Raw genomic sequence first — 288,358 nt, forward strand, 5'->3', positions numbered from 1 at the left:
AGAAAACCCGTGTGCAGCAGCAAAGACCCAATGCAGCCAAAAATTAAATAAGTGAATAAATAAATAAATTAAAATATATATATCCATCGATCAATATCCAACCTACAATGCACGGCATGTTGCCCAAGGCTTGTGAAGATTTCAAGCTACTCAAATAACATAACAACTTAAAGTTGCAACAGGAAAACCATCAGGGTGTTTATATTCAGTAATTTTATTATTAAGATATTTTATACTAAAAAAACACCCATTAGTCCATCTAATTTTTGGAATTTTAGTTCCAAAAATAAAACTTAGACAACTTGAAGGAATCATTATTTGTTACTCCAGTTAGTTCAATATTTACAATATAGTCAATGAATCAATTTTCCTCAATGGAAATCTTAAGACTTTTCTAAAAATTTCCAATTATTTTTGGAGAGAATAAGATGTAACACAGAAACAGATGGAGAATCAAAAACAAATACTTGTTTTATCATAGTAACTTGGAATTGGGTTTAAGTACTGAGTGAGTCACAGTTTCTGTTCTTGCAGACCAATTTAACTTCACTAAAATTACGCAGGCTTAATGAAAGAGTCCTCACAATACGTAAAAAAAAGTGTGATGATATGTGTATGCATTTGCTTTGGGAGTTTTGGAATCCTGGGGGCCTCTAATAATGAATGGATGCTAAAATGAGGCTTTAAAAAGTAATAACAAACCCATTTTCTCCTATCAAGTAACCTAGGGCATTTCCTTATTAAATCAGAGCATTGCAAAATTTCAGAAAAGGGGTGGGATAAAAATATATTTCTATAATGAAGACAAAACCAAGTTTCCTAGAAAAAGTAAAGTATCCACCTCCATCCTTAAGAGCATAGGAAGGGGAAATGTTAAAATTTGGAAGTAGGGAGGGGGGTCCAAACTCCTGCTCAGGAGGCTAAGACAGGGCAGGGCCCGGAGATAGAAGAAGGGGTGTTCCAGAGAATTCATGCAAAGTCAAGGCCGAGTCCAGGGCGGGGAGGAAGCAGGCCACCACTGAGAGCTCATAGAGACAGGCCTTCCAGAAGCCTTCTAGATCTTCATTTAGGAGAGCAGGATGCCTTTGGAAGAGGAGAGACTGGCAGAGCTGTGATTTTTTGACTTTGCCCCAGTGGCATGAAATGATTTTGATCAGTTTCCATTTCTAGACCAACCTGCTAATAATCCTCATGTGATTGCATAGGCCCTTTATCCCCCGAACATTCTGTCTGAGCGTTGATGTGTGAAATCCCTTCAATGGGTCAGATAGCCACGGCTCCACAATGAGAGATAAAAGGCTTACAGGGGAAATTCACTGAGTTCTTGCCCATGTGTGAACAGTTGATCACTGAGGAGAATCAGTGACTGATGACAGAGGTTTTCATAGTTTTGGGAAGTGCAGGCAGCAGGGAAGTAGAGGAGTGGGGAGAGAGAAGAGCTCAAGTTTTTCTTGTTCATCTGGGCCTCTTTCTCTTCAATATTTGGTGACAAATAGAAGCTTCTGTGAAGGTATATTTATGTGGCAGACTTGCTGGGAGCATCTAAGCCCCATGGTGCTACCAAGGTTGTGAAGCAGAATTTATGAAGCTGATTTTTATTATCTTATTCAGTTCCTGGTGCCGCCGACAGCATGAATGAAGAAGCTCGTTTTCTCGGAGGACAGTGAACTGATGTTTCATGGACGTATGCAAACCAGCCCCTCTGAGTTCTTGTGATTTGTTCAGAAGAGTGGTCATCCCGCAATTGTTACAAGTCAGCAGCACTTAATCATTAAGTGCTATCTTATTTTACTTTATATTCTTCTACAAAGCATTTCAGGCTACTTGCAGGAAGTACACTTCATCAACATAAACCATCCCATTTTGCTGAAAGAGTTTTGAGTATTGTTGCTCATCATTGCGAGGGGACAAAAGTCAGGCTTGACCAACTGGAGCAAGTTGGCCTTCTACACCGTCAACCTGCCAAGTGAAGCTGACCCAGGCTGTGTCTTCAGGCAGTAACCACCAGCATTTGTGATTAAAATCATACCAGTGCAGGAATTCACTCTGTTTACGCTGCCTCACTGAGTCATTTTTTTTTTTTTTTTTTTTTTGCGGTACGCGGGCCTCTCACTGTTGTGGCTTCTCCCGTTGCGGAGCACAGGCTCCGGACGCGCAGGCTCAGCGGCCATGGCTCACGGGCCCAGCCGCTCCGTGGCATGTGGGATCTTCCCGGACCGGGGCACGAACCTGTGTCCCCTGCTTCCGCAGGCGGACTCTCAACCACTGCGCCACCTGGGAAGCCCCTGAGTCATTTTTTAAATGGGCATTTGGTAACCCAAATAAATCTTTCTATAAATGAAAGAAACAGTTTTGAGGGATGTGGCGGTCTTCCAAATTCTTCATCAGAAAGCCTTCTTCTTTCTCAAAGTTGCCCAAAGTCTTTTTCTTCTTTTTTTATTTTTTAAATGACATGAGAAGTACATTCCCGTTGTAAAAGACAATACAGAAGCACACAGATATTAAGGTCCACCTTCCCCGAAGGGTTTTTAATGTCTCCTTTTCTAGAATAGAGGTCATTTCTTTGCAGCTCTGGGAAGTGGTGAGGAGAGCAGGGCCGGCTCTGGGCCCCTCATCACATCTCTTTCTGTATCCTTCCCTGTATTAGTCAGGAGAGGCTCTGCTGTGTTACCTGAATAAACAAACCCTCAAACCTTACCCAGATCACTCTTGCAGAGTCTACTGGAGGTTCAGCAGCTCCCTTCCAAGTGATGACTTGGGAATCCAGGTTGCTTTCACCTTACAGCTACTCTATCTGGAACACAAGACTTCCAGTGACACTGAAGCAGGGGATGAGTGAGAATTCACATGTGTCCTCAACTGCCGTAGGCTGGAAATGACACATATCACTTCCATTTCTAATTCATTGGCTGGAGCCTGAGCATGGCCCCAAATTAACTTCAAGGGAGGCTGGGAAGTGTTCCTGTGTGCCCAGGAATGAGAGGAAAAATAATTAAGATGAGCACTGCTAAATTTCTACCATATTCCCTCTCTCCCTAATGTTCTTTCCACCCCAGCAACCATGCACCCAGCAGTGATGACCCAACTTGTCTGTAGGTTATCTCTATACCCATTCCTGAGCAGTAAACTCTCTGAGGCAGGTTGGAGGCTAAGAAAGAAGAAGGTTTGGATATGGGTGTGATATATGGAAGGGAACTAAATCCCTTGATGGATAAGGTTCCCATGCTTGAGAAGGGACTAGCCAGCAGAAACCAACTTTCCTTTCCCCAAACCTATTTACTATCTGGCCCTACCATGGTATGATAGATGGGGTAGTAGAGTTCTCCGTCCGGTCTTGCCACTGTATAATGAGGGGGGTTGTGCAGTTTTCTCCTGTGAGAGTCAGTTTCTAGAGAGGAGAATCTGATTTCTACGTAGCCCTTGAGAACAGACTAGATAATAATGTAGGAAAAGTTTTGAAATACTCAAGATTTACCCTTAGAGGTCTATGAACTTTCTGTTTACTAGCTTTTAAAGTATCCTATGGGACTTCCCTGGTGGTGCAGTGGTTAAGAATTCTCCTGCCAATTCAGGGGACATGGGTTCGAGCCCTGGTCCGGGAAGATCCCACATGCCACGGGGCAACTAACCCCATGTGCCACAACTACTAAGCCTGCGCTCTAGAGCCTGCAAGCCACAACTACTGAAGCCCGCACGTCTAGAGCCCGTGCTCTGTAACAAGAGAAGCCACCGCAGTGAGAAGCCCGCGCACCGCAACGAAGAGTAGCCCCAGCTCGCCGCAACTAGAGAAAGCCAGCATGCAGCAACAAAGACCCAACACAGCCAAAAATAAGTAAATAAATAAATTTATTTAAAAAAAAAAAAAAGAGAGAGAAGTAAGACAGACACAAGTAGCTAAATGGAAGTAAAACAGACCATGTTAAGGTCTCCTTTCCCCAAACTGGAGGCTTTGAGAGGGTCAGTGACTTCTCTTGGGTATCCAGTAAGAGGTGAGGCTAGGTCTCCGGGTTCTCAAGTTACTCTTCCGACAGCAAGACCACACTTCCTTCCGCTCCTATTGATATGCAGAGAAGACTGTAAAATGTAAGCAGCCAGGGTGGTGACAGGGCAGGAAGGAAAACACCACAGTGTTACTTCACAAGACTACAAAATCAAATCTGAATTTAGATGACCCTTTTAAGAAATCGCTTTGTAAATTCAATAGGCTCTCAATGTAATTTAAATGAAGGAAACAACTTATTAAAAACCTACCATATGCTAGGCACTGATAAGTACCAGGGATACAAAGAATGCACAAAATGAAGTTCCTTCCATCATGTGTTAAAAATCATCACTGAACAATGAACAGCAGTGTGGTATGCAATGTAGCCCAGCCCAGATCCCCTTCGCAGGCTGGGGCAGCCATCCTCCAGCTGCTGCGAGGGCCTTGGCTAACAGCTCATACCCATGACTTTCTCCAGAGTCTTGACCTTGGTTAAGTGGGGCCACTTCACTGGAGACTACTGAGAGTCTCCTCTGTCCAAGGGTAACTGAGGACTGACTCATTTCCACTCCTTCGTATTCCTTCCCAGACTCTACCTAGAAAGATATCCTTGCTCAGCTCTTTCCCATACTGCTTCTTCCCTTCCTCCAGCTTTTCCTAAAGAACATTAGCTCAATAAAGTACACATACTAGAACCCTTTTCTCAGGCTCTTCATCTACAAAACCCACCTTGAATAGGCGTTTCTTTAGGTTACAGAGTAATCTCCTAGATGCATTGTCTAGGGTAGGATTAGTAATATTATGTAGTCTGTACACATTTTAAAAGATCCCAACATTTTCTGCTACCTATAGGACATTTAACACGTTACTTTACATCCCCTCCAATTTTTTTTTTTTTTTTTTTTTGCGGTACCTGGGTCTCTCATTGTTGTGGCCTCTCCCGTTGCGGTGCACAGGTTCTGGACGCGCAGGCTCAGCGGCCATGGCTCACGGGCCTAGCCGCTCCACGGCATGTGGGATCCTCCCGGACCGGGGCATGAACCCGTGTCCTCTGCATCGGCAGGCGGACTCTCAACCACTGCGCCACCAGGGAAGCCCCCATCCCCTCCATTTTTGTTCTAAAGACTAAAAATCTCATTTTTCAATATGAATTTCAGTGAATATTTTTTTGGCACTTAAGAGATATTCTTTGGGAAGAAATACAGACGGCACATGAAAATATGCTCAACATTGCTAATTACTAGAGAAATGCAAATCAAAACTACAATGAGGTATCATCTCACAACGGTCAGAATGGCCAGTTAAAAAGTCTACAAATAACAAATGCTGGAGAGGGTGTGGAGAAAATGGAACCCTCCTACACTGTTGGTGGGAATGTAAATTGGTGCAGCCACTGTGGAAAACAGTATGGAGTTTCCTCAGAAAACTAAAAATAGAATTACCATATGATCCAGCAATCCCACTCCTGGGCATATCCAGACAAAACTATAATTCAAAAAGAGGGGCTTCCCTGGTGGCGCAGTGGTTGGGAGTCCGCCTGCCGATGCAGGGGACGTGGGTTCGTGCCCCGGTCCAGGAGGATCCCATATGCCGCGGAGTGGCTGGGCCCGTGAGCCATGGCCGCTGAGCCTGCGCGTCCGGAGCCTGCGTTGCTCCGCAGCGGGAGAGGCCACAGCGGTGAGAGGCCTGTGTACCCCAAAAAAAAAAAAAAAAAAAAAAAAAAAATTCAAAAAAAAAAAAAAGATACATGCACCCCTAAGTTCATAGCAGCACTATTCACAATAGCTAAGACATGGAAACAACCCAAATGTCCATCAACAGATGAATGGATAAAGAAGATGTGGTACGTATATACAATGGAATACGACAAAGCCATAAAAAAACAGAAATATTGCCATTTGCAGCAACATTGATGCAACTAGAGATTATCATACTAAGTGAACTAAGTCATAAAGAGAAAGACAAATACTGTATGATATCACTTTTAGGTGGAATCTAAAATATGGCACAAATGAACCTATCTATGAAACAGAAACAGAATCACAGACATAGAGAACAGACTGGTGGTTGCCGAGGGGTAGGGGGTTGGGGGAGGGATGGAGAGGGAGGCTGGGGTTAGCAGATGTAAGCTTTTATATATAGAATGGATGAACAACAAGATCGTACTGCATAGCACGGAGAGCTATATTCAATATCCTATGATAAACCATAATGCAAAAGAATATTTTTTAAAAAAGAATGTATTTATGTATAACTGAATCACTTTGCTGTACAGCAGAAATTAATACAACATTGCAAATCAACTCTACTTCAATTAAAAAAATATATTGACCAAAAAAAAGTATTCTTTGGAGAATGGACTAACATAATAGGACAGTAAATATGTATGTATCTATATGAATGATATGTGTTTTAGCACTTTCCCATAACTGTGTGGTCATTAAAAGCCATTTCTATTATAAAAAAAAAAAAGGTTTTCCATGCTCACTATACAATAATAGAATAAAAACTACCTAGGTGGAAACTGGTGGTCTTACTGTTGAGGCAGTCATTGTCAGCAAACCTCCAACCAGGTGTTGCATAGGACATGCAGCTATTGTGTTCCTTATCCATGCATTTCAACAAATGAACTGCAACTGCAATGCCAACCTTATTAAAATTTAATGTATTTTTATTATAATACCAGTTTTTATGGTGGGTGTAACTCCTGCTGTCCATTCTCCTAACCCTCACAGTTTGGTGCCTCTAATCACATTCTCCTTTTCGAACCTCCTAAGTAGTTAAGGCATAAATATCCCACCACCAACACCTTAAATATTAATAAGTGAGGTTAAATTATTAGAAACAAGATTAAAGTATTGGAGCCATCTCCAAAATGTGCCTCTCCTCCCACTCTGCCTACCAACCATCAAGAGATGATTGATTAGTTAAAGAGAAAGACAAGGCAATGTTAAAGAAAAAATTATTCATGACTCTTGTTAGAGACAGTCAGGCAGGCAGACTTCATTCAAGGGAGACTACCTCCATGGGGTGTTGTGGTAGCCAACAGAGATCTGACCCAACTGCAACCCCAAAAAGGACAAGAGGGGATTTAGAGCCAAGCAGGAGGATAGGGGTTAGTGGATGGAAAATTACTAAGAGAAATCATCAGGGGTGAGAAGGATTCATGCTAGAACACTCGACAGAATTCTTGCTAAAGGCAGGTCAGAGTGATAAGATATTGAGGGTGGGGGATTTTCACTAAACTGATTTAGCAGGATTCTTGCTCAGCTGGATTCTCCAAGGACAGAGAGTGAAGCTGTAGGCCTGGCCCGGTCCAGCAAAGGACTTTTAGGAGGTCAAGGAGAGACCTCTCCTAGGTCAAGGAGAGAGCCATAACCAAGAGTCAATGGAGGTTATAAAGTTAGTGCAATAATAACTAACCATTAGTATGGACAGTTGCTGTTCTAAGAGCTCCACAATATTAATTTGTTTAATCTTCACAATAATATACGTGCAGATACTATTATTACCCCCATTTTACAAATGAGGGAACTGAGACACAGAAAGCTTAAGCAAATTTCCCAAAGTCTCCCAACAATGGCTGAAGGATTTAAATGTAGGAAGTCTGGTTACTGAATCCATTGTCCCAATAAGACATACTGCCTTTTTGTGTGAGAGAGAAGAATTAAAGCTTGAGATCTGGGGGTAGGTTTTATAGCTGACAGAGTGAGCTGGAAGTTCTGACAGAATAATTTGTAATCTCATCTTGCTGGTTACTATACCATAGTTACAGAAAGAATTTTAGATTAAGTAGGTCAGTTTCTAAGATGATCTGCAGCCCCTTAAATGAAGAGAGCTGAAAGTATGGGTAATATTTATTTTTTTAATCGAAAATATTTTCATAGTTGGGTAATACTTATTCAAATGCAGGTGTACACCAATGTTTCCTTTTAAAAAAACAGTTCTTACTGTACATTTGTATACTTGCATTTTAAGAGGACAGGAACTGCAAATTTTAGAAAACTCTCTTCCTTGAAAACTCTCTTAGAGCTCATTAAAAACTGAATTTTTTCATTCTTTAGGGCATTAGTAGATGTTGCAACAGTGCAGTCTCATTAGGATTTTGTATTTAGTGCTTCTGGTTTATAATGTCGTTTATTATACAAAGAACACAGTATTATGGCTATAATCTGAAAACACAGAGACAGCAGTTACAAAGTAGGTCTGGAAAACAAGATTACCAGTTTGGAATGGAAACAAGGAAACATCAAGCCCCAGATTGTAGGAGAAATGAGTTGTAAATAATACATACAATGATGGATCTTCTTTCTTAGTGTACCTTTTTTTTCCCCCCCCCAAATTGGTCCGAGATCATGCTATCATCAGAACCACTCCTCTAAAGTAAGAAATTATCTCTAATAAACATTTATTTGGAATGGTTAACAGTATTAGACCATTAAAACTCTAACACAGGTTACTTTCCCAGCTGCTATCATGGAGCAAAAGACTACAATATAGAACATATAGATTTTGCTTGAGTGAAAGGAAAGAAAAAGAACAGGTCTGGAATGTGGGGTATTGCGTGGGAGATAGTCCGCCCGTGTTGAATAATGAAGTGGCTCTGAGATATAAAGCACATGGTAGGAGGAAATCGGCAAAGGGAAGGATTTCTCAAAATACATTTTGGCTTTGTTGGAGATCAGCAGGCATTTTTTTTTTGATGGTAGTGGATCTGGAATGTCCTTTTCCAAGGTCATGAGATGGAGCCATATCCATTTGGAATCATTTAAGAGTTGTTTTGCTTAATGTGGTACAGATAAATGGTTCATCTTTTGTAGTGGTCATCCTTTGGAATCAGTCAACTAGTAATAAGAACCCACCCTGCACCCAACTGTCCCAATCTGGTGATCCATGGTGATAAGACCAGACCAGCCATGCCCCAACCCCCATGCTACTCCACCATCATTTCCATTTCGTATAAGGTGGTTCCTTCATTCTGCCTCTCAGCTGCAGTTCATTGTACGAATGATGACTATTTGACCTAAGGTGGACCAGTCAGAGCACTTTCCCTACGAATATGGAATTGAGGTGGATGTGGAGTAGAGGGAAGAAAAAAGAGAGGGGAGGAGGAGATTGACTCAATTTCCCTGTGAGGTAGAGTGGTGACCTGCAAACTCAGGAGTTGTGGGTAGCCTTTCTGCCAGACACACAGGGGAACAGAGAAAGCTAGGGTGCGGGAACAGAAGAATGCAATGGTTACACAGAGAAACAGAGAGACACAGAGGAAATCCAGGTGTGGCTCTTTCTGAGGCTGAGCTTCCTTTTATGCTTCTGTAAGTTACCTCTGTAGTGATATAATAAATGCTCCTTGTTTGCTTAATTTAATTCACCTGGATTTGTTTTTAATAACTAAAGAAATCTCAAACGGATACACCTTCTTCTCTTATCACCCTAATGCTATGCAGTTCAAGTGTTTTTCTCTTTTTGAACCAGGAGGAAAAAGCAACAAATTCCTCAACACAGGTCCTTCTGGCTTGTGGCCTCTGTATGTATTTTATGGCTTGTGGAACATGAAAATCACATCAACTTTGTTAGCTTCTGTCACACCTGATGTGTGGGAGCATTGTTGGTGCTTAGGCTTAAGTTGAGAAATACGGTTTAAAATTGAGATAATGATGTGAAAGCATCTAGCATGATGTCTTCCCAGTAGATAGGAGGTAATTAGGTTCCATTGGATACAAGGAACAGAGACTCACCCATTATTTTTTTAAACAGTGAGGTCTTGGAAGGATATTCACAGACAAAAGGAATCTCTGCTAAGAGCTAAGGCCTGGCTTGGCAACTCTAAGAACTGGATTTTCTAGTTAGCTGCTCAGTAGCAGAAATTTGTTGACCTTACACAGTGATGGTGACTTTGTCTCTGCATTTACTGCTTCTGCTTCTACTGACCTACTTGCTCACCTTCTCTTCAGCCCCCTTTCTCTCCCTCATTGTTTCTCCTCATGCATTATGTCTCCTTTCTTGTAGCTTCAGCTTATTTTATAACTTTTGAATGCCCATGACCTTTTATAGCCCTGACTACCATTTCTTATCTGGGTGGTTTTTTTCCCTCCCACCTACACCTGGCTGATTCTTTTTCTTTTCCCTTTTACATTTTAGAAAGGGAGTCTGATTTGTCTAGTTAATCTCTGTTTCAGAGGAGCGCTTGTGTTACTGTCCTCGTAATATCGTGGTTTCTATGAGCCTCTATATTGGGTGCCCTCAGTTCAAAGTCAGAGCTGGATGGTAATAGGGATGACAGGTGTTACAAAAGAGCTGAGTGAGACCATGAGACCATGGCGATCATGACGGCCCAGAGCTGCCTGCTCAGGAGGGACTGTGGACAGGATTCACTTATTTAAGGTAGCTCTCAGTAAGTCTTCCTTCCTTTTTTTTTCCTCTTTCTTTCCCTTCTTTTCTTTCTAGCGTAGTGACCTGGGGAAACACCTTTCAGGACATGTTCCATCTTTCACATTGGTATAGTCCTTATGTATATGGAAACTCCCCGGAAGACGACTTGTGCCTAGAGATTATTTCAGTTGTCTTGTATAGCACTTCTCAAAGCGTGGTCAGCGGACTACGGGGAGATCCTCTCTGGAGTCTTTGAGGTCAAAATTACTTTAATTATAATGCTAAGATGGTACAATCTTATAATCTTGTCTCTCTGTGTTGACATTTGCACTGATGGTGTAAAGCAATGGTGGTTAAAATTGCTGGCATCTCAGCGTGGCTCAAGGCAGTGGCACTGAACTGTATTAGGAATCATTGTTTTTCTCACTGTCATGCACTCACAGTAAAAACCAAACCACATACACACATGCACACACACACACAAAGCCAGTTTCTCTTAAGAATGTCCTTGAAGGAGCAAGGATTTATTTTATTAAATCCTGACACATGGTTATACAGTTATTCTATGTTTAAAAAACTGGAAAATGTACATAAAGCATTTCTGCTGCACACAGAAAAGCACAATAATTGTCTTTAGTAAGTACATGTGTGTTTGAGACAGAAGCTGAACTACCTGCTTTTCTCGTGGGACATCATTTTCACTTGGAAAAAATGACGGATAGAAAAACTATGGTTATTCAGACGCAGGCATTTGGCAGATACTTCATTAAAAATGCATGCAGTGGGCTTCCCTGGTGGCGCAGTGGTTGAGAGTCCGCCTGCCGATGCAGGGGACACGGGTTCGTACCCTGGTCCGGGAAGATCCCACATGCCGCGGAGCGGCTGGGCCCGTGAGCCATGGCCGCTGAGCCTGCGCGTCCCAAGCCTGTGCTCCGCAACGAGAGAGGTCACAACAGTGAGAGGCCCGCATACAGCAAAAAAAAAAAAAAAAAAAAAAAGCATGAAGTGAACCTGTCACTTCAAGGAAAACAACTGATAGTGTTTATTGCTAATGAGAAAAATGGAGCAAAAATTAGAATTTGGGGAAGTTTGTATTCACTACTGTGAGCTTGATAGTTTCCCAATACTTAAAATCTTTACTAATGAGATTGGTGGTGATATTAGTGAATATAATTTTTCATATTATATAATGAAATATATTAACATTTTGGAGATCTGCGTAACTCAGTGAAGCAATCCTTTCCAAATGACTGATGCTTTTTTTAAAAAAATTATTTATTTATTTTTGGCTGCGTTGGGTCTTCATTGCTTGTGGGCTTTCTCTAGTTGTGGTGAGCGGGGGCCACTCTTCATTGCGGTGCATGGGCTTCTCATTGTAGTGGCTTCTCTTGCTCTGGAGTATGGGCTCTAGAAAGCAGGCTCAGTAGTTGTGGCGCCCGAGCTTAGTTGCTCCATGGCATGTGGGATCTTCCCGGACCAGGGCTTGAACCTGTGTCCCTTGCATTGGCAGGCAGATTCTTAACCACTGTGCCACCAGGGAAGCCCGATCGATGCTTTATGTTACAAAATCATGCTGGGTAAAAGATCCACTCAAAATGCAAGATAGACCAATGGATTTTATTGTGATAGAGTTTAAAATCTCATTATATGGTTTCAGATTCCACATTGTAACTAACCTTTAGGATACTGCCCTTGTTGAGTTTTAGTATAGCATTAACAAGAAATATCCACAATTATCTAAAAAGTTTATTAAAACCCTTTTCTAATAACATATCTGTTTGGGCCAGATTCTCTTCATATACTTAAAACAACATATGACAACAGAATGAATGTAGAAGGAGATATGAGAAGTCTTCTAGTAACCCAGACATTAAGAAAATTGCCAAAATGTAGAACAATGCCTCCTTTTTTGCGCTAATTGGTTTTTGTTTTGTACAAATGTTTTATAAAAATAACATTTATGCTAACAAGTAGTAGCATTGTTATTTTTGATAGAATTTATAAATAAAAATTTAAAGAATTTTTCAGTTCTAATTTCTAATGCTGTAAGTATTTATTGATATAATCCACATAAAGTTTTTTGAGGTCCTCAATAATGTTTAAGAGTGTAAAGCAGTGGTGGGCAGGCTGGCTGGCACTGGCTCATGACAGTCAAGGTGAGCATCTCTTTCCAACTCTGTGTTCAATGACATCATACTTATGGCTTGAAATCGGACATGGAGAGAGTATTTGCAAAACAAAAATCAGCAAATGTACAGAGATTTTTAAAAAAATGTTTATTAAACATTTACCAGTATATTACTCTGTAAAGGACTCCTGAGACCAAAAAATGGGCGAGCCACTGGTCTAGTGGCTACCTCTGTCTCTCTCCTCTGTCATCTTCCCATGGGGAATCCTATGAATTATTTTTTCATTTGTTCAACAATATTCACGGAATGTCTCTATTTTCTAGGCACTACACTGGGAAAGGGAGAGGCCAAGATGAGTAGTTTAGATAGACATAGAAAGTTCTCCATTTAGCAGGGATATTAGAGAGCAATCACAAAATTCTGTGATGATTGTGCTAGGGAGTTGTTGATGATAGCAAAATAGGAGAAAAATTTCCAACCTAGAGTGGCGGATGGGAGCAAGTGAAGGAATCCTAGGAAGGTGTCTGTATCAGTCAGCGTTCTGTCAGGAGACAGAAACTGCACCAACTTTTTTTTTTTTTTTTTTGCGGTACGTGGGCCTCTCACCGCTGTGGCCTCTCCCGTTGCAGAGCACAGGCTCCGGACGCGCAGGCTCAGTGGCCATGGCTCACGGGCCCAGCCGCTCCGCAGCATGTGGGATCTTCCCGGACTGGGGCACGAACCTGTGTCCCCTGCATCGGCAGGCGGACTCTCAACCACTGCGCCACCAGGGAAGCCCTACACCAACATTTAACACAAGGCATTGTTAACCAGGTACAAGGTCGTTAACTAGGTAATGGAAAAGACAAAAGGGAAATGCTAAATTATTAGGGAGGCAGCAATTGTGGGAAACAGCTACCACTCCGAGGCTGGTGAAATAAAGAGGTTGGAATTATTAAAACTTGGAAACTTGTGTGGGGCTCCATTGAGCTGAAATTGAGATGTCAGAGCTTGAGGTACTGCTTAGCTGGTGCTGATGTCTCTGAGTTTGGAAGAGGAGCCCTTTGGACTGGGAGCCAGATCTCTGAGAGGGAGGTGTCTGCTAACTGGTGCCATTGTCTCTAAAGTGGGACAGAATGAGGATGGTTTTACAAGTATAGGAAAAACGGGCAAACTGAGTTAAGCTGCTGCTATGGAGGGAAAAAATTGTCTCCTTAGGTAAAGAAATGATGCTAGAGCAAAGCTCACAGGCACAGAAAACAGATAGAAAAAAACACGCAGCAAGTCCATTCATTATCCTCCAGCCTTGTAGTATCCTTCTAGAGCACCCTCTATAGCCTAACAGGAAGCCAGCTGCAAAGCATAAATGTGATTTGGGGATTTCCTGTACTAGCATCATTAAGCAGAGTGTAGAAGTGTACGTTTGCAGCTGTGAGATGATAGCTTAGTAACTGACACAGTGTACCCCTTGGCTACTCAGCATCCATACTTACCCTACTACACATATCCATCTTCTGACCACCAACAAAAAGAACTCTATATTTCCACACAACAGGATTCAACTGTCCCTTATATAAATGAAGACATTTTTACCTTCTCCCTAGTAATCATTGAATCCATTTCTGGAAGTCAGTCACACCACCCACCTCTGGACCATGTCAATTACTCAGCAAACTCAGTCATTGTCTTGCCTGAATATTCTTCTACTAAAGACTAAATTGTAATGCTAACCTCCAGCAAACCTTGTGTAAAATAATAAGAGGGAGAAGGAGAGAGAATGAAATCGTTTTCTCTCTCTATCTGTATACATACACAAACACACATTCATAATAATCGAGGAAGAAAATATACAAAGCTTCTACAGCCTTTATTTCTATAACTGGTCATAAGACCATAATTGATATTTATAACTTCTCTCTTCCCTTCTATTTTTCATTTGTCCTCAGGTAGGACCTCAGCTGTGCTGCACTTCTTTGGCTGTGAAATGAGCTCTTTTACCAGGAGCGATGCTGTGTGGAATGCCAATGATGGTCAATAAAACATTCTGAAAGTCCACAAATGCTGGTACTTGCAAAAGCATTTACAAGCAGGGAAGACAAATCCATATCCAAATCCATGTCCATTTCAGTGGGGACACATCTCTGTCTCCTTCATGATGTGGGGATCCACTGTCATCAGCCTGCACCTGGTAGCTGGCTTGTCCCCTGGGGAATGGAGCTCTATTGAGGACTCAGTTTTGGTCTCAGCTGTTGGCCAAGTAGGTATGCATCAGTAACAGTAGATAGCTCAGTCCATGTTTTTGTGGTTGTGGTTTTGTTTGTTTGTTTTTTTGGCCCAGCTGTGTAGCTTGCAGGATCTTAGTTCCCTGACCAGGGCTTGAACCTGGGCCCCAGCAGTGAAAGCACTGAATCCTAACCACTGGAGTTCCAGGAAATTCCTGGTCAGTTCATGTGGTTAAGCCCATGAATAACCTCCATTCTTGGGCCGTGACCACTTTATACATAGGCCCATTGAGCGAGCCTTCCAGTGGCTGGTGAATTAAGCTGATTGACATATACAGGATATGTCACTTTCTCCTACCTGCCTGATTATTATTATCCTCTGCAATGGGTGCTCTTTGAGGGTATTCACAAGTATCTTCACCCTCTGTGCCCACTATGAGAGATCCATCCACACAGCTTTTCCCCAGACCCCTTCTCACCAATATTTCAATCCTGTTTTTATTTTTGTTTGTTTTTTTTTTTTTACCAAGTCCCTGAACATCCAGCAAAACTGTTGGTAACCACCCACGCATCAAGGTAAATCCATATTTCCGGCCATCTCTTAGTTCAGAAAAAGTGGGCAACCATATGTATTGCTTGAAGTTCTGACATAGGGGTATATTTTCCTTTACCATTGTCCAGAGACACTCCTGAGAACTGTGATGCTGGAAGTGACCACTCCAGTTTGTCCCAGAATATTGTCTTGCTCTCTGTCAATCAGGACTGAGCTTCTCCTTCCTCATTCAGCTGGTAATAAGAAACTCCCCTATGAGGCTATAGAAGAAGGAGCAGAGCCAGGGGTTGATACTGCAGGAGTGGAAGCCACCTGCTTAGGCAACTTAGTTGTGCCTTCTAGACCTGCTTGAGCTCAACCTTATACATACCATTTCCACTTGAGGATAGATGGTTTCTGTGCGCATTCAACCTGATGGCTAGGAAGGTCACCCAATTCATAGTAGGAAACACAGTTTACATGTAACGCATTCAGTATCAGTATCCAGCTAGAAGCTGTTTCTGAAAAGGAGAATTGTTATCTGCAGAAGAGACGTAGATTTGTTTCGAAGCCTGAGTTCTATGCTTGATTCTCTTATTGTTGCTTGTCAGAGGCTTCCTGCAGCCCCACAGATCCTCCAAGTATCATATCACTGGGTCTGTTGGGTCACAAAGAGCAGCTTGCACTTCACCCTACACTTGCTCTGGTCTCTTTCAAAACAGGCAGCTTTACAGATTACTTGTAAATGGGATCTAAGGAGCACACCCGCATGTGGTAAATATTACCTCTAAAATCCAAAAAGGCCCACCCAGTGCATCTTCTTTAGTGGTAGACCGTGCAAGGCACAGCAATTTACCTTTCACTTTGGAGGAGATATCCTGAGATGTTTCATCCCGTTTGACTCCCAGGAATCTCACGTAGGTAGCGAGTCCCTGAATTTTCATAGGGTTTTATCTATTCTCTGATTGGCATACTAAGTCATGAGAAAATACTTGCTACTTCCTGTTCAGGTCATGATCAGGTCCAATCAATATAATGTCATCCAAGCAGTGGACCAGTGTGATTTGATGTGGACTAACAAGGTGATCATAATCTCTGCAGACTATATTACGGCAGAGAGCAGGAGAGGTGACATAGTACTGAGGTTACATCAGGTAAAAGCAAATGGCTCTGGTGGCCCCTGCAAATTGGTACAGGAAAAGAAGCACTTTCAAATCAATAGCTACATACCAAGTGCCAGAGACTCTTGATTTCTGCCAGAAAAGAGACTACATCAAAATAGCAGCTGCAGTTGGAGGCACCCGATGAAGTTTACCGTACTGCACAGTCATTCTTGGGGGTCCATCCAACTGCCCTATAGGCCAAACAGGCAACTTAAATGGGGATGCAGTAGGTATCACTACCTCTGTCTTTTGTCAGATCTTTGCTGGTAGTGTTCATCTCTGAGGTCCCATCAGCTATGAGGTATTGCTTTTGGTTTACAATCCTGGTAATGACAGGAATTTCCAGGGCCTTTCACTTGACCTATTTTTTACCATCATGGTCCTCAGTGGGCAGAGATTCAATGGGACTACTGCAGAGAACATAACAGAATTATCCCACCTGGGTCAGGAAAGAGCTGGGTTATGTATCCTCCACTCAGTCATTGGTTGAGGACTGTTCTCACATACAGGCAGAGTTGACTCTGGAGGCCAGATAAAATGAACAGGGCACCAGGCAGCGTCTGCTACAAAGTTTTTTCTTTGTTGTTATTAAATTTTTAATTGAAATATAATTGATTTACAATGTTGCGTTAGTTTCAGGTATACAGCAAAGTGATTCATTTATACATATACATATGCATATATTCTTTTTCAGATTCTTTTCCCTTAGACGTTATCACAAAATATTGAGCATAGTTCCCTGTGCTATACTGTAGGTCCTTGTTGGTAATCTATTTTATATACAGTAGTGTTGCTACAAAGTTATTTGAATGGGATTTTCTGAGTTGTTTTGAACATGTTGAGAAGTTAAGGATATCCAGTCGACTATTGAATTAGTGAGTCTGAAATGCAGAAAAGAAGATCTAGCTCCTCCTCTATACCCCCATGGCCCTGTGCTCACCTCTATCATACTGTTTACTATGTTTCATTTGAATGACCTATTTATGTACTTGCTTGACTTTTGACCAAACTGAAAAGAGCTGTGTCTTTTCTTTTTTTTTTTTTTCCATTGCTCATTGTGGTACCTGGCACACAGTAATTGTCCTAAGTGAATGTTTTTCTCCTCATCAATGTTTTTGTGCTGTTTTAGAAAACGCTTCCAGAACCGGCACAGTGAGAGCTGACATATAATCAAGAGAGTATCACTTGCATTTTGGATACTGGCACCATGCCTAGCATATCTCAATCAAGCTCTCTGTGGGCAGTGGGGAAAACCTTCTCCCAAGGGAAAATTGGAGTAGTCAGAGTCTATAATTAATTTATAGTGTTCATGCTAATATTATATTTCCTCTATTAGGATATGATGTTATGTAAATGCACTTAATTGATTGTCTTGCATCCCAAAAGAATGCTGTCCCTTATTGAAACCATACACATTCCTAAAACTTGGCTGATAAATTCATACAGAATTTAGATTGTTTCCTGAGAACAATAACAAAAAAGGAATTATCAGTGTTATATTAATCACACTGTTTTTTTCAAATAGAAAATTATCACCAAAAACCCATGTATGAAAGGAAATATATTTGGTCTGAAATACAACGCGTGTGTAGAGTTTAGAGTCATTGAAACCCAATGATCAAGTTCCCTCAGTTGCATTAACAAATAAACAGGTGTGCGATTCCTAGTACTTGTGCAACTGGTTGGAATAAGATCAGAAGTTGCCATGATTCAGTGACTCCTGGGAACACACAATGCTATTACATACTTACGGAGAAATAAGATGATAACTTGGTTTACATTATCCTTGTTCTATATGTCACATGCTACAGTACACCAAAATTTTATATTTTTCAGTTGTGTGTCACTTTAGGTTTTTTTTTTTTTTTTTTTTTTTTGGAGCCAGAATTGTCTCATATAGCTGTCTGGTTTCCCTGGCATGTTACTGATCTGTATTTGGGTCATAAATATCTTGGAAATGTCTGACCTCTAGGTCAGTGGGGGAAAGGGAATTAAGCTTGTGAGAAACAGCACGTGACTCTTTTCCATGGTGACCCGCTTCGGTCACCTCTCAGAAAAACATGAAAAAAGACAGCTGGGTGGCGACAGTCAAAGCCACCATGCGGTTGTAGAAATGGATTATAAGGAAGGACAGAGTACAGATTTGCAAGGACAGGGCCATATAAAAACAAAAGCAAAGAGAAAGAAATAATTGAAGTCTCCTTGTATGAAATAAGCAATATTCTTATCCAAACATTTCATGGGTGTAATATTCATGACATTATAGTGATGCTGATTTCTTGGGCGTTGCAACAATGTCCTTGGCATGTGAAATTTGTTTACATAGTTTGTGTCCAGGTTGGTTCACCCAGTTACCTAGTAAGGCCAAGGGTTAGTTTTCATATTGGCCAGTTAGCTCTATAGACAGAAAAGATCTGTTCCTTTGCTGTAGCTAGTGCTATCCAATCCGGATCTCTCACAAGCACAGGCCATCGATTATGTGGCTAGTTCAGTATAATCTATTATAATTATTGGAAGAAAAACTCAAAGCAATTTTTCTCCTGATATAGGTAACAAGATAAGTAACAAGAAATAATAATTAGCCTTACTGAACCTTTAGCACATAAACTATGTTTAAACTCTCTATTTGTATTGTCTCATGTAATCCTCACCGAACTGCCATTTTCAGTTAAAGAAATAGGCTTTAAAAAGTTAAGCTTTGCCATACAAGTCATTCAGATATTAAACAATAAAGCTGGAATTTGAACCCCCCCCCAAAAAAGTAATACTTTACCTTTGTTCAGCAGTTTTTGGTTTACTAACGGCAATTTACATACACGCGTGCACTTAACCTTTCCAGTCTTGTGAGATGGGCGTTATTATCCTATCTTTACAAACGTGGGAATGGAGACTTTGAGAGGTCACTCAACTAGTAGGTGTCAGGGACAGTATTCAAAGCTGAGTCTGCTACTTCCAGGTTTCAGGATCTTTCAAACTTCAGACAGCTGAGGTCAGGCATAGGTGTATTTATGTTGAAGTTAAAGTCTGTACAGTACAAAATGCAATGTAGATTTCATAATTATCCAGATTATTCAGGCCCTATAGGGTCCAGCCACTTCATTTTTTGCTTAATGAAGTTAAAAGCATGAAGTGTTGCCAGTGAAAATAAGCATATGTAATATTATAAGTATTCGATCCACTAGAGTACCTCAGGTGTGATACTAGAAAGCTTATATTCTCTACAACTTATTTCATTATCTGTCCTAACTGGTGGAACACAACTTCTCTGCAATTGACTTATCTGAAAAGAATTGTTCTTCTAATAACTCTCAATATTATTAGATAACAAATGCATCTGTGTTACCCTTTTTAATGTATTGAGTTGGCCAAAATGTTCGTTCGGGTTATGGAAAAATCTGAACGAACTTTTTGACCAACCCAATATCATTTAGCAGCCATTTACACTTTAGATAAAAATTATGTATTTGACTAGTAAGAAATGACTTCTTTTATTCCTTTTTTAGAACTATAATTTATATTTTTATATTCTGATACGTTGATATATATGATATATATGAAATATATGATATATATGAAAATACATTGAAATTACACAAATACACTATTTTTAGCTTAAATCTCAAAGTTTGTCTTGAAATTGATTGCCTTGACAAAGGAATAGAATGTTTATATTTTAAAACAAAAGTGCTTTGGGCATTCCCTGGTGGTCCACTGATTAGGACTCCACGCTTCCACTGTAGGGGGCCCGGGTTCAACCCCTGGTTGGGGAACTAAGATCCCACAAGCTGCATGGTGCAGCCAAAAAAATAAAAATAAAACAAAACTGGTTTAAATTGCTGGGGATGGTAGGAGGATGAAAATCTGTTATAGTTAGGGAAGAAATAAATTTAGAGTTTAAAGTAACTCACCAAAGCCCTATTTCTGCTTGGATAGGTATATATTTAAGCTCACTTCAAACTATGTATTTTTAAAAAATTTTTATTGGCCTATAGTTGATTTACAATGTTGTGTTAGTTTCAGGTGTACAGCAAAGTGATTCAGTTATACATATGCATGTATCCACACTTTTTTTTTTTAGATTCTTTTCCCATATAGGCCATTACAGACTATTGAGTAGAGTTCCCTGCGCTATACAGCAGGTTCGTATTAGTTGCCTATTTTACATATAGTAGTGTGTAAATGTCAATCCCAATCAAAACTATGTATTTTTAATTGGATTTCTACACAAATTGACAATTGAGAACCTCTAATCAGTGGTTCCAAATGGTGAGCCTCTGAATTAGATTACTGTGTTCAAATGACAGTGTTTTAAAACCCATTTTATTCACAGATACAAATATTGAAGGCAGTACACACACATATATACATGCACAAACACATGCCTACACACAATGCACATAAGTGTGAGTGTGTGTGTGTATGTGTAAGGTAGAAAGATTTCAGAATTCTCTCTTTTTAGAAGAGATACTATTTCCTTCCTTGTTTTGTGTTACTAAACAAGCATTATGTATTTTTGTGTCTCTCTGTGTTCGTGTCTGAATATATGTTTATATATGTGTATATTAATCTAAAAATAAAAGCAAAGCTTTCTCCTATATATGAAAATAATAATTGTATGTTTAAGTATAGTCATCTTTAACTTTACAGAATATATTCTCCAAAATCAAGAAACCAGAGCATTTTTACTGAGCATCTGCTCTGTGCTTAGTTTTATGTAAAGAGGAGGATACAGAGGTATAAGTCACTCTGGTCCTTGTTTTTAAGTTTTACGAAAATAGGTAACACATTTTGTTGAGAATGTGTTACAGCAGAAACTCACAGAGAACTGCTAGAAACTGACTGATGCTATTCAGCTCAGTCCAGAAATTTCATTTCTAGCTATCGTTTATGGAAAAACCCTTGGATGTGTGCCCAAGGAGATGGAAGGGAAACATGAATTGCAGCAGTTTTTGTAAAAGTGTTAAACGGGGAGGATTTCCAAAGTCCATCCACAGTAGGAACAGATAAATAGAATGTGATATTTTCATACAGTGGAATATTATGTAGCAATAAAAATTTCTATGGCTATAGGCAAACATGGGTCAAGGTCAAAAACATAACATGAAGTGGGAGAGGGTGGAAAAAGCTGACAGCACCTGGTATTCGCAGGCAGGCTCCCACTCAGGTCCTCTCCCAAGCAAACAAACAACAACATCAAAAACCTTAATGTGGGCTTCCCTGGTGGCACAGTGGTTGAGTGTCCGCCTGCCAATGCAGGGGTCACGGGTCCGTGCCCCGGTCCAGGAAGATTCCACATGTCGCAGAGCCTCTAGGCCCGTGAGCCATGGCCGCTGGACCTGCACGTCCGGAGCCTGTGCTCCACAACGGGAGAGGCCACAACAGTGAGAGGCCTGCGTACAGCAAAAACAACAACAAAAACCCCTTAATGTTAAGGAAAAAAAAGTCACAGAAGAATATATTCAGTGTGATTCCACTTATACAAAGTTCAAACACTAAACAATGTATTATTGGGGGATACATGTAAAGTAATCTATTTTAAAAAGGAAGGGGATGATTAACTGAAAATGTTACTAGCGCTGCTTTTAGGGGGAGAGAGTGGGGATGTGGTCTAAGTAAGACATCCAGAGGGTTCAAGGTACAGATTATATTCTATTTATTAGCTTGGATGGTGGATACACAATCACTTGTTTCATCAATGGTCTTTAAATTACACGTATGCTATATATACTCTCTTGTATGTATATTTCGCAATACAATAAAATTTAAAAAAGATATATATATATATCAGAAAAGAGACCAGAAGATTTTACATCATCACAATAATGTTAGTTGTATTAGATTGTTTGGCTATAGGTAATTTTTTTTCTTTTTCCACATTTTCTGTAACATATTTTAGTTATTTTATAATTAAAATATATTAAATATATATACTACAATATATTAAATAATCCACTTATAGGCAAGTGGCAATATTCTGACTTAGTCTAAATAAGTCACAAAATATAACTTGCAGTGGTTTTAGTTAGGATAATGAATTTCCCAAGTATCTGAGAAATACCAGTGTTAAAAGAACATTCTGAAGGTGAAAATTCTACCAACATGTAGTCTTGAGGAGCTCAGATGCTGCTAATCTGTTCTGAGAGCAGAAGCTGCTTCCTTTTAAAAATGAATATAACGTTCCGAGTTGAAGGGAGAAGACATAGTCACACAGTAGAAGCAATTTTTCTAGAAGCAGCCAAGAATCTCCTCCTTTGAACAGATTTACCCAATCTCCCTCCCCCTCCTGAGATAACTATTCTCTCTCTATCTTGCTGCTATGCTTTGTACACACTCCTGTGGTTGCCCAGATCACACTGTAATATTGTTATTTGCCGCCTGGGCTGTCCCCACCTAGGCTCTAAGCTCCCTGTGGGCAGGACCTAACCATAGTCACTTTGTATCTCCAATTTTCACTACTGTACCTCAACAGAGTAGCTGCCTAGATACTGTTTATTAAACTAAACAAAAGAGGTGGTAAAAAATTTGAAACATGGCGTGGCCTGCATTTATAAAACACATGGCTACAGAAACCTGAATATTCTAGGAGGCTAATCTTTATGCAGAATGAGTCGATACTTTTCTACAATACTTACATAGAAGCTCTAGCGATAATATTATTATATCCATCATAAAAACTTACAAACATTGCACAACACTATAAACACAATAAATCGGTAACTTCTGGGTACACATCAGTATCTTCCGCATACTGTGTTTGTGCCACCCCTCCGCATCTCCACCCTCCTTCTGTCCAGCACAGGCTGGAAAGCTCAAATCTGCTATTTTTAGCAGTGATCAGAGGGCCCTGACCTCCACCTAAAATGATGGTATGCAGGTGAGAATATAAGAGCAGAACCAGCCATGATAGGGCAAAGTATTTGTTGGTTATAATCTTCGGTTGTAAAGACAAAAAAATGTTTCCATGTCAAAAGATGGAAAACAGCTCAAACACCCCTAGGAGAACCAGTAAGAACACAGCAGCGTTTCCCTCTGGCACCTAAACATTTGTAAACTACTAAAATGACATACTCACATGATGTTCAGAAGTCTTAGACATCTTCCTGCCATGTCTAAAGGCAGGCAGAAAAGAAAGAACCTCTGTTTTCTTTCCTACTGACTTTCCTGGGATTTGAGTGGTAGAACTATGCTGAAACAATTGGCCTGCTTTGTTAGAAACATGTTAATTCAAAACTCCAGGGCAAGGGCAGTTAATCCTGGTAGGTCTGGTGTCTATCTGGACAGTTTCTTTTCAGATTTGTTTGGTAGAGAGAAATCAGATTTCTCAAAAGTGTATTCACTTGTTATTGAAAAAACAAACAAACAAAGAAAAGAAACACCTACAAAAGCATGCAGGTGGATAGTTTATTGATTAAATTTCCTAATAAAACAAATCCAAATTGCCTTGGTTTAGGCTAACCTAAACTACCCATGCAACCATTTTGTATGAATTTAATAGAAAGTATAGGCAAATGGATCAAGCTTATGTCCAATTTGCTCCTTCTTCCTGGATACCAGGATCTACGTAAAATAGTGGTTGAGACTGCGGGTCCTAGTATCAGATTGTCTGCTATCGAATACTGACTCCACCACTGTCTGGCTGTGGGATCAAATTACTTAAACGCTCTGGGTCTCTTTCTGCATCTGTGTGTGTTATGGGCATTACAATTATGTCAGTATGTATAAACCACTTGGTAGAGTGCAAGGCGGTTAATTAGTGATGACCAAGTGTGGATTTATTGTGAAGCTAATGACATTTAGCTTCAGGCTCCTCGCTTGCCTGGGTTCCTTCAGAGGAACTCAGGAGGTCTCAGGATGGGCCCTAGCAGAATGTTCACATATGTGATTTTTTTTTAGTTTTCCAAAAGTAAGACATTTTAACTGCAGTCAGTTAAGGCTGCTGTCTTTCTCCACGTCAAATCGCACTGTACCATTTTCCCTTGTGTTTGGAGGTGCTTAGGGTCCACCTGTATTTTGGGCATCTGGCTAAGGGGAAGCTGAGTTGTGGGACACACCATTTTAACTGAAATTTGGAAACGCATTTTGGAATGTTTCAATAAAACAATTGAGAAATTACAAACCTCTAATTTGGATGTAAAAGAAAAGTGCCTTCTTTGTCCTCTATAAGTGTTTTTATTTAAGAACTAATAAAAAAAATTCTGATTAAAAATTAATGAGATATGAAATAAAAGTGATAAAAATGCATGATAAAATCAATGGAACGTGCTTGGATACCAAGACACTAATTTGAACAGATTTTTTTTCCAGATCATTCCAAAAGTGGTAGTCCCCTAAAAGGAAGACAGAATATTCTAGTAGAAGTAATAGATAGGCTCTTGGATTGTTTGATACTCTCATCAATGAAGAGGAAGGAATCATAATATCATTTTGAAATATATTGAAATTTCTTGCTGATTTGATACAACATACTGATGTTGACAAAGATAACATGAAACTCAAAATATGTTTCTGCAATAAGGAAACAGACAACAAGCTAATTAATGAGTATGACCAGTCTTCCCTGACACCCTGAACTTTTACAGCTCATACATGAAAAAATTTTGATAAAGTTTTTCTCAAATCAGACATCAATTCTAAAATATCACATGATATCAATAATGAATTGTAAGACTGAAAGAAATATTTAAGAATATGAACAATTAAAAAAAATTGATCCACCATGCTAGGGGAAAGACTAAAATATTTTTCTCCATAGGAAATTATATCACAATATTCTTATCTTATGAAGATGTGATCAGAGAATTTGCAGTCAAAAATATTGACAGAAAGTTTTATAGCCACATGTCAGGAAATTTATTAATAAAAATTATCATGGCATTTCCTCAATTTTTTTTATGGCATTTCCTCAATTTTTAAAAATAGATTTATTTGGCTGCGTTGGATCTTTGTTGCTGTGCAAGGGCTTTCTCTAGTTGTGGCGAGCGGGGGCTACTCTTCATTGAGGTGCGCGGGCTTCTCATTGCGGTGGCTTCCCTTGTCGCAGAGCATGGGCTCTAGGCACGCAGACTTCAGTAGTTGTGGTGCGTGGGCTCAGTAGTTGTGGCTCACAGGCTTAGTTGCTCTGTGGCATGTGGTATCTCCCCAGACTAGGGCTCGAACCTGTGTCCCCTTCATTGGCAGGCGGATTCTTAACCACTGCGCCACCAGGGAAGTCCGTTTCCTCAATTTCTCTTTTTTTTTTTTTGCGGTACGCGGACCTCTCACTGTTGTGGCCTCTCCCGTTGCGGAGCACAGGCTCCGGACGCGCAGGCTCAGCGGCCATGGCTCACGGGCCCAGCCACTCCACGGCATGTGGGATCTTCCCGGACCGGGGCACGAACCTGAGTTCCCTGCATCGGCAGGTGGACTCTCAACCACCGCGCCACCAGGGAAGCCCCATTTCCTCAATTTTTGATGTTTGTGTGGAAGATTTTACTTTCCAGAGATGATCCCAACAATACCTCCCATCTCACATGCTCTTCTTACCCTGTGATCAACATGCCTCTCATCAAGAGGTGGAGTCTCTGTTCCCTTGCCCTTGAACCTGGAACGTGAGCAGACTCTTGACTGTGGCTGAAGGAATGCTGATTAAGGCAGAATAATGGCACCCAAAGATGTCCATGTCTTAATCCCCAGAACATGTGAACATGGCATGTTATATGGTGAGGGGGGGATTAAGATTGCAGATGGAATTAAGATTGCTAATCAATGGACTTTGAGATGGAGAGATTATTCTAGATCATCCAGGTAATTACCCAGTGTAATTACAAGGATCTTTATAAATGGAAAAGGAAGACAGAAAAGGAAGACAGAAGAAAAGGAAGAAGACAGAATTGAGAAAGATTTGAAGAGGCTATGATGCTGGCTTTGAAGATGAAGGAAGGGGCCATGAGCCAAGGAATGCAGTGGTGTCTAGAAGCTGGAAAAGGCAAGAAATATATTTTCCATAGAGCCTCCAGATAGAATGCAGTCCTGTCGACACCTTGATTTTAGCTCAGTGAAACCCATTTCAAACTTGAGACCTCCAGAACTGCAAGATAGTAAATGTGTTGTTTTAAGTTGCTACATCTGTGGTAATCTGTCATAGTAGCAATATGAAACTACTATAGAAGCATGTGACTGCCAAGCCTGGTTCATAAATGAGGTACAATGTTCACCCGGTTTTCTTTGAGTGTTGTCACCATGGCATGAAGAAGTAGAAAGACCACGTGGAGAGGCCACCTATGTAGGGGACCAGACAGCAGCCTCATCTGAGGTCCCAGCCCACAGTCAACGTCAACTGCAGACACGTAAGGAATGAGCCACAAGGTGGCTCCAGCTCCAGCCACCATCTGAATGCAACTTCGTGAAAAACCCCGAGTAAGAACTGCTAGCTGAGCTCAGCCAAACCCAGAACTGTGGAAGATGATAATACATTTATTGTTGCTGGTTAAGCCACTAAGTTTTGGGTGATTCATTATCCAACAATAGATCACTGGAACGTGAGTATATGTCAACTTTTAAAATTTTATAATTTTTCTGGATTTGTCCCATTTAAAATAAATATTCACTTTCATATCTAATTTGTATTTCTAAATTCTACTTTTTCCTAGAGAGAACCCCTCCAAACTGTAAAGTTTCAAATCCCCCTCCCCCGTCCCCACAAGGGGAAAAAAAAAAACCAACTAGTTCCTGCATGTAGTCATAATTTCTTGTTCAGAATGTGGTTGAAAAACATAATAATATGTGTAATTAAACAGACCTGAGAATCTTGAAATAAAGAAATCTTTATATTTTAGAAGTTAAACCCTCATTTTGAAGACACTTAAAAACAAAAGCAAAATTTAAGCTTATATTACTTGTTCATATCACTTTAAATGCCAATTGCCTTTTCATTTGAGATGAACATGTAATACTTTCACAGAAAATAAAAACTTCCTTTAGGAATAAGAAAATATATTCAATAGATGTCTTCTAAGTGATTCTTTGCTGACAGTGTAAATTTCCCATAGCACTATGATGTCAAGACAAGACTGGAAGTATTTGACTTAGGTTATGGTTCTTGGGATAAATCATAAAAGAGGAACGTGTTATGTAAATAATAATGTACAGTGTCCCAGAATGCAGCCTGGGCTACTTCAGATATATTTGCCTTGGAACAGACCCACCATTTTGAGATAATCAGCTCTGATTTCAAGAATCACCATATTCTCAGTTGCACCCCCCTTTGCCGGTCTTTCCACACCTTGTCAGGGCTACTCCATTTATTCCAGTTGACTTTCAGCATAGCAGAAAGAGGTCTGGATACTAAAGTCAAGAGTCAGCCACAGAGGCAAGTGAGCTTTGAGTTCTCGGGTTTCAAAGATAGTTTGCACAAGACTCACTCACTTGCAGGCTAGCAGGGCTGGGAGGGCTAATCTGGCTGGCTGGAAAAAGCCTTGCTGTGGTCATTCAGAGGGCCTCTACAGTGAAGATAACTCCCTCAATTCCAAAACTGAGTACATCAGCATGTGGGAATGAATATCCCTAACCCATGCATAAATAAGCTCCCTGAAAGGTGCAACATGCTTCTACCTTTAACAATAACAGCAACAAAATATCGATACCAAAATAGATTAGAATGTTGGATTTGCTATTTCAGATTTGAAGTCTTGTCCACAAGAAAGTCAGAAAGCAGAATATATGAGACGTTCCCTGATTTATTCTCTGATTGCTTGAAGAAAGGAATTCATTGTCTGCCTATAAATTCTCATTCTTTCAAGTTCACATTCAAAAATGAACCCTTGGGGGCTTCCCTGGTGGCGCAGGGGTTGAGAGTCCGCCTGCCGATGCAGGAGACACGGGTTCGTGTCCCGGTCCGCGAGGATCCCACATGCCGCGGAGCGGCTGGGCCAGTGAGCCATGGCCGCTGAGCCTGCGCGTCCGGAGCCTGTGCTCCGCAGCGGGAGAGGCCACAGCAGTGAGAGGCCCGCGTACCGCAAAAAAAAAAAAAAAAAAAAAAAAGAACCCTTGGTTAAAAAATCTGAATTACTTCAACCCCTGATTAGGTTATGCTTTCCCTGTTTCTCTCCCTCTGACAAGAATTCCTGTCTCCTTTCCAGGTTCTGCTAGTAAGGTTACTCTAAGCACAAGAAGTTTGGGGCTGCAAACCACCCGTAAGAACAGAAAACAGCCTAGGCAGAGAGCTAGAAATAGTGAGCAGAGGGGAAGAGGAAGTGTGGCCTTTGTCAGCTTTACCCATCCTGATCTTGAGCTTCTTTCCCTTGTGGGGTTGCTTTCCTTTGATGAGGTTAGGGATGATCCCTTCTTTGTTTTTTTGGGTTTTTTTTTCTGTACGCGGGTCTCTCACTGCTGTGGCCTCTCCCGCTGCGGAGCACAGGCTCCGGACGCGCAGGCTCAGCGGCCATGGCTCACGGGCCCAGCCGCTCCGCGGCATGTGGGATCTTCCCGGACCAGGGCACGAACCCGCGTCCCCTGCATCGGCAGGCGGACTCTCAACCACTGCGCCACCAGGGAAGCCCGGGATGATCACTTCTTGAAGTCACAGCATTGTGAAAGTCCCATCAGCCCAGGAGTACATAGCAAAAGTGCTTTTACACCTGTTTGTATTTAATCTTTACGTCAGGTAGAAACAACTACTCCCCGGGGTCTCCTCTCCCCCCGGCCATTTGTTTATTTGTATGTTTGCTTTTTCAGATTAGGAAGCTGAGGCTCCAGGGACTTCCCTGGTGGTCCAGTGGTTAAGTCTCTGCCCTTCCAAAGCAGGGGACATGGGTTCCATCCCTGGTCTGGGAACTAAGATCCCACATGCCGTGTGGCCTGGCCAAAAGAATTAAAAAAAAAAAAAAGCTAAGGCTCTGGATAAATCAAATTATTCAAGGTATTTGAGGAATTATCTCCAGTGAGTAGTAAAGCTGGGACTCAAAGTCAGGTATTTTGATCACTGCTGGAGCTTTTGCCCTACACCTCAGATACACCAAGGCATATTCTGGGACTGTGTTTTATTTATCCATTTTTGTGTCTGTGCCTAGTACCATGCCTGGCATCTAGTGTGTGTTCATTAAACGTCTGTTGAATAAAAAGCCAGGGTTTATTATCTAAACCTATCATTTGTGAGGAGGAAGATGATACCCGGAAAGTTCTGTGGGAATTTTGATGCCTTACAAAGTTCAGGGAAGTTGAGTTTAAGGCATTTGGGGCAGCAGCCACTTGGGAATGTGCTATTTTCTTTTCAAGGTAGAAGCTTAAGTGTGGGTAGGTTTGAAGGACACACCTCAGGAGCTGAGGATTCGCTGAATGAAGGCATTGTTTCTGTGTGGCTGTGCTGCTGTTTATTTCCTGCTCTGTGCCCACCTTGTGGTTTCACAGATTCAGATGTCACTGAGGACAGCTGGTTCCCTGTCAGGCCTCCATGGGGTTATGGGGGGCAGACTATCACCCAACCCCACTGCACCTCCATCAGTGTGCTGCAGAAAACCAAATATAATGAGATAAGTCCCCTCCAAGCCCTTCTTGAGGACTGCCAGATTTCTGATTCCCTATTTTGTATGCACACATGATGAAGGAAAATTGCCCTCAAGAGAGCTTAGCAAAGACTGAAAGACAGCTGACAGGTAAAGGCCGATTAGCCTCGGGGAGAATGTCTTTTTGATACCTAAGACCTACAACTGCAGCAAAGTGAGCCAACGTGATAAGAACAAATAGAGCCTTGGAGGAAGGCTGTCATGAAAAAATTAAAAAAAAATTTTTAAATTAAAAAAATTAACACACATCCAAAACCAAAAAAGAATCAGCAGAGTCAAAGGAGAAGACTTGCATCATTTTCTCCCCCAGAAGATAATCATTGTTAAAAGGAGGTGTTTTGTTTTTTTTAAAAAAAGGATGATTTAATTACTGGACCAGTTATTTTTTAATGATTGCTTTCCTTTATCTTAAAAAGATATGTGGACTAAAATGAACAAGGGGCTCCATATCAGAGAACTTGATAAGTCTTTTCTATACTGAACAGGATCTGCAGAGGAGGAAATTCAACAGCATTTACAAAGCTTTCTTGAGAGAGAACTGCTAATCATTCAAGAGGCTGCCTGTTAGAAGATACATCAAATAACAATGATAAAATAAATAGTATACATTTTGTAGACCTTTATAACAGTTAGTGATGTAGGTAAAGGCCAGTTTCTCCATTTCTTCCTTTTTGCCTTATATCTTCTCTATTATTTAAAAAATCTTCTACCACATAATTTTACATTTCCTTCTTCACATCACTTATTCTATATTTTATGTTCCTCTTCTACCTTTGCCCTTTTACTTGAAAAAAGTCCCCATTTGTTAATGTAATTTTATTAAATTTTCAAAACCCTGAACAAGGCCACACCTCTCTGAAATAGGAGGATTAGCTCTTTGAGCTGCCCTCCCCCCCAGTTGCTCTGTATGTCTAGTCCCAGCTAATATGCAAAGGGATCTATTTCTAAAATTCCTTAGCTGCTCTGGAAAAAAGAAAAAGCTGTTGTGAAAGCTATGTTATGTGCATATTTTACAAGTAACCAAACAATTTTACAAGTAACCAAACATGTACAGAAAACATACAGAAGGGCGGAAAAGAGAAATCAGTTCCTTAGGGCTAATTATTTAGAGTAGAACTCGAGAAAGTGCTATTTACCGATTTGCATATTTAGCAGATGGCCAGCGAGGAACTGAAGCAAGAGAAAGTAAAGAAAATAACTATAAACGTTGGAGGAGAGCCTCTTACATCCCCCAAAAGATATTCCATGTGAAATTTTCTCTGGCCTAAGGCACTCTTTGCTTTGCTTTTTGCCCCGCCTCAGGAGAGGTGTCGCCTCTTAATAACAACTCTGTAATGGACAATAAATGATAATTTATGGGTGACCAAGGGCCAAGAAGCCTCTCTGAGTCTTCATTAAAACAACAGTACAAGTACAACCTCGGGAGGTAGGCAATTATTAGATGTTTGCTTGCCATTGTCAATGTGCACAGGTAATTTTTTGTTTTTAAAAGTCCCTTAATTGAACATTTATTTTTATTATGGAAAATTTTCAAGGTACACAAAAGTAGAAATAATAGTATAACAAACCCTCCCGCGTCCATCACCCAGTTTCAACAACTCTTTTTGCCAATCTTGTTTCACAGTTCCTCTGCATTTTTTTTTCCTTTTGGTCGGTAACCTTTAAAGCAAATACAAAGATGATAGCATTTTACTCGTAAATATTTCAGTAAGCACCCCGAAAGTTTTACAATAACTTGACTGGTTATCGCAAAATTGACCTGCAGAACAAAATAAAGAAGGAACGTAGAAAACCCTCCCGTGGTGGAAGAAGTTGTCACAAAGGTTATCTAGCTATTCTAGCTCTTCGGAGGTTAGAACTATGCGTGGTATTCCCTTGGGACCGGGCCGGGGTCGGGGGTGGGGGTCGGGGGGGCAGTGTTGGTGATAGCGGTGGGAAGGTACAGATCCCTGGGCAGGTTAGTGAATTTCTCCGAAGAGGTCCACCCAGGCATGCGCAATTCAGACACCAGAGTTGCTAAGGCCCTGAGGCAGATAGAAGCGCAGGATACAGTGAAAAACCAATCAGAGGGCTCAAAGGATAATCAGTTAGCCAATCCGGATTCGAGACTGAATCAGAGCTTCAGCATGCTGCTCGCCCCCCACCGATATCCAATCGGGGAGCCCGCTACTTTGGGCGGACTTTTCAAAACAGCGAAAACAAAACAAATCGGGGACCTTTAAAAGGTGCAAAGCGACCAGAAACTATCTCCTTCCGCCCCTCACGCCTATCACTCCCTTTCCTTCCTCCGTAGGATCAATCGAGGAATAAGGCCGTGCCCAAATTCCATCCTCCTCCTTGGGAGGGAGGAGTGGCTCAGTAAAGCAAAGGCGAGTTGACGAGGCCACAAAGCTGGCTGGAGACGTACACTTAGGGGAGGGACTCTTTTTCAAAGTCTGTTGAGCAGGCGGCGGATCCCTCCGCGAGGAGTCACGTGCCCCGCCCCCTTGGGGGCGTCGGAAACTCAAAACAAAAACAAGGGGTTTTGTTGGGGCCTCCGCGGTGGTGGCAGCGTCAGCGGCGGTGGAACCCATAGTGGGGCAGGGCTTGAGGGACCGGCGCAGCGCCCCAGCCGGAGGGTGGGCGCGCGGGGAGTGGGATGAAGCCGGGGCTGTGAGGCCGAGGCGGCGGTGGCAGGGGGGAAGGGTCGGATGCCGGTCGGGGGCACCACTGAGGCGGCGGGTGCCTGACCTCGGAGGCAGGTCCGGACGTCCCCGCCGCGCCCAGTCCCATCCGACCGTGACGCCGCGGGCCGGTGGAGGCGCGGCTCCAGCACGGTGAGTGGGCCCACCCGGGATCGCGGAGCTTCTTTGTTCATGGTCGGGACTGCGAAGAGCGATGTCAGAGTGCCCACCCCTCAGCTTGGGGAGCGATTCCGGTCCTGCCCTCAGCCCTGGGGCAGTGGGCGCCCAGAGGCGGAGAGATGCTGATGGGATGGATGGATGGAGGGTCGAGGAGGCTGAAGACAGTTCTTTGGTGTCCCCCCCCCCCTCCCTCATTTTGTCACGGTGGCTCGCTGGGGTGGTTCTTCTTGGATTGACAGCTCCGGGTCTCCGCAGAGTTGCGGAATCAGGGCATCAGTGGATGGAAGGGTATTGTCTAGGCACGGGGCGGGCTGCCGACCGGGTGGGCCGCGCCACCCCAGCGCTCTCTGGGACCTAGGTCTCTGCCCCTCGGGTTTTGTTCAGAGGAGGCGCTGCCGAAGCGGATGGAGAAGGCTTTGGGGCTGGACTCCAGCGAGAGGGGCTTCTGGAAATGGGCTCCGCGGGAGGGGCGGGGCTCGGGAGTCTCCTCCCTCCGGTTCTTTGTTCAGTCGCGAGACTTTCCCTCCCCCCACGTTGTGCAAAGCCCCTACCTCCCGGACCCGCTGCCCTCGGAGTCCCCAGTGCGTTCCACTGGGCAGAAACCCCTCCGCCCGCGACTTCAGGTGGAGAGGACCGTCCGGACACCGCCGCCAGAGGACAGTTTCCTGTTTGTGAAACGGCTGGTAGACCGGGGCTGGCCGGTCTGACCCAGCGCTAGCCGGCGGACGTGACCACGGCCCCTCCCCCTGCCACACCTCCCTGGCGGTGGGGGAGGATTGCTCCGGGGTTCGGCTGGACGTGACTGGTGCCCTCACCCGCTTTTCTCTGGGGTGTGCTGGGGCGCCCCTCGCTGGAGGTATTGGCCCCAGCTCTTTTGTGTCCCCCCCCCCCCACCCCGCCCAACTCCAGGATACATTCTAACTGTGTGTGGTGTCTTTGCTACAGATGAAGGATTTGGGGGCAGAGTACTTGGCCGGTCGTGAAGGGGTCCAGCTCTTCGGATTGTTGAACCTCTACCTAGAACAGGAACAGAGATTCCAACCTCGAGAAAAAGGGCTGAGCTTGATCGAGGCTACCCCGGAGGTAAGTCCCAGGAAAGATAACTTGCTCTAGTCGCTGACAGGGCTTGGGCAGATAACTTTAATTTTTTTTTTTTTCTAGTTGAATCTAGACTAAAGGCTGCAAAGTTTCTTAAGACCACAAGTGGTCGTCCTAGAGTACTAAGATAAATCTTAATACAGGGTCATGCTTTTGTTTCTTAGCAAGAATGAGAGTGATACTAAATCTAGGGAAGTGTGGCTTCAAATGTGGCACCCCCCCAGCCTGCAGCTTCAGAGTGGGAGACTCCCTGGGAATTGAGCAGGTCATTTGTGGAAATACCCTCTGCCTGTGCAATACTTCTGTATAGTAGGCTCTTAAGTGATTTTTTTTTTTTTTAAAGAAAACAAGCAAGGAACCTTCTACATGTCCATTACAAGGGAATTGAATTATGTTTGCTCTTATCCTCTGGAAGTGTGGCAACAGTTTGCTTTATATTGAATTGCTGAATGTCTTTTATGATGTATATTTTTAAAAAGCAGTGTTGTATACACACTTTGTATCTGAAAAATTGTAGTGCTTTGTATTCTTGAAGATGCAGGGGAAAAATTTACCTTATTTGAATCTGTGTGTATTGTCCATTGTAGTTCTAAGACAGTCATAAACTTTGGCTCTTGGTTTTTGTTGCAGAATGATAACACTTTGTGTCCAAGATTGAGAAATGCCAAAGTAGAAGATTTAAGGAGTTTAACCAACTTTTTTGGATCTTGCACTGAAACTTTTGTCCTGGCTGTCAATATTTTGGACAGATTCTTGGCTCTTATGAAGGTATTTCATCGTTTTTATAAATAAAACTTCATTTTTTTATACCCAGTGCCTAGCACGATGCCTAGAATACAAGGTTTCAGTAAATATTTGGCAAATGAATGTAATTATGTCACTGTACATAAACATTTTTAATATTTGGAATTGTGATCTTTAGTCCGGATTAAGAGGCTACAAAAGTAAGCGTATTATTGTATCTTAAGTTAGGTTTTCCTGTACCTCTTACATACCTTCTCTTTAAAGATGTGAAAAAATGAAGACTACTGTTTTTTTAGGTGTTTCTATATACATAGCTCTCAAAATAAGGTTTTCATATTTTCATCTTCTGTTTTGTTTCTGTTGAGCCTAGGTGTTTTTAAACACTTGAAACATGGCAAATGGAAGTATAGCAGTATGTTAAAGGGGACCTATTGCCTTCACTATGAGAAATCTTTTCCAAGCAGGGAGCCACAGCCTTATTAACAATTACCAGCAAGTCATATGATAGCACTTTTATGTGGAATCCAAAATACGACACAAATGAACCTATCAGTGAAACAGAAACAGAATCAGGGACATAGAGAGTAGACTGGTGGTTGCCAGGGGGAGGGGAGTGGGAGAGGGTAGGAGTGGGAGTTTGGGATTGGCAGATGCAAACTAGTATATAGAGAATGGATAAACAACAAGGTCCTACTGTATGGCACAGGGAACTATATTCAATATCCTGTGGTAAACCATAATGGAAAAGAATATGAAAAAGAATGTGTATATATAGGTATAACTGAATCACTTTGCTGTACAGCAGTAATTAACATTGTAATTCAGCTATACTTCAATAAAAAATAAATTAAAAAAAAAAACAATTACCAGTAACTGTTAAATGTGGTGATACTTCTGCCAGTAGGATTGCTGTCAGCTGCTGGGTCAGTTTTCAGGGCACTGAAAAGGGAAGCCATCTGTCCATGGCAGCTTGTACATATGCTCTACTCTGCACATCTGATGCAATATCTCTCTTGGGGAAATTTGCAGTGAAGCATGGGATGATTCTTAAATAGATAAGAAGACACAAAGATGAATGTATTATTTTTATATCCAAAGAAGTATATTTTCTTGGTGTTGGAAGGCTTAATTTATTGTGGGGGAGGTTGTACTATTATGAATTTCATAAGTTTGAAATATAATGTATAACTGTGAGAAACCTAGCTTTTGAACTTGCATTAAAAATTTTTACCTGCATTTAAATTAAGTAATTTAAATGCTGAAAATGTCTTTTTTGTTTTTTAAAGGGAGGTTAAGAGAGCTTAAAATGTAAAAACGATTAAGTATAACTGTGTGTAAGGGTAAGTGCGGGGAAGCAGCTTGATTGTGTTCTGTCTTAAGAATAGGGGCTCATTACAATATTCTTTTTTTTAAGTGTGTGCTTTGCTAATTTAAAGTGACAATTGTTGGAAGAAATGTTTTGTTCTTTGTTTTTCAGGTGAAACCTAAACATTTGTCCTGCATTGGAGTCTGTTGTTTTTTGCTGGCTGCTAGAATAGTTGAAGAAGAATGCAATATTCCATCTACTCTTGATGTAATCCGGATTAGCCAATGTAAATGTACTGCTTCTGACATAAAACGGATGGAAAAAATCATTTCAGAAAAATTGCACTATGAATTGGAAGCTACTACTGCCTTAAACTTTTTGCACTTATACCATACTATAGTACTTTGTCATACTTCAGAAAGGTAGGCGGGATTAAAAATTAAGATTTTCTACTTGAGCATTGCTATAAGTAACAGTAAAGAATTAGAACTCTAGTGAAATTTGTTTTTACCTGCTCCAAACTTTCAGCTTGGACTTTTAATAAGTCCTTAGAATTGTTTAAATCTTTAGAAGTTTAATAAATAAATATTTTGTTCTTTCTTTTCATTGTATAGGAAAGAAATACTGAGCCTTGATAAACTGGAAGCTCAGCTGAAAGCTTGCTGCTGCCGACTTATCTTTTCAAAAGCAAAAGTAAGTCAATTTCTTTCTTATATATATTTCACAGTTTCTGTTTTTCCCCCCGCAGTTTCCATTTTGAATTAAAAAAATTATTTTTCTTTTTTTTCTTGTAGCCATCTGTATTAGCTTTGTGCCTTCTCAATTTGGAAGTAGGAACTTTGAAGTCCATTGAATTATTGGAAATTCTCCTGCTTGTTAAAAAACATTCCAAGGTAAATATCTTCAGAACTTATTCTTTAAAGCAAGTTTTTTCCTAGTGTCTTATTTTATCTTTTCTGTAGTGACTTAATCATTAAGTAACACCTTATGGGGCTCTTAACTGTTACTCATTTATTCTTGTATCTTAAGTGTTGATGTTCTACAAATGCAGCTTCAACCCAGACAGTATTAAGCTGGAAGGGAACCCGGTCACTTAGGCTAGCTTCTTTCTGCGTTTAGACATCCCTTCTGTAGTCTTCTTGCCAGTTGGTAATACAGCGGTCTACATTGCCCCATGCACGTTGTTCTAAAATGCGTATTAAGGGCTTCCCTGGTGGCGCAGTGGTTAGGAATCCACCTGCCAATGCAGGGGACACGGGTTCGAGCCCTAGTCCAGGAGCATCCCACATGCCGCAGAGCAACTAAGCTCATGCTCCACACTGCTGAGCCTGCGCTCTAGAGCCCACGAGCCGCAACTGCTGAGCCCGTGCTCCGCAACAAGAGAAGCCACCACAATGAGAAGCCCGTGCTCTGCAACGAAGAGTAGCCCCCACTCGCCACAGCTAAAGAAAGCCTGTGTGTAGCAATGAAGACCCAACACAGCCAAAAATAAAAAATAAATTTATTAAAAAATAAAACGCATATTAAGAAGTAGAGTTAGTAAATGCACGAATGGCATCCCATTACATCTGTAGGACTGAGTCATCGTCCCTTTAGTAGCATTACCAAGATAACATCAGCTATGTTTTTTTTTTTTTTTTTGCGGTAAACGGGCCTCTCACTGTTGTGGCCTCTCCTGTTGCAAAGCACAGGCTCCGGATGCACAGGCTCAGTGGCCATGGCTCACGGGCCTAGCCGCTCCACGGCATGTGGGATCTTCCCGGACCGGGGCATGAACCCGTGTCCCCAGTATCAGCAGGCGGACTGTCAACCACTGCACCACCAGGGAAGCCCTGGCTATGTTTTTCTTTTAAACTCCTTTGTCAGGCTAGCCTGATAAGTTTTTTCAATCATAAAGAGGTGTAAACCAAACATAAGCACAGTCCTTTTTCTTACACTGATAGTCTAGTTGGAGAAGTATGGAACTGAACACGAAGCAGGGTGTTCTGTCATGTACTGTTCTGTGTCGCAGTCCTGTAGGGTCTGTGTCTGAACATAGGCAATAGTTCGGGATTTGGTTAGCACAGAAGTAGGGTAGACCGTGAGAGGCACAATGACTTGGAACCTGGTTGTACCAAAACAGTCTTAGACAGTGGAAGTTTGGGCAGCAAAGGCTTACGGCTAGGAAGCTGGTGGACTAGAAGGGTTTGGGAATCATTTTAGGGTCGGTTTTTAGATAGAATATCTAGGTGATAGTCACAAGCAGGAAGTAGTACACCCAACTCAGTGGTTTTTAGAGGCCAAGCATGGAAATGAGGCAAAGAGTCACGAATGACCAAGATTTGGACCTAATGGTGGAGAGAATATTGGTACCATTGAGGGAAATTGGAGAGAAGTTAACTGTGATCAAAGAAGTATGATTTTAGGTACTTGTATACCTTTCAGATAGGTAGATGTCTAGCAGGTACTTGGCAGTCTGGACTAAAAACTCCGGATAAATTATAGTTGGAGATTGAGATTAGCAATTTCCCATGAGGAAATAATAGTTGAAACCGTAAGAAATTTTGGGGAGTCCTTTGCTTAGTGGTTGATTAAAACTCTGGGTTTTCAGTGTTGGCAGTTTCCCCACGTAGGGGATGTAGGAGGTGATGTCAGGAGAATAAGAGAGTGGTAGAAGCCAGGCTACCAGGGGGATTAAGATGTGACTGGATTAGGTGGAAATGGAGGCCAAGATGATATAAAATCATCATCTGTTTTGTGGTCAAGTACATGCAACGTGAAGCATTTTGTTTTAATACGTAACTTCCAGCTTTTGTTTTAATCACGAATTTACTAGTTTGAATCTAAACCTTTTATAATAATGTCATTTGGAAACATCTTCGGTGAAAATTGATTCCATGAAATAAATTAGGGCACTCCCCAGTGGTGGAGGAACTGTGCCCTTCTGGGGGAATTCCTCTTCTCTCACACTGCCAACTTCTCCATTTGCATATATCTGGTGTCTTAATGTAAATGCGTATTTTAGCAATCCAAGTCATGCTATGTTACAGAAACATAAGTTATGTTAAATTCCTTTGCATTGCGACTGTCAAAGTATATACTTGATAACTGATTTATTAACAGACCTAGTGTTTTTAGGTGAGTGTGCTTTCTTAAGACAGGCGGAGTATTCTCTGTATTGAATCCTATGTAAACGATTTATACCTGTGGTGCTCCTCCCCTAAAGCGGTGGTTACCAAACTTTGACTGCACATTAGAATCACCTGGGGAGCTTTAAAAACCCTCGATGCCCAGATGACACCTTATATCAATTAAATAAGAGTATCTGAGGGTGGGAGCCAGGTGTTTTTTAAGGATTGCAGGTGATTCCAAGGTGCGGCAAGGTTTGGGAACCGCTGTCATAACCTCTTCATTTAAATATTTTTTTCAGGTTAATGACTCCGAGTTTGTTTACTGGAGGGAGTTAGTTTCTAAATGCCTAGCTGAATATTCTTCTCCTGAATGTTGCAAACCAGACCTTAAGAAGTTGGTTTGGATTGTTTCAAGGCGCACAGCCCAGAACCTCCACAATAGCTACTACAGTGTTCCTGAGTTGCCCACAATACCGGAGGTGGGGTGTTTTGATGAAAGTGAAAGGTAAGCAGGTTCCTTGACTAATGACACTTCCCCAGACTAAATGTTACTGATTTTTGTGTATTAGAGCCCCTACCTCTGATAGCATCATTTCTTTGGATAAGAAAATTAACCAGAAGTAGTTTTATTAAAATAGGCAATAGTTTGGAAGTGTGCCCCCCGTCCCCACTTTTTTTCTTTATTAAAAGACAACAACAGGGGCTTCCCTGGTGGTGCAGTGGTTAAGAATCCGCCTGCCAATGCAGGGGACGCGGGTTCGAGCCCTGGTCCGGGAAGATCCCACATGCCGCAGAGCAACTAAGCCCGTGCGCCACAACTACTGAGCCTGCACTCTAGAGCCCGTGAGCCACAACTACCGAAGCCTGTGCTCCTAGAGCCCGTGCTCTGCAACAAGAGAAGCCACCGCCATGAGAAGCCTGCACACCTAAACGAAGAGTAGCCCCCGCTTGCCGCAACTAGAGAAAGCGCGTGTGCAGCAACGAAGATCCAACACAGCCAAAAATAAATAAATAAAATAAAAATTAAAAAAAAAAACAAAACAACAACAACAAAAACCAGCATCCTATACGTCATTGCCTCCCCGGGACTTATAACTGGAAGTTTGTACCTTTTGACCACCTTCACCTACCACCCCCTCCCCCCAACTCCGCAACCACCCATCTGTTCTCTGCATCTGTGAGTTCTGTTTTGTGTTTTCAGATTCCACATATAAGTGAGATCATACAGTATTTGTTGTTCTCTGACTTATTTCACTGCTCCTGTTTAAAAAAACTGGTTGTTTCCCATCTTTTTTGCTTTTTGAAATAGTTTAGTTAAAAAAAACAGCATTCCGGGTTTTTTAACATTAGTATGAATTTTTATAATGGTCCTATGGAAAGAGGCTGCGGTTAAATGACTTGAAAGTAAAGGGAACTACCACCACTGATGCGGCAGAGTTCTGTAGAGATTTTTAGTTTTGTCAAATGCCGTTGTCTTATTCAGAGTTTATTTTTGTTAGTAAAGTGCATTATTTAATTTTATTGAATTTCACCGTTTTATGCTGTAGGGAGAAGAGACCAGAAGTTCCATTTTTCTAGCTCGTTGGTTTCTTAGTTTGATATTTGAGAAGTTCAGTGATGCAATTATTGATGCAAGAAAGACATCAAAACCATGTGATAGGAGATCTTTGTCATTAGTTTGCATTTACTGCATTTAAAGTACTTAGAATTCTATAGTTACTGCTGACAGAGTTATTACTTGGTACAAGAATAATAGTTTGGCAAGTGGTAATTTGTTTAAACCTCTTAAGCAAATCTGTATTCTCTAAGGAGCTTACAGTACACTTCACTTTAGGAAGTCCTTCTAAGTTAAATTTTGTCTCTGTAGAGCTTAAATTTTGAATGTAAAAATCCTGAGACTAGAGCTACTTGTTCAGCAGTTTAATTTTGCCTGTACGACATTTAGACGTGTTTTAAATGATGGGATCCTCTTCTCTCTGTTTTTCCTTTTAGTGAGGACTCTTGTGAAGATATGAGTTGTGGAGAAGAGAGCCTCAGCAGCTCCCCTCACAGTGGTCAGGAGTGCACTTTCTTCTTCAGCTTCAAAGTGGCACAGACGCTGTGCTTTCCGTCTTAGAAATCTCATTGTTCTGGGTCCAAAATGAAAGTGTGTGTACAGGTTTCAAAGCAATAAATGGGGGAGTAGGTAGTTTCCTGGTGCAGCCCCCATCTAGGCAGGAATTGCATAGACTCTGGAATACCTACCTTCTATTTATTATTCAGATCAGATCTGGCCTATTTTCATATTTAATCCTAAGCCATCAAATGGGTTAGTGCCTCTTAAACAATTAACCGTACTTCAGACCTTGGCACTTTATTTTTCTCCTTGATCTTTAGCTACGTGGGGGAGGAGGGAAGGTGCTGATACCTTCAATTGGTTACTTTTCAAGAAGATTTTTAAAGTTGAGTAGTGTAGCGTCAGCTGTTTTATAAAGCCTTCAGGTGTCTCTATGGAAACCGACCGGGAGTGTGCAAGTGCTTCCTTAGCAGGGGCGGTGGGCCATCCTGGAATGGTTTATCTTAGGTCTCTCTCCCCCCCATTCTCAGAGCAGAGAATATACTCTTCAATGTCAAAAACCTTTTTTTGTTTGTTTGTTTTAAATGATCAGTGTTCTATCTGATGCAGACTCTAGAAACTTAGGAATTATAATGTTGACATTTCTGTGAATTTCAGTATGTAATATCTTCATTTCTTTGAGGTTTCTGCCAAAACAGAAATAAGCAACAGACTAGGGTTGTTGGATAGTTGCATTCCTAATGAGTAAGTGTTGTCAGACTACAGTATTATTTTAATGTTTTTAAAACAATCCATAATCTAGTTTTGCACGTACCTGTATGAGAGCAGTGCAGCAAGTTGAACAGAACTAGGTAACTATGGAATTGATAAATGTTGACCTAATAGCACATTTTGTCTCATTTTCTTCTATTAAAAAAGTCTGCATGATTACATTGTATTTCCTTTGTAATTCACGTTTCAAAAATAATGGTATTGTACATGGGTGCCACGACTGAATATGAAGTGTAAAAAAAGAAAACAAAACCTAAGTGTTTGTAGTATTATAGTTTTAAGCGTATCTGTGTGGTGGTACAGCCATAAGAATAGGGATTTATAAACTCTGTACATGGGAGATTTTGTACAGAGAATTTTTTTAAACTTTATAAACTGTATATGAAAATGTAAATCTTTAAAAATGTACATAAAAATCCTGTATTTTTTTACCGTGTGTGTGATAGTCTAGTCGTTGCATGTAAATATAATTTATTGTGTATTCTGTATTATAAATCATATAACGATGACTTACTTTTTTATTGGTAAGTCAGCATCCATCGGATGTTTTTTGAAGTGAATCTTTTTGAAGTAATAATAGATTACAACTCAAAATAAAAATATTAATGAATTGTACTCCTGTTTACAGTCACATTTTAATTTTTACCTTTTTGGTGAAAAAGAAAAGGTGCTTGCTGTATTTCAGAGGGGAGGCTTGAAGTGAGGCTGGAGTGCCTCCAGGATAAGCCCTGTCTCTGGTTACCAGAAGTTCTCCAGGTAGTATTTCCTCACTGCAGTTTGGCCCTGAGCCTTGGAGATACTGAAAGTGAATCTGTCACTGGGGAGTTGACCTCTCTCTGGGGTGTACTCATATTAAAAGAGTGACATATTAACCTGAATGCCTATTAGTTTATAGCGAGAGCCAAAAGGTATCAAGTAGACCAGAATACTCACGTTGGCAGGTTAGTACAGTTTCTGTCTCTACAGACAAGCCAAATTCTCTTTAGAAGGTTGCTTGGTGAATAAGCACTAGGGGAGTAAGCTTTGACTGGACATTGCCAGCCTCTAGCTCTTTGGATCTTTTTCCCCAAGCTTTAGGCTTGATCTGCAAGTGGTGGCCTCCACCACCCTTTTTTTTTTTTTTTGCATGGGTTTCCCTATCTACTTTGGTTTTGTAGACCTTTGTTTGTTCTAGTTGGTTAGAAAATGAGATATACAGAATATGGTTTTCATGTAATACCTCTTCTCCCCTGGCAATAGGGACATGTTTTCCTACCCTCCTAGTGGAGAATCTCTGCTTGAATGACCCTCCCTCTCTTATTAAGCAATTTGGCAAATAGTAGACAATATATTCTGCTTTCAGATTTTGATTTGTTGAGCTGCAAAAGTCATTTGTGGCTTTGCAAGTCTTGAGCCCTCTTCAGTTCTTCTAGGGTTTTATTGCTTTTCTTACTACATGGTCTTTCTGTGTGAATCTGTCCACATGTGACTTCATATGTTCTCCTTTCTGGTTTTCATTGTATTTAGACCCTTTTCCCGAACTCCCAGCCTATTTGTTCAAAACTGGTCATCCCACTTGGAAGTTTCTGATTACGCCCAAACCTGCTCTTCCTGTGTGTCTGTTTTGAGAGTAGGTATTCCATCTACTCAAGCTGGAAACTTAGGTGATTTCCTCATTTCTTCTTGCCTGCTACCTCCGGCCTGGAGGTCACCATTTATCATTTATACTGTGTATCTACTCTGTCTCCACTTTTCTGACACTGGCTTGGCTCCGACCTGTTCTCTATTAGCAGGGTTACTATTGTACAATATTCTAATCATCTCTCAGTCTCCAGGCTTACTTCTGATCCCCTTGCTGCCTGGGTGTCCTTTTGAAATATGCAAAATTTTTAAAAATATGCAAATTTGATTGTCTCTCCTGAAAAATTATTCAGTAGGTACTTCTCAGGATAAAGTCTATATTGTGACATACAAGTCTCTTCCTGATCAGAACATGGCACCTTTCTCTGGTCTTTCTTTTCCTTGCCATTTCCTAGAGCTATAAAATGTGTATTAAAAAAAGGTAACTGGCAGCTATGTGGGAGATGGAGCAGGTAGAGATGAATAACGTAATGGGGAGACCAATCAGGAGTCCTGCAAAAATCCAAGAAGCGGTGAAGGACTGAGCTAAGGCAATGGCAGTGGAGATGAGGAAGACAGGTAGGACTAGAGAGGCACTGTCCTTTGTCTTTAGGCATTAGAAGTAGACTCACAGACAAGTCCAGGAGCCTGGTTATGCCCTTCCCGGGCCATTCAACCAGTTGGCTTTCCCATAATTGTGATGAATAAAATTGAGAATCAAGCCCCCTGCCCCATTCACAGCAGAGGTGAGGAGAAGGCTGACGTTTTGGTCTCATACTTGCTCCTTGTTTTGGCGGCAGATTTGGCTTTTCAGGTTTCAATCCTGTCATTTCCTAGGATGTAGTGTGCCCACTTTGCTGCTTCTGCCAGAGTGCATGCTGAAATACAACTCTCCCTGACCCCTTGGTCCCCAATCATTTGACTCTCAGAAAGCGAGATTGGACAAATAATGTGTTTCATTCACCTGTTATGCTTGGAGTTAATACTCAGGTTAAGTGTACAGGCATTGGCTCCAGAATACAATTTTAACCATTTTCTTGGTCTAGGATCTGCCTTTTTCCTTCACTTTCTTTCACTGCACACTGGGTTCTAATATGATGTTCCCCACTGCCTCCCACCTTCCGTGGCAGTGCATGCCAAGTGCCAGCTTATTTAAGCAACCGACTTACCAGATTCCTACATGGCCAAACACCATGTACTTTGCATTTGTCACTTGACTTGAGTTTTTCTAACTCTTTATACCAGAAATGGTCAACAACTTTGCTTTGTGGTTAGCAAATCGGATTGTGTGGTAGATAGTTTCCCAGTAGCCAATGAGTCCTCTCATCCCTGTGCACTGTCAAGAGGTGGATTCCATTCCCCTTGAATTTCAGCTGGCCTTGTGCCTAGCTTTGCCTATTAATGTGCAGTGGGAGAAGTTCAGTGCATGTCTAAGCCTAGGCTTCAAGAACTTCCCTTTCATCCCTCTTGGAAGCCAGCCACCATGGTGCAAAGAAGCAGGTTGGGTTACTGCTAGTAGAGAGCCCATGCAGAGAGGCTTTTGGAGTTGGGAGGCCATCTTGGATGTTCCAGCCTCAGCTAAACTCCCAGCTGAACACAGCTTGCATGAACATCTTCAGCTAAGCCACACGGAGTGGGGGAACCACCCAACTGATCCTAATTAACCCACGGACTCTTGAAAAATAATAAATCATTATTTTAGGCCCCTAGGTTTTGGGGCTGTTTGTTACACAGCAGTAGATAGATAGCTGCGACAGGTTGCTTGTTATTTATAGTCAAATGGCGGTTATTTCTGAGTGGTGAGATGACAGATGACTTTTCTTTCTAATTATGCTTATGTGCAATATCCATTTTTTTCCTTCAAATGGATTTGAGTTATTAGTGTATTGACAGAATAAGGAATGAACTCTAATAAACACATACTGATTATATCCTTTCCTTGATTAAAATCCTTATTGGTCTCACATCACTCCTGAGCATCAAGTTCAGACTCTTTAGCACAGTTTCCAAGACCCTGCTTGACAGCCCTTCTCAGCTTCATCTCTCACGGCATCCACATCTACACGCTTTCCAGCCTGGTTGCAGTTCAGCTCCTTCCACTCATCATGGTTTCACTCCCTCCTGTGACTCCGTGCACACTCTTTTGTCTGCCTGGAACACCTTTCCTGTCATCCTTATCTGGAAAACTCCTACTTACCACCTTAGGAGTCTCTTCATTCTCTCATTCACCACCAGCTATTTGAATGCCTCTTATGTGTCAGGTAGCACACTAAGGGCTGGATATACAAAACCAAACAACGCACAATGTCCTTACCCTCATGAAACTTACATTCTAGCCCAGAACCAAATAATTTACAGCAAATAATATGATTTTTAAAGGTTGTGATGATGTGTTTTCTTCCAAGAAATCTTTCTGGAACTTACCTACTTACTTATTTCCCTCTCCTTGTCAGTGCTACCTGTTTCCATAAAACTCTATATTTTTCTTATCCTACCAGTTAATACCTTGCTTGTCTGCTTACCTTACTTGTCTGACCTGGGAAGGCAGGGAATGTTTGTCTTTCTTGCTATTGTTGAATCTCCACCACCCAGCATAGTATCTGGGCCAAACTCCTCCTACTCTGGCTGTTACTGGCAAAAAAAAAATAACCTCACTGTTCACTTAATATGTTCCAGGCACCTTACATGAATTCTTCAGTCCTTCCCATGATGCTACTAGACAAGTACTGCTTTAGTCCCATTTTTCATAGGAAGAAACTGAGGATTAGAGAAGTACTTTGACACAGATCTGGGAAGTGGCAGGGCTATAACTCAAACCAAGTCTGTCTGCCAAACCCTGTGCTCCTAACCAGAGTGCTAAACTACTACCCCAACCTTGGTGGTACTCATTAAACAGTTGTTGAATGATGAAATAATAAAAAATAAACGTTCCTATAGAGAAAATCCTACGCATAATCCCAGTAAAGTAAACCACAGTATTCTCCCGTCGTTCCGTTTTTAAGTGCTCTCTCCCATGTAAAGGAAAAGTGGCTAAGATGTACAGTTAAAATGTCTTTAATCACCCAGGAGCCACTTAGGGTAATGTAAAATTCAAGGCAGTATAGTGGCAGAGAAAATGAGGCCTCATCAAAACCTGGAAACTTCTTTGCACTCAGGTTTGTGGGCCCTTCCCAGCCTTCGTACATCAAGTTCCTTTTACACTTAGGTTATACTTTATACTTTATTATTAACTTGGGTTCCAAGGCCCACAGTCATTCGGTGTTAATGGGGCCGGGGCTTTGTCGCAATAGGAGACTGTCTTGTTAAAGGTTTGCTTGCCCTTTGCCTGTTTTACCTTTATCCAACATAGCAGTCATCCCCCACTTACTCATTTACTGTTCTGGGATATTTTTCCAATAATTATTTCATGTGTCTGTGATTTATCCTCTTGCCTAAGCGCTAAGTTCTCGTGAACCTTTATATCCTTCAAGGTGCCTAGCGTAATGCTGGACAAGAACGCGTGTTACCACTTTTCTACATGTATCACACCTGACAGTGTCTTTTCCATTCCCGATTGCAGCGATTCATAGCTCGTAAAGGTGAACCTTCATGCATGCAAGGTTGAAGTCACCCTCTCCGAAGTTAGGATTTCAAGTCATTATTAGGGCATGCGGGGGGCCGTGGCCCACTGCTACAGTTACATGCACCACAATCAGGAGTAAGCTGTAGGGCTTCCCTGGTGGCGCAGTGGTTGAGAGTCCGCCTGCTAATGCAGGGGACACGAGTTCGTGCCCCGGTCCGGGAAGATCCCACATGCCGCGGAGTGGCTGGGCCCATGAGCTGTGGCCTCTGAGCCTGCGCGTCCGGAGCCTGTGCTCCGCAACGGGAGAGGCCACAACAGTGAGAGGCCCGCGTACCGCAAAAAAATAAATAAATAAAATAAAAATTAAAAAAACAGTAAGCTGTAGTGAACAGGAACACAGGCTCCCACTGGACTATCAGAGTCTGATCCTGGTTTCGCCACTCACTGTCTGACCTGGCTGGCCATTAACTAAAGTGTTTATGCCTCAGTTTCTTCGTCTGTATAAAGGGGTCGATAATGGATGGACCTGTGACAGACACAGAAATGTGCTGCCGAGATGCCCCAGCTGCTGGGAGTGCTTTTGGCACACAGCCTTCCGTTGATGGCCCCTTTGGGACTGTGACCCGGAGAGCAGCCTCACCCAAGGTCATGCCCTGCCCAGGAGGGCCAGCATCTAATGACTAACTGAGGGGGGAAGACGCATAAAGTCTTGGTCACTTTGGTTCAGCACAGGACAACTCAGATGGATCACTTTTGTCCCAGAGCTCTCCATGGGGTTGGCTGAGGCTGCTGTTGGGTCTGTGTTGTAGCTCAATTTCCTCCACCCAACCTTCCTTTTTCCTTCCCCTCCCTGCCATGGGTGCGGATCACAGCGGTGTTTCCTACTAAACATCCTGCACCCTAAGCTTTGTCTCAGTGTCTGCTTCCCGGACACCACCATTTGCAAAACTGTCTCTTGGGGTTACCGTGTGGATTGAATGACATGACGATACATGATAAAAAATTTGAACAACACCTGATATGCACTTATGTAAATATTGGCTATAATAATTATGACCCCACTTTTGTCCCTACTCTCCCACTTCCCTTAGACTCAATTATTTATTCAACTATTATTGAGCTAATATGATGTACTAAGTTTTGTTCTAGGCAATGAGGATGCCAAATAGAATCAAACACAAGTCATACCATTGAGAAGCTCATCCTCTAAAGGGAGAGGCAGACATATCAGTTACCACGCAATGTGAGAACCATAGTAATTGAAGTATGTACAAGGCATGGTGCTAGCATTCTGGTGTTGCCTCTGCATGAGTTCTTTAATCTTCTGGATGGAACTAAAAGACCATTTGGTGTGATTTCAGTCATTCCAGGGAGGCCCTGATGGTCCATCTTTTTTCCAGTGCCCCTCACATCCCTGTTTCCCTCTAGCTCATTCTGTCATCCCCACTTTTGGAAAGTCTTTCCTTTAGCTAAAGATTTTGAATCTGGTTAAAATGCAAATATCTCCAATAGGGTTTTCACCTTCACGACATTCAGAAACTATGGTTTGAGCACCTATTTGCTGTGAGTGTAGTTTTGGACAAGTCACTTGTGATTATTTGGGGACCCCAGGAAGTAGATACTGAGATGAATTCCAAAGTGTGTGCAATAGTTGTGTTGGGGGATGTGAATGACTAACGGGGAGGAAGGACGAAGGGTTGGGCAGGGAGAGCCTGGAATTGTGATCAAATCTGACAAGACTCAGCCAACCTGGGCCTTAGGAACACAAGTTGCCCATTAGAAGAGCCCCATGTTGGGTAGCAATGGCCAGGGCTAGCAACCTGAGTGCTTAGTGGCTGACTGAGGATTATTCAAGGAGAGTATAGCTTCAGCTCAAATGCCGAGGGGCTTCCTGAAGGGGCTGCAGCTGGAGGCTGTCCTTGCAGGGGAATGGCAGCTTCTTTCTGGAAGGGAGATCCATGGGGTGCATCTCCAAGGGGCCATAACTTCTTTGAGAACTACTTTTTTAATCCAAAAAGAGGAGACACCTAGAACTGCAAAAACTCTTGGCAAGAACACTCCATTCAAACCCCTGCACTAAGAGACGTGGCCGAACTTTAACTGGCTTCTTGCAGCCCAAGGCCATGTTCCTGGGACAACCCTGCTGCCTTTTGAGTTCCTCTCTGGAAAAGCTCAGGGCTGTCTAAACAATCTACAGTTTGTTCTAGCCAACACCTGACCTCCCTTTCCTAAGTCATTTACTCTAAAGTGTTGACAATTGTGAATCCTTTATCTGTCCCTTTGAGATGTGTATCTCCTACACCTCAGGAGGGTCTTTCTAAAGGATCTGAAAGCCATTCCTTTGACATGTAATCATCAGGAAGGACTGGGCCTCTGTCTTCCAGTGTCTGTGGGAGGGTAGAATCCTAACTTCCGTTAGTTGCCAGATAGCAGACACAGCTGCCCTAATCACATTTACACTCACCAACACTTCATAATTTTTCATTGAGCCTCCACTCGCTTCCCGTCCCTTCATCCTCGTTCTCCCTTTAAAATCTCCTGTTGCCTCTGTCCCAGATGGATGGCACTCAGCTCCTTCTCCTCCTGGAGTCTGTGTTCACCGCTTTCACTAACGTCCAGCTTTGCTTATCGTTGACAATGCTAAGATCTGCCTTTCCTACCTCCCAGGGTTTTGAGAACTGAAGAAGTTAATGGAGAAAAAAAGTATTCTGTAAACTGCGAAGCTCTTTACAAATGTGAGTTGTTGTCGGTAGGAAGGCATTGCCTATATTTTCCTGAGAGGTTTTGAAAAATACATCAAAATATTTTTTCTGTTCTTACATCTCCTCTCTAAAAATGTAAACACTATAGAGGAAGTGGATAATGCCTACAATGCTACCCCTCAGAGATACTGCTGTCAACAAAATGATGTTTATCATTTCATTCTTCTGATGCAAGTATAAACACATAAACTTTTTTTTTTGCATGGGTGGCATCCTACTCTATATGCTCTCCTACAACACACTTTTCTCATTTAACAATCTGTCGAGGCACATGTCAGCATCAATTAATATGAATCTACTTTCTTCTTTTTAATGGCTGCAGAGTGTTTCATTTCATGCTCATGGGATAATTTGCTTAAGGTCCCCTTCTAATGGATATTTACATTGTTTCCAATTGTTCAGTATTTTTAATCAGAGCAGCAATAAATATTCTTGAACATACATTTCTGCTTACCCATGCAGTAATTTCTTTAGGATACCTTTCTAGAAGTGAAATTCCTGGGTCTAGTCTAAGGGAATACGTATTTAAAATTTATATTTTGTTGACCTGCTCCCCTGAAAAGTTATATGGGTTTACACTCCCATCACTAATGCACATCAGTGACACTTTTTTTACTTCTGCGCCAGAGGATTTTGATGGGGGATGGGGGTGGGAACAGCTTAGAAAAAGTGCATGGGATCATTAGACTCCGAAAGGACACAGAGAAAGTTGTCACTAAAAGGGATGGCGGGGGGGGGGGGGGGAGCATAGATGCTAAAATCTGGGCTCAGAAAGTAACCTGCTTCCTGCTTTCCGTTGGGTGCCCCGTCCCAGCTTGTCCACCGCTGGGCATCACGCATGCTAAGCCACCAGAACACTGAATGTCTTTTCATAGGATGTGCAGGCAGGCAACTGCAGCTGCTCCCCCTGGGCCTGGGCAGGCAAAAGCCTCCCTGTGCAGTGCAGGAGAAAGCCCTGCCTGCAGCTGTAGCTGCCTGGCCTCAGCCCTGTCCCATCTTGTACATTAAAGAGGAGCAAAGTTGACATGTCCCACGAAGGGAAGGCGATCAAAGGCTAGACGAGCTGCCAAGTCTCAGAAGTGGTGTTGTGCCTGAACTTGAGGCTCGGCCCCAGGAGCAGACATTTATCTCGGTTGCTTCAGGGAAGCCTTTCATGTTATTTTTGGGTGGAGCATCTGGGCAGGGAAGGAGGTGACGGATGACAGGGAGGCCCATTTTACCTGCCTCCATGCCTGTGTTGTACCAGTTGCCAGGGTTCTTCCCTTTCACCCCCTTTTTTTCTTCTTATTAATTTTTCTTAAACTGAAAAGATCTGGGCACGTAACTTTTATGGGAAAAAACCCCTTAAAATATAACTCTAAAGGTCATCTATTATGTGTCCATTCTCATGCCACAAATGTCTTCATGATATACATTACCTGCCAGCTGTTGCCACAGGGGTCTGTGTTTTCCACATAGCTTCTGAGAGCTAGTCGTTTTTCCCTTTGGGTCTTACACTAAGCAGCTTTAGGGCACACTGGTGCAGCTGCCTAACAGCTGTCGCCTGGACTTAGGGCAGGACCCCTGTTTGAGGCTCAGTGACGTAGTTCTTTTATGCAGTTTCTAGGACTCTGAGCTCCAAGCAAGCAGCAAAATGGTCCTATGAGAAGCACTTCTCCTTTGTCTGGGGAGCGGAGAGGACTAAGTGTTTCCTTATCCAGGGCTGGCCCCAGCAGCTTCTCAGGACTGCTTTCTCTTCCTTTCTCGATGCTATTAGAAGAACGTGAAAAAAGACAGAGGGAAGCAGACCTAATTATCCATTTCCTCAGATCATCAGCACCCATTACTCCTTCCTGGTCTGTTTAAATCAACAAGATTGCCCACTCTTGAAGGGCAACTGACCAACCATAGTCAAATCCATGCACTTATGCTCAACAGATATTTGTGATTTTATCAACTCGCAAAAGCTAAAGAGGGTCCCGGAATGCTAAAGAGGGAAGCTGGCTGGACTGTAGGGCCGAGCTCATGGTGACAACACTTTCATGGGGTCACCAGAGTTCAAGATCAGGACTTCAGCTCTGCAGGCCCAGAGCTGGAGTCTAACACATGGAGTAGAATAGCCTTTCGTGAAAGCAAGTGAGGGTATCAACTAATTAATTTGTATTTGAGGATTCCCCTTGGATCCAGGATGTTAATGCCTGCCATCAAAACATGCCCTTCCTGCTAGCAGAATACATAGGAAACTAACTAATCAGAAAGTCCATGCCTGGAGAGCATGATGTGAGAACAAACACTGGGTTTGGCTCTGAGCATCATCCCATCCAGGGCTGATGAAACACGGTGCGTCAGCCTGCCCCCAAGCAGCCCTCTCCAGTTAACCTGATGGGCGTAGCTGTTTTTGTTGTGTGTTTGTTTTTCACTCTCTTCAGGCATTTACTTCCACTGCTATCACAGAGAGCTAATAGCATCTATGACATTTTTTTTTTTTTTTTTTTTTTTTGCGGTACGCGGGCCTCTCACTGTTGTGGCCTCTCCCGTTGCGGAGCACAGGCTCCGGACGCATAGGCTCAGCGGCCATGGCTCACGGGCCCAGCCGCTCCGCGGCATGTGGGATCCTCCCGGACCGGGGCACGAACCCGCGTCCCCTGCATCGGCAGGTGGACTCTCAACCACTGCGCCACCAGGGAAGCCCTAGCATCTATGACATTTTGATGTGGTTGTAGTATGGAAGACTATAATTCCCCTGTAGAGACTTTATGTCTTTTCTTGAAGTCTTGAGGGCCCCTATGCAATCATTTCAAAACCTATACTGCCATCCCAGAAGTGTTTTCGTACTCAGTCTTGAGAATTTGTAGTATTATTTTTCCAGTCTGCCTTATAGTATATTCACAGAATTGTAATTTGAAAGATAGTTCAGAATTTCCATATACATCCAACTTTTTTTTTTTTTAAGTACTAAATGTGGAAGATACAAAGATAGAAACGCATATTGGCTTTCTTCCTTTACTGATAGCAAAGGCAGAAAAAACAAAGCGTTCAGGAAGAGGGAAAAACACAGGACTAACAAGAATGTAAAAAATCTTGTGGGGAGAGAAGCAAGAGGGAAGGAAAGGAAACTGCACATGACAACAGATGAAAGAACGGGGATTAAAATATGGAAGGAGAGGAATTTACTGGGGAAGCCAGCGAGCCCAGGCAGATCCAGTGTGGGCCGGCTGTTAGAAAGAGCCTGGATTGGGAGTAAGGAATCGTGGGTTTTAGCCCCAGATTGTTGATAGCTGTCTGACCTAAGCTAGTTACTCTGCTGCTCGGGAACTGACTTTCCTCCTTATAAAATTAGGGGATGGGACTCGGTGACTTCCTGAGGTCCAGTGTGGCTTTGTCATCCTCCTTCTAAAATTGTGAAGAAAACGCCAAAGCAACTCAAGACTTTTGTCTTCTGGGAAAGTTTCTTGAATCCTAGATGAGAGGATTGTCATTACGACTAGTTGTCATCTTTTTGAAAGATTACCTCCAGTCTGTGATCTGGTCATGGGTTTTAAGCTCCGGATTACACCCAGTCCAGTTTATCTTGATGTCTGTTAATTTTCACTTAGAAGGATAGAACTGATAAATGATTGTATAGACAACTCTGGTGGGAAATGGAATGATAAGCATTCATAAATGGGGCAAGCCCGTTCAGCGCAGATACCATCTGAAACCAAGGCCAGGATAAAGACCTTAACGTAGACATCCTTGGGGATGTGCTGCAGGTGGGCCTGATCCAGAAGTAGGTACCGTTTGGGCAGCTCCATAATTTTCAAGCCCTGGTGAGAGAGGACCGTCTCAGGCAGGCAGCTCTGAGCAGAGCGGATGTGAGTGTGATGCCAGACATTTGCGAGCAACATAGACCTGCAGAAAATAAACCACATCCATGTTTACTATCCAGTGTGTGTGGAGAGGACAGGCCAGTCTGCAGATCTCTGAAGCTGTGTCTCATGGAGGCTGGATAGCTTATAATATTTATGTTGTAGAAAAGCTCTGATGTGCGATTCACTCTTCCCTTGGCTGAAACTTCACATCTTCTGATTCTTTTTCTAGCTTTGTTGAACTTAGAAACAGCTTCCATGAGCTTCTTGGGAGAGTTCCTGTGTCTTCTTCATTGTTGTATGGCCAGCACCTACAAGAGTGCCCGTCACATAGTAGCTGCTTAAGAAATGAAAGTTGAGGGAATCCCCTGGTGGTCCAGTGGTTAGAACTTGGCACTTTCACTGCTGGGGCCTCGGGTTTGATTCCTGGTTCAGGAGCTAAGATCCCATGCATGGGATGACCAAAAAAAAAATGGAATGAACAAAAAAACAGATGAAGCTACTTCCTCAGAGGAAATTATGCTCTAGAACAGATGCTATTTTAAAGGCCTACAGCAGGACTACATATGAAATAAAAGGGAGTGGCAGTGACACTCCTTCAGAACTCTGAGAATTGAAATTGTGGAGGCCGCGCATAATGGAAGAGAGCAGATATTGGGAGAATTCTCCTTAAAGCAGAACAAAACAAGCAAACACATGATCAAAAAAGAAAACAGAATGTCTTCTGGGCCCCAAGGTAGAGAAAACAGGGCTTGGCTACAGCATTCCATGTTGGAATCAACACGGCTAAGAAAGCATAAGCCCAACACAGCTAAGAAAGAACAGGGATGATTTGAGTGGAAACAGAAAAACGAGTCAGAGAATCAGAGACCAACTTTGCCATTATTCACCTGTGTAGGCTGGGGGCATGGATGTCCTTTCTGAAATAAGAGAGCACCCACATGAGGAATATCTTCACAGCGAAAACGTATTAGTCAGAGTAGACTTGTTCTGATCCTGTATTCTCTTAGCACAAATGTTTGATTTCCATGGAGATTTCCTTTTCGGGAACAAATATGCTGACGCTGCCCTCTGCTGTCAGTTCTGCTCCTCTAGGAAGCAGGTGCTGAGATGGAGTTAGAGGTATACGAGGTTTATTGGGCAGTAATGGCCATGGAAGGCGGGGTGGGGTGTGGGAGAAGCAGGATTGGACAGGAAGAGCTTCAGACTGTGGCGTGCATCTGAACAAGTCTCTACCAACTCGACAGGGGGTTCTGGAACAAAGATCAGAGGAGTCCTGTATTGGGCAGACCTGGCCAGACCCTAGTAATCCCAGCTTGTACAGTATTGGCTGGGGGCTACCCGGGGAGAACATGGCACCTCAGCTCAAACATGTCACAGATCCAGAAGGCACTGCAGCTAGAAGCTGGCAGTCAGCTGCCCTCCTTGAAGCGGGAGAGCGAACTTTCTTGAAGGGAGATCGGTATAGCACACAACCACAGCTGCTGCATTCTCCAAAGCCATTTCCACATCTCTTATTCCATGCCAACGCCCACCACAGAACAGTGGCTAGAACACGGATGGAGCTGGAGATTATCATACTAAGTGAAGTAAGTCAGACAAAGACAAATATCATATGATACCGCTTATATGCGGAATCTAAGAAAAATGATGTCAATGAACTTATTTACAAAACAGAAACAGATTCACAGACTTAGAGAATGAACTTAGGGTTACCGGGGGGAAGGGTAGGGGGAGGGATAGGTTGGGAGTTTGGGATTGACATGTACACACTGCTATATTTAAAACAGATAACCAACAACGACCTACTGGAGAGCACAGGGAACTCTGCTCAATACTCTGTAATAACCTAAATAGGAAACAAGTTTGAAAAAGAATAGATACATGTATATGTATAACTGAATCACTTTGCTGTACCTTGAAACTAGCACGACATTGTTAATCCCTATATTCCAATATGTATTGATAAGAAAAATTAAAAAAAAAACAAAACAGTGGCTAGAGGGTTAGATGCTTGCTTTCCCAGCCATCTTGACAATCGGGGTGACCATGCAACCACGCTCTGGCCAGTGGAGCTTCTGGGAAGCTAACTGGGCAAAAAGACAAAGCCTTATGAAAAGCACGCCCCCTTCTCCCCTAACCAGCTATCTGTCTTCTGATTTTTGCATGCAACATTGATATCTGGGGGCGCAGCAACCTTGCAACCACGAGGCCATAAACAAATGTGCCAAAGTGTACAGTTCTTTGATGATATTAATGAGACTGCTCTTCTTGTCGAATAAACAATTAATAATGTACTTATGGTTCAATCCACTTTTTTCCCCCTGTTACTTGCAGCTAACTGTTACACTCATTGCCTGGTACCCATAACTTACAGAATGTATATATAAGTTCCCATTTAAATTAGTAAGTTGGCATTCTGCTTTACCTATCAGTTTCTTATTCCCTTGCTTAGGGTGAGGCAGACCTTATGAAATCGATATTCAATGAGTGCACTGAGAAAATGGTTTTGAGGCCTGAAAAGCTAAAGACTACTCATGGGGAAAGGGTGACAGTGTGTATTCACTCAGTGTCCTTCCTGAGATTGTGCTTTCCAGTCTTAGCAAGTGGTTTTGCATTTATTCAAGCCCCAGGGTAAACTGACATTCTGTGTCCCAGTCAGCTACAAGTTTTAAAACATTAAAAGCCTGAAACCTATTTGATTGGCTCTTCTGCAGTGAAGACATAAAAAAGAGCCTGTACTTTTTTTTTTTTTTTTTTGCATTACGTGGGCCTCCCACTGCCGTGGCCCCTCCTGCCGCGGAGCACAGGCCCCGGACGCTTAGGCTCAGCTGCCATGGCTCACGGGCCCAGCCGCTCCGCGGCATGTGGGATCTTCCCGGACCGGGGCACGAACCCGCGTCCCCTGCATCGGCAGGCGGACTCTCAATCACTGCCCCACCAGGGAAGGCCCAGAGCCTGTACTTTTAAGGTGAATCTTCAGGTCTGATTAATTATAGTGTGTGGGACAATAATGGAATACTATGGAATACACACTATGGAATACATCACGGGCGCTGTACAGGAAGATGAGTAGTGGATGTAATTTTTTTTTATGGAAGACAAACATTGTGTCAGCCTTCTTTTATCAAGGTATCAACACCCATCAGTGTGTCAACACCCGTGAGTAAATTCATTTAGCTGTCACATTGGAAGACAGAGACATGGGAAAAGGATACAGAGTAGTTAAGTTTTAAACATGGTTGAAGGAAATATGGGGTGGGAATAGAGTGTGGAGACCACCACGTTGCTGGGCTGTGGCAGGAGTCATTCAGGGTATCTGTGCCTTCGCACGAGGACCCTAGATGCCTGAGACATCTGAGGGGCCCTATTTAGAAGCAAAAATATACTGTTTTGATTTTCTCATCTGTATCAGTCAGTGTTCTCAGGGGAGCAGATGACACACTCAAATTAGGATAATTCAAAGAGGGTTTAATAAAAGGACTGTTTCAAAGGTAAAAGGTAGCGAGTGTATAGGGAAAGCATAAGGGACAGTGCAGTGAGCCAGAGCCAGAAACAGCAAAGCTGTAACCAGATTAGGCCCAAAGAGATGAAAGGAGGATATGGTTTCTGGAACCCAAAGGAAAGAGTTGTGTAGAAAAGATGACTTGAGAGAGAATCTGTGGCTCTGTTTGCTGTGGGAGCCAGGGGGATAAAATATCCCAACCTCATCCGCCTCCCTCCTTCTGATCTCTGCGAGGGCGCCCCATCACCCCAGCCAGAAGCCAGAGAGTGTGTAGGAGAGCCTCATTTATACAGTCCGTCAGTTCCATTTCCTGGCTAGAAATCACAAAGGCCAGGAGCTGAGAGTGGGTCTGAAGGGCAAAGAGAAGATACCCTGTCCTTGCAGAGGTGGCACTGAACAACTCTAGGACCAAGACAAGGAAGAGAGAGATAAAGAAACCAGGCCTGGATCACCTGCAGATGGTGTAACTTGTTCCTCAAAATTTGAGCACGTCCGAAAACACATCAATAAAAACTTCAGTCTTTCAAGTAAGACTTGGATTCAGCAGGCTCTGTGGGGAGATGCTGAGGAGGATTTTTGGAAATGTACTTTTGGCTGGTACTAAAGGAATAAGAATTCTCCTTTCAACTAGTTAACTCGTTATTTCATTGAAGCGTAACATAATGGAGAAATATATAGAAATGAATATCAGTGTTAAAGAAAATGGGACTGAATAGGAAGAAGGGGTAGGGGGTGGACACTTATGGAGGGAAGCAAGGCTTTCCAGAAATCCTCAGCTGATGACTCATTGCCCCAGTCTTCGCCATATGGAGGTGGGCACCGCTAGCTGTGAGGGAGTCTGGGGAAACAAGTGTTTCTACCTGGGTGCATGGAGGCTCTGATCCAAGGCAGGTTTCCAGTGGAAGACAGAAAAAGGGGAGTAGATATTGGGCAGACAACTAGCAGTGTCTACCGTCTGGCAAAAAACTAAGGAATTTACCCCCCAATTCACAGCTAATAAGCGATGGAGCTGGGATTCAGAGTCTGTTCTTTTTGACTCCAAAGCAAATGCCATAGAGCTGTAATGGAAGGTTGGTGCTGGCTTCTTACCTTAACATAGCATTAAACAACTGGTTTATTAGAAGCTGGTTTATTAGATACTTATTAGGTACTTTTTAGATACTGGTATTTATTAAAGGACTGGCATTTATTCTGTAGGTAAGGATGGCTTTGAACCTATGGAGAAGGAAAAACAGGGTATTTTTAGGAGACGAATTAATCTGATCTGGAGTCAGAAACACTGGATATTGGTTCTAGTTTTGCCACTGACTTATGACTCAGAAAATCACCTAATTTTCTGTGCAACCGTTTTTTTTTTTACTGTCTATACAATGGAAATAACAATACCTTCTCAAAACTCACAGATGATGTGAAATGTAATGACAGTGTTAACAAATGCTTTACTATCTGTGAATAAAGTGTTGTAAGGAAAAGCCTAAGACATGTGGAACCAGCATTTTTGACCATGGTGCTCAACAAGAACATTCCAGATAGAGGCGGAACATCACTCCTACAGGACGAAGTAACAGTGGGATTAAATACTACCCAAAGCTAAGAACTCAGAGAAATGACTGTTGGGAACGTGAATCACAGACACTGATAATGCCTTCTCTTTTCTGTTCTCAAAGAACCTGTCTGCCTTTTCTGACTCCTGGACGTGAAGGGCGCCTGCAGAGAGGATCAAGTGCTGAGATGAGCTGTCGCTGAGATCCTTGCAGGAGACCTTTCCTAACATATGGGTCCTGAGGAAGCTCTGTGGGATTCCAAAGCTGCCTTTGTTAGTCTTGTTTCAGAGAGAAAATGTGAAAAGCAACTGCAGCGGGTATCGTGGTATGCAAGACAGGAGGAACTAGGGCTAAAAATCAAGGGAGACTTGTGATAACAGATCCATAGTATTTTGGAGCCGGTAGCAACCCAGCTTCAAAAACCACCTCGATTTGCAAGTTGTCATATAAAAAGGTATATGTACTTCCTTTTTAAATGCTTGAAATGAGTAAATGTACTCAGGGTAGCTGTTGAGAGGATCTAGAAACACAGATTGCCTGAGTCTAAATTCTGAGTTCGAACTACGCACGTCATCTTTCTGATCTATTTCCTCACCTGTAAAATGGGATAGTAATAGAAGCTTCCTTGGGTTACTTTGATTCGACAAGTTAACCCTTGGCACACAGCACGTACTCCATAAATTCTAGCCCTTATATTAGTATGTGTCTGTAAACTATAAGAATTACGTAGCCATAACTTCTATGCTCAGGGCAGTGTAAGTCTTCTCCAATGCCCACCTCTCCCCGTCCATGTCAGAGACCTAATGGAAGGATGTGCATTGGCAGAGGAAGACACTTAGAAGTTGGACTCAGACAGCTCAGGTCGTGAGTCCTGCTCTGCCTCCTCTGACGCTGGGCCCTTCATTCAGCCACTTTATTTCTCTGAACCCCAGTTCCTTCTCTGTTTGACTAAGAAATTTGTTGTCTTGGACCCTTGTCTTCGGCAGCCCGATACCAATCTTGATGTAAATAAACTCAATCCCTTCATGAACTTTCACAAGAAATCCATTCACACTGAGCATATTGTGATTTTTTTTTCATTTTTACTGTGGGTCATAATGGTCATAGGAAGATATCACACAGAGTGCCCACAATTTCACTTGGAAAACTCTTCTCCCAACTCTTTCTTCTTGGTCCTCAGCCACTGTCTTCCTCTTCTTCTTAAACTTGCCCCCAAATGCATTCAACCCCATTCTCCTTCACATTTCCTCCTTTATTTTCCAGAGACAGGTGCATCTTCTGTAAGAAACCTGGGTGCCAGCCTATTGCTATCTTCTTGATCACAACTGACTTCAAGTATTTCTCCTTAGAACCAATTCTCTTATCAGCTGTAAAGAAGATACATTTTTCTGTGATCATTGCTCTTGAACTTCTTAACTTTTAGAATGCAGTCAATGATGCTTTCCTTGGAGAGAAGCTGTGTTGGATATTTTCCATTTGTACATCCAGATCTCTTCCCCCACTCCCATCCCCTGCTCTTTGCCCTGAGAGGTTGACCCATGTTGATTGCATCGTTGGCTCTCTTGCCCTCTGGCTTCTGGTTGGTTTGGTCAGTGAGAGGCAGCAGTAGGAGACTGAAGGATGGGAGGAGAATGCGTTCACGTATTTATTCCCTCAGCTTCCATCATGCCAGGTCACTATATGTTGGATGCATCCTCTACTGAAGGTCATATCTCCCATCAGCTGGTCCTCCCCTGCAGTGACTCCCTCTGGGTTCAGGGAACTACTCTCTTTCTCCTTATACCTTTGGGCCTAAAGGTGATCCCAGTTCCTGCTGTAGCTGGACCCGGGGATGCTTCACTTTTTCTTATGGGTTTCTTTTACCTTGTCTACATCTTTATAAATAGTCCCTTTATTAAACTCTCCTCAATTACACCATTTGAGTTGTACCATTTGTTTCTAGATACAACAGGCTAGTCATTTGTTCATCCCTTCATCCCCTCAAAAGTCATGATTGAGTAACATTTCTGGCCAAGAACTATTCCAGGGACTGGGACACGAAGGAGGATAAGACATTCTATTTTCTACGAGCTCAATTCTGGTGAAGGAAACAGACAAGTGAGCAGATGTTGACAATAGAGTTGTGATAACAGGTGTATTAGCATTTCTGTTTTAAGAGGACATGAGGAGGTTCCTGAATCACTTTGGGCAGTCTAGCAGAGAAATGCTTTCTGAAGAAGATAAAACTTGTGTTTATCTTTGAAGGAAGAGTGGGAACTAGCCAGGTGGATGGGAAGGGTGATGAAGAGAGCAGGATGTACTAGAGGAAGCAGCATTGGAAAATGCTAGAAGGAGGACCAACTGAAGGGGGCCAGTGTTCAGAAGGCACTTGAATGAGTGATGTAAGACTGGATCAGTCAATAAAATGACCTGTCTTTTTTTTTTTGGCTGTGGCATAAATTCTGTGTTTATCCCAAAGATTATGGGGATCCAAAGAAGGATTTTGTGTTTTAGAAAGATCTCTATGGATGCAATGTGGAGAATGGTGTACGGTGGGACCCTGGAGGCAGTGAAGACAGGTGGGAGGGTAAACAAAGGAATAAATGAGAAATAAGGGCTTAAGTTAGGGCAGTAGCAGAGTGGATGCTGAGGTGGAAGGACTCAAGAGAAAGTCTACGTGGGTAGGCTTTTTACTACATAACTTGCAGCTGCTTTCTAATTTCAAAAGGATATAGAAATATAGGCATGGGAAGGTATTGGAAAGTTCTCGATCTGTTTATATTCTAAATTAGGCTTGTACATTTTGAAGTGCAATGTCATATTGTTGTTGTAAAATCTCAAATAAATATTATGACATATCTGTATATGTAACACCATCAGCCCTATCTAACACAGGCATACCTTCGAGATGATGTGGGTTTGGTTCCACACCACCGAAATAAAGTGAATATTGCAATAAAGCAAGTCACACTAAAATTGTTTTTGGCTTCCCAGTGTATATAAAGGTTATGTTTACACTATACTGTAGTCTACTGTATGCAATAGCATTGTCTAAAAGTACAATGTACATACCTTAATTTAAAAATACTTTAGAGACGTGGATGGACCTAGAAACTGTCATTCAGAGTGAAGTAAGTCAGAAAGAGAAAAAAAATCATGTATTAATACATATATGTGGAATCTAGAAAAATGGTACAGATGAACCTGTTTGCAAGGCAGAAATAGAGACACAGACGTAGAGAACAAATGTATGGACACCAAGGGGGTAAAGGGGGAGTGGGATGAATTGGGAGATTGGGATTGACATATATACACTAATATGTATAAAATAGATAACTAATGAGAACCTGCTGTATAGCATGGGGAACTCTACTCAGTGCTCTGTGGTGACCTAAATGGGAAGGAAATCCAAAAAAGAGGGGATACATGTATATGTATAGCTGATTCACTTTGCTGTACAGCAGAAACTAACACAACATTGTAAAGAAACTATACCCCAGTTAAAAAAAAATTTTAAAAATAAAAAAACTTTATTGCTAAAAATTGCAAACCATCATCTGAGCCTTCAGGGAGTCATAATTTTTTTGCAACAGTAACATCAACGATCACCGAGCACAGATCACCATAACAACTTTCCTAATAATGAAAAAGGTTGAAATACTGTGAGAGTTACCAAAATGTGACACAGACACAGAGTGAGTAAATGCTGTTGGAAAAATGGCACCGATAGACTTGCTCAATCAACGCAGGGTTGCCACAAACCTTCAGTTTGGAAAAAATACGAAATGCAGTAAAATGAGGTATGCCTGTAATGAGTTAGAGAGCAACCAGTTCAGGCTTCCGCAGGGCAGGCTACCAATATAGAGTGCTTCGTGCTGTGCTGGATGGTAGCCACTTTCTACCACCTGTTCCCCTGGCTGCCTTTGTTCTTCAAAGAACAGGCTCAGGATCCAGGCAGGCATCAGAATGCAATGAGATGACAGTTGGTTCTGGTGAATAACCTATTGGAATTAGTCCAGTTCAGAATATGAGTTAAGAAAACTGAAATTGGAATTGTTCTTTGCACAAACACTGTTTCCCCTTCTGGTGGGAGGCGAGGGGGTGGGCGAGGGGAGAATGAGACAGGAAAGGAAAAGGGTGGGTAGGATGAGGATTCTGAAGCAGTTTGCTTGGTTCAAAAGTAATGGAATTGAAATAAAGCTGTTGAAATAAAAATTGGAGTGCTTTCCCCGGATCTCTTCACTCTGTGCTTCCATTCCTAAGGAGAGCTCCTGTGGCAGGAAGAGTATTTGGTCTGTCTTCTTTTATGGGTCGGGGATCTCTCACTGGAAAAAAGAAAAATAGGGTCACAAGTTGTTAGTGGCTCTACCACACCCTACAGCCCTTCAAACTCACTTTCCTGACAACCTCAACCGGTGCGCTGAATGCTTAAAGGCAGGGCCTTGGAATGTGAACAACCCGGGTTTAAATCCTGGCTCTGTCTCTTGCTAGCTGTGTAACTTTGGGAAAGTTGCTTGACTCCTCTGAACCTGAGTTTTCTCATTTATAACTTGGAAAATCAATATTTATTTCGTGGGAGTCAAGGAGGGCTGAGTGGGCCGAATTATGTAGATTACCTGGCTCAAAGTATGGACTCAAAAGGTGGTAACTTTTTTTTTTTTTTTTTTTGCGGTATGCGGGCCTCTCACTGCTGTGGCCTCTCCCGTTGCGGAGCACAGGCTCCGGACGCGCAGGCTCAGCGGCCATAGCTCACGGGCCCAGCCGCTCCGCGGCATGTGGGATCCTCCGGGACCGGGGCACGAACCCGTGTCCCCAGCATCGGCAGGCGGACTCTCAACCACTGCGCCACCAGGGAAGCCCAAAAGGTGGTAACTTTTAATATTTGAATCGCAAATCAGAGATGGAGTGGTCAAATTAGGAGCCTAAATTGGAGCTCCTTTTTTGTGGTTGCCATCCACTTAGGCTGGGGAGCAGTGGGAACCTTAAGGAATGTTGCCTCAAGCTTGGGTTGGCTTTCATCTCCAAGGCTGATGATTAGCTATGGAATGTTGGCTGGCTCCTCTGCAGTGAGGATTGTCATGTGTCTCGGTTTGAACTGGACTATCTGGTATTTGAGCTTTCTGTCCAGGAAATCAACTGAGAAAACATGGGATAAGCACGTAGGGAGGTGGCTTCTCCAATTTAGTAAGCTTTACTTTTTTTTTTTTTTTTTTTGCGGTTCGCGGGTCTCTCACTGCTGTGGCCTCTCCCGTTGCGGAGTACAGGCTCCGGACGCGCAGGCTCAGCGGCCATGGCTCACGGGCCCAGCCGCTCCGCGGCACGTGGGATCTTCCCGGACCACGGACCCGTGTCCCCTGCATCGGCAGGCGGACTCTCAACCACTGCGCCACCAGGGAAGCCCTAGTAAGCTTTACTTTTGCATTGTTATTACGTGACTTCTAGGAGAATGTTCTCACTGACTTTTGGGCCTGCAGAAGCAAGGGCTAGTATTCCACTTGGCACTTCGACACAAATTTGGTATCATTCCCAGTTCATCCTGCATTATTTATACATTTGCAATGTAGGGCTGACCATTTCCCATTTATAAAGGTACCTTCCTTTTTAGACCTCCCCAAAGGGGGCATGCCATAAGTAAGTAAAAATTTACTTATTAAAAAATTGTGTTTTCTTGAAGTATAGTTGATTTACATTTACTATATTAGTTTCAGGTGTACTCTTCTTCCTTCCTTGCAGAAGAGGCATTGCAGTGTGCCAGCTTAAAGCAAATATCCTAGAGCCAGGCTGCTTGGGTTTGAATCGACATCCACCACTTGTAGGCTGTGTCACCTCGGGCCGATGAGTCATCCGCCTGTGGCTCAGATTTCTCACGTGGACCATAAAGACTCATAATAGGTTTGTTGTGAGGATTAAATGAACCGGTAAGTGTTGCACGTAGAGTAGGTCTGGGTCATAGTAAGTGCTGTATGTGTTTGGGTCATGATCTATTCTAGATGCTTTTCATTCATATTATTTATATATATATTTTTTTGCGGTACGCGGGCCTCTCACTGTTGTAGCCTCTCCCGTTGCGGAGCACAGGCTCCGGACGCGCAGGCTCAGCGGCCATGGCTCACGGGCCCAGCCGCTCCGCGGCATGTGGGATCCTCCCGGACCAGGGCACGAACCCGTGTCCCCTGCATCGACAGGCGGACTCTCAACCACTGCGCCACCAGGGAAGCCCAGTAAGCGCTATTTTTATCACCGTTTCACAGATGAGGAAGAAATGGAAGCTTACACAGGTTAGCTAGTGTGAGGTCACAGAGCAAGTAAGCAATTGAATTGAGCATGAAACCCAGGTTTGTCTGCTACCTCCCAAGTCCATGTCCTTAACCACGACTTACCCTGTCCCTCACAGTAGATATTGTGTTCTGTTGTTGTTTTTAGGTGTTGTTATTTATTTATTTTATTTATTTATTTTTGGCTGTGTTGGGTCTTCGTTGCCGCACGTGGGCTTTCTCTAGTTGTGGCTAGCGGGGGCTACTCTTCGTTGTGGTGCGCAGGCTTCTCATTGCGGTGGCTTTCTCTTGTTGCGGAGCCCAGGCTCTAGGTGCGTGGGCTTCAGCAGTTGTGGCTCACGGGCTCTAGAGCGCAGGCTCAGTAGCTGTGGCGTACGGGCTTAGTTGCTCCACAGCATGTGGGATCTACCCAGACCAGGGCTCAAACCTGTGTCCTCTTCATTGGCAGGCGGGTTCCTAACCACTGTGCCACCAGGGGAGCCCAGGTGTTGTTTTTTAAAAACACATTCTTCTCAAGTGTATTTGGCAACTTTGTTCATGCTATCTGGCTACCTTGGAAGAGGATCTCCTTTCTCCTGACTACAGATATGTGAAAACTCAAGATGAAAGTGAATGTCTGGAAATAGCTAATTCACAGAAAGCACTGGTAGCAATCACAGGAATAAGTAGGCAATTTGTAACTAGTTGTCTCTTGACCTATTGCCTTAGACATGGTTACACCCCAGCTTGATTCCAGCTGACCTCTCACCTCCAGTCTTATCCCCCTTGCATCCATCCTCTGTGCAGCTATGTGATTCATCTAGGTAAATATGCTGCTCCTCAAACTTTTGCTCTATATGAACCCTAAAAATGGAGAAGTGTCTCAGGGAAGTTTGGGGGAGGCATAGTTTAGAGCCGTCTGCTTTAAGCTTAAGATTTCTTTGAAGGCTCACATTTTATCTTAAAAATTCATGCAATTTTACAATGTATTCTCTCTTCTTATTGTTATTTTTCTTTTAAATAAATGCTTTATTTAGGAATAATTGTAGATTTACAGGAAAGTTACAGGGAGAGTAAAGAGTTCCCAAAACCCCTCACCCAGTTTCCCCTAATGTTAACATCTTATATAACCATTGCTACCCTGGGTCATGTGGTTAAGGTAGTGTTTGTCAGGTTTCTTCCCTGTAAAATTGAGTCACTAAGTCCAGCCCACCCTCAGGGGGAGGGGGGGTTAAACTCCAGCTCCCGGATGAGGGAGTATGAGCATATGTTATTTAAAATTCTTCTGTTAGGAAGATTTGTCTCTTCTCCCTTATTTGTTAATTAACTCATTTACCTATGTTGGTCTGGATTGCTATTGTCTTAACGTAAAATAGTGCTTTTTACCCCCAAATCTACAAGTGGAATTGATTTTCCAGAAACATATGTATCCTAAGGATTCTCATACGTCCTAGCATGCAGTTTGAGAAGCACAGACAAAACCCCAGCCCCACTAGGTCACTTCCTTGCTTCCTTTGAATCATAGGCCTTAATAATACTTGCAAATGGAAGAATAGATGAATGACACACACAGACGAGCTATGAAAATCATTAGCGTTGTCCGCAGGTTAGGATGTTTGACTGTAGTACCTGTGTCTGACCAATCAGCTATTCTTATTTCTCCTTTTGAAATTCTTTAGGGCACACTAAAAATCTTCCGTATTAAGACTTAGTGCTAGAGGGGAAGATGATTCAGCCACATTTCGAACATGATTCTAAATTATTTCCTTAAAATATGCCTTTAACAACTCTGTGTCCTTTACAACTTGGTAAAAAAGCAGGGAGGAAGGAGCAGTGCCTCTTTAAAATAGGAAGCCTAAAGAAGACGGCCTTGGGCATCCAGGCGGGTTTTCACCTGCGGGAAGTCTGGGACCAATTGTAGAACTGAAAGTAGCTCCTAGGCGTTCTCATAGGTCCGCACCCGAGAAGAAGGCGGGGCTTTGATTATAAAAAAGAGGAAGGTGGTAGGCAACTGTTGATTGCTCTGCTCCTGCCGCTGGGTGTGGCCTGAGGTCAGTGCGGGAATGTGGTCCAAAGTCTTACGGACTACTCCGTCGTAAAGAGTTCTCTGATGGCTAGGGTGGGGGAGGGTGTGGGGGGGGTGGGGGGGGGTGGAAAGAACCAAACTTCGTAGATTTCAAGGGGAATTTGGATTAGTTTACTTTAGAAGTGAAGTGTGAACGACGAAAAAAGCGAGAGACTCGAAGCAACAGATTGAGGAACTTGAAAGAAGGGAAGCGTGTCGTGTGCAGACAGAAAATACCTCTTAGGTGCTCATGGCAACTTCCTGAAGTCACTCTTCAGGCTTGTTTTTCTCGAGATGCAGCTAGAGGAGAAACTTCTCTAGTTACTGGGATCTCTAAAGGGAGTTCTTAGAGTAGCTTAAATAGGATCTTGAATTTTGGAATTTCTTATGCTCAAATCTTAGAAGTCACCTGTTCTTCATTGTTTCTATTTAACCTCCAGCATAAAAGATACTTCAGCGAAATCACTTTTCCAGCTAACCTACTGCAGTTGTATAAGCCTCCTTTAAATGAAAGACAGGTTTAGAGCTTCTGTGCTTAAAGTTAACTCACTAATCTGGCTTTCTTCATGAAGTTTCTAAATGCCTTTCATCTAGCCTTCACTTGACATTGTAAAATCACTGTTGGAGAGAAACTGTTTAGAATAATGGTTGAAAGTGAGTGAAAACTTGCACCTCTCCGAATTTCAAAGACCAAAGATCGGATCAGCTTGGGTGAAAGCCCTGGGAGGAAAGTGTGGATTATTTTTGAATTATACTTCTTTGAGGGAAGGAAACGTCCTTTGTATTCGTGAAGACTAGAACTAAGATGAACTTCAGGTGTATCATGTGGCTTTTTTGTTTGTTTGTTTTTTGCGATACGCGGGCCTCTCACTGTTGTGGCCTCTCCCGTTGCGGAGCACAGGCTCCGGACGCTCAGGCTCAGCGGCCATGGCTCACGGGCCCAGCCGCTCCGCGGCATGTGGGATCCTCCCGGACCGGGGCACGAACCCGTGTCCCCTGCATCGGCAGGCGGACTCTCAACCACTGCGCCCCCAGGGAAGCCCCTCATGTGGCTTTTGAGCCCTCTTACCAGGTAGTTAGTCTTAACCTCATTCCTTTTGAAAGCAATTGTCTGATCTGAAGATAATATAAAACCTGTGGGCTGGCTGACACATTTTACCTGGATGTGGACGTGGGGGGAATGTATACTTCACCTTGGGCTTTTCAGTGTCAAATGTGTTCACCTGAAAGCACTCTTCTGTTCGGTGACTGGTCAGGGGAAACTTTATGCAATTGGGATAGTGAGGAAATTGCCTCTGGTTAGATGGTGGTTGCCTGAAGTGCTGAGGATCGGGAGGCTTCTGTTGCCGAATCCAGCTCCCTGTGGCACAGATGCTGAATAAAAATACGGAGACAGAATTGGAAGATAAGAAGTAGAGAGAATTTTTATTTTCTTTGCCAGGCAAAGGGAAGACACAAGCTGGCACCTCAAGAACTGTGACCCCCCCCCCCCCTTCCTGGGGAATTACAGGGATTCTTGTAGGGGAGTTAGCAGTCCAAAGTGAGAGGTAAGGATCAAAATGGTGAAGGTCTGCGACCTCCTTTCTGAAATGCAAACAACTACAAGGGGTGATTTGCTACAAGAGTTTATAGGGAGAGTAAAGTGTAAATACCAGGTGCAGGATGTAAGTTACCTAAATTACACAGGGTTAGGGGTGACAGGTTAGCTTTGTGAAGGACAGATCTAACTACAGACACTACAGATGAGTAACAGTTAAAATAAAACTAGGATTAATTAACTGAGGCCAGTTTGTTTCTTCTCTAGCCTGCTCACTGTTCCCTTTATTTTTCTGGTTATCAGGAGAGGAAACAACCTCATTTCTATTTTTGTTGCGACACTTCCTTGAGCTTATCGAGATGAGGAACTATCATAGGGAAAGGGGATAATGGGGCATCTTTGTGACAGGCTCAGACCATTCTGTGTTCATTATCTTGGCTTGTGATTTCACAGGTGCTACATAGCCAATTAAAGTTTCTGTATGTTAACTACATAAATCTACTTCTCTTAAAAGTCATACTATACCCAAACACCTAGGTCTACCTGCTTTAAGAAAAATCTGAAAAAACTGGAGGAAAAAAAATACAAGAGCAGGGACATACAACTTTGTCTTTCTCATCCTTACCAGTGGGGGGGGGGGGGGTTATTTTGTTTCCATGGTACTCATGAGGGAAGCAAGGTTCAAGGAGAGAAAGATTTTTGGCTTCACGTAGATAACCCTGCTCAAGAGATGTGTTGTTCTGGGCCAGCAGTCTGCTTGACATAAAATTTGACAGGTGAGATCTGGGGTCTTGAGAATCCCAGGCTTTCCAGGCAACACTGCTGATGTGCTGCTTCTCCATGGCTGCCTAACACTGAAAACCAATTTTATGACTACTCATCCTGCAGGGGTTTCACCTGCAATTGTCAATTTACCGTTTAAAAATTTCTCTGCTTCTGAATTACAAAAGCTGGTATACCAGTGACTTAGTTCTGTGAACCAAAAACTTGGTTACATTTAAGTGTGAATTCTAAGGTATTAAGTGCATGGTGTGGGTGTTTTGTCTACTAACCCCCTCCATTTCTGTAAACTTTATCAACCACTATAAAAATCAAGGGAAATAGAAACAAAGCCAACCCTTATACACAAATGTACTTTAGATCTACAAAATACCTCAGTGGATTATTGGACAAAGAAAATACTGACCTCTCAATAGAAAACTAACAGTGGAGATACTGAAAAGTTTGCCTTTCCCACCTTTAGAAATGCAGGGCAACACAATTGCCATTTATTTGTTTAACCAGTTAATTAAGGGACTCCTGCAGGTGAGTCCTATGAAACTGGTGTCTATATAGATGGTGTTTTTGCATTGGCTTCTAATCAGCCACATGGCTCTAGGTATCAAAATATGGTGTGATGAATTAGGAGGTGACAACTTTACAACTTTAACGGTAACTGAGGAGTGGAGAGAAGGGGTTGAATAACGTCTATCAATTGAAAACTTTTACAACCAGACACGGAATAGTGCAGGATTCCCCTCTGCCCGTGGGGATTTAGCCATGCCTTAGGCTACTTCTGTGTGCATGTCTCTGAGCTTTGGCCTGACGTACATTCAGCCTGCTTTCTGGCTACTGTGTTCACTACAGCCTGAACCTCTGCTTATGTTTTCTCTTAAAACTTGTCTGGGATTCAGCTTTTATAAGCTCAAACCCTGACTAGCCCCTAGGGTGGCCTTAATTGAAATTCCTCAGTTCTGCCAAGGCCACTTTGGGTTCAACTCATTCTTTGGGTTTCTGCTTAGTATCCAGTGTCCCTAGAGTTGGTCGACACCAGAATCCAATGGTTACTTTCCCAGGAGCCTTGATGTAGCCATGTGTACATGTTGTTTCTTAGCACCAAATCTAGCTCAGACTGTCTCTAGTTGAAGACAACGATCTTTATCTTAATTGTAATAAGCCACTCAGATAAGTATTAAGCAATGAAAAGGGAGTAGTAAGAAAATGGTCGAAGTGAGACTAATGATAGAAATCGGAACTAGGTGAATTAAAACCTGTGCCTCTAGAAGCTGTTAGTTTCTTTGGAGGGATTTCTTAAAGGTAGTTGTCTGATGATCAAGACCCCTTCCCCCATAAATCTCCATGTAGGCAAGCCAATATTAGGTGTTGTAATTTAAGCCAGTGGCTTTGAACTCTTGGGGAATCTGATACACAGCAAAGTAGAAGCCTGCTCTTGGAACAGCAGGGGAGAATGGATGCAGAACCCTTCCACTAGCCTACTGCCACAACTGGCCCAGAGAATGTCCACGATGCTGGGGAACACGATACTTCTGCTTCTTGAAAGACGCTTGCCTATTAAGAGTTCTTAAAACTCAGTCCTGTTAAGGGAAATACCTCAAGCTTGCAGCTGTGGTCACAATGTTAACATCTCCAATTTTTTAGGCTGCTCCTAGGGAAACTAATCTTGTTTCTAAGGCCTAATCTTGTTTCTTCATGTGGTAAATTAAGCTTAAGAAGAACTGGTGACCCCTAGGTCTTCTGGCTTCCGTGATGTCTGTTTCTTGGTACATCGAAAGTCTGAAGTCTTAAATGGGATGGGGGTGCAGTTGGAGAAAATGCTCTCATGAGGGAGCTTGAGCCTTAGATACAGTTCTGAATCCTTTGATCCATAAAGCGGTTTGCTTACCAGCAGCCCTTTCAGGGATCTGATTCTGTTTTACAGGAATGGCTGGCATCTTTTCCTGCAGGGAATCCTTGAGAAGCCTGTGGTGTGAGATGAGGTGGCCAGAAGCTACCCAGGTCAAGCGGGTCCCCTTTTCCCACCTCACACTAGAGTCATAGTCATGAGACCCACTGACTGGAGTGAGGGACTGGCTGGCAGCAAACAACTCTCCTGAAGCCTGTGTTTTAGGAGATTGGTCTGAGGATGAAGGTAGTCAACACCCCTGGGCTGAGCATACTCTGGAAGGGAGGCCTTGCCCTCTGGGAGCCCACAGCATAGCTCGAAGGAACAAAGACCCAGCTGTGGCTCCAGGTGCTTAATCAATGGTGACGCACATCTCCCCCCAGAAGAGGATGGGGGCATGCGGGCTGGGAATTAGAACTGACATTCAAGTCTGGCTTATCTTCTTTGAAACAACTTTGAAAAAAAAAAAAGCTGGAGTAGATTTCAGCTTTGGCCTCAACTTTGCATTGCAGTGCCTTGGGTCTAAATTGTAGTGTCTAATTTGGGCATGATTTTTCTCAGTGAGATGATAGAGCTTGAACCTACTAGGAAGTATGGAGTGGAGGAGAATGAAGCCTCTCTTCAGTAGCAGGAAAGCCCTTGTAGGTGACCAAAGACGTGGTCCCTAATTGTGATGGCCTCATGGAGGTAAGAGTAAGCCTTAAAATGAAGAGAAGGCTTAGTAAAGCCTAGGATGGCATTTGGTCTGTACTGCTCCTGAGGTTTCTAAAGCAGCCTGTGAATTTGGAGGAATGTTTAGATGAGACATGGTCAACTACAGGACCAGCAGAAATTGTCTAGATATACCTATGTTGTTCTTTTGTCTTTGGTCTGGGGTTTAGGAGCTTCCAGGTGGGAGATAGGATGTAGTATAAACTGAACAATATTGTGATGGCTTCTGCTTTTCTGAAGTCAAGTGTTCTCACCCCAAAGAACCCTCAACTTCTACCTGAAGTACTATATGTGGGAAACTTGTAGATCAAAGTTCTCTGAATGTTGTCTTTATAGAGAATAGGGAACTCTAGCATGCTGCTATCCAAGAGACATGTGAAACAGAAGTACAGGCCACATATATAATTTTAAGTGTTGTAGCCCCATTAAAAAAACAAGTGAAGTTTAATGTTACCCCAGTAGATAAAATAGATTTAAACCTGTAAAATAATGAGCTTATATATTTTGGTCCTAAGCGTTTGAAGTTTGGTATGCCTTTTAACTTTATAGCACATCAAATCTAGCACCATCTCAAGTGCTCATTGGCTAGTGGCTAGTCATGTTGGACTAGATAAAAGACAACCTTGGGCCCTACTGTTCAACCTCATTTGCCATCTGTTTTAGAGATACACTAGTCTAAAATGACTTAGGGAGAATGTAGTTTGAGTATTGCTGTCAGCTGAGTGAAAGTTCCCAGGAACCAGAACACTGGAACCACTTCAACTGTTTACTTTAAACTTTGTTAGAATGACTACCTTTGTGTTTAACACCATCCGACATCAGCAATACGTCTTCCACACCCGGAGCAGTCACTTTATTTGATTACTGCTGTCAGACTTTGTCCTGGAATCTTATATACCATGTGTACCCAAAGCACACATTCTACAGCTTCTAACTCCTGACTATCCTACGGACAGGACCATGGAAAGATACAAGTAGCTCTTACCTTTGATATCTTTGACTATTTTCCAATTTGAGTTAGTGGTAATTTATAGATCAGGTACTTAGGCACTTGATGTACCTCGCCAGGGCCTCACACTCCACCCTCCACCACACCCGTTCAAAACACATGCTAGAGTCTCCTCACGGTGGAGGAACTATGCCTCTTACTATTGAGCTACACTCAAATTAGGCTTGGAGTGTGTTTTTCAGTGATGGGCTGTGTTAAGGAGACTTCTCATAAGCCAACAGGACTATACACCTTCTTAGGTGACCTGGGATGATGTGCCTGTATAAGGACCAGTGTAAATGGATATCAAACTGAACTAAGTTTGCTTTAGAGAGCGGGGAGATCCTTCTGCTGGCCACAACTCCTTACCCAAAACTTCTTTCAAGGTAAACTGATCCAACCTGGATTGGAATTTAGCACAGCTGACCTGGCTTTCCTCCAGGTGTTTGTACTTATTGGAGGAATCTATCTTTGCCAAGGGGAAGCTCTTGGCTTTGGAGCAGGAAGGTGGAGGAGAGAAGGGTGTCTGGACCTTGGACCTATGTCAAGGAGTTATGGTGAGAGTGAAGGGCATGAGACACTGGTGACATTCTCAGGTGGTGAGGTGCAGATGTTTTTTTAAACATCTTTATTGGAGTGTAATTGCTTTACAATGGTGTGTTAGTTTCTGCTTTATAACTAAGTGAATCAGTTATACATATACATATGTTCCCATATCTCTTCCCTCTTGCATCTCCCTCCCTCCCACCCTCCCTATCCCACACCTCCAGGTGGTCACAAAGCACCGAGCTGATCTCCCTGTGCTATGTGGCTGCTTCCCACTAGCTATCTACCTTACGTTTGGTAGTGTATATATGTCCATGCCATTCTCTCACTTTGTCACAGCCCACCCTTCCCCCTCCCCATGTCCTCAAGTCCATTCTCTAGTAGGTCTGTGTCTTTATTACTGTCTTATCCCTAGGTTCTTCATGACATTTTTTTCCTTAAATTCCATATATATGTGTTAGCATATGGTATTTGTCTTTCTCTTTCTGACTTCACTCTGTATGACAGACTCTAGGTCTATCCACTTCATTACAAATAGCTCAATTTCATTTCTTTTTATGGCTGAGTAATATTCCATTGTATATATGTGCCACATCTTCTTTATCCATTCATCTGATGATGGGCACTTAGGTTGTTTCCATCTCCGGGCTATTGTAAATAGAGCTGCAATGAACATTTTGGTACAAGACTCTTTTGGAATTTTGGTTTTCTCAGGGTATATGCCCAATAGTGGGATTGCTGGGTCATATGGTAATTCTATTTGTAGTTTTTTAAGGAACCTCCATACTGTTCTCCATAGTGGCTGTACCAATTCACATTCCCACCAGCAGTGCAAGAGTGTTCCCTTTTCTCCACACCCTCTCCAGCATTTATTGTTTCTAGATTTTTTGATGATGGCCATTCTGACTGGTGTGAGATGATATCGCATTGTAGTTTTAATTTGCATTTCTCTAATGATTAAAGATGTTGAGCATTCTTTCATGTGTTTGTTGGCAATCTGTATATCTTCTTTGGAGAAATGTCTATTTAGGTCTTCTGCCCATTTTTGGATTGGGTTGTTTGTTCTTTTGATATTGAGCTGCATGAGTTGCTTGTATGCTTTGGAGATTAATCCTTTGTCAGTTGCTTCATTTGCAAATAATTTCTCCCATTCTGAGGGTTGTCTTTTGCTCTTGTTTATGGTTTCCTTTGCTGTGAAAAAGCTTTGAAGTTTCATTAGGTCCCATTTGTTTATTGTTGTTTTTATTTCCATTTCTGTAGGAGGTGGGTCAAAAAGGATCTTGCTGTGATTTATGTCATAGAGTGTTCTGCCTATGTTTTCCTCTAAGAGTTTGATAGTTTCTGGCTTTACATTTAGGTCTTTAATCTATTTTGAGCTTATTTTTGTGTATGGTGTTAGGGAGTGATCTAATCTCATACTTTTACATGTAGCTGTCCAGTTTTCCCAGCACCACTTATTGAAGAGGCTGTCCTTTCTCCACTGTACATTCCTGCCTCCTTTATCAAAGGTGAGGTACAGATTTTAAAGTCCAGACCTTGCCTTGACTGCTTGCATGAAGACGTACCTTGTCACATCTTCTGTGCTGAACTCCCAGCCACCATCCAGCTGCAGTAGGTCCTCAGAAGTCTAATGATCATTAGGCCAACGGAGAAGTCATCCGGAGGTAATTGGCTTCCTTTGTTAAATCATAGCTAGATGGGAGCATCACTCAGACCTTTAGCTATACTATAAAACTCATTGAATGACTGGGGGTTATAAACACACTTGTGAATAATTATGGTTCGTCACTCGGTGGCACTATTACTACTATACCATCACTGATGTGCTTGTTAAATCTTGAGTATTATCCCTAATTACATCTTAAGCTTAAGAGGTGTTTTACCCCATTATATATCTGAGGAAACTGGGATCCCATTGACTTTGTTGAACGTTGATAACTCCTTTTGACCTGGATGCTCAGGTGCTTTCTTCTCACTCTGCTGCCTCTATATGATGCTAGTTTGTTCCTCGTGTGACTAATAGTAAAGGTAATGAAGAATCTTCGTAAGTACTGCCTGTGGCTTTGTCTGGCTCAGTTCTTAGACTATACAGTATTTGTTCAATACTTAAGGCACTTTCCAAATGAGCTCTTAACCAGTTAGCTTGTATAATGGCCAACTTGTGACTAGGAGGCATTTGTGATGCAAGAGCTGTTTCCTTCACCTTGTGGGTCACCAGCAGTTAGGCTCTTAGAGAGGCAACTAAGAGTTCATGGCAACTGGAAGGGTTCCTACAACCTGTCAAGTTACTTCAACCTCTGGGAAGTTACTGTTCTTATAGGCAACGCTTTTACTTTCAAGTTATTTGATGAAGTTCAAATTTCATGAAGTAACAGTGGTCCCCTCAACCCAGTCTTAAGACAGACTTCCAGTGTTTTTCCTAAGCTAAACTCTGGCCACCACTTCAGCAATAAAAAGCATTTGTCTAAGATGAGTCTGCAAATGCCATTTGTGGTCTTGAGCTCATATAACTGATTACTCAAAGGTGAAATCCAAGAGTGGCCAGAGCCATGTGATGTAGTTGAAGACAGTTCTTACACATGTCGCCTTACATAATTGCCCTTGCCTATTGAAACCACCAGTTGAGGTAAATGCCTAAGCCCAGCAATAGACAAAGGACATAGACTTGGGGAAACTGGTGATTTGATTCGACACCTAACAGGCTGAAAGAAACAAACTGCTATAGTCCTAGCTGTCAAATACCCAGCTTGTCTCAGTCAGGTAATGCAAACAGATGAAGTCCAGTTGATATTTTGCATTGTCCAAGAATCTATAAGCTCTGGGTAAATGGGTAATGACCCTGTCTGATTTTAAGCTAATAGTAAAGGTAATGAAGAATCTTCGTAAGCACTGCCTGTGGCTTTGTCTGGCTCAGTTCTTAGACTATACCGTATTTGTTCAATACTTAAGGCACTTTCCAAATGAGCTCTTAACCAGTTAGCTTGTATAATGGCCACCTTGTGACTAGGAGGCAGTTGTGATGCAAGAGCTGTTTCCTTGCTCTCCATAGTGGCTGTATCAATTTACATTCCCACCAGTAGTGCAAGAGCGTTCCCTCGAATACGGTGTATTTTAGAATGTTGAAGGTTCCTATACCTCTCATAGGGGCGGGGAAGATTTATCAGATTAACAGGACATACACTCCCAGATGAACTGCAAAGTAGGACTACTGAAACAACGCCGTGTGCACCCCAAACAATCTACACTTTCATAATCATATCGCTTTTTCCCCCACCTCTCTTTACATCTCGTGTTCACTTTCTATCCCCTATCCTCAGCCTATTTTTACCATTTTGCTTGAAACTCTAGTGGGTATTGATGGTAGGTTCCCCATTTTCCTTGTGTCGTAGACATTTTTAGTCTATACACGTGTTCGTTGCACAGATACGTGGGACCATGGTGGTTATGCAAACAGTAGATCAGAGTCATGACTCACTCTATAAAATGTGTGACTATGGACAAACAGTATTAGCAACAGTAGCTAAGCCTTTACCATTGTTCTGAATGCTTTATACACTGATTCCTTAGTAAGACTTAAGGGGTAGTTGCACTTCATAAGGAAAAAAATCAGAGGCCTCAAGTTGTCACTTTCCCAATCTCTCTACCTAGGAAATTGTTCATTTTAGGTTAAGTGTCTTTAAGTATGCAATTAAACCGCCCTTACAATGATTTACTATAATGTGCCTATAGGACAAACCTTTTAACTACTGAATATTGCAGTTAAGGGTGAGGTATCATAAATATCAGACTGAATCTCAACCCCAAACGACACGTAATCAGGTAACTGTCTTTCTTGTCTTACTCAGCAGGAAGCTAGATGTCTTAGGGGAAGAGTAGTCACTTCCTGTATCACAAAGTCCTATCCGATTACCAGGCTCCTCTGTACACTGACTCAAATGTCAACTGTGGGGAACGTGGGGCTTTTACCGTTATGTGAACAGAAGCTTTTGGTGTGGCCAGATGACTGGTTAAATATCATGGGCTTAGTCACGTACACATTTGCGTCAGACTAAATGACCAAATAGATGTAAAAGGTAGAATAAATCTGTCTAGCTTGGAACATATCTTGCTGTATTTTCCCTGTATTTTTTTGTGGCTTAACTCCACCTAAGATCTCTGGGCTGTGTCAATAAACCAGTTAAGGGCTGTTGTTTGTAATACGTGATTATCACGTGCATGTATTTAATTCTCCTTAACTGTAAAATCTAGATCATTTAACAGAATACCTGTCTGATTCAGTGAAGCGAGCAGCACCTGTCACCTGATAAACTAGAACTGATGTAGACATCTTACTCTGAGGTATTACAACGCTCACTTTCTACTTCTGACTTATCCAAGAAAGCATTGAAGTACTGGCCAGATAAATGAATCTCAGCTACTCAGTTTCAGGCAGTTACAAACTTTTATAGGTGATACTCTGAGGTTAACTGCCCAAAGTCTCCCTCAAAAGAGGCTGGGATTTGAACCCCAGGTCTCGTTCCAAAGCCAGATACTTAGTTTTATTGAATGAAGAGATGATGGGATGGTTATGGAAACACCTCCTTCATCCCCTGACTCCCCTTACTGTCGATTGCTTCTACTCTACTTCCTCGTGCATAGGTGATTAACACTATACACTTTGCTTTCCCAAATAAGTAACCCAGTTGTTTCACTTAATGACCTTTCTTCCTCTCCAGCTTGCTCAACTCTTCCCACTTCATTCCTACTAAGATGGCTGCCTCCATATTGATCTCCAGCCTATTGACCCCATTATTTCAATATTCCAGCTGCTGCTTTTACTCCTTCTTGGCATGTCTTTTCCCAAGTACCAATTTTGTAGCTCTATTTTAGGTCTTTCTGATAAACCTCAACCCTGTGTGAAACGAAGTATCTACTTTGTCCTAACACTGGAAAAACAGAGTTGGGCTGAATTTATAAAGAATAAGGTACATTTGTGCCTCTAAACTCACCACTGACTTTGGATTCTCCCAACTGCCAGATATCACAGAGGGGAGGAAGAGAAGCCAGAAAAACAGGGCTGTTGGGCAATCTTAAGCTTAGACATCTCCTTAATAAACCCAAAACCCAGGTAACTTCTGCTTTGTCCTTGTAACATCGTTCCCTTGCCTTCAGAGATTACAGGTAAGGTGGTAAGACATGCGTTATGAACTACAAATCAATGTAGCGTGTGTTGACATTCGTATTTTGGTTTCACTTACTGTCACTGGTTCTTTCATAGTAAGCTTACCACCCTAAGTAGCTGCCATGTTTTAAGATGGGCCCCACCCACAGACTTCCTTCTCTCTGAATCAGTCTCTTTGGTATCTCTCTGCTAGAGGTGAAGTCCCAGGACTGTGTCCCTGGCAGCAGGGACACTAGGAGAGAGCCCTTGGGATGATGGTACTCATTATATGAGAAATTCTCCAAAGTGCTTCCAGAGACATCAGGGCTCTGAACATGACAAAGTTCCACAGCTATGAACCACTTATCCTAAGAGGTCTTGGGTAACTGTCTAACCAGCTTAGCAGACAGTCATGGCTTACCTGTTCTCAATTTCATACAATCTTCCAGAGGACAAGGATCTTTTGGCTGACTCCGATCAAAAATATTTCCCTGAATTTAATAGAGTACTCCCTCTTACTTGATTTTTTATTTAAAAATTTTTTTTGTTTTTTATACTGCAGGTTCTAATTAGTCATCAATTTTATTTTATTTTTATATTTATTTATTTTAAGTCATCAATTTTATACACATCAGTGTATACATGTCAATCCCAATCGCCCAATTCAGCACACCACCATCCCCACCCCACCGTGGTTTTCCCCCCTTGGTGTCCATACGTTTGTTCTCTACATCTGTGTCTCAACTTCTGCCCTGCAAACTGGTTCATCTGTACCATTTTTCTAGGTTCCACATACATGAGTTAATGTATGATATTTGTTTTTCTCTTTCTGACTTCACTCTGTATGACAGTCTCTAGATCCATCCACGTCTCAACAGATGACTCAATTTCATTCCTTTTTATGGCTGAGTAATATTCCATTGTATATACGTACCACAACTTCTTTATCCATTCATCTGTCGATGGGCATTTAGGTTGCTTCCATGACCTGGCTATTGTAAATAGAGCTGCAGTGAACATTGGGGTGCATGTGTCATTTTGAATTATGGTTTTCCCTGGGTATATGCCCAGTAGTGGGATTGCTGGATCATATGGTAATTCTATTTTTAGTTTCTTAAGGAAACTCCATACTGTTCTCCATAGTTCCTATATCAATTTACATTCCCACCAACAGTGCAAGAGGCTTCCCTTTTCTCCACACCCTCTCCAGGATTTGTTGTTTGCAGACTTTCTGATGATGCCCATTCTAACTGGTGTGAGGTGGTACCTCACTGTAGTTTTGATTTGCATTTCTCTAAGAATTGGTGACGTTGAGCAGCTTTTCATGTGCTTCTTGTCCATCTGTATGTCTTCTCTGGAGAAATGTCTATTCAGGTCTTCTGCCCATTTTTGGATTGGGTTGTTTGTTAATTTAATATTGAGCTGCATGAGCTGTTTATATATTTTGGAGATTAATCCTTTGTCCGTTGATTCGTTTGCAAATATTTTCTCCCATTCTGAGGGTTGTCTTTTCATCTTGTTTATGGTTTCCTTTGCTGTGCAAAAGCTTTGAAGTTTCATTAGGTCCCATTTGTTTGTTTTTATTTCCATTACTCTAGGAGGTGGATCAAAAAAGATCTTGCTGTGATTTATGTCAAACAGTGTTCTTCCTATGTTTTCCTCTAAAAGTTTTATAGTGTCTGGTTTTACATTTAGGTCTTGAATCCATTTTGAGTTTATTTTTGTGTATGCTGTTAGGGAGTGTTCTAATTTCATTCTTTTACATGTAGCTATCCAGTTTTCCCAGCACCATTTATTGGAGAGACTGTCTTTTCTCCATTGTATATCTTTGCCTCCTTTGTCGTAGATTAGTTGACTATAGGTGTGTGGGTTTATCTCTGGGCTTTCTATCTTGTTCCATTGATCTATGTTTCTGTTTTTGTGCCAGTACCATATTGTCTTGATTACTGTAGCTTTGTAGTATAGTCTGAAGTCAGGGAGTCTGATTCCTCCAGCTCCGTTTTTTTCCCTCAAGACTGCTTTGGCTATTCGGGGTCTTCTTTGTCTCCATAGAAATTTTGAGATGATTTGTTCTAGTTCCTTAAAAAATGCCATTGGTAATTTGATAGGGATTGCATTGAATCTGTAGATTGCTTTGGGTAGTATAGTCGTTTTCACAATATTGATTCTTCCGATCCAAGAACATGGTATTTCTCTCCATCTGTTGGTATCATCTTTAATTTCTTTCATCAGTGTCTTATAGTTCTATGCATACAGGTCTTTTATTTCCCTAGGTAGGTTCATTCCTAGGTATTTTATTCTTTTTGTTGCAATGGTAAATGGGAGTGTTTCCATAATTTCTCATTCAGATTTTTCATCATTAGTGTATAGGAATGCAAGAGATTTCTGTGCATTAATTTTGTATCCTGAAACTTTACCAAATTCGTTGATTAGCTCTAGTAGTTTTCTGGTGGCATTTTTAGGATTCTCTGTAGTATCATGTCATCTGCAAACAGTGACAGTTTTACTTCTTCTTTTTCAGTTTGTATTCCTTTCATTTCTTTTTCTTCTCTGATTGCCGGGGCTAGGACTTCCAAAACTATGTTGAATAATAGTGGTGAGAGTGGACATCCTTGTTTATTTCCTGATCTTAGAGGAAATGCTTTCAGTTTTTCACCATTGGGAATGATGTTTGCTGTGGGTTTGTCATATATGGCCTTTATTATGTTGAGGTAGGTTCCCTCTATGCCCACTTTCTGTAGAGTTTTTATCATAAATCAGTGTTGAGTTTTGTCAAAAGCCTTTTCTGCATCTATTGAGATGATCATATGGTTTTTATTCTTCAGTTTGTTAATGTGGTGTATCACATTGATTGATTTGCGTATATTGAAGAATCCCTGGATCCCTGGGCTAAATCCCACTTGATCATGGTGTATGATCCTTTTAATGTGTTGTTGGATTCTGTTTGTTAGTATTTTGTTAAGGATTTTTGCGTCTATATTCATCAGTGATACTGGTCTGTAATTTTCTTTTTTTGTAGTGTCTTTGACTTGTTTTGGTATCAGGGTGATGGTGGCCTCAAAGAATGAGTTTGGGAGTATTCCTTCCTCTGCAATTTTTTGGAAGTGTTTGAGAAGGATGGGTGTTATCTCTTCTCTAAATATTTGATTGAATTCACCTGTGAAGCCATCTGGTCCTGGACTTTTGTTTGTTGGAAGATTTTTTTTTATCACAGTTTCAATTTCAGTGCTTGTGATTGGTCTGTTCATATTTTCTATTTCTTCCTGGTTCAGCCTTGGAAGGTTATACCTTTCTAAGAATTTGTCCATTTCTTCCAGGTTGTCCATTTTATTGGCTTAGGGTTGCTTGTAGTAGTGTCTTAGGATGCTTTGTATTTCTGCATTGTCTATTGTAACTTTTTTTTCATTTCTAGTTTTATTGACTTGAGTCCTCTCCCTCTTTTTCTTGATGGGTCTGGCTAATGGTTTATCAATTTTGTTTATCTTAAAGAACCAGCTTTTAGTTTTATTGATCTTTGCTATTGTTTTCTTTGTTTCTATTTCATTTATTTCTGCTCTGATCTTTATGATTTCTTTCCTTCTGCTAACTTTGAGTTTTGTTTATTCTTCTTTCTTTAGTTCCTTTAGGTGTAAGGTTAGATTGTTTACTTGAGAGTTTTCTTGTTTCTTGAGGTAGGCTTGTGTAGCTGCAAACTTCCCTCTTAGAACTGCTTTTGCTGCATCCCATAGGTTTTGGATTGTCGTGTTTTCATTGTCATTTGTCTGTAGGTATTTTTTGATTTCCTCTTTGATTTCTTCAGTGATCTCTTGGTTATTTAGTAATGTATTGCTTAGCCTCCATGTGTTTGTGCTTTTTACGTTTTTTTCCCTGTAATTGATTTCTAATCTGATAGCGTTGTGGTCAGAAAAGATGCTTGATATGATTTCAGTTTTCTTAAATTTACTGAGGCTTGATTTGTGACCCAAGATGTGATCTATCCCGGAGGGTGTTCCATGGGCACTTGAGAAGAAAGTGTAATCTGCTGTTTTTGGATGGAATGTCCTATAAATATCAATTAAATCTATCTGGTCTATTGTGTCATTTAAAACTTCTGTTTCCTTATTTATTTTCATTTTGGATGATCTGTCCATTGGGGTAAGTGAGGTGTTAAAGTCCCCCACTATTATTGTGTTACTGTCGATTTCCTCTTTTATAGCTGTTAGCAGTTGCCTTATGGATTGAGGTGCTCCTATGTTGGGTGCATATATATTTATAACTGTTATATCTTCTTCTTGGATTGCTCCCTTGATCATTATGTAGTGTCCTTCCTTGTCTCTTGTAACATTCTTTATTTTGAAGTCTATTTTATCTGATATGAGTATAGCTACTCCAGCTTTCTTTTGATTTCTATTTGCATGGAATATCTTTTTCCATCCCCTCACTTTCAGTCTGTATGTGTCCCTAGGTCTCAAGTGGGTCTCTTGTAGACAGCATATATATGCGTCTTCTTTTTTGTATCCATTCAGCAAGCCTGTGTCTTTTGGTTGGAGCATTTAATCCATTCACGATTAAGGTAATTATCGATATGTTCCTATGACCATTTTCTTAATTGTTTTGGGTTTGTTTTTGTAGATCCTTTTCTTCTCTTGTGTTTCCCACTTAGAGCAGTTCCTTTAGCATTGGTGGTGGTGCTGAATTCTCTTAGCCTTTGCTTGTCTGTAAAGCTTTTGATTTCTCCATCGAATCTGAATGAGATCCTTGCTTGGTAGAGTAATCTTGGTTGTGGTTTCTCCCCTTTCATCATTTTAAGTATATAATGCCACTCCCTTCTGGCTTGTAGAGTTTCTGCTGAGAAATCAGCTGTTAACCTTATGGGGGTTACCTTGTATGTTATTTTTCATTTTTCCCTTGTTGCTTTCAATAATTTTTCTTTGTGTTTAATTTTTGTCAATTTGATAACTATGTGTCTTGGCGTGTTTCTCCTTGCATTTATCCTGTATGGGACTCACTGCGCTTCCTGGACTTGGGTGGCAACTTCCTTTCCCATGTTAGGGAAGTTTTTGACTATAATCTCTTCAAATATTTTCTCTGGTCCTTTCTCTCTCTCTTCTCCTTCTGGGGCCCCTATAATGTGAATGTTGTTGCGTTTAACATTGTCCCAGAGGTCTCTTAGGCTGTCTTCATTTCTTTTTATTCGTTTTTCTTTTCCACAGCAGTGAACTCCACCATTCTGTCTTCCAGGTCACTTATCCCTTCTTTTGCCTCAGTTATTCTGCTATTGATTCCTTCTAGTGTAGTTTTCATTTCAGTTATTGTATTGTTCATCTCTGTTTGTTTGTTCTTTAATTCTGAGAGGTCTTTGTTAAACATTTCTTGCATCTTCTCGATCTTTGCCTCCAATGTTTTTCCGAGGTCCCAGATCATCTACACTATCATTATTCTGAATTCTTTTTCTGGAAGGTTGCCTATCTCCACTTCATTTAGTTGTTTTTCTGGGGTTTTATCTTGTTCCTTCATCTGGTACATAGCCCTCTGCCTTTTCTTCTTGTCTATCTTTCTGTGAATGTGGTTTTTGTTCCACAGGCTGCAGGATTGTAGTTCTTCTTGCTTCTCATTCCCTGTTTAAAGTGGGAGTATCCACACTTTCAGTTCGTTTTTCAGGCAAATTAGCAGAAGCCGTCAAGGTTTCACAACTTAGTCAAACTTTCCTTTTTCTATGATTATTAAGTGCCCCCTGTTGGATGTGTTTAAGGCTCTAATTGGTGGTTGTGCCCTGTCTTGCTTAACTAGCAAGACCCTGTGTTAGATCCTTGAATGGAGGCCAAGGTTCCAAAAACATGGGGCTGAGGTTAGACCCCATTAGGTCATCTCCCTGTGGTCTTACTTTGAGACGTATTTGCCACAGTGTTTATTGTTTGGGCCTCCCTGAGTGTGGGTCTCTTACCCCAGGGTGATGCTTTTAGAGCTGGTATTAATACTTATCAACACCGTTCTTCCATACCTCCCACCCAAGGCTAGCTGTTCTGTTCTCATTTGCTCAAAATATCTGAGAATGGGTAAAGCTTGAAATTTGGGGCTGGTTGGGGCCCAGTACACTGGCTTCTGACTCGTCTTGAAAAAACCCTTTCTCCCCAACTTCCCTATTTTGAAGTGGAAGTTTTAAAACCTGGACCTAATGGGATGACAGGAGTAAAATGGTTAATTTTCTAGGCAGTAATTTTATCATTAGTTGCAAGGTTGTTGTGGCCCAGATGAGAGCATCTCAGACTATCTGGTGTAGGACTGGTTTGCTTCTAATCTGTCATGGGTCGACACTTCATAATATAGAGTAAGAGTGAATTATCAGAAGAATAGAAGCCAAGTCTTACTAGACTTAATAGACACAAAATTACATTTTGACAATCAAAAGAGGAAGAAATACAAATTTTATATTTATAAAATATATATTTTTAAATGGTGACTGAAAATTACAATCAGAATCACAGGTGTTATCAAGAGTGAAAGTGTAGTATAACTTACTGCATGAAATGGTATGTAGAATGAGTACTGAACGTCAGTACTTCAAGTTTTAAATGACAAATCAGTTTTCTTCTTAACTTACTAAATCTATGTTGGATTGACAGCAGTGCTGCTCACAAGGGATAATATAACTAAACTACTAGACTACATTTTAATAACTCTCCTAGTAGGGAGACTAATCTCCTATAGGCATGCTGATCAGAATGGAGGATTTTAAAGCCATCACAGCAGTCTCAGGGGTTATTTAACCTAGCCAAAATAATCACTAGATGCTGTACTAAAAATATACCTTAAATCCTTTATCACTAGCCAATTACAAGTATATCCTGTAAAGCTATGGTTACCTTCAAGATGAATGGATTCCAGGTCTGAATTTGCCTGCATGGGTCTCTTGAGAAAAAGCTAAACTCAGGATCTTCTAATTCAAAAAGTTTTTGATTGTTTTGCAGATGGGCAACATCAAGAACTCCTGTTTCGCTGATCAAATTATGTAACATGTAATAACTTAGTCCTTCAAGAGTCTAACTTTTGTTTTTGCTGTTCTTACGTGTAACTGATACCCATTTTGATGTTTAGGAGCTTTTAAAGGTTGTTGGTATGGTTTGGAGAACAGAGAGAATGGATAGCCCCCTTATCTGTTCACTTACTAGATCATTCTGTCAATCAGGTTATCTCAAAATACCGTTGGAGGAAGGCAGGTTATGAATACATGATGTCCACTGTTGGAGCTATAGCTTTTGGAGTTTTCTGTGGCTGAGGAAGAAAATATGAGATGGACCTTTAAAACTGGAGAACTGAAGTTGCCAGGATTTCCCTATGGAAAGATTCAGAGGTGGCTAAATCCTAGAAGTCACTGCACTTGATGCCATGTCTCCAAATTCCCTTAAGTGACTGTGCCAAGGGGTGGCTGAGTCCTAGTCACCTTTCTCCCACCATACCCCACCCTCTGGTTCTTGCTTAATATGGTTTTATGTTAACTTGGTTTCAAGCCATGAGTGCACTTCCCTGCAGACCAGGCTATTATTCTCTAAACCCATTCTACATAGGAATTCTTGAGATACTGCTTTTCCATAGGAATAGTCTGAGCTCTGCAGGGAGGCAACATAATGTAGTGATGAGAACAGACTTAGCGCCCTGGCCTGAGCTGGAGTTCCAGATCTTCCATCTTCTGGCTGTGTAGCCTGTTGGCAAATCACTCACCCTCCCCAAGCCTCAGTTGTCTGGTTAGAAATAGAGCTGCTGGGACTAGTGTACAGAGGATATTTTGCATAGGACAACAAAATTCTTTTCAGAAGTTGGGGCCGTTATTTTTTGGCCTGAGACAGGACTTGTATTCTGCAACAATAGTTGTCTAAGATGAGGTTCTTTGATAGTAAAGGGAAGAGAGGTGAGAAAGAATGGCTAAAATCCAGAGCTGCACAGGAGATGTTTATAACAAGCTGCTCACAGAACTGTGGAACAGAGTCCCACAGCAGAGTATTTCTAGCACCACACTTTCACATCATTTTCCATTGGAAAATATTGGTGTTACGGAATCAGGTGCACCTTGCCAGATGCTCAGGTATCAAGCCAAAATGCAGTTACTCCTAGATTGACAGCAAAGAGAGGGTTTATTCACAAGGCAGCCAAGTGAGGAGATGGGAGAACACATCTCACATACCTCCCTGAAGGCAAGAGGCTCGGGGTATTTATAGGATGAAGAATAAAGAAGCAGAGCGGTCTGAGGCTTGGAGTATGAGTTGCATGGGGAAAGATGATTGGGGAAAAGTATGGTAATTGTAGTTCTGAGCGGGAGTAACTAAGCTACAGGCCTCTGCACATTAAAACTGGGGGTGCTTAGAATGACCTGAAGGTGGAGTTTTCAGCCCTCTGATGTCAAAAGGTCACCAAGTGCACAGTTGCGCATGCCCAGTCGGAGGGTCGGTGGTTCCCATCCAGTCTTAGCTGGATCAGCTTGAACTAGACACAGCTGCCTCTAAGTTCCTGGAGAAAAAAATTCGGGCAAACAACATCTTATTTAGGCATTGTGCCCCTTGGAGGACATGCAAGTCTTTTGTAGCAACAGTTAAACCACCTTGATTAGTGAAGGCAGGTTCCAGGTGAAATGGATTTGATGATTACAGTTTCGCTTGTATAACTCACACACTGGAGGGGATTGGAAGCTAGATGGCTGAAGGCCCCAGCCCTCCTGAGGAATGAGAGCTGTGTCGTACACCTGTCAACATAACTTGCTATCCTGTGGCTTGCTAGGTAGGAAGCTTTGCTCAGAGGTGTTCTGATTGGAGAAAATCTCTCTGAAGATGAAGAGAACTTGCTAGAAACACATATTTCAGACTACAGTCTGCATGCTGGGGAAATCTGAAGGTCATTCTTAAACACGAATAATTATTGCTAGTGGGTAGATGGAGGGGCATTGGCTGGAAAGGTGACCTGCTTGGCTTGTGTCCAGAGCATCCCATCTTCACAGGTAAAGCTTCTTAGCTCTAACTCGGGATCTAGTGTCAGTTCTATTTTTTATGGTGTAACAGGCCAGCAATGGTCACTTAGCTTTAAGTCAGATCTGTTATTGGTCCTATGCTGACTGCTATCAAATTTTAGTGACTGATCCCTTGTTCCTGCCATTTTCTAAGCTCTTTTCTTCTGTTTCTTTGAACAGCAGTCCCAAGAACTGGATCCTTGCTTAGATGCCGAGTCTTCCAGGACTGTGGCAATGGACCGTGCAATCTACCCAGGAGCAGTGGCTGTTCCCGAGGCGGAGCTTCGTGTCCTGACCAACACTGGTGCAACTTGTTCTACCACTGACCACCACCATGACCCAGTTATTAGCTGGGTAGGTTGCTACTTCTGAGGTTCATTTTGTGTATGAAATGAGAAGGTTAAAGGTGGGATTAGATACAATTCTCAACTACTCAAATTGAGTCGATCTTGGGAGTCTTTTGGTGGGATTGATAATCAGGGAAAGAAGGTATGGAAAGCAAAAAGCACTGTCTTGACCTTGTAATGTACCATTTCGATTTAAGTCACATCTTAGTCATTGGACCTTGCCCAGAGGTCTTTGATCAAATAATGGGTATGAGTTCCAACAGGTGTACCCAGACACAGGCTCTGGGACCTTCTCCATGCTTGCCTGTACAAGAACTGCTGTGACTGGATCTCTTTTCTATGTTGGGCTTTCTCAACCTGTCTTCAAATGACAATTTAAACATTGAAGTTGGGACACAGTTATGGTCACTATCAGAATTGACACCTGAGCCTAAGCTGGCCAGAGATCCTTAGGTCCTTCTTATCAAAAGGGTTGCCTTTTATTCAAGTCTGTGTCTAGAGAAGAGACATGGAATTACAGTTGTCCTCAAGGGGACTGTCTCACTCTAGCTGGCTCCCAAAAAGCAAGGATTCGAGGGCTGCCTGAATCAAGTCTTGTTTCTTTGTTTTTAGGGGGAAAGAAAAGATGGGACTCCTACATTCTCTGGGAAGGACAACAGTGAAACACTGGATACATGGGAGCTGGGGGGTATTGAGGCCATGATCATTGCTTTAGATGGTGCCAGAGACCGCATAGAATTGAGTATGCAGTGGAGTGGCAGGGAGAAGCCTACTTTGTACCTACTTGGTCATGTATTTCTTGTGGTGCTGACTGACTGGTCTTGTCATATCTTTAGATGTCATAGATGACCGCATTTTACTAGAGGGATAAAACTCCTAATTGGCACCGCCAAGGTTTAGATTAAGGGAAAGGAAATAGAGTTGGGGATATATCATAGGAAAAAGTTGCTAACACCGAAGCACGGTAGCATGATTGTTGAAAAATTGTTTTCAACAAGTTTTTTTTTGTCTTGCTATATTTTGTAAGAATCAACTGTGGGTTCCTTAAATAAGAATACATTCAAGGAAAAAACTAGTAAAGTTACCCAGTTTACTATTAGTCTATTCAAAAAGAGAAAGGAAATCAGTCTTGGCCCACATAACAAATATACAGGGTTCTTATCTGTAGTTGTCAATCTCTTTAAAGAGTGGGGAAAACCTTTGTTAGGGAGTTGACAAGTCCTAGAAAAAGGCTTAAGGGCTTCGTTTGTTTTGGAGACTAGGACAAGACACAGCTGGCTGCTTGAAGTTCACACTGTGTCTTCTGTGGGTGGGTAATGTCAGTGTTGCTTTCCCAGTATCCACTGGGACATGTAACTGGAGTACCTTAAAGGGGTCCCTTGGCATGGGAAGTGGGTTTGGGCAAGTGAGTTGGGAGACTGGAAAAAAAAAACTCTGGCTCACAGTGTGGCTTTGCTGTCCCTGTGAAGTAGAATTCCTTTTCTCTTTGAAATATGGGGAAGTCCTTCTCTAGTCTTTTCCTATCACCTGTCTTATCCAAGGGAAGAAGAAGAATTGGGTTAATGAGATGGGGAACAATTCATGGGGCATATGTAGCTGAACTGTCCTCTTTCGTTTTCAGAGCAGTGCCCTTTCCAGTTTGTGTGGGGGAAAATGCTAACCAAGCCGGCTTTCTCCACCTTATGGCAAAAGGTTCACTCAGCCTGGTTCAGGGGGACCATTTCTCCCAAGCTTGGTTCTTCTGATCCAGTGTCACCAAGGTAGTCTGACCTGGTATCTGAATTGCTGTGGTGCCATGACCAGACAGCCTACAGAGACCCACCAGCCACGTGCTACTGCTGGTCCTGTATCCCTGGCTCCATACCAGCATGCAGAAGAGTTGAGGGCAGGCTAAGGGTTTCCAGTCTCCCAGGTGCTCTTGACAACGCGTGGCACCAGTAGAGCAGCAGGGTCAGGCTCCCCTTCATGGTGGGGAAGACTGCTCTCCCCGGCAGTTACTCTAAAGGGGTGGTCAGACGGACCTGAGCTCAGCCAGATCCTCCTACGTATGGAGGTGAGTCTAGTGTTCTTGGACAATGGAGCCTGTCAAATTCCGTGGTTCTCTATCACAGAAATTCTAGAGCAGTATTTCTTCCCAGTTAAACTGGTGTGGGCACACAGTGGGCCTGGCTTCCCAGGATAGGATCTGACTCGAATCTCCTGGGAGAATAGACTTACCGGCCGGGTCTGGTCTTTTCAGAAGGTCTTGGGATGTTGAACCGCTTCCCGTGCTAGTGTGTGGCTTGAAGGTGGTGTTCACAGTTCCACTGCCCCTACTATATGTTTAGTTCTTAACTGTCAGAAGTAAATTCATAACAGCAGAGTCGACATCAGGGGTTGTTCAGAGGAAAGACCCTCTCCAAGGTCTTAGAGACTTGGGTTTCTGCCCTAAGGGGGAATGTCAGATTGGGTGGGTTAAATTAAGGGCAAAAATGAAATACTTGGAAGAATACCTCTGCTGTGGCCAAGTCTAGGCAAGAGGGAATACAGTGGGAAGGTATCTGAAGTACTGTTGGGGGAAGACTCCCCCATCGTGGAAGAAGTGAGAAAGGCTGAGGGTCAAGAGGGACCTCCTGGGACAAGCTTAGAGAAGCTTGCGACCAGAGCTAGTACCTCTTGAGGTGGCGGGGGGCAGGAGCAGGAAGCTTTAATTGTCCTGTGAAGCTGCTTCAGTAAACCACAGGCAGTTATCTGCTAGAGAGCATTTCTGTCTTCAAGCCCATGGGGTTGAGATATTTTAAAGCTGCCAGTCCCAGGAAGGAGTAGAATGAGATCCCAGGTTCTTGGGGGATAGTACCTTTTTTTAACAACATCTTGTACTTCCTAAAACTCATCCACAACAAGCGTGTGACCTTTAACTATGGACTGTGGCCAATTTCTTGACTTGTTTGAGGCATGAGGACAGAAGTGTTGGATTCTATTTTGCATATTTCCATATGCAGTAGAGCACTGGATGTAGGTCTAGAGGGCATGCCCTCACAGGCAGGCAGTCCTCGTAGGAGGAGGAACTTCTACTGCTGTCAAGTTTGGGTCCCTTGGAGTTGAAAACCCAAGAGACTTAGTGGGCATAAAGCCAGGGGGGAAAAGGGGGCAGATGGAAGGGGCAGGCTGAAAAAATCTTTACATGTCATTGTAACACCCGAGAAAGAAGGGGAAGGACAGAAAGAGCCGGAGACTGCAGCACAGCTCTGCGGTAGAGTCTTGGCCATTCTAAGAGGGAGATGTTGTACAGAGATGACCAGGGGAGGAAACTTGGATTGGGTGGAAATGGTGAGGCCCCAGCACTGCCCTGTGCTCAGTCTTTGGCCAATTGCTCCCTGGGAAGAAGAATCTAGGCTGGATTGCTATGGCAGATCCTGAAGCGCTGCAGCTGGAAGCTCATTAAATGGTGCCCTTGCTTGTGAGTCTGATCATCTTCAAGCGGTAGTCCTGATGGTGGTAACGGTTATAATCGTCCCATTGTCGAGTGTGCTAGCAGCTTGGTACTGCTGGGATGTAGAGAGTGGAGCTAGTCATTCCTTAGCAGAAAACTTGTGCTCAGAAGGCTCTCCCCTGCCCTCCAGGTTCTTTGTATGGATCACCGAGTCCTAATAGAAAAGACACTAATTTCCTATTGCTGCTGTAACAAACTACTATTAAGTCTTAAAATAGGAGACATTATCTATTCAGATCTGAATTGAGTCTCAAAGTGGAGTTGTAGGCAGTACTGCATACTCTCCTGGGGGATCTGGATGGGATATTCATTCCACTTCTCCAGCTACTACAGGCTGCCTGTGTATTTTGGCTCATGGCCCCCTTGCTTCTACAACCAGTGATGGCTAGCAAAGCCGTTCTTATGTCACCTCACCCTAGAACTGATTCTTCTGTCTTCCTTGCCCATGTTTAAAGACCCTTATGACTATACTGGTCCTACTGGGATAGTCTTCCTATTCTGTGATCAATTGATTAGTAACCTTGGTTCCGTATATAATATTCATTTCTGTTACGTAATCATAATATATAAGTTCTGGGAGTTAGGATGTAAACCCTTTAGGGGTCATTATTCTACCTACCACAGAAGGGTTTTGGAAGCAGTCTCCACCTGGAAAGGGGCAGGTGCTCATGGAAGGAGTCATGTGAACAGTCTGCAATGTTGGTGCTGCCCATGGGGGTATGTGGTAGGCACTCGCACCGTGGCAAGGACTCTAAAGGCCTGGGGATGGCTGGATATGAAGTACAGTCAAGCTAATTAACATATCGTCTCACATAACTATCCTTTTATTTTGTGATGAGAGCACTTAATGCCCTCAGCAAATTTCCAGTATTCAATACAGTATTAGTCACCATGCTGTACATTTTCTCTAGACTTACCTGACAGAGCTACCACTTTGTACCCTTTGATTAATAAATCCCGATTTTCCCCTACCTTCCTGTCCCTGGTAACCACTGTTCTACTCTCTGCTTCAATGTATTTGACTTTTAGATTCTACAGTAAGCAATATCTTGCATGTATTTTCCTTTCTGTATCTACTCCAGAATGCAACTTATGGTATCACTAACATCTAAACAAAGAACTGGCCGGAAAAAGTACGGTTTTATTGAAATCTCTATGTCAGGAAGTACTTGTAAGAACTAAAGATGACAACGCGTGTCTCTGTGGAAGGATCTGTTCTGATTGCTGTAGGAGGTTCTAGAGTAGAGCAACTTTTCAAAAGGTGGAGTTGGTCCATTGCCCTTACTGGAGTATTGTACTGGAGAGGATTGCTTCTTTGGGTGACTTGCGTCGAAAAAGTGGGTAGATAGCATTTTGTATCCATTCATCTTAGGATATTCGTATTCGGCCACTTTCATATTCGACCACCTTAACAGATGTAAAATTTATGAGGGAAAACATTGTCATGAAAGTTCGTTAGTAATTACTCCATAGGGTGGTTTTGTTCTTCGGGGCCAATCATAGATTTGGGATCTGTCCGTCTTTTTGATGAAGCATCCTCCAAGCTGTTTCTCTGGGTTGTCAAAGATGACTCGTCATGACCACCATCTGTTTTCCAGACAGCCAAAAGGGAACCCAAAGAAGGTGGCAGGTCTGCAGCTTCTTTTGTAAAGGCATGATGACACTTGCACTTAATTTCTGTCAACATCCCATTGCCCAGTATCTAGTTGCATGGTCACAACTAGCTGAATAAAAAAGCTCATCGTATAATCTTAGCTGGGGGATTGTGTGCTTACCTAAACCTGGGGGACTCTTACTAAAAGGAAGAAGAAAATGAATATCAGATAACCAGCGGTAGGTTGTACCACCATGTATCTAAAGGAGACCTCCCAGACTTGGAGCCAACTTGAACTATAATCTGTAATGAGCTGTTAGTTCACCTGCTCAGATTTCTTCTACCTCCATAATGAAGTGGGGAGATCATGTCTAACCCCTCGAAGTTAGCTAGCTGGCTTAGAGCTCAGTCTGACTTTGAGTGTAGTGGTCAGACATCCACCTACTGTCAGGTTCAAGTGGAATTCTACCACCGAGGAACCTCCTGTTGAAATATGACCAAAAGCGTATGAGCCCGTGGAAGGCCTGTCACCCTGGTGTTTGAGCAGGTCTTGGCCCTAAGGCTGATGTTGTCTTCAGTAGCTCATCAACATCCAGGTGAAGCAGCAGTGTGGGGCGTGGCTGCTTGGCCTGTATGAGGTATAGTAGCAAAGCCCTGAATTGTTTGTCTTTGGCTGTAGAGAGGTAAACAGAGTTGAGAATGAGGTTACTCAGGCAGTCCTGGTGAAGAGTGGAGGCAGTAGCAGGAAGTAATTCCCTCTTATTTTCTGCTGTGGGCCTTCTGGTGGGCCTGGAGTCCCTGATGTGAGCTTCCTACTTTCACGCGTGATCCTTGGGCAATATTTTATGTGGAAATGGCAGCTGTGCTTGTGACTGTCCTTGTTGCCTCAGGAGTCAGTTGAAACAAAGTATGGGCGATATCACTGTTTAGATTCCTTTCCTGATTCGGGGCTTTCTGGGCAAACGTTTCAAAGCTGATCTCCCAGGGGTGGAAGAGGGAGGGAGTATGTTGTGCCTTGTGCTGGACCTAGTCGCCAGCATCCCAGAGTCCACTGACGTTGGTCTATAAGTGGTTGTGGCACTTGCGCTTCCTTTGCCTTGAAGAAATGGTTACCAAGCAATGAGAGTAGGGATATGTGTGCCCTAGGAGAAGAGTTGGATCCTACTACTTTAAGCCTGGGGCTTTCAAATTGGGTTCAAAACCTCTGTGGTGTTATCGGCTGGCTAACCTAGCAGTCATACCTAACTCCTCTTATTGTCTGCCTCCAAAAAAGAGGTGGTGAAAACTAAATATTGCTACACTTAGCTTCAAGAAGAGCTAAGAAAGAGTTAATGAGACAAAACATATAGCCACTGGAAGGCTTCTGCAAAAGCTAGTTCTCAGTCGATTAAAAATCAAATAGAAAAGGATTTGGTTCTCTGTGCCTGTAACATCATTGTGACAGCGGCACTTGCCACCTTATTGTGCCTCAATTAAAAGCATGTTGGCAAGTCAACAAGCTAAAGATGATAGAAGAGAAGATGGAAAGAGCCAGAGTCCTTGAAGATACCACTAAGTAGCAGAACTTCAATAACTGCCCATCTCCAGACTTGCTGTATGTAGAGAACTATCCTTGATCCCTTTAAGCCAAATGTATTCTGTGTAAAACCAAATGCACAACTTAACTGAAAAACCACTGTGGGTGAAACAAAGACTCTTGGTTTCAACTCTTCCCTTAATTCACTTCTACCAAAGAGGCTTCTGTAAAGTCCAGAAGGGGAAAAAGGAACAAGGTCAAGTCTCCTGCTTTAATGCCATAACACAGCTTTTCTAATGGCTAAGACTAGTCATTTCCATGGCTATTGCTCCAACTTAGAGTATAATTTGACGGATATGACGATATTGGGGATATTTAAGGGTTGATTTGAATCTAGCTGAAACATACCCAATTAGCCTGAGACACAAAAGCACTAAGAGCCTGGATGAGACAGTCAACACGGGAAAACTGGTAGTGAAGGCAGCTGAGCTCAGGTGGCCCCATTCATGCCTGAGGTTGAATTTCTCAGAAAGGTACCTCTCACCTATTCTGAGGCTTGTCTGCACCTTCTGGTCAGGTGGTCACCTATATCCTTGAGGCCTTTCACCTCCTCTAGGAAGTGGTGCTCCAGGTAATCACAGGGATGGTCATATTCATGGTTTGCGGAGCCTAAGATATGTGGATCTGGTGGTGTTAGGTTCAGATGTTGGTCCGTGTAAAAGGGATGTGACCTCATTCATTCTGGGAAGAGGGTGAAGCTGATGGACTCACACAGCAACTTCAGGATACTTTTGGTATCTTCACAACTTTCTTTTGCCAGGTGCCAGAGAAAATTGCTCATGTCTTCTAGTGCCACATCACTGCGGTCAAAATAGCCCACTAGAGGGTGCTGAGATGTAAATGGACCAGGTGGTTGGTAGCAGCATCTGCTTGAATGGAACTGCTGTGGAATACATGGAAGCTTGTGAGAGGCAGGTGCTGTGTGTGAAAGACTTAGCTGGGGAAAGGGCTGGCCAGAAGTTTGGAGTGTGTAAGTTGAGTTTTCTAGACGCAGACCTTAAGGCGAGAATTCATGAGGGATCAGGACATATAATAAGGTAAAACCTCATAGGGAGGTAGAGAAGTAAGATGGGCAAGGGGAGGTAAAACATGAGGTGAAATCCAGTAGAGTCTCATAAATGGGAAACATGGGCATATGGCAGAGGACCTCTGGAGACAGTATTGGGTCATACCTCAGTTGTTCCAGTGAAGGGAAAGCACAAAAGTATTGATACCATCTCATCCCTTTTGAAATAAAGTGTGCCACTGGGGTGACATAAATCCCCAAGCCCTTGGGCCACCTTTAGGCAACCCCTTCCTCCCACAACAGAGCCATAAGTACTGGCTGTTGGCAGTCAAATCACCAGGAGCTATTCTGCCTGAAACTGGGAGGGGCTTGAAGGAGGTGTGGGCTGAGCACTGACAGCCTCGGATAGAGGGTTTCCCTGAAGCCCAGGGCTAGAAGGGGAAAGCCCCAGTGTATTAATCCTATAACACTACTAAATAAAGAAGCAGATCACCAAAACCAGAAGTGCCATGAACGTCATGAATTTGAAAGGAGGTGAAATGTCATTTTAGTTTGGGCCTCTTAGAAAAAAGACCTTGAAAGATTCGAATAGAAGTAATCATGGAAGTATTCCCAGGAGAAATCAGTGATGGAATGGGGAAGTTGGGTAGGGGTTAGTACGTTAGCCAAGGGCAACTGATCTCGGGCAAAATCCTGTTCTCTGTATTATCCACCTGGATCGTGTTGGGGAGCACTAGACTACAAGTTACATTCAGTTGCAAGTTAGACTTTCAAAGGCGTGTTTGACAGTCATTAGTTAATATACCCTTACTTTGGAGACTGGAAAGTATAAACCCTCGGGGACATCTAGATCTTAGGGTGTATAGGCAAAACAGTTGAAATAATCCAAGGCCAGCGATCAGGAAGAGATGCAGGAGCTCGCCCTGGAAGTCACATGAGAGGCAGAGCTGAGGGTAGAGAAATGGTAGAAAGGAACTTGAAGAGATATGGGCACGGCCTCAACATGGTTCACTTACAATCCTGTGGTTAGAGGAGGAAAAGGATAAATAGGGGGGAGGTAAGATTCTTTTGCCTCTACTCCTTCACATAATATCTTCCTACATGATCCCTCATGGTGCACAGGCTTGCCTTTGGGCTTAACCACAGAAGAAATTCTCTCCAGGTAGATTCCTGAAGTCCCTTGCTCTGGTCTTAAGACACCTAATTCAGCATCTTCTGGAACGCTCCAAAATTTCAACCAGTTGCAGGCTGAGAAGTTTCTACTGTTGGGGCCACCTGGAAGCTGAAGTAGGTCATCATGGGGGAGAGGGGTAGACAACAGATCAGTACGGAAGCACTTCGTGTTTTTTTTGCTGTACAGTGAACATCCTGGCACTGCCTCCTGGCAGGGATAAGAGTCTCAATACTGGCGTCTCACCAGTCACTTTTGTTCTGAAGCTTGTTCTGTAGTGGGGTCTAAGGAAGGGCTTTTTGGAGCAGCATTCTAAGCCTTGTATGTTTAGGAGAGCTTGTGGACTTATTTGTGAAAATCAGTTCTTTGTTCTATAAAACCTTTGGGTCATAGTTTCTTTAAATTTTCTATGCTATCTTCTGGCTTAGTGCTACTGTTGAAGTTATAAGTGACTTGGTTTTTATTTTATTTTATTTTTTTTAAATATTTATTTATTTATTTTTATTTGGTTGCACTGGGTCTTAGTTGCAGCAGGAGGGCTCCTTAGTTGTGGCATGTGAACTCTTAGTTGCGGCATGCATGTGGGATCTAGTTCCCCGACCAGGGACCGAACCTGGGCCCCCTGCATTAGGAGCGTGGAGTCCCAACCACTGCGCCACCAGGGAAGTCCTAGTGACTTGGTTTTGTTGCTAAAGTGCCCAGGGGATTTTGTTCTACTTTGAAATGCACCGTGTCCATATGTTGCCCATTATGAGTAAGTTTTCTTGATTTTGTTCCAATTGAGGAATCTGTGTCATTGTGGTTTTGTCCAAGTGGTTGAAAAAATACCATGCAGGGGATGGACAGAAGAAACAAAGTGAATAAAATGGAGACCACGTAACAATTTGTGCTTTTTCTTCTATTTTACCTTTGGTATGCCTTGTAATTTTTTCATGACAGTCAGATTGATATACCAGGTAAAAGGAATTACTGTAAATAAGACTTTAGTAATATGGTGGTGAGGTGTGGAGAAGTATTCCATAGTCATATGATTAGGTATCAGGGTTTCGATAAGCCCATGTCTTGGGACTGTACACTTCACAAGTGTATCAGTTGTTTTTTCTCCCCTGTAGGTGGGACATGATGGCTTGAGTGGGTTGGAGTTGGGTATTTCCATTCTAGGTCAGTAAGGTAAGGCTCTGATGTACTAGTTTCCCCTGAGGCCAGGCCTTGTTAAGAACAGAGCACTCTGGCATATTTTATTTTATTTTTTTTAATTTTTTTATTTTTTGTTTTGTTTTGTTTTCCGGTACGCGGGCCTCTCGCTCCGGACGTGCAGGCTCAGCGGCCATGGCCCACGGGCCCAGCCGCTCTGCGGCATGTGGGATCCTCCCGGACCGGGGCACGAACCCGTGTCCCCTGCATCGGCAGGCGGACTCTCAACCACTGCGCCACCAGGGAAGCCCACTGGCATATTTTAAATGATCTTTCTTCCTCTCCCCCTGTGGGAAGGAGTTTGTCTTTGTTCCTAACTGTGGGAACCTAGTAGAGCTCCTGGTAGTAAACCTCATTATACTGTAGGGCTTCCTATGGCTGGGTCCCCCTGTTGTATTTAACTCAGACTTGTGTGCGTTAAACTTCCAGAAGTTGGTCAAGAACTGCTGAGATTATCAGCTGCACTGTGGGTTCCCCTTGACTCTCCTCTTATAATCTGGGACTCCCTCTATTCACCTGTTTGTCTCCTCAATCACAGTTTGCCCTGTGTCTTCCCCTCTCATATGAATCCTAGGAGAATTGGGTTGTGTTTTTTTTGGTCTGTTTAGATTTCCACTTGTTAGGATAGAGTTGTGATTTCCAAGCACATACATATGGAGGTGGAAACTGGAATCTCTTCTGCCATTTTGAATACCACCTGCTTGCCCCCTACAACCAAAACAGTCCGAGATCTGGAGAAGTTAAACCTTGGCATAGAAGGAATGTAAGAATGAAAAGTGATATCTTGTGTTGGGTGAAATCCCAGGAGAAAATGCCAAGACAGAATTGGATGGGCAGGGCCGTAGTGAAGGAAGCCCCTATGAAGGGAAAAAGGAGCCTCAGAAGGCAGGAGAGCTTTCACCGTGCAAGGGAGGAAGGAAGGTAGGTGGGGATAAAGCCTCAGACTTAATGAAGTTATACAAGAGGTTTGGGTAGGCTGATAGGGAATTTTTCAAAGTTGCCTGAGAAGAGGGGTCCAGTGTCTTGTAGAAATGGGGTTGCCGTAGTCTCCCTGCCGTGGGTTATGTACGGGACCTGTCAATTACACTGCCCATTATAGGAGATCTGAGTGGAGCTCTTTTCTGCTGTCTTCAGAGTTGTTCCTTGTTTCTACTATGGGGTCCCTCTTGGTGTGGACATGGATCTAGACAGTGGAGCATGGAATGAAGTGCAAGAAGCCTAGAAAATAGGTTGGAGATCTTTGGGTCCCCCAAAGAGGGTTTAAAACCCACTCATGTCTGAGGCAGTGTATGAATCCTGAAGCTGTTATCTCTAGATTCCATGGGGTGAAGGTAATCAGCTGGTTCAATGGTTCTCCATCCCCGCTGCACTTGCAATTGACAAACTTTACCAATGTCTGTATACCTGAGTTTAACGTGTCTTAGGTTTCAACTCACAAGTCTTTAAAAACTGACCAAGCGACTATCTGTCTAAACGGAAACCTACTAGACATGCAATACAACTGCTGTTTTGCCCTGGATGTATGGCAGAATCTGTTAATCGGTAGTCATTTGGTAGGGTTGGTATCAGGTAGGAGAGCACCCACAGTAACTATTGTAGTATGCTCATAATTTCCTTAGCTGTCTAAGGAGCTGTGGCTTCAGTATAATACCTTCATCTCAAATTATTTCAGAAATAGTTCATAAAGCCGAACTTTGTGTTTTGGAGTAGGCATATAAACACCAAGTGTCCAGCTACCATTTTGTTTTTGTCGTTTTTCCCTTGCCCTTAATCATGGAGGTAAACTTGACAGGTCTTAAGGAATAATAACTAATGTCAGAGATGGACCTAGAATTCTCAGAGTGGGGATCCTCAATAGAAGGGAGTTGTGAACTTAGAGTTGTGAACTCTGGACTTGAGTCTTAAAAGAGACTTTGTCAGATCCTTCCTGAACAGCTATTTCCACATTTTCAGACAAACATATCCTCGACTTTCTTTTAGGAAATGATTCCTCCGTTTCTCTCTAACCTTGGTCATTCTCAACCATAGGTCTTACTTCAGTCCTACCCATACACCAGTGATGATAGCGACTAGTTCAGGAATAGGCATGCTATCTATTCACCAATTATAAACCCAAGGAAACACTGCTGAAAATGAAACTCATTTTCAAGAGGTGCATTTGGAAGAAATACGTCTAAGATAACAAGGTAGAATACTTGTTATCATTAAGGAGGAACCTTGAACCTCCCAGAAGTTGGAGCCACTTGAACCAGTCTTACTTGGAGACAACTCTAGATTGAGACTTCTCAATTTTGTGCTGATGTATTCCCATCTTAAGACAATCAGTTTGGGCTCTCTGTCCCTTGCACCCAAAAGCATCCTAATGGTTGCAGCCCAGTGGAATATCCCTGAGATGTGGGTATTAGAATAAACTGGTTTCCTTCATTTGCAATGTTAAAGTCGACTTGCTAGTTAATAAATTTGGGCAGTGAGGTAGTGACATAATACTAAAGACTTTCGGACTATACAATTCACAATGGGTGACAGGGGAGAAGAGAGGATACCCGAGAGGGAGGTGGAAAGGCTATGTCAAGACCAATATAAAATAAAAATGATCCCTTAGCCAAAGGGATGTCCTGCTTATAACTGACTTGACCAGCATCTATGCCATTTTTATAAAGGCAAGGTGGTGCTTTCAAAGAGTATGTCATGAATAATACAAGTCAAAACTTAGTCAGCACCACTTCTGGGATTTCTGTCCAAAAAGGAATAAAGTTTGCAAGGAAGGAAGAAGCTTAAGTGGAAACATACGCTAAAATGAAGGATTAGCTGAGTGACATCATGGCTAATAACACCAGCCTTTGCGCTAACGTTGGTGGTATACAGTTGCCCAGGGTCCTGTCAGCCTGGATCCAGTGAGCCTCCAACCCAAGGGAGTAGATCTGAGTCCTGGCTTCCCTGGTCAGTCTGAGTTCCTCTAGCCACTTTTTGGGATACTTAGTGATTAGTTTCTTGAGGAAGGATGGGGGACATTGATGGGGCCCACAAATAGATAATTATACCCAGGAAAGTCATGAGTTGATCTGGGTCAATGGCAGAGAGAATGGCATATGGCAGAATGAGTAGACTAGAACAGAAGAATACAAAGTAATTGGCCATGAGCAGATGTGAGGTGGTAGAGTGGCCAGTAGCGCGATATTAGGATTGGAATGGGTAGGGGCTAACTTTTGAAAAGGAGGATCCACATACCTCAAACAGCACATCAGTATGGGGTAAAGTTAATATCCATTGTGTTAAGGTAACTCGGGAGCTGTGCCTAGCCCCTTCTTCTGCCTTAGATGGATGGTCATCTTCACTCTGCATGGAATAGCCTTATAGGTAACTACAGGCACATATAAACTTATTGTCGCAGCTGAATGTATTGTACAGGTTTAGTCTTTCACTGAGATCCCAAACTTCTCTACTCTTTTTTGTCATCTGAGATGACAAAACGTGATTCATTAAGGAAACTTTTCAGGAAAAAAAAATAAAGGAAACTGAGGAGAGGAGCTGGAGGATTCTAGGAGAGGCATTAGAACAATGCAGGTGTGATCTTGTGACGGAAAGAAGGAAGAAATGTTGAATAGGAAGTGAGTTCGACTGTGGTGCAATTCTAAGTGCCTTGGTCAAGAGCAAGTAACAGACAAGAAATCACCCCCTCGGGAGGACCCAGGTCTCCAGGGATAGGCCTCCCCCAGTGTCCCTACTGCACTTAGTCATTGGTTGGAAACAGGCACGGTCTCTAATGGCTACCACAGCCCCTACCCAGGTCCGCAGAGCAGCACATCATGGTTCCCAGATGTCCCTCTTTCAGAGGATGTGGGGTGAAGTACAGCTCCCTTTGCTGGAGTTGATCTTGGGTCACAACAAATACCCATCTCCTGCCTTCTCCACTCTAAACTCTCTTCACCCCTGGCTATCCCCTCATCTGAAGTCTGGTGGTGTGACCAGAACCGTCATCCTAAGGGGGTCTGAATCCTTGCTATTCATACCCTTTCAAGCCTGGACTGCTGAATGTATCAAGTATGATGGGGCAAGGAGGGATGTATAAGGACATATCCAAGTGGATCACCTGGATTCCACACACATGCTTCCCCGCTCTCATCATGTAAAGGTAGCCCAACCTCCTCCCGCTGCTAAGGATCGGTTATCCTTGCGAATATGACTCATAAAATGACTCACTAGGCTATTTGGAGTAATGGAGAATGGGATCGTTCTAGTCTCTACCTCCTGATTCTTGGACACAAGGAGTCTTCCTACTAGGGATAGAGTATATAGATGTCTTCTATTAGGGATACAGTGTATCTTTAACGTAAAGACTGTGTCCTGGAGAAGACAGCCAAGACTTAACAGCCTGTTAACTCAGTTAGTGCTTCTGCTATGCTTTCTGAATGTTCTTTCAACTTTCTCAGAAGCTAGATGCTTCTGAAGGGTTGGTAGTGTGTGTGATGTGATATGAGGAGTGGGACCCCATGAACAGAGGGCTATTCCCCACCTCCATTCTGTGAAGTGAATCCATTGGTCAAGTGCTTCGCTCTGTGATATCCAAGCCTATGGACGGAACATGGCAGACGTCACCAGAGTAGTAATGTTTGAGGCTCTACAAACAGGAAAGACAAATACATATCAAGATTAGGAGGTTGAATTTCTGGCTTTTCTAGAATGGAAGGGGCTTAACGTGGTCAAAGTAGTTAACTTGCTACTAAGTAGCAAGTTGGCCTCCTTAAACAGTGCCATATATGGGATTCAACAGTCATCTCTAGATTGTCTTTCAAAACTGGCAATCCATGTAGTTGGGCATGTATGTAGCCTCCATCCCCCAAGTGACTTAAATCTGCATATCTTACATATCCTTATGCTTCCTCCTACAACTCCTCCTCTGATTTTTGCAGTCCTTTTTCATCTGGGCGTGGACTAGATGGCCAGGTCATTGACCACTGCCTAGGGACAAGTATATACTCATCTTGGGCCACTTATTTCACTTCAGTGGATTTGTAGTATAGCACCTGGAGCTGTCAATTACTCTCCCTAAGTAGGGGGTCTGTGAGGGGTGTTTTAAGTGCTGCTACAATCATAGGTTATGGCCAAGATGCTTTGACTTGGAAAGAGGCTTTGGCTAGCATGTGGAACATAACTTGGTCTCTTTCCTAATCCTAAAACAGTATCAGTGATGCTGACAGATGCTTGAAGAATCTAGGCTGTAGTTCAAGAATAAAACTCTTTGGTGTTTTGTCCCTTCAGATCAGGGGTGAAAGAAACACTTGATCATCGGGTAATAAGGAAACTTGTGTAGTTGTGATTCTTTTACTGACAAAAGTAGAAGGTAGAAGCTGCCTTGGGATCGCAGGTCCTGTTCCGTAGTAGCAAGATCCCATTTACCATGCTGGTTAGGGAACAAGAAATGAGTGACACCTGTCACTTTTGGGCAGAGAGGGTGTTGGTGGCTGAGATGGATTTCTTACCCATTTGGTAGACCCTGACTTCAAGCCCTGTTCTATTTGGACAATGCATGATGAGTCACCTGTCATTTTTCTTGTCCTTCAGAATGGACTGAAAATCTACAGTAACAAGTTACATCAAAGGTCTGCTTTTTTTGTTTGTTTGGTTTTTTTGTAATTTATTTTTATAAAGGGGTATAGCTGATTTTCTTTCTTTTTTTAAAAGGGAATAGTGGTAATTTTATTTAATTTTAAAATTTAATTTTATTTATTATTTTATACAGCAGGTCCTTATTAGTCATCAATTTTATACACATCAGTGTATACATGTCAATCCCAATCTCCCAATTCATCACACCATCACCACCCCCCCCCCCCGCTTTCTCCCCTTGGTGTCCATACGTTTGTTCTCTACATCTGTGTCTCAATTTCTGCCCTGCAAACCGGTTCATCTGTACCATTTTTCTAGGTTCCACATATATGCGTTAATATACGATATTTGTTTTTCTCTTTCTGACTTACTTCACTCTGTATGACAGTCTCTAGATCCATCCACGTCTCTACAAATGACCCAATCTCGTCCCTTTTTATGGCTGAGTAATATTCCATTGTATATATGTACCACATCTTCTTTATCCATTTGTCTGTCGATGGGCATTTAGGTTGCTTCCATGACCTGGCTATTGAAAGGTCCTGCTTTTTATATAGAATTCCTATATGGAGTTTCCTGTGAAGGCTGATATTCCTAATTTCCTGATAGATGAGCTCTCTAAGGCCAGGTAGAATTCTATAAGAGGTATACGCAAACTTGTCTGACCTTGGAGGAAATACAACATACCTGCGTTTCTAGTCTCTTGGGTCAGTGTGCTATAAACTGTATCCAGATTTGGGAACTTCTAGGTCACTTGAAGAATCCTAGATCACAGTCAGGCTTATGATTCTAGTTGGAGGGGCCTGGGTTCACTCAACTACAGTGGACCCCTGGATGTACATGAGGAAGCTCCTATTAAGCCACTTCTGTCAGATGATGGAGTGGCGTGTTACTGATGTTACAGACGTGATATTAAAAAAAAAAGGTTAAGGTTTAAAAAAGTCCTACTTTGTACCTACACTTCAAAATGATGAATTGTATATAATGGGAGGCTGAGGACTTATCCTTGGTTACAGATACTTGGTAGAAAATCCTTTGATCCTAGTTAGCAATGTTGCCTTTCATTTGTCAGTTTGTCTTTGGGGGAAGCAGAGTTCATCTACCCATTCAGACCAATAAGAGATGCTCTGTATTTATAACAAATCTTACATCAGAATGTATACTTCCCGTGTGCTGTCACTCAGGAGCCAACCCCAAATGACAATGAATCGAGCTTGTACTCCATGTGAAGGAAGTCTGCAGCTAAAAGCCGGGCAGCACCGCTTCTCTAGACGCCTTCACCTGGCTCATTTGACCAGAGGATCAATACTTTTGCGGCTCAACCTCAGTGAGGGAAATGTTTTAGGAATCTAGAAGCAGTGAGGTTTCTGGGTTCATAAGACATTGATATTGACTTACTGTAAGATGTTCTATGCCTTATGAGAAGTAGGTGGTCCTGAGTTCCTCTCCCATCCTGGCTGGCAGAGCAGGTTGGGGAATCCCACAACGCCCAAGGGTGAAGTGTGGAATAAACATCCTAGAACTGAGTTCAGTATTTTGGCCAGGAGATGGCAGCACTCGATCACACAGCAGAGCTGTATTTCCTGGGCCCTTGTGGGCTGGAGCCTGAGCTGGGCAGCCTCCTAGAGGGCTTGGGAGGGAAAAAGAGACAGCAGTGATTGACTATGGATGATCCTAAGGGATATCCTGGCTATACAACCCTGGATGGAGGTGGTTTTGGAGGAAAAAAAATGGAGAATAAGCTAAAAAGAAAATGAATCTCAAGGAGAAAATGCAAAGCTGAAGTTTTTTAGCAGAAAGAACACCTCAGTGGGGGCAGCATGGACTCTGAAGGATAGAGCAGAGCAAAGGACTCCAGAGAAGTGGAGTTGGCTCTTATGTAGCAATGGGACACACCTCAGTCAGTGGCTGGAGTGTCACATAGTGGAGAATATCAGTTTCAAAAGGACCTGTGCTTGAGCTGTTTGTTTCCTTTTCCAAAAACCAACATTTATGTTTTCCTCTTAAACACAGAAAAAAACCCCGTGGCATCAGAAGGAATTCAGTGCATGGCTAAATGTGTCTTTTATGCATCTACCTTGCAGGATGTTTACTGCATATAACTCTTCCCTGGACATGGCAGTTTTCTTGGCCTCTAGGGCTCATCTAATTTCCTCATGTGGGGAAGATGGTGCATAAAGCCCAGCAAATTAAACAATGTGAACATGATATGGGGACCTTATGGGGAAACAGCAGAGAAGACCGCAGCTCAGTGGCATCCGCCCTGCCCTTGCGCAGCTGGACTCATTGCTGTCCTCCACAGGCTCCTTTTAGTTCATTTTCAGTTTGCATAGTGACTCGTCTGTAGAACGTACCGCCAGTCATTAAAACAAACCGTAGATGGTGAGTCCAGATTGTAAGGAACAGCTCTACTGAACTTTGATTCAGAAGAAATTTTTTAGCTCTTTCTGAGAGAGTGGAAAACTAAGAATCCTAGTTACAGTGCTTTATATGAGTTAGAGCAGTTTTTATAGAATCCGATGGGTTTTTGTTTGTTTGTTTGTTTTACAGCCTAGGGGGTTATGATCTAAATGTTACTAAATCTGGAAGTTACAGGTAAACATCTTAGGGTAATTCAGCTTGGGTGTTGGGCCAGATGTAGAACCCAGTTCTGACTGGTCTAGAGTATTTTTATGGACACCATTATGTTTACATGAGCAGAAAGTGCATCTACATTATTTCAGGTCTCCTGGAAGGTAGAGAGGTATAGAGGTTCAATTTTCTGAGCGTTTTAGTGGTAGGAATGCGGCGATCTGGAAACTCATCTCCTGCTACTAATGGTGGTTCTGTTGGGTTCTCCCTGGCATTAGGCCCACACGGGCATCGGCATGTTTGTGGTCCATCAGAGTTGCCCCACGGTGGCCTGAAGTGGCTGGCGTTTGGATGTCTCTGCACTCAGTAATTGGATGTTGGCTGTCAGGGGAAGAGCACATCCTTGGAGCTGAAGCAAACCCTGAGGGACCTCACACCTGGAGGCTGCTGACAGCCCTCTCAGCAGCTGGAACAGAAAGCCCTTCCCTCACGAAGCGCCAGGGGTACATTTCCACGTCCTCCGTATCTAGTGACTCTGTGAACAGGAGCCTGCTCCTTAGTCCCTGGCCTGCTCTTACACATGCATGAGCTCAGCCGGCTTTCCTCCCGAGGGCCCCTCCTTTTCCTACAGAGCCCCTACTATGGAATTGGAGCGAGCGTTAGTTACTGGATGCCGGCAGCTGAGCAAAAAGCCACGGGGGAGCTAGAGTGACTCCTATTCCAAGTAGGACTTGGAGACTCGCAGAAGAGCAGGATACGTTTAACTTCCATTCTCTTAACCTACTTAATGTTAGGGAATCAAGAAACTACTGCAGGAGAAACAAATCTGTAGGGTTCCAATTTGGGGGACCCAATTTAGAGCACACTTACCCGGAATGGTCTGTATTCCTGTCAGATGTCAGTTCTGGAGCTTGTACAAATTGACTAACATCAACATGCTCTCCTTCATGCCAGGAGGTTTGGACTACGTGGAAGATGTTTTTTCTCTGCCTTTGGGCAAAGGTAGGTCCAGACTCTAGAACTGTCTGCCTTAAGGTCACTCTTATTCTTTACAGAGTGCTGTGGCCTCTTTTAAATGGTTCCTCTTCTCCTTTCCCTGCCAGACACAAGGGTAGATTTTTCTCATGTTGCTGTGGGAACCTAGTCGAGGTCCTACAGGGAAACCTCATGTTATTGTGAGGGCTCCAGATGGCTGGGTCCCCCTGGAGTATTTAAATCTCAGGTATGTCTGCACTTAACATCAAGCAGTTGGTCAAGTATAGTTCAGGTTTTCCTCGCCCTCCTGTTTCCCCTTGTGGTTTCCCAGTACAAGTGCAGGGCCTCTCTGTATTTGCCTGTCTCTCCAATCTAGGGGACAACAGTTTGCCCTGGACCGTCCTTTCTTGTATGCATCTGGGAGGCATCGTCTTTTTTCTTTTCATTCTCAGTATCTTACTGGTTGTTAGGACTGAGCGGCCACCTCCAGTGTCCATGCGTGCGACGCTAAAACGTGGGAGACTTTTTTCACCATTTTGAAAAGTACCTGCTTGTGCTCTATAACCAGAGGTCTGAGATCTCTGTTCCTCAGCAGAAATTAAACCTTGGCATAGAAAACATGTGAAGAATAAAAGAGGCAATAGTTGGCGTTGAAAATATTTGATTTTACATACCAGGCCATGCTCTTCCCAGAACAGCTTCTATTACATCAAGATAGGACAACATGCTCTCGTTCTCTCTGGTCGGGGACTGAGAGGAAGACGAGAATTTGTGGGAGAAGTCAAGGAGGCATACCCACGTTGCATGTAAAATGGGATGACCTCACATGAAATGAGGCAGCTCTTTCCCTCAAGGACATGAGAGAATCTCAGGCGGCACCACCATGTAATGGGTACACGTGGGATGTGACTCTGCCTCATGGTCAGGGAGAAGTTCTCCTTCCCTGTTCCTGGTGGACAAGTGACTCTGAGGTCTCAGTGCAAGTCTAGGCTCTGCCCTCAGAGGGTTCAGAGGAGATTCCTTGGTACCAGTGCAGGGGTGGGAGAACAGAGGAGGTGGCCTTGACTATGAGCTGTATCAGTTTTGTAATTCCCTTTACTTGTGCCTGAGCTATATTGTTTGCCAGGCCTTGTGTTGGCCCTTATGTCTATTACTGGGCCCTCTTGCTATGAACATGGATCTGCAGACATTGTAGTAGGGCACGAAATGTAAGAAGTCTAGGATTGTGTTTCCAATCACTGGGTCCCCAAAAGAGACTTGAAAACCTACTTACCTCTGAGGGAAGGTTTGAATCTTCAACTTACCTCCACTTCATAGGATCATAAGTTATCAGCTGGTTTAATGGTTCCTTATCTCAGCTGCAATTGGCATTGAGAAAATTTCCCTATCGGCTCTATGCCTGAGTTCTTGTGTCATAGGTTTCAACTCAACTCTTCCGTAAAAGTGGTCAAGTGGCTGGATGTCTGTTTGGGAACCTTACTGGAAATGCAATGCAACAACAGCTCTGCCTCAGATGTATTGCTTATTTCGTTACTGGGTCATCTTTGGGGCCAAGTGAATGAGAGCACCCACAGTAACTATTGTAGTATATCTACAATTTCCTGAGGAAATGTTGCAGAAGTATAATACCCCCATCCAAATTCATCTGAGAAATAGATCACAAAACTGAACTTCTTATCTTTGAGTAGGCAATCCGGTACCAAATGCTAGTTAAGATTTTTTGTTTTCTCCTTGCCCTTGATCAGGGAGGCTAAGTAACATGTTTCAAAGGATGATATTTAATGTCAAAGCTAGACCTGGGATTTTCAGAGTGGGAACTCCTCAGTGAGATTGGAGTTGCAAACTCAGAAGGCTGGCCATCCTACTCTGAGCTTTTGTTTTAGGAAAGAGACTTGTCATATCCTTCAACATTTATTCCCATATTGTCACACATACCCCTGTTTTTTTTTTTTTTTTTTTTTTTTTTTTTTTAGGAAATCATCTCTTCCTACGTTTCCCGTTAGTCTCAGTCAGTCTCAGTTATAGGTCTGACTGGCTTCAGCGTATTAGTGTCCCATTTCTCTCCCATAGACTGATGTCCATAGTGACTCACTCAGGTGTGGACATGCTGTCTCTTTAGCCCCTACAACCCAAGGAGGTATTGCTGGAAAGGAGCACGTTTTTTGGGGAAGATATTTTGGAAGAAATTCTGGAGTGATAATGAAGCCTAGAGTATTTGCTGTCATGGAGAGCCGTCCCAGAAGGCGGGAGCAAGGGTCCTATGTGAGACCCCTATGTGGACCTTGAGGAATGAATGCAGAAACACTGAGTAGAGGACAGACGAGGAAAGAAATCTGTGTGGTTCTTGGTAAAACTGACCTCTTGAACCAATTTCAGGAGACAAAACACCTTGACTCTTCATTTTGTAAGACAGTGTATTCCTACCTCAAGGAAATTGCAGTTGGGGTTTTCCGTCACTTACAACCAAACAATCCTAAGTGATAGAGCTCAGTGGAACATACAAGAGATGTAGGTATTACATTAAACTGGTTTCCTCCATCATCTGCAAGATGAAAACCAATTTGCAACTTAATAAACTTGGGTATTTAGGTAGTAGAAATGTATGTTAAAGGCTTTTCAGGCTAAGTTCACAATGGGGCAGAAGGAGAAAGAAAGGGCTCCTAAAAGGGGGCTGGCAAGTCTTTTCCAAGGCCAATGTTACAAAGCCTATATCCGCAAGGCTATCCTGCTTGTAACTGAGTTTGCCGATAATGGTGCTATTTTTATAAAGAAAGGTAGTGCTATGGAAACAATCTGTCATGAATAATCCATGTCTAGAAAATTTGGGAAGCCACCCTTGATTCTGGGACTTCTGTCTAGAGATGATGAAACTTGAGGCAAGGAAGGAATTTTTGTTTTTTCCAAAAGGACCTTGAAACACTGAAATGCCCACATTTTTTTTTAAATTGGGGTATAGTTGTTTTACAATATTGTGTTAGTTTCTACTGTACAGCAAAGTGGAGTTCCCTGTTCTATACAGCAGGTTCTCATGGGTTATCTTTTTTATACATATTAGTGTATATATGTCAAACCTAATCTCCCAGTTTGTCCCACCATCCCCTCTCCCCACTGTGTCTATATGTCTGTGAGCCTAGTATGACTTTAGGCAGCCTGTTTGCTAATGGATGAGGTGTTCCTGTCTTGCTAGTTGTTTGGCGTGAGGAGTCCACCACTGGAGCTTGCTGGCCCTTGGGTGGAGCTGGGTCTTATTGTTGAGATGGAAACCTCTGGGAGAGCTATTGCTGATTAATATTCCCTGGGGCCAGGAGTTCTCTGGTGGTCCACGGTCCTGGCCTCAGCTCTCCCACCTCAGAGTCTCAGGCCCGACCTCTGGCCAGAGCACCAAGACCCTGCAAGCTGCACAGTGTGGAAGAAAAGGGAAAAAACTCATGAAACGAACAGACAAAACCCCAAGACAAATGGTAAAAGCAAAACCAAACAGACAATAACACACAAAGAAACACACACCCACACTCAGAAAAACAAAAAGAAAACAAAAATGATCGCAACCAAACTAACCCCCAAATAAAAACAAACACTAAAAGCTAAACTATCAAAACCAAAAAACCAAAAACAAATCAAAAGCAGAAAGCAAAATTTTGGAAGTCTGAGGTCTTCTGCCAGCGTTCAGTAGGTGTTCTGTAGGAGCTGTTCCACATGTAGATGTATTTCTGATGTATCTGTGGGGAGGAAGGTGATCTCCACATCCTACTCCTCTGCCATCTTGAAGGTCCTTGAAATGCCAACCTTGGTTCTGGCAGTCTCTGTCCTTTCTTGTCTTGCTGACACACTGAGAAAACTCACAGGATAGAAGGGCTGAAACACCAGGGGCAGCTCGGATCTCTGCTGAGTAGGGATGGTTGACCAGAAGGAGAGCACAGCAGCAGCCCCACATCAGCATTTTGTCCGATCCACGTGGCCAGTTTCTCTGTCACATGATGTTCAGGATCCAGGGGTGAGCCAGGAGCTTCTTATAGTGCATCCCAGGCTCCTGGTGGGCGACCCCGAGGGCGGGCAGGGCTTCAGCTGGAGGGGTGCCTCCCGAGCAAGGTGGCGGTGTGGCCTTGGGCAGGGTTGGGGGTTGCACTCGGAAGGAAATTTCTTCAAATAGAAACAACATATGCCGAACGGAGGATTAGCTAACTGAAGTCATGGTTATTAACACTAGCCCTTGTGCCAGCATTGGTCATATAGAGTTGCCTAGGTACCAGTCAGCCTGTATTCAGTGAGCCTCCGTCCAAAGAAACAGATCTGAGTCCTGGCCTCCCTGGTCAGTCTGAGTCCTTCCAGCCGCTTACATTTCAGATGGTCAGTGATCTACCTATTTTTGAGGCAGGATGAAGATATTGATGGCTGCCACTAGTCGACAGCTACATCTGGGATGGTAGTAAGTTCATGGGGGTCAATAGAAGAATGAAGTGGCATATGGTGGAACGTGAAGACAAGGACAGAGGAATCCAAAAGTTTCCACAGTGAGGTGGAAACTCAGTAAATAGTTCTCCTGTCTCCTAATCCTTATTCTTGACCAACTTTGGGACAGAGGTATCCTTATCTCAGGCATCCCATCAATATGTGATAGATGAAAATCCATAGTAATGCAGTAACTCAGGAGTTACCCTGCCACCTCCTCTGTCCTGGGTGGTCATTGTCCTCTGAATGGAGTAGCTTTGGTGGTATCTTCAGGCATGATATATTCAGATATAGAGGTTTCTTTAATGTGGTGCTTAAGATTTGTGGTGAGATCTGAAAGGTGGGTTTGCATTCTCTGACATGCCAGTGCCGAGATGGGATGAGTGTTTAAGAAATTTTCTGTGGTGTGAAACAGGCCAGCAAAGGAAATTTAGAGGGGGCTGGAGTATCTGGAGGTGCCATAACCACAATGCTGGTCTAACCCTTGAAGGTAAGAAGGTAGAATTGTTGGATAGGCAGTGGGATAGACTGTGGTGCAATACTAAGTGTCTTGGTATGGTCAGTGGAAACTAAGAGACCAGAAATCACCCCTCAGGATAACCCAGGTCTCCCAGGAATGGTCCTTCCCCAATGTCCCTACTGCACTCAGCTGTTGGTTGGAAACAGCCTGTGGGAGGTATGGCTCTAATGGTCACTACAGTTCCCCTTCTGCTCACATATCCACTTCTCTACCCAGGTTCCCAGAGGCCTCTCTTTCAGAGGATGTGAGTGGGGTGAAATACAGCTCCTCTTGCTGGAGTTGGGCATAGATCATCTTAGGGGTAAATACACAGCTGAGTGTATATTCCGTGGGTTCATGTTTTGGGATGTTTATAGCAAACAACTACCAGAACAGAGGAGCTTTTCTTGGCCTCCTGGATTCATGTAATATTTCTCAGGTGGGGAAGATAACTGATCAAGCACAGCAAATGAAACAATTTGAGCATGAGATGTGGACCTTGTGAGGAAACTCCGAGAAGACCACAGCTCATCACCATCCCCCGGTGCACTTGTGTGCAGCTGAACTTGCAGGTGTCACCCACAGGCTCATTGTACTGGGTTGGCAATTTGTACACTGCCACTTGAGTAGTGACATTTTGCGAATCATTGTAACATATTACATATGGGAAGTTCAGATGGCAAGGAATATCTGTATTTAACTTGTCTTCAAAATGTTCCGAATTTTGGGGTTTTCCAGAGAAGCTGAATATTCAGGTAGAACATCAGTTAAAATGCTGTTTCTGTCAAGACAGTTCTTATAAAATCCTATGTTTTTGACTACCTTAGGGCTCTAGTCTCTTACCACATCTGGAAGTTATGGGTGGACATCTTAGGTAATTCAGCTTGGGTTTTAGACTAGGCATAAAACCCAGTTCTGACTCAATCTAGTAGATTTTCTAGACACCATCAAACTTCATGAGCAGAGAATGCATCTACATCATTTTTAGGTCTCCTGGGAGAGAAAGTAGTACAGAGCTTCAATTTCTGAGTGTTCTAGTGATGGAACATGGAAATATAGTAACTCACTTCCCTCTACTGGGGGTGACTGTGTTGGGATCCTCCCTGGAATGAAAGAACGTGTACAGCCAGTTCTTGAACTCTATCCAGACCATTGGATGGCCCTTGAATGTACTATAAGTCTAGGAGGAAGACCAACTTTGCTTTTTAGACATCTGTGTTTAGATAGACACATAGAACAGGCACAGCATACAGATGAAAGAATAGGTGAGGAGATTACATATCAGAGGATACAGTTGGACTCTAGGGCTGCTAAAATGTGTAAGACTTGGAGTGTCATTAGAAACTAGAGGAGTCTGGAAATCATGGTATATTCTAGAGATGCCAGAACTGGGCAGATTCCCTCATTTGACAGGGTGTAGATTGGGAAGGACTTTGACTAGATGACCAGGCATCAGGGCTAGGAAGAGTAGAATCGTGTTTCTCTGTGTCCCTTTTATCCCCTGTTGTAGGACGGATTGTTCAGAATTGGATATTGAGGTGGAATTTGGCATGAAGAGCCCTTATTAGAGAAGAAATCCTGAGAAAGGAGTGGGAAAGGAAGTGGGATTAAGAAGTGGTTGCAGTTCAGTCTAGGCACAGCAGTGCCGTGTCCAGGCCAATGGGAGCATTGGCATGTGTATGGCTGTCCAGGGTTGCTTGGTGGTGGCCTGATGGCTGGCTGCTCTATGGCTTCTGCAGTCAGTTAGTGGGTGTGGGCTGCCACGGAAGGGCATGGCTTTGCAGCAGAGACAAACTCGGGAGGAGGGGACAGCCAACAGCACTCCCAGGAACTGGAGCAAAAAGACCTTCCTTGAAGTGAGTTTTGGAAGGCCACACCAAGTCATCCATATCCAGTGACATTGTGAACTTGACTATTCTGTGTCAGGCTTGCTATTACACAGGGATGTGCTCAGAACAGGTTTCCTCCTGAGGGTGACTGCCTTTCCTGCAGAGTCTCCTAAATGAAATCTGAGCTTTAGTTACTGGATTCTTGGCAAGTGAGACAGAAGCCATGGGGGAGTATAGTTGGTGCAGTTTCACTTCCTACTTAGAATAGAACTAGGGACAAGAATAGAACTAGGGACAAGTAGTACTTGAACTTCCTTTCTTCATGCCTAGAAAATAATGTAGGAAAATATAGTTCATAAGATTCTAACTCGGAACTGTCCTAGAGCACATATGGGAGGAATAGTCTGTGTGTCTCAAGTGTAACCTCTAACTTGTACAAAATGAGATAGTTCAAATGCTGTTTTCTGAGTCCCCTGTGGTTTGGACCACATAGAAGATTTGTTTCCCTGCCCAGGCCAAATGGTTCAAGGTCCTAGAGCCTTTGGTGGAAGGCAATGTGCAATGGTTACCCTGTGTGTGTCAGTGGAAGAACCTTTCCAATGAAGGGAAGCAAGGTAGAAGCCTTTGTGTGCCTTGTGATAACAAGTCTTCAACTTAGAGCCTGAACTGTAACAGAAGAGAAGAATAGGAGGAGGAGACTTATAAGGGCTCCTATTGTAAGTTTGGGGGCCATGTGCGTTGTGCATAAGTACCAGTGATTTCTTAAAAGACCAGTGACTCTTTATGGTGGCAGCCCCCTGGACACAAATCTTTTTGTTTATAATGACATTGTAAAGAGATGGGACAGTCTGGAAGCTGCGTTTAAACGCAAGGTGGAAAAACCACCTCCTGACCCATGTCCTGAGTAGTGCCATCCCTCATTTTCTACAGTTCATCACTTTCAATGGACTCTCCTTATAGTTCATCAATGCAGGATAAAGTCTGTTTGTACCGAGATAGGCTGGTTGCCTTAATCAGCTGAGGAATTTTGACATTGTTTTTTGAAAATGGGTTGGGGGAAAGTGGAAATAATATAGAGAGCTTTTGTCAAAAGCCTTTTCTGCATCTATTGAGATGATCATATGGTTTTTATTCTTCAGTTTGTTAATATGGTGTATCACATTGATTGATTTGCATATATTGAAGAATCCTTGCATCCCTGGGATAAATCCCACTTGATCATGGTGTATGATCCTTTTAATGTGCTGTTGGATTCTGCTTGTTAGTACTTTGTTGATGATTGTTGCATGCATATTCATCAGTGATACTGGTCTGTAATTTTTTTTTTTTGTAGTATCTTTTTCTGATTTTGGTATCAGGATGATTGTGGCCTCGTAGAATGAGTTTGGGAGTGTTCCTTCCTCTGCAATTTTTTGGAAGAGTTTGAGAAGGATGGATGTTAGCTCTTCTCTACATTTTAGATAGAATTCACCTTTAAAGCCATCTGGTCCTGGACTTTTGTTTGTTGGAAGATTTTTTTTTTTTTTTTTTTCAGTATGCGGGCCTCTCACTGTTGTGGCCTCTCCCGTTGCGGAGCACAGGCTCCACACGCGCAGGCTCAGCAGCCATGGCTCACGGGCTCAGCTGCTCCACGGCATGTGGGATCCTCCCAGACCGGGGCATGAACCCGTGTCCCCTGCATCGGCAGGCGGACTCTCAACCACTGCGCCACCAGGGAAGCCCTGTTGGAATATTTTTAATCACAGTTTCAATTTCAATACTTGTGATTCGTCTGTTCATATTTTCTATTTCTTCCTGGTTCAGTCTTGGAAGGTTATACCTTTCTAAAAACTTTTCCATTTCTTCCAGGTTGTCCATTTTACTGGCATAGAGTTGCTTGTAGCAGTCTCTTAGGATGCTTTGTATTTCTGCAGTGTCCATTGTAACTTCTCCTTTTTCATTTCTAATTTTATTGATTTGAATCCCCTCCTTCTTTTTCTTGATGAGTCTGGCTAATGTTTTATCAATTTTGTTTTTCTTTTCAAAGACCCACCTGTTAGTTTTATTGATCTTTGTTATTGTTTCCTTCATTTCTTTTTCATTTATTTCTGATCTGATCTTTATGATTTATTTTCTTCTGACTTTGGGTTTTTTTTTTTTTTTTGTCCTTTCTCTAACTGCTTTAGGTGTAAGGTTAAGTTGGTTATTTGAGATATTTCTTGTTTCTTGAGGTAGGATTATATTGCTATAAACTTCCCCTTAGAACTGCTTTTGCTGCATCCCATAGGTTTTGGGTTGTCATGTTTTCACTGTCATTTGTTTCTAGGTATTTTTGGATTTCCTCTTTGATTTCTTCAGTGATCTCTTGGTTATTTAATAAAGTATTGTTTAGCCTCCATGTGTTTGTATTTTTTACAGATTTTTTTCCTGTAACTGATATCTAGTCTCATAGTGCTGTGGTCAGAAAAGATACTTGATATGATTCCAATTTTCTTAAATTTATCAAGGCTTGATTTGTGACCCAAGATGTGATCTATCCTGGAGAGTGTGTTCTGTGTGCACTTGAGAAGAAAGTGTAATCTGCTGTTTTTGGATGGAATGTCTTATAAATATCAATTAAATCTATCTGTTCTCTTGTGTCAATTAAAGCTTGTGTTTCCTTATTAATCTTCTGTCTGGATGATCTGTCCATTGGTGTAAGTGACGTGTTAAAGTCACCCACTATTTTTGTGTTACTGTTGATTTCCTCTTTTATAACTGTTAGCATTTGCCTTATGTATTGAGGTGCTCCTATGTTGGGTGCATATATAATTGTTATATCTTCTTCTTGCATTGATCCCTTGATTATGTAATGTCCTTCCTTGTCTCTTGTAACAGTCTTTATTTTAAACTCTATTTTATGTAATATGAGTATTGGTACTCCAGCTTTCTTTTGATTTCCATATGCATGGAATATCTTTTTCCATCCCTTCACTTTCAGTCTGTATGTGTCCCTATGTCTGAAGTGGGTCTCTTATAGACAGCATATATATGGGTCTTGTTTTTGTATCCATTCAGCTAGTCTGTGTCTTTTCATTGGAGCATTTAATGCATTCACGTTTAAGGTAGTTATTAATATGTATGTTCCTATTACCATTTTCTTAATTGTTTTGGGTTTGTTGTTGTAGGTCCTTTTCTTCTCTTGTCTTTCCCATTTAGAGAAGTTCCTTAGCATTTGCTGTAGACCTGGTTTGGTTGTGCTGAATTCTCTTAGCTTTTGCTTGTCTGTAAAGCTTTTCATTTTCTCTGTGGAATCTGAATGAGAACCTTGCCAGGTAGAGTCAACTTGGTTGTAGGTTCATCTTGGTTGGAGGTTCTTCCATTTTCTCACTTTAAATATATTGTGCTATTCCTTTCTGGCTTGTGGAGTCTCTGCTGAGAAATCAGCTATTAACCTTATGGGAGTTCCCTTGTAAGTTATTTGTCATTTTTCTCTTGTTGCTTTTAATAATTCTTCTTTGTCTTTTCCTAAATTTTTTAATTAAAAAATTTTTTAACATCTTTATTAGAGTATAATTGCTTTATAATGCTGTGTTAGTTTCTGCTTTATACCAAAGTGAACCAGGTATACATATACATATATCCCCATATCTCCTCCCTCTTGTGTCTCCCTCCCACCCTCCCTATCCCACCCCTCTAGGTGGTCACAAAGCACCGAGCTGATCTCCCTGTGCTATGTGGCTGCTTCCAACTAGCTATCTATTTTACATTTGGTAGTGTATATATGTCCATACCACTCTCACTTCATCCCAGCTTACCCTTCCCCTCCTCATATCCTCAAGTCCATTCTCTACATCTGCATCTTTATTCCTGTCTTGCCCCTAGGTTCTTCATAATCATTTTTTTTTAGATTCCATATATATGTGTTAACATATGGTATTTTTTTTTGCTTTCTGACTTACTTCACTCTGTATGACAGACTCTAGGTCCATCCACCTCACTACAAATAACTCAATTTTGTTACTTTTTATGGCTGAGTAATATTCCATTGCATGTATGTGCCACATCTTCTTTATCCATTCATCTGTCAGTGGACACTTAGGTTGCTTCCATATCCTGGCTATTATAAATAGAGCTGCAATGTACATTGTGGTACATGACTCTTTTTGAATTATGGCTTTCTCAGGGTATATACCCAGTAGTGGGATTGCTGGGTCTATTTTTAGTTTTTAAAGGAACCTCCATACTGTTCTCCATAGTGGCTGTATCAGTTTACATTCCCACCAACAGTGCAAGAGGGTTCCCTTTTCTTCACCCCCTTTCCAGCATTTATTGTTTGTAGATTTTTAATGATGTCCACTATGACTGGTGTGAGATGATACCTCATTGTTGTTTTGATTTGCATTTCTCTAATGATTAGTGATGTTGAGCATCCTTTCATGTGTTTGTTGGCAATCTGTACATCTTCTTTGGAGAAATGTCTGTTTAGGTGTCCTGCCCATTTTTGGATTGGGTTGTTTGTTTTTTTGATATTGAGCTGTATAAGCTGCTTGTAAATTCTGCAGATTAATCCTTTCTCAGTTGCTTCATTTGCAAATATTTTCTCCCATTCTGAGGGTTGTCTTTTCATCTTGTTTATGGTTTCCTTTGCTGTGCAAAAGCTTAAGTTTCATTAGGTCCCACTTGTTTATTTTTATTTCCATTTCTCTAGGAGGTGGGTCAAAAAGCATCTTGCTATGATTTATGTCATAGACTGTCCTGCCTATATTTTCCTCTAAGAACTTTATAGTGTCTGGCCTTACATTTAGGTCTTTAATCCATTTTGAGTTTTTGTGTATGGTGTTAGGGAGTGTGTTAACTTCATTCTTTTACATGTAGCTGTCTAGTTTACCCAGCACCACTTATTAAAGAGGCTGTCTTTACTCCATTGTATATTCTTGCCTCCTTTATCAAAAATAAGGTGATGATGTGTGCCTGGTTTTATCTCTGGGCTTTCTATCCAGTTGCATTGATCTATATTTCTGTTTTTGTGCCAGTACCATACTCTCTTGATTACTGTACCTTGTAGTATAGTCTGAAGTCAGGGAGCCTGATTCCTCCAGCTCCGTTTTTCTTAAGATTGCTTTGGCTATTAGGGGTCTTTTGTGTTTCCATACAAATTGTAAGATTTTTTTGTTCTAGTCCTGTGAAAAATGCCATTGGTAGTTTGATAGGGATTGCATTGAATCTGTAGATTGCTTTCAGTAGTATAGTCATTTTCACAATGTTGATACTTCCAATCCAAGAACATGGTATATCTCTCCATCTGTTTGTATCGTCTTTAATTTCTTTCATCAGTGTCTTATAGTTTTCTGCATACAGGTCTTTTGTCTCCTTAGGTAGGTTTATTCCTAGGTATTTTATTCTTTTTGTTGCAGTGGTAAATGGGAGTGTTTCCTTCATTTTTCTTTCTGATCTTTTGTTGTTAGTGTATAGGAATGCAAGAGATTTCTGTGCCTTAACTTTTTATCCTGCAACTTTACCAGATTCATTGATTAGTTCTAGTAGTTTTCTGGTAGCATCTTTAGGATTCTCTATGTATAGTATCATGTCATCTGCAGACAGTGACAGCTTTACTTCTTTTCTGATTTGGATTCCTTTTATTCCTTTTTCTTCTCTGATTGATGTGGCTAAAACTTACAAAACTGTGTTGAATAATAGTGGTGAGAGTGGGCAACCTAGTCTTGTTCCTGATCTTAGTGAAAATGGTTTCAGTTTTTCACCATTGAGAATGATGTTGGCTGTAGGTTTGTCATATATGGCCTTTATTCTGTTAAGTTCCCTCTATGCCTACTTTCTGGAAGGTTTTTTTCATAATGGGTGTTGAATTTTGATGAAAGCCTTTTCTGCATCCATTGAGATGATCATGGTTTTTCTCCTTCAATTTGTTAATATGGTTTATCACATTGATTTTGCATATATTAAAGAATGCTTGCTTTCCTGGAGTAAACCCCACTTGATCATGGTGTATGATCCTTTTAAAGTTCTGCTGGATTCTTTTTGCTAGTATTTTGTTGAGGATATTTGCATTTATGTTCATCAGAGTTATTGGTCTGTAGTTTTCTTTCTCTGTGACATCTTTGCCTGGTTTTGGTGATGGTGGCCTCGTAGAATGAGTTTGGGACTGTTCCTCCCTCTGCTGTATTGTGGAAGAGTTTGAGAAGGATAGGTGTTAGCTCTTCTCTAAATGTTTGACAGAATTTGCCTGTGAAGCCATCTGGTCCTGGGCTTCTGTTTGTTGGAAGATTTTTTTTTTTTTTGTGGTACGTGGGCCTCTCACTGCTGTGGCCTCTCCCGTTGCGGAGCACAGGCTCCACACACGCAGGCTCAGCGGCCATGGCTCATGGGCCCAGCTGCTCTGTGGCATGTGGGATCTTCCCGGACCGGGGAACGAACCCGTGTCCCCTGCATCGGCAGGCGGACTCTCAACCCCTGCGCCACCAGGGAAGCCCTGTTGGAAGATTTTTAATCACAGTCTCAGTTTCAGTGCTTGTGATTGGTCTGTTTATATTTTCTATTTCTTCCTGGTTCAGTCTCGGAAGGTTGTGCTTTTCTAAAAATTTGTCCATTTCTTTCAGGTTGTCCATTTCATTAGCATATAGTTGCTTGTAGTAATCTCTCATGATCCTTTGTATTTCTGCAGTATCAGTTGTTTCTTCTCTTTTCTCATTTCTAAATCTATTGATTTGAGTCTTCTGCCTTTTTTTCTTGATGAGTCTGGCTAATGGTTTATCAATTTTGTTTATCTTCTCAAAGAACTAGCTTTTAGTTTTATTGAGCTTTGGTATTGTTTTCTTCATTTTTTTTCATTTATTTCTGATCTGATCTTTATAATTTCATTCCTTCTGCTAACTTTGGGTTTTTTTTGTTCTTTCTCTAATTGCTTTAGGTGTGAGGTTAGGTTGTTTATTTGAGATGTTTCTAGTTTCTTGAGGTAGTATTGTGTTGCTATAAACTTCCTTCTTAGAACTGCTTTTGTTGCATACCATAGGTTTTGGGTCATCGTGTTTTCATTGTCATTTGTTTCTAGGTATTTTTTGATTTCCTCTTTGATTTCTTCAGTGATCTCTTGGTTATTAAGTCATGTATTGTTTAGCCTCCATGTGTTTGTATTGTTTACAGATTTTTTTTCCCTGTAATTGATGTCTAGTCTCATAGCATTGTGGTCAGAAAAGATACTTGATAGTATTTCAATTTTCTCAAATTTCCCAAGGCCTGATTTGTGACCAAAGATGTGATTTATCCTGGAGAATGTTCCATGAGCACTTGAGAAGAAAGTGTATTCTGTTTTTGAATGGAATGTCCTGTAAATATCAATTAAGTCCATCTTGTTTAATGTATCATTTAAAGATTGTGTTTCTTTATTTTTATTTTGTATGATTTGTTGACTGGTGAAAGTGGGATGTTAAAGTCCCCTACTATGATTGTGTTACTGTAGATTTCCCCTTTTATGGCTGTTAGCATATGCCTTATGTATTGAGGTGCTCCTATGTTGGGTGCATAAATATTTACAGTTGTTATATCTTCTTGGATTGATCCCTTGATCATTATGTAGTGTCCTTCTTTGTCTCTTGTAATAGTGTTTATTTTAGAGTCTGTTTTTTCTGAGATGAGTATTGCTACTCCAGCTTTCTTTTGATTTCCATTTGCATGGTATTCCTTTTTCTATCCCCTCACTTTCAGTCTGTATGTGTCCCTAGGTCTGAAGTGGGTCTCTTGTAGACAGCATATATACGGGTCTTGTTTTTGTATCCATTCAGCCAATCTGTGTCTTTTGGCTGGAGTATTTAATCCATTTACATTTAAGGTAATTATCGATATGTATGTTCCTATTACCATTTTCTTAATTGTTTTGGGTTTGTTATTGTAGGTCTTTTCCTTCTCTTGTGTGTCCTGCCTAGAGAAGCTCCTTTAACATTTGTTGTAAAGCTGGGTTGGTGGTGCTGAATTCTCTTAGCTTTTGCTTGCCTGTAAAGCTTGTCATTTCTCTGTTGAATATGAATGAGATCCTTGCTGGGTAGAGTAATTTTTGTTGTAGGTTTTTCCCTTTAATCACTTTAAATGTGTCTTGCCACTCCCTTCTAGCTTGCAGAGTTTCTGCTGAAAGATCAGCTGTTAACCTTGTGAGGATTCCCTTTTATGTTATCTGTTGTTTTTCCCTTGCTGCTTTTAATATTTTTTCTTTGTATTCAGTTTTTGATAGTTTAATTAATATGTGTCTTGGCATGTTTCTCCTTGGATTTATCCTGTATGGGACTCTCTGTGCTTCCAGGACTTGACTATTTCCTTTCCCATATTAGGGAAGTTTTCAACTATAATCTCTTCAAATATTTTCTCAGTCCCTTTCTTTTTCTCTTCTTATTCTGGGACCCCCTATGATTCAAATGTTGGTGTGTTTAATGTTGTCCCAGAGGTCTCTGAGACTGTCTTCAATTCTTTTCATTCTGTTTTCTTTATCTGCTCTGTGGTAGTTATTTCCACTATTTTATCTTCCAGGTTGCTTATCTATTCTTCTGCCTCAGTTATTCTGGTATTGATTCCTTCTAGAGAATTTTAAATTTCATTTATTGTGTTGTTCATCATTGTTTGTTCACTCTTCAGTTCTTCTAGGTCCTTATTAAATGTTTCTTGTATTTTCTCCATTCTATTTCCAAGATTTTAGATCATCTTTATTATCACTACTATGAGTTCTTTCTCAGGTAGACTATTTCCTCTTCATTTGTTTGGTTTGGTAGGTTTTTACCTTGCTCCTTCATCGGCTGTGTGTTTCTCTGTCTTCTAATTTTGCTTAACTTACTGTGTTTGGGGTCTCCTTTTCACAGGATGCAGGTTCGTAGTTCCCGTTGTTTTTAGTGTCTGCCCCCAGTGGGTAAGGTTTGTTCATTGGGTTGTGTAGGCTTCCTGGTGGAGGGGAGTAGTGCCTGTGTTCTGGTGGATGAGGCTGGATCCTGTCTTTCTGGTGGGCAGGGCCATATCTGGTGGTGTGTTTTGGGGTGTCTGTGACTTTATTATGATTTTAGGAAGTGTCTCTTCCAATGGGTGGGATTGTGTTCCTATCTTGCTAGTTGTTTGGGATAGGGTGTCCAGCACTGTAGCTTGCTGGTTGTTGAGTGGAGCTGGGTCTTAGCATTGAGCTGGAGATTTCTGGGAGAGCTTTCCCCATTTGGTCCACCAGAGACCTCCCAGCTCCACGTAATATCAATGTCCTGAACTCAGGTCCCCCACATCAGAGACACAGGCCTGACCCCGGCTGGAGTACCAAGACCCTGTCAGCCACATGGCTCAGAAGAAATGGGAGAAAAAAAGAAAGGAAAAATAATAATAATGAAAATAAAATAATTAAAAAGAAAAAAAACAAAGAGCAACCAAACTATAAAACAAATCCTCCGCCAATGATAACAAGCGCTAAAAACTATACTAAAAAATATAAATAAAAATACACCAAAAAAAAGAAAAAGAAAAAGGACAGACAGATCCCTAGGACAAATGGTAAAAGCAAAGCTATACAGACAGACTCACGCAATGAAGCATACACATACACGCTCACAAAAAGAGAAAAAGGAAAAAAATATATATCGTTGCTCCCAAAGTCCACTGCCTCAATTTTGGGATGATTCGTTTTCTGTTCATGTATTCCTCAGATGCAGCGTTCATCAAGTTTATTGTGGAGATTTAATCCGCTGCTCCTGAGGTTGCTGGGAGAGATTTCCCTTTCTCTTCTTTGTTTGCACAGCTCCTGGGGTTCAGCTTTGGATTTGGCCCTGCCTCTGCATGTAGGTCACCTGAGGGCATCTGTTCTTCACTCAGGACAGGGTTAAAGTAACAGCTGATTAGGGGGCCCTGGCTCACTCAGGCTGCAGGGAGGGAGGGGTACGGAATGTGGGGTAAGCCTGCGGCGGCAGAGGCCAGTGTCACATTCCAACAGCCTGAGATGCACCGTGTGTTCTCCTGGGGAAGTTGTCCGTGGATCATGGGACCCTGGCAGTGGCGGGCTGCACAGGCTCCCAGGTGGGGAGGTGTGGATAGTGACCTGTGCTTGCACACAGGCTTCTTGGTGGCTGCAATAGCAGCCTTTGCATTTCATGCCCATCTCTGGTATCCGCGCTGATAGCTGTGGCTCGCGCCCATCTCTGGAGCTCGTTTAGGTGGTGCTCTGAATCCCCTCTCCTCGCACACCCCAAAACAATGGTCTCTTGCCTCTTAGGCAGTTCCAGACTTTTTTCTGGACTCCCTCCCTGCTAGTTGTGGTGCACTAGCCCTGTTCAGGCTGTGTTCACGCAGCCAACCCCCGTCCTCTCCCTGGGATCCGACCTCTAAAGCCCGAGCCTCAGCTCCCAGCCTCCACCCACCCCAGCAGGTGAGCAGACAAGCCTCTCAGGCTGGTGCGTGCTGGTCGGCACCGATCCTCTGTGTGGGAATCTCTCTGCTTTGCCCTCTGCACCCCTGTTGCTGTGCTCTCCTCCGTGGCTCCAAAGCTTCCCCCCCCCCCCCCAATCTCCGCCAGTGAAGGGGCTTCCTAGTTTGTCGAAACCTTTCCTCCTTCACAGCTCCCTCCCACTGGTGCAGGTCCCGTCCCTATTCTTTTGTCTCTGTTTTTTCTTGTTTCTTTTTCCCTACCCAGGTACGTGGGGAGATTTTTGCCTTTTGGGAGGTCTGAGGTCTTCTGCCGGTGTTCAGTAGGTGTTCTGTAGGAGCTGTTGCACATGTAGATGTATTTGTGATGTATTTGTGGGGAGGAAGGTGATCTCTACATCTTATTCTTCTGCCATCTTGAAGGTCTTTCTCCTGTTTGTCTTTAATTTTTGTCAGTTTGATTACTATGTATCTTGGTGTGTTTCTCCTTGGTTTTATCCTGCCTGGGCTTCTCTGTTCTTCCAGGAATTGGGTGGCTATTTTGTCTCCCATGTTAGGGAATTTTTTGACTATAGTCTCTTCAAATATTTTCTTGGGTCCCTTCTGTCTCTCTTCTCCTTCTGGGATCCCTATAATGTGAATGTTGGTGCATTTAATGTTGTCCCAGAGGTCTCTTATGCTGTCTCCATTTCTTTTCATTCTTTTTTCTTTGTTCTGTTCCATGGCAGGAATTCCACCCTTCTGTCTTCCAGGTCACTTATCCGTTCTTCTGCCTCAGTTATTCTGCTACTGATTCATTCTAGTGTATTTTTCATTTCAGTTACTTTATTGTTCATCTGTTTGTTCTTTAATTCTTCTAGATCTTTGTTAAACATTTCTTGCAACTTCTCGATCTTTGCCTTCATTCTTTTTCCAAGGTCCTGGATCATCTTCAGTATAATTATTCTGAATTATTTTTCTGGAAGGTTGCCTATCTCCACTTCATTTAATTGTTTTTCTGAGGTTTAACTTACTTCTTCATCTGGTACATAGCTCTTTGCATTTTTATTTTATCTATCTTTCTGTGAATGTGGTTTTCTTTCCCCAGGCTGCAGGATTGTAGTTCTTCTTGCTTCTGCTGTCTTTCCTCTGTTGGATGAGGCTATCTAAGAGGCTTGTGCAAGCTTCCTGATGGGAGGGACTGGTGGTTGTTAGAGCTGGGTGTTGCTCTGGTGGGCAGAGCTCAGTAAAACTTTAATCTGCTTGTCTGCTGATGGGTGGGTCTGAGTTCCCTCCCTGTTGGTTGTTTGGCCTGAAGCGACACAGCATTTGAGTCTACAGGCTCTTTGGTGGGGCTAATGGCAGACGCCAGGAGGGCTCATGCCAAGGAGTACTTCCCAGAACTTCTGCTGCAAGTGTCCTTCTCCCCGCAGTGAGCCACTGCCACCCCCGCCTATGCAGGACACCCTCCCACACTAGCAGGTAGGTCTGGTTCAGTCTCCCACACTACTTTGTGTGTGCCCTAAGAGTGGAGTCTCTGTTTCCCCTAGTCCCATCAAAGTCCTGCAGTCAAATCCCACTATCCTTCAAAGTCTGATTCTCTGGGAATTCCTCCTACAGTTGCCAGACCCCCAGGTTGGGAAGCCTGATGTGGGGCTCAGAACCTTCACTCCAGTGAGTGGACTTCTGTGGTATAATTGTTCTGCCGTTTGTGAGTCACCCACCCAGCGGTTATGGGATTTGATTTTATTGTGATTCTGCCCCTTCTACCATCTCACTGTGGCTGCTCCTTTACTTTGGATGTGGGGTATCCTTTTTGGTGAGTTCCAGTGTCTTCCTCTCAATGATTGTTCAGCAGTTAGTTGTGATTCCCATGCTCTCGCAAGAGGGAGTGAGCACATGTCCTTCTACTCTGCCATCTTGAACCAATCTCCTCTTTAACCTTTTTGAATAAAATTTATTTTTAATATCCTATGTATTCTATAACAGACATAGAATGCAAAATTTTATTTTAAAAATCTGCCGTCCTTCTATTGGTAACCTGAGATATTTATTTTATACATTTAAATTTTCTTGAGATTTGATGACAGTATTTAGATACATTTGTAACCCAGAAATTAAAATATACAAAATAGTTCTAGGAACACATGTATTTTTACCTGTGTGTACACTTATAAATCATACAAAGGTACATATTTATTTTAAACTAAAAACTTTGAAAGTGAAACCAGTTCATCTAATTTTTACCAAGGTATGACAAGAAATATTTTATGCAAAAAATAAAAATTGAAGCAGAAATAAGACTTTCAACTTATGATTTTTTAAGACATTAGAAAACTATTCTACAAATTGTTATTTCTGAGGAGAGAACCATAACTGTTTGCCTTGTGTTTTAGTCATGCTTATGATAAAACATAAAAAGTACTCTAAACACAACAAATGGAATTCTTACATTTTAAACCATTTTAGTATAAAGGATAGCAATTCAAATCATATTTTACATTTCTACTTAAGTTTACATTGCACTAAAACTATTTTACAGGGATGAACTAGTTGATGTATCATGACATAATACCTTAGAAATGTTCTTTGATGTTCACATCTATATTAGTGGATATTTCACAGTCCACTTAGATGATTTGGTGCATACTAAAAAATTTAACAGAATCAAATCTACAATGCTAATCTGTTTTAAGAGCTGAGATACCCAGTATTTATTACTGCCTTTGGGAAATACACTTTTTTTAAAAGTTATTTAATTAATTAATTAATTTATGTCTGTGTTGGGTCTTTGTTGTGCACAGGATTTCTCTAGCTGTGGCGAGCAGCAGCTACTCTTTGCTGTGGTGAATGTCCTTCTCCTTGCAGTGGCTTCTCATTGCAGAGCATGCGCTCTAAGCATGCAGGCTTCAGTAGTTATGGCATGTGGGCTCAGTAGTTGTGGTGCACAGGCTCAGTAGTTGTGGCACATGGGCTTAGTTGCTCCACGGCATGTGGGATCTTCCTGGACCAGGGCTTGAGCTCATTCCCTTACATTTGTAGGCGGATTCTTACCCACTGTGCCACCAGGGAAGTCCCAATACATCGACTTTAAAAAACATTTAAATCACTCATAGAAACTGGAAATGACATTTGTGCAATTCCTGAAAATTCTTATTGTTGAGTCTCCACACAGCTACTTTTTTTTTTTTTTTTTTTTTTTTTTTTTTTTTTTTTTTTTTTGCGATATGCGGGCCTCTCACTGCTGTGGCCTCTCCCGTTGCGGAGCACAGGCTCCGGACGCGCAGGCTCAGCGGCCATGGCTCACGGGCCCAGCCGCTGCCGCGGCATGTGGGATCCTCCCGGACCGGGACACGAACCCATGTCCCCTGCATCGGCAGGCGGACTCCCAACCACTGCGCCACCAGGGAAGCCCACAGCTACTTTTTAAATACAATTTTTATTAAGAAATGAAGAGAAAGTGTCCTTTTATTTAGTAGAGAATTACAAGAAGAGCAATATTAATAATAATACTTCAGTGTTGGCTTCTAAGCATGCTTCATATAACTTAAATTTTCAGTTCTGTGATTCTGCTGCAATATAACCAAGCCTGTTTATGATAAGAACCGACGCCAGAGTCTTTGAAAATCATGATTACAATTAAAAACTGGAATAGCGGGCTTCCCTGGTGGTGCAGTGGTTGACAGTCCGCCTGCCGATGCAGGGGACATGGGTTCGTGCCCCGGTCCGGGAAGATCCTACATGCCGCGGAGCGGCTGGGCCCGTGAGCCATGGCCGCTGAGCCTGCACGTCCGGAGCCTGTGCTCCGCAACGCGAGAGGCCCGTGTACCGCAAATAAATAAATAAATAAATAAAAACTGGAATAGCATGAGAAAGCTAATGGCAACCTCTTTTTAAAATTATAGTTGATTTACAGTATTGAGCTAGTTTTGGGTGTATGGCAAAGTGATATGTATATATATAACTGAATATATATATTTCAGATTATTTTCCATTATAGGTTATTATAAGATATTGAATACAGTTCCCTATGCTATATAGTAAATCTTTATTGCTTATCTATTTTACATGTACTAGTGTGTATCTGTTAATCCCCAATTCCTGATTTATCCCTTCCCCCTTCCCTTTCCCTTTCCCCTTTGTTTTCTGTCTGAGTCTGTTTCTCTTTTGTATGTAGACTCATTTGTATCATTTTTGGATTCCACATATAAGTGATATTACATAATAATTGTCTTTGACTTATTTAACTAAGCATAATATTCTCTAGGTCCATCCATGTTGCTGCAAATGGCAATATTTCATTCCTTTTTATGGCTGAGTAATAATTCCATTGTATGTGTGTATATATGTACATACATATATATGTATATGTTATATATATATATATATATATACACACACACCACATCTTCTTAAGTGAATCATTTGTTGATGGGCACTTTGTTTGTTTCCATATCTTGGCTATTGTAAACAGGGCTGAACGTTGAGGTGCGTGTATCTTTTACTTTGTCTTTTCTGTATATATACCCAGGTGTGGGATTGCTGGGTCAAGTGGTAGCTCTACTTTTCTTTTTTTAAGTAAACTTAAAGGCAACCTCTTGAACCATTTTAAGCTAGTTCTACTTCCAAATAACACATTTTAAAAAAATTATTATTTTTGGCTGCATTGGGTCTTTGTTGCTGCATGTGGGCTTTCTCTAGCTGCAGTGAGCGGGGGCTACTCTTTGTTGTGGTGCACGGGCTTCTCATTGTGGTGGCTTCTTTAGTTGTGGCGCATGGGCTTAGTTGCTCTGTGGCATGCGGGATCTTCCTGGACCAGGGCTCGAACCCGTGTCCCCTGAATTGGCAGGCGGATTCTTAACCACTGCGCCACCAGGGAAGCCCCCCAAATAACACTTTTAGTCAGCAACAGCTTACATTTTTCTCAATGTTCTAAGATATAACTTTTGGCATCCAAAAGTATAAGTAAGCACTTTTGTGATGAATAAAAAAATCAAGTGCTAAAATACCCATGGTTTCCTGCGACAGGGTATATATTCCCCTTCAAGTAATGTTCTCCCCCCAAATTAACATTTTATTTCCCTCTCAAAGAGGAAGGAAAAGAAATCACAACAACCTTTTTTAGTTGAGGAGAAAACCCTGCTTGATTAGTTCATGTACTGTAAAAGCAACTGCTTGAGAAAGAACACAGTGAATGTAATTGAGAGAAACCATGATATCCTTTTGAATTCTCTGCCGTATAGACATAATTTATAGTGACCTCCATGGTATGGAACTTTTCAAATTCTGGAAGAACAGTCCTTAACTGCGTTCACTGATGAGTTACATCAAATGGGTCAGATCTGTCTGTGTTATTGCTCCAGCAGCACCACCATAATGTAAGTTTATGTGAGTTTTCAAATCTCAGATGTTAGGGTAGTCTGAAGGTCTGTGAAGAAGGGTGGGAACATGGGAAAGGTACCAAAAGTAAAAAAAAAAAAAAAAAATACTTGCACGAGGAGCCGTTCCTAATACAGCAGGCATCAGGCCTCTGTAAAATGCAAGGCACCTTCCTTTGCATAAATTGTTTTGAATGCATGAATAATTCCTGTATAGGTATGCGCTAGGCCTACTCTAACCACGTGAAGAGGGTAAGTACCGATAACTGCTGTTAAACCTGCTATCGGTGCAGCCATTCATCTGTGCACAGACCAGAAACTCCCAGCTTTGTAGTAATTAACGTTCTATAATGCTCAAACGCGATAAACTGGATCACACCATAGGGAACGATTTGGATCATCACCGCACCATTCCCTTTATACAATCCCCAAGGTATCCCTCCTTCGGGGAACAGCATGCAATGCAGCAAACACTCCCAAATGTTTGTAATGGTGATTGTGAGCTGGTAATAAAACCTTTGCCTGATATAAAGGAGCACCTGTTTTGGCACAGCATCCAGCAACACCTGCAGCCAGGAAGGAGCACGGCCAGGAGAAGTCTCGGCCTGCGATGGGCCCTCCAGCTTCTGCTGCCTGTCGCATCGCTAGAGGTAGGGGTCGCCACAGCCAGTGCTGCCTCGGGAGATTTGGTCGCCAAATTACAAGCCAAGGGCCCTAGCCATGGCCAGAGCGGGCAGTGACAGGGCACCAACCGCCTGTCAGGAGGGGCAGAGTCTGTCCTTTAACCTTTAAACTAGAGCTATGTGGTTATATGTCATCATATTATAGTATTAGAGTATTCTAAATCTGACTATATACTTAGCTTTGCCAGTGCAATGTGTATTTTCACGAGCTTACATATTAGTAGTTAGCATCCTTTCATATTAACTTGAAGAACTTTTTTCAGCATTTCTTCTAAGGCAGGTATAGTGGTGATGGATTCCCTCAGCTTTTGGTTGTTAAGAAAAGCTTTCTCTTCCCTTCATTTCTGAGGCATAACTTTGTTGGGTAAACTATTCTTGGTCGGCAGTTTCTATGTGACCATGCTGGTGCCTTGATTTTGGACTTCCCAGGTTCCAGAACTGTGAGAAATATGTTTATAAGCTATCCAGTTTGTGTTTTTTTGTTATTGCATCCTGAATGGACTATATCAATCAAAATAGAATTGTTTATTGCAATTCTTTTTCTTTTGTAATGTCTTCTCCCCCCCTTCATATATTACACACTTTGGTTTTGGTGATTGTTCCCCTAAGCACTTTTATGCACATATATGTACCTCCTTATATCCAGATATCTTGTCCAAATTGATCAATAAGATCATAATTGCACATGTTCAATATTTTTTCCCACTAAACAGGACATGGACAGGTTTCCAAATCAGTATATAGTTATACTTCAGTATTTTTTAAATGCTGTATAAAACTGGATAGTATGGATATCATGATTTTTTTCTAAACATTTTCCATGTAATGAAAATCTTGGCTGTGTCCAGTTTTTAGCTCCCGTAAGCCTGTTCACTGGAAAGGCAACAAAACTATTTAAGGATACATATATATATATATATATATATATATATATATATATGTGTGTGTGTGTATATATGTGTGTATGTATGTGTGTGTATATATGTGTACGTGTGTGTGTGTATATATATATATATATATATATATATATATATATGTATATAAAGAAAGATTCCTAGCAGTGTAATACAATCCTTTCAATTCAAGGAACTGAGCTCCAGAGGGCAAGAACTTTATCCAAGGCCAGATTTAAACCATGACTGATGCCAGTGATCATAAAATTTCCATGAAATCCTGCCAGCCTTTCAGCTTATATAGTTAATAAGGAAGAAATGACTCTTACTAATGTGATTGATAGATTTCTTGAGAATAATTTTTGAAATCCAAGGCAGTAATTATCATGCATTTTCATCTTGTCACTCTTTTGCTAAGTATTTTCTTAATCGTCAGGGACATTCTTGTTGGCAGGATGAACATTTACAATTATTTTGTAGAATAGAGAATTGAGCCCCTGGGACTTCAGATTCTTTTTTCTTTCTCTTTTCTCCTCTCTTCTTCTTTCCCTTCCCTCCCCCCCCTCCCTCCCCCTGCCTCCCCCTCCCTCCCTCCCTCTCTTTCTGTCTTTTTCCTTCTTTGTTTCTTTCTTGGCTATTTTGAGTACTCTAGTACAATAGCCTATGTCTTGGGGTTACAAGAGAACTCTGAACAATGGGAGAGACAACAAGGAAATCAATGCTCCACAGTACGGATAGGGTTAAATAGATAGCATGGCTGCAGGAGAAGGTGAAAAGTCAGCTCTACTTGGAGATGGACATAGTGGGTGATGCTTGAGTTGAGAATTGAAGGATGAGTGGACATTTATCAAGTGGGGAGGGCATGCTAGTCATAAGGAACAGCATGTAAGTGCTTGGCGTTCTGAAAATAATTGGTATAATCAGGCAGATGTCTATTTACTATCCTGGGATTGGCAGGAGTTGCAGTGGGAAGTAAGAAAACCCAAATCACAGAAGGCCTGCCCCCTGTTAAGCACTCAGACTGTCCGTCTCCAATCTTGTCTCACATTGCAGTAATCATCTAGATGAGAGATGAGGGCCTAAGCTATGGAATGAGACATGATAGATGTGAGAGATTTAAAGACTGAATCAATGCCAGCTGAAACCTAGCCAGGGTCCTAGTGCTGTTGAGTCTCAAACTAATTGGGAGACAATGGTCAGCCAAGAGATGGGAAAATTGGTAGTTATCCAATTTCTTGTCTGATTCAAGATTTCCTGAGTTACTTGATATATCCATATCCAAAGCACTTTTTCAGGGACAATAGAAGGCCTTTAAGTACACTAATACTTGGGATTCTAAATTTCTTTTCAGGATAGTGTGAGAGTGGTCAAAACTTATAAACCACAAACCTAAGGAAGTAATGGGTTAGGGATAAAGTTCAAAGCTTGAATCCTGGTCATTCCTAATGTGAAAGGTTGCTAGGACTTGAGTCTTGGTATAATTTTTCAATGCAAAGGCACACAATGAATGATCTCTACTTTGCTTGTACTATATCATAGTAATTGAGATATACTGAGCTAATCTCTTTGCTTGTGTTTCAAAAGGGAATAAAGTAGAGGCACATTAATACCATCCCCACTCCTAAAATTCTCCCCTACCTTCTTTCTCTCACTTCACCAATGTGAAGCTCTATTCTATGTCCACACCAGCAGATTCCTGACTAATCAATTTCAAAAGTCTAAATGAATGATGTTCAGCCTAAAAACAAAATGGCCCGCTGGCCCCTGTAAACAGAAAATAAACTTAATTCCATGAACTGCCCAATACCTTCTAATTTTCAGGAGCCAGAAGGATCAGGCTCAGAAAATGTACAAATGGAGGCAGAGCTGAAAACTCCCCAGAGAAACAAATGAAGATACAGGCATCAGTGCTAGGACCTCACGTAGCAGGCAATTCCACCATCAATAAATCTGAAGCAAGCAACACCAAGAAATAAGGATACTGGAGAATTTTGACATTTTAATTAGTAGATGCAGCGAAGTGGATTCAAAATTTCATATGCAAGCAGTTGATTAACAGAGCCCAGGTCATGTGCCCATGCCTGGTTACCAAGATGACAAGGAAAAGTTGAATATACTTTTGGACTTCTAGATTTGTAGCAGGAGGTAGCTCTGTTAGATACCAAGACTCACACAGGACCCAATAAGAAGGGGTTCATGCTGGGTATAATCTGTTGCCACACTAATGCTGCATTAAAAACTATACCAGACTTAGTGGCTTAAAACAACCATTTATTATACTCACAAGACTACGGGTCCACTGGGTTGTTCTGCTGGGTTTAGCTGGGCAATTCATTTGGTCCTGGCTGGGCTTACTCTGGTGACTGGCTTGCTGTTGGCTAGTCTAGAATGGTCTCAGCTGGCGTTACTGGCTCTGGTCTATGTATTTCATCTTCCAACCAAATTCCCTAGGCAAGTTCTCATGGCAACTGCATGGGTCTAATACCTAGGCTTGGAGTTGGCACACTTTCAGTTCTACCACATTCAATTGGCCAAGGTCCAGATCCAAGGAATGGGGAAATTGTGGTTCCTCCCATGAAGAGGTAGAACCTAAGACCAATTCCAAAAATAGCCTCAATTCTCCACCTCTCCAATATCTCTGCTTTTTTTTTTTTTTTTTTACTTTTCGAATGATGGACAAAGTATCTTGCCTACCACTTTACCTAGCCATCCAGCTTCTTTTCTATTCTCTGATATTATCAGTAATTATAGGTAAACATGTATGCATGGTTCCTTTTTCACACAAATGGTCATATATTCACACCATTTTGTGCTTGATTATTTGCATTTCATGTAACTTGAAGTGTATCCCATATTCATAGGTGTATATATCTGTAGCGTTAATTCCTAAAAGTAGAATTACTGGGTCAAAGAGTATATGCATTTTAAAATTTGAGAGTGACAAACAGCACTCCATAAGAAACAGCACTTTTATATACTTTCCCACCTAGAAATCTATGCAGTTGTTTTTCCCAACTCCTTGCCAAAATGCCAATCATCAAACCATTTTATATTATAAATATTATTTTTAAAAAAGGTATTTTAGTAAATTTTAAAATTTCAGATGTACAGAAAAGTTGCAATGACAGTAAAGTACAGCATATCCCCATCATCAAGATTACCCAATTATTAATGTATTTGCTCTGCAAGCATCTCTGTGAATATCTATTGCCATCATTTGTTTTCTGAGCCACTTGAAAGCTAGTTGCTAACATGATGCCCTGTCACCTCTAAATCTAGTGTATATTTCTGGAACACAAAGACCCTCTCTTACTTATAAAGCAACAATGCAACCATCCAAATTAGGATATCAACACTGATAGAAAACTACTGTCCAGAAGTGATGCTGTGTTCTTCTCAGTGTATCACATCAGGAGTCACATGACATTGACCCATCCCACTACTGTTTATGTTAACCTTGATAACCCGCTCAAGTTGGGGTCTGAATTACAGGTGGAGAAGCCTGCCATTTCCCCCTTCTGATGTCCTTCATAATTGAGACGTATTTTGTGGGAAGATTTCTAATAAGAAATGGGATATTGGCCTAGTTTCAAATTTCTATCTACCAGCCTTAACATCCATTGATAATTCCCACCTGAACCAATCAGCATTGTAATGATTGCCAAATGGTTTGTTATTTTCCTCATTTCTTCTACATTTATTAGTTGATACTCAACTGTAAGGGAAAGCATTTTCTTCTCTCTCATATGTTAATATCAGTATGTACTTCTACAATTTTATTCAATGAATTGTAATCCATTACTGTCCTTTTTTAAAAAATTTATTATTTTTAATTGAAGTATAGTTGATTTACAATATTGTAGTTCAGGTGTACAGCATAATGGTTTAGTATTGTACATTCCACTTCATAATAGGTTATTACAAGATAATGGGTATAATTCCCTGTGCTATACAGTATATCCTTATCGCCTGTCTGTTTTATATATAGTAGTTTGTATCTGTTAATCCCATACTCCTAATTTTTCCCTCCCCACATCCCTCTCCCTTTTGGTAACCATAAGTTTGTTTTCTACCTCTGTGAGTCTTCTGTTTTGCATATACATTCAAATGTAGTTTTTTAGATTTCACATATGTTATACAGTTTTTGTCTTTCTGTCTGACTTATTTCACTAAGTATAATACTCTCTGTGATCATCCACACTGCTGCAAATAGCAGTATTTCCTTTATGGCTCAGTAATATTCCATTGCATATATGCAGCATCTTCTTAATCCAGTCATGTGTTGATGGGCACTTGAGTTGCTTCTGTCTTGGCTACTGTATTGGGTTGGCCAAAAAGTTCGTTCGGGGTTTTCCGTAACATTTTACGGAAAAACCCGAATATCTTATGAAAAATCCAAACGAACTTTTTGGCCAACCCAATAACTAGCATTGCCACAAACATTGGGGTGCATGTATCTTTTTGAATTAGTGTTTTCATTTCTTCTGGATATATACCTAGGAATGAAATTGCTATGGTAGTTCTATTTTTAATTTAATTTAATTTTTTTTTGTGGTATGCGGGCCTCTCACTGTTGTGGCCTCTCCTGTTGCGGAGCACAGGCTCCGGACGCGCAGGCCCAGCGTCCATGGCTCACGGGCCCAGCCGCTCCGCGGCATGTGGGATCTTCCCGGACCCGGGCACGAACCCGTGTCCCCTGCATCGGCAGGCGGACTCTCAACCACCGCGCCACCAGGGAAGCCCCTATTTTTAATTTTTTAAGGAACCTCCATGCTGTTTTCCATAGTGGCTGCACCAAATTACATTCCCAGCAATAGTGCAGGATGGTTCCCTTTCTCCACATTCTCGACATTTGTTATTTGTAGACCTTTCAATGATAGCCATTCTGGCCAGTATGAAGTGGTATACCTCCCTGTGGTTTTGATTTACATTTTTCTAATAATTAGTGATGCTGAGCATCTTTTCATGAGCCCATTAGCCATCTGTATGCCTTCTTTGGAGAAATGTCTATTCAGGTCTTCTGCCTATTTTTTTTTTATTGGGTTGTTTTTTTGTTGTTGTTGAGTTGTATGAGCTGTTTGTATATTTTGGATGTTAACCCTTTATTGGTCATATCATTTGAAAATATTTTCTCCCACTGCATAGATTGTCTTTTCATTTTGTCTGATTTCCTTTGTGCAAAAACTTTTAAGTTTAATTAGGTCCCATTTGTTTAATCTTGCTTTTATTTATTTTGCCTTAGGAGACTGATTCAAGAAAATATTTCTATGATTTAAATCAGAGTGTTCCATCTGTTTTCCCCTAAGAGTTTTATGGTTTCAGGTCTTACATTAGGTCTTTAAACCATTTTGAGTTTATATTTGTATATGGTGTGAGGGAATGTTCTAATCTCATTGTTTTACATGTGGCTGGCTGTCCAGTTTTCCCAGCACCACTTATTTAAGAGACTGTCTTTCTCCATTGTATAGTCTTGCCTCGTTTGTCATAGATTACTTGACCATAGGTGCATGGGTTTATTTTGGGCTCTCTATTCTGTTCCATTGATCCATGTGTCTGTTCTGGTGCCAATACCATGCTCTTCTGATTGCTGTATCTTTGTAGTGTAGTCCGAAGTCTGGGAGGGTTACACCTCCAGCTTTGTTCTTTTTTTCTCAGGATTTCTTTGGCAATTTGGGGTCTTTTGTGGTTCCATACAAATTTTAGGATTATTCTAGTTCTGTGAAAAATGTCATGGACATTTTGAGAGGGGTCACATTAAATCTGTAGATTGTTTTGGGTAGAATGGCCATTTTAACAATATTAATTCTTCCACTCTGAGAGTATGGGATATCTTTCCATTTCTTTGAAACATTCTGAGTTTCTTTCATCACTGATTTATACTTCTCAGAGTATAGGTCTTTTCCTTTTGATGCAATTTTAAATGGTTTTTATTTTTACTTTCTCTTTCTAATATTACATTATTACAGTAAGTCACCTACATATGAACCTTAAAGTTGTGAACTTTCAAAGATGCAAAAGTGCATTTGCATGTCCAATCATGTAAGTTAGTTCACGTGTCTGGCATACGTTGTAACGTGTGTGCATTCTCTACAAGTGGTTGTGCTTTTGTATACTTTACTGTATAGTACTGTATACAGTACAGTATCTTTATTTCAAGCCCAGGATATCCCAAAGCAAGTATAAGAGTGGAGGTGATGTAGCTAGTACTACTGCACTTTTCAAGGTACTGTACTGTAAGATGAAAAATGTTTATTTTTTGTGTTTGCTTTTTATGTATCATTTGTATGAAAAGTATTATAAACCTATTACAGTACAGTACTATATAGCCGATTGTGCACCTACACTAACTTTGTTGGACTCACAACAAGTTGGACTTACAAACACGCTCTCGAAACTGAACTCATTCATATGTAGGGGACTTACTGCAGCATATAGAAACACAGCATATTTCTGTATTAATCTTATATCCTGCAACCTTGCTGAACTGATTTATTCTAATAGATTTTGGGTGGAGACTTTAGTGTTCTCTGTATAGAGTATCATGTCATCTGCAAATAGTGACAGTTTTACCTCTTCCCTTCCAATTTGAATACATTTTCTTTTTCTTGTCTGATTGCTGTGGCTAGGACTTCCAATTGCTAGAAGTGGTGAGAGTAGACATCCTTGTCTTATTCCTGAATTTAGAGGGAAGGCTTTCAGCTTGAGTATGATGTTGGTTGTGGGTTTGTCATAAATGGCCTTTGTTATGTTGAGATATGTTCCCGCTATACCTATTTTGATGAGAGTTTTTATCATGAATGGATGTTGCATTTCGTCAAATACTTTTTCTTCATCTATTGAGATGATCCTATGATTTTTATCTTTCCTTTTGTTAATGTGGTGTATCACATTGTGTGATTTGTGTATGTTGAACCATCCTTGTGTCTCTGGGCTGAATCCAACTTGATCATGGTGTATGATCCTTTTTATGTATGTATTATACTTTTTATGTTAGATTTGGTTTGCTAATATTCTGTTGAGGATTTTTGCATCTATAGTCATCAGAAAAAAAAAAAAAGAATTACAAGCCAATATCTTTGTAGTGTCTTTGTGTGGTTTTGGTATCAAGGTGATAGTGGTCTTGTAAAATGAATTTGGGAGTTTTCCCTCCTCTTCAATTTTTTGGAGTAGTTTGAGAAGGATAGGTATTAGTTCTTCTTTACATGTTTGGTAGAAGCTGTCTGTTCCTGGACTTTTGTTTGGGTTACAAATTCAATCTTGTAGTGATCAGTTTATTGAAATTGTCTTTTCTTGATTCAGTCTTAGCAGGCTGTATGTTTCTAGAAATTTGTACATTCTTCTAAGTTGCCAATTTGTTGACATATAATTGTTCATAGTATTCTCTTATGATTTTTTTAGTATCTCTGGGATATCAGTTGTTGTTTCTTTCATATTTTGTTTATTTGGGTTCTCTTTTCTTTGTGAGCCTGGCTAAAGGTTTATCAATTTTATCTTTCCCAAAGCCAGCTCTTGGTTTCATTGATCTCTTTTATTGATTTTTTTCACTTCTATTTTCTTTATTTCCTTGTTGATCTTTATTATTTCCTTCTGCTGACTTTGGGCTTTGTTTGTTGTTTTCTAATTCTTTTAGGTGGTAGGTTATATTGCCCTGAATTGTGATGAACTTCTCTCTTAGAATTGCTTTTGCTGCATCTCATAGGTTTTGGAAACTTGTTTCTATTTTTATGTCTTGATGGATTTTCTGATTTCTTCATTGACCCATTGGTTTTTTAGTAGCATGTTGTGTGTAGTCTGTGTTTGTACTTTTCCTTTTTTTTTTTCCTGTAGTTGATTTCTAGTTTCATACCATTGTGGTCATAAAAGTGCTTAGTATAAAAGCACTTAGTATAAAAGTGCTTAGTATAATTTCTCTATCCTCTCACAATATGTTGAGGGTTATTTTGTGACTCTAGGATGTGATATATCCTGGAGAACGTTCCATGTGCACTTGAAGAATGTGTATTCTTTTTTTGGATGTAATGTCCTATAGATACCAATTAAGTCCAACTAGTCCATTGTGTCACTTAAGACCACCGTAACCTTACTGATTTTCTGTCTGGATGATCTGTCATTGATGTCAGTAGGGTGTTTAAGGTCTCCTACTATTGTTGTATTATTAATTTCTCCTTTTATGTCTGTTAGTATTTGCTTTATATATTTAGGTCCTCTTGTATTGGAGGAGGACCTAAAAGGATATTAAAGAGTGTAATATCCTGTTTTTGTATTGATTCCTTTATTATATAATGTCCTTCTTTGTCTTTTTTATAACCTTTATTTTAAGTCTATTTTGTCTGATATGAGAATTGCTATCTCTGCTTTCTTGTTGTTTCTGTTTGCATGAAATGTTTTTCCATTCCCTCATTTTCAGTCTGTGTGTCTTTCACCCTGAAGTGAGTCTCTTGAAGACAGCATATTTAAGGGTCTTATTTTGTTTTATCCAGTCAGCCACCTATGTTTTTTGATTAGAGAATTTAGACCAATGATATTTAAAGTAATTATTGATAAGTATGTCGTTCTTGCTATTTTATTACTTGTATTCCAGGTGTTTTTGTAGTTCTTCTCTGTTCATTTCTTTTTGTTTCTCTCACTGTCGTTTGATTTTTTTTTTTGTAGTATGCTTTGGTTTCTTTTTGTTTCTTTGTGTGTCTACTGTAGGTTTTTTTTTTTTTTTTTTTTGCGGTACGCGGGCCTCTCACTGTTGTGGCCTCTCCTATTGCGGAGCACAGGCTCCAGATGCGCAGGCTCAGTGGCCATGGCTCATGGGCCTAGCCACTCCGCGGCATGTGGGATCTTCCCAGACTGAGTCACAAACATGTGTCCCCGGCATCGGTAGGAGTACACTCAACCATTGCACCACCAGGGAAGCGCCTACTGTAGGTATTTGATTTTTGGTTACCATGGGTTCATATGTGTTGACCCATAATTATATCTACTGGCTTTGAACTGATAGTCAAATTCAAACACATTCTAAAAGATCTACATTTTTACTCTCCTCCCTCAATTTTTCTGATGTCATGTTTTATATCTTCATGTTTATCCTTTTAGTGTTTACTGTAATTATATAGTTGCTTTTATAATATTTTTTGTCTTTTAATGTATGTACTGGCATACTTAACACATTATTGACTGGGGAATTTTTGCAGAAACTAATACCTGTGGCTAGTCATTTGTTACATAAGTGAATACTGAAACACCTGCATTTGAGTAAATATCAATAACTTTTTTGCATTTAACACATTTGTTTGAAACTTTGTACGTCTTACTAAAGTGTTCTAATATTTTGTTAGAATGTGTTACGCAGTATAGCAGGCACCTCTGTGTAGGGGAAACAGAACATCTATTACAAATATATCATGTTTCACTGTGTTTTCCCCAGAAGAGCAGACTCTCCACTTTCTGGCAGCATTTTGTTTTAGTCCTGTGGGTATTATTTCCTCTAGAATATGTTCTTTTATTTTACCTGATGACAAGGTGGATCTTTGTGGGGGGCTCTTTTAGAAATACCACAAGAAGGACCAGGGTGGGACTACCACTACAATCACCAGAATGGTCAGTTACCCATTCTCTAGTTACTGCTAATGAAAATTGCTTGTAAGTCATTTTATTCTGTGCATTTAGGCTACAATAAATTTTAAATGCATTGAATAAACTGCAATTACTCAAATAGAAACCCACTTTCTTATACCATTTTCAGGTTTTCCAGAGGATATTGAAGTTTGCTTGATATTGATCAGATCGATCAACTCCTTTCATACATTTATTATACTCTAATATACAAGTGGGCTTAGTCATCTGATGTCTAGTCCTCCTGTCTTCCTTTCCTGTAGATGCTATGGAGACATGAATAGTTATCACCATGTGGAGTAGCCTCTTGTCTTTCCATATAAGAAGAATCATTTCTCTTTTACATAAAAATGTCATTTCTCCCCTCTGTAGATTTTTAGATTTCTCCTTTAATTGGTTTGGTAGACCACGATTCTCTCTTATAGTCCCACAAACTCTGGTTTTATTTTTCAACAATATTTCAGATGTGGACACACTGTTGTAATAATCTTGGTAAATATGGTGCCATGAACCAAGATGAGGTTGTAGGCCTGATAATATTGTTTATTGCAGTTTCTTTCCTTCACTTGTGTAAATCTCAAAATTTCACTAACCATCCTGACCAAAATTCCATATTTTGTAAGTTTTCCAGAATTATATGTTTTGCATCTGTGTCATCCTCTCCACCTTATCGTTGCCTCATCAAGTGATAGCTCTTGTTTGGGTATACAGATCGACTGAAATTTTGGTAGAAAATAATCCAAGAGTTTCCAACTTACTGTAAAAGTGAAGAAATGTCATTATTTGTTTGAACCTTCTTGTCATCATCTTTGGAAAGATAGGTGTTTTAAATAAGGGATCAGTTGACCAGTATTCTCTCCAGTGTGACTTTATTTGTCCCATCAAAATAATTCAAGAAACTTCTTCATGTCATTATTGGTTACATCAGTCCATTTTAGAGCCTTATCATACTTTTTATATGATTTTTCATTCTGTTGGTAATACACGTTTGTTTGAGAGGCGACCAATTTGAAAAAGTCATTACCAAAAATTAATTCTGTTATTTCACTAACACACTTTGCAGGTTATTACATTCAATAGTTACACCTGACACATATGTAAAGTCTTCTAATTTTCCTGAAATGTTGTCTTCAATCCACTCTTCTATAGAAGCAAAGGAGCATTCTCCAGCTCCGTGAATTTCATTTTCACTTTCTGTATCAGAATCAATCACTAAGGTTTTTTATCTTTCTCTTGGTCTAATATTCACATCGTCTGAATCAGAACTATATTCTGAAGAACTATCTTCTGAGACACTGGTATATATGTCACTCAGACAGTCAGAGAAAGCATCTGCATAAAATTCTTCACTCAAAATTTTGCAATGTGTCGTTTTTGAAAATTTTATGGTATAAAAAACCTAACAGAGTGAGGTTTTGACTATGAAATGTGAATGACTATGACAATTATAAGTTGTATAATGAACCTCTTGATCAATTTTAAGCTCTAACAAACAAACAACTTCGCATGGTGATGTTAATTGTATCACTCTCTAAAAATGTATTGATACGTCTCTGGTCAGTAATACACCTTTTGTTGCCCGAATGTTATTATGTCTCCGGTCAATAACATGTTAAGTGATCTTCAATCCTTACTATATATTTGCTTTTTCTATTTGGATTTTCCGTTTCCTATATATTCTTACTTCTTTTCTATTTAGAGAAGACCCTTCAGCATTTCTTTTAGGGTAGGTTTAGTATTGCTGAATTTTTGCTTGTCTGAGAAGTCTTTATCTCTCCTTTGGGTAGGGTACCCTAAGTTGTAGGTTTCTCGCTTTCAGGGCTTTGCAAGCCAGAAAAGGGTGACATGATATATTCAAAGCTTCTGCAGAGAAATCAGCTGATAGCCTTATGGGGGTTCCCTTTTATATGACTCTTACTGCCTTTAGAATCCTCTTTAAATTTTGCTATTTTAATTATATATCTTGGTGTGGGTCTGTTTGGGTTCATGTTTTTTGGGACCCTCTGTCATTCCTGTACCTGAGTATCTGTTTCCTTCTTTAGGTTTGGGAAGTTTTTTAAAAAAATTATCTTCTTTATTGAAGTATACTTGATTTACAATGTTTCAGGTGTACAGCAAAGTAATTCAGTTTATACATGTATCTTCTTTTTCTTTTTCAGATTCTTTTCCATAATAGGTTATTATAAGATATTGAATAGAGTTCCTTGTGCTATACAATAGGTCCTTGTTGTTTACCTATTTTTTATATAATGTGTATTTGTTAATCCCCAATTCCTAATTTATCCCTCCCCCCTTTCCCCTTTGGTAACCATAAATGTGTTTTCTATGTCTGTGAGTCCATTTATGTTTTGTAAATAAGTTCATTTGTATCATTTTTTTTTGATTCCACATATAAGCAATATCATATGATATTTACCTTTCTCTGTCTGACTTAAACTTCACTTAGTATGATAATCTCTAAATCCCTCCATGTTGCTGCTTGGGCATTCACAAAGTTTTGAAAAACAACCAAGAATTAGGGTATGGGTTGTACGATAAGGTTAATCTCCTATATAAGGACAGTCAGGACTGGGAGAGGTGGCTGTTTATGTAGCTAATGCATATACAGCACAGAGTGTCAAGCAGAATAAACAGGAATATGTTCTGAACAGAAGAACAAGATAAAATCTCTCTCAGGAAAAAATATTAGTGAAACAGATAAGTAATATACTGGAAAGAGTTCAAAGTAATTGTCATAAGGACACTCACCAGAGTCAGGAGAACAATGCATGAATGATATGAGAATTTCAACAAAGAAACAGAAAATATAAGAAAGTACCAAACTGAAATCATAGAGCTGAAGAATAACTGAGCTGAAAAATTCAATAGAGGGGTTCACTAGCTAGATAAAGCAGAAGACAGGATTAGCAAACTCATTTTACCAGGGCAGCATTACTTTGATACTAAAACCAGAAAAGGACACCACAAGAAAAGAAATTGTAGGCCAATAGCCCTGATGAATATAGATGCAAAAGTACTTACTTACCAAAAATATTATTAGCAAACCAAGTTCACCAATACAGTAAAAGGATCATACACCATGATCAAGTGGAATTTATCTCAGTGGTGCAAGGATGGTTCACCATTCAGTTCATTAATGTGATATACCACGTTAAAGTGAAGGATAAAAATCATATGATCTCAATAGGTTCTGAAAAATCATTTGACAAAATTCAACATCCATTTAAAAAAACTCAACAAATAGAATGTATCTCAACATAATAAAAGCCATATATGATAAGCCTACAGCTAACATCATATTCAACAGTGAAAAACTAAGATTTTCCTTTAAGATCAGGAACAAGACAAGGGTAACCACTCTTCCTACTTTTATTCAGCATGGTATTGGAAGTCTCAGCCAGAGAAATTAGGTAAGAAAAAGAAAAGACATCCAAGTTGTCTTTTTGCATATGACATTTATAGAAAATCCTAAAGGCTCCACTAAAAAACTGTTAGAACTAATATTCAGTAAAGTTGCAGGGTACAAAATCAATATACAAGTGTCTGATGAATTTCTATAAAGTGTCAGAGAAATTAAGAAAACCATCCCATTTATAATTGCATCAAAAGAGTAACATAGGATTACATTTAAGCAATGAGGTGAAAGACCTGTATACTAAAAACTATAAGACATTGATGAAAGAAATTGAAGACAACACATACAAATGGCAAGATATATCATGCTCATGAATTGGAGGAATGACTATTAAAATAACCCTACTACCCAAGGCAATCTACAGATTCCATGCAATCCCTATCACATTACCAATGGCATTTTTCACAGGAAAAGAACAAATAATTCTAATTTGTATGGAATCAGGAAAGACCCTGAATAGTTAAAGCAATCTTGAGAAAAAAGAATGCAGCTGGAGGTATCACACCCTCTGATTTCAGACTATACTACAAAGCTATAATAATCCAAAGAGTATGCTACTGGCACAAAGCCAGACACATAGATCAATGGAACAGAACAGAGAGCCCAGAAATAAAACCACATTTATAGGGACAATTAATCTACAACAAAGGAGGCAAGAATGTACAATAAGGAAAAGACAACCCTTCAATAAATGGTGTTGGGAACCCTGGACAGCTATATCAAAAGAATCAAATTGGAAGAGTATCTCACACCATATGCAAAATACACTCAAAGTGGATTAAAGACTTAAATGTAAGACCTGAAACCATAAAACTCCTCGAAGAGAACATATGCAGAACACTCTTTGACGTTGGCATAGCAATATTTTTCTGTCTCCTCAGGCAAGGGAAACAAAAACAAAAGTGAACAAATGGGACTACATCAAACTAAACTGGATAGACACTTTTTTTTTTTTTTTACCAAAGAAGACATACCAGTGGCCAACAGACATATGAAAAGATGCTCAATATCACAAATCATCAGAGAAATGCAAATCAAAACCACAAAGAGATACCACTGCACACCTCTCAGAATGGCAGTCATCAAAATGACAATAAAAATTGTTGGCAAGGATGTGGAGAAAAGGGAACTCTTGTTCACTGTTGGTGGGATTTGTATATTGGTGCAACCACTCTGAAAAACAGTACAGCGGTTCCTCAAAAATTAAAATAGAACTATGACATGACCCAGTAATTTTACTTCTGGGTATTTACCCAAAGAAAACAAAAATGCTAATTCAAAAAGATATATGTGCCCCAACATTCATTGCAGCATTATTTACAATAGCCATGGTATGGAAGCAACCTAAGTGTCCACTGATAGATGAGTGGATAAAGAAGATGTGATATATATATATATAGTATATTACTTAGCATAAAAAATGAAATCTTGTCATTTGCCACAACATAGATGGATTTAAAGAGTATCATGCTAAGTGAAATAAGTCAGACAGATGAAAATAAATACCATATGATCTCACTTATGTGTGGAATCTAAAAAGCAACAGCAAAAAACCAAAACAAAATGAAAAGAGACTCATAGATATAAACAACAAATGAGTAGTTCAGGAGGTTAGGGATTGGATGATTGGGCAAAATAGGAAAGGGGATTAAGAGGTACAAAATTCCAGTTATAAAATAAATAAACTATAGGGATGTAATACACAGTATAAAGAATATGGTCAATAATATTGTAATAACTTTGTATGGGAACTGATGGTTATTAGACTTATCATGGTAATCATTACATACTGTATGTAAAATCACTATGTAGGACACCTGAAAGTAACATTATATTGTAAATAAACTATATTTCAATTAAAAACTCCATACTAGGGCTTCCCTGGTGGCACAGTGGTTGACTGTCCGCCTGCCGATGCAGGGGACACGGGTTTGTGCCCTGGTCTGGGAAGATCCCACATGCCGTGAAGCGGCTAGGCCCATGAGCCATGGCCGCTGAGCCTGCGCATCTGGAGCCTGTGCTCTGCAACGGGAAAGGCTGCAACAGAGGCCCGCATACCGCAAAAACAAAAACAAACAAAAAAAACCCCTCCATACTACCCAAAGCAATATACAGACTCAATGCAATCCCTATCCAAATTCCAATGGCATTTTTCATAGAATTAGAACAAACAATCCTAAAATTTATATGGAACAACAGAAGACCCATAATAGCCAAAGCAATATTGAGAAAGAACAAAGCTGGAGGCATCACACTCTCTGATTTCAAATTCTACTACAAAGCTACAGTAATCAAAAGAGTATAGTATCGCCATAAAAACAGACACATAGACCAATAGAACAAAATAGAGTACCTAGAAATAAACCCACTAATATATGATCATTAATTTATGACAAGGGAACCAAGAATATAGAATGGGGAAAGGACAGTCTCTTCAATAAATGGCATTGGGAAAACTGAACAGTTACATGCAGAAGATGAAACCAGATCACTATTTTTACACCATACACAAAAGTTAACTAAAAATGGATTAATGACTTGACTGTAAGACCTGACCATAAAACTAGAAGAAAATATAGTAAGCCCCTCAACATTGGTCTTGGCAATGATTTTTTGGATTTGCCATCAAAAGAAAAACAAGTGGAACTACAACAAACTAAAAAGCTTTTGCAAAGCAAAGGAAACCGACAAAATCAAAGGCAACCTACTGAATGGGAAAATATATTTTCAAATCATATACCTGATAAGTGGTTAATATACAAAATATATACGGAGCTCATAAAACTAGCAAAAAAAAATCCAATTCAAAAATGAGTAGAGTGGATTCTAAACAATATGCTACTAAACAACCAGTGGATCACTGAAGACATCAAAGAAAAAAAAAACCTAGAGATGAATGAAAACACAATGATCCAAAATCTATGGGATACAGCAAAAGCAGTTCTAAGTGGGAAGTTTATGGCAATACAAGCCTACCTCAGGAAACAAGAAAAATCTCAAATAACCTAACCTTATACCTAGAAGAACTAAAAAAAGAACAAACAAAACCCAAAATTAGTAGAAGGAAGGAAATCATAAAGATCAGAGAAGAAATAAATGAAAGAAACTTAAAAAATAATAGAAAATGTCAATGAAACTAAAAGGTGGTTCTCTGGCTAAAGGTTTATCAATTTTCAGACTCATCAAGGAAAAAAGAGCATAAATCAATAAAATCAGAATCGAAAAAGAAGTTACAACCAAACCCACAGAAATACAAAGGAACATAAGAGATTACTATGAACTATATGAAAAACAAAAGAACAAAAAACCAGAACTAGAAGAAATGGACAAATTCCTAGAACTGTACAATCTCCCAAGACTGAACCAAGAAGAAATAGAAAATATGAACAGACTAATTACCAGTAATGAAATTGAATCGGTAATTGAAAAAGTTCCCAACAAACAAAAGTCCAAGATCAGATGGCTTCACAAGTGAAGTCTATCAAACGTTTAGAGAAGAGTCAACACCTATCCTTCTCAAACTATTCCAAAAAAATTGAAGAGGAAGGAATGCTTCTGAACTCATTCTACAAGGCCAACATCATCCTGACACCAAGACCAGACACACAAAAAGAAAATTGCAGGCCAATATCACTGATGAACACAGGTGCAGAATTCCTCAAAATATTAGCAAGCTGAATCCAACAATACATGATAAGAATCATACATCATGATCAAGTGGGATTTATCCCACGGATGCAAGAATTTTTCAGTATCTGCAAATCTTAATGTGCTACCACATTAACAGATTGAAGAATAAAAATTATATGGTCATCAACAGATATGGAATAAGTTTTGGACAAAATTCAACACGAATTTATAATAAAAACTCTCCAAAAATTGGGTATAGAGGGAACATATCTCGACATAATAAAGGCCATATATGATAAACCCACAGCTATCAACATACTCAATGGTGAAAAGCGGAAAGCATTTCCTCTAAGATCAAGAACAAGTCAAGGATGCCCACTCTCACCACTTTTAGTCAACATAGTTTTTGAAGCCACAGCAATCAGACAAGAAAAAAAGACTCCAAATTGGAAAGGAAGAAGATTAAAATTGTCATTGCTTGCAGATGACATGATACTATATGTAGAAAATCCTAAAGACATCACCAAAAAACTACTAGAGCTCATCAAGGAATTCAGTAAAGGTGTAGGATACAAATAAAGAAATCTGTTGCATTTCTATACACTAACAACAAACTATCAAAGAGAAAAATTAGGGAAACCATCCCATTTATAATTGCATCCAAAGGAATAAATTACCTAGGAATAAATCTGACTAAGAAGCTAAAAGACCTGGACTCAGAAAACTCTATAAGACACTGATGAAAGAAATTGAAATCAGCACAAACAGTTGGAAAGATATACTGTGTTCATGGATTGCAAGAATTAATATTGTTAAAATGACTATACTACCCAAGGCAATCTATAGATTCAATGCAATCCCCATCAAAATACCAAGGGCATTTTTCACAGAACTAGGACAAATAACTTTAAAATTTGTATGGTACACAAAAGGCCCCAAATAGCCAAAACAATATTGAGAAAGAAGAACAGAGCTGGAGGTATCATGAACTCTGACTTCAGACTATATTACAAAGCTACAGTCATCAAACCAGTATGGTACTGGCACAAAAACAGACACATAGATCAATGACACAGAATAGAGAGCCTAGAAATAAACCCACACACTTATGGTCAATTTATCTACAAAAGAATGCAAGAATATACAATGGGGAAAAGATAGTTTCTTCCCTAAGTAGTGCTGAGAAAACTAGGCAGCTACATGGAAAAGAATGAAATTAGAACATTTTCTCACACCATATACAAAAAGCAAACTCAAAATGGATTACAGACCTAAATATAAAACTGGAAACCATAAAACTCCTAGAAGAAAACATATGTAGAACACTCTGACATAAACTACAGCAATATATTCTTTTGGATCTTTCTCCTAAGGCAAAGGAAAAAAAATAAACAAATGGGACCTAATTATACTTAAAAGCTTTTACACAACAAAGGAAACCATCAACAAAATAAAAAGACAACCTATGGAATGGCAGAAAATATTTGCAAATGATATTACTGATAAGGGGTTAATATCCAAACTATATAAACAGCTCATATAACTCAACTTGAAAAAAACAAACAACCAAATTTTAAAATGGTCTTCTTTAAGAAGACCTGGATAGACATTTTTCCAAAGAAGACATACAGATGGCCAACAGATACATGAAAAGATGCTCAACATTTCTAATCATCAGAGAAATGCAAACCAAAGCCACATGAGATATTATTACCTCACACCTGTCCGAATGGCTATCATGAAAAAGACCACAAATAATAAACATTGGCAAGGGTGTGGAGAAATGGGAACCCTCGAACACTGTTGGTGGGAATGTAAATTGGTGTAGCCACTGTGGAAAACAGCATGGAGGTTCCTCAAAAACTAAAAACAGAACTACCATATGACACAGCAATTCCACTTCTGGGTATATATCCAAAGAAAATGAAAACACTTGTTCAAAAAAAATACATGCACCTGAATGTTTACAGACACATTATTTACAATAGCCAAGATATGGAAGCAACTTAAGTGTCCATCAACAGATGAATGGGTAAAGAAGCTATGTTATTCATATAGAATGGAATACTACTCAGCCATAAAAAAGAATAAATTTTTGTCATTTGCAACAACATGGATGGATCTGGAGGGCATTATGCTCAGTGAAATAAGTCAGACAGAGAAAGACAAATGCCATATGTTATCATTTATATGTGGAATCTAAGAAAAAACCAACCAAACAAAAGACCTGAGCTCATGAAAACAGAGAACAGATTGGGGGTTGCCAGAGGTAGAGGTGGGGGTGGGTGAAATGGGTGAAGGGGGGTCAAAAGGTACAAATTTCCAGGTATAAAGTTATTAAATCATGGAGATGTAATATACAGCATGATGACTACAGTTAATAATACTGTATTGCATATTTCAAAGTAGCTAGAAAAGTGGATCTTGAAGGTTCTCATCACAAGAAAAAAATTCTTTGTAACTATGTATAGTGACGGATGTTGACTGGACTACTGTGGTGATCATTTTGTAATGTATACAAACATCAAATCACTGTGTTGTACACCTGAAACGAATTATAATGTTATGTCAATTGTATTTTTTGAAAAAATTCCGTGGTGTCTTTCATATCTGGAAGCTTGCCCTAGAGTCTGTTTCTCTCATCAATTCTGTAAATCATTTCACACCCTTTTACATCCCTGTCTGCTTTTCAAGCAGGAGAAGGCTCAATTGTCTCTGCCTGCACTCTGAATGGATACACATGGTTATTTTTGGACTGAGATGCAACTTTCTTTTCCTTTTCATTTCTGAAACTCCAAAATGTTGTTCTAGTGAAAGTGTTTAACTTCACTAATACTGACGACCATGTTGGAGTTTGAGGGAGGGCCCTGTGAATAGTACTCTTCTTTACCTGAGTTCAGAACAGGTTGGGACATAGAGGAATTGATGATGTGGAGGTCAAAAAATCTCCTTTTTTAGCTGATAAAGCTGTTGGGAGAAATGCAATTTAGGTTTTTGGTCAAAAAGACTTGCAAATACTGCACCCAAAGTTAAATTTACCCACTCAGTACAAGCTGAGCTGGACTCTGGCAGGTCTCCCTAACAAGGTCCAGCCCCTGAAAAGTTGATGGTATAGAGGAGCAGAACAGATGAGAACATACACTCTTCTTCCAGACGGGCAGATCAGAGAGAGAGGAGCATCTCCCACATCCCTCCCCTAAACTCAATCACCAGAGGGCAATCTCCATTCTTCCAGTTTTCAGAAGGAGGAGCTTCCACTTTGGGTATGTGTTCCCTCCATCTTCCAAAATGTATGTCTCAAAACTTCCCTCAGTCGTCTCATCCAACTAAGATTTATTTCTTTTCAAGGGTTCTTATGCTTTTTTCTCCCTCTGATTTATCTTTCTGGGAATAAAAACAATAGTCTGTCTAAAATAGTTTTATAAAAATAAATTAATTCAGTCTTGATCAATGATAGGTATAGTGGATGGTGTCCCATGTCACCCAGACACCTCTTCAGGAGTGAAGTATTTTTCACCTACTACTGAGAACACTTAGCTATCAGTCTTCATGTCTTGCCTGAAGAGAGGCACTTTGCCTGAGGGCACAGGCCCTTCCTAGAACAGTCCACATTCAGTGACTGATTATCCTATTCATTGAAGCCTCTGCCCCCTTGATCCAACTGAGAACAACAATAAGGGGTCATCTCAGCTTCAGAGATTCCTGTCGAGTCTGGTGAGGCCTTTGTGTAACCATGCGGTGGTCCAAATTCCCTTTCTGCTGAATCCTTCTTTTCTATCCATCCCTTCCACATGTGTTCAACTTAAGAGCAACATTTAATAAACTTCCTGTACACTATTATTTGTCTCAGAGGCGGTTTCCTGGGGACCCAACCTGCAACAGTTAGTGCCAGGAATGATCCAAGAAAGTTAGTGCTAAGAAAGGATCCTGAAGCTGGGTTGTCAGCAGCTAGCTGGCCAGAAGGACCCTGTAGTGAGCTGGATACTGCACACCCACCTCCCAAATTCACGTTCATTTAGAACGTCAGGATGTGACCTTATTTGGAAATAGGGTCTTTGCAGGTGGAATTAGTTAAGGATTGAGGTGCGATCATGGTAGATTAAGGTGGGCCCTAAATCCAGTGACAGGTGTCTTTATAAGAGAAGAGGACATAGAGGAGAAGGCCAAGTAAAGATGGGATCAGAGATTGGAGTGATGCTGCCACAAGCTAAGGAACATCTGGAGCCATCAAAAACTGGAGGAGGCAAGAAAGCATTCTTTCTGAGAAACTTCAGAGGGAGTATAGCCCTGCTGACACACTGATTTTGGACTTCCAGCCTCCATAATTATGAAAAAATAAATTTCTATTGTTTTAAGCCATGCAGTTTGTGGTCATTTGTTACAGCAGCTCTAGGAAACTAGCACAGACCCCATCATTGATGATGCGTGGAGTACTGATGACCCCTGGCACAAGGCTGAATTATTAAAAGGTTGAAATTGTTAAAATGTTTGCTGATGGTGAAGTGGAAGGAAATGAACTAGCAGGTGCACTGGGTCAGGTGTTTGAGAAGTATGGGGAAATACTAACCACATGTACAGTGGAATTAAGTGGCTTTTGCTAAATGCAACTGGTATTTTGGAAAAATAACAGGAAGTTGAGTGTTTAATCAGTAACTAAAAGGTAAGCCAGAGGCCTTCTTTATAGCATCTAAAGAGGCTCTTGTCTCCTTCACCAGAAGCCAGAGAAAACAGAGGACTAGGCTCTGGACTTAATCATAAATATAGAAGAGCTCTGAAGAAGATTCACTTCGCAGCTAGGCAAGTATGCAATGCCAAGGTCAGGGTCCTAGTTGGGACAGAATGGGGTCATCTTCAAATCCCTGGATTCCTCGGAACCCACGATCCTGCAGAACTTATCCAGTCTTCCCCATTAATGGGATTCATGGTGATGTAGAACCCCAACACCCCCGCTCCAGATCTGTACTCAGTAAGTAGATTTCAATCACGACATAACCCAGCTGGGGATGTGCTAGGCTGGCTAGGCTGATTAGGGAGAAAAGGTACTCTACCCCGAAGGAAGTTTCTTGGGCGAGAAAGATGCCATGTGGAATCCATATAAGTCTCAATGGGAGAATCACAATGCAGACTGCTAGGGTTCTGGACAAGGTCATTTACAGCAAGAACTGTACACTGTTTGAAAAACAGCTTCTGGCTTGCTACTGGGCCTTGTTGTAGATGGAGCATCTGAATATGCTATACCAAGCAACTATGCAGCAACACTGCCCTTCATAAATTTGGGTTAAACCAGAACCCACAAATCTTTAGATTGGGTAGATGGAATGGTGCTCCAGGATCAAGCATGAACAGAGCTGAAGGACAAAGCATCAAAACAGATAGCCCAGACCTCATCACTGTTGCACTAGTGTCTTACCCTCGGGTCACACCCTAGGCAGCATCAGGGTCCCTTATGACCAGATGTAGAAGTAGGAGCAAAAAGATGTCAATCCTTTGAAGAGTTTCAGCTGGCCTAAACTGCTTCACAGGATGGCACGGAGGAGACACTGTCTACCAGAACGTTGAGTATGAGCTAATGAGAAGGGCATCAGCATCACTAAGAAGTTCAGTGGTGGCTGCCTCTGTAGTCCAGAGGTGACAAATGGAGATGCCACTACAGGACTGGCACCACTGAGAGCAAAGAGCATGATCAGATTCTGAAAGAGTAGAGGCAGGAGATAGCGCATAAGCTTCAGAAATCCAGCGGACACAATCATTGTCATCAGCAGCGTGGTCAGAGTGGCAGCCAGAGGGTTGCAATCTGGCTCAAAGAGATCTGAACCATGAGGACACCCTGTGGAATGTGACATGGACCCACTCTAGAGATGACATCAGGCAAGAAATTTATTAGAGAAAGTGCCTATCAGGGAAAATGGCGCAGCAGCCGGGTGAGGCTGAGAGAGCCATTAGGCTGCATTGCACGTCTAACTCCAGAGGAAAGAAGTAAGGTTGCACGGAAGCTTCTTAGACTGAGTGCAACTCTAAGGAAAGTTTGGCAAGGCCACTGCAGAGTCCTCGAGCCACTTTACTTCCCTGCTTGTCCTGCCAGAGTGTCCAGTGTGAGGAAGATCAAGGGTCATTTGTCCCAGATAGTGGGGACAAGATGGCGGCTCCACTATTGCCTTGGCTTTGGGGGAATTTCAGTTCCATGCACATATATTTCAAGAACAAATTAACCTGGTTGTGGAATTCATTAGACAGTGGGGTTGCTATTAATCAGCATCTGGCGTCTCTTTAAACTGAATGGCTTGCTTGGGATTTAATCAGGCAATAACAAAACGATGATAAAAATCGCAACTCAGGTTTTTTTTTTTTTAATATTACATAACTTGAGACATTAGAGTGATTCCAGATAAATTAAAATTGGGCAGCACCCTTCTTTTGGATGAACTCTATTAATCAAGTGTATTTCATAATTATTGTTTATTTGATCATCAAGCCCTAAGGGTGAGTTAAAGATTTTAATTTCCTGGGAAACGTATGCCAAAGTATGAAATCAAGAAGACTGCTATAAGAGGCAAAGGATATCTAAAATGATGGGGCTACCACAACTGGTCAGTTCATAAATAATATTTGTATGATTTTATAGGCTGGTTGCCAGTAATTATGTCAGTTACTCCTACTAAGGAAATATCTCATTCCAAGATATTAAAGTTAGACCTTACTACAGAAAATCCATTAACTTCATCATAACTTTATAGAAGTTTGATAAAAACTCATTAATCAAACTGTATAGACCTGGAATATCTTTGGAAGGATACTCTACTGGAGGGTCATGGCAGTCAAGGTTATGAAGTAGATTAATAGTGTTTGTTGTGTTAGAATTTGTTTACTATATCGTACTAATTTTAAAATTATAATCAAAATCAAAGCTATAAGTCATAGTTGGTACAATTACCACTTTAAAATCACATAGTATTTTGATACTATGATATACTTAATGTAGGAAGTATTGGATTTACATGTGAACATATGTATATCCTGTGGCTTCTGTTTTGTTAAAACCCGGACCTATCTCTTGGAGACCCTTTCTAGGATAACCTAACCATAGCCAATGTGGAATGACCCAGGTTTGGGGAGGTATGCCAAAGCACCACTAATTCCACAAGACCACACCATAGTGATCCGATGAGGCCACACTATGAGTCCACACTGTGAGGGAAAGACATTTCCACATTGACTCTGGGGTAAGACTAGGGAAAGAGAAGAGGCTTGGAGTACTTCTGCTGGTGGGGGTGAGATCCACGTGGAGACAGACAAGAGTAAGAGGAAACACCCAATCTCCTCCTGGTGTCAGCAATGGCACTGTGGAAACACCCCTTCCTGAGCAGCTGGGACCCAGGGCAGCAGCATCTACAGTGGGCCTCCAAACTTCAGGGGGGTAGGTCTGAGTTCTGCTCCTGCTACTGAGTGGCAAGACTGACATTTTGGACATGTAATTACTGTTTTGCCTTCCTGAATCTGAGAGGGGGACAGTCATGGGGGTCACTGTGTCCAGCAGAGTGACAAGTGATGAGCTCGTCAGTTTAAGTAATGGAAAGAAGCAGCTTGCAATGGGCAGGTGAGGAGGAGAAAAATCTGAGATAATTAATCCAGGGTACATGTGCGATAGTACATTTGCAAATAGCTAGAAGTCTGTGTCCTCTTCCCTATTTGACAAAAACAAACAAAACCAAAAACCCCAAACCAAAGCAAACCTGTGGGGAATAGGACAATAACTTTGCCTTTAAAGGAAGTGTAACATAGCTACAAGCTAGGGACCTTGATGGATTATCCTCTATAAGCCCCAAGTTCAGTAACTTTATAGGCTAGCAGGGAAAGCTTCCTCCAAAACAATCTTTGCTGGTCACTTAGTTCGGGAGCCCCATGGACTGAGATCTCATTCTGGGCAGCCCAGAACAAGATATTTTAGCCTTCTGTGTCTGGGGTCTCCAACCCCACGTAGGAAACAACCCCATCAGTGCTAGATAAGCCATGTCCTCCCATTGGAGCCTGAGTCTCTGATCTTTGAATAAGGCTCTAAGTTCCTGATAGGCAAATTACCAGGAGAGTCAGTTATTATACTCTTATCAACTGAGGAAAAATTATGCCTGTTACTCAAGGGATGCAAAGCCTCTCCTAGCAGGCAACTTTGTCAGACAATTTTCATGAGGGGCTTTATAGAGCAAGAGCTGAGGGATGGGGCTTCCCTGGTGGCGCAGTGGTTGGGAGTCCGCCTGCCGATGCAGGGGACACGGGTTCGTGCCCCGGTCTGGGAGGATCCCACGTGCCGCGGAGCGGCTGGGCCCGTGAGCCATGGCCGCTGAGCCTGCGCGTCCGGAGCCTGTCCTCCGCAACGGGAGAGGCCACAACAGTGAGAGGCCCGCGTAACGCATAAAAAAAAAAAAAAAAAAAAAAAGAGCTGAGGGATGTAGTAAGCAAAATCTCCCATGTTGCTGGAACAAAGAGAGTAATGGATTCCATTAGCCTGTTTTTTTTTTTTTAATACCATCCCTTGATGAAAGCTGAAGGCACAACACCAAAGTATAACACAGCAAACGTGATTGTGTGTGAGGCCAAGAAAATATTGTACAAGTACATGAGGGTTCTATTCAATCTGAGGATGGAATGCACAATAACAAGAATTGGATGTGCTGCTTGACCTGTAATCAATTCTCCACAAACATCACTTTTCTCAATTAGTCTTTTGGAAAGAGGAAACAGATGATTTGAAATTAAGCTCTACTAAGGGTGTAGAGGAGAATTGTTTTGCTTGTTCAAAGTTCATCCAATACTTTAAAGAACCAAATGAGCATGGGGTGAAGTTAATATCCCAAATTATGGTAATTAAGCAGATTCACTAAGCCCTGTGATCCAGAAGAATCTCCATCTCTCTTTCGTTTGGGATAGACTTGGAGGTCCACACAGGCAAAGCCAGAGTCTTTCATGTCCCTAGTCTACTGGATAATCCGTTATAAACTGGAACCAACTTCCTACACGTTTAGACTTTCAGGCCATAGGCTCTTTTGACCCACTTCTAGAAACTTATGTCTGGCAGTTTCTTTCAACTCCTGAAGGCCTGCTTGTTTTCAGGGATTATATCTGCCTGTTGGTATCTGGGTACTTCTGGCCAGAGGAACAGAAATCTTTCCCTATTGTGATCCTGAGGGAATTCCTGAGGCAGAGCTGGTGATTACGTAGATTCTGGCAAATGTTGCAGGCAAGAACCAGCTCCACCCAAGAGAATCCCCTGTGCCGTAGGGTCTGGGAATGAAGAATGAGAGAGGATAGTATCTATGGATTCAGCTGGCTTAGACTTTAGACTAGAGTAGATATTTAGCACTTTTGGTCTCAGCTCCTTAGCTTTGATAGAGATGTTGAATATGTCAGTTAGCCAGTCTCTCTGTTGGAAAAGTAGACGTCTTATGCCTGCTGCAGCTTATTGAACGGATTAATAACTCAATAAAAGACTGCTTTATATGGAGTCATCCATCAGAAATCTAACTCCAAAAGCTACTGTATAAAAAACCCAACCTAACCCTAGTTACTAGGAGAGACTGATTAGAAGTCCACATGAAGACAAGTATTCATCCAAATTAAGGCAGCACTTTTTAAGATCCCTTTCAGATGACTCATTGGACCAGCTAAGTGGATGATAAAATAATGAGGTCTAGGATCAAAAGTTGATGTCTGTGGGAGAGATGCATCTGGACTCTGAGGGAGGTGTGGTCTTTAGATGGGTCCCCAGGGCAGTACTAGCTGTCGATTCTCTAAGTTGTAGGCCTTATAAGATGTGGAGGCACGGTGGTCAGGAGTGTCTCTCCAATCCTGGCTGGCAGTGTAGATGGGGAATGCACACAACTAAGCCCAAGGGTGAACTGCTGGGGCACACCCGCGGGACCAGGTTTAGTGCTTTGGCCAGGAGATGGCAGTGTCTAATCACACAGCAGAGCTCATGGAGCCCTGAGCCACCTTGGCTGGATGGAACCACAACTGGGTAGCTTCTGAGCAGGCTTTCTGAGAAGAAATGACTAGCCTTGACCGACTAATGCAGTCTTAGGACATCTTGTGTTCTACAGCTATGGGTAAAGATACATAGTTCTTGGGAGGAGAATGGCCAGGTTAATCTAATTGACCCAATCTGAGGCTGATTAGCAGAAAGGAGACCTCAAGAAGTGGGGGAGATGCTGAAAGGCTAAAGCAGAGCAAGACACACCGGAGAAGAGGTAAGAGTTGGACCAACAGGCGTAGGTCTCAGAATCCCAGCGAGGCGAGAGAAAAGATGGGTTCTGTCAGTGGGGAAATTGTGGGGACCACATTTCAAAGCACCAGTATGCATGGCTCTGTTGACCTCTCCTCTCTCACAAAATAGATTATGCCCCAAACATATACTGAGCTAACATAGCTGGCAACAGGTGGGCAAGACACAGATGGTCCCTACTCTCTTGGATCTCTGTTTTCTCGTTAAGGCACGTGACCTCTTTTACCTGCCTTGGGAGGGGTGCACTTATTTGGGGTCTGCTAAAATGGAAATGGTAATGGTAGGGGGAAGGCTTTTATGAGATAAGAGCTATTATGTGCCATAGAAAGAAAATAACATGCTATACCATAGCAACTTTGGTTCTAAAATATAAACCCAGTGAACTTCTAGGTGATTTGCCATAAAACTAAGCTATCTAAGAAAATAACTTACTAGAATAGTGGTTTATAATTATGAAATGGTTTTAAATACTTATTAAATATACTTTTACTTATTAAAAACACTAATACTTTATGGCCTTGGGTTCCAATTATTTTGCCTTATTGTCATACTAATATAATACCAATACTTATTAGTGATTTATACTTATTAAATGGTTTTTATATAACTCCATTTGGTAATCAGTGACTTGCTGGCACATTCTAACACTGACAACCTCATCTGGAGCATATGAGTAAATAACTTGTCCAAGGTAACCCAGCTCTGAGAGATGGACTAACTCTGGATCCCAGAACTCCTGATTTAGTCCAGAGAACTTTGTTCATACACCATGAGGCAGTCTAGTTTATGTAAGCAGAAATTGCACCCATGGACTCTTTCAGGTCTCACAGGTTCACACACTAAGCTGTAGGAGTTTTGAATATTAGTAAACTCTCTGGAGCACTCCTTTGTGAGAAGGTACCTGATGGTGATCAGGAAGCCAAGGTGAAGAGACCTGCTCTGTTGTGTCCATACAGAACCTTGCTCAGAGCAATGGGGCTGAAGAAATTGGTGCTCCATTTCCCCCTACTAGCCTGGAGGTTCTTCACTGGGTGTCATTCGAGACACCCAACTGTAGAACATGAATCATTCTTGAGGCCAATCCAAAATACTGCAATGCCCATTGTGGGCACTGTTTTCTCCTAAAGATGTAAGACCAATCTTGACCTTCTTAGATATTTGTGTTTCAGAGCCAGATGGATGTCAGGCAAACACAAAAGCCCCTGGGGGAGGATCCAGCACTAGGCAGGAAGCCAGACCATGGAACAAAATACTCAGCCCCCAAGGCCACAAGGAACTTTTCACTTGTAATGGAATTCATGACTAGAGGGGTCTTTGGGGGTATCCTGGTGGTAACTTTGGAAAGCCCTATAGTGGGGTCAGATCTGGGTAAAACATGCTATCAAGGGTCTCTAGTGTTTTGCTTTCAGAATACCCTGTTCTCAGATATAGCTTAACTTGTCAAACTGTTGAACTCACTCTGATTCCTTAAGCCACTGGAGCAGCTCACATCCAGACAACATGGCATCCCTTATGTGCACCATTATGTTTTGTTTAAACACAACAGATTTAAACCAAAGGAATGACCTATTTTGAATATTTAGAGTTTAGAAGAATGGGCCATAGCATTCTCCTGATGCCCCATGGTACATGCCCTCAGCCACTTATGACTTCACACCTGAGGGGGTATTTATGTCTTATTCATGCTGGCAGTATGCTCCCCAGGCTCACACTGGACCTCTTCTGAGGGGCGTGGCTTTTGCCAGCCCAGGCTTTTTTGTATGTACAGCCTGGAAAAGTTAAGGAGTTGTTTCTGGGGGCAAATCTGAGAAGCATACGAATCCTTCTGCAAAGGTGGAAAGCTGAATGGTGGACTTCAATATTGCACCTCATGGTGGCTTTTCCTTCTTTTCTATCTGAAGCTTCCCCTTATACACTCCTGTTTTCTGGGTGTAGGCAGTTTATATAGGAGGCAATCCCAAATCCTTATCTCAGGCTCTGCTTTTAAGGAAACCCTAACACAGACCCCAGCTTCAGAAGATTTAGGTCACTCAGAATAAAAGCCTATAATTTTAAAAAGTGAGTGAGGGAAAATTACATCGTAAGCTATAAAACCACAGTAAGGCATCATTCAGTAATGGAAGAAGACACCAGAGGTGAAAGTAATTCTTGACCTCAGGGAACTTCCATTCAATGTTTTAAGTTTCCTCCATTAGTGAAGGAATAGAAAAATTGGCTTCTGACATGCACTGCATACTTTTTGCTGTTTGAGCCTCGCCATAATTCCTCATTTGGTGGACTTTTTTCTTATCTTTCTTTTCAATCTTATAGAAGCCAGTGAATCCTGGTGCCTACCTTGCCTTTTGCTGCCCTCTGCAGCTGCTCCTCTTTCATTCTTTTAAAGGGTGGCTTTTGCCTCAACTGTAAAGGAGATCTAAGATTATATGATGATTCTGATTGAGAGGCTGAGGGAGACTGTCTTAAGAAACTGGCCTCCTGTTCAGAGGGTTCCAATCCAACATGGTGACATCAGAGGCTCCTGAACTTACCTCCTCCCACAGACACACTAATCTACAGATACGCATGGAAGAATTCCCTCTGAAAAAAAAATCCAGAAACTGAGTGACTCCTACACTAAGGTGAATGAGAAAAAAACCTACATCAAAAAGGATAGGCTGAGACATACTCACCATAAACTCCACCCCTGGCACAGTACCCTGCAATCGGAAGGGAACTCCCAACTCCCAGCTTCGCCCTGAGGAGTGAAGGGTTTAGACCCAACATCTCACTCCCCAACTTTTAAGACTTCAACCTGAGGGGTGCCCCCCACCCCCACCCAAACACCTAGCTCAGAAAGCCAACAGGGCTTGCATCCATGAGAAGCACCAGATTACAGCAAACAAAGAAACAGTTTTTAACAGGCTCTTGAGGACTCCCTATGGCTATCCCCCACGCAGGGCTCAGTATAGAGGCAGCAATCAGAAATGCCCATCTCACTGTCTTTCCCCGAAATAGGACTATTTGCATATCTTAAAAGGTGCAGCCTGAGGGTCAGACTCCTAATTTAGCCCACATCTAAGGTGACTGTGGTTCTCCCTGGAGACTAAGGAGGCCATTGGGAGCCATCTCTGGATCCTCCCTCTGCTCTGCTACAGGTCACTAATATCTCCCTGAAAGAAGCGTTTGCATGTGTCTGGAGCCCTGGCTTTTTTAGCTCTTGCCCAGAGGATGCAACCTTTGATCACATGGCTCTGGTAGCCAGTGGGGCTTGTGTTCATGGATCCCACAGGACTGTAGCAAACAAAACTCAGTTCTTAACCAGCCATCCACCCCCACCCCACCAGGACTCAGTGCAGAGGGGATAGACAGAACCACCCAGCTCCCAGTCTTTCTCTGACAGAGGTCTACTTGTATACTTTAGAAGCTGCTGCCTAAAGGTCCAGCTTCCAATCAGCCAGCATCTACGTGTTGACTAAGATCCTCCCCCTGGATACTGATAAGTATTGGCACACCCTGAAACACTGGGAGCCACAAAGACAAAGAAGGCAGCTTGGACCATCACAAATGTTTGAGAGATAATCAGGAACTAGGGCTGATAAGATTCCTTTCCTACATAAGACCACTCCTGGGAGAAGTAGCTATTTTATCTGAAGTGCAAAAACCAACACAGAAAGTCAAGGAAAATGAAGAAAGGCAGGAATATGTTCCAAACAAAAGAACAAGACAAAACTCCAGAAACAGACCTTAATGAAACAAAGGTGATTTACGTGATAAAGAGTTCCAAGAATGGTTATAAAGGTGCTCACCATGTTAGGAGAACAATGCATGAACAAAATGAGAATTTCAACAGAGATAGAAAATATAAGAAAGTACCAAACAGAAATCACAGAACTGAAGAATATAATAATAGAACTGAAAAATTCAATAGAGAAAGTTTGAAAACAGACTAGATGAAGCAGAAGAAAGGATCAGCAAACAGGAAAACAGGGCAGAGGAATTAATTTAATCAGAGCAGAAAAAAAAAAAAAAAAAGAGTGAAGATAGTTTAAGGGACCTATGAGACAACATCAAGTGGACCAACATTTGCATTATAGGGGTCCCAGAAGGAGAAGAGAGAGAGAAGGGGCAGAAAACTTACTTGAAGGAATAATGGCTGAAAACTTCCCTAACCTGGGGAGGGAAAGAGACATCCAGATCCAGGAAGCCCAGAGAGTTCAAAATAAGAAAACACAAAGAGACTCCACTAGGAATGTTATAATTAAAATGACAAAAGTTAAGACAAGGAGAGAATCTTAAAAGTAGCAAGAGAAAAACAACTTGTTACATATAAGGGAACCCCATAAAACTATCAGCTGACTTTTTCACCAGAAACTTTGCAAGCTGGAAAGGAATGGCATAATATATTCAAAGTGCTACAAGGAAAAACTGCCAACTGAGAATACCTTACATGTCAGAGCCGTGCTTTAGCATTGAAGGTAAGATAGAGTTTTCCAGACAAGCACTAAACCAGCCTTATAAGAAATATTAAAGGGACATCTTTGAGCTGAAATGAAAGGACACTAATTAGTAACAGAAAAACATAAAATCTCATCAGTAAAGTAAATATATAGTTACATTCAGAATATTCTAATGTTGTAATGGTCGTGGTAAATCACTTACAAACCTAGTATGAAGATTAAAACACAGGAGTAGTAAAAATAACTATAACCACAATAATTTGTTAATGGATACATAAGGTAAAATGATATAAACTGTATCATCAAAAATATAAAACATGGAGGGGGGAGAGTAAAGATACAGAGCTATACTATGTGTTCAAACTTAAGTTGTTATCAGTTTAAAATATACTGTTACAAATAGAAGGTATTTTATATGAGTCTTGTGGTACCACAAGTAAAAATCTATAGTAAATACACAAAAGATAAAGAAAAAGAGACCTAAGCGTACCACTACAGAAAAATCATTAAATTACAAAGGAAGAGACAAAGAGGAAGAAAAGAACAAAGGCATTACCAATAGCCAGAACAATTAACAAAATAGCAACAGTAAGTCCTATTGATAATTACTTTTAATGTACATGAAGTAAATTCTCCAGTCAAGTGACATAGAGTGGCTAAATAAATTTCTCAAAAGACCCAACTATGCTGCCTGTAAGAGACTCACTTCAGATGTAAGGACACATAGAGACTTAAAGTGAAGGGATGGAAAGAGATATTCCATGCAAATGGAAACCAAAAGAAAGCAGAGGTAGCTATACTTGTCAGATGAAATAGACTTTATAACAAAGATTGTAATAAGAGACAAAGAGGGTCATTTTATGATGATAAAGGGATCAATCCAACAAAAAGATAACATTTGTAAATATGTATGCACCCAACATAGGAGTACGTAAATATGTAAAGCAAATATTAACAGATCTAAAGGGAGAAATAGCAATACCAAAATATTAGGGGACTTCAATACCCCACTTACAGCACTGAATAGATCATTCAGGCAGAAAATCAATAAGGAAACATTGGACTTAACACTTAACTAGACGGACTTAATGGACATTTACAGACCATTCCATCCAAAAGCAGCAGAATACACATTATTCCCAACTGCACGTGGAACATTCTCCAGGACAGATGATATGTTAGGCCACAAAACAAGTCTTCATAAATTTAAGAAGATTGAAATCACATCAAGCATGATATGCTGATACGTTAATGAAAAATTGCAAATATGTGGAGGTTAAAGAACATGCTACTGAACAAACAGCTGATCAAAGAAGAAATCAAAAGAAAAATCAAAAACCTTGAGATAAATGAAAATGGAAATGGGATTCAGCAAAGGCAATTCTAAGAGGGAAGTTCATAGCAATAAACGTATACATTAAGACATAAGAAAGATCTCAAACATCCTAACATCTCAATGAACTAGAAGAACTGAGCTCAAAGTTAGTAGGAGGAAGGATAAAACAAAATCAGGCAGGTATAAATGAAGTAGAGACTACAAAGACAATAGAAAGATCAATGAAACTCTGGTTCTTTGAAAAGATAAACAAAATGCACAAAACTTTAGCTAGATTTATTAATTTAAAAAAGAGAGGACTTAAATAATAAAAGTAGAAATGAAAGAGGACACATTACAAACAACAGCACAGAAATACAAAGGATCATAAGAGACTACTATGAAGAATTATATGCAAAAAAAATTGGTCAACCTAGAAAAATGGATAAATTCCTAGAAACATACAACCTACCAAGACTGAATCACAAAGAAACAAAAATCTGACCAGACCAATAGCTACTAAAGAGACTGACTCAGTAATCAAAAACATATCCCAAAAGAAAAGTCCAGGAACATATGGCTTCAGTAGTGAATTCTACCAAACATTTAATTAATGGAATTTTATCATATTCTTTTAATCTTTTTATTATACATTATATAAATATATAATTATGTATTATTTATTATATTTTATGTAATATAATTATATACTATTTATATTTTATAGTATATAGCACTATAATAATATAATCAATAAATTATGTTAATGATATTAATGTAATTAAAACCAAGCCTATCAAATTCTTCCAAAAAATAGAAGAGAAGGGAATGCTTCCACATTCATTTTATCAAATTTTACTCTGATAACAAAACCAGACAAGGGCACTACAAGAAAAGAAAATTACAGGCCAATATCCCTCATGAACATAGGTGCAAAAATCCTTAACAAAATGTTAGCAAACCTAACTCAAAAGCACATTAATAGGATCATACACCATGATAAAGTTGGATTTATTCCAGAGATTCAAAGATGGTTCAACATTTGTAAATCAATCAATACAATACACCACATTAACAAAATAAAGGATAAAAATTATATGATCATCTCAATAGATGCAAAAATGCATTTGAAAAATTCAACATCCATTTATGATAAAAATTCTCAAAAAACTGGGTATAGAGGGATTGTACCTCAACATAATAGAGATCATATATGACAACCCACAACTAACATCATACTCAATGGTTAAAAGCTAAAACAGTTTCTTATAAGATCAGGAAAAAGACAATATGTCCACTGTTACCACTTTTATTCAACATAGTATTGGAAGTAATATAGTAGGAAAGGGTGATGGTGGAATTTGAACTCTTGCAATCTTAATACAGAGCTCCTGGCCAGAACAATCAGGCAAGAAAAAGAAATAAAAAGCATCCACATAAGAATGGGAGAAGTGAGCTTCCCTGGTGGCTCAGTGGTTTAGAGTCGGCCTGCTGATGCAGGGGACACGGGTTCGTGCCCTGGTCCACATGCCGTGGAGCAGCTGGGCCTGTGAGCCATGGCTGCTGAGCCTGTGCGTCCAGAGGCTGCACTCCGCAATGGGAGAGGCCACAACAGTGAGAGGCCCACGTACAGAAAAAAAAAAAAAAAAAAAGAATGGGAGAGTAAAACTGTGTCTATTTGCAGATGACGCAACATTTTATATAAAAACCCTAAAGACTTCACAAAACAAAAACAGACAAAAAAGACTTCACAAAAAAACTGTTAGAACTAATAAACAAATACAGTAAAGTTGCAGTGTACAAAATGAACACATAAAACCAGTTATGTTTCGATACACTGACAACAATCAGAAAGAGAAATTAAGAAAACAATCCCATTCACAATTGCATCAAAAAGAATAAAATACATAGTAATAAACTTAACCAAGGAAGTGAAAAATCTGTACGCTGAAAACTGTAAGGTACTGATAAAAGAACCTGAAGAAGATACAAATATGTGGAAAGATATTCCATGCTCATAGATTAGAAGAATTAATATTGTTAAAATGTCCATACTGTCCAAAGCCATGTACAGATTCAATGCAATTCCCATCAAAATTTCAATGACATTTTTCACAGAAATAGAACAAACAATCCTAAAATTTGTATGGACCCACAGAAGACCCATAATAACCAAAGCAATACTGAGAAAGAAGAACAAAGCTGGAGGCATCACACTCTCTGATTTCAAACTATAGTACAAAGCTACAGTATTCAAAACAGTATGGTATTGTCATAAAAACAGACGCATGGATCAATGGAACAGAATAGAGCACCTAGAAATAAATCCACTCATGTATGGTCATTAATTTATGACAAAGGAGTCAAGAATATAGAATGGGGAAAGGACAGTCTCTTCAATAAATGATATTGGGAAAACTGAACAGCCACATGCAGAAGAATGAAACCAGATCACTATTTTACACCATACACAAAAACTAACTGAAAACAGATTAATGACTTGAATGTAAGACCTGACCATAAATCTCCCAGAAGAAAACATAGACAGTAAGCTCCTTGACATTGGTATTGGCAATGATTTTTTGGATTTGACACCAAAAGAAAAATAAACAAGTAGAACTACAGCAAACTGAAAACCTTCTGCATAACAAAGGAAACCATCAAAACAATGAAAAGACAACCTAGGGAATGGGAGAAAATACTTGCAATTATATTTGCTAAGGGGTTAATATCCAAAACATATATAAAGAACTCATAAAACTGAATGGCAAAAAATAATAATTCAATTCAAAAGTGCACAGAGGAACTGAACAGAAATTTTTCTGAAGAAGGCATCCAAGTGGCCAGTGGGTTTGTGAAAACGTGTTCAATATCACTAACATTCAGAGAAATTCAAATCAAAACTACAATGAGATATAACCTTACACCTTTTAGAAGGGCTATCACCAGAGGGACAAGAGAAACGAGTGTTGGTGAGGATGTAGAGATAAGGGAACCCTTGTGTACTGTTGGTGACAATGTAAATTGGTGGAAAACTCTATGGAGGCTCCTCAAAAATTAAAAATAGAACTACTGTATGATCCAGAAATTTGATTTCTGGGTATATATGTGAAGAAAATGATATTGCTATGTCAAAGAGATATCTGCACTCTCATATTCATTGTATCATTATTCACAAGACATCAAAACAACCTAAGTGTCCATGGACAGAAGAATGGATAAAGAACATGTGGGAGAACATACAATGGAATATAGTTGACCCTTGAACAACATAGGGGTTAGGGTGCCAAACCCCTGCCGCCAAAGATCCATGTATAACAGTCAGTCCTCTGTGTCCACTGTTTTGCATCCATGGATTCAACCAACTTACAGATTGTGTAGTACTATAGTACCTTTTTATTGAAAAAAATCCACATATAAGTGGATCAGCACAGTTCAAACACATGTTTTTCAAGGGTCAACTCTTACTCAGCCACAAAAAAGAAGGAAATCCTGACTTTTGTGACAGTATCGATGGACCTGAGGGCATTATACTAAGTGAAATACAGACAGAAAGACAAATACTGTATGATATCATTTACATGTGAAATGTAAAAAAAAACAACAACAACAAAAAAAAACTAATAGAAACAAAGAACAGATTGGTGGTTGCCAGAGGAGGGGGGGTAGGGCATGGGCAAAATGTGTGAAAGCTGTCAAAAGGCATAAACTTTCAGTTATAACATAAAGAATTCCTGGGGATGTAATACACAGCATGGTGACTATAGTTAATACTGCTGTATAGCATAGTGGAAAATTGCTAAGGGAATAGATCTTAAAAGTTCTCAGAACAAGAAAAAACTGTATAACTATGTGAGATGATGGATGTTACATAAACTGATTGTGGTAATCATTTTGCAATATAAACACACATCAAATCATTATGTTGCATACCTTAAACTAATATAGTGTTATATGTCAATTATATCTCAATGAAACTGGAGAAAAAAACAAAAAGAAACTGGAGCCCTGTGCAGCCCTGGGGATGTCCCCTCAGATCTCCTTTCATGAAAGAACTTACCGTGGAGCTCTGAGGAAAGCAGCTGCTGACAGCCTCTCTGCAGTGCCTTTGGGATCCAACCCAATATTCGAGCAGTTCCCAGCCAATACTTAGTACAGTGAAAATACAAGGGCCTGCCTGGCCATTTCTGATCAACTCCACAGGGGGTAATCTTTGCTCCAGAGCTCCTTTGAGTTGCCCAAGATACCTCTGGCTATGTAATGTGGTGCAAAAACCTTCCGTGCCTAATCCTGGTTCCTCCTCTTCATTTATCACAGGTGTTACCCCCTAATAAGCCTCTTACACTCCTAATTTCACCTCAGCATCTCTTTCCTAGAGGATCTGAACTGACACAATTGGTACCGAGAATGGTCTGAGAAAGCAAGATATGTTTTGGGGACTGGATCCCTCATTTCCCAGCTGGCAATGCGAACCCTATCCTGGTTGTTATGTGAGACATGGATAATCTATGGGTGTGGGGCGGGGATGGGCAAACTCCAGACCAAGGGCCAAATTCCACCTTGCCACCCGTTTATTGTTGTTTTAATTTGTATGGAAAAGTCTTTATTTTACCTTCAGTTTTTTTTTTAATTAATAGACTTTTTTTGGGTGCAGTTTTAGGGATACAGAAAAATTGAGCAGAAATCCCCTCACCTCCCCCCAAGTTAGCCTTATTGTTAACATCTTGCATTAATGTAGCGCATTTGTTACAACTGATGAGGCAATATTGGTTCAATATTATTAACTAAAGGCCATAGTTTACATTATGGTTTACTTTTTCTTCTGTGTGTTCAATGGCTTTTGACTAATGTATAAACACACGTATCCACCATTATAGTATGACACATAATAGTTTCACTGCCCTAAAAATCCCATGTGATTTATCTATTCATCCCCAAATCATTGGCAGCCGCTGATCCATAGTTTTGCCTTTACCAGAGTCATATAGTTGGAATGATACAACCACCTGTGTTTTTTTTAAGTTGTATTGGATCTCAGCCATGTGCATTCTTTTTTTTTTTTTTTTTTTTTGGCGGTACACTGGCCTCTCACTGTTGTGGCCTCTCCCATTACGGAGCACAGGCTCCAGACGTGCAGGCTCAGTGGCCATGGCTCACGGGCCCAGCCGCTCCACGGCATGTGGGATCTTCCCGGACCGGGGCACAAACCCGCGTCCCCTGCATCGGCAGGCGGACTCTCAACCACTGCGCCACCAGGGAAGCCCTGCATTCTTTTATATATTGTCTATTTTTGCACTACAACACGAGAGTTGAGTAGTTGCTACAGAGACTGGTCTCAGAAGCCCCAAAGTACTTATTATCCAGCCTTTTACAAGGAGTCTCCTGACTCTTGTTCTATGGCACAAGGTGGCAGCCCAGTTGCTAAAATTTTCTCCAGGTTAACCTAGTGGAATGTTTTAGTAGAGGAGAACAGTCTGGCCAGAGCAATCATTCAACTGTTTGAGAAGCAGGCATGGGTAGGTACAGAAGAAAATGAAAATGAGGACAATAGAACTGGCTGGCCGGTACTAAATCACATTGAGCCACTAGATAGAGAGAGGAACAAGCTGAAGCAGTTAATAAACCATTAAAATCAAGTGTGGAGGCCAGAGAACTTCTTCAGAAGCTTCCAAAAAGCCCTATTTCCTAAAGTGAAAGAGCAAAAGAAGTGGAAGACCAAATGCTGGATTTAATAGAGTTGCTGAGAAGCAAAGTTGACTGAATGCTCAACTGAAGCAGGCCTCTTATACCAATGTCAGGGCCTGTTTGGACAGACTTGGAACCATTAGTACGGGATGGAACTATGTTACTCTTCATATTGCCCTGAACCCTTAGAGACTGCCGATGTGGCTAGCTCACCCTTCCCTTTCCTATGAAGAGAGTTACGTCTTAACCTAGCCCCCACCCTCACCCTCAAGGCAGCAGAAGCTCTACCGTAAGATCTGCCCCCATTTTCCTCTGGCCGCCAGGCTGATACCTGGGGTTAAGCATTACACAGCCAGGTAGATACGGGCCTGCAAGAATTAGCCAACATGAACCAGCAGGGGTCAAGAGAGCACCCATGGTTTTGGATTTGAGTGTGCTTGACCTAGGGAACCAGGACATTAGACCAGATAAGGGAGAGTTTTTTGACTTGGTGGCACTACTGCTGATACTGGATTTAATACCCTGGCAAGGGCTTCCGGGGATGAAGCAAACTTAATGCTATGGGGACTCCTAGAAGCCTGGAAAATGCAAGGGCCCATGCCGAGCCAAGTTGAAACACCTTAACTGCAATGACAGACAGTAGAAGAAGAAACTAAAAAAGCCCAAGGACATGGGCATACTGGATTAAATATATTTTGTGATGATAAAAGACCTACCATGGAATGATGTTCCACAGGACAGCCCAAAAGACACTCATTCACCAAGGTCATTAGGAATGTACTGGCAAGAGGGTCACCAGCATCAATAAAAAGTTCAACAGTCACTCTCTTCTGAAGGCCGGTTGCAGACAGTAGGAGGTGCATTTAAAGGTCTTGGCTCATTTCTCATAACGGAATGTGGCGCTCCTGAAGCAAAAGAGGCCAGGTGGCAGCCCTCAACCCGCAAAAGCCAGGGTGTCATGATTATTATAAAGCCAGAGAAGGCTGGAATAGCAGCCAAGTGGAAATGACCTCCAGAGAGTTCTGAGATGTGTAACGTCTCACAGAACACAGCATTCACAGAAGCAATATACATGGGAATCAATGAGGGCATTGATTAATACGTACAATGAGAAGAATGAACAAATGGATGACAAGAAGGCTGAGAGTGGTTACCCCGATTAAAAAGTCATAATGTCCGGCACTGTCCCCAGACTGAGCGAAAATTACTCTGCCAGTTGATGTTTTTTAGCCTTTGTCATCTGCCACCCCAGAAATGACATGATGCGCATACAGATAGAGGGTCCACAGTGGCAGAGATGGAGGCCATGGGTGGACCCAGCAATGTGGACTCTCACTCAATAAGGCCAATCTAACTACTGGTGCTTCTGAATGTTTAACCTGCCAGCAACATAGACCAACGCTGAGCCCCTGATATAGAGCTCTTTTCAAGGAGACCAACCAGCCATTTGGAGGCAAATCAATGACACTTCAACCCTTCGGTCTCAGAAAAATGAGTGAATCACTCTCACAGGAACAGCCATTCCTGATATGGGTTTGCCTTTCTTGCCCTCAGCACCTCGTTCAGCATCACTATCCAGAGTATCACAGAGTTCCTGATCCATACAACACAGTATCTGACCGAGGTCTCCCATTACAGTGAAGGAGGTATGGGAGTGAGTCATGATGGGATTCCCTAGTCATATGGCACTGTGCCATCCAGAATCAGCTGGTCTCAGAGAGCTTTGGAAAGGCCCGCTAAAGGCAGAACTGAGGTACTTTTCTCCAGAATACATTGTACATATTATAGAGAGATCTCTCAATGGTACTGTGACTCCAACAGGGAGCACATTTGGCCCAGGAGCCAAGAGTTGGAAGCAGAAATGGCTTTACTCATCATTATCCCCAGTATCTCACTAGGGAACATTACGCTTCTCATCCTCACAAATCTGGGCTCTACCATGTTGGAAGTCCTAGCCTCCAAATTAGGCGCACTCTTGCTTGATAATACAGAAATGGTCCCAGTGAGCTATAAACTATGGTGGCCACCGAGGCACAAAATTTCTCCTTGGAGTTACTCTCCGTTTGCTCACAGTGGTAGAGCTGGCTTGATAGTATGCACTTCACTGGCTACTTTGCTACCCCGTTTTCCTACCAGGGTTCCATCTACCTCTCAGACGACTTGCGTTCTAGCCTCATAGTCTGCTTTTGGGGGACCCCAAACTAAGGGACAGGCCTAGGGAGCACAAGAGATGCTGCAATAACTCTTGCTCCTGTTTGGGAGCAGTGTTCTGTTAGACTAAAATCATTCAAAATCTAAACAAATCTAAAAAATCTGTACTCTGTGAACCCTGAAACAAGAATCCCCAGATATTCTATTTACAGTTTTTCTGCTTTGGAACACAAAAATGTTCAGTGGTCACGCCAAGATGACATGCAAGTGGTGCTTGATGATCTTGCTTCCCCATAAATTATTCCATTGATCCAAGAACGTAGATGGTATGGAAGGAACAGAGGAGATTTGAACTCAAGGCATTTGAATTTTACACAGGCCATGATCAGGGACCAAGAAACACATGGCAAAGACTCTCTGCTCACGATAAGATGGGGAAGGTAGCACCTCGCTCGGAGTGAGAAGAAAGTCTATTCTCTCTCTTTTTGTGCACGGCACGGCCAAGGGGGAGAGACATCATCTCCCTTGCAATCCTCTCAAGCAGAGACTGAGTGGTGATCAAATGTTAATGAAGCCAGGGAGACTAAGGGGAATACTGTGAAAAGATTAAAGCAGATGGGATACCCTTCTGATGGGAACAGGGTTGACCATGTTAGAATGGAAGACAGCAGTAGAGCTGCCATCTGCACGGGCTGCTGCCTTAACCAAGTTCATTACTAAATGGATTGGTTAGTTATTACATGGACAGCTCCACACAGGTTTCCCATGTCAGTGAAAGAGCCAGCATTCTGCCCTGCCAGCCCCTCTTGTATCTATTCTTGTATCACAGAAGGGACATTCTCCCTGGAGGAGGTTGAGAGACAGCCAAAGCAGCGTTTGAACCATTCCTTCAGAGGTGAGTGCCTTTGCCTGAAATGATCCTTTGCCACTCTCCCATAGGACAGAGGTCATGGAGGGTCACTGTCCTCAAGAAAGCGCTTGCCCAGAACTGCAGACCTCTGCCTGGTGGGGTACTTGCAGAAGGAGACTCCACCAAGAGCAGTTCTCGTTCTCCTCTGCGTACGCTGCCTCCACCTACTGAAGTGCATTCTGAGCTCTCCGGTTCCTTGTGCACAAGAGATTGAAAGAAGCCCCACAGCAGACCGAAGTTTGCTGTCTTTCCAGGCAGGATATGGGTGTATATGAAAAGACCTCATGAGAAAACAAAATAAAACAAAATAAATGAATAAAACAAACCAAACAAAAAAGAACACATAGACTAGAGTAGTGGTTACCAGAGGGGAAGAGGGTGAAGGGATGGTGAAATGGGTAAATGCGATCAACTATATGATGAAGGATGGATATGAAACTTTTGGTGGTGAGTATCCTGTAGTATATACAGAAGTCAAAATACAATATTGTAGACATGAAACGTAAACAGTGTTGAAAACCAATGTTACCTCCATTTTTAAAAAAAGTTACATTCTGACATCCAGTGCAGGATCATATAAGAGCAGTTGGTAAAGAATGTTGTTGTGGGATTTCTACAGGACTCCCCAAAGTAACTGCACACCCTATCTTATACTTGTGGATCAAGGCAAAGAGACATTCTCCACATCCAAGATGGTTTGGACCATACAGAATATTTTTGCCTTAGCTACACTTCAGCTTCCTTCGTCCTTAAGCATATGCTTAAATCTCTTGAGAGACAGCGTTGGACAGGAGTGGATCAAAGCAGGAGCTCTCGTTTCAGGTTGCAAGGGTTCAAATACCAGCATCACTCTTCCTACTGTGTGACCTTATACAAATTACTTAACTTTCCAGCACTTTACTTGCCTGTAAGTAGAGATAATAATAGGATCTATCTCTGTAGGGGTGTTGGGAAGATTAGACGAGCTAATGCCTGTGCTTGGCCTTCTCCATTTAAAAGGCACTATCCTGAGAGTTTACCGTCTCATTGTGAAGGCAAGGAAAAGCCCATCAAAAGAAAAGCTGCCCCTCCCGTGAGAAGAAACTGCATGTGTCCAGTGCTAATAGCGCAGAGCTGGGGTCTCGGCCAGTGATCCCAGATCTCAGGCCGGGGCTGTTTTCAGGAAACAGCACCCACTCACTATCCATGGGGAGTGAGAATCCACAGAGACTGTACCCACAGGGTGCAGGCCTTTAATTCCTTTGCTTATCACAGGAAACAATACAAATGCCTCTGTCTTTGACCATGGAACTTCCCTCCACTGATGAGTGAGGAAGAGGGTGGTTGAAGGGTACAGCCTGGTGCAGGCCCTGGTGTTTGCATGGAAGGTCTGACTAGTGCTCTGTGGGCTGTGTGAGGGGAGAGAGTGGGGGCAGAAGGGACGATGGCTTCCACTCACAGAAGCTTGATGGACACTGAAAGCTACTCCTCAAGCACAATGTTGTGGAAGTCGTGGCAGCTCTGGGAAGTTGTACGTGGAAACAGTTTGGAGTACGGTGGGCAGCCAATCTGCCAGCCCCAGTCTTGAGTGTTGACAGACTGTCTTCCTTCATGGACCTTCTTCATTAGTACCTGACTGTCCCCTCACGGACGGTGAACACTTCCATCATGCTCTACCTCAGGTCTCAAACTCTGATGCCGACAGGGGCCTGGCAAGTGATGCAATGAGTGATTTCTCAGTGACTAAGCTGTGGGGAGTTCTGGAGACAGGAGTGAACTAGAGAAAACATACCCTGTGTGAGGAAGCAACTGTTATTCCCTGTCATTGGATTGTTGCCACGTGGGGTTTTTCACAAGAAGCCAGAAAGCCAGATTTTCTGTAAAAGTTACAGATTAAGAAAATTTTGTGTGTGGGAAAAACCCAGCACATCTGTAGACCAGGTCTGCCCCACTGACCATCGCTGTACAACCTCTGTTCTACAGTTTAAAGTAAATTCTGCATTCTCCTGTAACTTTCACAAAAAGCGAAAGTCTTTTCATTTTCCAGATGAGGAAACTAAGGCTCTGAACAGTGGTCTGCTCGTCACCACTCAGTTGTGGATGAAATAGCTTGAGCTCAAGTCCATCTTTCTTTCCATACGAGTCCTGTACTTTCAATCACACAGTGCCCTCCTTCACTTCTAATGGCAGTATGGACCACTTGAGCCAAGGATTATACGCTGAAAGTTTGGCACCGCTTTCCAAAAAGACCTGGTTTTTTTTGTCTGTTTATTTAATGAGCAGTCAGTACTACTCCAGTTAGAAATGGCTGAAAGAGGCCCTATAAGAGAGAAGCTTTAGGGTTTCTCTTTTGGGGGAAGCTTTTTGGAGAAGAATCTCTAGGGAAAGAAAGTTTAGACCCCCCAATTAACTAGACCTATAAAAAAATGACTCAACACGGCAATCACCTTTTTCAAGGCCAGATCAAGATGTCTCTGAAGGTCCTCAGCAAGTGGGAGATTTAAGCCTTCAAAACAATTAAAAATTTTTTTGTCACATGTGCAACAATGAAATAGAAAAGTTTTGTAATTAAGATAGGGGTGCCCAGATTCTGGTACTGCTTTACACATGGGCAGCCCAAAGCAGAATTCTAACACAAAAGAAGCAAGCACCACCTCAACGGTTCTTCATTTTTCAGCTTTTAGTAGTTACTTCCTGTGTCAGTTCAGATCCCCCCAGAGTCAGACACTGGGATGGATTAGACATGCAAGATACAGGGAGATACCGATGAAGTGTAAAGGAGAAAGAAGCAGGGGTATACAGGGACAGCCTTCGGACTATCCTGCAGGACTGACACCTGTAAAAGGAGAGGAGGAAGCAAGGGCTGGTTAGGAAGAGCCTCTCAGCCTGCAGTACAGTTCTGAGAAAGTTGTGACCAGGCAGATGTAGTCCTGGAGCCAAAGTTGACTGTGAGATGAAACCTGTATCCCACAGGACTGGCTGGCTTCAGAGCTCCTGATGTGCTCAGCCATTGGCTTGGAAAGCCTCAGCCCCACTGGCCTCTGGTTGAACACCATGGTAGATCCAGGAAGCAGCAGCTGAGGTTGCCAGTCATCTAAGTTTTCTGCAGCTGGTTTCTTGATGGAACATCAGAGTGGGGCATCTCCATGGCCACTACACCCTCCTTGCCTGGATACAACCCAGGTGACTCACAACAGAGCTGGAGTTTGCTCTTCAGATGAGTAAAGGGGAACAAATTATCTTTTTCTTTCCTGCCTGAATTCCTAAACAATACAGACACAGGACAAAAGCCAGCAGGTGGTAGCCAAAATATTGCCTTTCCTACTGAGAAGCCAGATATGGGACAAAGTAACTTACATATCTGCAGGGCAGTGGGCCTCTCAAAACAGCCCAGAATTAGACACTTAGCCATTCTAGCAACACTGACCACTCCAGGACTCTTAAGTCACATGTTGCCCCTAGAAAACTGACAGAGGCAGGAATGGGAGAGAACACATGTTTCCTGTGGGCAGCCTCACTCCCAAAAGGAAAGAGGAACAAGCTGGGCTTCATGTCCACAGTCTACTCTTTCAGGGAAGAGGGAAGGAGCGGTGAGAGAAAAGTGAAGAGTGCTTTAGCTGCAGGAGCTACCTCAACATGGAAAGATTAAGAACACGGAAGGACACTTCTCTTCTTTCCTTCTGGTTCTAGTTTGAGTTCCCTCCAAAGAGTCAAAGACTTGAGTGCAGGAGGTTTATCTGTGGTGTCTGGAGCAGAAGTGAAGGAGTGGGGAGAGAGGTGGGAAAAATGTAGATTGTGTTTCTTAGAAGCAGTCTCTAGGCAGAGTTTGGGGTGCAAGGTGTTTCTTAGGGATCAATGTCTGTGAAAGGAGGCAAGGGGAAGTGGGATTGGGCAGTCACACGGGATGCAGGCTTAACAGAGCCAAGATCAGCCTGGAAGGGTGCTCTGGAGCAAATATCGCCCATAGCATCACGCTACATGGGACCAAAATGGCCACACCTTTGTGCCCTCATCTCACGTAGTTGTCAGATGTGAGTTTCCCAGGAAGCACATGACCTCAGGTGAGACAACTCTGGGACTAAGGTAGACCCGGAAGGAGCTGACGTCTGGAGCTGCTGGTCACAATCTCTGGATCAGGACAGTGCACCTCTTTGTCTACCACCGAAGAAAGCCAATAGAGTTGAGCAGGGTACTGCTGTAGGCAACTATGGTTCAATTCCCCTGGGGACTCACTGAGCATCTGCTAAGAATATGCCTCAGGACTGTCCTACCAAGGGATGGGGGGCTACAGTATCTCTCCACTGACTTCCATCTGTCATTAGTTGAGGGATACCCTGAGGGTCATTCAGTCCTTGGCACTTCCAGGCAAGCACCTTTAGCACCAGGGAAAACCCCCAGGCAGAGCAGCTCAGATAGATGTTTGAAGAGGGAGGCTGCCCACTGCAGCCACAGACCAGCTTGGAAGGATGTAGAGCAGGATCTACAAACAGCATCTGCCGTACCCCTGAATATGCCTAGCAATACCATCTGCTCTAAGGTAAAATTAGGTAGCATTCTGAGTTCCTGCTGTACTTTGGGGTTGTAACCAACGGGTATAGGATTCTGTGGTTGGTCCAGTTCCAGAAAATGTGAGCTCTGGTATCCATTCTAGTAGCAGAGAATGAATACAATGTGAATGATGACTGACAGGGCTGTGGGGGATGTGAGACATTAATCCCATTGAGGACAGCAGTCTGCGATTCAGGTTGCATTTCGGACAATCTTTCACTTTCAGTAGGGATATTGAGCCTACTCTGTAAGAAAAATGTTTGACTTTGGGAGGTGTTTGGGCCTCTTCCTAGTCATCTAGTAGTTCAATATTAGCCATTCTGCACCACACACAGTGACGAAATCCTGAAAGGGACTGAACCTGAAGTGCCCTAGTTCACTGGGGGTTGTCCGGCAGGATTCCACCCCTTCCCAACCTCTCCATGAGTGGTGTGATCTACCGAAATGAAAGTTACACGTGTGAATGCCTACAGACAAATTCCCAGAAGCTGAGCTTGTTGTATGGCCCATCACTCCTATGTCTAAGCCTCTAGAATGTCTACCCATTTAATATAAGTCTCCAGTCGTTGAAATATAAGTCTTTAGTGATTGTTGGCCTACAGCTGATGCCAGCAGGACTGTTGTCTTCCCTAGTGTTTAAAAGGGAGCTATTTCTTTCTTCCAAAATCAGGGTACCATGGATCCAGTGGAGAGAGAGGCTTAAAGAGCTGGCTGGGGGATGCAGACTGTTTGAAGTGCTTCTATGTTTTGTCTAGAAAGCAATGGCTTTTGGACTATTTTCTAGTGTCCTTCTGCCCTGCACAGTTCAGAATGTGCAAGCCATCCGTGCTGTCCGGGAAGCTGACTGTTCCTCCTTCTGGGTGAAGAGAACATGGTCCATTTGTAATAACTTTTCGTTTTCAGAATATGTACTATCCAGTAGTCTGCGTGGTATAATTTGGCTAAGAGGCAAGTTAAAATTTGCAACTAACTATTTTCGTCGTTAAGAAATTGTAATTATATAATAAAATGAACTTGGAAAGGCAAGAGTGTCTTATCATTATACCTAGAAAGTATGACATAAACAAAAATATTAACAGGTATGTCCTCAGCCCACTTACTGCCCCAACCTGTGAAAGGAGTTCTGTCAGTGTCCACTGAGCTCTTACACACCCCACTCACTGCCGACCTCAACCTGGGCAGAAGTTCCTGGATCTTGGACCTCTTTAGACAAAAAGGTAAACAATAGCGAAGAAATACTTAATCTGAAATTTGAAGCATGCCTTACCTCATCACCATTTCAGTGAATGGCACAATCATTTTCCCTTGGTCCACATAACAGCTCCATCAGCAAATCCTGTAGAATTTAACTCTAAAATATTTGGAATCAGTTCATTCTTTCCTCTCCATGGCCACATTTCTCAACTAAGTACCCTCATCTCTCCGTAACTGGCCCTCCTGCATCCATTATTGTTTCATTAAAATAATTCCCTTCAAAGCAACCAGCATAATCTTTTTAAAAAACACTCAAATTTATTCATGTTACCCCTCTATTTAAAACATGTCTTGACTTCCCACTGCTCTTAGAATTAAATCCAAGCTTTTAAGCCACTACACGATCCTACCTGCTTCTTCACTTCACCTCATTCCATTTCCCCGCCCTCACTGAATTCCAGACACCGTGAGCTTTGTCTTAGATTGGGTGCTCCTAAAAGCAGAGCCCGGGACAACTATTTGTATGCTCTAGTTTATTTTGGAGGGGATCCCGGGGAACACAGTGAAGAGAAGAGAGATGGGACAAGGAAGAGAGTAAAACCAAAAAAAAAATGTGTTTTAACAAGTGGGCTACTACTGTGGGCATCCGAGGCTCAGTCCCACTGGAGACCCTCAAAGAGCTGCATGGAATGCACTTTGCATTGTCTACTGACAGGCAAGGAAATGGGGTATTCACTCATCCACTCCCATTCCTCACTGACTGAGGATCACTGCTGGGAATGTTGACTCTCTGGTACTTCATCCCCATGTTACAGCCAACCTTGTTCCCATAGCAATGGGATGAAGCCCGAATCCATAGCCTGAATTTGCTGCAGAACCTTCTCTTGCTCTGACTCCTAAAGCATGATGGTACCTCCTTAGTTGGGCCGTGCTGGCTCTTGATCCTTGTTATTAGTTTAGAAGCCACAAGGAGAGATGCAGTCAAAATTTAGGACAAGCCTCATCTTGCAAGGCACCTGCCTCAGGTGAAACCTTTGCATGTTTCCAGGTAGCAGGGGGCCTGTTATGCTCCAGTAAGGGGCCATGAGGGAAGTCCGCCATCCCCAGAGTGTTCGGTGTAATGTGGGCATTTAGAGTTCTTAAATGCATCCCACCAGATGTTCCTGTCACAGTTCTTTACTTACTTCTTTCTTATAGGGCCAGACTTTAGCATAGGAGATTTTCTGGGACCATGAGTTCAGCCTTCTTTATAATTCTGCTCTTCTACAATCAGGTATTGGATCTGATTTCTATCACAGTCTGCCCTCAAACTGCAGGAAATGACCTCTTTAAATAGTGCCTGGGGAGGCCCTTTAGTTTTCATATTGTGACCAAGTTGGGAGTTAGCTCACCTGAACGTGTCATTGTCCTCCTTGAGAGCATCAGCATCACTTAATAACCAACTGGCTCCATGGTCCCTAAGTTACCATCGTGCGATATCTCTGCAGATTGCATAAGCTGGTGCATCCCCTTCTATCTGTATCCCAGCCCAGCTGGCCACAGATGAGCGTCTTGGAAATTTTGATGCTACGGCACAGCCATCCCACTTACCACAAGCAATGAGGTTAGAAATCACAGGCAAAACTGAGTCTGCTGTACTTTCTTTTTAATGTTTAAAGATTTAGAAACTGAGGCCACAAAACAAAGTGGCCAAAGTGGTCCTCCAGCTAGCTAACGGCGGAGCTAAGCCTAAAATAAGTCCCATGAGGGGTACTGTTTCTGGCAGCCCAGGTATAATAGAAACCTTCTATAATATTTTGATCGAACAGATCATTTCTTTAAGGTGTATAGTGTTCTTGATGCTTTTGGTGTTCCACCCCTTTACTGGCTGGTGCACCCATCCCCCAGATTCTCTCAGTGTTAGCCAATAAAGTTCACAGCTGCTCCTCCTCCAGAGAATTGGCTCTGGGCAAACAGAAACCTGTGGGAGGCTGCACTACACCTCCTCCCTCTCCCACGCTCTCACCTGGGCCAGACCTTCCAATGACTAGCTTGGGTCATAAGAAGCCAGCCCCCTTGCCTTGAGGTGCAACTAGTTTTATGGTGGAATTTATGCTTCAGAATTCCCAAAGGTTCAGACTTAAGTGAGATTCCAGTGAGCTTTTTGCTTAGCTTTTTCATCTGCTCTATCTTACTCACCCAATTGATCACTTAAAAACCCCCATCATAGGTCTGCTTCTAGCGAACCCAAACTAAGACAGTTGGCAGAGGAAGCAGACCCTACGGATGAGATTCTGAAGTTGGATTGCTCACTATCTGTATGGCACTGAGTATGTGAAGTAGTAACAGTCCCTGGCATGCTGGAGCTCTGGGATTGTTAAGACTAACTGGAATGACGTACAGGTGGAAGAGGAAGCTCTAGCTAGTACAGTGCCTTGGGCGTTTGAGGGGTATGGTAGAGAGAGCAACCAACATTCATTTCACAATCTTTACAGTCGCTAAGACAGACTCTGATATATTGGTCAATGATTTAAAGGAAGCTTCAAGAGTCAGGTGGCCTCCTTGACAACGTTTAAAAAGACCCATATCCTTTGCAGCTGAAGGGCAGACACAGCTGAACAGGGTCAGGGCTCAGTTGAGGCAAAAGAAGCACCTAGGGCACAAAATTTTAGGAGGCACTTACGCTCGGGATCGTGCCAGAGCAAGGTCAGTACTTGCATGGCCTCGAGTATGAGCACCTCCTTAAATTTTGTACCCTAAGTGCTTTACTTGGCCTCACCCTAGTCCCAAACCTACAGCTGAAGATCAGACACAGGTGTTAATTTTAACAGAGGCAGCGCTTCAGAAATGGCTGGATTCCCAGCCCGGTCAAGAATCCTGCACCAAAGTTGGAGCTGTAATAGGGAAGGATTAAGACCTTGAGATTTGGAATGGTTGTATCTGGGGAGATGGACTTGAGAAACTTGAATCTTCTGATCCCTTTGAGCCCTTTGGGCTTACAGAAGTAGTTCACACCCTTTGTTGGAATGTAGAGCTCCCCTCCTTTCCTTGAAGACCACGCAGAAGCCTCAAATGAGACACATGCCTGATAAGACACTTGCCCTCCTCAGCATCTGTCCCCACCTAATCTCCTGTCCACCAGACCTATAATTAGGGTCACATCTCAGCAGAGCCCTCCTGGGGAAGTGATGGGCTTGTTCTGGTGGGTGAGAGATGTCAAAGGAGCTACAGAATCTGGCTAACAGGCAGGCATGAATTAGGAGAGCATACCTGGGAATAGAACCTGTGGGGGTCGGCCCAGCTGGGGAGGAACTTTAATCTGGATAAGTGGGATTTGGTCAAAATGAAGGAACTCTTCCTTGACACCGGACTTAATGCCCTGGAAAGAACACCAAGTGACAGTGCTGGGATGGCTTTTGGAAGCTTAGAAAAAGTGATGGCCCACATTGAATGAAGTAGAGATGGCAGAACTGTCTAGGCAGCCTATTGAGGAAGGGATAGTGCTAAAACAGACCTACTGCAAAAGACTTGACCGTGATCTACTCTATAAGAGCTAATCATGTTTCCCAGCCAAGTCTGCAGGACACTCTTTAAAAAGGCAATAATGAATGCACCTGTAAGAGTGTGCCAACCTTGATGGAAAGCTATCCTCTATGAGCTGAAAGTTACAGTAAGAGATGCTGTTATGGACCTGGGCTCCCTGGAAGCGATGGGGATGATAGGTTTCTGGAAGAGCAGAGGCCAAGTGACCACACTTAACCCTCTGAACAAGGTAGTCATAATGACCATAATGGGCAAAAAGGTTGGATGACTCTCAGGGAGACCTGACCCATAGTCATCTCTGGGGATGGCTCACACAAAATGGCATTCCCATAGAGCAGCCCACAAGGATACTGTTTAATATAGAAAATAAAAAGCAATCAGGAACACATGAGCAAAAGTGTGATGTCAGTTGCCCCAGCAGGAAATGATGATCTCTTCCTACCCTTTTCATAATTTAATATTCTGGGGCCTTAGTTAACGTAGGAGTTGGGTCTGTTACCCCAATTGGTACTATCTTTTTCTTCCAGATAGGACAGTGGTTTCTGCTCTTATACCAGGGATATACACTTGCTCCTAGATGAGACCTTTCATGTTTGGATGAATCCACATGCCCACCACCATGTTTATATGGTCCACCAGGGTCCTTTCCAGGTTGCCTTGCTGCTACCAATCAATATTTCCTCACAGAGTTTCCTACTCCGTGAAATGAATTCTAATTTCCCAAAAGATTGGAAGTACATTTACTTCTTTGCTGCTTCACATAAGTCCTCGGGCATACAGACAATACCCAGGATGCTGATATGGGGTAGAAACTAAGATTATGTCCTCTTAATGTAATTTTGAATGTTTAGATAGTGATTCAAGCAAGGTTTCTTTTAAGAGCATCGAGTCTGACTCTCACTGCATCTCTTTTTTTGGTGTTTAAACATTTTTTTAAAATGAGGATGTAGCTCCTTGATTGACAAAGAGTTGGCAACGTTTGAAGCAGAAGTTGAATCGTACAACAAGCAGTTGACATACCATCATCTGAGCATGCTTGAATAATCCAAAATTTAGGGTCATTCCCTTTATTTTCCTTACCAGAAAGTGAATAAGGCTTCCTGCTAACGGGTACCTCCAAGAGTCCCATTCCTGCTGGCAGACAAAAGGCATCCAGAGCCTGATTCAGCAGATTTGTGGTCAGGACTTTGAACCAACTTAAGAGCGTCCTTTTGAAATGGGGGCCAGAGGGGACTTCCAAATGCCTTGAGGTTGCTCAGTGTCTTCAGCTAATTATCCTGTCCTCCCAAATATGTAAAAGAGGAACTAGGCTCATGTAAAAAGAGTGGGATTCCCCTTTTGGCTCACCGTGGATGTTTAAGCCTTTACTCTGAACATAATGTTCTTTCTTCCCCAGTTCTCCTCCTTCTTCAATCCTTTCTGCCTCTTTCCTTTTATAAAATAAACAAGGCAAGATTGCACTTATGGGCCCATCCCTGACCAGCAATTAGACCATCCACCAACCTTCTCGGTTTGGATGTTATCCCACCACTCATGTCCCCACTGCTTGGGGGTGCTAGAAGGGGGCTGAGATGGGGGGGAGGGTAAGAGCATCCCGAGTTCTATGGCCCTACAGTACTTACTTGAGATGAATACTCTCAGACAGGACCATATTTCTGGCCAGTGAACTATTCAGAGAATCACAGAATACTCTGTTGGTCTGGATATTCCAAGCTCTATCTGCCCCAACTGTCTCATCTTTTAAGCAAGGATCCTGAGATCCCTGACTATAAATATAAAATGAAAACTTAGTAAATGTGCATGGCTCGATCCTGAGAGGGCTCAAGGGGCTCACCTGAAGAAACCCAAATAGCTCCTGTCAGAGCTGAAACCAGCAAGCAGATTTCCCTAGGCAAAGTTCTTACTTGGAGATTGCAAGACTGTTTGTTTATGGATGTTCCTGTTGTGGCCCAGCTGACTTCTAGATCAAACAGATGTATGGCCAAACAAAAAAATCCCCAAGCACTTATTTCTAGGACATCATCCCCACTCACAGGCTTCTGAGCACAATGGGTCCAGGACACTGGATCTGGGCTTTCCCACCCCTCTCCTCCACCTCTCTCTACCCCCACAAGTCCAGACTTTGGGACAGAATTCGCTATACTCAAACCAACAGGCTGCTCTGCGAGGTCCTTATACAGTTGACCCTTGAACAACGTGGGTTTGAACTTCGTGGGTCCACTTACACATGGATTCCCCCCCCACACTAAATAGTACTACGGTACTACACAATCTGTGGTTGGTTGAATCCAGGATGCAGATATGGAGGGCTGACTATAAAGTTAAGTGTGGATTTTCAGCTGCAGGGAGTGTTGGGGTTTCTAACCCCCAGTCGTTCAAGGGTCAATTATACTATTGACCAAGTGGGTCCCATCTACATCACTCGAGTTTGCAAGTGTTTCTATCTGGTTTTGTGCTTCCAGAAATCCTGCAAAAAGACCTGCTTGGTGATTAAGGAATATACTTCTTATAAAGTTTTAGAGCGGATACCTGTCATGAATAAGACTGGCCCTGCACTTTCAGTACTCACCATCCATCCCGGCAGCCCCCAAGGCATTCAGTTGCTATAGGAGTGACTATTAGCTACAGTGAGAGTCTTCCCCTTTCATCCATATACGAACATTTCTCCTCCAAGTTATGGGTCATTACTAACATTTGCATAGAGTTCAGCTGTTTCCCACCTGCTATTATGCCAATTCTGTTGATCCTCACAACCATGTGAAGTCCTAAATCAAAAAGATCTTAATCTCTCTGCTATTAGATTTCTAATTTATTATAAAAGCAGTAAGTGCTTGCTCAAGGTAACTCAAGATGTGCAGCTAGAATTCCAAGTCTGACTTATTCATATCAAATCCAGGGTTCTTCCCACTGTTTCATGCTATCTTAATACATGACTTTTTCCTAGGTGTTTAATTTACATATATATATATATATATATATATATATATATGGGTTTTTTTGCGGTACATGGGCCTCTCACTGTTGTGGCCTCTCCCATTGTGGAGCACAGGCTCCGGAAGCGCAGGCTCAGCGGCCATGGCTCACGGGCCCAGCTGCTCCACGTCATGTGGGATCTTCCTGGACGGGGGCACAAACCCGTGTCCCCTGCATCGGCAGGCGGACTCTCAACCACTGCACCACCAGGGAAGCCCTAATTTATATTTTTTAATTGCAAAGTTAAAAGATGATTTCTTTATGCTATTTACTAAAAGATACCTTCAAAATTATGGAGTCAGCTATTGGCCACTTCCAAATGACCATTTTCTGTCTTTAGCGTATTTTATGATCCTTAAAGTGAGACCCACACATCCTTTTTCTGTGGTAGCAAGACTGCCCAGTTAGAGATCGTTGTTGGTGAAGGAATCAGTATCACCTCTGTTCTCAGTGTTTGAGTGGTTCTTACCTTCCTTCCAACCTCTCCCTTACCTCTCTTACCCAAACGCCTCTTCTACATGACATAGGTGACAAACGCTTGGGAGTTGGACTTAACTTTCCAACCTTTCCATGTTCTACTCCTCCTTCTAGGTCACCCATTGAATGAAATGTGAAATCTAATGTGAGAATAGAATAGACTCAAATCCCACTGCCAAACTCAGTGATCACCAGAGACTCTTGAAGACCAGAGCTGTACCAAGTCATACTGTACCAAATTTCTCTGGTTCCAGCACTATAATAGATAACTGTGATGTCTGCAGAGCACATAATAATACTTTTCTCTTACACGTCTTCCCATTTTAGGGATAAGCTCATAGAAGCCATACTTATATTACATAATTATGTCTCCCTGGCATTAGTAGAGGCTGGATAGATCCTGTCTAACCCAAAGAGGATCAATCAGATCTTCTCCAAGGACATGGAGTTAAGTCAGCATGTTAGTGGGTTGTTGGAAATATAACATGTAAACTTAAGAAGTGTGGAGTGCTTGTTTTCTATCAATAGCCTAGGAGAGCAGAGAAGAAGTATCTGAATGTGTAGAAACAGAGATGGGAGAGTTCTGGCTGCTTACCAGGCTTAGATTCTTGTCACTTTCTGAGGTCCAGCTGACTTCATAGCTTTAGAGTCTGTTCAACATCCTGTCCCTTTAAAAAAAATATTAAAGTTCGTTTACTTGACACTAGAGAGTCATAACTTATAGAGCTGCTTAAATTTATCCATAAGCTTCCTCTTTATCTTGACTTCTCATTCTCTTGAACTCCTGCCAGGGTCTGGAGTAGAAACCTTGCAGAAAATTGATTTTTGCCCATGTGTTTAATCCCAGTTTCCTTCCCTCCTGCTTCTCTCCCCACCCTCCAAGCCACATCTTCTTTCTGATATTGTTCTTTCAACCACATCCACTGCTGACTATAACTCTCATTTTTCTTATAAATAAACTTATCTATGTACATCACAGCAAAATAGACTACCTCCATACGTTTTTCCTCTAATTAAAACCTGGACATGCTAATTTCTTGGTCACTCACTTGAGAGGAATCTGCCCATTCTCCCAGAAGACCTTGAAATTTGGCATGGAGCTCAGTATCAGTGTCCCGGTTCTGCCCTGTCCACAGATAGGTCATGGATCACCTTCCTCAGGTACTTGTTATACCTGTCATTATTGCTATCATCTTATGAAACCTACCCACCCCATTTCTAAATGCTCACAGATTCATTGAGGATTTGGGAATCTGGATATGGTCATACTCTTTGACTAGACTCCTGTCATCCTAGGAATATTCATCATCCATGTCATTGTCTCATCCTTTATTCTAGTCTGTATTTTAACCATCTATTCCCATGGCCTTCTCGTTAACAAATATGAATATGCCTTTGTGGATTGTCTGCCCTATGGGCACTCACCTTCCCTACAGTTTCTTTACTCAACTGAGGCTGATACTTGGTTACCCAGCCTCTCTGGCAACTAACTATTGGTGGCTAAGTGACCCAGTTATGATCATAATCATAAGAAAAATTTTTGGAAATGTTTCCTCAATTGATAAAAGGAGAGAAGTCAGGGAAGAGACCCAGAGTCTCCTTTTCTGCTTTTGGACTTTATCATGTCAAGATATGTTGCTTGCAGCTACTGTAGTCATCCTGTAGCTCTGACCAGTAGTTCTGACCGACACCTGAGGCTGGTAGAAAAGACAGATAGAAAACCCTGGTTCTCAATGACATTGTGGAGCTTCCAAACCAACACTACAACCAGCTACTTCTGGATTTCTTGTTACTCGAGAAAAGTACACTCCAAATGTTTGTCACTTTTAGATCAGGACCTTTGCTACTTGCAGCGGAAAGCAACTTATATACAATATGAGTACACCAAGAAGGCTACTGGGGAATAACGGATAATAAGAATCCTTGCTCTTGAGGAATATACTTTAGTGAGGAGGTAGTCATGTGAACTAAAAGTACATTGTATTTGCTAGACTAGTGGTGAACTAGACTGTTAAGTTCTAAGCTGACAGGGTTGGTGTCTGCTTTGTCTGTTGCATCCCTAAAGCCTTCTGTGGCACCAAAAATACTGTGAGTGCTCAAAATAAAACTGAAGAAAGGGTGACAAGAAATAAAATCTCAACTCCTGTGTGCTTGCACATGTGTAAGTTGGGTGAGCATGCTAGAACTTAAGGATCATTGACTTTGCTACTTATTTTAGGTGGGGGTAGGTGTATGATTGTGCTGAGGTAGGAAAAATCAGTCTTCTAGATTAGACCTCTGTGCTTTAAATTTCTTTAAGAAAGGGGGTGTGTGTGTGTGTGTTATGAGCGAGAGAGACAGAGACAGAGACCAGTGACCAATCTCCACTGAATAAAACTGGTTTTCTAGATGTGATACAATTTTTCAATTGGAAATCAGGCCATGTCATGAGCTCATTCTACAAGCTTGTGTGTTACAAACACTACTATTTCCAACATAAAATTTTGAATTAAAGTACCACATTTTAGTGAAAATTTCTGTAAAACATCAAGCTAAATCAAATTAATACCATATATTCTTGGAGTCCCACATCCTAGCCAGATTGATATGCATTTGGTACACTTTATTGGTATATGTTTAGTGCTATTTGACTTCACTCACACTAATGTGTTAGATAAAACCTTTTAAAAGGAGAAAATAAAAATTAGGTATTATTCACACCAAACACTGAAGTACCACTCTTTTTACCTAATCTTAGGGAGAAAAAAATATTATAGGAAAGATATCTAAGTTTTAAAAATTATATCATATCCAAAAATGGAACTGGAGTCTCAAATTCCTGTCTGATTAATAGTTCCCTTTATTGCTCCCTAAATGCCAAATTTTCACTGTATATGTAAGACATATAGTCTTTCAGCTCAGTGTGCCATGGAGCTCAAGTGTGGCACATCTATGTTGGCAGCATTTTAGGAAGAAAAATAGCATCAAAAACACTAAAGTCCTACAGTAGAGGAGGTTGGAGATACAAATGTTGAAGCACTAAAATCTCAAAGTAATAATATCCCTAATTTTATTAGCAAGAAGATATACAAGCATAGCAATGCATGGTAACCCAGCATTTCTGCCTCTTTACTATTCACAAGTTGCAAAGCACTTGCAAACAGCGGTTAACTGGAGTAGGCTAAGGGGCTACAACATGGGCACAAGAAGTCTCTGCTACAAGACTTTTCTTTGTTCTAGGTATTATGCTAGGCCCTGGAGATATCTATTAGCTTGGTAGTCTCAGGAGTCCTTTACACGCAAAAATTATTGAGGAATCCCCAAAACTTTTGTTTATGTGGGTTGTATCAATTGGTATTTCCTATATTGATATTGAAACTACTTCTTGATAAAGCACATGAATTTAAGAAAGAAGAGCAGACAAGGTTATACTTTCTTCCATCCAAATTCATCAGCCTCCTACAGGGCATCCCTAATTGGGGGCTTTTACTCTCGTTATATAGGAAGAGGAAACCAATACCAATACCAAATGTACCTCAAAGGGAAGGACCCTATTGCATGCTGGAAGGGAACACCAAGCTTGTTTTCCCTTGAGCTGCTACATCAGTTCCAAGATTTGAAAAGCTGTGCCTTTGGTGCAATGACTTTAACAATGATCTAAATACCTAATAGACTTAAGCTATCCTTTTTCTAATACCATGGACTGGGTGCCCCCTCCATTCCCACCCTGGAGAAATCCAGGAATAAAAAGTTGATTAAATACATACATACATACATAAACTGTATTTAATTCAAACTTAAGGTTAGCACGGAAAGTATAAGTGTCTTAGCCCTAGAAAACAGAGTCTATGGCAAAGCTTACATGTGAACAGGATGTTAGAGGTTGCAATCCCAGGGCAACAAGAGTGAGAGAAAGGGATGTGAAGAAGGGAAATAGGGAAATAAATCCTACAAAGTGATATATTATCAAGCAAGCTATAACTTCATACAAATTCACAGGGGGTTACTTGGATACAGGAGACATCTCTGAAAAGGCCATATGAAAGCTGTCACTGGGTCTTGAAATCTCTGGTGGGGGATCAGGAGGAAGGAAGTAGAATTTGTCAGCTCCCTTCTGCCTCCCATTGGTCAATATTTTATTAAGGAACAATAACTCACCTACACTACCAGATATGTTGCTTGGCCATTCCAAGCACCTGCCAGGTGAGCTAGAGGCTCTATGGGTCTGGTTAAGTCAAACCTTGGCAGTGAAGCTGCTATGATGGCACCACAGAAGCTGAGCCCTGGAAGAGGATAAGACCACTGGCGGTATTTGGAGCAGCAATGACTAATGAACAATGTTGGGATTGGAGCTGAGCAACTCTGGGAAGATGCATAAACAGTCTGGTATAAATGTCACTTCATGCATATATCTGGAATTCAAGAATGTTGTGGCCACGATTTGTACAACATTTTATATCTAGGCATTTGTCAGTTATTAGAAACACACAGGGACAAGCAGCCTAGGATGAACCAATAGTATAACCAATGTAGTCATTTTTGCACCCCCTTCAAAAGCCACCCTGCTTTACTTAATGCATTAGAAGATAACCTTGCTTATAAATTGTTTGAGGCTTATTTGTTACTCAACTAGAGAAAAACTGGTTATCATTTTCCTTCAGTTTTTTCTTATTTTTTGAGTCCTGTGATGACTGGTACTGTCTGGAACATTGTTGGATTTTTTTTTTTTTTTTTACAGTAAAAAAAAAAAAGGAACAAATACTAGCAGTCACAATTAACGGTCAAGAGATAGTCCACTGCTTAGTTGGTGGTCTCTGGGCATCTTTACTTAGATGGATGATTCTTAATAGTGCTATATTGTGTAACTTAGAGTCAAAAATCCCCAAATGTCACAATACATCAGAATTTCAAGGCTTTTTTCATCAAGGGTCCAGAATATGCTACCTACCTAAAGCAATGAGCTTTTTATGGATCTGGGATTCCCGGTAGCTGTGTATTGTCCTTGCCTTAACAGAGAAAACTTTTTTAAAAAGTGGTTGAGAGGGAGGAGTCAAGATGGCGGCATGGTAAGATGTGGAGTTAGCATCTCCCCACAACTAGGGCGACTGCCGGCACCTGGTGGGGGACTCTGACCCCCAAGGAGATGGGAGGAGCCCCAAAGTGAACCGGTAGGACATAGGGGGACCAAGGAGGGAGGAGAAGTGGAGGGCAGACAAGATCAGCACCCCTGAGGCCAGGGAGATGAGGAGAGTCAGCTGGGAGGGACTCTCTGGGAAGAGCGGGAGAGGAGTGGAGGACCATCACCTGGCCCACTCGGGCAGGGGAGATCGCTGAGCTCCCAAGCCGCTTCACCCCCATCCAAAGCCCATCCAGGCCACGTGGGTCCTGGAGGCATAGGAGGGAGGCCTGGGAGATCAGGAGTGGCAGGTGGGAGGAGCCATCCAGGAGGAGTGGGAGAGGAGTGGAGGGCGATTGCCCTGCCCACTGGGGCCCAGGGAGCCTGCTGACCTCCCAGGCCGGTCCCCTACAATCCAAAACCCCCTTCAGGTCTGTGGGTCCTGGAGGCATAGGAGGGAGGCCAGGGAGATCAGGAGAGGCAGGTGGGAGAGGCCCTCCCAGACCCCAGACTGGAGGAGCAGGAGAGGAGAAGAAGGCATTTGCCCCACCCACTCGAGCCCAGGAAGCCTGCTAGGCTCCCAGGTGAAGTCCCCCACCCTCTGAGACCGGGGTGGGGGTCACGCCTGGGCCCCATCTGTTCCTTGAGCCTAAGCCCCACCCCTCACAGACCCCAGGGCCTTTTCCAGCCCTGAGGGTCCTGATCATTGGCCCTGCCCAATGCCCAAACCTTGCCCTTGCTTAGGCCCTGCTCTTCACAGCCAAGGCCTTCCCCCCCACCGTTTTCCTTTTTGTTTTTTTTTTTTTTTCCTTTCCCTTCTCCTCTTTTTTACTATTGTGGTACTGATGTACTTTCTTGTTGTTGATTCACCTATATTTTTATTTTTACATTCTTTCTAACATATCTGTTAGTTTCCTAGTCTAATTTTATTTTTTACTTTGTTATTTTTCTTTTTTTTCCCCCACCCCACGAGGCTTGCAGGATCTTTATTCACGAGCCCAGGGTTGGGGGGAAGGTCCAGCGGTGGGAGCTCCGAGTCCGAACCACTGGACTAACAGAGAACCTCAGACCCCAGGGAATTGTCATTGGAGCGCGGTCTCACAGGGTTCCTTATCTCAGCACCAAGACCCAGCTCTACCCAGTAGCCTACAAACTCCAGTGTTGGAAGCCTCAGACCTAACAACCAGTAAAACAGGAACACAATCCCACTCATTAAAAAAAACAAAAAATGAGATAGCAAAAAATTATGTCACAGATGAAGGAGCAAGGTAAAAACCTACAATACCAAATAAATGAAGAGGAAATAGGCAATCTACCTGAAAAATAATTCAGAGTAATGATAGTAAACATGATCCAGAATCTCGGAAATAGAATGGAAGCACAGATTGAGAAAATAAAAGAAATGTTTAACAACAATCTAGAAGAACTAAAGAACAAACAAACAGAGATGAACAGCACAATAACTGAAATGAAAAATACACTAGAAAGAATGAATAACAGAGGCAGGAGAATGAATAAGTGAGCTGGAAGACAAAATGGTGGAAATAACTGCCAAAGAGCACAATAAAGAAAAAAGAATGAAAAGAACTGAAGACAATCTCAGAGACCTCTGGGACAACACTAAAGGCACCAACACTCGAATTATAGCAGGCCCAGGAGAAGAAGAGAAAAAGAAAGGGTCTAAGAAAATATCTGAAGAGATTATAGTGGAAAACTTCCCTAACATGGGAAAGGAAATAGTCACTCAAGTCTAGGAAGCACAGAGAGTCCCATACAGGATAAACTCTAGGAAAACCACACTAAGATACATTTTAATCAAACTGACAAAAATTAAATTCAAAGAAAAAATATTAAAAGCAGCAAGGGAAAAACAAAAATAACATACAAAGGAATCCCCATAAGGTTATCAGCTAATTTTTCAGTGGAAACTCTACAGGCCAGAAAGGAGTGGCAGGATATACCTAAAATGATGAAAGAGAAAAATCTACAACCAAGATTACTCTAGCCAGCAAGGATCTCATTCAGATTCAACAGAGAAGTGACAAGCTTTACAGGCAAGCAAAAGCTAAGAGAATTCAGCACTACCAAACCAGCTTTACAACAAATGCTAAAGAAACTTCTCTAAGCGGGAAACACAAGAGAATAAAAAGACCCACAAAAACAAACCCAAAACAATTAAGAAAATGGTCATAGGAACATACATATCAATAATAACCTTGAATGTAAATGGATTAAATGCCCCAACCAAAAGATAGAGACTGGCTGAATGGATACAAAACCAAGACCCATGTATACGCTGTCCGCAAGAGACCCACTTCAGACCTAGGGACACAAACAGACTGAAAGTGAAGGGATGAAAAAAGATTCCATGCAAATGGAAATCAAAAGAAAGCTGGAGTAGTGATACTCATATGAGATAAAAATAAAGACAGTTACTAGAGATAAGGAGGGACACTACATAATGATCAAAGGATCAATCCAAGAAGAAGATATAACAATTATAAATGTTTATGTACCCAACATAGGAGCACCCCACTACATAAGGCAAATGCTAACAACCAGGAAAGGAGAAATCGACAATAACACAATAATAGGATGGGACTTTCACACCCCACTTACACCAATGGACACATCATCCAAACAGAAAACAAATAAGGAAACACAAGCTTTAAATGACACAATAGACCAGATAGATCTAATTGATATTTATAGAACATTCCACCCAAAAGTTGTAGAATACACATTCTTCTGAAGTGCACATGGAACATTCTCCAGGACAGACCACATCTTGGGTCACAAATCAAGCCTCAGAAAATTTAAGAAAATTGAAATCATATCAAACATCTTTTCTGACCACAACGCTATGAGATTGGAAATCGATTACAGGAAAAAAAACACAAATACATGGAGGCTAAACAGTGTGCTACTAAGTAACCAAGAGATCACTGAAGAAATCAAAGAAGAAATTTAAAAATACATAGAAACAAATGACAACAAAACACGATGACCCAAAACCTATGCGATGCACCAAAGCAGTTCTAAGAGGGAAGTTTATAGCAGTTCAATCTCACCTCAAGAAACAAGAAAAATATCAAATAAACAATCTAACCCTACACTTAAAACAACTGGAGAAAGAAGAACAAAGAAAACCCAAAGTCAGTAGAAGGAAAGAAATCATAAAGATCAGATCAGAAATAAATGAAATAGAAACAAAGAAAACAATAGCAAAGATGAATAAAACTAAAAGCTGGTTGAGAAGATAAACAAAATTGATAAACCCTTAGCCAGACTCATCAAGAAAGAAAGGGAGAGGACGCAAATCAATAAAATTAGAAATGAAAAGGGAGAAATCACAACTGACACCGCAGAAATACAAAGGATTGTAAGAGACTACTACAAACAACTATATGGGGCTTCCCTGGTGACGCAGTGGTTAAGAGTCTGCCTGCTGATGCAGAGGACATGGGTTCGTGCACCAGTCCGGGAAGATCCCACATGCCGCGGAGTGGCTGGGCCCATGAGCCATGGCCGCTGAGCCTGCGTGTCCGGAGGCTGTGCTCCGCAACGGGAGAGGCCACAACAGTGAGAGCCCTGCATACCACAAAAAAACAAAACAAAACAAAACAAAAACTATATGCCAATAAAATGGACAATCATGAAGAAATGGACAAATTTTTGGAAAGGTACAATTTTCAAAGACTGAACCAGGAAGAAAATATAAACAGACCTATCACAAGTAATGAAGTTGAAACTGTAATAAAAAATCTTCCAACAAACAAAAGTCCAGGACCAGAGGGCTTCACAGGTGAATTCTATGAAACATTTAGAGAAGAGCTAACATGGATCCTTCTCAAACTCTTCCAAAAAGTTGAAGAGGGAGAAACACTCCCAAATTCATTCTACGAAGCCACCATCACCCTGATATCAAAAACAGAAAAAGATATTACAAAAAAGAAAATTATAGACCAATATCACTGATGAACATAGATGCAAAAATCCTCAACAAAATACTAGCAAACAGAATCCAACAGCACATTAAAAGGATCATACACCATGATCAAGTGGGATTTATCCCAGGGATGCAAGGATTCTTCAATATATGCAAATCAATCATGTGATACACCACATTAACAAATTAAGGAATAAAAACCATATGATCATCTCGATAGATGCAGAAAAACTTTTGACAAAATTCAACACCCATTTATGATAAAAACTCTCCAGAAAATGGGTACAGAGGGAACCTACCTCAACATAATAAAGGCCATATAGGACAAACCCACAGCAAGCGTCATAATCAATGGTGAAAAACTAAAAGCATTTCCACTAGGATCAGGAACAAGACAAGATGTCCACTCTCACCACTCTTATTCAACATAGTTTTGGAAGTCCTAGCCACAGCAATCAGAGAAGGAAAAGAAATAAAAGGAATACAAATTGGAAAAGAAGAAGTAAAACTGTCACGTTATACTGATGACATGATACTATAGATAGAAAATCCTAAAGATGCCACCAGAAAACTATTAGAACTAATCAATGAATTTGGTAAGGTTGCAGGATACAAACTTAACAGAAATCTCTGGCATTCCTATACACCAACAACAAAAAATCAGCAAGAGAAATTAAGGAAACACTCCCATTTACCATTGCAACAAAAAGAATAAAATACCTAGGAATAAACCTGCCTAAGGAGGCGAAAGACTTGTACTCAGAAAACTATAAAACACTGATGAAAGAAATCAAAGGTGACATAAACAGATGGAGAAATATACCATGTTCTTGAATTGGAAGAATCAATATTGTGAAAATGACTATACTACCCAAAGCAATCTACAGATTCAGTACAATCCCTATCAAGTTAGCAATGTCATTCTTCACAGAATTTGAACAAAAAGTCTTACAATTTGTATGGAAACACAAAAGACCCTGAATAGCCAAAGCAATCTTGAGAAAGAAAAACAGAGTTGGAGGAATCGGACTCCCCGACTTCAAACTATACCACAAAGCTACAGTAATCAAATCAGTATGGTATTGGCACAAAAACAGAAATATAGATCAGTGGTACAAGACAGAATGTCCAGAGATGAACCCATGCACCTACGGGCACCTAATTTACGACAAAGGAGGCAAGAATATACAGTGGAGAAAAGAAACCCTCTTCAATAAGTGGTGCTGGGAAAACTGGACAGCTACACGTAAAAGAATGAAATTAGAACACTGCCTAACGTCATACACAAAAATAAACTCCACATGATTAAGACCAGACACTATAAAACTTTTAGAGGAAAACAGGAAAAACACTCTTTGACATAAATCACAGCAAGATCCTTTTTGACCCACCTCCTAGAGGAATGGAAATAAAAACAAAAATAAACAAATGGGACCTAATGAAACTTAAAAGCTTTTGCACAGCAAAGGAAACCATAAACAAGACAAATAGACAACACTCAGAATGGGAGAAAATATTTGCAAGTGAAACAACAGACAAAGGATTAATCTCCAAAATATACAAATAGCTCATGGAGCTCAATATTAAAAAAACAAACAATCCAGTTAAAAAATGGGCAGAAGACATACAGATGGCCAAGAGGCATATGAAAAGATGTTCAACATCACTAATTATTAGAGAAATGCAAATCAAATTATAAGGTATCACCTCACTCCAGTCAGAATGGCCATTATCAATAAAGCTAGAAACAATAAATGCTGGAAAGTGTGTGGTGAAAAGGGCACCCTCCTACACTGTTTGTGGGAATGTAAATTGATAAAAACCACTATGGAAAACAGTATGGAGGTTCCTTAAAAAACTAGAAACAGAACTACCATATGACCCAGCAATCCCACTGCTGGGTATATATTGAGAAAACCATAATTCAAAAAGAGACATGCACCACAATTTTATTGAAGTCCTATTTACAGTAGCCAGAACATGGAACCAACCTAGATGTCCATCGACAGATGAATGGATGTAGAAGATGTGGCACATATATACAATGCAGTATTATTCAGCCATAAAAAGAAACGAAATTGAGTTATTTGTAGTGAGGTGGATGGACCTAGAGTCTGTCACACAGAGTGAAGTAAGTCAGAAAGAGAAAAACAAATACCGTATGTTAATGCATATATATAGAATCTAAAAACAAAAAAATGGTGCTGATGAACCTAGTTGCAGGGCAGTAATAAAGAGGTAGACATAGAGAATAGACTTGATGACATGGGGTGGGAGGGCAAAGCTGGGGTGAAGTGACAGTAGCATCGACATATATACACTACCTAGTGTAAAATAGCTGGCTGGTGGGAAGCAGCAGCATAGCACAGGGAGATGGGCTCTGTGCTTTGCGATGACCTAGAGGGGTGGGATAGGGAGGATGAGAGGGAGGGGATATAGGGACACGTGTATGCACATGCCCGATTCGCTTTGTTGTGCAACAGAAACTAACACGGTATTGTGAAGCAAATATACTCCAATAAAGATCTATTAAAAAATAAAAGTGGTTGATTCTTTAAAATACATGACATACAAAGTAGGACTCCAAGACGTCAGTCATCCACCATTCCATTTCACTTTAGTGCATACCATCTTTGAAGATCTAGATTCTAAATATAGTTTAACCTTACCATCTGCCATCCCACATTCTTGAATAGAAAAGAAGTAGATGGTCAAATGCTCACTCCCATGAGGATATTTTTATCAGAGCTTTTAGTGTGTGTCATTTATCTCATGCTATACAGCTACTGCCTCCACATTTCCTGTCCGCCCACTACTTGATGCAATCCTGGCATCTTTCTGGATGCTTTAAGAGGATAGTTTATCAGATTGATTGTTCACAATGCATAAAAGCACATCATCTGACATGTGTGAATGCCTAAATAGCACTCTTCAGCACGTCACTGGCTCAAAGCCTACTACTCATGCACAGAGGATGGCCAGCAGGCCCAGAGGCTGCAGAAGGGAGAGAAACCTTTTGAATACATGAACACTCAACAGCTCCATGACTGGAGGCTCATGCTAGTGATGATTACCATGCTAGTAATGGTGATTTGTGAGGCCCCAAAGAAGGAGCCCCCCTTCCCTTCCAGCTACACCAACACAGCTCCTATAACACAGTATTCCCTGACTAGGTAGCCTTGGTAATTGATATCCTAACATCAGAGATGCCTTCTTTGAGTTCAGGGGTTGTCCTTTTCAAGGTGGAGGTCTTCTGTAGAGCAGAGGCTACTGCTATTGCCCACTGGGTTTATTGGGATTGGAATCTTTAATTCTCTTGTCAAAGTGCAAGTAGATAAAAAATCCAAGTGATCCTGGATGAGACAGGGAAAGAGAAAATTGAGAGCAGGGAAAGTCAGTCCTGGTGAGGTGGGAAGTGGGGTGAGATTCCTCAGTTACCCCTGGTGGGTACGGTGAGAAAAGACCCATGACCAGTTTCACCTTTACCACTTTGCTCAGGTTCATCTGGGAAACATGATTTATGAGACTGAGGATGGGGGGTAAGACAGAACTACTCAAATTTCATCACTTCATTCTCTCATGCAATCTTTTTAATGCCCTTCCACCAACTGCAACAGTCTCACATCAAATGCACACTCATAGCCTATGTCATGAGCAGCAACAGGGTGTGATAAGTTAGTTATTATTAAGATAAATAATTTAAATCTTCAGCCATTTACTCTTGCTCAGTTAATAAATTTAATGAGAACTTTGAACAGGATCACATCCTCCCCTGATTCAGACATATTCTTGGATAGAACAGAAAGTGTGAATAATAGCTAGCCTGCCTTGCTTTGCACATAAACCACAGCGTATCTCACCCATGTCTATGGAATCATGCCCAAGTTCCACAGCATACTCTGCAAGGCCTTCTGGGGTCTGAGCCCATTAGCCTCTTCAGCATCACTTCTTGTCACACCTTCATTTGTACATTTGCTCCTGACATACCAAAAGGCTTGCTATTTTGACAAATATGCATATCCTCAGCCTAAAATGCTGTCCTTCATCCAGTGCCTTAATTTCAGAGCATTTCACTTAATTATACTCTGATCAAGTATTACTGTTTTTAGGAAGTAAGACTTTCCTCACAAGCTCTCCCCTATAACCCCATTTTCATTTATAGAGGTCACTTTTTCTGGGTTCTTCTCATATATTTACTTCCCCTGTTAGTTCTCTGAGGTCAGAAATTGTCTTATTTTCTCTTTCTCCAGTGTCTACCACACAGTAGATGTTCTTATTTGTTGGTTAAGGGGACATAAACAACTCATACTGCTAAAACATTTGTTTCCATAAGTTATTTAGGTTCTATCATCAAATACTTATTAAGCAACAAATTTTAAATGGCAGAGCACAGATAATTGCATGGTTGGACTATTTCCACTTTTATTTTCTCCATCATCCTTTCCTAGAATGCAAAACTCAGTAATTGATTCCAGCCCAGTGAGTTGTTTGGATGTCCATGCTGCTTCAATTCAGAGGTTTCACTTGGCTTTCTCTGTGCTTAGTAACTGAACACCAACCTCATTGGTGATAAGAAATGAACTGTGATTAGATATGATTACAGTGAGCCATGTTTACTTTGTGTATATATATATATAAGGCTTCTCAACTTGCTTGGACTTTTACATGGCAAACAAATTTTACATTTTTTTCCCTTTAGTGTCAAGCGAAGATTATTTGTGTCTGAATGGAAAGGAAAAATATTTTAGTTAAAAATAACTTTACCCAGGAGAAAGGGTTCTGAGAAGATAGAAGAGTAGGGGGCCCCAGGAATCTGTCTCACACTTAGACAGCAATTGCACCGGCAGAATCTGTCTGATGTAACCATACTGGAATTCTGGGGTTTGTAGAAGAGTTACAATTCGAGGGGAAGACTTAGAAGGTAAATTTTGATTAATTTTGCTCATTTTTAGCTTTTAGCACACTAGCATCTGCCCACCCCTCTACCCCCATGGCAGGCAGCTGTGCATGTGTTCCTAGAGCAGCTTTCCCACAGCTTGCAGTAGCCAGGATGAGCAAAAAGGACCCTGTCCTCCAAATATTGAACATCTGTGCTTTGATTGCTGATTGATGCTTCTGACCACAGAGGTTCAGACAATATCTTATAAGCAACTACTTTAAATGTAAATGGATTTACATTTGTCAATGTAAACTCTCCAATCAAAAGACAGAGGTTGGCAGAATGTACAAAAATGCATGACTCAGCTATTTGCTGTCTACAAGAGGCTCACTTGAGATCCAAAGACAAAAAGCAGGTTGAAAATGAAAGGATGGAAAAAGATATTCCATGTAAATAGTAACCAAAAGAGAGCTAGAATGGCTATATTAAGAACAGACAGAATAGACTTTAAATCAAAAATGTTTACAAGCGATAAGACGTTATATATTAATAAAAGTTTCAATATAGCAAGAAGATATAACAATTATAAACATACACATACCTAATGACAGACCAACAAAATATATGAAACAAAAACTGACAGAATTGAAGAGAGAAATAGACAGTTCTACAATAATAGTTGGAGACTTCAGTACCACTCTCACAATAATGAGAGACAGAAGGTAAGTAAGGAAAAGAGGACTTAACACAATAAACCAACTAGATCTAACAGACATATACAGAACACTCCACCCAACAAGAGCATACACATTCTTCTTAATGCACATGGGACATTTTCCAGGATAGACCGTAAGTTAGGTCATAAATTAAGTCTCAGTAGATTAAAAAAGATAGATATCATAAAAAACATCTTCTCTGACCACAATGAGATGAAATTAGATATCAATACCACAAAGAAAACTGGAAAATTCACAAAATTGTGCAAATTAAACAACACATTTTAAACAATCAATTGATCAAAGAAGAAATCACAAGGGAAATTAGAAAATAATTAGAGACAAATGAAAAATGAAAACACAACATATGAAAACTTATGGGACACAGCAAAAGTGGTGCTAAGGGGCAAAATTTTAGCTATAAAATTTTTTGCATCCATGTATGATTTTAATTAAATTCTCCCAATACCCCAGTAGGTTAGTCATTAAAAAAATTTTTTTTTTAATTTAAAAGATCTCAAATCAACAAACTGACTTTAAACTTAAGGAAAAAACTAAACTCAAAGCTAGCGAAGGATGCAAATAAAAAGATAGAGCAGAGATAAACAGTATAGAGAATAGAAAAATAATGGAGAAAATTAATGAAAGCAAAAGTTGGTTCTTCGAAAAGATGTTTTAAAAATGACAAATCTTTAGCTACATGGACTAAGAAAAAAAAAGAGAAGACAAAAATACTTAAGTCAGAAATGAAAATGGGGACACTACTATCAATGTTATAGAAATAAAAAGGATTGTAAGAGTGCTATAAACAATTATACACCAAAAAAAAGGATCACCTAGATAAAATGGACAAATTAACAGAAATACAAACCTACCAACTCTAGAAAATCTGAATAGACCTATAATTAGTAAGGAGATTGAATCAGTAATCAAAAATCTCCTGACAAAGAAAATCCCTGAACCTAATGGCCTCAATGGTGAATTCTGCCAAACATTTAAAAACTGAATACTAATCCTTCTCAAACTTTTCCAAAAAGTTGAAGAGGAGGGAACATATCCTAACTCATTCTGTGAGGCCATCATAACCCTGATACCAAAGCCAGATAAAGATACCACAAGGAAACTACACAAATTTCTTTATGAATATTGATTTAAAAATACTCAACAAAATACTAACAAACAGAATTCAGCAGTATATTAAAAGGATCATACACCATGACCAAGTGGGATTTATTCCTCAAATCCAGAGATGGTTTAACATATGAAAATTGATCAATATAATAGGCCACATCAATACAATGAAGGGGGAAAAAAAACACATGATCATCTCAATTGCAGAAAAAACCATGTGATAAAATTCAACACCCTTTCATGATAGAAAACAGTCAACAAAATAGGAGTAGAGGGAAACTACCTCCATATAATAAAAGCCATATGTGAAAGACCCACAGAAAACATATACTCAATAGGGAAAGACTGAAAGCTTTTTCCTCTAAGAATCAGGAACAAGGCAGGATGCCTGCTTTTGCCATTTCTAATCAACATAGTACTGGAAATTCTAGTCAGAGTAATTAGGCAAGAAAAATAAATAAAAGGCATCCAAATTAGAAAGGAAGAGTTAAAATTATCTGTTTGCAGATGATGTGATCTTTTGTGTAGAAAATCCTAAAGACTCCACAGAAAAAGCTCTTAGAACTAGTAGATGAATTCATCAGAGTAGCAGGATAAAAAATCAACACACAAAAATCAATTGCATTTCTATACATGAGCAATGAAAAGTCTGAAAGGGAACTTACAAAAACAATTCCATTTATAATAGCATCAGAAAGAATAAAATGCCTAGGAATTAACTTAATCAAGGAGGTGAAAGACTTATACAATAAAAACTATGAAACATTGCTGAAAAAAATTAAAGACAAATAGATGAAAACATATCCCATGTTCATGGATTAGAAGTCTTAATATTATGAAATTTTCAATAATGCCCAAAGCAATCTACAGATTCAATGCAATCCCTATCAAAGTCCCAATAACGCCTTTTGCAGAAATAGAAAAACCAATCCTAAGATTCATATAGACTCTCAAGGGACCCTGAATAGCCAAAACAATCCTGAAAAGTAGAACACAACTAGAGGACTCACATTTCTTGATTCAAAACTTATCACAAAGCTACAGTAATCAAAACACTGTGGTACTGGTATAAAAGACATATAGATCAATGGAACAGAATAGAGAGCACAGAAATAATAATTGCATATATGGCCAAATTACTTTCAACAAGAGTGTCAAGACCATTCAGTGGAGAAAGGACAGTCTTTTCAAAAATACTGCTGGGAATACTGGATATCCACATGAAAAAAAAAAAGAAGTTGGAACTTTACCCAACACCATATACAAAAGTTAACTCAAAATGGATCAAATACCTCAATGTAAGACCTAAAGCTATAAAACTTTCAGAAGAAACCACAGTGTAGAAGTTTCACAACATTGGATTTTATTTCTTAGATATGACACCAAAGGCACAGGTAACAAAAGAAAAAACTAGACAAATTGGACTTTATCAAAATGAAAAGCTTTTTGCATGAGGACACTATCAACAGAATAAAAAAAAAACAATCCATAGTAAGGGAGAAAATATTTGCAAATCACATATCTGACAAAGGATTAATAGCCAGGATATATAAAGGAGTCCTAAACTCAACAAAAAAAGAAAAAATCACCCAATCTAAAATGGGCAAAGGACTTGACTAGACATTTCTCCAAAGAAAATATACAAATGGCAATAAGCTCATGAGAAGATGCTCAAAATCACTAATAACTACGGAAATGCAAATCAAATGTACAGTGAGATACCACATTTTTTAAACTAAAAAATACAAGTTTAATAGCCCTATTACAATAGTTTTTTAAGAAACAGAACCATCTGCATGCTACAGATATTTCTTCATTGATATCAACATTACTCTGACTACTATACAACTAAACTGATCTGAGAATTTTAACTGAATCATTTTATAGTTACATTTTCTCATCGATACTGTCCAAACGTGGTACATTTTTTTTCCATTGTTTTTTTCTTCTCTGTTTTCTTTTAAGTGAATCCCTACATCTGAGAATTATATCCACCCATTAAGATGACTACTGTCAAAAAACAGAAAATAACAAGTGTTGGTGAGGATATGGGGAAATTGCAACACTTGTGCACTATTGGTGAGAATGTCAAATGGTATGGCTGCTGTGGAAAATCATACGACACTCTTTCAAAAAATTAAAAATAGTGACTTCCCTGGTGGCGCAGTGGTTGGGAGTCCGCCTGCCAGTGCAGGGGACACGGGTTCAAGCCCTGGTCCGGGAAGATCCCACTTGCCACGGGGCAGCTGAGCCCATGTGCCGCAACTAATGAGTCTGCATGCTGCAACTACTGAAGTCCACGTGCCTGGAGCCTGAGCTCCGCCTCAAGAGAGGCCACTGCAATGAGAGGCCCGCGCACCACAACGAAGAGTAGCTGCTGCTCACAACTGGAGAGAGCCCACACACAGCAGCGAGGACCCAACGTGGCCAAAAAATTTTTTTTAAAAATTAAAAATAGAATTATCATATGATTTAACAATTTCACTTCTTGGCGTAAATGCAGATGAATTGAAAAAAAAAGTCTCAAAGAGATATTTTTACACCCCTGTTCATAGCAGCATTATTCACTGTGGCTAAAACATGAAAGCAGCACAAGTGTCCACTGACAAATGAACAGATAAGTAAAATGTGGTATATACATTCAATGGAATATTATTCAGCCTTAAAAGGAGGGAAATTCTGAAATATACTACAACATGAATGAACCTTGAGGACGTCATGCTAAGTAAAATAAGCCAGTCACACACAAAAAGCGAATACATAATGATTCCACCTACATCCACTTATATGAGGTACTTAGAATAGTCGAAATCATAAAGACAGAAAGTATAATGGTGGTTTTCAGGGGTCAGGGGTCAGATAGTATGGGGCATTATTATTTAATAGGTATAGTTTCAGTTTTACAAGATCAAAAGTGTTACAGGATGGATGGTAGTGATGGTGTACAACAATGTGAATGTATTTAATACCACTGAACCATATACTTTAAAATGGTTAAGATGGTAAATTTTATGTTATATGTATTTTACCACATTAAAAGAAGGAAAAAAACCCTTCCCAATGTATAATTACTTGATACCAATCAATAAAATTAACTTTTTAGAAAATTCAATTTTTACCAGCTATAAAACTCAATGAATATGGAGAACAGTAAGGAGTTTCCTTAAAAAACTAAAAATAGAGTTGTCAAATGAGCCAGGAATCCCAATTCTGGCCATATATCTGGAGAAAACTGTAATTCAAAAAGATACATGCACCCCAGTGTTCATTCCATCACTATTTACAGTAGCCAAGACATGGAAGCAACCTAGATGTCCATCAACAGAGGAATGGATAAAGAAGATGTGGTACATATATACAGTGGAATATTACTCAGCCATAAAAAAGAATGAAATAATGCCATTTACAGCAACATGGATGGACCTAGAAATTATCATACTAAGTCAGACAGAGAAGGACAAATATCATATGATATCACATATGTGAAATCTAAAAAAATTGATACAAATGAACTTATTTACAAAACAGAAATAGACCCAGAGATGTAGGAAAAAAACTTATGGTAACCAAAGGGGAAAGGGGGGGAAATGTGGAATTTTGGATTAACAAGTGTACACTACTGTATATAAAATAGATAAACAACAAGCACCTACTGTATCGCACAGGGAACTATATTCAATATTTTGAAATAACCTATAATAGAGAAGAATCTGAAAAAGAATATATACACATATATGTATAACTGAATCACTTTGCTGTATACCTGAAACACTGTAAATCAACTATACTTCAATATAAAAATAAAAATTAATAAAAACTTCAATGAGTAAAAGTGCTGGTATCAGAGAAGACTGTTCTCTGCTTTTCTTGTCAGAAATAAATTTTCAATATTCTCCAAATTTTGTCATGATCTGACCAAAAAAATGCAAGCTTTTAATATTTTCAATTCTGCATTTTTCTCTTTGTATAATTGAAATATCAGAACTTAGTTTTCTTTTTAAAAGCAATGATTGCTTCCCAAATTCATTGAATTTTAACTCATTTTCCATCTATAAAAATGATCCAAGTTATGGGCAGGCTCATTTTTCACTGAAGTGATTATGATGAACTATTCATATAGTTAGAATGAGCAGTAGGATAATATTTGTTAAAAAGGATTTATGTCCTAGAATTAACATTGCTGTTTGAGCCACAGGTTTGAAAAAGAGGGGCTATGGCCAAAAAAACAACAAAACCACATCAACCTAATGTAAGTTGTAGATTCATCCTTGCAGATGTACTATGGTTTTGAGTTACACTCACAGTATATCAACAGGAAATTATTTGGATGTCTATCATCTTACTATTGAGAAGACAAATAGGGCAAATTTGTTTACTTTTTTCACACAGTTTCCAAGACTGGTAACATAAAGTTCCTGTAAATTTTCATTTCCAAAAAGTTTATTTATTTGTTGAAAATTTCTTCTCATAGCCATAGAAGTGTGTCATTTATTGGTAGCCAATTAAGCTTGAATCTAAGGATCAACACATGAATGAAGTGTTTTTGACCATCTTTGAGCATCTGGGTTTGCTAGTTTACTTGGAGGCACATTATTTTAAGTTCTGCCTTGGATGCCACTTAGCTATTTACTAGTCAATGAGTGTTGCTTCCTTGAGTTTCTCCGATCTGGCTCTTGCAGATAGTCGGCAAGGAAGATACATTGCATAAAAGAATGGTTTCTTGGGTTCAGGTATGAGGGGCTGGGTGGAGACCAACTGGAGGTGAAGGGTTCAGGCCAGGATGCTTTGGTAGGAAGGGGAGTCAAGCTCTGTTCTGAATTCCTACCTCCGTTGCCAAAGCTGTTATCATGTCATTTCAACCAATCAAATGGCTCCTTTAGTTTTTGTTTCTTGTTCTTTTATCAACCTGTGTATCTGCTCATTATTATAACCTCAGCGCCAATAGTGTGAACTTAAGCGTGGTAAGGAACATCACCAGTTACTGAAATATCACCAACTCTGTGAGATATAGCAAATTTTAACTACAAAGTTTGTACTCTTTTGACATTGAGACAGGCTGTTTAATTCTAAATTTTGACATATAATAATTGTTTCCAGGCATATTTGCTATTTATCAGGCTGCCTGGCCTTAGAGGGATAGGCCATGCCCAGCAGAGGACAGAAAATATACAGCAGAGGAGACTTTGTCATGGGGAAACGTACCTGCAGGGTAGCTTGATTAGAGTGTCAGACTTCGATATATTGTATTGTCTCCTTGGTCCAGTGAGTCCTTTCCAAAATGATCCAAAATGAATATATGTGACCACCAATCTTTGGGAGATAGGAGAGAAGATATTATGGTCATTCCTTGCTTCTAAGCAAGTCCAGTTGGTATGAACATTGAAACACAGCAATTACCTTTTTAACACTTGGAGCTTTTAAGAACTTTGGCAAATACTAGACTCCAGCATGAGGTCCCTAAAATCCTAGGGAATAGTAAAGCTGTTGTGATGGACACACACCAGTTCAATGAAAGATTTGTTGTCTCAGCTGCCAAAGCGCTATTGGCAGACAGTAGGGTGACCAGCTATTCTGGTTTGCCTGGGATATTTCAGTGCTGAAATCTAGATAGTCCTGGGAAATCTGGGATAGTTGGTCACCTTATGAGACAGTTTTTTTAGCTGTCAGGACCTTTGGCAATTGTCTCAGGTGTAGAGACCCATCTAGCATAAGGATGTCCCTTCCCAGCATGACTCACATCCCATGACTGATCTGTGAGGGCATATACAGGCCTGGCCATCTGGCCCCAATTCAGGGCATCTCTGAAGAACATTCTAGGTCCAGAGCTCCCCATGGGACCATCTGAGGCTGGTCCTCAGCCTGTATCACAGCTAGACCTCTCCCTCCTCTCAATCTTGCTTCCTCCCCCTCCCTTCCATACTTTTAGATCTCAAGGGTGCTTCTTAATAAATATCCTGGATGTTAAACTCCATCTCTGAGTTTGTTTCCCAGGGAACCCAAAGTGTACAGTGGTCCATGATCTAGGCTTCACACAGAAAAATGTATGAGTTTATTAGCATTTACAGTTTTTTCATAAGTAATCTCAGATATGGTTTCTTTGCTTTTGCCTGGAACGATGGGATGCCTTGATAACAGTGATTCTCTTGAGTTGACCAGAAGCCATGATTAGTAATTATATATTTTCTCATTTCTTTTCCATTTAAATGTTAAATGTGGTTTTATACACATATTTTAAAACCTGTACTCTACAGGTAGGGTGAATATTTAATACAAGAAGTCCTTGAATTACCAGGGACTTTCGGATGGCAGTTGGTCAGACAAGGTGACATAATGTGACTGACTCAAGCTAATTTCAGTTTGTGATTTTTTGTGGGGAATGGAATGGCTGAATAGTTTGCAGAAGCCATCTGCTAAAGCCTTTTGCTTTTTTTTAAGGTATTGCCCATTTTTTTAATAGTTAAACATGTTTTAATGAATTAAATGATACACTAGAAAATATTTGCTTAAAACCAAATGTATTAAAAGAGGGTCAGAGGAACAAAATAGTCATGAGACAGAAAGAAAAAGAAAATCAAAATAATTGATGTGATTCCAGCCACATCAATAATTATACTGATAATCTAATTGACAGCAGAGACTGGATAAAAAACAACAATATCCAGCTATATGTTGTCTACAGGAAATATACTTTAGATTCAAAGGTACAAATTGAAAATAAAAGGATAGAGAAAACCATACCATTCACACATCAACCACGGGACAGCTGATGTGACTATATATCATACAAAACAGACTTTAGGATAACAATGTTACTAAGGCAAAAGAAGGACATTTTAGGATGATATACTGGTCAATTATACCTAACAACAGAACCCTAAAATACATGAAGCAAAATCTGACAGAAATGAAGGGAAAAATAGAAAATTTAACAATAGTAGTTGGAAACTTCAATATCGTCCTTTATATAATGGGTAAAACAATTAGGTAGAATGCCAGCAAGGGCATAGTAGAACGATACTATAAACCAACAAGACCTAACAAGTACAGAACACTGCACCCAAAACATCACAATACATATTCTTCTCAAGAACTCATGGAACATTCTCCAGAATAGATCACATATTAGACCATTAAACAAACCTTTATACACAGTAAAGGACCGAAATATTACAAAAGAATGTTATCTTTTTAAAAAAAAATTTATTGGGATATAGTTGATTTACAGTGTTGTGTTAGTTTCTGCTGTACAGCAAAGTGAATCAGTTATACATATATATATATCCACTCCTTTTTAGATTATTTTCCCATATAGGCCATTAGAGAGTATTAAGTAGAATTCCCTGTGCTATACAGTAGGTTCTTATTAGTTATCTATTTTATATACAGTGGTGTGTACATGTCAATGCCAATCTCCCAAAGAATGGTATCTTGCTTTGGCTCTTCTGTGTGCTATAGTTATCTCAGATTTGTAAAATAGATAACAGTAAACTCTACCTCATGGTCTTTCAGCTGCTGCCACTGCGGTTCATCCCCTTCCCTTGGTAGTGATTCCCAGTTCAAATTCCCGAGAAAGAACCTGACCTATCACATGGCCTGGCATGAAAAGATGAGCTGTATCAATATCTAGGCCTTGGGTTGGTGGTCCTTTCATTGAGTGTCCACCTTTGTCTACTTAGTTGGCCATGTGATACCAAGCATGATCACCCAAAGCTGTCCATTCATCATGGGCTGTAAGTAGGGCAGGTATTGACTGACATTTCCAGTGGGTGAATCCAGTACATGGTTTGAATTTTTTCTCTAATCCTAATTAAGTTCCAACTTGAAACACGGCCTGAATTTTAAAAGCATATATCCATTTGGCTACATAACCTGGCCAAACTGAAGATTTAAAAGATACCTTCAAATGAGAAATGTAGCACATTTTGAAATAAATACACAAAGTATTATTCCAGTGAAAGATGATGCTGGTACCATGACTCCTCTCCCCAGTTTGGTACCGAAATAACTTAGAAGGGGGTAGTAGACAAGATTTTCTTTAGTGTTTGGAACCATAGAAACTTAGAAAATCTTATTGAACTCACGAAACTAACAACACAAAGGGAAGTAGGCAGGTAGGTTTGTGCTTCCCCTATCATGAAACAATCTACACTGCATTAACGAAGGAAATTGAATATTCTCTAATGCCTTATGATTAGGGCCAAACCTGATGGTAAAATGTTACCTAAAATTCACATACCAGCTCCTTAAATTCTATTTTAAAAAATCGTAAGATACTCTAGGCAGAAAGAAGTAAGAAAGAACAAAAATATATCCTGAAGCAACTGATTGAAAATAATTATTCAAATATGTAACAATACAAGGTTTTTGCTTTAAGGTAATAATGCTAGTTCCTGGGCAGAGAATGAGAGAAAGTGAGGAAATAAAATTTCTGTCTTGAATTCTTTCCAATTTGGCATGTATATTAGATGCCTTTAGGAATACTTTAGAAGAAGTCTCTATAGCATTGGGTGGGCCTCTGCAACATTAACTCATCAACGCTGTTTTTCAAATAATACTTCTCATTACAGTTTTTAGTCTTTCCAGTTTTAGATATTTCTCACTTCCCATAACAAATGTAGCCTGGCAAAACTGACTGTACAAAAAAATTCCATTTTCTTTGCTATAACAAATGATCCTATGATGGGCAATCTTCTTCTTAGGGAGGAAAAGAACCTCCAAAATTGAAGCATAACTTTTTGGTGATAAATGTGGAGGTTAATGGAGAGGTTAGATTCATGGCATAAGGGACATTATGGTCCCAGTAGTGCTCTTCAACTTGTACTTTCCCTAAAACTAGGATCCTCCTTTACCTAACCCCTCTGTTTTTCTCTCCAGAGGCAATTTTTCCTGTGCCTGGGGATTCATTGGTCCACCAGTGCAGCTCTAGTAACATTGTAGGTAGATTCCAACAATAGGACCTTGATTTTCTCCTTCTCTGGTCTCACTATCTACTGCTTTTTAGTTGAAACTCTTATTTCTCACCTTGGTTACTGCAAAGCCTCCTTGAATAATCTTCCTGCTGCTGTCAGAATGGTCTAGTATGGGGGGATGGTCCTTCAGTGGCGTGGATGCCACCCACTTCAACATTCTCAGCTCTCACTCCTTACATTTGCTCTAGCTGCATTAGACATCTTGTAGTTCAAATGTGTCATTCAGGTTCCCTAGGAGCTGTGGCATATCCTGCCTTGACCTGGTGTTTCTCAATGTTGTCCATAGACCCCTGTGTATCACCCAGGATCCCAGCAGAAACAGGTGGGAATTTGAGGTGAATTGAATAAAAGCAATATTTATTAGGGTGTGGACAGGTATAGAGAAGCCACACGGATAAAGTAATATTCTGGTGTGGCACTGGTATTGGCCTTAGGCTGGAAGGGGAGATGGGAGGGAACACTTATCAGAACCTGGAGACAGAAAGGGCTGGCAAAACCCCAGGTGGCAATTCTGCAGGGGGAGCTGAGAACAAAGTCACCTCCCCTCAATCTCCTCCTTTCCATCCCCTCCTTCTTTACAGCCTTCCTGAGTGCTCACCTTTGCCAGAACCCCACTGGGAACCACAGGGCAAAGAAGCTTCCTGCCGCAGTCCTTGGTGGTCTGCCCCGCAGGGCACAGGGTGACCAAGTGTGGAATGTCGCTTGGGAGAGTAAATAGAAAATATTCAGAGTTGCCTTGTATCATAGAGTCACCCTGCAGGACTTGGTGAGGAAGCAGCTTGCTGAGGCCCACCGTGCGTGCTAAATCAGAATCCCTGTTATTGCCAGCCCAGGAATCCGCATGTGGCAGAGACAGTGAGCCGTCCACTGAAGAGCTTTGCCCCACTTTCATAGTGTAGAGTAGAGGCTGGAAGTGACTGTGCACTCAGGAACTACTTTGTTCTAGATGAAGCCAAGTGACACATTTTTGCTAATGGAATGTTAGCAGGAATGTGTGAATTTCACTATTCTCCTTCCCCTGCTTATTCAGATGCAAAGAACTCAGAGGCCCTACAGCACAGTAGAACCACAAAATGAAAGCATCATCAAGAGAAAAGCAACCCACCAACTATGGAAACACAATAAATGAACTTTGAAAAAAAATGTTATCATAAAACATATTAAACATTAACAAAATTAGAGAGAATAATGAATCACATTTACTCATCATCCAAACTGAACAATTATCAAGATTTCCCATCTTAGCTTAACTATCCCTTTTGTCTTTTTCTTCGCTGAAGTAGTTCAAAGTAAGTACCAGGCATTGTGTCATTTCTCCTTTGCCTACTTAAGTATGCCGCTCTTAGAAAGAATGTATTCTTACTTAACCACAATACTGGATGATACCTAATAAAACTATTAATAATTCTTTGGCATCAGCTACAAAGTCCACATGTCACATTTGATTATTGTGTTTCTTGCATATACAGTTGACCCTTTTCCCAACTTTTCCCCGTTGTCTTTTTGCAGAAAATGGGTCAGTTCCTCTGAATGTTCCCCAGTCTGGATTCATCTGTTTCCTTGTGCTGGTGTCACTTAACTTATTCCTCTATCCTTGTACTTCCTGTAAATAAAAGGTCACACTAGAGACTCTAGATTCAGGTTCAACTTTTCTGGGAAAGAACACTTTATAGTGTTAAATGTTGTTTTGTTTGGTAAAAATGCAGAGTATTAGAGTCACGTTAGCTATTGTAGCAAACAGCCCCAAGGAATCCAAACTGACCTTGCAGTTGAAAATGACCTAACTTGGAACATCCTCTTCCCTCTTTTCTGGATTCTTACCTCTTGGAACTCAGCTTAGGAGAGTTCCTCAGCTTTATGAGAAACTTACTAACACCTCCCCTTCTCTAGTGTAGACTAGTATTATTTACTACAAAAGCTTTTGTGTGTTTCTATTCTAGCATTCACTTATCTCACATTAATGACATATTTGCTAATATGACAAGATGGAACTCTGATTTTTTGCTGAGAGCCAAAAAGCAACCAACCCCACAATCCAAAGCGTTACCAGGTGTTGTATTTGCCTATGCAGAACTTCCAGAGGAGTTGGTTGGAAACAAGTTGTATCCCCTGGCTGTATCCAGGCCATAGAAGTGAGAATTAAGAATTGAGTCAAGAAATTGTAAGCGAGAAAAACAAAGGATTTCTCAGGAGGGGGTTATTAGTACAATGAGCCTTCCCCTCCTCATGGAAGAGACGTAAAGCGTTCTTTCCCCTTCCCCAAGCTTAGTGACCAGGTCTTTGATGAGCTAAGAGAGTTTGATCTATATCCCCTGGAGTTTGGGGAACAGAGTAAAACACTACTGAAGATGCTAATGGCAAGAAGCAATGGTAATGAGCTGAGAGTTCAACGAGCCTGCCCTAGAAGCCAGCAGTCTGTCCCTTCACAGCTCAGTGGTCCTGTGGGTCCTGATGGAGAGAGCCAGCTGAGAGCTATGGCAAATGCTATTGAAAAGGACTTCCCTGAAGGGATGGCTATCCCAACTGAGAGATGGACCATCCAATTCCCGGAGTTTGAGGGAGGAGATATAAGCAGGCACCCTGAAGAAAGGGTATCACCCATGTCACAGGAAGTTCCTTTGCAGTTCCCAGTGGGGGCCCCCAAACAACCCATGGGAGATACTGTCAACCAGACACCTGCTCTGGCCCAAGATCACCTGAGTGCCAGCCAAACCCATGCCTGCCTCTGAGCAAACCTCTGGCCCTCACCTTAGGCTCTAGCCTAACAGGAGCCAGAGGCAGCCTAGCAAGTGGGAGAGGAATAGCAGGTCCCCAGGAGGGAGATGGATAAACTGCCAGGAAGGGGAGTCTTTACCTTAAAATGAAATTTGGTGTTTTGACAGGGAATGAATTACCGAAAGAAGACTTTTTTTCCTTTAGACGTAACCAGAGGACTTTATTATTTGGGATTTACCAGAAAAGTTATTGGGGAGACCTGTCCTAGATTCTTCTAAGGTACAAGGAAGCAAATGTTCTGCAGAACAGGTAGTAGGGAGAGCAGAGTAACATTTTCTGTTATTCTTGTTCAAGTCAGCATCTCATGTGTCTAATTCTTTCACCAGATTGAGCTCTCCTTGAGGACTGTTCCATCCAATTTTATTTCTTAAAAAGTTTACAGATAAACAACAAGGATTTACTATATAGCATGGGGAACTATATTCAGTATCTTATAATAAGCTATAATGGAAAAGAATCTGAAAAAAAAATGTATGTATGTGTAGCTGAATCACTTTGCTGTACACCTGAAACACAATATTGTAAATCAACTATACTGTAATAAAATAAGTAAATAAGTTTGTAGTGTACAGGAATTTGGTTAAGGTCTAATAGAGTATATATGATAGAAATATAATTAAGTGCATATTTAATCCTTTGGACCTGATTCTCAAATGAATCTGCTCCCTACTTTATTAGTTTCAAAGTACTGTAAAACAAATATCTGTATCCCTGCACACTGAAGAGAGGAAACAATTTATCAAAAGAGTAATTATTGAACAGTATTCACTGGTGAGATTGAGTTACTTTTCAGTGATATAGTACAGATTTCTCCAACTGTTAATCAATCTCTTTATATTTTCCAGATGTAGTACTGATAGGATTTTAACTTCTAGCCCAATGTCATAAGATAAACAATTAACTTTGGAACATCCCTTAAATGTGTTTCCCTTTGAGATATTAGACAAGGCCTGGCAAGGGAATCCAAAGTGCTGTTTGTAGCATGAGAAATTTTAGGCTTGGTAGGTCTCCGAGGAATCTTTATCTCTAACTTCAGACTGAGGTAGACTGCTATAAATATTCTGGACACACAGGTGTGAGCGCTGTGAACACTACTCTGAGCATTTTGGGGTCCTAGTTTTCTCCCCTGTGAAATGAGGATTGGCCCAGTTGATGAAGGTCCTTGAGTCCAACAGATTTTATCTGATCATATTTGGCTACTCTTGGCCAGTTACATTTATTCAAGGGGATGAAAGAAGATGTATGAACAAAATGACCCTGTTAATGAGGTGAGAGGTTGAATGCATCAGTCCCACACACTCTACTGCCTGGCTGACTTCCAGAGCCAATATCCATCGTCCCTCTTGACGTGGACAGCCTGGTCTGGAATTTGTTTCCAGTAACTAGTAAAGAATGTATGTGGTTAATTTGTTCTGTGAGTCTCAGATCAAAGCTTTGGAAGACCCATGCATAGTCCCTGGAGACTGTGTCATGGGCCACTCTGAAGTTCCACTTCCAGGTAAGGGCTGCAGGCCTTCTTGCCTGGGTGATCATGGTCTGGTCAGAGGACCAACCATTCAGTACACTTTCCTTTGACTAAGATTCAGTCAACTTCAACTATGAATTTGATTTTTATTTCCATATTCCTCAGTGACAAGAGGGGGATTAATTAGCCAACTTGTTCCTTCTTCATTTATTATGTTATCATTAGTTTCATCTCAAACCAGCTCCATCTATCAGCTCAGGGTGGGGTAGGATTAAAATAATTTTAGTGACAAAATTAGTAGATAATTTTATAGAAATTTAAAAATGCAGAGGATCAAACAGAAAATTCCCACAATTCTACCATCACATATTGCTGCTGTTACTATTTGTGTCAGTTTGCTAGGGCTGCCATAACAAAATACCACAGACCGAGTGACTTAAATAACAGAAATTAATTTTCTCACAGTCCTGGAGGCTAGAAGTCCAAGATCAAGGTGTTGGCAGGTTTGGTTTCTTCTGAGGCCTCTCTTTGGTTTGTAAATGGTTGTCTTATCCCTGGGTCTTCATGTGGTCCTCCCTCTGTGTGTATCTGTGTCTAAATTTCCTCTTCTTATAAAGACACCAGTCATATCGGTTTAGGGCCCACCCTAATAACCTCATCTACCTCTCCAAATACAGCCACATTCTGAGGTAATGGGGTTAAGACTTCAACATATAAATCTGGGGGGATGCAATTCAGCCCACAATACTACTTTAGTGTATATTCCTATATACTTCAATCATACATAAACATTTTTATTTTATGAAATTGGATCATGCGCCAGATAACACACATTAATACACTAAATAAAATTTTTCTATGTTAAGTATTCATGAAATACGTTTAGTGACCAAATGCCAACTCAATCTAAAATAGACCTTCATACTATTGAGTGTTTTACATGGTAAAATATGTATGTCTTAGCTTAATCCTAAGGATGGTGGTCGTGATGATCATAGGTAAATAAAAAAGGGAAATGATAGAAACTACATTAAAGGGGGAAAAGTCTGTGGTAACTTGAAACCTGGATAAAGTGGCACTGAAATGTACCCAGTCATTCACCAAATCTGTGGATTTGTTACATACTTGTCACTTAGCCCAGATGCTGAGGCTTCAAGTGAGAAAAGACACAAGGTCCCTGGCCTGATGCAGTTTATATAAGATGATGTAAGTGAAGACGGTGACAAGCAAACAGATAAGTGAAACTGCAAACTGGGGTAAACATAAGGGGAGGGAAACCAGAGTTACAATAGGACCAACTTAAGGAAGTCAAGGGAGACCTTTCTGAAGAAGTGGCCTTTAAGCCAAGATTCAAAGTTGAGAAGAGCCAGACACATGGGGAAACAAGCAGATTGGTCGTAGAGTCATTGTATTTGCTGGTCAAATATGAAGAGTTTGACATGCTAAAGACGCTGACAGAGGGCAGTGGGGCTGGAAAATGGTGGGCAAGTTGGTTCCCTTTCGTGAACATAGGGACTGGAACCTTGGCAAATAAGACCCTAAGGATGGGTGGGAGAGTGGGCAGATAGACTTTGCTCATATTAAACATTTAAAAATATACTTGTGATACATTTCACCAAAGAAGAGAAACAGATGGCTAATAAGCATAAGAAAAGATGCCTAACATCATTAGTCTACAGGGAAATGCCAATTAAAACCACAAAGAGATAGCACTACACACCTATCAGAACAGCTAAAGTGAAAAATAGCTATGACACCAAATGCTGGTGGGGATATGGAGAGGCTAGATGACTCATACATTGCTGGTGGGGATGTCAAATGATGCAGCCACTCTGGAAAATAGTTTGGCAGTTTCTTTAAAAAACTAAATATGCAACTACCATGCAACCCAGCAATTGCTCTCCTGGGCATTTATTCCAAACAAATGAAGACTATGTTTACACACAAAAACCTGAATATGATGTTTATAATAACTTTATTTGTAACAGCATGAAACTGGAAACAACCCAGATGTTCTTCAACTGGTGAATGGTTAAACAGTGGTACATTCACACCTTGGAATACTACTTAGTGATAAAAAGAACAAATTGCTGATACACAACAACCTGAATGAATCTCCAGAGAATTATGCAGAGTGGAAAGAGCTGATCCCAAAAGCTTACATGCTGGATGAGTCCACTTACGTAAGATTCTTTAAATGACAAGTTATAAAAATGGAGGACAAATGAGTGGTTACCAGGGGCTAAGGAGGGGGTGGAGCAGGAAGAAGTATGTGTGGCTATTTTTAGGGCAACATAAGGGACCCCTGCGGTGATGGAAATGTTCTGTATCTTGACTGTATCAGTGTTAATATCCTGCTTATGATACTGCACTATAGTTTTGCAAGATATTATCATTGGGAGAAACTGGACAACATGAGATCTCTATTATTCTTATAGCTACATGTAAATTTACCATTATCTCAAAATACAAAGTTTAATTTAAAATATATACCTGTGAGAAGAGTGGGGGGTTTGAGTCGGGACTTATTTCAAATTTGTCACAAAAGGCAGAAGTCCAAGTAGTGTAGAACTTAGGTGTGCCACTTAACCTCTCATTTCCAGTTTCCATGCCTGCAAAATAATGGGACTGGGCCATAAATAGGTTCTAAGGTCTCTTTTTGCTTCTATAATCCCGTGACTAGAGTAAGGTATATATATTTGTGGAACCTTGTTTTCAGCATTTTCATATTTATCAAAGACCCTCTGAAAATCTTTATGGAAACAGCACTAAATTTCTTTCTAGCATTACTCCAGAAGTAGATCCCACCTTCCTGCCCTCCTAAAGACTGTGTTGCATACGGTGGCAAGATTACTGCCGCTGTAAAAGGAGAAACACTGAGCAATTTCTTTCCTGCCCCAAGAGATCTCCCCACCCATGCTGTCCTCACAATATCCTCTGAGAGAGAGAGAGAGAGAGAGAGAGAGAGAGAGAGAGAGAGAGAGAGAGAGAGAGAGAGAGGATCAGGGAGGGAAGAACTGCTTTCAGAGGACACACAGTATGGTCAAGAACATTCATTTTCACAGGAAGAACTGAGGATATTTTAGGAACTCTGTTCTAGATCCAATTATTTACTTATTTTTTAAGGCCTGGGGGTACCCTGAATAACAGTTGTATAACATACTACTTCTTTTACATTTTCATAAATTCTATAATATACTTCCTTCCCTTCTAGGCATGCCTTTCCAGTTGAGCCATACTCGTGTATACAGATGTAGTCCTCACATCTCAATCTGTTACCCATTATATTTTCCAAGGGTGACTGCAAAATCTCTCCTACCCCACATGCTTTTCTTACAATGTGACCTTGACATTTCTCCCATAAAGTGTTGGCATCTATACTCCCTCCCCTTGAGTCTGGGCAGAGCTTTGTGTCTCTCTTGACCAACAGAGCATGATGGAAGTGGCACTGTGCAACTCCCAAGATTAGAACATAAAAATGCCACGTACTTCTATCTGCTTTCTTGGGGACACTCATTACTGGAACCAAGATGCTGTACTGTGAAGAAGCCCAAACTCACCCAGGTGGAGAGGGCAATGGTGAGGCTATATGGAGGTATTTTGGTCGTACATTCAACTGAAGTCCCAGCCAATAACTAACATCAGCAGCTAGGCACGTGAGTGAACATGTCTTTAGATAATAAGCTCCCAGCTGTGAAGCCTCCTTAACAGCTGAGTCCCAGATAAGACCCTAAACGTAGTAGAGCAGAGACATGCCATCCTCACTATGCTCTGTCTGAATTCCTGACCCACAAAATTAGTGAGCCTAATAAAATGGTAATTTTATACCACTAAATTCGGGGTAGTTTGTTAAGCAGTAATAAATAACTATACAGCTTGTTAGAATAAATACTCTAGCTTCACCCTCCTTCCTGAATCTCCTGCTATGGCCCCCAAACCGGTCAAACCCTACTAGAATCCACAGAGCAAGGGAATCCATTGGTCAGCCTATGTAAGTCAGCTTCCTGGGTGGTAAGCAGGATGGAATGTGCATCTGGAATGACTGGCAGATAACCAGCACAGTTGGGAGTCTCACTTATACTCTGCTTTAGTTCAGTGATGATGTAAAGTAAACAGGATGAAACTTGGGACGCCTAAATTTGATCCAGGATAGGACAAATAGTAAACAGCAATACTTTAACCATACTTCAGTTGAATCTGTAAAATGAGGGGTTTGAAGTAATTAATTTCTAAGTTCCCTTTCAGCTCTGGCATTTATCACAAAAAACTACCAGAGCTTAATCATTAAGAACATAGACTCCATACCATCTAAACTATCTATAGATTCAGTACAATCCCTGTCAAAATTTTCAATGGTATTTTTATAGAAATAAAACAACAACAACAACAATTCTAAAATTCATATGGAACCATAAAAGACCACAAATAGTCAAAGCCATCCTGAGAAACAATATAAAGTTGGAGGGATCACACTTCCTGCTTTCAAACTATACTACAAAGTTATAGTAATCAGAGTAATATGGCACTGGCGTAAAAATAGACACATAGACAAATGGAACAGAACTGAGAGACCAGAAATAAACCCTTACATATATGGTCAACTAATATTTGACATGGGAGCCAAGAATACTCAATGGGGAAGGGATAATCTCTTCAATAAATGGTGTTGGGAAAACTGGATAACCACATGCAGAAGAATGAAATTTGACCCCTCTCTTACACCATTCACAAAAGTTAACTTGAAATGATCAAAAAAGAAATCAAAAAATACCTAGAGAAAAATGAAAACAAAAACATCCAAACCCTATGGGACACAGCAAAAGCAGTCCTAAGAGGGAAGGTTATAGCAATACAAGCTCGCCTCAGGAAACAAGAAAAATCTCAAATAAAAAACCTAACCTTACACCTAAAGCAACTAGAGAAAGAACAACAAACAAAACCCAAAGTCACTAGAATGAAAGAAATCATAAAGATCAGAGCAGAAATAAATGATATAGAGATGAAGAAAACAATAGAAAAGATCAATGAAACTAAAAGTTGGTTTCTTGAAAAGATAAACAAAATTGATAAACCTTTAGCCAGACTCATCAAGAGAAAAAGGGAGATGACCCAAATCAAAATTAGAAATGAAAAAGGAAAAGTTACAACTGACACCACAGAAATACAAAGGACTATTACAAGCAACTATATGCCAATAAAATGGACAACTTTGAAGAAATGGACAAATTCTTAGAAAGGTACAATCTTCCAAGACTGAACCAGGAAGAAATAGAAAATATGAACAGACCAATCACAAGTACTGAAATTGAAACTGTGATTTTAAAACTTCCAACAAACAAAAGTCCAGGACCAGATGGCCTCACAGGTGAACTATCAAACATTTAGAAAAGAATTAACACCTATCCTTCTGAAACTATTCCAAAAAAATTGCAGAGTAAGGAACACTTCTGAACTCATTCTATGAGGCCACCATCACCCTGATACCAAAACCAGACAAAGATACCACAAAAAAAGAAAATTATGGCCAATATCACTGATGAATATAGATGCAAAAATCCTCAACAAAATACTAGCAAATTGAATCCAACTATACATTAAAAGGATCATACACCATGATCAAGTGGGATTTATCCCAGGGATGCAAGGATTCTTCAGTATAAGCAAATCAATCAGTGTGATACACCACATTAAGAAATTGGAGAACAAAAACCATATGATCATCTCAATAGATGCAGAAAAAGCTTTTGACAAAATTCATCACTCATTTATGATAAAAAGCCTCCAGAAAGTGGGCATAGAGGGAACATATCTCAACATAATAAAGGCCATATATGACAAAACCACAGTTAACATCATACTCAACAGTGAAAAGCTGAAAGCATTTCCTCACAAGGATGTCTACTCTCCTTACTTTTATTTAACATAGGTTTGGAAGTTCTAGCAATAGCAATCAGAGAAGAAAAAGAAATAAAAGGAATTCAAATTAAAAGGGAAGAAGTAAAATTGTCACTGTTTACAGACGACATGATACTATACATAGAAAATCCTAAAGATGCTACCAGAAAACTACTAGAACTCATCAATGAATTCAGTAAAGTTGCAGGATACAAAATTAATGCACAGAGATCTGTTGCATTTCTATACACTAGCAATGAAAAATCAGAAAGAGAAATTAAGGAAACAATCCCATTTACCATCACATCAAAAAGAATAAAATACCTAGGAATAAATTTACCTAAGGAGGGAAAAGACCTGTACTTTAAAAAGAAAACTGTAAGACACTGATGAAAGAAATTAAAGAGGACACAAACAGATGGAAAGACATACCGTGGTCTTAGATTGGAAGAATCAATATTGTTAAATCACACTACCCAAGGCAATCTGTAGATTCACTGCAATCCCTATCAAATTATCACTGGCCTTTTTCACAGAACAAGAACAAAAATCTTTTGATTTGTATGGAAACACAAAAGGCTCTGAATAGTCAAAGCCATCTTGAGAAAGAAAAACAGAGAGGGAGGAGTCACGCTCCCTGACTTCAGACTAAATTACAAAGCTATAGTCATCAAAACAGTATGGTACTGGCTCAAAAACAGAAATATAAATCAATGGAACAGGATAGAAAACCCAGAAATAAACCCACACACCTATGGTCAATTAATCCACGACAAAAGTGGCAAGAATATAAAATGGAGAAAAGACAGTCTCTTCAATAAGTGGTTCTTGGAAAACAGCTACATGCAAAAGAATTAAATTAGAGGATTCTCTAACACCATACAAAAAATTAAACTCAAAATGTATTAAACACCTAAATGTAAAACCATATACTATAAAACACTTAGAGGAAAACATAGGCAGAACACAAGCATAAATCACAGCAATATCTTTTCAATCCATCTCCTAGAGTAATGAAAATAAAAACAGAAATAAACAAATGGGACCTAATTAAACTTAAATCTTTTGCACAGCAAAGGAAACTATAAACAAAATGAAAAGACAACCTACAGAATGGTAGAAAATATTTGCAAACAACACGACCAACAAGGGATTAATCTCCAAAATATACAAACAGCTCATACAGCTCAATATAAAAAAAAAACCCAAACAACCCAATCAAAAAATAAGCAGAAGACTTAAATAGACATCTCTCCAAAGAAGACATACCAATGGCCAAAAGGCACATGAAAAGATGCTCAACATTGCTAGTTATTAGAGAAATGCCAATCAAAACTACAGTGAGGTATCACCTCACACAGGTCAGAATGGCCATCATCCAAATGTCTACAAGTAATAAATGCCGAAAAGGGTATGGAGAAAAGAGAACCCTCCTACACTGTTGGTGGGAATGTAAATTCGTACAGCCACTATGAAGAACAGTAGGGACATTCCTTAAAAAACTAAAAATAGAGCTACCATATGATCCTGCATTCCCACTCCTGGGCATGTATCTGAAGAAAACCATAATTTGAAAAGATACATGCACCTCAATGTTCATTGCAGCACTATCTATAATAGCCGAGACATGGAAGCAACCGATCCATCAACAGATGGATGGATAAAGAAGTTGTGGTATCTATATATATATACAATGGAATATTACTCAGCTATATAAAAGAATGAAATAATGCCATTTGCAGCAACATGGATGGACCTAGAGATTATCATACTAAGTGAAGTAAGTCAGACAAAGAAAAATATCATATATCACTTACATGTGGAATATAAAAAAATGATACAAATGAACTTATATACAAAACAGAAATAGACTCACAGACATAGAAAACAAACTTATGGTTACCAAAGGGGAAAGGGGAGAAAGAGGGTAAGTTAGGAGTTTGGGATTAACGTATACACAATACTATATATAAAATAGATAACCAACAAGGACCTACTGTATAGCACAGAGAAATATACATATATATATATATATATATATATATATATATATGTAGTTCTGAACCACTTTGCTGTACACCTGAAACTAACACAACATTGTTAATCAATTATACTTCAATAAATTTTTTTTTTTTTTTCCAGTACGCAGGCCTCTCACTGTTGTGGCCTCTCCCGTTGTGGAGCACAGGCTCCAGACGTGCAGGCCCAGCGGCCATGGCTCACGGGCCTAGCCACTCCGTGGCATGTGGGATCTTCCCAGACCAGTGCACAAACCCATGTCCCCTGCATCGGCAGGCGGACTCTCAACCACTGCGCCACCAGGGAAGCCCTAAAAAAATTTTAATCTAAAAAAATAAATAAATTAACTTGAAATGAGTTAAAAACTTAAACATAAGGCCTGAAACCATAAAACTCCCAGAAGAAAACATGGGTAAAATGCTCCTTGACATTGGTCTTAGTAAAAATTTTTTTTGATATAACCTCATAAGCACAACAACAAAAATTAATAAGTGCAACTACATCAAAAGAAACAACCAACAAAATGAAAAGACAACCTAAGGACTGGGAGAAAAATATTTGCAAATCATATATCTGATAAGGAGTTAATGCCCAACACATATAAAGAGCTCATACAGCTCAATGGCCAAAACCCAAATAATCTGATTTTAAAATGGGCAAAGGACCTGAATAGTTAAAATAAAAATTCAAAATAAAAAAAAAGAAGATACACAAATGGCCAACAGGTACATGAAAAGGTGCTCAACATCACTAATCATCAAGGAAATGCAAATAAAAAGCATAGTGAGGTATCACCTCATACCTGTTAGATGGCTGCCATCAAAATTCAAGAGATAAGTGTCGGGGAAGATGTAGAGAAAAGGGAACACTTGTGCACTGTTGGTGGGAATGTAAACTGGTATAGCCACCATGGAAAATAGTATGGAGGTTCCTCAAAAAGCGAAAAATAGAACTACCATACAATCCAGCAACCATCCTTATGTGTATATACCCAAAGAAAATGAAAACAGGATCTTGAAGAGATATCTGCACTCCCATATTCACAGCAGCATTATTCACAATAGCCAAGATATGGAAACAACTTAAGTATCCATCAATGTATGGATGAAGATGTGTGTGTATGTATATATATGTGTGTGTGTATATATATATATATATAATGGAATATCACAAGATATGGAAACAACTTAAGTGTTCATCAATGTATGGATGAAGAAGATGTTGTTTATATACATATAATGGAATATCACTCAGAAGAAATAGGAAATTCTTCATTTGCAATAACTTGGATAAACCTTGAGGGTATTATACTAAGTGAAATAAGTCAGACAAAGACAAATACTGTATGATATCACTTACATGTGGAATCTAAAAAAAGCCAAACTCATAGAAACAGGAAGTAGAATGGACTGGGGGGTGGCAGAAATGGGGAGATGCTAGTCAAAGGGTACAAACTTCCAGTTATAAGATGAATGAGTTCTGGGGATCTAATGTACAGCATGGTGATTATAGTTAACAATACTGTATTAAGTACACTTGAAAGTTGCTGAGAGAGTAGATCTTAAATGTTCGCACCACAAGGAAAGAAGTGGCAGTTATATGACATGATGGAGGGAATGACTATATGGTCATGATCATTATGTAACATATAAATATATCAAATCATCACATTGTACACCTTAAATCCCCTCAATGTTTTATATTAATCATATCTCAATAAAGCTGGCGGCAAAATGAACATAAACTCAAGAGCCTATCTGCTTGGATTCAAATCCTGGCTCTGCCATTACCTATCTGTGTAAATTTAGGTAATTCCCTTAGCCCCTCTGTGCTTCAAATGGGGATAACAATATTGCCTACCTTATGGGTTTGCTGTGAAGATTAAATGAGCTAAGCAGTGTAAAGCACTTAGCATGGGGCTGGGGGAGAGTAAACACTGTATAAATGTTAGCCCTTCTTATAATAGATAGGAAGAGAAGATTACAGCATACAGACTGTGAGGGGGAAACAGAAGATGGAAAATTAGCAACATTTTTTCCTTTTCCCTTTATTTTCTTTTATAAGCAGGAATAGCTGCTGCCAGTCTCTGATCCTTCAGTTTCTTTAAAAAGATGAAGTTACCAGGATAAAAAAGTTAAACAGTGACTGCAGTGGATAAGAAACTACCTAGGGTTATAGGGGTCATAGGCTGAGTGGAGTCCTAGAATGGCACCTAGCTGTACTAACTACCAGGTATCTTAGGAAAAACTAGCCCTCTAACTAGAGGCCAAAAAAGGTCTTAAGCTATAATTAGATATTTTATTTCCTCATTCTGCATTATATAACACAGTCCTATAGAGGATGCTAGCTATGCAAAGTATTTCTTCACCTCCAGCATGTGGTTTTTAGCAGCATTCAAAATCTCTTTTTTTTTTTTTGCGGTACGCGGGCCTCTCACTGCTGTGGCCTCTCCCGTTGCGGAGCACAGGCTCCGGACGCGCAGGCTCAGCGGCCATGGCTCACGGACCCAGCCGCTCCGCGGCATGTGGGATCTTCCCGGACCGGGGCACGAACCCACGTCCCCTGCATCGGCAGGCGGACTCTCAACCACTGCGCCACCAGGGAAGCCCCAAAATCTCTTTTTAAAGAGAATGATGGGTATTTTTCAGTTTCAACCGTGAAACAGTTCTTGATTTATCTCTTTAAAATAGGTTTTTTTTTTTTTTTATTTTGCCAGAAATAGTATACTAAAACAGTCCATTGTTAAAACAGAGTATTCAAACAAGCTCTTACAGCATATTCATTCTTAGGGAATGACCACAGTTCTAATGATGTTTAGCTGTCTGATTCCTGCTCCAGTTTCGAAAAGGGAGACTAAATTAACACCTGGAAAAGGAAACCTGTTTTTTCTTTTTCTTTCTTGCTTTTTACATCGCTCTCCTTCCCAAGATAATTCCTAGTCAACAGAGCTTATAGCCTAAGAGCGAGGACAGGCAGTTAGCGCAAATCAGATTCTTACCTTGGCTACAATTTCTCTCAAAACGTTATAGAAGAGAGTAAAAGAAAACTGCTGTCAATATTAACGGTAATGCTAACAGCTAGCATTTACTTAGCTAGATACTGTGCTAAGCACTTTACATATGCAGGTTTGTAGTGCAGTCTTTTGCACATAGAAGTTCAATACTGCTTGAATGAGGATTGCCAAACATAGATGGTCATCTTCCCTGTTTCATTTTATGTCCTTTTGAAGACAGAAAGCCAACTAAGACATATTTTGTTTTGCAGCTGTTTTTCTCCATCCTCTACAAACACTGGGACGGTCTTTCTTTTTCTTCATGTTTTCTTCCCTATTTAGATCTTAAACACAGGGGCTCGATGAAGTTGAATAACACTGAACACACAGTTCATTCACTAGACAAGAATAGGAGAGTTGCACATACAGGCTTTTCCTGGGTGAAAAAAGGGCAGACTTTAGATCTCAGCACTATTCCACCCACCCTGGTCATCAGCACAGTCATTCCTGCAATTCTTGGACAGGACACATGGGGCTCAGGCCAACTTAGCCTGCGTTGGAAGCTTTCATAAAAAGAGTTCTGTCCCTGCTCAGTCTTACTAAACAGTTTCTGAAGACTCAGTGAAGAATGACTTATGACTTTGTTTAATTTGAGTATGTAATAGTTGAACTGTTGAGAGATTCATTTGGTGTCTTGTGCATTGTTTTGTTTTGTTTTTCTTTTCTTTTCTGGGAAGCTAGAAACTCTTCTTGGAGAAAAGAAATCAGAAAATATTTCCTTTTCTCTGCACCCATCCCCAACTTTCTCCCCTGCACTGCACAAGCCAAAATTTACAAGACTGGCTAATTTGAAGAGAAAGATGATACAGGATTGGCACTTTAGAGGTAGAAGAGAAAATGTTCTGGTTCATTCTGATGAAGCTCACTAGAGATGGTAGAATCACTGGTAGAGATGGTTGCCTGGAGACCCAAGGCAAGCACTAACATCTTGACTTTGCAGTCTCCTGTGGAGGGCCCATGTCCGAGCTCAGCAATGGGGGAGGGAATAACCCAGTCTCACCAAACCTGGCAGCCTGCCACTGAAGGCTGTGGGCCTGGGCAAAGACCAATGACAATGGCATCCAAAAGTGACTAAGAACCAACAGTCTTCACTTTTTTCCCTGACCATTGGGTCAGAAGGGCCATAAAAAGAGAGAGAGATTGGCATTCTTACCAACCTTGTTGAGAGAAGAACTAACTTGATATAACTATTTTTGGAAAAATTGGTACAACATATTTATTGCAGTCAATGTTATAGAGCAATTGCTATCTCCCTTGGCTTAGTGTCATTTATGTGGCAAATCCTAATGTAGTTAATAATAGAGCAAGACAAAAAACACTCAATAGAATGAATGAGGGTGCAGCAAAATCCAACTATTTGTGGTTTGCAAGAAACCTACCATAAATAAAATATTTTAAAACCCTGGTAAGTTAAAATAAAAGGATAAAAAATTTACACCTGACAAAGATTTTTTATGAAAACTAGAGTGATACTTCAGGACAAGAAATATTACTAGAGATAGAGAGAAATATCTCATAATGATAACTGGGTCATTTCACCATAAATGTGAAATAATAATCATAAATGTGTATGTACTCAGTCACAGTTTCAAATATACGCAAAGCAAAAACTGACAGAACTGAAACTGGAAATAAACTCACAATAATACTTGGAAAATTTCAATTCTCTTCTCTCAGTAATTGGTAGAATAGAAAGAAAATTCCATAAGAATGGAGAAGAATGAAACAACAACATCAACCAACTTGACAGTTACAGAACATTTATAGAACATTCCACCCCAAAACAACAGAATATATATTATTTTCAGATGCACATGGACCACTCACCAAAATAGACCATATACTGGATTATATAGAGTCTGAAGAAATTTAAAGCATTGAAATCATATGGAACGTGTTCTCTGAACACAACAGAAAAAATTAGAAATCAGTAACAAAGAGATACTGAAAAAGCACAAATATTTGTAAATCAAACAGCACACTTATAAATAACCCATGTATTATACAATATATCACAAGGAATATTAGGACATATTTTACCTGAATAATGAAAATGCAACACATCATAATTTGTAGGATGTACATAAAGCACTGGTTAGAGGGTAATTTAGAGCTTTAAGGGCTTATATTAGAAAAGAATAAAAGTCTAAAATCAATAATGCAAGATTCCACATGAAGAAGCTCAGAAAAAGAATAACAAATTGAACCCAAAGTAAGTAGAGTATAGGAAATAATAAAAATATGAATGGAATCATGAAACGGAAAACATAATTTATAGGTAAAAAAATCAACGAAACCAAAATCTGGTTCTTTGAAAAATTATTATGCTTCTAATCAGACCAGTCAAGAAAAGAAGATACAAATTATCAAAATCAGGAATGAAAGAAGGAACTTCACTATAAGACATTAAAAGAATAAAAGGGGACTATTCTGAATGAATTTATGTAATAAATTGGACAACTTAAGATGAAATGGACAAATTCCTTGAAAGACACAGCTACAAAACTAACATAAAAGAAACATTTTTGGGCTTCCCTGGTGGCGCAGTGGTTGAGAGTCCGCCTGCCGGTGCAGGGGACACGGGTCCGTGCCCCGGTCCGGGAGGATCCCACATGCCGCGGAGCGGCTGTGCCCGTGAGCCATGGCCGCTGAGCCTGCGCGTCCGGAGCCTGTGCTCCACAACGGGAGAGGCCACAACAGTGAGAGGCCCGCGTACCACAAAAAAAAAAAAAAAAAAAAAAAAAAAAAAGAGACATTTTTAATAGCCCTGTATTTATTAAAGAATTTGAACGTGCCAAAATAATTCAATGGCAAAAAGATTGTCTTTTCAATAAGTAGTGCTTGAACAATTGGATAACCTTACGAAAAAATATGAACCTCAACTCTTAGTTCACACCAAATGCAAAAGGTAACTGCATTGAATATAAACTGAAACGTAAAAATGAAAATTATAAAATTGCTACAATACATAGGAAAATATCTTCACAAACTTTGGGTAGACAAAGATTTCTTTGATATAACACAAAAGCACAAAATATGAAAGAAAAGATTAAGAAATGGACTCTATAAATATTACACATTTCTGTATTTCAAATATCACCATTAAGAAAATGAAAAGACAAGCCAACAGACTGATAGAAAATATATTCTTTACATATATTTGATGAAGGACTTGCATCCAGAATATATAAAGAACATTTACAGCTTGATAATCAGAAGATAAAAACCCAGTTTTTAAATTGGACTGATAATTTGATCCTTCAAATAAAAAATATATAAGGATGGCCAATATATATATGAAAAGATGCACAACATTTCTAGTCATCAGGGAAATACAAGTTAAATCATGACATGTTATTATAAATCCATAGAATGGCTAAAAACAAAAACTGAGACTACCCAATGGTGAGAATATAGAGCAACTGAAACTCTCATATATTGCTGGTGCAAATATAAAATGGTACAACCACTTTGGAAAACGATTTGGAAGTTCCTTATAAAGTTAAACTTATATGACCCATCACTCTACTCCTAAGTAAATACCAACAAGAAATGAAAACACTTGTCCACAGAAAGACAACTGTGTATGAATATTCATAGTAGCTTTGTTCATAGTAGCCTAAAACCCAAATGTCAATTAAATGAGTGGTTAAACAAATGATATATCCATACAACGGAAGACTGCTTGATAATAAAAATCAATGTGTGGGCCTTCCCTGGTGGCGCAGTGGTTTAGAGTCCTCCTGCCGATGCAGGGGACGCGGGTCCGTGCCCCGGTCCGGGAAGATCCCACATGCCACGGAGCGGCTGGGCCCGTGAGCCATGGCCGCTGAGCCTGCGCGTCCGGAGCCTGTGCTCCACAACGGGAGAGGCCACAACAGTGAGAGGCCCGCGTACCGCAAAAAAAAAAAAAAAAAAAAAAAAAAAAAAAAAGAGACATTTTTAATAGCCCTGTATTTATTAAAGAATTTGAACGTGCCAAAATAATTCAATGGCAAAAAGATTGTCTTTTCAATAAGTAGTGCTTGAACAATTGGATAACCTTACGAAAAAATATGAACCTCAACTCTTAGTTCACACCAAATGCAAAAGGTAACTGCATTGAATATAAACTGAAACGTAAAAATGAAAATTATAAAATTGCTACAATACATAGGAAAATATCTTCACAAACTTTGGGTAGACAAAGATTTCTTTGATATAACACAAAAGCACAAAATATGAAAGAAAAGATTAAGAAATGGACTCTATAAATATTACACATTTCTGTATTTCAAATATCACCATTAAGAAAATGAAAAGACAAGCCAACAGACTGATAGAAAATATATTCTTTACATATATTTGATGAAGGACTTGCATCCAGAATATATAAAGAACATTTACAGCTTGATAATCAGAAGATAAAAACCCAGTTTTTAAATTGGACTGATAATTTGATCCTTCAAATAAAAAATATATAAGGATGGCCAATATATATATGAAAAGATGCACAACATTTCTAGTCATCAGGGAAATACAAGTTAAATCATGACATGTTATTATAAATCCATAGAATGGCTAAAAACAAAAACTGAGACTACCCAATGGTGAGAATATAGAGCAACTGAAACTCTCATATATTGCTGGTGCAAATATAAAATGGTACAACCACTTTGGAAAACGATTTGGAAGTTCCTTATAAAGTTAAACTTATATGACCCATCACTCTACTCCTAAGTAAATACCAACAAGAAATGAAAACACTTGTCCACAGAAAGACAACTGTGTATGAATATTCATAGTAGCTTTGTTCATAGTAGCCTAAAACCCAAATGTCAATTAAATGAGTGGTTAAACAAATGATATATCCATACAACGGAAGACTGCTTGATAATAAAAATCAATGTGTGGGCCTTCCCTGGTGGCGCAGTGGTTTAGAGTCTTCCTGCCGATGCAGGGGACGCGGGTCCGTGCCCCGGTCCGGGAAGATCCCACATGCCACGGAGCGGCTGGGCCCGTGAGCCATGGCCGCTGAGCCTGCGCATCCGGAGCCTGTGCTCCGCAACAGGAGAGGCCACAACAGTGGGAGGCCCGCGTACCGCAAAAAAAAAAAAAAAAAAAATCAATGTGTGTGTTGATGCACACACTGTGGATTTCAAAAACATGCTGAAGAAGCCAGACACCAGAGAAGATGTACTTCATGATTCCTTTTATGTGACCTTTTAGGAGAGGAAAATTAATCTATAGTGATAGAAAAACGGTCAGCAGTTACTGTATCTGGTGGGGGTAGATATTGATGATCAAGAGGCATGAGGGAATTTTTGGGAATATACCTTGATTGGAATAACCAAATTTACTGTAACTTCGTTGGGTGGTAGGTGCACAGATGAATACCTATCAAACTGCACACTTAAAATGGATGCATTTTATCTGTATATTAAAGTTGATTTTTAAAATCATTGCAGAAACAGGCTCATAAAATACTAAAATATAAAGTTGGAGAAATCTTCCATATTGTAAAGCCATAAAATTCAAAGATGAATCCAGAAGATCAGGTCTACCATCCAAGAAAATGGGAAATGGAGCTTCCCCACAATGGCAGAGTAGGGAGACCTGAACACACCTCCTTCCACGGGCACACCAAAATTACAACTACTTACAAAGCAACTATCTATGAGAACGATCTGAAGACTAGCAGATACAATTTTCCATAACTAATGTTATAAAGAAGGATACACAACAAAATGGGTACGAGGGGCAGAGGTGTGATATAGTCAGGACCCACACCCCAGGGTTAGTGACACAGAAATGAGAGGAATATCACAACTACAACACAACAAATGTTGGCAAGGATATGGAGAAAAGGGAACCTTGGTGCATTGTTGGTGGGAATGTAAATTGGTGCATTCACTATGGAAAACAATATGGATGTTTTTCAGAAAATTAAAACTAGAACTACCATATGATCCAGCAATTCCACTTTGGGGTATTTTATGAAATAAGTCAGAGAGAGATAAATACCATATGATCTCACTAATATATGGAACCTAAAAAACAAAACGAACACACAAAACAAAAACAGACTCATAGAGAATAAATAGATGTTTGCCAGACAGAAGGAGGGTCCAGGGTGGGGCAAAATAGGTGAAGGCAATTAAGAGAAACAAACCTCCAGTTATAAAATAAATAAGCCCCAAGAATGTAATATACAGCATAAGGAATATGGTCAATTATATTATAATACCTTTGTCTGAGCACAGATGTTACTAGGTTCATTGTGATACTTTTCTTAATGAACGCAAATGTCAAATCACCAGACAGTACACCCGAAACTAACATAATATTGTATGTCAACTACATTTCAATTTTTTAAGAAAAGGGAAATGGAAGAAAGAAATTTTAAAAACATGATTTTCCTGAGTATTAGGAAGACACAAATCTTTAGTTTGAAATGTTGATTTATCCACTGAATCCATTTATTACTTGGCCCCCGTATAGCTCCATTTTGAATGGAGAAACGATGATGTTTCAGATCTCTGGGCACCAGTGTTACCTCAGACCCCGTCCAATAGTCCCCTTCCATAGGGCACATTTGTATATGTAAATGGCCCTGGAGAAAGACTGGGGGACTCAGCACTGTGTGCACTTGCCATGGTGTTGCAAAGTTATTGGTATCTGACCTCTTTGGTAACTGGGTTCCAGGCCTGAAAAAGCATTCAGACCTGGAATCTGGGCGATGGATCATGACTATATATTGGAGCAACTGCTGTCAACCTCGCCATGAGTCATCCTTAACTTCTTTTCATTATACAGATTGAGTACATGTAGGACCCTGTTAGTTGCCCCCTATTTTTCCCTAGGGATACAGTTTTCTGTTAATCAGTTCCACAATTTTCTGCAAGTCAGATCCATCCATTAGCCTTTCATCCTTGCCATACGTTAAGATAATGGCATCCATCTGGCTTCAGATGGTTAAGTACCACCACCTGTCCTCTATAGTGTGCATGTGGGTGTGGGGCTGGGGGAAGCCCTATTATCAGTAAGCATAATAATTCTGTAATGGCATTTCCAGCCTTACACAGTATACGTACTCTGGCTTGTGTACTTCTCTCAGCCTTTTATTTCCTTTGTCTACCAGCTGCCATGACAACTCTGGTGTTTCTTTTCCCACTTAATGTGAGCTATCACTTTTTCCATGCTTTTGAGAGCCACCCTGGGATTGTGTTTGCACCATCTCTTGGTGTTTCTTACCAGAATTTTAAATCACATAATCCTAGAAGAGTCTCTCAAATTGATAAACTCTGTGCTCAAGCAATATTCTAACACCCTCAGAAACCAATCCTATCTATAATCTTCCAGTGCATGTTTATAAAGGAGGACGAGGTCCTGTAGCTCCTTTGGGATATAGTCTCTTTCCTCCCTTCTCATGCCCACCATGTCTCTGGCTGTGTTTGCTGCAACTTATAGTTATAGACCTACTGGCCGAGTGGGTCAGTAGGGTTGGGCCAGATCCTGACTTTGGCACATGCTGTCTTGTAAGGAAAAAACTTCTGTACTGCCTTTGAACAAGAGAAGAGTACTACCTTTGACTAGGGATGGGCAGACTACTTCTGTAGGGCTCCTGGGAATCTGGTGATTCGAGATAGGGGTGGGGAGTGGTAATCTACCCAGGTGTGCCCATCCCACATGTCAGAGTCTTATTTTTACCCAAGCAGGGTCCTGACCTTGGCATAGCAGATCTGTCTAGGCTGAGAGTTTAACCTCCATTGAAATTTGGCTACTCTAATGCTAGTTCCTGGGTCTTGACCTCAACTTTCTCAGCTCCTCTTGAAGGACATGAGAGCTTCTTTATAGGCTACTAAGGAGAACCTCAGCCTTTCACCCCAGCTTATCTTTTTTCTAAAGTCCCAACTGAGTTAGAAAAGTCACCCAATTCAATTGTCTTTAAAGTATTTCCTTCATATTTCTCCAATGGTGGAAACTAGCACCAGCTAGTGTATTTCCTTCCACATACACCATACAAATTCATTACCTGTGATCATTTTAATACCTACATTACCACCTTGTGCCAAGAGCTATATGTCCTCCAGGAAGCAGACACTAAGATGGAGATTACCATGCAGGAGATTTATTACAGAGTGTCCTTGGGTTCAACACTTGTGGAAGGGAAAGGAAGGAAACAGGATTGAGTAGAAGGAGAAACTGAGATGTGATGCCATCTAAATGAAGATTCAGTCAACCCTGTGGCAATTTCTGAAGATGGACTCAACCCTTCAGAGTTGTGGATAGCTCCTCAGCCTCTGCACCAACAGTCACTGGATGTGGACCACAGGGGAGGGGTGTGACTCTGAGCAAGGTGGCTCTCTTCGGCTAGAAGGAACCCCCAGTGTGGTGGGGCAATGGAATCTTTATTCCTGAGGGGGGCAGCACATCTAGCAGCCATCCACCCACCCTTCTCTTATATGAAAGATTAAAATATGCTGTGTGTGTGTGTGTGATTGACAATATAAACTGAAGCTATGTGCTTCCAGGTATCTTGGAGCCCCAGTCTTTGTGACCCCCTTCACCTCCTAGAACTTCCTGGTCATAAGCACTGCTGTGACCACAATTAGGTTTCTTTCTTTCTTCCTTTTTTCTTAAAAACTTTTGCTGGCCTTTCTCCTTTCTGTTTTGATTCTGTTAATACTCACTACTTTTCAAACACTGACTATGAACCAGGCCCTGTGCTCAGGAATACACATGGGTTACCTTTCATGAATTATCTCATTTAATCATCACCTCGATCCTATTTAGAAAACATGAACTCATCATTTTATGGATAAGAAAGGAGATTCAGAGTGATCAGCATTTCCAAGCCACACGTCTAGTTCTTATTGAAATCTGTGTGTGAAGCCACATCTGACTCCAATTTCCATATTCTTAGCGATGATGCTTCTATTTGCCCCCTGCTCCTTGACCTCTACCTGCCTCAGCTAGGGGTCAATAAGTACATTGTGGGCCACAGTTCATAACCAAGCCCTGTTACTGACAACATATATTCCTAAACAATGCCCTTTTTGAGGCACATTTTCTAGAACCATTTTGTTAAAGTTATGACCATTTCCCTATGTATTCCCACTACATTCAAACTCAAGACTCTCTTGTCCTCTGAAGGCTCAGTTGAAAACCCCCTTCCAACTATACTTTTCCTAGGTATTCCAGACCAAAATAATCTCCCTGTGCCTAACAAAACTCTCCCACTAAGGAGAACTATTTATCCACATTTTTACTGCTTAGTCTCTGCATGTATGTGTCTGTTCCCCTCCACAGACTGTAAACACCACGTACATTCTTTTACATCATTACCCTACATAATGTATGGTACATAGGAAACGTCTCAAAGCACATCACATTAATTTTGGATTAGTGTCATGAATTGCTTAGAAATATGCCTTTGGGCTCTCTTCCTTTTCCTCATTCTCTAATAATGATGCAACTTTTTTCTTTTCTTAGGTTTCCCATAATGCTGAAATACTTATCTAGCCCATATATTTTTCATTCTGTACTTTTTCTCTGTGTAACTCTGCTTTGGGAACCCCAGTCAGTTCGGTTTATTAGTGGTGATCAACCCAGCTGGTTGTTATGTGCCGTATAAGGCTAACCGCTGTCACAAATACAATCAAACTTTTTTTGTTGTTGCTATGATGAAACTCAGTGGATCCAGGGAAAATATTTTACGAGTTACTGCATATTATAATTAGAAAAAAACCACAACTTTTAGAATGGTTTAAAATCTTATTGCATAAAGTGTGGTCCATGGACCAGCAGTATCCGTATCACCTGGGAGCTTGCTAGAAATGCAGAACCTCATGCCCGACCCAAGTATGCTGAATCAAAATCTGTAGTTTAACAAGATTTTCAAGTGAAAGTTATGAATATTTGAGTTTGAGAAATACATACTAGTTTAAAAACAATTTAATGGCAGCTCTCTATATACAATAAAAGGCTATGTCTGATGCTTCATACAGTTCTAATCACCCCGATAATCCTGAAAGTAGGTGAGGTAGTATTTCTATTTTATAGGTGAAGGACAGGCTCGTGTGTTAACTTACCCCAAATCATCCTGCAGCTAATCAGTAGCGCTGATCTTGGAACCCAAAGCTGTCTGCTTTCCAATTTTCTCTTGCAGTGTAGACTTGCTTTCCAATTTAATATTGCAGTTGTAGCAGACGCTCCCAGCATCTGCCTGTCCCTGAGGCCTTACCATCCCAGAGTGCACTGGCTGCATTAGCCCGCCCACCCCCAGCAGTTCTCAATCACTGACTGATAGGAGTTGGTGTTTAAAGGCCCCAGCCCCCTGAGCCCCCGGGTGAGATATTTCGATGGTCTGTGGTATCTCACTGTATCTCAGGGTCTTTCAACATGATTAATTTCCAGTCAATCTCTGGGATAGCTGGCTTAATAATTCACCTTTTTATTTGGCTGTCTTCCCTTCCCTCCTTCGCTGCATCTCCCAATAATCTATTGATAATTATATCCTAACTCAGGCTCTGCTTCTGGGGGGGAATCACCATTAAGAGAGCAGAAAAGTCAGCTCGGTTCCTATGAGGATTCCTCACAGCACAACAAAAGAAGTACTGATAAGTGAACAGTTAACCTCCTTCGTAAATAGCAAGTACAACACCTTTAAGAATAGTGAGATCTTTTTGAGACTGGTGACAGCTGAAAGATGAGATTCTGGGGTGTTTGCTAAAATGAAGTGTCATAAGGGAATCCAAGAAAAAAAAAAACTGCGCTCTTTCCCCAGCAGAAAGAGAAAATACCATTTTCCTGCTTCTATAAGAATCTGTCATATAGACCTTTGGACAGAATCTCTTGCCTCTTATTTACAACAATTTTCTGTGGGAGGAATAAACAAGTGTCATATATATGTACTTTCTGTCCTTCAGTCCTTCCTGCATAAAAAAAAGGGAAATCTCATCATGTAAATTGAATATCCTATCCTGACTGTGACATAGATAAACGAAGCAAAGGCTTTAAAGATGCTGACGTTTGTATTCAGGGCCAGCTTCATAGACATGTGACAGAAGGGCCCTGCACTTGGTTTCATGCTCTGCTGTCACTGCCCTGAAATTCTTAATTATTGTGAACAAGGCACCCCAGGCTTTCATTTTTCACTGGGTCCTGAAGATTATTTAGTCAGTCCTGCTTGTACCAATTAAAAACTGTTTAACATGGGTTTTCATGATCCAAGAAAGAGAAGGCCAGCTCAGAACTATAAGGGCTGAATAACAAAGTATCTTTGGGGAAAAACAGAACCGACAAAAGTTGGAGTTTCTAGAAGCTTCTGAGAGTTGTCATTAAAGGTTTGGTGCATAGAGTGCAGGAGGAAAGCAGTGGCGCCTGATGTGCTCCAATACTTCTCAAACTGACACATGCATAGGAATACACATAGGAGTGATCGCTGAGACCGCGTGTTTGGCTTGCAGCCATCAAGGAACATTCAGGTGACCCAGGAAATTAGGTGCAGATGGAGTGAGCCGCTTCAGCTGGTTTTCCAGCATCAGGCAAGCAAACCGACTGTGTTCCTAATGATACCCAGCATTTCCCAAACATTTACTCTGTGCCTGTCCCTGTCCCAGGGTTCTTATTAATCCTTACGACAACCCTATAGGGCAGGTGCTGTTACTGTCCCTCTAGCGTGAGCGGGAAATCTAGGACAAAATGAGAGCGAGTACCTAGGCGCCTGCACCCAGCAAGTCCTGGAGCCCAGAGTCAGCCTCAGAGCCCAGATTCTTATTTACAACATGTAGCTCCCCTCCCCAGGGAAACAGCTTTGACTTCAAGAGGCGTGATGAGCAGAGACTGTGCTGAAAGGTCCCCAGTGGAGAAGAGGAAGGGGAAAGGCTGTGTGGCAGTGATGCAATCCTGAGCACCACAGTTCCCCATTCCCAGATGGGTGGGGGAGGGGAGGGGCAGCAGAAAATAAATAGCCCTAGACCTTGCGGAGCCTGTGCGGGGTTTTCCTGGGTCCATTTTGCTTCACAAGCACATTTTCCATGGATTTTTACCAGGTTGCGTCAGGTTGTCTGTGGGCCTCAAACTGGTCCTTTGAGTCTGCGTTTCAGCTGATGTGGCCCGAAGGTTTTGGGGGAAGGGAGGGGGCTCAGTGGAGTGGCTGGGCTCCTGCTGCTTCCACCTGCGCTGCTGCACTTTCACCTGTTTTAATCTAAATATAGGGATTGTGGGTAAGAATTTGTTTGCAAAAAGATGAGGTTCTGTGGCTAAAAATAAAAGTTTAAAACCCATGGCGCTGGTTGAGCTGTCGCTTCAAAACTGGGAGAAAATGAATTAGCTGTAGGTGGCTCACATGCCCCTCTGTCCCCTCCCCCAAACACAATTCATGTTCAACCTGGACCGTTAGAGAAAAAATGATATTGGTATTTGGTGATCCTGGAACCCTGGGCAGAACATATTTGAATCTTCTCTATGCCAAATGTTTGCTCGCTGGCTGTGAGTTTGTTCCTATCTTAAGAAACATTTCTTTAAATTGTTTGCACTGGGTCCTTCCAGAAAAAAGAAAAAAAAAATAGAAAGAAAATCCTTACTGGGCCAACTCCGAAGGTTTTACATGAAAGTGGCTCTGACCTTCCTTTCATGCAGGAGCTGAAATTAATTGTTCCTTCCTCTGCTTTCCTACAGCACCCAACAATTATTTGACTATCTGTTATGTGTAAAACACAATGGAGCCTGACTTCAAAAGACTCACAATCCAGTAGGTAAGAGGAACTAGGTAATTCTCTGTACCTGTCATGGCAGTTGTTATTTTCTAACTCGTGATGGCGAGGCAGGAGAGAGCACTGGTGGCCATAAGACATGCGGAAATTGGTGAAAGAATGGCACCCAGGTTTGGCCTTTGAGAAATTACAGTTCACTAGGTGGATATGTATGTTTCCCAAGAGCAGATGAAATAACTGCTGTGTAGAGCTTCCAGTCACATGAACAAGACTCACAAACCTTGAAAAGCCTTTGAGGATGGGAACTTGGTTTTTCAGTATTTTCCTGGAAAGCCCTCTTATCCCACCTACTCTTCAACATCTGGGCCTATACATCAAATTTATAGACCTTTGTTTATGATTCAGATGGACTTCTGTATAGTTCAGCTCAAGTTCGATGATGAAAGTCCACATTCCCTATTGATATAATTCTATTAAAATATGTGTGAGCAAGCAGTGTTTATGGAGAGTCAAATGTGTGTGGCCATCTGGGACAATCTAATTATTTACTAGAAAATATATATTTAAAAATTTCCAGAACATCCAGGGTTATAAATGTGTATCCCTACCTCTTGTTTACCAGTCCATTCAGGGGATTAAAAAGTGCACCTGTTATAAAAGCAAACCATTGCACAAAACTCTGACTCGCCAATTGGCAATGTTCCTTCAGATAATGTGGATTGGAGAAGAGACCAAGTATAATTTGACATGTCAACTCTGAAACTATTGCTGTTTTCATTTCCTGTACCATACCTCCCCCCACCTTTAAAAAATTATTGTGATAAAATTAAAATAACATAAAATTTACTATCATAACCTTTTTTTAAATTATAAAAATAAGTTCCTAGAATGTGAAATATGAAAATCAAGACCCTTGAAAGTTCTTCAATTTGTAGCTTTTGTTTTCCCCACTAGCACATAAAATACCACAATACTTCAGAGCCTCCTACTTCTCCATCTCCCATCTTACAGGATGTTTCCTTGTCCTCTTTTATCCTAAATGAATCTCTTAAATAGCAATGAGTATAACATATCAACCAGTCACCTGTGAACTCACTAACCCAACAGTTAGAATGGTTTTAGGTATTCAACTAGTTGTAACTCTTGAGTTAGGTTACAAATTATGTTTTCAAAGGACTCTAGGGTATGTCCCAAATCTTGATATTAAGTTAAGAATAGTAACCGCTCTTTCCACAAATACTTTTTAGCATGGTTTTAAATTCATTCAGAGGCTTCTTTGCAAAATGGAGGGAAGATATTTTCTCTTCTGTATCAGGAACTACGTAACAACTAAAGCAACATGAATCAGGGTGGGCTATCTCAAAGTAGCTCCCCCGTCACTGAGGAGATTCAAGCAGAGGCCAGATCACCTGCTGGGAATGCTGTACAGAGGCAGAGGAGTGTTGGGAGTTTATAGACTTTGGGGTCTTGACTCAGACGACTAACACTGGTAAAGTATACAATAGTAATAAATAGGAATTTCTTCCCTTTTGTTTTTTGTCTCTTGGCCATCCTATTGAATCTGCCACGTAAAACGTGAGTAATCTCTTAGGTACAGAGTAGAGAAATCTTCCTTATCTGTAGGGCACTGGGTATCCATGAGGCATGAGAGGATACTGGTTGGGAGTCAGTCGTGGGGTATAGTTACTGGCAGGTGATAGTTACCTGACCTTTGACAAGTCACTTAGGCTTCCAGGGCCTCCTCATTCTCAAGTACGAACCCAGGAGACAAGTATAGATGTCCACCATGTTGCTATGTGATCATTCCTTACCACCTTTCCCTGCTCCCTGGGCCACAAAACTTGTTAAATATTCTGTTTCTTTCAGTTTCTGATCACTAATAAATAGCAAATAATCCAATAAACCTTCTTCACATTTTAAAATTACTTTTTATTGGAGTATAGTTGCTTTACAACATTGTCTTAGTTTTTGCTGTACAGCAAAGTGAATCAGTTATATGTATACACTAGCCCCCAATTTTTAGATTTCCTTCCCATTTAGGTCACCACAGAGCACTGAGTAGAGTTTCCTGTGCTATACAGTAGGTTCTCATTAGTTATCTATTTTATACATAGTAGTGTATATATGTCAATTCCAATCTTCCAGTTCATCCCACCTCCCCTTCCCGCCTTGGTCCATAAGTTTGTTCTCTACATCTGTGTCTCTATTTCTGCTTTGCAAACAAGTTCATCTGTGCCATTTTTCTAGATTCCACATATAAGCAATATTATACAATATTTGTTTTTTTCTTTTTGACTTACTTCACTCTGTATGACAGTCTCTAGGTACATCCACGTCTCTACAAATGGCACGATTTCATTTCTTTTTATGGCTGAGTAATATTCCATTGTATATATGCACCACATCTGTAACCTGGGTGTGGTGGGGCTAACTAGCTGTCTCTGCCACAGTAACTAAGGACCAGTACTCCCATTCTCTAGTTTCCCAGTGTAATCACACTCCCAAGTTTTACCTGGTATATAATCATACAGAATAAAGGTGGCAGTTCCTCATCTCCCTTACAACTGAACATGGCCAGATAACTATGTCTGGCAAATAAACTGTAAGCAGAAGTGTTAGATGGTTGTTTCTGGACCTTCCTTAAAGGACAGTGGGAGGGTGCCTTTTGAACTTCCTTCATCATATTTTTTTTTTCCATCTGCCGGCCAAAACGAGAATTTGAGGCTCGAACTCCAGCCACTACAAGGGCCACACTCTGGGGAGAGCAGAGCATTGAGGTGAACGGGACTTGGGTGCCTGGATTGCGCCACACAGCCCTGGACTGCCCTCCTCCAGACTGACGCCTGGCAGGAAAATGCATTTCTGTCTCATTGAAGGCATTCAGATACAGGTATCCCCCAGTTTTTTGCAAGTTTGCTCTACACCACTTTGCTTTTACAAAAGATCTACATTTGTAGGTTTTCACTAAGCAAAAAAAAGAAAAAAATCCAAAGAGGATTTTCACTTTTACAAAAAAAAGATGAAAATTGAAAATAGCATTCCGTGTTTGTTTTGCAGTAGCTGTTACAGAGGCAGCTCCCACCCCAGACAGCCAGAGTGGCACCGCCAAGCTCCTTCCCTGGGAACTACACTCAGCATCAAGCCGCCAGAGCTCTGAACTACAAGCATCTGTTCTTTATCCTGATTTATTGTGAGCATATGTTTGCAAGATGTGTCCTAAGGTAATTGCTTCTTTGCTTTACACCATTTCAACTTATGAAAAGTTTCATAGGAACGTTCTACTGTCCCATGGCAGGGGAAACCTGTATTCATTTAATCCTTACTGATATAGTTTTACCTGAATGGTTTTTTCAGAAGGCTCCTCAGGAGTCACTTTACAGGTAGAGTTTTGGAAAGCTAGAGTTGGGACCCTTTTGCTGAGGAGGTAGGTCTGGCTGCTGTTGTTTACCCCACCAAGGATGTGGGCCTGGCCTTCGCTGCCCAAGTGCAGCGTCGACACTGTGGCGAAGTGACCGGGGTCGGACGTAGTTATATTCCAGCTGAGAGTTGTTGATGTTTTCCCAATGTTAGTGCTGCTAAAGCCGCCTGCAGTCTAGCGATCCTTAATAGCTATGTGTCTGACTCACACTCCTATTTTAAAGATGCTCCTCCATTCTCATGGTTTTCCTGAAAAGTCCAGAGTTGATCCCTAATACAAATGTTATGTAAATAGTTGCTGGCATGTGGAAAATTCAAGTTTTGCTCTTTGGAACTTTCTGGAATTCTTTTTCCAAGTATTTTCAATCTGCAGTTGGTTGAATCCATGGATGCAGAACCCACGGATACAGAGGGCCAACTGTGTTCACATGTAGGTCATGGCTGAGCATACTCTTAGTCATGGTGTTGTCAGGTTGGAGCTTTTGATGTAAGGAACAAAGGCTTAAAAACCTTCTTTCCACATACACTGAGTAATCGGACTGTGACAGGTTGCATCCTCACCTCTCCCCTAGGTCAGAAGACCAAGGAAGAACCAGAGTTAGATTAAGGAGGCCATTAGAAAAACATCTAGGTTAGGCTTTGATCTAGGAGAATAAGAGTTGCTCTTATGGTTTACTTTTGGTCCATCTGGACCACCTGACTAGGTTTAAGCCCAAACCTCAGCTCTTTTGGAATTGAACTGGGATGAATGCAGCTTGATAGGAACATAAAATCCCTCAGAGATGCCTTTCCATCCTTTATCTGCCAACACAGTTTTCTGCTGGTTCCCTTGTTCTTGCCACCTTCGTGATTTGACAAATATTCAAATATACACTGTTCAAGCCGCTGCCTCAGATAGCAAAGAAAAGATATGAAAGTAAGGGATAAAATAATAATTTTCCTATATGTGCCCCTCAACCTTTTCAGGACGAACTATTCCTTCCCCTTCACTTCCTTTTGCACTTCAGTTAGGGCCCTTTTGTACACCACTTGTTGTGCACCTGGTGAGACTGAGCTGTCCTTTCCTTGGACCCCAGATGCAGGTGCAATAAGGACTCAAAGGCTATAGAGCTTTGTTGTTATTTCCCCAGATTAAATGGCATATAAATTATGATGGAGCCCTGATGGGCCATCCGACCAGCAGTGAAAGTACTAGGTATTCTTCACCTTCAATGCCCTTTTTAGGTTGTTAAGGGAAGGTACCTGGTAGAAGTAATGAAGGCACTGAGGACAGACATCTATTTGAAATGTAGATGTCTCTTCAAAGGTGAGGCAGTTTGTTTGGTATTTGCTATTATTGTGTATTTGCTTTGTCTTGTTTGCTAGTTTGTTTTGGTTTTCCTTGCATTGTTTTAGGTTTCAGTGAGCCCACCTAAAGAACTACATGGCACACCCTCTCCCCTTAATTCCCACTTTCCCCCTTTAAATCTAAGTAAATGACAGCCAAGGTAGGACACACGGAAAATGGGCCAAGGATACTACTGAGATTGATTTAGTTTGGGTTCTAAAATGGAGGGGCAAGAGGTGACCTGATGGTGAAGGTCTATCCCATGTCACTGATTTAGGATACCACATCCGACTTTAGGGCCAACATACAGACCAAGAGCAATGTTCCATGGCCTAGAATAGTCTTTTACATATTATTTCTCAAAAACTGGTGTGGCCACAATAGATGGCTACTCAGGGTTTGTATTCCAACCACTGATTAAGAATTACCTTTCCAGCTTCTCTAACTGCACAATTCTGTTCACATCATCTGGTCTATTAACCATTCCACTAACATCCCCTGTTTAAATCCAGCAACACACCCTGTATTCATTAGACAGTTGATGAAACTGATGTGGGTTCAGAATAAGGAACAAGCCCATTCCAGGCCTTCTATCACTTTATGCTGATACTGTTCCAATATGCAGAGAATATAGAAATTAATACTCTTTCCTTAGTTGCTATTTGAAATCAAAATAACCTCACAATTTGAGAGAAAATAAAGTTACTTCATATAATTTCAAAGCCTTCTAAAAATCTCAATTACTTTTAGAAGATACATTTTTAACAGTATTAAGAAATTTACTGGACAGAAGCCATGGCTTAATCTGACTTTCTGGGGCACAAGAGTGCTGAGGAATTAGTTGAGAGAGAGGAAGAAGAGAAGCATTACTATTGGCTGAGAATATCCAGTGTGCTGACGACTATCTAGGAAAGTTGTGAGCAGAAAAGAATTGCCTGAAAGGAAATGGAAAATCCAGTCAAGGACTGCTACCCCTTAGGCACATGGGAAGACACAATTAGAATACTCTGATCTGCTTTCTTCCCTCTAGGTTTTAGTTAATAGCAAAAGTAAGGAGAGATACTAGGCATCATAATCCAAGCATCTCAAGTTCACTTACCCTAAATCCTAAGGCTGCTTTAATGACAGCTATTACTTATACCTGTCCAAAAACTAGTGTATACTCTAAAAATTCTTTCTCTTCAAAGACTTCAAAATGAAAAGACACACAGCTGTCTGAGCCCATTATTTCCTGCAAGCCTTTCTAAAGGAATGTCCTGAATTACACATATTGGGGCACCATTCTGAAGTATTACTGTATCCCAGAATTCCCTGTTGGGCCACTAAAAGGAGAAGCTTTACCAAAGTTGCTGGCTTCTTTTATTCAATGAAAGTCTCATTCTTAGTATTCTGGTTATTTAAAATCTCTCTCCAAGCGTGGATGCTCAGGGGCCAGGGCACTCATTTGATGTGGGTCAGGAAAGTTTAACTTAAGGAAAAATTAACTTCCAAAGATTGTTCACTTGGGAGGAGCTTCAAGATGGCGGAAGAGTAAGACGTGGAGATCACCTTCCTCCCCACAAATACATAAGAAATACATCTACACGTGGAACAACTCCTTCAGAACACCTACTGAACACTGGCAGAAGACCTCAGACTTCCCAAAAGGCAAGAAACTCCCCACGTACCTGGGTAGGGCAAAAGAAAAAACAGAGAAAAAAGAACAGGGACGGGACCCGCACCTCTGGGACGCAGCCGTGAAGGAGGAAAGCTTTCCACACACTAGGAATTCCCTTCGCGGGCAGAGACTGCGGGTGGCGGAGGGGGGAAGCTTCAGAGCCGCGGAGGAGAGCACAGCAACAGGGGTGCGGAGGCCAAAGCGGAGAGATTCCCGCACAAAAGATCAGTGCCGACCGGCACTCACCAGCCCGAGAGGCTTGTCTGCTCACCCACCAGGGCGGGCGCGGCTGGGAGCTGAGGCTCGGGCTTCGGTCGGAGCGCAGGGAGAGGACTGGTGGCGTGAACACAGCCTGAAGGGGGCTAGTGTGCCACAGCGAGCCGGGAGGGAGTCCGGGAAAAAGTCTGGAACTGCCGAAGAGACAAGAGGCTTTTTCTTCCCTCTGTTTCCTGGTGCGCGAGGAGAGGGGATTAAGAGCGCTGCTTAAAGGAGCTCCAGAGACGGGCACGAGCCACGGCTAAAAGCGCGGACCCCAGAGACGGGCGGGAGACGCTAAGGCTGCTGCTGCTGCTGCCGCCACCAAGAAGCCTGTGTGCGAGCACAGGTCACTATCCACACCCCATTTCCGGGGAGCCTGTGCAGCCCACCACTGCCAGGTTCCCAGGATCCAGGGACAACTTCCCCGGGAGAACGCACGGTGCCCCTCACGCTGGTGCAACGTCACGCCGGCCTCTGCCGCCGCAGGCTCGCCCCACATTCCGTACCCCTCCCTCCCTCCGGCCTGAGTGAGCCAGAGCCCCCAAATCAGCTGCTCCTTTAACCCCATCCTGTCTGTGCAAAGAACAGACGTCCTCAGGCGACCTACACGCAGAGGCGGGGCCAAATCCAAAGCTGAACCCCAGGAGCTATGGGAACAAAGAAGAGAAAGGGAAATCTCTCCCAGCAGCCTCGGGAGCAGCGGATGAAATCTCCACAATCAACTTGATGTACCCTGCATCTGTGGAATATATGAATAGACAAGGAATCATCCCAAATTGAGGAGGTGGACTTAGGGAGCAACGATATATATATATACTTTTTTCCCTTTTTCTCTTTTCGTGAGTGTGTATGCTTATGCTTCTGTGTGTGATTTTGTCTGTATAGCTTTGATTTTACCGTTTGCCCTATGGTTCTGTCCGTTTTTTAAATTGTTTTTTTTTTAGTACAGTTTTCAGCACTTTTATCATTGGTGGATTTGTTTTTTAGTTTGGTTGTTCTCTTCTTTCTTTTTTTTAATTACATAAAAATATTTTTTAAACGATTTTTGGGGTTTTTTTACAAAAAAATTTTAATAATTTTTTGTATTTTATTTTAATAACTTTATTTTATTTTCTTTAATTTTATCTTCTTCTCTCTTTCTTTCTTTTTTTCTCCCTTTTATTCCAATCCGTGTGGATGACAGGCCCTTGGTGCTCCAGCCAGGCATCAGGGCTGTGCCTCTGAGGTGGGAGAGCCAAGTTCAGGATATTGGTCCACCAGAGACGTCTCAGCTCTACGTAAGATCAGATGGCGAAAATCTCCCAGAGATCTCCATCTCAAGGCCAAAACCCAGCTCCACTCAACGACCAGCAAGCTACAGTGCTGGACACCCTATGCCAAACAACTTGCAAGACAGGAACACACCCCATCCATTAGCAGAGAGGCTGCCTAAAATCATAATAAATCCACAGACACCCCAAAACACACCACCAGACGTGGACCTGCCCGCCAGAAAGACAAGATCAAGCCTGACCCACCAGAACACAGGCACTAGTCCCCTCCACCAGGAAGCCTACACAACCCACTGAACAAACCTTAGCCACTGGGGACAGACACCAAAAACAACAGGAACTACGAACCTGCAGCCTGTGAAAAGGAGACCCCAAACACAGTAAGTTAAGCAAAATGAGAAGACAAAGAAACACACAGCAGATGAAGGAGCAAGGTAAAAACCCACCAGACAACACAAATGTGGAGGAAATAGGCAGTCTACCTGAAAAAGAATTCAGAATAATGATAGTAAAGATGATCCAAAATCTTGGAAATAGAATGGAGAAAATACAAGAAACGTTTAACAAGGACCTAGAAGAACTAAAGAGCAAACAATCATGAACAACACAATAAATGAAATTAAAAATTCTCTATAAGAGATCAATAACAGAATAACTGAGGCAGAAGAATGGATGAGTGACCTAGAAGATAAAATAGTAGAAATAACTACTGCAGAGCAGAATAAAGAAAAAAGAATGAAAAGAATTGAGCACAGTCTCAGAGACCACTGGGACAACATTAAATGTACCAACATTCGAATTATAGGGGTCCCAGAAGAGAAAGAGAAAAACAAAGGGACTGAGAAAATATTTGAAGAGATTATAGTTGAAAACTTCCCTAATATGGGAAAGGAAATAGTTAATCAAGTCCAGGAAGCACAGAGAGTCCCATACAGGATCAATCCAAGGAGAAACACACCAAGACACATATGAATCAAACTATCAAAAACTAAATACAAAGAACAAATATTAAAAGCAGCAAGGGAAAAACAACAAGTAACACATAAGTGAATCCCCATAAGGTTAACAGCTGATCTTTCAGCAGAAACTCTGCAAGCCAGCAGGGAGTGGCAGGACATATTTAAAGTGATAAAAGGGAAGAACCTACAACCAAGATTACTCTACCCAGCAAGGATCTCATTCAGATTTCATGGAGAAATTAAAACCTTTACAGACAAGCAGAAGCTGAGAGAATTCAGCACCACCAAACCAGCTTTACAACAAATGCTAAAGGAACTTCTCTTGGCAGGAAACTCAACAGAAGGAAAAGACCTACAATAACAAACTGAAAACAATTAAGAAAATGGGAAAAGGAACATACATATTGATAATAACCTTAAATGTAAATGGATTAAATGCTCCAACCAAAAGACATAGACTGGTGGAATGGATACAAAAACAAGACCCATATATATCCTGTCTACAAGAGACTCACTTCAGACCTCGGGACACATACAGACTGAAAGTGAGGGAATGGAAAAAGTTATTCCATGCAAATGGAAATCAAAAGAAAGCTGGAGTAGCAATACTCATATCAGATAAAATAGGCTTTAAAATAAGAATGTTATAAAACACAAGGAAGGATAATACATAATGATCAAGAGATCAATCTAAGAAGGAGATATAACAATTGAAAATGTTTATGCACCCAACAGAGGAGCACCCAATACATAAGGCAAATACTAACAGCCATAAAAGGGGAAATCGACAGTAACACATTCATAGTAGGGGACTTCAACACCCCACCTTCACCAATGGACAGATCATCCAAAATGAAAATAAATTAACTTAAGCTTTAAATGATACAATAAACAAGATGGATTTAATTGATATTTATAGGACATTCCATCCAAAAAAACCAGAATACACTTCCTTCTCAAGTGCTCATGGAACAGTCTCCAGGATAGATCATATCTTGGGTCACAAATCAAGCCTTGATAAATTTAAGAAAATTGAAATCGTATCAAGTATCTCTTCTGACGACAAGGCTGTGAGACTAGATATCAATTACAGGAAAAAAATCTGTAAAAAATAGAAACACATGGAGGCTAAACCAAACACTACTTAATAACCAAGAGATCACTGAAGAAATCAAAGAGGAAATCAAAAAATACCTAGAAACAATGGACAATGAAAACACGACGACCCAAAACTCATGGGATGCAGCAAAAGCAGTTCTAAGAGGGAAGTTTATAGCAATAAAATCCTACCTTAAGAAACAAGAAACATCTCAAATAAACAACGTAACCTCACACCTAAAGCAATTAGAGAAAGAAGCACAAAAAAACCTAAAGGTAATAGAGGGAAGTAATCATACAGATCAGAGCAGAAATAAATGAAAATGAAACAAAGAAAACAATAGCAAAGCTCAATAAAACTAAAAGCTGGTTCGTTGAGAAGATAAACAAAATTGATAAACCATTAGCCAGACTCATCAAGAAAATAAGGGAGAAGACTCAAATCAATAGACTCAGAAATGCAAAGGGAGAAGCAACAACTGACACTGCAGATATACAAAGGATCATGAGAGATTACTGCAAGCAACTATATGCCAATAAAATGGACAACCTGGAAGAAATGGACAAATTCTTAGAAATGCACAACCTGCCAAGACTGAATCAGGAAGAAATAGAAAATATGAACAGACCAATCACAAGCACTGAAATTGAAACTGTGATTAAAATTCTTCCAACACACAAAAGCCCAGGACTAGATGGCTTCACAGGTGAATTCTATCAAACATTTAGAGAACAGCTAACACCTGTCCTTCTCAAACTCTTACAAAATATAGCAGAGGGAGGAACTCTCCCAAACTCATTCTATGAAGACACCATCACCCTGATACCAAAACGAGACAAAGATGTCACAAAAAAAGAAAACTACAGACCAATATCACTGATGAACATAGATGCAAAAATCCTCAACAAAATACTAGCAAACAGAATCCAACAGCACATTAAAAAGATCATACACCATGATCAACTGGGGTTTATCCCAGGAATGCAAGGATTCTTCAATATATGAAGATCGATCACTGTGAGACACCATATTAACAAATTGAAGGAGAAAAACCATATGATAATCTCAATAGATGCAGAGAAAGCTTTTGACAAAATTCAACACCCATTATGATAAAAACCTCCAGAAAGTAGGCATAGAGGGAACTTTCCTCAATATAATAAAGGCCATATATGACAAACCCACAGCCAACATCGTCCTCAATGGTGAAAAACTGAAACAATTTCCACTAAGATCAGAAATAAGACAAGGTTGCCTACTCTCACCACTATTATTCAACGTAGTTTTGGAAGTTTTAGCCACAGCAATCAGAGAAGAAAAAGAAATAAAAGGAATCCAAATTGGAAAAGAAAAAGTAAGGCTGTCACTGTTTGCACATGACATGATACTATACATAGAGAATCCTTAAGATGCTACCAGAAAACTAATAGAACTAATCAATGAATTTGGTAAAGTAGCAGGATACAAAATTAATGCACAGAAATCTCTTGGATTCCAGAAACATCTGAAAGTGAAATTAAGAAAACACTCCCATTTACCACTGCAACAAAAACAATAAAATACCTAGGAATAAACCTACTTAAGGAGACAAAAGACCTGTATGCAGAAAATTATAAGACACAGATGAAAGAAACTATAGATGATACAAATAGATGGAGAGATATACCGTATTCTTGGATTGGAGGAATCAACATTGTGAAAATGACTATACAACCCAAAGCAATCTACAGATTTAATGCAATCCCTATCAAGCTACCACTGGCATTTTTCACGGAACTGGAAGAAAAAAATTCACAATTTGTATGGAAACACAAAAGACACTGAATAGCCAAAGCAATATTGAGAAAGAATAACGGAGCTGAGGAATCAGGCTCCCGGACTTCAGACTATACTACAAAGCTACAATAATCAAGACAGTATGGTACTGGTAGAAAAACAGATATATAGATTAATGGAACAGGATAGAAAGCCCAGAGATAAACCCATGCACATATGGTCACCTTATCTTTGAGAAAGTAGGCAAGAATATACAGTAGAGGAAAGACAGCCTCTTCAATAAGTGGTGCTGGGAAAACTGGACAGCTACATGTAAAATATGAAATTAGAACACTCCCTAACACCATACACAAAAAGAAACTCAAAATTGATTAAAGACCTAAATGTAATGCCAGACACTATCAAACCCTTAGAGGAAAACATAGGCAGTACAATCTATTACATAAATCACAGCAAGATCCTTTTTGACCCACCTCCTACAGAAATGGAAATAAAACCAAAAGTAAACAAATGGGACCTAATGAAACTTCAATGCTTTTGCACAGCAAAGAAAACCATAAACAAGAACAAAAGACAACCCTCAGAATGGGAGAAAATATTTACCAATGAAGCAACTGACAAAGGATTAATCTCCAAAATATACAAGGAGCTCATGCAGCTCAATATCAAGAAAAGAGAAAACCCAATCCAAAAATGGGCAGAAGACCTAAATAGACATTTCTCCAATGAAAATATACAGATTGCAAGCAAACACATGAAAGAATGCTCAATATCATTAATCATTAGAGAAATGCAAACCAAAACTACAATGTGATATCATCTCACACCAGTCAGAATGGCCATCATCAAAAAATCTACAAACAGTAATTGCTGGAGATGGTGTAGAGAAAACAGATCCCTCATACACTGTTGGTGGGAATGTAAATTGATACAGCCACTATGGAGAACAGTATGGAGGTTCCTTAAAAAACTAAAAATAGAACTACCATACGACCCAGCAATTCCACTACTGGGCATATACCGTGAGAAAGCCATAATTCAAATAGAGTCATGTACCACAATGTTCATTGCAGCTCTATTTACAATAGCCAGAACATGGAAGCAACCTAAGTGTCCATTGACAGATGAACGGATAAAGAAGATGTGGCACATATATTTTGTGGAATATTACTCAGCCATAAAAAGCAACAAAATTGAGTTATTTGTAGTGAGTTGGATGGAACTAGAGTCTGTAATACAAGGTGAAGTAAGTCAGAAAGAGAAAAACAAATACCGCATGCTAGCACATATATATGGAATCTAAAAAAAAAAAAAAAAGAAAATTGGTCATACAGAAACTAGGGGCAAGACAAGAATAAAGACACAGACCTACTAGAGAATGGACTTGAGGACACGGGGAGGGGGAAGCATTAGCTGGGACAAAGTGAGAGAGTGGTAGTGTATATATGGACTTATATACACTACCAGATGTAAAATAGATAGCTAGTGGGAAGCAGTTGCATAGCACAGGGAGATCAGCTCAGTGCTTTTTGACCAGCTAGAAGGGTGGAATAGGGAGGGTAGGAGGAGGGAGACGCAAGAGGGAAGAGATATGGGGATATATGTATATGTATAACTCACTTACTTTGTTATAAAGCAGAAACTAACACACAATTGTAAAGCAATTATACTCCAATAAAAATGTTTTAAAAAATTGTTTACTTAAATCATGATAAATCTCAAGGTCTGCAGAGCAGTTTAGTGCTCATGCGATTGGCTGCTATCTACTGTCCAGGAAGCTGCAGTACTGATTCCTAAACATCCTTGGGGCACATTTTATGAGGTTTTCCATAATACACACAAAATGATAACTACGCAGTCTAGTTAACAGAGCCTTTGGCACTGATGATATGGGGGAAACTTTTCATTCACTCCATCTCCTTTGCTTTCAAGTGCAAAGGGTCAGGGAAAGAGAAACTGCCCCATCCAGTGAACACCAAATCTGTGGCATTTAAACCTCATCCATGACTGTTGATTACTAATGATTAGGTAACCGTACTCACTTGAAGAATATTTTCTTAGAACTGGACATTTGTGGTAAAATAACTGGCCATGTATGCTTTGAACGCTTTAAAACTTTTGAGAAGCTCTAACAAGCCTTTAAACAGTTGACTGATAACCTTTCCAGTTCCACAGGGCATGCAGTGAGCTTTACCATAAAAGGCAAAATCAACCTAGTAGTTCTTTGGAGGGCTCAGATGCTAGTCACCAAGTACTTCCCAGAGGCTGAGCCCTAGTATATGTAACAGGAACTGTCAAAACAAGGTTACAAAAATAGAGTGTATTTTAAGTGTTTACATTTAATAAATTAACATGTGTAAAACATATAAACTTAATACAATATAATGTATACTGTTCATAAAGTAACATAAGATTTAATTCAGGTTCTGTAGTATCATAATAAGACAATTGTAGAGATGCGTGAAAAAAAAATGTCTTCTTTTACTCCTGTCCTGGATATATGTGACAATAGGTATAACCTTATTTGAAGTTAAGGTGAAAGTCTAAACAACACATTTTGTAACACGAGGCCTAGACCAACACCAATGGCCTCCTAAATGAATTATCCTGGGCTAGTCTTTGCTTTTCCTGCTCTCAGAGGGATACAATGGAATCATATTTCAAAGTTTTTTAAAGGAACAAGATTATTAAATTTGGTGAGAGAGGGCTATTCTTAAAACCAAAATGTTGGCAGGATTCTTTTTTTCATTTTTGCTAAGGTTTTTAGTATCTCTGGTCATGCAATGTCATGGAATATCACAGTCTGGTTTTTACACATGGCTTATGGTGTATCTCCTGCCAAGTCAGCTGAATATGAGTTTAAGAGAATTTAACAAACAGGTAATAATAGTGATTTTAAACCCCCTCTGTACTGCCTGACTTTTCAGCAGAAACGTTGCAGGCCAGAGGGAGTGCCATGATATATTCAAAGTGATGAAAGGAAAAAAAACCTACCATACCACCAAGAATATTTCACCCAACAAAGCTATAATTCAGATTTGAATAAAAGACAAACAGTTGTACAGACAAACAAAGCTAAAAGAGCTTTACAAACTAGCTTTACAAGAAGTCTTAAAGGGGTGGGGGGCTTCCCGGGTGGCGCAGTAGTTAAGAATCCACCTGCCAATGCAGGGGACACAGATTCGAGCCCTGGTCTGCGAAGATCCCACATGCCACGGAGCAACTAGGCCACTGAGCCACAACTGCTGAGCCTGTGCTCTAGAGCCTGTGAGCCACAACTACTGAGCCCACATGCCACGACTACTGAAGCCTGTGTGCCTGGAGCCCATGCTCTGCAACAGGAGAGGCCACTGCAATGAGAAGCCCGCATGTCACAACTAGAGAAAGCCCACTTGCAGCAATGAAGACCCAACGCAGCAAAAAGAAAATAAATTAATTAAAAAAAGAGAAAGGTTAAAGGAACTTCTCTAAATGGAAAAGAAAAGACCACAGCTAGAAATATGAAAATTATGAAAGAAAAAAATCATTGCTAAAGGCAAAATATGTAAAGGTAATGAGTCAACCACTTATAAAGCTAGTAGGAAGGTTAAAAGACAAAAGTAGTAAAATCAGCTATATCTACAATAAGTAGTTAAGGAATATGAAAAATAAAAAGATGTAAAATATGACATATGAAACATGAGGGGGGAGTAAAAGTGTAGTGTTCTTAGAATGCATTCAAACTTAAGAGATAATTGACTAATAATAGTCATCTATCTATCTATCTATATATCTATAGGTTGTTATATATCAACCCCACAGTAACCACAAAGCAAAAACCTATAATAGATATACATAGCAAAAAGAGAAATAAATGCAACATAACAATAAAATTAGTCACCAAATCACAAGGGATGAGAGCAAAATAAGAAGAAAGAAACAAAGAACTACAAAAATAATCTGAAAACAATTAGCAAAATGCCAAAAGTACATACCCATCAATAATTACTTTAAATATAAATGAACTAAGTGCTCCAACCAAAAAGCATAAGGGGTTGAATAAATTTTAAAAAACAAGACCTCTTTACATGCTGCCTACAAGAGGCTCACTTCAGATCTAAAGACACAAACAGACTGAAATGATGGGATGGAAAAAGATAGTCCATATAAATGTAAATGAGAAAAAAGCTGAGGTAGATATAGACATTAAAACAAAGACTGTAACAAGAGACCAAAAAAATACATAATAAAGGGATCAATTCAATAAAAAAAATTTAACAATTGTAAATATTAATGTATATGCACCCAACATAGGAACACATAAATACATAAAGCAAATATTAACAAACATAAAGAGAGAAGTAGGGGACTTCAACACCCCACTTAGGCCAATGGGTAGATCATCCAGACAGAAAGTGAATAAGGAAACATTGGCCTTAAGTGACACCTTAGACCAATAGACTTCATAGATATACAAAGAACATTTCATCCCAAAGCAACAGAATACACATTCTTTTCACGTGCACATGGAACATTCTCCAGGATAAATCACATGCTAGGCCACAAAACAAGCCTCAACAAATTTAATAAGTTTGAAATCATATCAAGCTTCTTTTCCAACCACAGTGGTATGAGACAAGAAATCAACTACAAGAAAAAAAACTACAAAAATGCAAACATGTAGAGGCTAAACAATATGCTACTAAACAACCAATGGGTCACTGAAGAAATCAAAGAAGAAATAATACCTGGAGACAAATGAAAATGGAAACACAATGATCCCAAATCTATGAGATGCAACAAAAGCAATTCTAAGAGGGAAGTTTATAGTGATACAAACCTACTTCAGGAAGCAAGAAAAACCCCAAATAAACAATCTAAACTTACGCCTAAAGGAACTAGAAAAAGAAGAACAAACAAAACTCAAAGTTACTGTAGGAAGAAAATAATAAAGATCAGAGTGGAAATAAATGAAATAGAGACAAAAAAAGGAAAAGTTCAATGAAATTAAAAGTTCTTTGACAAATAAACAAAATTGATAAACGTTTAATGATAGTCATCAAGAAAAAAAGGGAGAGGGCCCAAATCAATAAAATATAATTGAAAAAGGAGAAGTTACAACCGATACCACAGAAATACAAAGGATCAAAAGAGATTATTATAAACAATTATAACCAATAAATTGGACAACATATAAGAAATGGATAAATTTGTAGAAATGTACAATCTTCTAAGACTAGAGATTCTATTTCAGGAAGCAACAGCAAATATGAACAGAACAGTGGCCAGTGATAGAATTGAGTCAGTAATTAAAAAAAAAACCTCTCAAGAAACAAAAGTCTAAGGTGGCTTCACAGGTGAATTCTACCAAACATTTAAAGAAGAGTTAACACCTATCCTTCTGAAATTATTCCAAAAAATTGAAGAGAGAGGAATGCCTCCAATCTTGTTCTAGAGTATCATCATGCTGACACCAAAACCAGACAAAGCTACTGCTAAAAAAATAAAATTACAGACCAATATCACTGATGATCATAGATGCAAAATCTTCAAAAAATATATTAGTGAACGAAATTCAACAATACGTTGAAAGAATCATATACCATGGTCAAGTAGGATTTATTCCAGGAATGCAAGGATGATTCAACATTTGCAAATCAGTCAATGTGATACACTGCATTAACAAACTGAAGAATAAAAATCATGATCATCTCAATAGATGCAGAAAAAGCTTTTGACAAAATTCAACATCCACTTATGATAAAACTCTCAACTAAGTGGGTACAGAGGGAACATACTTCAACATGATTAAGGCCATATATTACAAACCTACAGCCAACTCAATAGTAAAAGGCTGAAAGCATCCTCTAAAATCAGGACTAAGACAAGCACGCCGACTCTCATTTTATTCAAAATGGTATTGGAAGGCCTAGCTACAGCAATCAGACAAGAAAAAGAAATGAAAGAAATCCAAATTGGAAAGGAAACTGTTTACAGATGACATCATGCTATATATAGAAGTCCCTAAAGTCTCCACCAAAGACTATTAGAACTAATAAATAAATTCAATGAAGTTGCAGGATACAAAATTGATGCATTTCTATAAACTAACAATGAACTATCAGAAAGAGAAATTAATTTTTAAAATCCCATTTACAATTGCATAAAATTTACCCAGGAATAAAAGTAACCAAGGAGATGAAAGACCTGAACTCTTAAAGCTATAAGACATTGATAAATGAAATTAAAGATGACACAAGAAAATGGAAGGATATACTATGTTCGTGGATTAGAATAATTTGTATTGTTAAAATATCCATACCACCCAAGGCAATCTACATATTAAGTGCAATCTCTATCCAAATTCCAATGGCATTTTTCAAATATTTAGAACGAATAATTCTCAAATTTGTATGGAAAAGTAAAAGAGCCTTCTCAAATTTGTATGAAAACATAAAAGATACTGAATAGCCAGAGAAATCTGAGAAAGAAAAACAAAGCTTGAGGTATAATGCTCCCTGATTTCAAACTATATTACAAAGCTACATCAAAAGAATATGGTAGTGGCACAAATGCAGACATATAGATCAATGGAACAGAATAGAGAGCCCAGAAATAAACCAACACTTACATGGTCAAGTAATCTACATCAAAGGAGGCAAGAATATACAATGGCAAAAAGATAGCTTCTTCAACAAATGGTGTTGGAAACATTGGACAGCTATATGGAACAGAATGAAATTGGATGACTTTCTCACATCATGTACAAAAATACACTCCAAATGGATTAAAGACTTAACTGTAATACCTGCAAACATAAAACTCCTAGAAGAAAACAGGCAGTACATTCTTTGACATCAGTCTAAGCAATATATTTTTTTAATTTTTTAACATCTTTATTGGAGCATAATTGCTTTACAATGGTGTGTTAGTTTCTGCTTTATAACAAAGTGAATCAGTTATACATACACATAAGTTCCCATATCTCTTCTCTCTTGCGTCTCCCTCCCTCCCACCCTCCCTATCCCACCCCTCTAGGTGGTCACAAAGCACCGAGCTGATCTCCCTGTGCTATGTGGCTGCTTCCCACTAGCTATCTTTCATTTGGTAGTATTTATATGTCCATGCCATTCTCTCACTTCGTCCCAGGTTACCCTTCCCCCTTCCCGTGTCCTCAAGTCCATTCTCTAAATCTGTGTCTTTACTCCTGTCCTGCCCCTAGGTTCTTCAGAACCATTTTTTTTTTTTTTAGATTCCATATATATATATATATGTGTGTGTGTGTGTGTGTCTGTGTGTGTGTGTGTGTGTTAGCATACGGTATTTGTTTTTCTCATTCTGACTTGCTTCACTCTGTATGACAGACTCTAGGTCCATCCACCTCACTACAAATAGCTCAATTTTGTTTCTTTTTATGGCTGAGTAATATTCCATTGTATATAAGTGCCACATCTTCTTTACCCATTCATCTGATGATGGACACTTAAGTTGTTTCCATCTCCTGGCTTTTATAAATAGAGCTGCAATGAACATGTTGGTACATGACCATTTTTGAATTTTGGTTTTCTCAGGGTATATGCCCAGTAGTGGGATTGCTGGGTCATAAGGTAGTTATATTTGTAGTTTCTTAAGGAACCTCCATACTGTTCTCCATAATGGCTGCACCAATTCACATTCCCACCAGCAGTGCAAGAGTGTTCCCTTTTCTACATACCCTCTCCAGCATTTATTGTTTCTAGATTTTTTGATGATGGCCATTCTGACTGGTGTGAGATGATATCTCATTTTAGTTTTGATTTGCATTTCTCTAATGATTAAAGATGTTGAGCATTCTTTCATGTCTTTGTTGGCAGTCTGTATATCTTCTTTGGAGAAGTGTCTATTTAGGTCTTCTGCCCATTTTTGGATTGGGTTGTTTGTTTTTTTGTTATTGAGCTGCATGAGCTGCTTATAAATTTTGGAGATTAATCCTTTGTCAGTTGCTTCATTTGCAAATATTTTCTTCCATTCTGAGGGTTATCTTTTGGTCTTGTTTATGGTTTCCTTTGCTGTGCAAAAGCTTTGAGTTTCATTAGGTCCCATGTGTTTATTTTTGGTTTTAGTTCCATTTCTCTAAGAGGTGGGTCAAAAAGGATCTTGCTGTGATTTATGTCATAGAGTGTTCTGCCTATGTTTTCCTCTAAGGGTTTGATAGTTTCTGACCTTATATTTAGGTCTTTAATCCATTTTGAGCTTATTTCTGTGTATGGTGTTAGGGAGTCTTCTAATCTCATACTTTTACATGTACCTGTCCAGTTTTCCCAGCACCACTTAGTGAAGAGGCTGTCCTTTCTCCACTGTACATTTCTGCCTCCTTTATCAAAGACAAGGTGACCATATGTGCGTGAGTTTATCTCTGGGCTTTCTATCCTGTTCCATTGATCTATATTTCTGTTTTTGTGCCACTACCATATTGTCTTGATTACTGTTGCTTTGTAGTATAGTCTGAAGTCAGGGAGCCTCATTGCTCCAGCTCCATTTTTCGTTCTCAAGATTGCTTTGGCTATTTGGGGTCCTTTGTGTTTCCATACAAATTGTGAAATTTTTTGTTCTAGTTCTGTGAAAAATGCCAGTGGTAGTTTGATAGGGATTGCATTGAATCTGTAGATTGCTTTCTGTAGTATAGTCATTTTCACAATGTTGATTCTTCCAATCCAAGAACATGGTATATCTCTCCATTTATTTGTATCATCTTTCATTTCTTTCATCAGTGTCTTATAATTTTCTGCATACAGGTCTTTTGTGTCCTTAGGTAGGTTTATTCCTAGATATTTTATTCTTTTTGTTGCAGTGGTAAATGGGAGTGTTTTCTTGATTTCACTTTCAGATATTTCATCATTAGTGTATAGGAATGCAAGAGATTTCTGTGCATTAATTTTGTATCCTGCTACTTTACCAAATTCATTGATTAGTTCTATTAGTTTTCTTGTAGCATCTTTAGGATTCTCTATGTATAGTATCATGTCATCTGCAAACAGTGACAGCATAACTTCTTCTTTTCTGATTTGGATTCCTTTTGTTTCCTTTTCTTCTCTGATTGCTGTGGCTAAAACTTGCAAAACTATGTTGAATAAGAGTGGTGAGAGTGGGCAGCCTTGTCTTGTTCCTGATCCTAGAGGAAATGCTTTCAGGTTTTCACCATTGCAAACTATGTTGGCTGTGGGTTTGTCATATATAGCCTTTATTATGTTGAGGAAAGTTCCCTCTTTGCCTACTTTCTGCAGGGTTTTTATCATAAATGGGTGTTGAATTTTGTTGAAAGCTTTCTCTGCATCTATTGAGATGATCATATGGTTTTTCTCCTTCAATTTGTTAATATGATGTATCACATTGATTGATTTGTGTATATTGAAGAATTCTTGCATTCCTGAAATAAACCGCAGTTGACCATGGTGTATGATCCTTTTAATGTGCTGTTGGATTCTGTTTGCTGGTATTTTGTTGAGGATTTTTGCATCTATGTTCATCAGTGATATTGGCCTGTAATTTTCTTTCTTTGTGACATCCTTGTCTGGTTTTGGTATCAGAGTGATGGCGTCCTCGTAGAATAAGTTTGGAAGTGTTCCTCCCTCTGCTATATTTTGTAAGAGTTTGAGAAGGACAGGTGTTAGCTGTTCTCTAAATGTTTGATAGAATTCACCTTGAAGCCATCTAGTCCTGGGCTTTTGTTTGTTGGAAGAATTTTAATCACAGTTTCAATTTCAGTGCTTGTGATTGGTCTGTTCATATTTTCTATTTCTTCCTGATTCAGTCTTGGCAGGTTGTGCATTTCTAAGAATTTGTCCATTTCTTCCAGGTTGTCCATTTTATTGGCATATAGTTGCTTGCAGTAATCTCTCATGATCTTTTGTATTTCTGCAGTGTCAGTTGTTACTTCTCCTTTTTCATTTCTAATTCTATTGATTTGAGTCTTCTCCCTTATTTTCTTGATGAGTCTGGCTAATGGTTTATCAATTTTGTTTATCTTCTCAAAGAACCAGCTTTTAGTTTTATTGAGCTTTGCTGTTGTTTCCTTTGTTTCATTTTCATTCATTTCTGATCTGATCTTTTTGATTTCTTTCCTTCTGCTAACTTTGGGGGTTTTTTTGTTCTTCTTTCTCTAATTGCTTTAGGTGCAAGGTTAGGTTGTTTATTCGAGATGTTTCCTGTTTCTTAAGGTAGGATTGTATTGCTATAAATTTCCCTCTTAGAACTGCTTTTGCTGCATCCCATGGGTTTTGGGTCATCGTGTTTTCATTGTCAATAGTTTCCAGTTATTTTTTGATATCTTCTTTGATTTATTCAGTGATCTCTTGGTTATTTAGTTATGTATTGCTTAGCCTCCACGTGTTTCCATTTTTTACAGATTTTTTCCTGTAATTGATATCTAGTCTCACAGTGTTGTGGTCAGAAAAGATACTTGATATGATTTCAATTTTCTTAAATTTACCAAGGCCTGATTTGTGACCCAAGATATGATCTATCCTGGAGAATGTTCCATGAGCACTTGAGAAGGAAGTGTATTCTGTTGTTTTTGGATGGAATGTGCTATAAATATCAATTAAGTTCATCTTGTTTAATGTATCATTTAAAGCTTGTGTTTCCTTATTTATTTTCATTTTGTATGATCTGTCCATTGGTGAAAGTGGGGTGTTGAAGTCCCCTACTATGAATGTGTTACTGTCGATTTCCCCTTTTATGGCTGTTGGTATTTGCCTTATGTATTGAGGTGCTCCTATGTTGGGTGCATAAATATTTACAATTGTTATATCTTCTTCTTGGATTGATCCCTTGATCATTATGTAGTGTCCTCTTTTATCTCTTCTAATAGTCTCTATTTTAAAGTCTATTTTGTCTGATATGAGAATTGCTACTTCAGCTTTCTTTTGGTTTCCATTTGCATGGAATATCTTTTTCCATCTCCTCACTTTCAGTCCGTATGGGTCTGTAGGTCTGAAGTGGGTCTCTTGTAGACATGATACATATGGGTCTTGTTTTTGTATCCATTCAGCCAGTCTGTGTCTTTTGGTGGGAGTATTTAATCCATTTACATTTAAGGTTATTATCGATATGTCTATTCCTATTCCCATTTTCTCAATTGTTTGGGGTTTGTTATTGTAGGTCTTTTCCTTCTCTTGTGTTTCTTGCCTAGAGAAGATCCTTTAGCATTTGTTGTAAACCTGGTTTGGTGGTGCTGAACTCTCTCAGCTTCTGCTTGTCCATAAAGATTTTAATTTCTCCATGAAATCTGAATGAGATCCTTGCTGGGTTGAGTAATCTTGGTGGTAGGTTTTTCCCTTTCATCACTTTAAATATGTCCTGCCAGTCTGTACTGGCTTGCAGAGTTTCTGCTGAAAGAACAGCTGTTAACCTTATGCGGATTCCCTTATGTGTTATTTGCTGTTTTTCCCTTGCTGCTTTTAATACTTGTTCTTCTAATTTAATTTTTGATAGTTTTATTAATATGTGTCTTGGCCTGTTTCTCCTTGGATTGATCCTGTATGGGACTCTCTGTGCTTCCTGGACTTGATTAACTATTTCCTTTCCCATATTAGGGAAGTTTTCAACTATAATCTCTTCTAATATTTTCTCAGTCCCTTTCTTTTTCTCTTCTTCTTCTGAAATCCCTATAATTCGAATGTTGGTACATTTAATGTTGTCCCAGAGGTCTCTGAGACTGTCCTCAATTCCTTTCATTCTTTTTTCTTTATTCTGCTCTGCAGTAGTTATATCCACTATTTTATCTTCCAGGTCACTTATCTGTTCTCTGCCTCAGTTATTCTGCTATTGGTCCCATCTAGAGGATTTTTAATTTCATTTATTGTGTTGTTCATCGTTGTTTGTTTCATCTTTAGTTCTTCTAAGTCCTTGTTAAATGTTTCTTGCATTTTCCCTATTCTATTTCCAAGATTTTGGATCATCTTTACTATCATTATTCTGAATTCCTTTTCAGGTAGACTGGTTATTTCCTCTTCATTTGTTAGGTCTGATGGGTTTTTATCTTGCTCCTTTATTTGCTGTGTGTTTTTCTGTTTTCTCATTTTGCTTATCTTACTGTGTTTGGGATCTCCTTCTTGCAGGCTGCAGGTTTGTAGTTCCCGTTGTTTTTGGTGTCTGTCCCCAGTGGCTAAAGTTGGTTCAGTGGGTTGTGTAGGCTTCCTGGTGGAGGGGACTAGTGCCTGTGTTCTGGTGGGTCAGGCTTGATCTTGTCTTTCTGGTGGGCAGGTCCACGTCTGGTGGTGTGTTTTGGGGTGTCTGTGGCCTTGTTATGATTTTAGGCAGCCTCTCTGCTAATGGGTGGGGTTGTGTTCCTTTCTTGCTAGTTGTTTGGCATAGGGTGTCCAGCACTGTAGCTTGCTGGTCGTTGAGTGAAGCTGGGTGCTGGTGTTGAGATGGAGATCTCTGGGAGATTTTCGTCGTTTGATATTACGTGGAGCTGGGAGGTCTCTTGTGGACCAGTGTCCTGAAGTTGGCTCTCCCACCTCAGAGGCACAGCATTGACGCCTGGCTGAAGCACCAAGAGCCTTTCATCCACACAGCTCAGAATAAATGGAGAAAAAAGTAGAAAGGAAGAAAGAAAGAAAGAGAGAGAGAGAGAAAGAAAGGAAGGAAGGAAGGAAGGAAGGAAGGAAGAAAGAAAGAAAGAGGATAAAAGAAAAGAAATTTATTAAAATAAAAAATAATTATTAAGAAAAAAAATTTTTTTAAGTAAAAAAACAAAAAAGGATGGATAGAACCCTAGGACAAATGGTGAAAGCAAAGCTATACAGACAAAATCTCACACAGAATCATACACATACACACTCACAGAAAGAGGAAAAGGAGAAAAATCATATATCTTGCTCTCAAAGTCCACCTCCTCGATTTGGGATGATTCGTTATCTATTCATGTATTTCATAGATGCAGGGTACATCAAGTTGATTGTGGAGTTTTAATCTGCTGCTACTGAGGCTGCTGGGAGGGATTTCCCTTTCTCTTCTTTGTTCTCACAGCTCCCAGGGGCTCAGCTTTGGATTTGGCCCCGCCTCTGCGTGTAGGTCGCCGGAGGGCATCTGTTCTTCGCTCAGACAGGACGGGGTTAAAGGAGCAGCTGCTTCGGGGGCTCTGGCTCACTCAGGCTGGGGGGAGGGAGGGGTACAGTGTTCAGGGCAAGCCTGTGCCGGCAGAGGCCGGCATGACGTTGCACCAGCCTGAGGCGCGCCGTGCGTTCTCCTGGGGAAGTTGTCCCTGGATCCCGGGACCCTGGCAGTGGCGGGCTGCACAGGCTCCCGGGAGGGGGGTGTGGATAGTGACCTGTGCTCGCACACAGGCTTCTTGGTGGCGGCAGCAGCAGCCTTAGCGTCTCAAGCCCATCTCTGGGGTCCGCGCTGATAGCCGCGGCTCGCGCCCATCTCTGGAACTCCTTTAAGCAACACTCTGAAGCCCCTCTCCTCGCGCACCAGGAAACAAAGAGGGAAGAAAAAGTCTCTTGTGTCTTCGACAGGTCCAGACTTTTCCCCGGACTCCCTCCCGGCTAGCCGTGGTGCACTAACCCCCTGCAGGCTGTGATCACGCCGCCAACCCCAGTCCTCTCCCTGAGCTCCAACCGAAGCCCAAGCCTCAGCTCCAGCCCCGCCCTCCCCAGCTGGTGAGCAGACAAGACTCTCAGGCTGGTGAGTGCTGGTCGGCACCGATCCTCTGTGTGGGAATCTCCCTGCTTTGCTCTCCGCACCCCTGTTGCTGTGCTCTCCTCCACGGCTCCAAAACTTTCCCCCTCCGGCACCTGCAGTCTCTGCCCACGAAGGGGCTTCCTAGTGCGTGGAAACCTTTCCTCCTTCACAGCTCCCTCCCACTGGTGCAGGTCCCGTCCCTATTCTTTTGTCTCTGTTTATTTATTTGCCCTACCCAGGTACATGGGGAGTTTCTTGCCTTTTGGGAGGTCTGAGGTCTTCTGCCAGCGTTCAGTAGGTGTTCTGTAAGAGTTGTTCCATGTGTAGATGTATTTCTGATGTATCTGTGGGGAGGAAGGTGATTTCCGTGTCTTACTCTTCTGCCATATTCTCCCTCTCTCTTAGCAATTTTTGTTTGATCTGTCTCCTCAGGCAAGGAGCAAAACAAAAGCAAAAGTAATCAAAAGGGACTATATCAAACTAAAAAGTTTCTGTACAGCAAAGGAAACTATATAAAATAAAGGCAGCCTACTGAATGGGAGAAGATAGTGTGCCAATTATGTATTTGATAAGGGATTAATATACAAAATATGCAAAGAACTCGTACAACTCAGCAACAAAAAACAAACAACCCAATCAAAAAATGGGCAGAGAACCTGAATAGACATTTTCCCGAAGAAGGTATACCTATGACCAACAGACACTGGAAAGATGCTCAGCATCACTAATCATCAAAGAAATGCAAATCAAAACCACAATGAGATATCCCCTCACACCTCCCAGAATGGCTGTCATCAAAAAGACAATAAACAAGTGTTGGTGAGGGTGTGGAGAAAAGTGAACCTTCGTGCACTGTTGGTGGAATGTAAATTGGTGCAGCCACTATGGGAAACAGTATGGAGATTCCTCAAAAATTAAAAATAGAGCTGCCATATGATTCAGCAATTTTTCTTCTGGGTACTTACCTGAAGGAAACAAACACTAATTCTATAAGATATACGCACCCCTACATTCTTTGCAGCATATGCACAATAGTCAAGATATGGAAGCAACCAAAATGTCCATTGATATATGAATGGTTAAAGAAGATGTGGTGTATATATACAATGGAATGTTACCCAGCCATTAAAAAAGAAGAAATCTTGCCATTTTTGACAACATTGATGGACCTAGAGGGTATTATACTAAGGGATATAAGTCAGACAAAGACAAATACCATGTGATTTCACTTATATGTGGAATCTGAAAAGCAAAACAAATGAACAAATATAACGAAACAGAAACAGACTCATAGATATAGAGAATAAACTGTCGGTTGCCAGAGGGGAGGAGGGTGGGAAGATGAGTGAAATAGGTGAAGGAGATTAAGAGGTATAAACTCCGAGTTACAAAATAAATAAGTCACAGGGATGTAATGTACATCATAGAGAATATAGTCAATAATTATTATAATAACTTTGGGCACAGATGGTAACCAGACTTATCATGGTGGTCATTTCATAATATATAAAAACATCTAATCATTATGTCGTACACCTGCAACTAGTATAATACTGTAAGTCAATTATACGTCAATAAAAAAGTGATGAAATGAAATAAAGTAAAATAAAATAAAATTCCTCTGTGTCCACAAGGGAAAGCAAGAGAACATGCCGTCAGCAGAAGATGTGGGCAGTTACCTACATAAACTGGCTCACCAGACGTGCATATTCAGGACAGGGTCTCTGACCGTGAGGAAAGAATGGCTTTTTGGTGAATTGCTTAAGCAGACATATTTTCCTGGCTTCAATGGAATAACTCATTTTTCCATCTGTAAATAGAGGATTGAGACATTAGCTTCATGTAAGCTTGCTGTTGTTCTTAGACACTTTGAGGGAATATTTTGTGGCTTAAAGGAAATGTGTGGCAGAGGTTAAAGTCCTAGGAAGAAAAGGATCTAGACAGCAATTGAAAATTGCGTGCAAATGACGGATAGTTTGACACCACAGTTCCCCTACACGAGCTGCAGACCCAGCTGTAGTAGGTGGTGCTGAAATGTAAGACAATTCCATCTTCTCTAGCTGATGACAGATAAAGTGAAACCGCACCGTGTCTTGGCATCGTGGGGCTTCTTTTTCTTAGTCACTCCTAATTCAACAGCCTAGTGTGGAAACTCTGAGAAGCCTTCCCTGTGTGTCTCTTTAAAAGTAAATACAGCCTAGACTTCTTTTGCCCACAAACCAGTCAACAGTTTCAGAGTAAGATCCGGTAAGTCTGGTGTCTTACTTGCTGAACTAGTCAAAACAAGAAAAGGATGCTGTGTTGGAACACTCCTCTCAACTGATGAAGACTTCTAGTTTCATTTCTCCCCACCACCATTCCCCTTTTATTCATTCACTTATGCATTCAGTCAGCAAAGGAACCATGGGGATCCAAGAAACTTTCATTGAGCTTGTACTGGTTACAGTACTAGTTACAGTGTGAGGAATACAAAGCCATAATGTTTTGACCTCTTCCTGCAGGAACTCACAGTCTAGCTAAGGATAATGTATAGAAATAAATGGTTGCAGTCCTTAGGGTTAGATGCAACAGTGGAGCTGGGTAATTGGTAGAATAGTGGCTCAAAGGAGGGAGACCAGGTATCTGTTTAACTGGAATCTTCACAAAGGCTGATATCTCTGTGCCAGGCACTGCATCAAATCTTCACTTTAGCTCACTTAATTCTTCAATGACTGTCATTTTAAGAATTAGAAAACCAAGGTGCCAAGAAAGCAAGTAACACACCAAAGGCCATGAAACTAATTAGAGGCAGAACCAGGATTCAAGTCTAGGTCTGTCTTTTCGGGTCTCTAATACTCCTCACCAGTGACTGATGCAAGGACAAGGGACATGAACTGCCCAGTCCAATGGCCTGGGGAACAGGGTCGCATAAGGGGATGACAGCAGTGTGTGGACCGGCTTGAGCCAAGGACAATTTCTGCTTCTGCTTTGAAATGATGCAGGGCACCAGGATTGATGGCCAAGGGGGGGAGTTGTCTTGTTTCCTTTGCACGATCTCATTTTCCTCTTTTCACCCTTGATTCCTACATTAATTTTCCAAGAAGGCTGCTCCCCCTTCTCTACCACTATAATCTTCATAGAAAAAATTCTAGTGGACAATCAGATGTTACTGTCAATTTGGGTACATAATTTATTTTACTGTTTCTTACTCCCACCCACACCCCTGAGGTATAAAACAAACCACAGTTTGGAAGAAGGGGTCACTACCATTGGGGTGGGTGGGGAAGTAGACTGGTCCCAACCCCCAAGGATTCTGGTACCATACTTGCTGCCCACCTCTACCAGGATCACTGTTCTGGTAATTAAGTGTCATTAGTACCTGCATACCCCAGTCAGCTTAGTTCAGCCTTATGGATGTTCAGCCTTATACTTTACTGACAATACTGGTGCCAACTGAGAGAATACACCAGGAAAATTATTTTTAAAGCTATACTCTTTGCTTACTTGTCCTCGGCATGTGCATATGTCATCAGTGGAGTTTCTTCCCAAAACCAACTACCTGGCTGTTCTGTCCTTTAAACTCTGAGTTCTCTCTAGCCTGGACCATGGATCTGGCTCCATCCTCATTCTCTTCACCTGCTCTCATGGATCCTCTTTCTCCAGTTCTTTGCCTGAGATAACTTCATAGGCTCTGCTCACCCCCAACCCTCCCATCTCAAACACAGATAAACAAGAACAAAACTGAACACTCCATAGCAATCATTACTTACTACCCTTAAAACCACTAAATGAAGTTATGTAGGTAAGTCAAACCCAGGGCGATTAGGTTAGAAGGTTCCCTTTTACAACTACTAGAATTGAAAATTACCCCTCATGGTTGAAGCAATGTCCTCTGAGCCACTTCTATTTTCAGTCTGTCTAAGTTTCTATTTCAGACTCGTGTGGCTTGAAAGGCTGCTGATTATATAGACCATATACACTTTGAAATTTGCAGAAGTGCTTGCATGGGCCTGGCTTTGATCGTAGGCGGGGTGGAGGAAATTGTTGAACATTATATCAAACTTCTACTTCTTGACCCCAAGGCCGAATACCAACTGCTTGGTATGGAGCTGGCAAATGTCTGAGAGCAATTGCTTGTTTTTCTGGAACCATAAAAAGATTTTGATAGATATTCATGTTTTCAACTGGCCCAATCTGTTCCATCAATTTGACATAGGAACTTAGGGAGAGGTTCATTCATTTCAATAGAAAACATGCAGACATACTGCCCATGCCTCCATCAGAAGGGTAACACCACTCTTCTTCACTTTTTCCTTTACCTGAACACCTGCATATACATTCCCCATACTCAGACTTTTCATACACTAAAAGTTGATGGCTCATGTAAATACTCTATGACATTTATTGATGTATGAAGTACACAGAAGACCGTTTTTATTAAAGTGTGATCACAGTCTCTCTGGATTTGCGGGGAAGTTCCAAGTCACAGACCTTTATATTTAGTGGCTCCAGGAGATGGCAAGACATATTTTTTAAATCAGAAGAGACTAACCTCCAAAATTTATATATAAATTGCCAACCACTCACTGCACATGTCAGAAATGTCCTTTTAGAGAATGTCTCTACTTTGTCTTTAGAAACCAGTTTCTATAGGAGGGAGAAGCAGTCTAAGGTAAAACATAGTCTTTTCCTTCCAGCAGAGCAACGTGTGGGCCAAGGTCAAAAGTGCTTAGTCAAGTTACCATCCCACTTCAAAGAAGCTGATGGCGTGGGGGATTCACAGAGGCAATTTATGGGAAGTTTGAACTCTTTATTAATTTCAGCCAATACAAGAATTATTCCTTTTTTTTAAAATAAATTTTTCTAAATAGAATTGCACATGGTATAACAATTTAATAAAGTAAAACACAGTATCAAAATGTTGATCATAAACTTACCTCCAGAAGGCCTAAAGAATGCATTTTCCATGGATACAAGTCACACTGCAATTCCTTCCTTTTCTGCTCTTGAGTTTAAAACCAAATAGCCCATGAATTAGCCCCTCTCCTATAGAGATATCACACACTAATTCAGTGTGTGGCAGGATTAAGACAGCAGTGTAAATGCAGGGGGCTTAGCGTACGTGTAGTCATGCTCTCCAAGCCCCAGTACAAGGCCAGTATTTTTGTTTTATGACTGGAAAGGTCATGCTAAAAGCTATTTCACGCCACGTAAAGTGTATCCATAAGAATGCTACCTGCCTCATACTATTACTATGCGTATACACTCATAATACGGCTTATGGCTGGTGCCACAATATTAGGAAGGATTCTCAAATACCAGCAAGCACCAGGGGATCCCCTGGGGAGCTTATTAAACATGACACTTCCCTAGTCTGACCCCCAGACATTAAGTTGAACCCTGGAATCCACATGTGTGTAAGTGCCGCAGTGGCCCTCATGCCTGCAGGGTCCAGGCCACACTGCACAGCTCTACACTGGCTTCCCTTCCATGTCATCAGCACCAGGCCCTACATGCCAGCCAGAGCCTGTGGCCCATAGTCAGAGTGCAACAGATATCTGCTGAATGATGGACTTTGGAATCAGGACACCTAGGTTTGAGGGCTTGTTCTTCTTTAACTGATCAGTTAAACTCTGAGCTCCAAATGTTCTTATCTATAAAAAGGGAATAGTATCTGTCTACACAGGGGTCTAGGTTATCAGTGACATATATACACAGCAACAAAAACAACTCTAGCTGTCTTGAATAGAAAAGCAATAATTGAAAGGACTTTGTATAGGTCATGGAATCCAAAGAAAGACTGCAGAACAAGGGGGAAGCCATGAGTAACTGGGCAGTGGGAACCATGCCAGGATCCTCCCACAGGGGTGGTCCGGTTAAATCAGAGACTTTGAATCAATCAAGAGTCCAGGTCTGTGGTGGGAACAGTACGGTTGCCATCCTGGGTCTTGTGCCCTGAGTACCAGGGGCCTTTTCAGATTCCGTGGTAGAAATGAGACCTTTACTGCATCCAAGACTCACACAATAGGAGATTTCTCTGAAACAAGAAGGTTTGGATGCTGAGAAGCTAAATGTACATTATGGTATTATCACCTCCACCTTAAAGATGGAGAAATCCAGAGAGGTTAATAAGTTACAAATGCATGGGCAGAGCTGGGATTTTCACTCAGATCTTTCTTTCCTCTCTCTAGGCTCTATCCTTTCATCATCCTCTTGGATTTGGGTGGTCTCAGGCAACTCTTCGCCTTCACCCATTCTTCCCAATTAAAAAGGCAAGAAATGCTTGACCAGGGGAGATTGGGAGAAACTGAAAGCTTGCTTCATTTCCCTGATTGTGGCTGTTATGAATCACTTGGTGAAGAAACATAACTGTTTTGAAGCACAAATTAAAACATTGTTAGAGCCAACTAGGCTGGAAAGAAGAGAGAGATTCACCTCCAATTTACAGTAAGAAGGGGCACTAACCATTGCTTCCCATCATCTCCCACATGTGCCCTCTGTTGTGCGTCACACCAAAGTTGGAGGTTTGTCGCTGGTGCTGTTACAACGAATGAGTGGACAGTCACTTGAGACCTAACTTTCCAAAGCAAGGCCGATAAATTCCTGTGGCTTTGAGGAAGTTGGCCTCGGGATTTAAAGTTAATGGAAATGCCTAAGTGGAGCAACGAAGAGAAAGTAAAATACCTTACATTTAAAAATCATTTTATATTTTACGAAACACTTTCACATACATTAATTTTTTATATCATCCCTGTGCAGAGAGGTATTATTCCTTTTTTTGTAGATGAGAAAATGTGGAGATCAGAACTTAAGTAGTCAGTTCAAGAACAGTGAGCTCTCACATCTAAGCTTCCTGATTCCAATGAAAACCTTGCCATGTTTGAAGGCGAAGGGTGTTCTTGGACAAAGGAACACATGTCATAGTGGTTATTACTTAGCTGGGCAAAAACCTCTGTCTTCAGCCAGCAGAGGGCAAGGAGGACCAGTGCTACCCCAGAGGTGGGAGCAAATTGAGAGATGCTTCGAAGTAAGAGGACAGGGATCTTTCTAACAGTTATCAGGGACTGAACCCAGAGATCGGGTTGGGTGAATGGACAAAGAAGGGCAGTGCCACTCTCTTGAGCACCAGCAAAAGGTCAGCATTGCCACTGCGTGACGTGGGATTCATACTGAAAGCCACGTCATAGCAGGCAAGGCTGCTTTCCTTAAGAATAACATCGGCCTCCTGGCGAACTTGCTGCAGTGCCAGTACTTGGGGGCTCAGCCTCATGGTAAGAGCACTGGATTTTGAGTCAGAAAGGTTAGGTTTGAGTATCTCAGGAGACTACCAGAGTGAGTCATAAAGAGGAGGAGAATGATGAGCTCTCAAACAACTGGCTTCAGGTCCACAGAGGCCCAGCTTCTCTCTCTGCCCTGGAACCTGGGTCCACAGAGCCTCCTTGCATGTTTTGAGCTCAAGGCAAAGGCCCTGGGAAGCACCACTTTTCTGGAGAACAAGGTCATGAGAATCAATTTGTCTCTGCCAAGACAGAGACAGCGATAAAAATGTTGAGACAGTGGGCTGATCAGGGATTCCACTGACACTTGAATCAAATGATCCAGCTTTGTCATTAGAGCTATAGTCAGCGGTATAGCTCCGAAACTTCCCTCTGGCCATAAACCTATAGAAAGCAGCACAGCCTGCCCAGGCCTCTGCTAACATGAATATCAAGGCACAGAATAAACACTTCATGTCCCAAAGCCAGAAGAAGCCTCTGGCTCTGTGGACAGGCAGCTGGGCAGGTACTGGGAGGGTGCTCGACAGTCCCCACTCTACTTCTGCCACCTCACTTGGGTAGCTTGAAATTGACCGTGGTGGGAGTAACCACATCATGGAAGTAGGCAAACCTCACAAATCAGAATTTTCCAGAATGTTTGCTTTACAACACTTACCAGCACGTTCCTTTTGTGTGTATGTGCCAATAAAACAAAGCTCTTTTTGTATATCACTGAGGCAGATAGTAGGTTTACGGACATGACTCTCTAATTTCTGCTCACTTAATCTAGTAGGGGCAGCGGATGGTTTTGAGTTCCCTACTAAGACCGCTTATGCTTTATAATTAAGAAAACGGGTTGGATTAGAACATTTCAACCCCGCTGAGACACCCTGAGTGAGAGTAATCCAGGTTTGTGCTTTTAAACTCTGGGTCAAGATGTATTGAGCTTAGTACGTGCAGTAAAGGTGGATAATTTGGGACTGATTTTCACAGGGCATGGACCACATGTCTTTTGTGCACATTGCAAAGTGCCTGACATAGAGTAGACACTCAAATCAATGACAGTGATTGAGTTCACCATGAAAAGAGCTGAACCATGGGGTAAGACTGAATAAGCTTCTCTTGTTCACCACCCATAGAAGAGTGTGGTATAAAGGTGTGAAAGCCAGAGCCTTTGACTATAAACACAATGGTGCGTGGGTTGATACCCCTCCTCCAGCTCTGCCGGATGTCTCTAGGACTGCTGCCCCACACGCCCACAGAGTGCCCCACTGGCTTCAGGGAGACGTGCCACAAAACTTTTGTGATTTTTGCGCTAGCCTCTGTGTCAAGATACACCACTGCTGTCCTGCCAGGGCCTTCTGTGAGGATGTTGCTCTCCGCCCCGAGCCTTCAGTCTTGGAGCTTTATGATTGTCTCCAGAGCATTTAGGGGGACTGGCCCTCTCCCCAGTTCTCCGTCCCACTTCCTAAGACAGTGTCCCCTGGGCTCCAAACAAGCATGCTTGTGTCCAGAGTCATTATCACACACAGCCTCCTCAACTTGGCATTCCGACCCTCTTAGTGGTCCCAGTCTTTCAGCCTGGGTAGGGATGAGGAATTGACCACTGCATGCTACCCCTTTATTGACCTCCTCATAGTCAAAAAATTGTTGCCTGTTTTTTTGCAAACAAAGCAAACCCTTCGCATACCACTGACAGAGACAGTAGGTAGAGTAACAGGAAATATAGGGTTATTATTCCTGATGTCCTGGACCGGTGCTAAGATCGAAAGCTGACAAGCAAAAGAACATGGGTCCATTAGGATACTTTTATAAGTAACCAAAAATGCATCTAAAAACGGCTTTAACAATAAAGAAATATTTTTGTCTCAAGTAGTAAGAATGTCTCCGTTCTTTTGACAAGGAACTCCTCCATGTGTTGCCTTCATTAGATCTGGGTATGACACCTGGAATAGCCGTAGTCATGAAAGGATCCAGCCTGAGGACAACGTCCAAAGGCAGGAAGAAGTCACCACTTACATTATCTTGATTTTAAGAGTTAAATTAAAATGTCTTTCTCAGGCCCCAGATTTAGAAAAGTGGAGTCATCTTGATCATTGGCTTAAGACAATGAGGATTTCCCCCCAAGGGCCTTGGAATAGCTCATCTGGTGCACATGGCTGTGTTGAAGAGGTTGAATATTCAAATTAAATAGGGTTCTGTTCAAAAAATGGAAGTACAGGAGTGGCTGTTAGGTGGGCAAACTGCAGGATCTGCTGCAGGCTGTAGCTACATTCTACAACCAGAGCACCACCAGTACCAGGGCCAACCACCCACTCACAGGGCTACCAGGAAGAACCCAATCAAAGAACCCTCTATCCTCCCCCCACCTCCAGTCAATATAAGGGGAAGAGACTAGGAGAGAGGAGAGAGCATTGCAAGATTGCCAAGTATATATCAATAAAAGAAGCGCTTCCCTCTCTTGCCTCTTCTGAACATGGGTAAGCCATTAAAGGGATAGAGTATTTGATGACGTTGGAGCTTGGAAAAAGGGGGAACAGGATGCTGACAGAGGAGGTAAACCAGCAAGGCCGTCAGCTTTTCCACTGGTTGGCATGGCAACAATCATTCATCTTCTGTGGGTCTAGCGGACCCTGCAGGAGATAACCAAGCTTGGCCATCTCACCAATACTCCACCTTCAAAAGAGCTGGCGTGGGGTGAGGTGACCCCAGTGACAAGTGGCTGTGGCGTATGTCCCTGTGGTAGAGGCTGGAGAGTTGTGGAAGGAGTTAGTGCAAAGTCAGCTCTGCCACGTTAGGGAGCTGTGCATTAGGGAGGCTCCTCGGGGTCTCCCTGAGAGAGCCAGCCCTGCCACCCAACAGGCGTCCACAACGATAGAAGCACCGATGACAGAGAAGCAGCAATGAGTAACGGGCTGAGTGGGGGCTGCCCCCTTGCCATGGAAGACAACCATCCCAGCCCCTGTCCCTCTTCCCTGACAAGTCGCACAAGCCTGGAAGGGGAAAGGGGAGGTAGAGGACATCCAGACTGTGCCTCACTCACCCATGCCAAGCCCCTCTAGTCAAAGTTTTCATCTGCATTGGCTGGAAGAGAGGAGAAGAGCTTTGAATTGTGCAAATACTGAATTGTTTTCAACAAACAGAGCAAAGATTATTCGAATAACAAAAAAATGGCAAAAAGAAGTTATGGAATCTGGACAAGATGCCTTACACGGCAAGAAAGAGAGCATCAATACAGTAGAGTTGGGAGTTGGCAGGGGAGTGGATTTTGCTTCATTATACACCAAGGTGACACTCCTCAGTAAGTATGTTCCGCTCAGGAGCAAGGTGGGGTGTTGCCCAACCCTAAGCTTCAAAAATATTCACATGCCACGTCCTCACACCATACACAAAAATAAACTCAAAATGGCTTAAATACTTAAACACAAGACACGAGACCATAAAACTCCTAGAAAAGAACATAGGCAAAACATTCTCTGACATAAACTGTACCAGTGTGTTCTTAGGTCAGTCTCCCAAGGCAATAGAAATAAAAGCAAAAAGAAAGAAATGGGACCAATCAAACTTATAAGCTTTTGCACAGAAAAGGAAACCATAAACAAAATGAAAACACAGCCTACGGACTGGGAGAAAATATTTGCAACGCAACCGACAAGGGCTTAATTTCCAAAATATACAAACAGCTCATACAACTCAATAACAAAAAAACAAACAACCCAATCAAAAAATGGACAGAAGATCTAAACAGACGTTTCTCCAAAGAAGACATACAGATGGCCAACGGGCACATGAAAAAGTGCTTGACATCGTTAATTATTAGAGAAATGCAAATGAAAACTACAGTGAGGTATCACCTCACTCCAGTCAGAATGACCATCATTAAAAAGTCTACAAACAACAAATGCTGGAGAGGGTGTGGAGAAAAGGGAACCCTCTTGCACTGTTGGTGGGAATGTAAATTGGTGCAGCCACTATGGAGAACAGTATGGAGGGTCCTCAAAAAACTAAAAATAGAGTTGCCATATAATCCAGCAATCCCATTCCTGGGCATATATCTGGAGAAAACTCTAATTTTAAAAGATACACGTACCCCACAATGTTCATAGCAGCACTGTTTACAACAGCCAAGGTATAGCAACCTAAGTGTCTATCGACAGATGAATGGCTAAAGAAGATGTGGTGTATATATACAATAGAATATTACTCAGCTATAAAAAAGAATGAAATAGTGCCATTGGCAGCAATATGGATGGACACAGAGATTATCATACTAAGTGAAGTAAGTCAGAATGAGAAAGACAAATACCATACGATATCACTTATATGTGGAATCTAAAATATGACACAAATGAACATATTTACAAAACAGAGGCAGACTCATAGACGTAGAAAACAAACTTACAATTATCAAAGGGAAAAGAGGGTAGGGGAGGGATAAATGGGGAATTTGGGATTAGCAGACACAAACCACTATATATAAAATAGATAAAACAAGGTCCTACTGTATAGCACAGGGAACTATATTCAATATCCTGTAATAAACCATAATGGAAAAGAATATGTATGTATATGTATAACTGAATCACTTTGCTGTACACGGGAAACTAATACAACATTGTAAATCGTTTCTAGCCCTGGTACAACACCCTGTTATTGAGAATAAATATAAATGAAGCCATAGGAATGGGGCTAGAGGAAAAAACTTTGAATATCCAGGTACTGCCAATGAGGAAGGAAGTATTCATTTCTTCACTGAAGAAGGTGTTCAACCTGGGAACTTCAGACCCCTAGTGGAGGGCAGAGGGATTGCCAAGGGTCCTCAAACCCATCTTTTGAAAAGTGGGGTGGAGAGTGAGGGAGTGAGGCAAGGGATGAAATTGGAGAGAACTCCAGGATCCACAGAAGGGCTGATCAATATAAGGACAGTGAGAAGCTTTTGAAACAGAGCAATGACATGATCAACTTTGTGTTCTGAAAAGATGACTCTGACTGCAGTGTGGGAAATGGACCGGAAGGGGGATGGGAAGAGAGCAGTTAATGGGCCATTGCAGGATTTCTAACAATGGTGTCTTGGAATAAGAGGCGGTGATAAAAGTGAGGAAAGTAGACAAAGCCAAGACGTTTTTACAGAAACAAGTGGCAGCTCTTGGAGACCAAATAAATATGGGGATTAAGGGAGAAGAAGAAATTAAAGATGACTTACTGGTTTCTGAGCAACTGGGTGAATGATACCATTCACTAAGACTGGGAATACTGCAGGTAAAGCAGATTTTAGAGAAACTGAGTTCAATTTGGATGTGATTGGTTGGAAGGATCTAAGAGGCCTGTATGAAGCCATGACCACTAGGCTATTGGATAGATACCCATGTGAGTGGACTTCCATCTAAACTGGAAGTAGGGAAGAGGCACGCTTGCCTTGGAAGAGAGCCCGCAGTGAGAAGAGGATCTTAATGTCTGGTTAGACAAAGAGGAGACACTGGCAAAGGAATATGAAGCCAAGAGGATTACCTGGAAACACCTGAGGCTGTGGAACAGCAGACATTATACAAACAGAGTGATAAGCCCCAAACTTTCGAAGTTAAATAAAGGCGCTCTTGCTGGAAACCATTGACTTTTATTCTTAACATCCAGAACTCCATCCATACATGGTTATAACATAAAGGTAGCTAAGATAAAAAAGCAGATGATGAGATAACATGTACACTACAGAATCTGAACAGGAGAAAGAAGATGACTATTTCATTTCTGCTCACTGGGCTGAGCTGGAAAACTTGACCATCACTTTGACGTTGCTATGTGGTGTCCTCACTGTTCTCAGAAAACTTTCTAATCACAGAAGCTTTGCACTCAGCTGCTGCTGAGGCCTAACGTGATTGCACACCAGAGAACTGACACACAATCTGATTTTGCAACCTCAGGGCCAAGAAGTTGGACGTGGCCCAGAATTTGTTGGATTACTTCAGAGTTTTAGGGGTTTTTCTTCCCTCTTTGAGTAACATTTCAGCCTAATTTAAAAAAAATCTCAAAACTCACAGTATTTAATTTTTTAAAAAAGCAGTAAACCAAATCAAATAATGATTTGAACATTAAAATAATATGCAACACATCCATCTTGTCAGCACTGCAGGGTCTTTACCTGTGGACCCCCCTTTCCCTTTCAGCAGGCTGTTTTTGTAATTAACACTGCCACCTAGCAGTCTTCTGGAAAATCACCACCTGAACACAGGGGAAAGAAGTTTTATTTTTTAATTTTATTTTTTTTGGAAAGAAGTTTTAGATAGACACATTTTAGTTTTGTCTGGGATCCGCTATATTTGAGATGAACTTGAGCACAACTTGAAATATGAACTTAATCACCTTTGAAAATACCTTTCCTCAGATATGGGTCTTGAAATGACTGTCTGATAAACAACAGGCTTTTATAAGCAATCCAGTCGAGATGAAAATGATGACAAAAGGAAAAAGAGTCAATTCATGAAACTTCAGTACATTTGTAACCAATACAAACCCCCATGGGTGGCTTCTTAGGGAAAGGAGATCAATATTTTTGTTCAAAGTGGGTAAAAACAGAGTGTGAGGAACAGCTTCTTGGTCAGAGGACCTTTAAATAAGGAATCACATGTGTCCAGTGGAAACCAAAGTGACACTTGAATTCACATCAGAAGCTTGACTCACAAACGAAGCCAAAGTTGCTTCTTAAAAAAGTTGAATAAGCTCTAGAAAATCTGCTGTACCACGTTGTACCTACAGTCAACAGTAATGTACGCTTAAAAACTGTTAAGAGGGTAGATCTCACATTAAGTGTTCTTACCACAATAAAAGAAATTAAATTTAAAATAAATAATAATTTTTTGTGTTTTCACAAAGGTAAAAAATTTAACATTTATTGAGTGCTTACTATTTGCCCAAACACTGAGCAAAGCACTTTCCCATCACTGTTAGGTTCCCTATAGGACTCTCCAAGAAGGTACCACCACTTATCTTCAGTGCCAATGGCATGGAGGAACTGAGCCTTGGGGATGGTGCAAGGCAAGTAAGTCTTGTAGTGAGTTTGCAAACCCAGACAAGTCTGATTTCAGAACCTGAGCTCTTACCCACTAGGTTGTAATACTTTCCTGCTGTGCTGAAAGGCTAAAGCAAATGTCAGCTGTTCAGCAAGTTGAAACACTTGTTAACAGAATAGAGCAAGTTTCTATTTTCTGGTTGAGTTGCTTTTAGATGGCATGAAAGAAAATGTTCTCAATTTGGTCACAATGGCATTTGTCTCCTATTATATTACAAACTACTTAAAAATTATCAGAATTTTATCCCTTGAATCATTTTAAACTCTGCCGTGAACCCTCTGTTCAATGCCTTTTGACTAGCTAGATTGGTAGGTACTTTGGTCAATTATACCATCTCTCTGCTTTAGTGACACTGCACTTTTTGATATCTTGAGAGAGAATTCCCTTCTTATTGCTTTCACTGCTGTGCATTTAGCAGTTTGTCCTGTCCACTTGCACTAAGGGATGCATCCCCGAGGAGATGATTTGTGCAAACCTTTCTCTGAAGGCAATTTGAATATGAGCATGGCTCAAGCTATACATGGCAGCTCTTCTCAGACTTTAAGGTGCATTTAAATCACCTAGGAATCTTGTTAAAATGCAGGACCTGAGATTCTGCACTTTTAACAAGCTCTCAGATAAAGCTGATGATGCTATTCCATGGACCACAATTTGAGTACCAAGGTACTCAAAACTACCCAGTTTTTCTTGGGTCTAAGAGAAAATCTGGTTTGATTCCAAAGTCAGGGGGAAAAAAAACCTACCCCATCATTTTCTCATTTTCCCTAAGTTTTTATATATCTGATCATAAAAAATCAGGTTTGATATAAACCAAGTTGTATGTTTTTATGTTTCCAAACAAAGGTAAAACTATTTATTTGTATATAAAAACTCTTTTAAAAATAAAATGTTTCCACTTGGGCCCTAAATCTATTGTTTCAAAACATTTTTCTTCTTGGCTTCAAAGTTTTTGAAATGTATACCCCTATTGTAAATGAGATCATGGAGAGTCTGACTTGAAACTTCTAGAATCAGCTGACCACCACAGAGCTGCCCATTTTCCAATCCTATCTTGGCGCCGGCAGGTATAAAGTTTCTTTGGTCAGTATATGCTAAATCCTAAACGCTGAACATTAAAAAGGAACAAAATCACTTTTAGAATTGCTCTGGAATTAGCTCCTTGACCCAGCAGTTCTTTTTTAACAAGAGCCAATTGTGGAATTTCCTAAGTTTATTCAGAGTTCTCTTTCAGGTATCTTTGTTCCTACTCTCTTCCTGTTGTTGTCAGCGTCACTCATTTTTTTTCTGACAAGGAGATATACAGTACCTGTAACAGAGGCAAATGTAAAACTCCTACACTTGGGTCCCAAGATCAAATTGCACAAGTGAGCACAAGTGAAATGAATGAGACATAGTCAGAAATGACCATATCAAAAGAAAAAGAAATTGTTACCTGAAAACTCAATGTAAGTGACCAGAATAATGTTATTCTAAGGGGCTTCCTCTAGTTTGTATTGGCAAAGCCATACTTGGGGTAGTGTGATGTTCAGATGTGTGTGCATGCGAGTGTGTGTGTGTGTGTATGTGTGTGTGTGTGTGAGTCAGAGAAGGTAGGGGGAGACAGAAGCAGGGGCAGTCGTGATTTAGGAGAAACAATGAAAAAGATGAACAAGTTTCAGAAAGATAAACCAGATGGTGATTTATCTTTTTGAAGATAAGTGATGGAAAAAAGACGGTGAGAGAGCCTCAAACTGTGTTATAGATTAGGATATTTACCTGTGAAATGTGTTCATTTGGGGTTTAGAGTAAAAGTTAAATCTATTGATAATGGATGAATGGGTGAATGGATGGATGGACAGACAGACCATCTATTGAACACATTCTACGTGCCACGCACTCTGCCAAGAATTCTACATGTACTAGATGATTTTATTCTCCAAAAAAATCCTTTAAAATTAGTATTATCCCCATATGAAAACTGGTAAATCTGAGGCATAGAAAAATTAAGTGACCTGTCCAAAGTCATTGACCGGGTGACTCCACGGTTTGTGCCCTTAACCTCTAGTTTATAACTCTGCACAACAGCCATGGAGGTTCACTGCTCAGATCTCCCTCAAAGAAATAACTTGCTGGCCAGCTGGGAGAAGTGCAGTTAGCTGACATCCTCCAGCTGTTAACACCCTCAGGCTCTGTTTCAGCTTTCTACCGGAGACCATGATGCTTCTGAGAAGCCCCTGCCAGTGACTGGGCATGGCGGTGGGGGGAAGGGAGGGATGGTAGGACCTGGATCTCTGCCCACTGTGGAGCTCCTCTAACAGACAGTCTTTTCTCAGGACCTCCCATTGAGTTGTCACAGACCCTCAGATCAGCATTGCACTCTGAAGCTCTCCTCAGTGGGCAGGCCCACTCCTGTCTCCTCCCTACTTTGATTCAGAGAAAAAAAAGAAAAAAGAAAAAAATTTTCTTTTATTCCAACACCCATCTCAGCATCTGCTTCCTGGGGGGCCCAACTCACACACCCTATCTTCCAATATTTGAAGCACTATCAATGAAAGAGCAATTGTTTTTATATGGTGATAAGGGGTTGAATTAGTACAAAGTGACTGAAATATTAGGGAAGCGGCTTTCACATGCACAGAAGGACTTTCTAACCAGAACTGCCCAAACAACAGAATGGGCTGCCTCAAGACTGAGGAGTTCCCGGTCACCGCAGTCATTCAGGCCAATTGGAGGACTGCTTGGCTTACGAAGGTATTATGACATTACCATAACCCCACCCCATACACTCTGGAGCATCTAAGATGCTAACATCTACAATGCTAACTGAGTAGCAAAAATCAAATTAATTTAGGAAGCCACACCAGGAAGACCAAACCTCTGATTTTTCAGTGGCTCCATGGGTCTGGGTTCACACATCCACACCTGTACACTCCTAGGGCAGCCCAGGGGTGCTCTAGGACAGATGAGCCATTGTCCACATATTTTTCTTTCTTTTTTTTTTAATCAAAGATATACAGATTGCCAGAAAACACATGAAATAATGCTCAACGTCACTAATCATTAGAGAAATGCAAATCAAAACTACAATGAGGTATCACCTCACACCAGTCAGAATGGCCATCATCAAAAAATCTACAAACAATAAATGCTGGAGAGGGTGTGGAGAAAAGGGAACCCTTTTGCACTGTTGGTGGGAATGTAAATTGATACAGCCACTATGGAGAACAGTATGGAGGTTCCATAAAAAACTAAAAATAGAACTACCATATGACCCAGCAATCCCACTACTGGGCATATACCCAGAGAGAACCATAATTCAAAAAGACACATGCACCACAATGTTCATTGCAGCTCTATTTACAATAGCCAGGACATGGAAGCAACCTAAGTGTCCATCAACAGATGAATGGATAAAGAAGATGTGGCACATATATACAATGGAATATTACTCAGCCATAAAAAGAAATGAAATTGAGTTATTTGTAGTGAGGTGGATGGACCTAGAGTCTGTCATACAGAGTGAAGCAAGTCAGAAAGAGAAAAACAAATACCGTATGCTAACACACACACACACACACACATATATATATATATATATATATATATATATATATGGAATCTAAAAAAAAAAAAGGTTCTGAAGAACCTAGGGGCAGGACAGGAGTAAAGACACAGATGTAGAGAATGGACTTGAGGACACGGGAAGGGGGAAGGGTAACCTGGGACGAAATGAGAGAATGGCATGGACATATAAATACTACCAAATGAAAGATAGCTAGTGGGAAGCAGTCGCATAGCACAGGGAGATCAGCTTGGTGCTTTGTGACCATCTAGAGGGGTGGAATAGGGAGGGTGGGAGGGAGACGCAAGAGGGAGGAGATATGGGGATATATGTATATGTATAGCTGATTCACTTTGTTATAAAGCAGAAACTAACACACCATTGTAAAGCAATTATACTCCAATAAAGTTGTTTAGAAAAAAAGTTAGACCCAACATCATCTCAAGATAATTCAAAAATTAAATCAATTTAGACATTAAAAAAAGAAAAAGAAGTGCTCCTAGCAAGTGAGTTAAGGCTGTGGGTTCATTGGGCCCATGGGCTATTTGGCCAGATTAAAACCAAATTGCACGTGTGCTTTATTAAACTGAAATCTGAGGTTCAGCATCTGATGAAATTCTAATGACACCCTCCACTGACACCTGGTTCTCAAGTTCAATAACTTGCATACCAGAGCAAGAAAGATTCTCCTCCTCAAAGCTGTTACTTTCCTCCCTTCAAGACACAGCCACATTAATGAGGGGGCACATACTTGCCCTCTTCCAGGATTCCCATGATGGTGAGATTACGTAAGTAATCATATATTTCCGAGAGTGAAATACGATGTGGGAAAGCCTGGTAGAAAAACAGTCGGCATAGCATCTGTATATAAGAAGCCATTAATTAGATCTGCAAATATTTACTGAGCACTTACCAAAGGCTAGACTCTCTTGCAGCTGCTAGGAACACAATGATGTGCCCGACAGAGTCTCTGATTTCCTGGAGGATATATTCAAATGCCATGGAGAAAGCCCATTGACCCTTCACTGAGAGAAGCGATCAAAGCCACAATCACTGACTGTGAGCCTACAGAGTGCTGTGGAGCCTCCAAACCGATAACCCTTTCCCTCACTCCCACCCCCAAATTCCTGCAGCATCCCTGCCATTTATAGGCTACATTTTCAAGAAATACTTTACCATACTACTATTGCTCTGAAGCAAATTCATAAAATTTGCAAGAGGAGTTTTAAAAAAGCAAGCTCAGCAATATTTGGGGGCTTTTAAAACCGATGATGCAGCTGACCTCCTGGAGACAAAGGCAGTGGGAGGGCCTTACTGGTCTGAATAAATAGGAATCTCTGTGCTGAGAACTCACAGTTGAGACCCAGAGCTAACTAAAGTCTGAACTCCACCTTGACGCAGAATGAGGTTCACCCAGGGATCTCTGCTTCTTGTGCTGCTGGCCTGCAGCCTCTCTCCAGTCCATGGTGAGAACTTTCACTTATGTTGTCATTTGTGCTTTGAGCTGAAATGGTCTTCAGCTGTTTCAATTTTTTTTTTTCCATCAGAAAATGAGGGGAGATGTGAATGAAGGGGGAAAAAAACTGCTCAACTGCTCCTAGATTTCTAAAAGTAAGGTACTTAGGGATTTAACTCTTAGAGGCTGGAAACATCTGTATTATTAAGATTGTCATCCAGAGAAGGGGGGAGATACTGGAGATCCAATGTCCATGGGACTTACACTCGGTTTGCCTATTCCTGGCCTTTTTCAGATGCAGCTCTGCCTGTAACTAATTCTCTCCAGGTATCTCTTCTTCGTTTTGCCTTTCACTACCCCTTCCGACCAAACACTTTATAGGATTTAGAGATTATTCACCTCAACCTGTTGGTCTCCTGGAGGGAACGTCTGATACAATTTTATAGGGTCAGCTCTGACACGAACCATTGTATGTACAGCAGGGGTACTCAAATACACACTTTCTGCCAAGAAGCAGACTTCCAAGTCTAAACGGGGAGGTTTTCTTTGTGTAAATAGGTAAATATCTAATTGAAGTGGTAAATTTTTGTACAGCTGAAGGAATCTGATGCATGCACAGGATGCCACGCTCTGCTCAGGGTAGAGGACCAATTTTTGTTCTTAAAATGTGGGGATTTTTTTCCCCAATTTTTATTTCGTTTCATGTTATTTTCATTCTTCAAGACCCTCATCCCTCTTTCCCTGCATGAAGCCTTTCCATTGCTCCTGGTAAAGTCCCCTGTTCTCATTCATGCAGTTTGGGCCTTGGGGGAAATACAACATTCTATGGTATTTTAGTTCTTGTTCACTTGTTTCCCCCCGCTAAATCGCAGACACCTTGAGAGCCTGGTCCCTTTTATTTGCAATTCTGTGTCGAGCACAGTGGTAGGCACTGGGGTTAAAGAAGGTAGAATTCCTTAAAATGCATGAGAGGGGTTACCTATACAAGTATCTAGTACTGAGAACTTTTGTTGTGGAAAACAAATAGTCGAATTTTTACGATTGGCTCTTTTTGGGTAATGATTTGCAACTGAGTTGGAGGACCAACATATTAAACAGAAACAAAAAATATCATCGTGGTATTTCCTCGGAGAGACAGGGAGGGTTGGTGGGCTGGGGAGTATGATAAGAGGGAGAACTCTGTTACAGCTTGTTAATGCTCCAGGGACTCGGAAACTAGTTCATTTCCTTGGTTTTTATGTGTTGGGGGTGAAGATCAGTCAATTTTATGTTGCCTTAATTATAACTGAGTTGTCAGTCCCCACCATGGCCATTCTCAAATGTTATTATATGGACAACCATCTGAGTACCAGTATAATGCTATCACAAATTTCAATAGGTATTGTGTTTTTAAAAAGCTAATTTTATTTTTAAGGTTTTGGCAGAAAACGTTTGAAAATAAGCCAAGACGAACAGAAATGCACAAACTAAAGGCATATGGCTGGAGGCACCGACTTGAAATTTTTAAATCTTCAGATGTGCAGTATGAAAGATTACTGATTAAGTTCTAGTTATGAATTATATGCCAAAGGGACTAAAATAACTGATTCTGTGTTTATAGGTGTCCTGGAGACCTATAACACAAACTTAAAGTGTAAATGCATGCGAGAGACCTTCAACTTTGTCTCCATTTTGCTCATTGGAAAGCTTCAAATCTTTCCCCCTGGGAATGGATGTCCAAACACAGAAATCATGTAAGTTGCAATAAAACAATAATGTATGATTCCTCAAAGTGGTTTACTTTGAGTGTTGCTAGCAATTAATTCTCAAACTAATAATGAAAATCAGTAATACTTGTCAAGTACATACTTTGCAGGGATCCTGAGTTAATGCACATGCTTTATGCACATTCACTGATTTTATTCCTTCAAGAGCCCTTTAAGGTTTGTCTATTGTTACCACTCCTTTACATATGCAGAAACTGAAGCTTAGGGAGGTTAACTAACTGCCCTGAGTCACACCATTAGAAATGGACAGAACCAAGACTCTTCTCTTATCTGTCAAATTCCAATTGTCAGCAGAAGCAGACACTTTGTTCTCTAGAAGTTGAAGAGCAAGAAAATAAGTACCCACAGCAGTCCTTGGTCAGAATGTCTATCGTATGGAGCTGTCCTTTCGCTTTAGGTTCTATCAACTTTGAATCCCTAACTCTGTTTAAAGACTTAGGCTAAGGGGGTAGTAGTGGCTACAATAAATTTAATAGATATTTTCTTTTATTGAAATGGTATAACCCCTTTCTTCTGTGACCCTCCCTTTTCTGTACACCCAGAGAAATCTGTGGATTTCTTTATTAGGGCATTTTCCATGGCACATTAATAAGACTTTACACACTCCACGTAAAGCCCCTAGTATAGTGCCAGGCACCGTAATAAATGTTCAGCAACTGTTAGCTGCAACTGTACCGCATCATTGTGTTGAAACAATCAGGTTTGTGTGTTTTGCTCTTTCACTCGCACCAGAAAACAAGTTCTTTATAGACGGGGATCAGATATTATTCATTTCTCTATTCCTGATGCTTTATCCCTTACCTGGCAAATAGGAGAGGCTCAACAAAGTTGGATTGTTGCACTGAATATTTTAAAGGGAGCTTGTAGATCTTTTGCATATCGCTGCTTAGAACTGTGATTTCTTCTTCCTGGATCTACCTTGAATAAACCAAGGTGTCCCACAGCACCTTGAAGTACAGACAGAACATCCTTCTCAGGGCACTACCAGCTTGGCTTTCATGAGCAGCTCTTCCCTTGGCTATTTTAGCCTTATGAAACATTTGAAAGCAGCCACTTTTTGTTTGTCCCATTTTGACGTTAGTGCTTTGGGTCTCGGACTAGTTGATTCACTTTGTTATACAGCAGAAGCTAACACAACATTTTAAAGCAATTATATTCCAATAAAGATGTTAAAAAAAAATAAGTGTGGAAATTTTTCATTAAAAAGGCATTACACTTCCACTACTATCTTTGACGGTGAAAATTCGGACTAAACCATGATTATTGCCCTCAAACTCGGAGACGCAAAGTATAGCCATAACCTGTTTAGGAGCAGTTCCTCTGGCTGTCTAGAGAATAGAGACTTCTTCCTTTATTTTTACCAGTTTCTCTGTCATGAGTCAAGTCTCTCACCTCCGGCCAGGGGAAGTAATACACCCTAATTTTCTCTACTTTAGCTTTAATTGTTTTAACGTGACAAAAATACTTTTTCTTCTTAATTTATTTAGTTTTGGCTGCGTTGGGTCTTCGTTGATGCGCGCGGGCTTTCTCTAGTTGTGGCGAGGGGCCGCTACTCTTCGTTGCGGTGCGCGGGATTCTCCTTGCAGTGGCTTCTCTTGTTGTGGAGCACGGGCTCTAGGCGTGCGGGCTCAGTAGTTGTGGCTCACGGGCTCCAGAGCGCAGGCTCAGCAGTTGTGGCGCACGGGCTTAGGTGCCCCGTGGCATGTGGCATCTTCCCGGACCAGGGCTCGAATCTGTGTCCTCTGCATTGGCAGGCGGATTCCTAATCACTGTGCCACCAGGGAAGTCCCCCCAAAATCTGATTTCTTATCTTCTCACCAGAGTCTGCATTTCTGAATTTTAACCAGATATAGAAGCAAAAGCTGCAAATAATTATGAGCAGCTCATAGCAGTCAGGAGTGAAAATACTGTAAGTCCACATGGTCAGAAATCTGTTTTTCTATCATGAACTCAGGAGCCAAATTGGAAGGCTCTGCCCAAGAACCCAACAGTTCTATGACCTCTGACTCTGTACTTTTCAATGACAAGAGTAGAGTTTCAACGCTAGATGGATGGATGTTTGCTGTTTGTCATTTTATAGCTAAACTAAGAGACACATCAAGAAATTGTGTTTTGTTTGAGGTCACCCCAACAGAGAGTAGAGTCTCCCAGTTTGCTGTCACCTGGGAGACCTCACTTCTTCCACTGCAGGTAAAACACTCAACACTGTGTCTGGCACTTGGTAACCATTCAGATCATGCCCATGTGGAACGGTGGCTAAAAGTGGGGGTTCAGGAGTCAGACAAGCTTCATTTGAATCCTGCTTTATCGTGCATTTGTTGTACAATCTCGGACAAATTATTTAAACTCTCTAAGCTTCAAATTCCTCTTTTGAAGGTGAGGAAATAGTATTTCCTTTAGCACACGATTTTTGTGAGATTAATTGAGATAATTCATGTTACTGCTGAGCATCGTGGCTGGCACATATTCAGTGCTTGATCCATATCAGCTGATAATCATCCTTGCTGCTTTTGTTGTTGCCTAATTTTTAGAGCATTGAAAGCCTTGCTCACTGATGGTTCCACCAAATGCAGATGTCACTCAGAGCAGTCAGCTCTGTAACCTCTCCCACAATACATTTCATCAGATTTTTTCTTCAAATAAAAGGTCTTCAAGAGAGTGTTTTCTATAGTCTATTTTGTTCTCCCAAGCTCAATGGACAAACACATTTTAAAGATATCGTGATACAGCTTTAGGAGTGAGCAAACCTTGGAGTCAGCTATTTGGTCCATCTCCAGTTCATGTAAAGGTTTTCAACAAAATACTAACCTCTGACACATGAGAGTCTGTCAATTAATTTTCAGTTCCACCAGCTCACACATACCAGCACGCAAATGGGGTTTTTCTTATTCATCAGACCTCATGCTACAAATCGCCTACTCCAGATCCGAAACTGCCTACCTCCAATTTCACTTCACGTGGGAATCTTTATTTTTATACTCAACTCTTTCCTTAAGTGAAGGACTGACTGCTTTATTATTTTTATTTATTTTCCCCCAGAGCCTGGATGAAGAATAAGTCAGTTATCTGCTTGAACCCTAGAGCCAAATGGACACAAAAACTAATGAGAGTGTCAAGGTGAGTCAGGCATATCAAGGGTTTGTAGATTTCACTTGTACTGAAGGGGTTCCCTTTCCCGGGTAGTCAAAACGGGGACCATTCTAAATTTATGAGACGTTCCTGAGACAAATGCCTATTCTTCACTATTATTTCTTATCAGATAGAGTTGGGGGTGACTCATTCCAGCAGCTCAGTAAATTAAACTGGAAACCAGTGGGCACAGTATTCCTTGTGTGACATCTCCAGGGGAAAGCCACAGTTTCTGGCAAGCGTTTCTCTAAACATGACTCTCTTGTTTTTTTTCACAGAAAAAGTGCTTTTTCAACTTCACCAGCTCCAGTGTTTAAGAAAATGATTGCCTGATGCCAATATTACCCCCAAGAACACCTGCATTCCCCCTTCATTCCTGCCCTCAGTTTTAGTTTTGTGTTTGTTTGGATGTTTTCCAGGAAAAAGATCTTCCCCATCTGCTCAAGCATGAGAATATATGTACAAATAACCTTGCAGAAGCTGACGGAGCAAACGAGATTTTTTTGATTACAGTACCCTACAAACTTAGAGTTTGCATTCCTAGTCATCAAGGAGGAAACTTTCTTGAAGGATAGTTAATGAGTTATAAATGATATAGGTTTCTTTCAAAAATATACCTGTTGTTGAGTGCTGAATTTCCCTACAAAATAAGGGAATGAGAATTTAAAACTCAAATCTGAACACGTGGCTTGAATTAAGGAGGAAATGATGGAATGCATTTCAATCATTTTACACCCTAGGAATGCAAGCTTCCATAAGAGATTTAAAAAGCTGCCTGGGAAACCCATGGAATTTCAGCCTTCCAAGAGACAGAGGGTTCACATAATAGATATCCTTCGTTTAAAACTCACTATTGAGAGGAACGAGGTCCTTCTCCTACTTTTAAGGAGTTCCTTTATAAGATTTATTGTCACAGACAGAAGCTAATA

General features: G+C 40.9%; 2 protein-coding genes, 1 long non-coding RNA gene and 1 pseudogene across 6 annotated transcripts; 3 read left to right on the plus strand and 1 right to left on the minus strand.

The window, feature by feature from the left end:
- Positions 1 to 32,195: 32,195 nt before the first annotated feature.
- Positions 32,196 to 42,460, plus strand: CCNG2 (cyclin G2). 3 transcript variants are annotated; one of them, XR_004350108.1, is made up of 8 exons: positions 32,196 to 33,616; positions 33,706 to 33,843; positions 34,489 to 34,626; positions 36,080 to 36,330; positions 36,523 to 36,601; positions 36,703 to 36,801; positions 39,318 to 40,195; positions 41,011 to 42,460. XR_004350108.1 is itself a non-coding variant. In XM_032633445.1 (8 exons), the coding sequence occupies exons 2-8, from the start codon at positions 33,706 to 33,708 to the stop codon at positions 41,132 to 41,134; spliced, it is 1,035 nt and encodes a 344-aa protein (XP_032489336.1). In that variant the 5' UTR covers positions 32,209 to 32,733; the 3' UTR covers positions 41,135 to 42,460. The 3 variants fall into 3 exon arrangements, 2 of the variants coding, with proteins under 2 accessions (XP_032489336.1, XP_032489337.1); XM_032633445.1 differs by having other exon boundaries at positions 32,209 to 32,733; positions 39,318 to 39,523; XM_032633446.1 differs by having other exon boundaries at positions 32,748 to 33,616; positions 39,318 to 39,523.
- A 25,409-nt stretch (positions 42,461 to 67,869) lies between these two features.
- LOC116754719 lies at positions 67,870 to 241,194 on the plus strand. 2 transcript variants are annotated; one of them, XR_004350147.1, is made up of 5 exons: positions 67,870 to 68,014; positions 87,681 to 87,858; positions 91,212 to 91,286; positions 237,793 to 237,869; positions 240,885 to 241,194. It is a non-coding gene; the product is annotated as an uncharacterized LOC116754719 (long non-coding RNA). The 2 variants fall into 2 exon arrangements; XR_004350146.1 differs by lacking the exons at positions 237,793 to 237,869; positions 240,885 to 241,194 and adding an exon at positions 152,437 to 155,924.
- On the minus strand, positions 128,887 to 131,622 carry LOC116754716 (annotated as a pseudogene).
- Positions 241,195 to 282,480: 41,286 nt separating the features above from the next.
- CXCL13 (C-X-C motif chemokine ligand 13) lies at positions 282,481 to 287,890 on the plus strand. The gene is made up of 4 exons (XM_032633601.1): positions 282,481 to 282,544; positions 284,135 to 284,267; positions 287,340 to 287,417; positions 287,708 to 287,890. Exons 1-4 carry the CDS (start codon positions 282,481 to 282,483, stop codon positions 287,760 to 287,762), a joined length of 330 nt encoding a protein of 109 aa, XP_032489492.1. The 3' UTR covers positions 287,763 to 287,890.
- Positions 287,891 to 288,358: the final 468 nt, after the last annotated feature.

This window comes from Phocoena sinus, chromosome 5 (genome assembly GCF_008692025.1).
Source record: "Phocoena sinus isolate mPhoSin1 chromosome 5, mPhoSin1.pri, whole genome shotgun sequence".
Taxonomy (NCBI): domain Eukaryota; kingdom Metazoa; phylum Chordata; class Mammalia; order Artiodactyla; family Phocoenidae; genus Phocoena; species Phocoena sinus.

Coding starts and splice junctions, on each gene's coding strand:
- CCNG2 (XM_032633445.1), top strand. CDS start 33,706: ATGAAGGATTTGGGGGCAGAGTACTTGGCCGGTCGTGAAGGGGTCCAG. Junction 34,627..36,079: donor GATTCTTGGCTCTTATGAAG/GTATTTCATCGT, acceptor TTTGTTTTTCAG/GTGAAACCTAAACATTTGTC. Junction 36,802..39,317: donor TTGTTAAAAAACATTCCAAG/GTAAATATCTTC, acceptor TATTTTTTTCAG/GTTAATGACTCCGAGTTTGT.
- CXCL13 (XM_032633601.1), top strand. CDS start 282,481: ATGAGGTTCACCCAGGGATCTCTGCTTCTTGTGCTGCTGGCCTGCAGC. Junction 282,545..284,134: donor CAGCCTCTCTCCAGTCCATG/GTGAGAACTTTC, acceptor CTGTGTTTATAG/GTGTCCTGGAGACCTATAAC. Junction 284,268..287,339: donor TGTCCAAACACAGAAATCAT/GTAAGTTGCAAT, acceptor ATTTTCCCCCAG/AGCCTGGATGAAGAATAAGT.